The sequence below is a fragment of the Ochotona curzoniae genome, unplaced genomic scaffold (assembly GCF_017591425.1).
Source record: "Ochotona curzoniae isolate NIBS_2020 unplaced genomic scaffold, NIBS_Ocur_1.0 scaffold_4683, whole genome shotgun sequence".
Taxonomy (NCBI): Eukaryota; Metazoa; Chordata; class Mammalia; order Lagomorpha; family Ochotonidae; genus Ochotona; species Ochotona curzoniae.
Window position 1 is genome coordinate 3,097,847 of NW_024467121.1, and position 274,584 is coordinate 3,372,430.

Consider the following 274,584-nt stretch of genomic DNA (forward strand, 5'->3'; position numbering starts at 1 on the left):
AATCCCTTCAAGGTCCATTGGCTGACTTAGTCTACCTTAGAGTTTTCCATTTGCCCAGATATTTGCTATCATTTTTGGCTAAGAATTTGACCAATTTGTCAAATCTGTCTTTTTTCCTCTGCTATGGTACCAGATGTCTTTTGTAGGTCTTGATGGACTGCCATAATCTCCATGTGTGTTTGGGCATGCTGTCTTCTGCTCTCTCTAGTCCACTGATCCTGCAATTCTCCCCATGATTGGAGCTCTGAGTTGTATGGTTCAGTTGGGGGAATCCCCAAAGAAACTTCATTTCAGGTGATCCAAAACCTGACTCTTGTGTGTGCTTGCCAGTATGGAGTCTGGTTCACTCCATCACCCATATCGGATTATGCACACTCTGATAGTTGCTATTGCTGGGTCAGTCCTGTCTCCAGCCCCATCTCTTACACAAACCAAGGGATGCTGTGGCCCAGCCCAACCCAGCCCATAACACACTCAGTCCTCACATACACTAGCAGGAACTGTAGCCTAATTGGAGTGACCTCCAATAACTCCCACTAGGCCTGCTCCCAGCTTTGGTTCCTGTGTATTCTGGTATGTGCAGTAGACTGGTCCAGTCTGTCCTACATCCCATTCAGCCCTCATACAGATCAATGGGTGTTGGAGTCTAGTTCAACCCAAATGACCCCACTATCCGCCACGTTCATGCCAGTGCATGCCTTCCCTCAGTCCTGGTGCTCACCAGTGGGAATTTGCCCATTAGAGAAGTTTCCAGAATTTCCCTACTGGACCCACTCCCATTCCCAGATATTGCATTCTCCAAGTGGTTCTGCAATCTAGTTTGGCAGGATTTTCCCCTCTTCCCAGTACTTGCCAGCCAATGCTGGGCAAAGCCCAATGAGCTTACTCTGGTTCATGCATGCACCAGCTGGTTAGCCCAGCCTGGCTTTCTCCCTAACCCAGTTCACAAGCAGGCTGGCAGGTGTTGTAGCCTTTCCCAGGCTGGTCTGACTACAAGTCCCAGTTCTCATGCTCACTAGCAGGAGCAGTGACTCAGAAGGGAAGCCTGTGCTGCCCACCCCCCACCTTGTTTACACACCTCCCTCTTGGTTTTCATATTATAGGTGGGTGTGGTGGCCAAGTCTGGCATGGCCCACCTCACCTTGGCATTTGACAATGGGTGTTGTAGCCTGACCCAGCCCAGTTTGTGCCCAATTCCAGCTCATGCTGGTGGTTGTTGCAGCCTAGTTCAGCTCAGCCAGCCTCACTATGGAATTCTACAAAACTTTACAAGAATTAATTCCTATTCTCAGATTATTCAAAGCAACAGAAATGGCAGGAATCCTTCCAAACTCCTTCTATGAGGTTAGCATCATTTTAATTTCAGAAAGATACAGCAAAGAAAAAGAATTAAGGATCAATATCTTTGATGAGTATACATGCAAAAACTCTCAATGAAATACTACATAATCGAACCCGACAACACAGTGAAAGATCATTTACCCAGCCAAATGGGATTTATCCCTAGTATTCAGGGATGGCTTAACATACACAAGTAAATTAACATGACACACTACATTAACAAGCTGAAGAATAAAAGCCATATGATTATGTCAGTAGATGCAGAGAAAGAATTTGATAAAATATAACATACTTTCATGATAAAAAAAAAACCTTAAGCAAATTGGGTATAAAAGGAGCATTCTTCAACACAAGCAAGGCAACCTGTGAAAACCCACAGCCATTATCATACTAAATGGAGAAAAGTTGGAGTCATTTCCATTACAACTTGGAACCAGACAAGGATGTCCACTCTTACCACTGCTATTCAATCTTAAAAGTTATAGCCAGAGCCATTAAGCAAGAAAGGCAAACCAAAGGGATACAAACTGTAAAGGAGGAAGTATCTCTATTTAGGGATTACATGATTCTTTATATATGGGAACCAAAAGACTCTACCAAGAGACTACTGAAACTATGGGAGAGTTTGGTAAGTTTACAGCATACCAAATCAACACACAAAAATCAGTAGCATTTGTATATATGGTCTTTCTCATGGATGAGAAAGAACTTGCTATGATTAATCTCATTCACAATAGCTGCAAATAACTCAAATATTTTATTTTTTTTAAACATTTATTTTTATTATTTTTTCATTGGAAAGGCGGATATACAGAGAGGAGAGACAGAGAGGAAGATCTTCCGTCCGATGATTCACTCCCCAAGTGAGCGCAACAGGCCGACACTATGCCGATCCGAAGCCAGGAGCCTCTTCCGGGTCTCCCACGCGGGTGCAGGGTCCCAAAGCTTTGGGCCGTCCTCAACTGCTTTCCCAGGCCACAGGCAGGGAACTGGAAGGGAAGCGGGGCTGCCGGGATTAGAACCGGCGCCCATATGGGATCCCGGGCGTGCAAGGCGAGGACCTTTAACCACTTGCGCCACGCGCCGGGCCTCGACTCAAATATTTTAGAAAAAATTTAGCCATGGGTATAAATGATCTCTATGAAAAAATTTATAAAACATCAAGAAAGAAATAAAATAAGAAACCAAAACATTAAAATCCTGCCATGGTCCTTGAATGATAGAATCAATGTCATTGAAATGTCCACGATGCTGAAAGTAATTTACAGATTCAATATAACCCCAGTCAAAATACCCATGACATTCTCCTCAGACCTAGGAAAAGCAATGCTAAGAGTCATGTAGAAGGAGCCTAAGAGGCTAATCTTCTTATCAGCCAACATCCTACATGATTGCTGATTCGTGTCCCAGCTGCTCCACTTTCCATTCAACTGCTTGCTTATGAGCTGGGAAAGCAGGAGAGACTTTGGGGCCTTGCACCCATGAGATCCGAAACGAAGCTCCAGGTTCCTGCCTCAGATCAGCACAGCTCTGGCCATGTGGCCGTTGGGGGAGTGGACTAGTAGATAGAAGATTTCTCTCTGTTTGTAACTCTCCCTTTCAAATAAATAATCCTTTTTAAAAAAATTAGAAATCTTTTGCATCCAGTGGTTCAGGATTGCTATATGATTATTGACTGAGGACACTTATCCTGGAGGAATGTGCTCCCTTCACCATGCTGCTATGATCAGCACTACAGCAGTGCTGTGGACAAGCACATACAGCGAACTGCAGGATGCATAACCTACTTGGGTAAATGTTTAATGAGTGGTTCACCACCCTAGAAAGCTGCCAGCATCAGGCTCTTTCGACAAATTGTTAAAATTTTACCATATTTACTGAAATATCACTAGGCTCAGAAAGCCTATTATAAGGTAAAGTTCTAATAGCCATTTCTAAGATTTAACACATACACAAATATTTCCTTTCCATATTAGATGAAAAATAATTAAGCCATTGCCTTACAAGAAAGGTAAGTGAGAATATCTCACATATTCCATTTTGATTTAATATAGAGGAGGGATCAGTAGAGTCCCCAAAGAAATTCTTCAAAAGTATCACTCATATAAAGAAATAGCTTATAGAAAAAACTTTTTGGGCCCGGTGCAATGGCTCGATTGGCTAATCCTCCACCTTGCAAGCACTGGGATCCCATTTAGGCACTGGTTCACCTCTCAGCTGTTCTACCTTCTATCCAGCTCCCTGCTTGTGACCTGGGAAAGCAGTTGGGGATGGCCCAAAGCTTTGGGACCCTGAACCCATGAGAGAGACTGAGAAGAGACTCCTGGCTCTTGGCTTTGGATAATCTGAGCTCTGGTTGTTGCAGGCACTTGTGAAGTGGACCAGTGGAAGGAAGATCTTTCTGTCTCTCCTTCTCTCTGTAAATCTGTCTTTCCAATAAAAGTAAATAAATTTAAAAAAAATGAAACCTTCTCTTATCTAGTAACTAAATTTGTGGCAGAAAAGTCCTCAAAGTCACTGTAGCATTGCATGCAAAGAAACTTCAGGGAACGAGAGAAGGTTTTGGGAATTAAGAGTGAAAAACACTTGAGCCCAAATGCTGGTTTAATCACTTAGAAGAAGAGTGACACAGAAAAAGGGCCTAGAGTAAATATAGCTTCAGGGCTCATCTGATATCCTATTCCCCCCTTCCTATTTCCTAATAGAAAGTTGCATTTGATCAGGTAAAAATATATCCCTCTTGGAGTCCCTCTAAGCCAGGGATAGGACTAACTGCACAGACTGTGCCCATAATTCCTTTGCCAATGATTGGTTTTGGAATGGGGCACTTGGCCAGTTTGTATCAATGAAACACAAGGAAACCTATACTTCAATACCCCTTGACATGTATGAAAGCTGAATGGGATGTGGGACAGACTGGACTAGTCTGGTAAACACGGGAATTCAAGGCAGGGGGAGGGGCTGATAGGGGTTATTGGGAGTCGCTCCAACTAGGCTGCAGCTCCCAATGGTTTGTGTGAGGGCTGAGTGTGTGGTGGGCAGAATCAGACTGGACTGCAACACTCATTGGTTCATGTGGAAGACAGGGCTGCAGGAGAACTACCCAGCAAATGCAACCACCATCATATGCATAAGCTGATTGGGGTGACAGAATGTGCAGGACCCTGTATTGGCAGGCACACACAAGAATCAGGTCTGGGATCACCTCAGATGAAGTTTCTTTGGGGATCCCTCCAACTGAATTGCTGATCTCAGAACCTTAACCATGAAGAGAAGTACAGGTTCCGTGGTCTGACCATGGAGTGTGTGTGTCAAAACTGAGCCTTCTCAGAGGCTCAGAGAGAGCAGTAGACAGCATAACCAGGTGCACATGGAGGATATGGTAGTCCATCAGAACCTGCAGAGGATACCTGGTACCAGGACAGAGGATGGAGGACAGAACAAATCCATCATCTACCCCAGCCATGTGTTGGCAGTGAAAATCTGGGCAAATGGAGACTCTAAGTTGGACTATGTCAGGCAGTAGACTCTGAAGAGATTTCATTGTGCTTGGAATGGAGAGATTGAGAGCAATTCATAACTGTTGAACTATCAAAACCATTTGTGCGAGACCCTCAGAGCATGCTCCACATTGGGGACCTGGGATGGGTGGGAGGCTGGATGGATCTTCTCCCTTTATCTCTCCCCTTACCACAGATACAGAAAAAACAATAATAATAATGCAGAAATAATGGTCTTATCCACTTTCCTGTAATCCTTGACCCTTTGTGATCTAATCAACTATGTTAAGATTATTGAAATAAAATAATTACAAAACAAAAAAAAAAAAAAGGAAAAGTTTGTTGCAGCTTTGAGGTGGATTTCTTGCTGCTTCTGGAACAATCTAGAAGTGTTTCTTTCCTGTTGTTTGGATATGTTAAGGCACATTGACAGAAGCCCTTGTGTGCTACATTTCCATAATAACTGATCTTAGAATGAAGGTATGGCCTGGGGTAGACTGGGCTGAGACACTGAAAGGGAAATGAAGCTAGAACTGGAAGGGGTAATGCAAGCATTAACCTTCCTTGTCTCTGGTTCGTAATCTTCAGACTAAGAATTCCTAATAGTCTAAGACAGTGTTTAATGGGGTTTTCTAGTTGCAGCCAAAAGCACTCTGTTTCTGATATTTGATAATCAGATGGACAACTATATAGTGATCTTTTTAAAGAGATGAATTCAGAACAAGAAGAATATAAGATAGATTCCACTTACTGGTTCACTCACCTTGTGACTACAACAGCCATGGCTAGGCCAGGCCAAATGCTGGGAAACCCATCTTGTTCTTCTGGCTAGGATGGCAGGGATCAAAGCACTTGGGTCACAGTCTACTTCCTTCCCAGGTGCTGAGCAGGAAGCTCAATAGCTGGGACACAAAATGCTACTCTGATATGAGATTCCAGTGTCAAACGGCAGCTCTATGTGCACCACAACATCTACTCTGCTGCAATTTTTGAAAAATCTATAATACACTCTAGAGAATTATGCACAGTCCTTGGCACAGCACCATTTTTTAATAAACATTACAAGACCTGGTGTGCTGGTTATGTGCATACTTGACATTTGCTGTGAATTCTGCTAGCAATTAATTTAGGCAAGTCTTCAACAATCTTGATAGCTTGCATTTCCATATCAGATAAGAATCCTGATTAATCTCCAAAGGCCATACAGTGACAGCTGAGATAAGGACTTGTACTTTCTTTGAGAAAGTTCAACAGATAAGTGATAAAAAAAATATGCAATAGCATTTTATTGGGTAATGCACAGGTTTTTTTTTTTTTTTTTTAAGTCCAGGAAAGAATGATCACATTACATGCTCATTTGAAAGAGATTTCAGAAAGGTGCAACATGTTGAATACTTCTAAGATTAATTAAAATTAATCCAGCAGATATATAAAAATTCATACTATAAGGTTGAGTGGTAATTATTGAATAAACATTAACAATTACAATCTCTCAGAAATTTTTGAAAATTGAAAAATCCAAGTGAAGACAGTAACATTTCTTGGCTAAGAACATGGGCTTTGGGGATACAATTTGAATTTGAAATTGAGAGATGATACTTGTGACTATACAGGTTGAGAATTTTTAATCCATAAATCTAAATTCCTAAATGCTACAAAAGCACATTAAAATTTTTGGACTTTTGAGCATTTCATATTTTGGATTTTCAAGTCAGGGAATTTAACTGGTAAGAACCTATGCAAATGTCCAAAAGCCAGAAACCTCTGAAAATTGAACCACTTGTGGTCCCAAGCATTTTGAATAAGGAATACTCAATTGGAGTAACCTTGGGTAAGTTTCTTGGCCCCTCTTCTTCAATTTTCTCATTTGTAAATAGAGATAATAAAAATCTACCTTATAAACTTATGCTTAAATAAAACAAAATAATGTAGGCTAAGCTCTCATGAAAGTTCCAAGTGTATATATATATGTAGATATATATAATAAATTATGCAACATAATAGTAATAAGAATAATATATAATATATATAATAAAGTTTGTCCCATTGTATTTTTATGTGTTCTAATAGTCTTTATTTATATTTATTTTATTTAAATTTTAGATGATGTTAACATAGTTAATCAGGGTGGGAAGGATCAAGGTTTAGGGAAAAGTGGGTATGATCATTGTTTCCAAATGTTCTATTTGTTCTTCCTGTTTTGGAGTGGGAGGGATAAGGGGAGAAATCACACCCAGCCTGCCAACCACCGCAGTACCCAGAAATGGGGAATGGCCACCTGATATCAACCCAGGGTCCCAATGTGGCTCATGCTCTAAGATGCTATTTTTGGGGGGGAGGGATTGTTTGTTTTTTAGATTGTTTATATAGTTGATCAGGGTGGGGAGAATTGAGAGAGAAAAGTGGGTGTGATCATTTTTTCTGAATTTTCTATTTATTTTTCCTGTATTTGGGGAGAGAGGAAAATAAGAGGAGAATCCACACCCAGCCTAGCAAGCGCCCCAGTACCCTAAGGATGGGGAATGGGAATGGCTATCCAGTACTAACTCAGGTTCCCAATGTGATGCATACTCCACGGGTTCTGCATGGAGTGTGGTTTTGACAATTCTCAAATGTTGTCAATCTTGCTGATCCAAGGATGAGAGAACACTTTCAACAGTCGACCTTAAATTCTCCATTTGCCCAGATATTTGCTGTCATCATTTGGCTGGGGTAGTGGTCCAATTTGTTCTGTTCTCCTTCATCTGCTATGGTAACACATGTCCTCTGCAGTCCACGAGTACTGCTATATCATCTATGTGGATCTTGGCAAGCCATCCACTACTCTGTCTTTTCCACTGAGGAGGTCTAGTTTTCACAGACAGCCCCAGGGCCTAGGACAGGCAACCTGGGCCCCGCCACTCCCCACACTTCAAGGGCTCACAGACCCTGCACCCACTATGCAGGTGAACCCAAGGACCTGGGCCAAGCACCCAGCCCCACTGGACCCCTTACCCCTGGGCTCACGAACCCAGCACCTACCTCCCCCAGACTGGTATAGCTCACCTCATCCTGGCATATACCAGTGGGTGCTTCAGCCTGACTCTGTTCAGCTTGTTCCCAGTTCCAGCTTATGCTGGTGGGTCTGCAGTCCAGCCAGGCCAGCCAGCCCCATGTCCCAGCCCTAATGTGAACTGGTTGGTGTTGTGGCCCTCCTGCACCCCATCCTGGTTCTCACATCTCTCAGTGGGTGTTATGAACTGGCCTGCCCTGGCTGCCACCAGACCTGACCCATGTGTATGTTAGCAGGTACTGCAAACTGGCCTTGTTTGGGCTGTTCCTTGCATTGGTTCTTGCATTCATCTGCAAGGACTAAGCCCTAACAAAGGAATTCCCCAAACTCCTCTATCATGTCTCCTTCCAAGGGCAGATGTTGTGTACACCAGTGTGTCACTCTTGTCCTAGCAGGAACAGTGTCCTTGTCCAGCTGGCCCATACCAATTTCAGTCTTATTGTTGTGTGCTGCAGTCCAGCCACATATGGTCTGTGCCCAGACAGAGCTTTCACATGTTTCAGCAGGAGCTGAGACCTAACCCAGCCTGTTCTACATCCACGCTGGCTCTCCTGAGTACCAGTGGGTGCTGCAGTCTAATACAGTCTGACTCTCCCTAGACCCAATTCACACAAATGCTGAGGGAGATTGCTGCCATGCCAAGCTCAGCCCACTGCCCCAATTCCAGCTCCTACACTTATCAATGGGAACCCCAACCCAGTTGGAGCATCTCCTTCACTCCTCAACCAGGCCTGAACCCAACCACATATCTTATGCATGCCAATAGAGATTGTAGTTCCACAGGGGGTGAGCACCCATTTGCCCTCACAGATTCTTCCCACAGACCTGATTCACACACATGCTGGTTAATGTCATGCCCCAGCCTCACATTATCCAGTCCCTGTTCCAACTCTCACTTGTGGGCACCATGATTTCACCCTGCCAGGCCAACCCCAGCCCTAGCTGTAGTGGGCACCTGCGAGTGGCAAGTGGCGAGTGGCGAGTGGTATTTGGTGATGATCAATGCTAATCACCCCAACTAAGGCCTCCCATGTGTGCTGGTACTTTGGTCTGACGCTTAAAGGTCCTATTTCCTGCTCCAAACAGCTCAGTCTCAGCCCTTTGCTTACCTGCTCGCACAGTGGCCCTGTCCATGGAAGTATCTTGAAAGTCACTCCTTATCTGAATGTGAACCCTTAGGTCCCTTCTCACTCCTACCTGTGTCATCCACCAGATCCCAAATAGGCCCACACCCCCAAGTCCCCAGAGCTTGCCGCTGGTGGCTAGCGGGTTTTTTCCAGTGACATTGGCGCCCTGACCACCCAAGATCCTGCTGGCTGCAACTAGGCAGTTGGTGGAGTGAAAATCCTGGGTTTGAGCCTAGGCTGACCTCTACCCTGCTGGCCTCTAATAGTCTTAAAAGTGATCATGGAAGCCAGGGATTAAAAAAACAATCAATCAATCAAACAAACAAACAAACCAGGCTCAAATACTAGAAGATACTTCCTCAGGCCTTCATTGTGGTGTAGAGGATTAAGCCATTGCCTTTGACTTGTCATGTCATATGAGTCCCAGTTAAAGTCCCAACTGCTTTACTTCTGGTCCAGCTCTGTATCAACGAATTTGGAAAGCAGTAGAAGATTATCTATATACATTTGGGGCACTGGACCTATGTGGGAAACCTGGATGAAGATCCCCGCTCCTGGCTTTGGTATGACTCAGTCCTGGCAATATGACCAGTGGATGGAAGATTTCTCTCTCTCTCTGTAACTTAAATAAATAAATAAACAAGTATTTTAAAAGGATATTTCCAGCAACCTCTACAAAACTGAGAAAAATTCAATTAAAAATTATGTAGCTTCTTTACAGCAAAGGAGATGATCGACAAAGTGAAGCAGCAACCAAAAGAATGGAAGGAAATCTGCAGACTATGCAATAAACAGGGGAATAATATCCAGGATTTATACAAAGGAAATGAAATCTGCATATGAGGAAAGGACCTGTAATCCTATATTTACAGCAGCACAATCTATAATAGCAAAGACATAGAAACAACCCAGATGTCCATGGACAGAGAACTTCTGGTACTTCTACTCCATGGAATACTACTCAGCCATTAAAAAGAATGAAACTCTACCATTTGCAACCAAGTGGTTCCAACTAGAGACCATTATGTTCAGCAAAACAAGTCAACCCAAAAAAGACAAATATCATATAAGGCAACCTTCATGCAAAATAAGAGATCAATAGCCCTTTCAATGCTGTTTTGGCTACATCTCGGGGGGGATTGATATTTTTGTTTTTATTGTCATTCATTCAAAAAATGTTTTGTTTTTCTTATTAATTTGCTTACTGGTTCATAGGCCACACAACAGCATCATTTTCTTCAGAAAGGTCTTTGATTTTCTTCTTCATTCTTTAGCTACACATTGGTCATTTAGTTGTATGTTTTTCAACTTCATATTGTAAATTTTCTATTTTTCTGCCTATTGTTGATTTTGTTTTATGGCTTTTTATTTACCAGGATGTATAGTACTGTGTAGTAGACTATCATATACAGATATGAAGATACAATGCAGTGTGCATCTCTACTTCCGAATCAAAGGCAGACTCCCAATGAAACTGTTGAATGTATCTTGACAATAGCATGCTGAACTCTTTTCCATTAGCCATGCCTACAATTTCAGGATACACTTAAATAGCAGAATGATGGACTTATGACTGATTGTGAAGGAGTATACTATTGTAGCGACACAGAAGAAATTAGTATGAGCTTGGGGATTTGGAGAGGGGGAGGGAATTGAAATCCAGAAACCTATGGAACTGTATCATGGAATAATAAAATAAAATAAAATAGTATTGAAATTCCTCCAAAACTATGTGGTAATTTCTGCTTTTGTATAAAATAAAGTAAGAGTAGATTTAATTTCCTGCCCCAAACAACTTTTTAAAAAGAAACAAGATAAAGAAGGCTCCATTTTTAGCATCGAATATTAATAAATTCAGGATGGTCATAATCTGGATAGGGGGAAACAAATGAAGGAGCAAATCATAACTCTTAATGACAAGAAAATTAAACTACAGGAGCAAATCCAGGAATTATGCAGAACAGATAAAGAGATACCATGAAAGCATATTAATAGTGTTAAAACTGTATTCCATATGTTCAAGAAGGCAGAAAAATGATCCAATGGTAAATACAGATGCTATAAATTGAATGCTTGTGTCAACTCACAATTCATATGTTGAAAATGAATCCCTCACATGATAGTTTCTGGAGTTGGGGTGTTTTGGAAATGATTAGGTAAAGATGAGGAATGGGAGTAAAGTCCTTACAAAAGAGACTCCAGAAACTTCCTTCACTTCTTCTAGCAAAAACATGGTAATTTAAAAAATAGGAAGCACGTCCTTGTCAGACAATAATTATGCTAGCTCCAAGATCTCGTACATCTCAGTCTCCAAAACCGTGAGAGATAAATTTCTGTTGTTGCATAAGCCATCACATTTTTGCCTTTTTTATAGCAGTCCAAAAGTGTTAAAGTAATAGACATAAAAATGCTGAGACACAAATTTATGTAATGTTGAGATAAAAAATACTACATGAGATTAACATAAGATTAGACATTCATTGAAGAAAATTGAAGAAGTTGAAAATAGAAGTGGAAGATACGGCAATAGAATCCCTCTGATATGAAACAGAATAAGGGCAAAGAAAAAAAATCAGAAAATCAATGAGCTAATTCCAGTGATGTAATACATGTGAGTAACTAGCATCCTTGATTAGAGAAAGCTGCTTGGGGGACAGAAAAAATCTGCTGATAACAGCCCAAATCTTTCCAAATACAATGAGATCCATAAACCCACAGATTCAATAAGCTCAAAAAACTCCAACTACAAAAAAAAAAGAATACAAAGTACTAATATACATTAAAAAAATCAAACCTTGCTTGATTCTGTATCCTGGCTAATGAGAACAATGGTGCAATAAACATAGTAGAGAAGGCATCTCTTCCAATCTAAAGGAGATATACATGTCTTACTTATACATAAATATATATTTTCTACATATAAATCTTACTTATATATCTCCTTTCGTAAGATTACTGGGTCATATTGCAGTCCTATTTCTAGTTTATAAAGAAATTTCCACACTGTTTTCCACAATGGGTAACGTAGTTTATATTCCCTCTGTGTTCTAGAGTTCCCCTTTCTCTACATTCTCACTAGTATTTGTTGGTTTTTTTGACATACCCATTCGAACAGGAGGTGGCGTAGTACCTTGTTTTGACTCACACTTTTCTAATAGCTATTGATATTAAGTATTTTTTCATATATTTATTGACCAACATGTTTGAGAAGTGTCTACTTGGACTTCTTGCCCAATTCTTAATAGGACTGGGGTTTTGTTGTTGTTGTTGCTGTTGTTGAATGAGTTCTGATATAGTCTGGATGTTCATCTTTTCTGGAATGTGAAATTTGCAAATATTTTCTCATGTCAGACATCCCCTCACTCTATTGTTTCCTTTCCTGTGCTTTGGGGTTTTATCCATGAAATCGTTGCCTATGTATCAGTGTTTTGAAGTATTTCTCAGTTTTCTTCAAAAATTTCATAATTTCAGGTCTTAATCATTCTTGAGTTGACTTTTGTTCATGGTATTGAGGACAGTGCCTAACTTCATTCTTCTGTATATGTACATAAAATTTTACCAGCACCCCATTGATGGAAAAATCTGTCCTTTCTCTAATGTATCTTCTTGGCAGATCAGCCAACAATCTGTAAGTGGATTAATTTCTCTGCTCCCCTTTCTGTTCTGCTGAAGTATTTGTCAGTTGTTATGCCACTACTATGCTTGTAGCATGCTTTGAAATCAAGTATTGGTGATGACTCTGATTTATTTTTGCTCAGGATTGTTACAGATATTCTGATTCTTTCATGGCTCCATTGGATTTTTTTCTCCTTTTAAAAATTATTTATATTAACAGGAACAAATTTCAGGTATAGTCTTTGTACAGATTTGAGAACATAATGATACTTCTCACCTGTCCCTCCATTCTCTCTTCTTTTCTTTTCTTTTTTTTTTTTGAATTTTTACATTGTTATATTTTTAAAGGTTTATTTTAAACTTTATTTGAAAGGCAGTTATATAGAGAATAAGAAGTAGAGAGAGAGCTTCATTTGCTTATTCTCAAATAGCTATAATGACCACAGCTGAACTAATTCAAAGTTAGGAGCCTGGAGTTTCTTCTGGGTTTCCCATGTGGGTAGGTACAGGTCCTCAAGGACTTTCAGGCATGCTCTACTGCTTTCTTAGTCCATTGGAAATGAACTAGATTGTAGAGTGCAGCAGCTGGAATACGAGCCATACGTGATTCTAGTGCCTTAGGGAGAAGCTTAGCCTGCCAAAGTGCTGGCCTCACAATGACATACTTTCCTTTTTTTTTCATACTTTCAATATACTTGATAATTACAAGCTTAAATCTCCAATAAATAAAGAAGACAACAAGTAGCAAGTAGAAAAACTGTTCTTCAGCAATATACATAAAGGCTATAAACAATAATCAAATTTTTAAGCCAATTTTGCTCACATTGTCTTGAACGCAACAGGATCCTATATGTGCACCGGTTCTAGTCCCAGCGGCCTGGCTTCCCATCCAGCTCCCAGCTTGTGGCCTGGGAAAGAGGTTGAGGATGACCCAAAGCCTTGGGACCCTGCACCCACATGGGAGACCTAGAAGAAGCTACTGGCTCCTGGCTTTGGATTGGCTCAGCTCCAGTTGTTGTGGCCACTGGGGAGAAAACCATTGAACAGAAGATCATTCATCTCTGACACTTCTCTCTGTGTATCTGTCTTTCCAATAAAAATACATAAATCCTAAAAAAAAGGATTGACCTTACTACTTTGATAGAAATATTAAATGTTGCAATCAACTTAGAGAACAGTCTGGTAGTTTTTTTTATGACAGACATATATTGACCAGATGAACTAGCTATTACAATTCTACATATTTGTCCCAAGAAAATGAAAATATATGTTCACAAACAGCCTTGTAGATGAATGCTTATGGTAGCTTTATTTTTAATAGGCAAAAACTGAAGATAAATAAACATGTACATCAGCAGGAAAGAGACACAATTCTGGTACTCCCATATTACATATTCTCATCAAATACAGGAGGTATTGTTAAAAAACATAAGTGAGTCTTAAGATTGAGTGAAACAGCAATGACAAAAAGGAGCACACACAATTCTATTTATATAAAATTCTAAAAAATGTAAAGAATCTATAGTGTATAAATGTGAGTTACTCTATAGAAAAGCAGATCAAGGATTGGCTGAGAGAACAGCAATGGGATGGACCAAGAAGAGTGTGAGAGGATTTACAAAGTAGCACAAGAAGATATTTTGAATTAATGAATTTATGCATCATTTTGTTCACTCTGAAGACAACGTTTCAAACTGCACACTTTAAATGCAATGCAGTTCAATATATGTGAATTACATCTGAGGATATTGCTTTTTTGTCCACTTCTTAATGGCATAACGGAAATAGTACTGGTTCATGTGTAAGACATAAGATTAAAGATTATCTCTATTTTAATAATGCAATCTTATATAAGTTACTGTCAATTTTGATTCTTGGTTTCTATATTTATTTATCAGTAAGCTTATTTCAAATGAGCATAAGAATAATATATGTAGCAGTGGTTTGCTTAAACCCTCTCCCATTTCTCATTCCATAATGGATATCCTTCTATTTAACATAAACCCTTAAATGTGTACATATGCACATGTATTTAACATAATTAGATAGTATTGTGCTATAGCTCTTATTTTCCTTTTATGCTATATTTTAAGGATGTTTTCCCTGTTTCTCTATTTATCCAGTAAGTTGCTTCTAACTGCTGTTTTGTGTTTCATTCCATGTATCCACTAAGGCTAACTCATTGACTCTACAAGGCGGACAGCTGTGTATTCAACTGCCCCCTACTACAAGCAACAATGAAATAAATATCTGTTCTCTTTGTGGACCTGTACAAGGACTTCTCTGGGACATACGAAGGGTCTTCAAAAAGTTTGTGGAAGAATATACATTATGGAATGAACATGTATGGCTCTCCAACTTTTTGCACTGAAATAAACTTACTTTTAATTCCATTTCCCACAAACTTAGTGGTACTGCGCATCTACCTAAAAATGGGTTTTCTTGGCCATAAGACAAATAATTGTTTTTACTACCTGATTATTTTCAGATTCATTACCAAAATGGCCAGCTCAGTTTGCACTTCGATCAGCACTTGAAATCAATGTACTTTTTGGCAATATAATGGTTGTGACATCTCACTTTAATTGCCTTTTCAGACATTTGAACAGCACTTTCTATTCATAATAGGTTTTCCCTATTTAAAATGTCATTTTTATCCTTTAGTTTTACTTTAGGTCTTCCTGTCTTGTTGCTCTGCAGTTTCTTGATATGGCTCTCTATAAATATCATTAACTCGAGGCATTTTTTCCTAGAAACTATCCTAGTGTGTTACTTGCCTACTAACTTAAAGGTGCTGTTCACTGCCTAAACATCTTTTTTTATTAAATATAGTCAGAGCTATCATTTCTTAACCATTCTTTACTAAGTTATTTTTGGCTATTATTTAAGAAGTACAGTTCCATGCTAAATATCTCAAATGGAATTCTCTCATGTTTTCTTCTATTTGCTTCATCGTTGGACTATTTGTCTTTGGTCTACCTGTGGTTCAGTTAGATGGCACAATTTAAATAGGCATTTATATTTTCATTGGGAGCCAGTGTTTCAATACCATCTAGTAAAGAGTTTGTCACTCACATTTTCTTATGATGAGAGGAGGAATGCTCCATGTAGAGCGATGACCCACAAGAAGGAGCGAAAGAAGTATTCCTGCCTACCCACTCTCAGGAGGACAATGATGCCACCACTCACTATACAGCGGGGCTTCTAAAGACAAATGCAAATAAGAAACCTTACCTAGAGGTTCGGCTTTTGGAGACCAAATATAAAGAAAAATCATCTTACTAGAGCAAGTACATCAGAGGCAACAAATTCTAGCATAATCTTCAATGTTTAGTAACCCTTATGAGTACACACATGTGTTTCCTATCATGTGACATATTAAATGCTCTGAATGTCATACCTGTATAAACACTACATCATAACTATCCTTCTATAAGGTTTTAAAGGGTGTTAGTGGACTTGCTATCCACAAATTTTTCTAATTTCTCAATTTCATGAAATGATTTAGGGTGCTTGACATGATAGAGTTTTAACTGGTGAATTTTCTGTAAGCAAGAAATACTCTAGGCCAAGAAACAGGTTTGATTTATGGGTGTAATTCAGTATTCTACACATAGAAAGTATTTGGAAGATGTCCTTGACTGATTATCTGGCTAAGAGCCCAAATATTTACTGGGTTAGAATTTGCATGCAGAGAGAAATCTGCTTTTGTGAGAGTCAGGATCTATTTGTCTTCGCCTTCTAGTTGGAGGGAAAAACATCGGGGATTTCAAGCACTGCCCTCCTGCGTAAAGGTTAACTCCCTGCATTAGATCACCAAGGCTTTTTCAGAGACCACGCAGTGCTGCCTACTACCTATTCCAACTAACGTATCTGCCTTACCCTTCGATTTAATGGGAAATTATCAAGTAGAGAACAGAACTGAATAAGTTGACACTTTCCTATGAAACTGGCAACAGAAATGTTAAATAACAACTAAACCTCAGATGTGTCAATGTGGAAATGTTTACATTTTCCCCCACAAAAACTTTACAAACTTCCTTTCTGATGAATCTTGGTTGGGATCTGGAGTCATCAGGGTACTTGGCATATGACTCTGAAAATTTCTAAAATTTCCATCAGTGATACTGAAGATTCTGTTTTGGTAGCTTACAGAAAATTTCCCAAGTTAAAGTATGATATAACATGAGGAACATTTAAGTCTATACTAATCATATGTAACTTTATCAAAATAACAAAATAGTCTCCACATTGTATATTTATTTATTTCAGCATTTTATTGTACTTGTTAATCATATATTTCTAATGCCATAAAAGAAGTAGTTTATACCACTGCTTGCCATTAAATATTTTGAGGGAAACAGTTTATGTACGATCAACAATTAGAATGTTCTGATCTATTTTTGCCAGTCATATGATTGAAACATTACCAATACTGCTAACTGGTTATTTAAAACTAACTAAATCTTTTAGTAGTAATAGAAAAAAGTCACCTATCACCACAAAAAGAAAACAAAGTGAACAAATTAGACTTTATGTAACAAAAGGTATTTTGCTTTGGGAAAATACATATGAACTTATGATCAGTTTATGGTGCTAATCAATTTCATTTGCTCTGGAATAGTGAATGAAAACGTGAACTATAAATAACATCACAAATGTCATCTACAATCAAAGTGAAGATATACTTAATCAAAATGAACAATTTACAGCACAACGCTCTCCAAACTGAGCATTTAGGCAAATAACAATCTGGCTCAACTCGGAGCTCAAAAATTCTATTTATAATTATCTGGGCATGATGACCTGAGCTGCTGCATTCCTGTTCCCAACTTTTTTTGCAACAATATCAGGATGAGCTGGAAAGTGTGCATATGATTGCTTATTTGAATCAAGTAACTTATTCAGTAGATGCAGGGGTGACCTACATTAACAGGTATCATCAGAATGTAAGGGAGAGGTGCAAAACCACTAACAATATCTTATCTACTGAAGCTTTATTTTATACAGCTATCTAAATAATGAGTCTCCTTTCTCATGTAAACATACATCTTCCCTTCTGAAGAGGCAAAAAAAAAAAAAAAAAAAGGTTTTAATGTGTTTTAGTCCTCCCAGCCTTGCTAGGTGGGACTAAGCCCGTTTCCCTGCCACCATCCATCAGGTGGCAGCTCTTGGCGCCCAGCATGTCCTCCCTGTACTTGCGCTATTGAATCAGAGAATTAAGGGGCCAGCTCTTTATCCTGTAACAAGTCCTCTAGTTGAAAGTCTGTTCACTTGGCCAAAACTTACTGATTTTCTAGAATTAATTCAGAAATCATAATTATTACCATGAAATACAAACACTGGACTGGATTTGACTACTCCTGCCTCTGTGGCTCCTAGGACACAACTTGTAATTTCTGTCACTGTAACGTTCGCCCCAGCGTAGCACAGCTAACGACTGTGCATCTGCTTCCTCATGCCAGAGATGCCCCTTTCCAGTCCCTTCACAGAGCCTGCTGCAGGCTCTGGCAAGCAGTAGCTGTGCAATGTTGAGTTTTTGTTTTTTGTTTTTGTTTTTTTAAATTTTTTAAAATAAAATGAACTCCACAAACAAAACAATAGGTGAGAAAGCTAGGTTATTGTAATGAATCATATTTGAGTCAGCAAGTTTATATAAAATTATAAAGAATGACATTTTGAGTAGAGGTAAAGGACGAAAAAACTTGTCTAAGTCCAATCAACATACCACGACCATTTGTATCACAGTGGATTTAATCAGAAACAGGCATATTGCCATGTAAAGAGCATTTCTTTCCTCAATAATCAATGATTTCTCCTTTAATCACATAATTTTCTGATATGCACTCTCTTAGGACAGAAAGTAAAAGGGAAGCCCATTGTTCTAAGAGAAGCCTGCTAGAGAGAGACCACAAATACAGGCAATTCAGCTGCTCTCTTCCAGATGGTTCTCTGAGACGGAGTGCCTCTCATCTTCAGTCTGATGACGGGAGAAACGGCTGTTAGAAACCTTAGCAAGGCAAGATTCACGGAGCCCCCACTCTGCCGAAGGCTTTGCCAGTTCTCGTAAATCACTCGCATGGGTCAGATACTATGGTGTCCATTGTACAAGGAAGGAAACGTGAGGTGGAAGTGATGGAAGGATTTGTGGCGGTTGCTTTTCGTCAAGCCAAATTTTACGGTTCTTTTTACAGCAATCCACATTGGTCTTTAGAAACGTCACTCACCTACTGCCTTCCACTCACAGTATCCTCCTTTCCGACTCTTCGTTTAGGCTACCTCACATTTGCTAAACTGCAGTTTGAGTATTCCTTTCACGTGCAGTTGCAAGATCTGGCTGTATTCTTTGGGCATCTGATGGAAACCGCGCTTAGGCAACTTGTTGTCATAGTAGTGGTGGCTCACAGGCATGTCTTCAACAGTTCTAGAGAAGGGCCAGAATCCGTAGAGCTTCACGTTTTCACAGAGCTCCACCGCAACACTTGTGATCATCAAGCCAGTGGACAGGCGGTACGCAGTCACACCTTTAGTTCTCCAGAAAAGAGCAAGGTGCTTCAGGTACTTGGGATGGAAAAACAGGACCTTCTGTCTTGCTTTAGACTCTTTGAGAGTGAAGTACACTTTAAAAGATGTGTCCGTGTTGGCCCTGAAGGAAAACGCTGGCAGAAGGAGGAACGCATCCCCATAGGTTGCAATGTCATCCAGAAATATTGCTTTCTTTTCCTGTAAGTTTCCATATCTGCCAAGTGTTAAAAAAAATCATCATCATTATCACAATCCTGATTACCAAGGTATCAGATTGGTGACATGGGGCTGAATATGCCACTGGTCAAAGATACGGAAGTATGTACATCCTGCATGTAGAAACGATAACCCTGGGCTCCGTGACAGCTCATTCAGCCAAGCCTGGATCCCCAGGGCAGGACTGCTTCACCTCCCCTTCGTGGAGTTCTTGAGGTTTTCTTTATTAAAGATTGATTTTTTTTTTGCTTATGTAAAGGGAACAAACTTCATATATTTCATAAATACAATTTTAAGAGCATAGTGATATTCCTCAGCCTTTCCCCCTTTTATTTTTAATCTTTACAATGACAAACTTTAATTTCCTTTATAGTCACAGCTTAACCCTTCAATAAACAGAGAATTCAACAAGTAGTAAGTGAAAAACTACTGTTTCTACAAACTTCAAAATGCCATTTTCTTTCATCTAGTACTTTTTTATACTCTGCATAGTATCAAAAATCATGGAGGACATACGATGTTTGTCTTTTGAGGACTGGCTTATCTCACTAAGCGGAGCAATTCCCAGTTAAGATGATTTTGTTGCAAAGGACAAGATTTCACCTTTCCATGGCTGAGCAGTATTCCATTGTGTGTATGATATACATCAAGATGTGCTTATCCAGGCATCAGCTGATGAACATCTGTGCTGATTCTGTGTTTAGCTACTTTGGGTCAAGCTGCTTTAAACATGGGGGTACAGATAATGATTCTTTCATGCACTAATTCCATGTCCTTTGGGTAAATTCTCAGAAGTAGAATGGCTGATTTATACGCTATTTTCAGACTTCTGAGGAATCTCCATACTGTCTTCCGTCACGCTTACACTAGTTAATTTTCCCACCAACAATGGAAGCCTCTCCCCCCGACACCTTCGCGAGCATTTGCTTTTCTTTGGGATGACAGGCACCTACCAGGGTAAGGTAAGACTTCACTGTGGTTTTTCTTGCATTTCCCCAGTGGTAGTAATGCTGACATCCTCTCATCTGTCTACTGGTCATTTGAATTTCACCCTTTGAAAAATGCCTGTTCACATTCTCAGCTCATTTCTTTCTTTTTTTTTTTTTCTTTTTTTTATTGTAAAGGCAGATATACAGGGAGGAGGAGAGACAGAGAGGAAGATCTTCTGTCTGGTAATACACTCCCCAAGTGGCCACAATGGCTGGTGCTACGCCCATCTGTGGCCAGGAGCCAGGAGCTCTTTCAGGTCTCCCACGTGGGTGCAGGGTCCCAAGCCTTTGGGCCATCCTTGACTGTTTTCCCAGGCCACAAGCAGGAAGCTGGATGGGAAGTGGAGCTGCCAGGATTAGAACTGGTGCCCATATGGGATCCTGGTGCGTTCAAGGCGAGGACTTTAGCTTCTAGGCCACTGCGCCGGGCCCTCAGCTCATTTCTTAACTGGACTGTTTGTTTTGTTGCTGCTGAGGTTCCTGAACTCCTCATATGCATATCCTGGATAGTCACCTGTGTCAGAGGTGCAGTCTGCAAACATTTTCTCACATACTTCTGTACAGGCATTTCCTGTACTATTTTACATTCCCATTCAGTAGTTTCTTTCTAGCATTGCTTTCAGATGCTGTCATACCTTTCATATTTATAATGAAAGTTTGCTTTTCAAGCACATACTTGTTCTACACATTAAAAGATTAAGCTATGCACTTCTTATTTGTGCACATGTTGCATATATTTAATTATAAAATAAAAGCCTCCTTTTGAAAACCTGAAATATCCATATGAAAATTGTATATATTACTTTAAAAAGATTTTCTCATGCACTGCATGTCTCTATAGATGTGTGGCCTAACATGTTCCTCAATGAGGAGTCTTTTAAATCTATTTATGAATAGTTAGAAGGTCATGATGCAGAATGCAGCCTGAATATTTCATTTTTATTCAAGAATGACAGAACTATTTGGAGAGGCATATTCATTCATATGGATCATAGGTCACTTTTGATGTAACAATGAAGTAAAAAGTTAATTTTTTTAGGATGAGCCAACCAACACTTTATAACAGTTTTATTATGGAAATCAAACAGGGAAGTCATTTTTGAGTAAAAAATGATCCAAAGTGAACACTGTATTGCATCAAGTGGTCCTAGGGCTTGCTCTCTGAAACTGCTATAAAGAGATCAACTTCTCTCTAAATAGTGGTACTGAGATAAGGAAGCAATGCCAAAACTCTAAAGACAAATGAAAAAAGATTGATCTCACTATCGTCACAAAGATGAAGAGATAAATCTCCATTTGCTTAGAAGCACTGAGTTTAAGACATCAGAGGTACAAATGAGTGACGCCTCTTATGAATCACAGCCTTACAGAATGCCAAAATTTGTAACTGTATTTAATACATTTCCCCAAAATCCAATCCAGGATCCAGTATCAACTGAGAAACATCTTAAAACAACATAAAAATTATTCTTGAAGAGTTAGGTAACTTGGAGGTACTCACTTCTGTGTTATAATGCTGGGGTTCACGGTCACAAGGTTTGTTTTACTGCCAACATCTTTGCTAATATTTCCTGAGGTTGGCGGGAGGTTACACCTGAAATTTGGAAGGGAGATCACTTTATATTAAAAAAAAAAGCCACAAGAGTTATAAAAGAACAAGTGTAGACACACACACTCTTACATATACATAATTGTCCTTAAATCGGAAGAAATCATCAGTGCTAAGAAATGCTCAGATTCCATCCAATTTTCATTTAAAACCAATTATACTAAACCTTTCGTTGGCATAAGCACTTTACTATCCAACTATTGCTTCAATAAATAAAATTCTAATGTTCTTATAGGAATGCTTTCATTTCAATGCTCTCTGAGTACTACTATCTATTTTTAAGTGCTATGTAAATTAAAAATTCTAATTCTGAAGTATATTTCCATCACAAAAAAAGGCAAACTTGGTTATGGCTCCCTAAATGTCATTCCCAGAATTCTGTGAGCTATATCAACAAATGAAGCCCACCTTTTCCACACTGATATAAAAGATAGATCAGAAAATATATTGGCACTTGAAAAAAATAAATACTACTCATAGATGCTAGGCTGATCTCATTAGATATCCTCTTGCAAACTATCTTTCTAAAATTGTTTTATAATCTTTCGAAGAATCAAAATGCTTGGGTAACATTCATGTACGTCAGTAAAGCTCTTGCCTTTTATTTTGTGCCTTAGCAAATGTTCAGTTTCTAATCTTTTAAGATGAAGAAATTAGTAGCTTCCCAATTGTTTTATAATCTATTAACACGTTTAGCCAAAGTATGCATAAGGTTAAAACAATAACTTCTAGTGATATCAACCATGTCCAGTCCTCATTTTCTTTCAGTCTGAATGGCTAAACTTCAAAGGGAATTCTAAAAAATATTCAGGAAAGTACCTGGATCAGCAAATACAGAACATAAGAATCTAGGTCTTTATTTTAGAAACATAAATTAAGTATTTATCAAGTATTTTTAGATGTTCAACTTCAATTTGCATTTCTGATACTTGCTATAACATAAATTAAATGCTTAGGCATAATACCACAAGTGCTTTGGAATTATAAGTCTATAAAAAGACAATGGTTTTTAAAAAGTGGTGTGAAGAATTACTTTTCTTTATTATTTTTGTCACACTAGGTACTTGAGCAAAATGGCTAACACATTTAGATTCTGACCATTTTAGCATTAAACATGAACACTACTCAGTAACTGTTGGACTGTCAGGTTTATTAACCTCAGTATGGAGGTTTAAAATGAGATTAAAATGAGGAAGCATTGTTAGCTGAAAATCATGTTTTCCTTTTGTTTGATAAATAAATCAACTGGGATCTTTTTGGATGTATGAAATCCATCCTAAAACTGGAAGAAAGATTTCTCCGTGCCCTGTTAACAGGCATGTTTCTGTTGAAACCCTCCTCAGATGGATGAAATCATTTTTCTGTCATATGCTGAAAGTGGAGGGATTTTGTAAGACACACACAGAAATTATTTGTTTCTAAATTTGCAAGCAATCTGGCATCGGAACAGAAAGTGTTTTAAAAGACTGGAATGTAGAAGCTGTACCTTTTTGTTGTTAAATTTGAAGCCATAAAACGGAACAGTGCTACCTCACAGCTACAAAGTATCTACATCAGCATTTTCCCAAGTATTAGCAGAAAAAACAAATCATCCTTGAAATGCTCTATGAGGGAGAAGGTCTTCGAGGTCAGGGCAGTCTGGCAAGTGCAGCTCCCCAGAGCATCTCCAGGGGAACCCAGGTACCTTGCTCACATACTGAACGCTCTAACAAGTCTTATAGCCCCGAACCTTCTTTCCCCACTATTTTTACCCAGAGCTTTTTGAAAGTGGAATGCAGTACATTTTCATCCAATGGGCTGCAGCCCTCTGAGGAATTCATGAGCCAAGCAACATTTCAGGAACACCTACCCAGATCATCTGTAGACCACACAGGTCAAAGGTCTAAGTGTAAACCAGGTATCTTCATTTCCTTCTTTTAAAAAATATGCAACTGGGGACTGGCCAGGGGGTGGCGACTGCTGCCATTCCTGTGCCGAGCCAGCCAGGAGGTGGTAGCATTCCATGGGGACCTGAGGATGAGGGCTTGGGTGCGGGGAGGGCTGGGGCATAGCATCGGTGGGGCATGTGGGGACCTGGGAGCTCAAGTCTAGGCAGGTGGAGTGAACCTGGGGATTTCCTCATGTGGTTGGTCCTGGGGGAAGTGAGGAAAAGGGAAGGGAGAGCTGCAGGTCAGAATACTGCCTTGGTATGCTGGTAGACCAGGCCTGGAGAACTTCAATGGTCTAAACTTTGCATGTGTAGAGGGGTAAGGCACCAGGCCAGCACATGTGCCAGGAGCTTGGGACTCTGGTGGGCGGGCAGAGCTCCAGATCAGCACATCACCCACAGGGTTTCTGAAAGCTGGGCTGGAGAACCCACACACTCCTGGGCACAAGGATTGTGGAATGTTTAGAGAAAGGGGCAGTAGCATATGGGATAGGGAGGACCATCCTGGGAGTAATTGCAGGTGAGGAATGACTCCTGAGGGACTCTCAACAACAAAGCTACTGTACTTGCAGGTAAGCAAGGGGACTGAGACCTGCTTGTTTGGAGAGGAGAGGCCAGAGGACCTTTATAGGTCAGACCAATGCACCAGCCCACATGAGAGGCCTGAGTTGGCATGGAACATGGCTGACCACCACATGCTAGTTCACACAAAAGCTAGGACTGGGGACCTGTCTGGCAGGGCTAGATCCCAGTGACTGACAGTAAGTGTTGAAACAGTGGACGAGTCACATTAGGCTGGGCCATCACACTAACCAGCACACAGTCAGTATGAGCTGGAACAGGAGGTGAGCTGAGCGGGGCCAAGCTACAGCACACACTGGCAAGTGCTAAGGTGCTGCGGCACCCAACCAATACACTTGAGATGCGGGGGGATGAGGCAAACCTGGTAGAGGGCTGTGGGGGCTCCCCTGCTGGACCACTGTTCACACCGGTGAGCATGAGAGTGGGATGGGAGCAGACCAGGCTGGGCAGGGCTACAGTACCTGTTGGCTTGCAAGTCAGGTGTTTCAGAGGGAAAGCCACGCTGGGTTGACTGTTCCTACTGGTACATGCACAAACCAGAGTGGGTATGGGCTGGTTGGGCTTTGCTGCAGCATCAGCTGGCAGATGCTGTAACTGGGGGCTAATTCTGTCAAGCTTGACTACAGAACCACCTTGAGAGTGTAAGATCCGAGAGTGGGCCCATTAGGGAAGCAATGGACATCTCCCTCCTGGGTTGCCACTCCTATGGTTGAGCATAAGAACCAGGACTAGAGGCAGGCATGGCTAAACAGAGTGGTACACGCTGACACCAGTGTGAACTGGACAGTGGGGCTGATTGGGTTGAACTAGGCTTCAGTGCCCCTTGACATGTATGAGAGCTGAATGGGATATGGGACAGATTGGACTAGTCTGCTGTACATACTGGCAAGCACAGGAACCAGGGCAGGGGGCGGGCCTGATGGGGGTTATTGGGAATTGTTCCAACTAGGCTGCAGCTCCCACTGGTTTATATGAGGGCTGAGTGTATGGTGGGCAGGATCAGGTTGGGCTGCAACACCTATTGATTTGCACATGAGATGGGGCTGGAAACAGAACAGACCCAGCAACTGCAACCACCAGTGTATGCAATGGACAGTGCTGGATGCTGCACTGGTAAACACACATAGAAATCAGTTCTGGGAATCACACCAGATGACGTTTCTTTGAACTGCTGGACTCAGAATTCTAGCCCTGCAGAGAATTTCAGGATCCATGGTCTGAGAGGGGAGGGCATATATCAGAACTGGGTCTCCTCAGTGGTTCAGACTGAACAGTGGATGGCACAACCAGATGCACATGGAGGTGTGGCAGCATATTGGAACATTCAGAAGATATCTGGTAGCATAATAGAGGACAGAGTAAACTAATCAACTACCCCCGCCGTGTGCTGGCAATGAATATCGGGGCAAATGGAGACTCTAAGGCCGTCTATGTCAGCTAGTGGATTTTGGAGAGATTTCATCGTGCTTGGAGTGGCAAGATGAACAATCCAGAACTGTTGAGCGGGGCTCTTGGAGCATGCCCCATATCAGGGACCCTGGGATGGTATCAGGTGGCTGTCCACCATTCCAGGATATGGAGGTGGTTGGGAGGCTGGGTGTGACTTCTCCCCTTATCTCCACCTTTCCCCCACATACAGAAAGGAAAAAAGAGAATGTGGAAACAATGGTTTCACCCACTTTCCTCTAGTCCTTGACCCTCCCCACCCTAATCAACCATGTAAAAAGCATCAAAAATAATATTTAAAAATACACAACTGATATTCTGTTTCCAGGAAATATATTTGGTAGGCCTTACCTGAAGACGAAGTCCGATTTATCAATTTCGGCTCCACAGAGAGACTTATTCAGGATGCCCCCATTTCCCACCACGGCACACTGATTGTAAGGGTGTCCCACAAAGGGTTGGGACTAGCAAGAGAAAGCAAAGCAAAAATGTGAATCACTATTTGTTTTAAACCACAGCCACCACCAGCTTAGTTTAAGTAACTTAATTTTTGTATATGTACTAAGGACAATAGGAAGAATTGAAAGAAATGCAAAAAAACAATTCTTGCCTTTTATAAAAAAGATTTATTGATTTATTTGAAAGGCAATGCAACAGAGTGAGAGAGATCTCATCCACCTGCCGGCCCACTCCCTCTAAATGCCCAAACACCAGGCAGAGTCAGGCTGAGACCAGGAGCCTGAAACTCCATGCAGGTACTCTACGTAAGTGGCACAGACTCAAGGACTTGAGCCCCCTTCTTCTGCCTTCCCACGCCCTTTAGCAAGAAGCTGCATTGAAGGTCGGGCAGTCAGGACTCAATCCAGCTTCTGGGAGGCCAGCAGCTTCAAGTACTGTACCACAAGGCTAGCCCTGAAAGCAATATTTCAAAATTAAAAAGCTGCACAGCATGCTGGCTGACTTCATATGACTTATAATAAAATATCATTGAGTAAATCTGTTTCATTTCCCTTGAGACGAGCAGCCACAACATAAAATACAAGGTAATAATACAAAATACATTCATATGCAAAATACACTTATTTTTATTACCACAGAATTAAGTAATAAAGTGAGAATAGCAAAATACCATATTGTGACTAACAAAAGGGACATGTTTGGCAAAAAAAGAAAATAAAGACATTTGAAAGTAGCATTCAATCTTCTAAAAGGTAATAATTAATATTTACTTTAATGAAATTTTCTGTGCTTATTAAATAGTTAGACCTTCAGGATTGGAAATGGTCTTGGACTTATACTTACGATCTCTGCAAATGACCAGCCAGAGTGCTTCAGGGAGGTGCACCAATTCAGCCCTGACATATTTCATAGTAATTTCCAAAGTCTGAATTCTGCTCATTACTTCTTAAGACTCAACTTGCACATGTTCAAAAGGTTTTGCACACTCCCCAAGCCTTCCACCATGTGAAACATAACATTGCAAATCAATAGTGCACTTTTTTTCTATTCTTGTCACTTTCCCTGAATAACAGTATGACCTTGAGCCAGCATCCACAGTGCAGACTTGTGCTCCACACAGATGAGGTCCTGGTTTCACCTATTTTGTTTCTAGAATTAGAATGAAAATCCTCAAGGGTGGAGAGTGTATTTCTTAGACTGACTTTCCTTTGTCTTTTCTCCACATTAATCATAATGCAGTGTGCGATGAGTTATCCATAGCTACTTGTCAGCAGAGTGGGCCACCCTGATGGCACCCTTGCAGTATGTTGAAGCTGGTTTATTCAAGATTGCAAAGGTCAATGGGGCATTCTTCAGGATTCAGGAATCCTGTGCACTGGTAACAAAAAAACACTGGGAACTTGCTCTCTGGCAGAGTATAAAATTACATTACTGGGGTTGGCAAAAGCTACAAAATCAAGGGATAGTCCTCCACAAAGCCAATTTTTCAGTGCCATTGGCCATCAGTCTGGGGTGCTGTGAGTTTGAACAACCTAGAGCAGCCCAGAGCAGCAGCAGACTCTACCTGCTCCACAGGCTGCACCTGGGAGACACTGATGCTGTTTTAGTCCTAATGTCTTTCTTGTTTGCTTTTTGTAAGACTTATTTATTTTTATTGGAAAGGCAGACTTACAGAAAGATTTTCCATCCACTGGTTCACCCCCCAAGTGGCTGCAATAGCCAGAGTATAACCAATTGAAAGCCAGGAACTAGGAGTTTCTCCTGGGTCTCCCATGCAGGTGCAGGGTACCAAGGATTTAGGCTGTTTTTTACTTCTCAGGCCATAAGCAGTGAGCTGGATGGTAGGAAGGGCTGCAGGGACATGAACTGGCACTCATATGGGATCCTGGCATGTACAAGGTGAGGACTTTAGCTACTGGGCTGGGCCATCGTGCTGGGCTTCAAATGCTAATGTATTTAGAGGGTCATAGTCCCCAAAACCTACAAGTCATATTATGCTCATTATGTGAAAGTCACTGTTCCAAGTACCTTACTTTCTAACACATTCAACACACACAACAATCAGCAGCCTACAGATGGGAAAATGAAGGCCTAGGTGCTGCTAAAGTTGCAATGTGGCAGAGCTGGGCTGTGTAGCCAAGCACTCTGTTCCACAGTACATGCTCTTGTCCATGACATAGGACACTGTTTCTTACTCATCAGTGAATCAAAGTGTTAAATATGGGCTTTATTTCTCTTTGCAATGCCTAGCAGGGTGCCTGGGTCTTAGATGAACAGTTCCTAGATAACTGATTATTTCCTATCACTGAATTTCTAGCTCAAGACATCTCCAGACGGTGTTTTCTAACTGAAACCACAATAACTTCTGAATTTTATAGATAATATAGAATATGAAAAATGCATATAAATATGCTCTTTATGGCACAATAAAATGATTACTGGGGGAAACATAAATTAAGCCCTCAAAATAAGGAATGTTTCTCTCTGGTTTCTTGAGTCAATGTGGGGAAGACATCCATATATTTTGGAATCTCATGTTCACTAAGAGTTTAAATGAATTACAGACTTTGACATTCCCCAAAATAAACCTCCTAAGAATATGCAAATTTGCATGCCTCAACTGCCTGCTCATTGCTCGCCCAGGTTGAAAACCAACTTTGTTGTTTTCCTTTTCAAGAAATTAGGAAAGCTTTTGGAGAAAGTTACTTCATACACACTGAATCAAGTGCATCTACCTGCCCAGCATGCTGGGAAGTTGGGATCAGAAAGACAATAAACACAAGGCAGGGATGTGGGAAACAAGGTGGGAGACAGGTTAGCCCACGAGAACATCCACACACAACCAACCTGCTTTTACAAGTTGAACTGACTTCAACATTTTCTCTCTCCAATTTTGAAAACTGTATAAACTTGGAAAACTGAATGCAGTTGTCAATCACCCCCAGATTAATCACCTTCATGTTGATTTTTCTTTCAAGGTGCCAAGTGAGAGGCAAAGAGTTGCAATCAGTCAGCTGCAAGCCAGCCAAGCCCAACAAAAACTGCATGTGAATAAGTCATTCCTTTCATGAATCTCTAAGACCTTCTCTGATAGGGAGCAAAGATCTTTCTCTACTGTCTGTTCAATTATTGATAACTTCAGCACGCCATCAGAATACTTTATGAGCTTTTATTGTCTTAGATAAACTTCACTGAGTACCATCATCCACAATAAATTACAACCATTTTGTTGCTCACTTCAAAACATCCAGTTTTGACTTTATTAATTTTCTCTACTCTTGACTTTAGCTTTTTTATGAGCACTTTTATTCCTGTTTTCCTCTGGAAAATTTACAGTGATTTTCACCATCATTTTTTATTTGCTTTTTATTTATCCTGAGGAAACATTAATATAAAAATACAGGGTGGAGGAAGAGGGCAGGTGCTTGAAGCAGTGTTTAAGACACTGCTTAGAACACAGCAACCCATATCAGAGTGCCTGGGCTGGAGTCCTGGCTCCACTCCCAATCCCAGTTACCTGTTAATATACACCATGGGAACCAGCAGGTGACAGCTCAAGAAGTTAGTGCCCACCTTAATCCACACAACCTCCATCACTCAAAAGGGAGACTGAATTCTTGCCTCCTGGCTTCTGTGGTGGGAATTTGGGGAGTGAATCAAAGGACAGGAGATCTCTCTCTGTCTCTCTCTCTCTCATTCTCTCTCTCTTTCTCTCATCTGCTTTTCAAGTAAAATAAATATATTTTTTAAAAAATCAGAATTTACACAAGCAATAAGAGAATTAATTGTGAGAATCTGCCAACCTAGAGTTAATAAACTGCCTATTTAAAATGACTAAGTGCAACTGCTTTCAATCTCATCTGGGAGCATACATTTATAAGCAAAGAGATGTTCTTCATGATGAAAACGCCCCCTCACATTTGGATTTACATGAAGGGACAAGTTGCTTTCTCAATGTGTTGACTGGTGCTATGCCATATTACTCATTTGTTCAATGAACCTTTGTGAGTGCCTACAATGTACTGCAGAATATTCTATGAGCTTGGAATTACTCAATGAACACAGCAGGCAAAAGCGCAGTAACGTGAGATAAAACTATGCTAATAGGTCAGGAAAAATAATAATGTGGAAAAATAATACAAAGGGCATACAGTGAGAGAAGAGTATGGGAAGAACCTCTATGTTTCTAAATCTGTATCATGAAAAATGTGAAATCTGCTCGTTTTATGTAAATTAAACATAAAGTAATCCCCATCTCCTGGAGGTTAGATTTATTGAGAACAAATTCTTGCATATTTACTTCTCAAAGATAAAACATACAAACCTATAGTTCGTTGTGAAGAAATCCATTTAGCCATCCAAGTTGACAACCAGAAGAATCTTATTCTAAGTTAACTGGCTGGCATCTTTGCAAGTCAGTAATCTTATACAGAAAGCCTAAGTTCCTCATCTCATACAAAAAGTCAGGAGGACTCATGGACTGGAAGAGCTTAGCACTGACGGCGCAGATGCCCTTCCCTGCAGAGCCACAGACCATTCACAAATGCCTTGTTCTTTATTTATTTTTTTAATTTGGAAGGCAGAAAGAGAGAGCTTCCATCAGTTGATTAATTTCCCAAATTCCTTCTACAGCCAGGTCTGGGCCAGCCAAAGCCAGGAACCTGAACTCCATCCTGGTCTCCCATGTGTGTAGTAGGGTATTCGGTACTTCAGCCATTCCCTGCTGCCTGCCCCCCAGGGTGGACAGGGGGTGGGAACAGAGGTGAAGCAGGACTCAAACCCCAGCATCTGAGATGTGGACATCCACATAGCATCTGAACTGCGGTGCCAAAGGCTTGCCCACATCATCCATGCTTAATGCAATATGATAGAGCATGCCATTTTAATCAATTAATTCATCTTTACACATCATAACTTAGAAAGGAATGGTGTCACAAACAATCCATATCACATGCTTACTCACCTCTGGAAGCATATGGAAAATGCCTTGTCTAATGGGGATTTCTTTTTTACTTTCCACTTCGTAAGTCATATTACTCCCAACTGGAGTGTTATTTTGAGAAACAACAAAGTTTTGAATGGCACCACAACAGGAAGCAAGTTTTGCTCTGCAAAGGATAAGAATAAAAGCTGACCAAGAAATAAGATTAACAAACCCAAAATAGTGACCACAATGGGTAATGCAAAGAGGCTTTTGTCACACCAGCTTTCAAAAAGAAGGTATACTGTTCACAAAGATGACATTTTATCTCATTTGATATGCTAGCCAAGATGGTAACATGGTGTCTTACAGGTTAAAATGGCAAACTATGTTAAATATACTTGTACTCAGGTAGTAGTCAAAAGTAGAAAGCACTTGTGAATTAGCATTTTAGAAATAAAAGTTGCCACCTGAAGTTACTGATACTAATTTACATTTTTGTAGACTTTCTGTAAGGAACGGCAAATTTAAACTTGCTTCACTTACAATTTATTGTATTGTGTGATTCTTTTTGTTGGACCTGCTTTGTAACAAGTGATTACTTAGTGCGCTGGTGACTTTTACATTGTCTTTCTTTTTTTTTAAGGAAAGGTGTTTTTTAAAAAACATATTTATTATTATTATCATTTTATGATATAGTTCTATAGGACCTGGGATTTCTCTTACCTGCCACTCAAATCCCCTCTCCCCACTAAGTTTCCCTATATTATTAATATAATATTGTTTTTCATAAAAAGTCATATGTCCATCATGGCAGACATGGACAATGGCAGAGAGTCCAGCATCTGATTGTCAAGATATAGTTAACAGTTTCATTGGGAGTCCATCTTTGTCTGGAAGTAGAGATGCATACTGCATTGTATCCTCACATCTGGATAGGATAGTCTCCATTACACAGTTACCGTACATCCCCTTAAATGAAAAGCAACAAAATGAAATCAACAATAGGAAGAAAAATAGAAAATTTACAACGCCATGAAGTTAAATAACATGCTACCAAATGACTAGTGTATCACTGAAGAAATAAAAAAGAAAATCAAGAATCTTTTTGAAGAAAATGATGCTACTGTATGACTGACCTAAGAGTCAGTAACAAATTTAATAAGAAAAAAAAACTGTTTTGAAGAAATGAAAACAAAGAAACAGAAACATCAAAATCTATAAGATATAGTTTTTGCTGATCTTTGTTGGTGAGATGTGTCTCCTGTAGGCAAAGACTGATGTTTTTTCTTTTAAATTTAGTTTATTAATCTATGATGATTGATGAGTTTAAGCTATTTACATTCAGGGTTAATATGAATGGGTGGCAATTAGGTCCTGTCATTTTAGCAACGGGTTGTTCATTATTTGATTTAGTCTTCTATTGTCATTTTATTAGCATGTTCTTCACATTTGCCTTTGGTTTTGTTTGGTGCTATTCCTCTTCTCTGTCAAGAAAACATCTGTAAGTATCATTTGTAGGGGAGGTCTGGAAGAGGCGTCTTCTTTGAGATTTCTTTACTGTGGAAGAATTTTATTTGATCTTCAAAGACAAAGGAAAGCTTTGCTCGGTACATTATCCTGGGCCAACAATTTTTCGCTTTTAGAATCTGGAACATGTCACTCCATTCTCTTCTGGCCTGCAGAGTTTTCTGTGAGAGATCTCCTGTGAATTTAATTGGCATTCCTTTATAGGCCAATTGATTCTTTTCACATGCACATTTAAGGATCTTTTCCTTACATTCAACTGAAGAAAGCTTCATTATCATATGAAAATTGCTTTTGGTCAAACCTGTTGGGAGTTCTGTGCCCTTCCTGAATTCTGTTTCCCAATTCTTTCCCTAGATTAGGAAAATTTTCCTTTATTATTTCATTGAATATAGCTTTAAACCAAGAAATACCTTCCAATTCTGAGATTATTCTGCTTCATTCATTCTGTTATGGAAACTTTCCATTGCAGTTTTTATCTGCCCCATTGTGTCCTTAATTTCTAATATTTCAAACAAATAATTGTTGAAGATACCAGACTTTTCCCCTGGACTATTTTAAGTTCTCTTATCAAATATTAACTGGCTACACATGTAAGGGATCCCTTCTGGGGTTTCATTGTGTTACACTGATCTTCCCTATTTCTGTACAAGTACCAGATTGTTTTGTTTTTTTAAAGATTTCTTTATTTTTATTGGAAAGGCAGATATACATACAGAAGGAGAGACAGAGAGGAAGATCTTCAGTCCGATGATTGACTCCCCAAGTGACCACAATGGCCGGTACTGCACCAATCCCAAGTCAGGAGTCAGGAACTTTCTCCAGGTCTCCCACGTGACTGCAGGGTCCCAAGGTCTTGGGCTGTCCTTGACTGCTTTCCCAAGCTACAAACAGGGAGCTGGATGGGAAGTGGAGCTGCTTGGATTAGAACCAACACCCATATGGGATCCCTGCACATTTAAAGCAAGGACTTTAGCCGCTAGGCCACCGCCCCGGGCCTAGTACCAGATTGTTTTAATGATTAATCTCTGTTACATGTTTTGAGATCTAGAATTGTGATTTCTCAAGCTTGATTTTTATTCTTCAGTATAGGTTTGCTATTTGTGGTTTCCTGTGTTTCCAGATGAATTTCTGTAGCTTCTTTTCTATTTCTGAGAAGAATTTTTGTTGGGATTTTAAATGGGATCACACTGAACATTTTATCGCTTGTAACCAAGTGGTCCCACTTGGAGATCATTATGCTCAGTGAAACAAATCAATCTAAAGGATAAATATCATATGTTCTCTCTCACATAAGGCAACTTTAATGCAAAATACGAAATCAATAGCCTTCTTAATACTGCTTTGGCTACATCTCATGGGGCTTGATGATTTTTTTACGTTTTCACTCGTTCAAAAAAGGTTTCATTTTGCTTATTATTTCCTCACTGATTCACCTTTGATTTTCTTTTTCATTTCTTTGGTGACACATTGGTCATTTAGTAGCATGTTACTTAACTTCATGTTGTAAGTTTTCTATTTTTTGCCTATTGTTGATTTTGTTTTGTGGCTTTTGAGTTGAAGGGATGTATAGTAGCTGTGTGGTAGAGACTATCACATACAGATGTGAAGATACAATGCAGTGTATATCTCTACTTTCAAATCAAAGGTGGACTTCCAGTGAAACTATTGTCCATGGCCACAATGTTAGGATACACTTAAATAGCAGAATGATGGACTTAGGACTGATTGAGAAGGAGTATACCATTGGAATGATAAGGGGAAAATCAGTAGCAAGGGTGGGGATTTGGGGAGGCAGAGGGAATTTCTGGAGCCTATAGAACTGTATCATAAAATAATAACATAATTAATTTTTAAAAATAAAACACTATCTGTGTTTAAAAGATTTTGATATCAACAGAGAAATTTACATAGAAAAAATATAAATGAGGGGGAGGCTAATGTTGTGGTATAATACGCAGGCTGCCACCTGCAATGGCCACAAATTTCACATTCCAGTTGTGTTTTTTTCTTAGCCTTTTATTGAAATATAGTATACCGACTAAACAATGAGCACAAATGTATGGATAAATGAGTTTTTAGTCCTCTGATCACACTCAGAGCTAATATCCAGTGTAAGAACACATTACTAGCATCCCAAGAGTCATCACTTCACCCCTCTTTTTTAATTAATGTGGAAAAGCACAGTTTATTGTCCTTTACACAGAATGATTCAGTAAAGCAATATTGACAACTATCTACCAAATGGCATGAAATAAACACAATTGTGATTTTTTTCCTCTATCCTAACTATCACACAAAAAAACCCATGGTATTTATCTGGCATGTGGTATGATACTCTCCACTTGCATCCACTTTGTTACTATCACCAGGATTTTATTCTTTTTATGCCTGAGTAATGGAGGAGGCTACTTGAGGAATGAATCAGTGAATGAAAGACCTTTCTTTCTGAGTAACTCTTTCAAATAGATATAAAAACATTAAAAATAAGAAGAAATATTTTTGTCTTAAAGCCACACTGATTGAAAGGAAGAGGATGGGAAAAAATATTCCATGTAAGTGGAAATCAAAAGCCAGCAGGAGTCACTATACTCTCATAAGATAAAATACTCTTTAAGGTATGTTACTTGTCATGTTCATGCTTACCGATGTAGTCCAGATCCCTGCAATAGCCATTGTTAACATAAAGTTGAGCTTCTTATAACAACAACAAAAAAGGAATTGTATTTCTGATATTCCATCTGTTGTCACACCTGACCTTTGGTCACTGGGAAGTCAGCTATACACTGCCACCACAATAGATATGGTAATTCTTCACTTACATAGAAAGAGGAGCACTGAAAATGGAACATACTGGTGGCATTAAATAGAAAGCCTGGCACTTCTGTGTCACCTAAACTACCTGTGATACCATTTCTTATTCTACAACAGTAAATGCCCCAACCAGATCAGCAGGCACAAGTCATCTGCTTGTGCAACATGTGCACTTTCTACAGCATTTGCACCTTCAGGTTCCCACTGGATTCTGAGAACAGGCAGGCACATATAACTCATTCTTCCCATTTTGGAGGATAAGAAAATTTGGGTTGAGAGAGAGAATACATTACATGACCAAAGCATGTAGAATGGAAACTATTGAACCCTGCGTCTTTTGACATTCAGTTCTCTGTAGTTTACACTGCAATGTGTCGCCACAGGACAATGTAGTTAGTTAAGGCTCTTCCTTTGGGATGCTTTCTAAAATGGTCTCATATGCAGTAACATGGCTGTCACCAACAGCCCTGGAAACCCACCCAGGCAGGACTGACAAGTTACCATATTTATGCCGTAGACCTTCTCTGTATACAAGTGAACCAATGGAGGCGCTTGCTTTTTGTGGAAGATACACAGATGTTTGTGTCAGTTGGCCCTAAAGCACACAGAAAACTTCTGACTTGATGACAATCTAACTCCTGCTATGTACCTCCCCACATCCAGCACTAGGACTACATCCTAACTTCCTCCATGAAAACCCTCGATTCAGGGACCAGTACTGATACACAGTGAGGCTGCTGCTTGCAACACTAGCATCCTGTTTCAGAGCAGAGGTCTGAACTGCTGCTGCTCTGCTTCAGATCTGACTCCCGTCTGCTGTGCCTGGGACAGCATCAGGAGATAGCCCAAATCTTCGCGCCCCGTCACCCACCCATACTGGAGACCTGGATGAAGTTGGCTCCCAGCTTCCACTTGCCCCACACCTAGCTATTGCAATCATTTGGGGGAGTGAATCGGTAAACAAAAAGCCCTTTCTTTTCATTCTCCCTCCCTTTAATCCTCTCACTGTTTGTCACTCTGCTTCTCAAAGATAATTAAATTTTAAAAAGACCACGTGTGGCCCTTAGGGTAGTACTGGGACCCTCTGGACAGGTTCAAAAGTATTTTGTTCTCAATGAGTAGCTTGGTCCTGGGAGAATCTGGCTTAAGATGTTTAGCTTTGGTCTATAAAGGTACAATCTGAAAATGGGCAGAATCAGCAATGCATCACAGATGGATATATATATATATATATATATATATATATAATATATATATTTACTTTTGAGAAAGAGACTTTAGTTAAAATTGTGTAAATTCCTTTTCTATTTTTTACTCTAGGTGATATTTCTTTATTGATTTTTGTTGTTGTTGTTTACTCTGTTTGTTCCAAGTTTCAAGTCAAAATTCCCCTTCAGTTCTAAATGGAATGTTCTGATTTCCATGAAATGCCCACCTAAGGCTTACAGGGCTCAATACACTCTAGGGGACCGTGATAACAAATGATCTGTGCCCAGGTGTCCAAGTCACAGGGGTTTCTGTTATTGACTAACCTCCCAGAGGCTCCCATTAATAAGAAACATGGAGTGCATTCTCATTACGTGCTAAGTATTTTGATTGTCTCATAAATGTCTGACATTTCTATTTCTGTTTCTATGAAACACGTGCAATGACACACTAATTTTATACATGGGGACAGTAAAGTTAGAGGCTCATATATTTCACATACTCACCTTTATTTTACCTATCAAATACTAAGCATTGAGAGAGGTGCCATCTGCACAGTGGTCAACAAAGTAAGCATTGTCTCTGCTTTTTCAGCACTTGTGATGTGGTAGGTAAGACAGTGAGGAAGAATCATTTGATGGGTTGCAAGGCAGTAAGTGGCAAAACCAAAATTCAGACCCCCAGATGCAAACCTTTCTTTTAAACCTCACTCCCAGTACAAACCCAACATTCCCCACAAAAGGGTTCGGAGAAATAAACACACAAAAAATGTTCTGGTCTGACCACTCCATCTTATTACCTGACAGATTCTTCTAGATTCTCAGAAAGCACTTCAAAACAAAAAGGTAATATCATTAGGGTTCAACAGGCCTTCTAACACTGTTTAGGTCATGTTGTTCAAAATATTCCTGGCCAGCAACCTGTCTTAGTAATCTTATCACATCCCAGAAACTGAGTTGGTTCTTCTGGAGCTTGTGGGCTTGTGGGCGCAGCTAAGGGGCAGCAGCATGCAGAAGGTCAGGGAGAAATAATCAGGTGGCCCTGGAGATTAATAACAAGTTATCACCATGTAGAGGCCACTGAAGGAACAAGAAGATTTACAGGTTGTCAGTGTATTTGCGATAACTCAGCCGTGTACTCTTGCCTGCCACCACTCCAATGTGATTTGACTGCATCATTCATCACTAAAATAATCGAGGCTGCGACAAGAGGGGAGAGTTAGTCTAGTCTGTGACAACTTTCAAACCAAACGCAGTGTGGGTGGGTCTACTGCGGAAACTTTGTTTTCAAAGTCATGCTGAGAAGCCTAGATCATGCCAGAGGAAGCAAACTGGACCCATGACAGCTGGAGAGCTAACAGTGTTGACCACAGCACAGAGGAGCAGACTCAGGGAATTCACTGCACTCTTGAACATTTTAAGAGTTGTAAGGTGGAGGCTGGCATTATAGTGCAGGGAGCAGAGATACTTCCTGCAATGCTGGCTTCTTAAATGACCACTGGTTGGTGTTCTGGCTGGTCCACTTCGGACCCAGCTCCCTGCTTCAGTGCCTGGAAAAGCAGTGATGATGGCTGAAGTACTATGCCCTTGCCACCCACATGGGAGACCCAGGTGGAGCTCCAGAGTCCTAGCTTTGGCCTGGCCTAGCCCTCCCAGTAAGGCCATTTGGGAAGTGAACCACTGTATGGAAGATCTCTCTTTCTCTGTTTCTTCTTTTCATATACAATGGCATCCAGATAAGGAAACAATTTTAAAATGTAACAAGAGAATTAACTGGTGTGGCCTTAAGATTGAGAATCAGGCCTATGGGAGATGACCATTTGCGTGTCTCCTCTTTCAATTCCTATACTGAAGCTGTAAGTTTCATTCATGAGGATATTAGGAGACGAGGCCTGTGGAAAGTGAGTGAGACTGGATGAAGTCATCATGGAGAGTGCTGATGAATCTGACATCATAGTGAAAAGGTGGCTGCCTACACCCTAAACAGGGAACTCTGCAGCACTTACTAGAACTATGCAGACATCCTGATCTGCACTTCAAGCTGCCAGAGCTGTAAGACACTAAGGTTTGCTATGGAAGCCACTTAATCTATAGCGTTTTGTTATAGCTACCTGAGCTAAGACAAAATCAACCCAGGGATCATTCTAGCACAAATTTGCTAGTAGGTGACTGTTATGGTCCATTGTCATAGAAGTTACAACCTGCAGATTATTAAATACAAATATGAATCAAATATGAGTGGGCCTTGTGCTCTAAGGGTTTGTTTACATGAGGAGGTACAACGGAAACTGTTATTTTGGCATTGTTTCAATATAGTGCAAAGGCACAAGGTGTTTATCACAACAGCACCTGGGAAGTGCCCTATAAGCTAAAATCAGAATATTTTGTGAGGCTGGTATTATCATAGTGCCCAGCACACAGCAGGCACACAACGAGTTTTTTTTTTTTCGTTTTTGTTTTACTCAATAAACTGTACTTAGAAAGAATCATTCAAATAACAGAGAATGGATGACAATGGAAGGAGATCAGAGAGAGGAAGTCATGTAGGCAATGATTAGAAGGTTAAAGTCACTCCGTTAACAATGAGAAGAATCTGCATTAAGCAAGGAATTTTAAGATGGTGAGAGACAGATCTGAAATAAATTTAGCAGATGCACAGAACCAACAGAAGGGATGGACAAAGGCAGCTGGGAGACAAGACAATGACTTGATGAGGTGACGCTGTCATTGGTCTTGACACTTCAAGACCCTCGAAGAAACTTACCCATTTCATAGCATCTCATGCTGTAGGGACTCCCTGTGCTTTGCCTGGGGAACACACCAGGGAACAAACTAGACCCTTGCACTCATCACTCACTTAGGACAGAGCAACACAGATGAGAAGCAGATAATGGAAGATGTTTCAGAGGAAAGCAATGAATGTTATTAACAAAGTGTTATCTACAGTCTGGAGGGAAAGGGCAGAGTAGGGGATCTTCTCTCGATAAAGGGTCAAGGAACTATAGGGAAGAAAATCAATAGGCACCTGTACAAGCAAAGAACAATAGAATTATCACCCTCAGAGAACCACAAAAAATAGTCTATTCATAAACTCATCAATGTTTGAAAAAGGGAGTGGAAAGACCACTTAATGAATTCAGACACGATTTTTATATAATGTGGATGAGTGCAGAAGAAAAGAAGAGAGCTGAAAGAATCAGAGCAAACTAAAGCACCAGGGAAAGCAGGGAAAGGAAGAATACATTGACATGAAAAGCAACTGAGATGAAGAGAGAGGGTCAGGGTCACACACAAACACTGTGGACACAGAAACACACAAAACATGCAGACACAAATGCAAACACAACACCACAGAGAACCGCAGACAGACAGAGACCCAGGAAGAAACATCAGAAAAGCAAGGGGAGCTCGAAGGTCATAGAAACCCAATTAGCATACATGACAATCAGAAATACAACTGGAGTTCTTAGTCTGTTCCAGGTGTTACTTTCTCAAACCTATGACCCAAGCATTATTATTTACCTTTCTTTTTTCTTTTTTTTTTTTTTAAAGATTTATTTTTATTATTTTTTCATTGGAAAGGCGGATATACAGAGAGGAGAGACAGAGAGGAAGATCTTCCGTCCGATGATTCACTCCCCAAGTGAGCGCAACGGGCCGATACTATGCCGATCCGAAGCCAGGAGCCTCTTCCGGGTCTCCCGCGCGGGTGCAGGGTCCCAAAGCTTTGGGCCGTCCTCGACTGCTTTCCCAGGCCACAGGCAGGGAGCTGGAAGGGAAGCGGGGCTGCCGGGATTAGAACCGGCGCCCATATGGGATCCCGGGCGTGCAAGGCGAGGACTTAGCCACTTGCGCCACCGCGCCGGGCCCATACCTTTCTTTTTTCAAACACTTATGCATTTATTTGAGGAACAGAGTTACAGAGAGACAAAGGAGAGACAGAGAAATCTTACATCTACAGGTTCGCTCCAACAATGACTGTGCTGGCCACAACTGGGCCAGGTGCTTCATTCAAACCTCCCCTATATGTGCAGCTGCCCAAGCACCTGGGTCGTCCTCTCCTCTTCTACTTTCTTTTTAGGCATATTAGCAGGGAGCAGAATCAGAAGCAGAGCAGCCAGGACTTCAACACAACACCTAACCTCTTCCCTAACTATCAACATGTTTGATCCTTAGCACAGCCCTGTGCAGGAAGAACCTTTCTTTTTGCTACCATCATCCCCAGTCTCTGAATGTGGAGGCTGAGTCATGGGAAGTGAACACCCTTACCTGAGGGCACACATGGCTGAAAGTAATCTAACTCTGAGTGAACCCAGGAGGTTCAGTCAAATTCTGGGTACTCTTCACACTGCCCAACCCTCCTTCTAAATGCTGCCTTGCCCAAGCACACATAAATCCTAACAGGCACACAGATAGAAAGAACACAGAGAAAGCCTCACAGTTACTGTCACAAACATGCGGATAAACTCTGACCTTCAAGGGAAAATGCCTACAACTGAGATATTTTGGAAATTTTGCTTTAATATTTTTAAATGGTACTGAATGCTCTCATGGCTATTGGCATTAAAAGGGAAACAGAGACAAAATCTGTTCCTCACAGTGACCAGGAAACGTAACAGCGTTCTTCTAAACATTCATGAAAATGGCTTCAGTGCAAAACAAAACAAAACAAAAAACCACAAGAAAACCATTCATATGAGGGCTTTGTAGACAGTTCATGGAAACATATGTTATGAAAAAATTATGCATGGATTCCAGAAGCTTTTTTACTACCAAAGCAAACATGTCACTTAGTTCCATTTTTTCATAGATTTTTTTGCAGTGCTTTTGCACAGGTTAGAGTCTGAGATCTGCAAATAATGATCCCTGGAGTCATGGTTAGGGCTGAAAATTCCTGCCCAAGCAACAGATTGCTTTTGGTTACATGGACCAAACCACAAAATGGACCAATCACGGGGGAACTGAGACCAGCAGACAGGTATGAAGCCACGAAGATGGAGGAAACAATGGCATGGGTCTTGCCCAGGTTTCTCACTGGGGACACGTGGAGAAGGAATGAGCCTAAGCAAGAGGACGGGAAGCAATGACCTACCCAGAGGGAAGGGAGCTTCCTTAACACCTACTACATCTTGGAACAGGCAAAGGGAGTCCCACTGCCACAGCAGAACAGATGTTAGACTGTGAAAGAGAAGGGCTGTGAGGTCTTTGAAAACAGGAGAGACAGTCAACCAGCTGTTGTACCTTCAGAAGCTGTGGGCACGGATACGAGGCCAAGTGATCTGACCTCTCAGCTTCTGCTTCACATTCTCACGGTGTGAGCACTTCCTGCCTTTTAAAAAACTGTTCTCTGAAGCCGACTGTGAATTACCTAAGTGTGGAAAAAAACAAGCTCCAAAAATACAAAATCAACAGTGAAGATGAATGTTAATCTTCCTGAATATATTTAAGCTTGCAGACAAAAGAGGAAAAGAGAAAGAAAACCCCAAGTCAGTGTGCTTATTATTCAAAGTGTGAAGAGAATAATTTATGGCAAGTCTTTGTGGATGGAGCTTATATTTTTATTGAGGTTGATATTATTAGAAGAGGAAAAAGGAAGAGTTCCTCCCTTTCCTCTTCCTCCTTTTTTTTCCCCCTTGTCTGGCAACATATTGGGATCCTGGATTAACATTCACAATCCTTGGAACACAGTTTTATCATGACAATGCTGAATCCATCCTATGTGTAATGATCCATGCTACTCTGTGAAGTGTACCTTAAGGGAAATGTTCCTAGCAGATTTTATGTTGATGCTACTTGCTCTTACAAAAAGGATCCTCGTTTCCATGAAGCTCAACTTTCCAGACCCAGTGCTAATTGTATGGTTCAGGGAAAAGCAATGCACACGCATCTCAAGGGGCCTTGTTCATTCTACGGAATAGGCCAGGCAGTGGCTTTGTCAAGCCATTTCTGCTCATGATTAGCTGATGAACCTGCCTCACGTACACAGATGGGCCCTTAGTTATTCCTAGAAAGGCAGCTCACTTTGCAGGTGTGTTGCCAGAGCAGCTCCCACAGACAGCTCACTGTGGAGGACATCATTTCCCAGTTCTTTGGCTTCTGTTCCTGCCTGGGTTCTGGGAGCTATGCACACTTGGTTCTGTGTCTCAGGCCTCTGGCTTCCCAGCAGACCGTATCTTTTTACCTCTTCTCTCAGGCCTCCCCTAAAAGAAGAATCATTCTGGGTGAGACCTGGTTAACTGTCTTGAAAGTGGCATGGGAGACAAGCCACAGAGGAAGTCCTCTTCTACTGAAAGTAATGCTTGAAAGGATTATATTTTAGAAAGTTGAAATGTAATACTTTATGCTGGGTATAACCTATTTTCCACTAAGAAAACATTAAGAAATTTTTTTGAATAGAACAAATCAAATAAGAAGTGCTGATCATATCAAGAACATTGTATAATCATTTCAAATGATCACAAAAATGAAACTGGGGCTTCCTAATATCTATACTTCCCCCTAATTGTCTGAGAACTGTAGCTACTATAGCTATGGCTAAATCACAGATACCGAGTTAAAGCTACTTTTAGTAAAATACTATAAATCATCAAAATGGTACTAAACTGAAAATAATAGATATAATGTATCCAGATTCTAACATGTGATGCTCTGTGCTAAATATCTGACATATTAAATGTCCACTAAAAATATAAGGGGCAAGCATTATCTCCATTTTAACCAATAAAGATTCTAGCTGAGAGAAGTGGCTTATGCTATCAGTGATGATAATAATGGTACCAACAGGACTAATACTCAACAAAGGAAAATGGTACCATGAAGATGATCAGACAGGAAGACCAAATTTAAAATACTATCAAACACTGGGGATAATAACAAGAAAGGCTGGTAATAAGACACAGGGAGCAAAAGAGAGGAAAGAAACAAAATAAGGTAGGTTGTGCTAGCGAAGACACACAGAAAGAACCAACGTCAAACTAAGCTTGTGTTTCTAAACTTAAACAGGACTCTACTCTCCCACCCCTAGTTGCTCTATGGAGGCTCGACTCACTTTCAGAACCATCTAGAAGGATCCTGGGTTCTTCCTGGTGAAGTTCTATTCTCCAACGAATATTTGGCTTCACAGTGCAGTGTGTATGGTACAGCAGAGGACCAGCTCATGGGAACAATCAGCCAGGAGAGTCTGGTATGTTATGAGGTTGGAAGAGCAGTGGACAGTTCGGGCCACATGGGGACCTCATGGGATTTTAGTTTAGTCATGAGCACAATGAGAAACACAATGGTCCCAAACTGGTTTGGAGCAGGAGTGGAAGTGGGTGAAATGCATGATGATCAGACTCTATACTCTGATCTCCATTTGAAAACATCCCTCCTGTTGCTGAGCAGGGAATGAACAAGAAGGATTCAGCACAGTGCTTGGTGACAGAGGTAAAGACCACAGAATAAGCAGAAGGTAACACTAGAGAGTGTGTACACACAGCTTGTTTTAAGATATGGATGTGCAGTGAAGGAGAAAGATCATTTCAGTTAGGTGAGACGTGAGATGAAAATTAAGACTAAGATAGGATGCTGGGACACTGTGACTTTAGAGTCACCTGACTCACAAGGAATCTATGTTTCAAGTCAATGCACAATCTGTGTTGTTATCAAGAGTACAACATTCTAAGAAGTGCAGTAATTTCCAGGGATTTCAAAGGCAGCAAAACATTTCAGCTCCAATAGAGCAGAAAAATTGTGGGCTTCAAACAGACACCATCTCTTTTTAACAACAATTTTATATCTAAGCTAGAAGAGAGTTGCCCACAGATGAAAACCTGAGGAAGACTGAGACAGTCCTGAGGGGCTGGTTACTGGTGTGTGTGATCACAAGCTGGCATCACACAGACCAGCAAGGCAGCAGAATTGATAGCTATTCCAGTTTCAGGGTAACCCGTAACTCTGATGGTGCAGTAGGATTTTAGTTGCAAATCCCTCGCTCTCCCACAGAATCAGGAAGGTGGGATGGCCCACACCGTTACATTCAGATAGTTGGGCATTTATGTTTAAACCGCAGTGAATCCAGTTAGCGACAGAATGGGAGATCTGGCCTTCAAAAATGCCAACAATGCTATCAGACCACAGAGCCTCCTGACCACATCCTGCCATTTTTGCCTTTCCCTAGAAACGCTGAGATTCCCCTGTCCCTAACCACAGCAGTTTCTCACTTTTAGATAGCTCATTTAGGCGTCTCAGTCCAAATCTTCTGCATTTCTCACCCAGTCTAGCACAGAAGAGACTATCTGTCACAATCACCTGCTGAAACCCATTGGGCTAATCATTTCTGACATTGGTAAGAGATAGGCAATGGATGCTGACACAGAATTCCATGAGTATATATGTAATTCTCTCATTCATGAATAGGAATACCTTGGAAAATTCACCCAAATTCTTTGAGCTTCTATCTTCATTTGCTAAATAGGAGAAATAAAAATAATCACATTTCCTTCAGAATGAAAGTAAATTCTTTTTTAGTTCTATATCTTGACAACCATATTTAGCTTTCTGTTTTCCAACACCACTTACAAGATGAAATCAAATTCCAAATTTCCCACATATCAACAACCTAACCATGATCTCTCCATTATATCATTTAGGATTTTGTCAACACCCTAAATCAGACTTTTTTTCTTTGTAAAACTTTATTTTTAACCCATTGTGTCAGAGATCTATTTCTCTGATTATCAAAAGTAATCCATGTGTTTGTAGTATTTGTCATTTACTGATAATCCTTGCATATATATATATTACCATATACATTAAAATCTCAGAGAAAGCTCTGTATCTCATTAATATGAAGAATATCACACTTCCTCAATATCAACCAGAGTATCATTAAATAGTCAATAAAAACACAGATTGATTAGTTTATCTTGTTATGGGTCAATGTTGATCGGGCCAATACCGCTGTTCTTAGTACTTTCAGAGAGAAGGATTCTAACTCTCTTCTGCCACCATAATCTAACTGATTTATGTGAGGGAGGAAGAGTCCAAGTACAGAACCTCAAACTATCGGTAATCTTACAGATGCTCCTGTAACTCTTTATGTTACAGGAAATCAAGGGCCAGAGAAACTGTCAGAGAAGCTAGTCCAACATTGACAGAGTTAAGTCTAGACCCACCCAAATCCCAGTGTTTTTCTACTGTACTCCTTGGAGGTGGGCTATTAAGAGACTTTAGATAATCTTGGCACCTGCTTTCCTCCTCCCAAGCTTTTATTAAAATCTGCCTATCTATAACTTTCTTCACTCTCCTCACAGAATTCACATTCACTTTTGTATAAGAAAGACTATCCTATTGGATAATATTGAAGACAGGGAAGCATCAGTGTAACACAGAATTCATTAATGACCACACTATGATAGCTAGGTTTGTGTATGAAGACCTAGATGGAGAGCAAAGAACACAAGAAAAGGGGGCAGTAATAGAGAAAAGTGCCAAGTACAAGGCAGGCTGTTAATGAACAGGAGTCTGTAAGAGCTGGACTAAAGAGAGTGGAAGAGGGGTGTTTGTCAAAATTGAGCAGTCTTCCCAGAGGGACAAAAAGGAATGAAACAATCAACTTTCAAAAAACTATACCCTTCCCAAGTAGATCACAATAATAAGCTGTAGAACAGTGCTCACACTTCCCAGTTTTAAAACCTAGCTAAGTGTATGCTTCCAAAGCGGTGAGATGCTGGCATGAGGATGAACAATCAATTGGAATGAGTTCAAAGTGCAAAAATAAAAGTTTACATTCTGTCATGACTTACTATTGATGAGAAAATTGTTGGGATTTTTCATTTGTCCACAAATGTGCTGGGGGTGGATATAAAATCAGGTTTCCATCTTAGTGCACACAAGAATTAACTCAAAATGGGTCACAGACATATAAAATATAAAAGCTAAAGTTGTAAAATATTCAAAGAAACAACGAGAATAAATCAGTATCTTAGGTTAAAGATTGATTCCTGAGCTATAACATCAATAGCATATTGCAAAAGAAAATGTTCATACCATCAAAGTTTAAATTTTATTCCTCAAAGAAGACTATCATTAATTAAAAAAAAAACAGCCAATAGAATGCGTGAAAATACTTGCCAACCATATATCTGACAAGAAACTCCTATCTAATGTATCTGAAGTACACTTGCGACTCAATAAAATGATAAATAACCCAAGTTAGAAGTGAGCAAAAGGTTGGGCTATATATTTAATCTAAAGAAGATTAAAATGGCTGATAAGCCCAAGAAAAGATACTCAACATCAATAATTACCAAGGAAATGCAAAGCTAAACCACACTGAGATGCCATTTCATACCAGTAGAATGAGTAGAATTAAACAAACACACATACACTCAATCAGATATATTTCATACCCAATAGGATGTCGGTAATTTAAAAGAAAAAAGCAATGAAAAGTGTTACTGAGATCGCAAAGAAATTAGAAATTTTTCTACACTGTGATTACGAATGTAAAATGGTGTTGACATTTGAAAACAACTGGTAGTCCCTCAATTGTTAGAAATAGAATTACCATATGACCTAGCAATTCCAATTGCAGGTGTAAAGAAAAAGAAATAAAAATACATGTGCACAATCATAAATGTTCATAGAAGCATTATTCACAATAAATCAACAGCATAAACAAGCCAATGTTGACCTTTTAATGAATGGCAAAGCAAATATTACAATCCATACAATTGTATATTATTTGACAATGTAAAAATGCAGTACTGATAAATATTATAATAGCTGAATCTTGAAAAGATGGTAAGGAAGCCAGTCACTAAAGACACATATTGCATGATTCTAAATATGTGAAACGACCCACAATAGATAAACCTGTAGAGACACAAAGTTAATTGTTAGCTGCCATGGGCTGGAGTGGGGTTGAGGGTGGAGAATGGGAAGTTACTACAAATGAGAATGGATTTCCTTTGGAGTAATGAAAATATCCTGGAATTACTTGCTAATGGTTGCACAATTCCTGTGAATATACTAAAACCCAATTATTTTTAAGATTTATTTATTTGAAAAGCAGAGTGGAGAGAGAAGAGACAGAGAGATCTTCCATTCACTGGTTCACTCTCCAAATGGCCCAGGATGAAGCCAACACTCTCCAGCACTGGCCCAGGATGAAGCCAGGACCCAGGAACTTCTAGGTATTGCGTGAGGGGACCAAGGACTTGGGCCATCTTCTGTTGCTTTCCCAGTTGCATTAGCAGGGAACTGGATTGGAAGTGAAGCAGTGGGGCCACCAACTGGCATCCACATGGGATGCTAGTATTGTAGGCAGCTGCCTAACCCATTATGTCACAAAATGCCAGCTCCTAAATTATATTCTTTAAGTGATAAATTATATTGTATGTAAGCTGCCTCTATATAAATGTCGATACACAATTTACATTCATATATTTGTGTGAATGAGAGATACCGATAATTTCAGACACAAAGCATGATCTGGATTGTGATTTACATAGAGGGGCTAGAAAATACATTGGACATGAGTTAATTTTCTTCTCCTGTCTTCCTTTCTCATTCTTGTCTATTCACAAATATTTAACTAACTAAAGCTCTGCTTTAGGTTCATGCTTAGGAAATAGTACCTTCTCTCAATGCATAGGAGAAACAGAACATTAGGTAAATATTTTTATCACACTGCAAAAAGGTCATTGTAGAGTAAGAGGGAACCCTTCAGATAGAGCAACTAGCCTACATTTGGGGCTGACACAATTCTTTCTCACAAGAAACATCAGAGAAGAAGCACACTGAGAGACAGATGGTTTCGGGTATCAGTGAACAAGAAAGGCACATGGGGGTAAAAGGATCAACATGATCAACTATATAGATCAGAGGAAAAACATGGTGACTTGGAGAAACCAATATGTAGTCCAGATGGCTGATGCAGAGGGCACAGTCAGCAGAAGAGGAGGATGGACACAAAGCCTTATTTTTATTGTTGTGGTGATTTGGGAGGTAGAGCAGTACTAGAGATAGCTCATATGAATGATCAATCCTTATAAAATGACCACTCAGTTGCAATGGGAAGGGTGTATGGAAGGAAATCAGCACCGACAGTGGGGTTAGAAATGGAGCACAATGTCATCCAAGCGATAAATAACGTTGTCAGTAGAGGTGAAGATAAGACAGGTTGAGAGGATACAAAGCACGTAGGATTGATGTGGTTCAATTTATTGGACTCTGGCAAATGAGAGAAAGCTCAGAATCAATTATGTCATTTGGGTTTGTGATTTGTGCAGAGCTGCCTGAAAATTAGCCTCTGGCCAAGACAAATAACACAGAAAAAAAAGAGTCGTGGGTTATAGGTGGAAGACCATTTTGTTTTTCTATTCTGTGTCTGGGATGCCAGTGGAAAATCCAAGAGAAACCATCTGGAATTCTGGTGGAATAGTGTTGCCAGGCATCAGTTTACCCCCCAGTAAAATGAGGATGATAACATGCAACTCATAAATTGTTGTGCAAATAAAATGGTATTACTTCAATGTGGCTGGCATGCATTGGGCACTAGGAAGTGTTCATTTGCCTCCATTCAGAATCAGTCCATGATTACTCACACAACAAGAGCAATGAGAATGTCACATAGCAGCACAGAATTATCAGAATTTTGAGGAAGTAAACATTTTGGAATATGCAAACATGACTTGGAGTATTGTTCTTGCCCACTCCCTCCAAAAGGCACTACATTGAAAACAAAAAGGAAGAGAAGATGGGGCAATATACAGAAGATTTTAAAATGAAAGAGGAAAAGGACCCCAGACACCCGGCCAAGAGCATTAATTTAATTCAACTGCAAATGTATATGAAATTTGAAATGAACGGATCTATCATTCACACCATTTTTAATTTTTCTGAGGTTTCTTCCCAACTATATTTCAGAACATTCAACTAACCTTGCAGCCATAGAAAATTTCAAGAGTATATGTGACTCTGTGCTCAAAATAGAATTAACACAGATTTCAGTCTAAGAGAAAACGAATAAATGAGGGTTCTACCCAACTATACCTCAGAACATTCAATAACATTGCAGCCATAGAAAATTTCAAGAGTATATGTGACCCTGTGCTCAAAATAGAAATAACACAGATTTCAGTCTAAAGAGAAAATGAATAAAGACAAAATTGAATCAGCAACTCAGATGACTGAGTTTTTCCATTAACAGCTATCATGGACATTGATATTTTAAAGCTTATCAACTCATTTTTGTGAGCAGCATGTAAAACTAAATGAAAATAAAGTAAAATATAAACAATATGATTACTGAAGCAAAGAAAATGAAGTCAATGGAAATACAGACTCAACAGTGAAGAGGTAATGTTGAAACAAAGGAGAAAGCTATCGACAAGAATATTGTATCAGTGTTTAAACAGCATAAGGCATCAAGTAAAGACATTGCAAGTAACCTTGTAAAACAAGAGAGGATCTGAAAGGCAGAGCAGCTTAGAAAGGGGCTTATTTATAACAGGAGTACAGAGCAATATAGTCAATATTTAGTACAGCACGGGAGGTTAAGTTTTGAAATAGAATTAAGATGAGTGAATCCCATGTGTGTGTGATTTATGTTTATGACAAAGTCTGAATTCTGAAGACTTAGGAGAGGAGCCAGTCTTGAAATGTACTATGCATGGTGCCTTCTATCATTAAATACAGCAGAAGTAATGCCAAGTTGGGGTTTTGTTGCTTTTCTAAATGCACAGGTATGCTATACGCCATGACACACAGAAGATATGACAGGTAGGAACTGTGGAAAATCATCTTGGCAAGAAAAAACAACTTTGCCAAACTGACATCTGCCCCAAAATACCTATCAAAAAGCATACACATTAAGCTTAAAAAAATAACAGAAAATCTGTATTGCCTGCAGCTGTCATCATAGTCACTCCACATGAATTGTAAGCAGCAAACATTTCAAGGGAATGGGAAGGAGAATAGCTTCTCAGGGAAAAAGAACACAGTCTTACAATCAAAAGAAGCCCCAAACAGAGATGACTGTGCATCTCTCCAAGAAATCTGTACCACAGAACACACATAGTATTCAGTAAACACTGATTGAATGAAAAAGTGTCAACTCACAAGACACTAACCAAAATCCAGCAACACGACTACTATGGGAGAAATACTTTCAAAGAGTACTGAAAACTTTGTGAGTTAAACTAAGTGTGATTGTCTAAGTCCATGATTTCTTGCAAAATATTAACTCATCTATCTATTAATTTGCACGATTTTTATTCTTTTGAAATGCTAAATCACTAAATGACGTTTTCAATGATGCAACTGTCACATAGCTGAAACAAGCATTTATGATGCTATATGTAAGTTTATTCTGTTTAACACCATGTTTTCTAAAGAGGTTGAATAAAAATGAGATCAACACAGCAGTACCATTTTAGAAATATTAATGAATGCAGTGCTGGAATCTTGCCTTAGATATCCAACAACCAGAAAGACAAACCAGCAACTCCTAAGAAAATTTAATTTAATCAGACCTGAAGGGATAATTCCAGTCTTAATGAAGTTGCTGCCATTTAAGAGCTATCTGTAACAAAGTAGACAGGTACAAAATACCTGTTTTATAAACCATTTGAAACATATCTTCTTTGCATGAGTCTTAAGCATGTGCACTGACATAATAGCACTGTTCTTCGCCACTGGGTTTTCATGTGATTGATAATATTTTGTCTCTTGGATTCCAACACACTTATTTGAAACCTGAAAATAATTTTCAGCTAAATGGAATGAGAAAATCCAAAAGAAACTGAAAAACAAAATAATAACATTCACGTGAGGAGGGGGGAGTAAAGTTAACATGAAAATTAAGCACTGTGGCTGTGTACCTATTAGTTTCTGTAATTGGTTACACAAATGAATGCAGTTCTTCTAAGGTAGAAAATCATTGAAGAAGTTAATGTAGTAATTACCATGCAACTTACGGAATCCAAGACTAATTACTGAAGCTCAAAGATCTTCTGCTGGGATAAAACCTGCTTACCAGAAGTTCCCAGAGCTTCACAAAAGAGCCTTCAAGGGTGAAATAGAAGAGGTAGATATGGAAGGGTAGGAGGATTTTCATACCATGTGTAATTTAAATATAAGCATCTCAATGTTACATTCTCAATCTCTGCTTGCCATGCTCAAGTAACTAATGTGCCATCAATTTCTACAAATGAGAGGGGGAAAATGTGGAAATTTCTTAAGACTCAAATCCATGCAAATGTTCACAAATTAATCTGTGTGTTGGCAAGTTCAAAGGGGAAAGATGAATCTTTTCTAACAGGAGAGTTAATACAGCGGTTTTAAGTGTAAAAAAAACAGACACCTCAACACAGTTGACCTCATATAACTGTATCTAACCAATATTAGATACCAAGCAAAAACAGGGAGCAAGACACCTTCAACTCTGACTTTATCCCTCTTGAAGTTCCAAGTTTAGAAGCAACCTGATCCCATGTCACACTCAAGCTTGTGGTATACATACAGTGCTGAGAAATACTGCAGTCCATTTGTGATATTCCAGACTCCTTGTGAATCCAACAGAAGTATGGGTCCTTTTCCCGGAAACATACACAAACGTTCCCATACAAGGGTTTTATGAGACAACAGACGTGAACTTCTAAGAACTTTTCAAGTTAAATCTCTTGTATTTGCAGGTAAAGGTTAAGAGGAGATAGAAACTGAAACATTGGGAGCATTAGGTTACCAAGTTCTCAGAGTCACAGTCAAGTTTTGAAAAATGAATAAAAGCCCCAGAACCTGTAACAAAAGAACAAACTATAACACTGTGCAAATAAAAGAAAAAAATTAAAGGCAATATTTGTTACCTAAGTCAACTTTATTTATTCTTCTTTTCACTCAAATGCAACAAATTTTAAAGTAATCACAGATCATCAAAGCTACAGTAGTACAACATTCTTCACCACTGATTTGAAAAAGGTGTAAAATTAAGTTTGACAAAACTATATTTCAGCAATAAATATATGGTGTGGAATTTGCTGTATCTTAGCATTTATATTTTTCCACACCAAAAAAAAAAAAGGTCTTTTCCATGTATTTTGGAGTTTCAAAGTCAGCTCAAGCATGGTCTCTCCAAAGTCGGCTTATTCTACTTTGTTAAAATGTTGACTCATTTTAGAGGCAGAATTGAGTGAGGCAGAGGAATAGCAATGTGGTGGGGGAGGGAAATGGGTAAAGGATGTCTTCTATCTATTGGTTTATTTCTCAAATGGTGGCAAGAATGAGAATGAGGCCAGGTTGAAGCCAGGAGCCAGGAACTCCATCTTGGTGTCTCCCACAAGGGTGCTTGTGTGGTAGGTTCCAGGTACTTGGGCCATCTTTCACTTTTTTTTTTTTTTTTGGTGTATCAGCAGGAAACTGGACTGAATTGAAATAGCTAGGACTTAAACCAACATAATCATATGGCATGCTGGTATAACAAGCAGCAGTTTGAAAACACTGGTTTAACTCACTGTGTCACAAGATTTGCTCCCACTGGCTTGTACGAGGGCTGAGTCTGGTCAAAACCAGGAGCTAAGAATTCAATCTATGGAACAGGAGTAAGAACTCAACTTGGGCCATCATCTGCTGCCCCTTGGGTTGTGCATCAGCAGGAAATTGCACAGAAACCAGAGGCAGGTCCGAAGCTCATGTACTGTTGCTGGGGTTGCTGGGAATCTAGTGACAACTTAGGTACTTGCCACAACACTCGCCCTCAAATGGGCTTATTTTGAAAACAATTTCTCTCCAAAATCTTCATTTTTGTCAGCAGCTTCATGATTATCCCAATCAACCAAATCCCAATGTTTCATTTTAATTTTCTTCCTCAATTAAAGAACCAGAAGTAAATCACCCAAGACCCATCAAGTCCTTGAGCTAGAAGTCAACTAATCAAGTCCAGATCATGTAGCTATTTATTGTGTAGCATCTATGTGCTAAACACTGGAGACAGTAAGATACTTTGTGCCCCAAAGAAACTTGACACAAATACTTCAGCTCATGCAACACTATATCGATCAAACAAGTGCATTGGTCATGTCATTAACTTGCTAGCAAAATATGCCTGTGTTCCTGGATCTACAGAATGCCTTAAACTTAACTCTGATCATCAAAGCCTTATGCATAAGTAGGTCCTCCACTGTCTGTCTTTTAGTGTAAGTTCATATTTCTTGCCCAACTGGTACTAAAATTTTGTGGCCTTTATTGTTGAGTCTCTCTCTCTCACTGTCCACAATCCTGACAGCTACAGCTCATGTCCTGTTATTCTCCACAAACTGCTTCAAGGAATTATATCCTACAGTGATCTTGCATTGATAGATCATAGCATTAGTCTAAATCATTTTTATATGCAATCATAAATATTCATATTTTTCTGTCTTGTCCTTCCAAACTAACTATAAATTCTTTGTAGTCAGTAAGAAAACTCTGCATTTCCCTTATTTATTTTTATGCATCTATTTACTTAATATATTTATGGAGGCCTTGTTTTGTACCCAACACTATATCAAGCACAAAGGGGTGTAAAGTGCTTTGACCTAGAAAATCCTAAGCCAATATTTGTTAATGAATATATTTTATCCCCTTTGCCAGGAAGGACAATAGCTATTTAAGAAGAATAACTTCTATGCTAACTAGTTTTTGGATCATTTGACCACTGCTATGGTGTAAATAAAATGTGACTAATTCAGATTGTTCAGTTTTAACCTAAGAGTTTTGAGTTGATGATAGTGAGAAGACAGAAACTTAAAACCCAATTGTGTTTGGAAGGTAACCTGGTAGGAGGTCTTTAGGTCATGGTAGGCAAGTCCTTAAGAAGGAGTTAGTTATAAAAGGTTCAGTTGTCTCAGCCATTCTCTCTGCTCATCGTATGATTATTCTGCCACTCCATTACAACCACCTCTGGCCTCTTCAGAGAGCCAAATAAATGGGGCTTAAGTGAATCTGGGATAGAAACCTCTAAAACCATGAAGCAAAAAACCCTTCTTCATTGATATATAGCCTATCCTCAGTATTCTGTGATAGCAAATAGTGAAACCATATCATTTCTAAGTTACGCCACCTGTCAATAGTAGGAAGATTCAATAATTGATTTAAAGGTATATCTAGAATATATCCATTGGCTTATATTCAATAGAATTTTATGTAATTTTTGTAATGGCTACTAAAAACATTAATATCTTTTTGGGGCTCACATTTTACTTTTCAAAAATTTGCTATAAAGTGCTGTTAATAGATAAAATAGAAAACTGCTTGGCATTCATAATAGCAGAAGACATTTCTATTTCATTATAAATAGACCAGAGGCTCCCTACATTTGGCTAGTTACATTAACAAATTAGGAAGGTAGGCCATTTGTTATGTGATTGCAGATTTCTGTTGGGAATTTATGTAACTTAGCTTACAAATATGCCCATTAAAATAGCATTACTATGTCATAAATATTCATGTAAATAAGTAAATGTTACTATGAATGTTTTCTTGAATGACAACAAACAATAAGTGATATAGCCCCAGATGTCTGCTTCAATTGACCCCCAAAGGGATGAATAGGCCACTGAATAAGCATCACGGTTACTGATGAGCTTTTAATACTGAGGTTGTGCTAAAATAAAAGCAAGTCATCCATTTATAGAGCTTCTGTCCATCACAATCAGCAGCAGAAACACTCAAGCAGTCTTGGATTTAAATAGATTGATTTAAGAAAAAGAGAACAACAACAACAACAAAACTTCTAATGAAAATACATTTAAAGCATATGTTTATGCAATCAACTTACAGAGAAATTTAAGGCTGTGAAAAACATTACCTCCATCCATAGAGGATTTAATGTCACCTTTGTTGGGCACCTAGGCTGAGGGCAGGTCTGCAAAGCCAACCAAGGCTAGAAATGATTTAATTTGTCCTTCTGTCCCTTGGAGAGCTGCTCTTTCTAGGGTTGCTGCAAACTGCTCAGCTTCTCAGCCACTTTACATCCACAGGTTCCTTGTGAGAAAAGGCACTGCCATGCTGGGTTCACCTCCTGCTATGCTTTGTACATTCCTTTGGGTGGCTCCCAAAGGCTAGTATAGAAAGGTTGGATGCAAAAAATCTTGAATGGCACTGAGGTAGCAGAAACTGCCATTACAGACCTAGTAGGAAGTGACGAGATTGTTTTGTTGGGCACAGGGTCTAATGTGCCAAAATAAACCTCCTTTTGTTATAATTTAGTTTCTCCAGGTATCATGTTACAGTGATGAAAAGCTGATTAATACGCCATTCCTGACTTTCCTCTGCTTCTGCATCTTTGATCTATGAATTCCCTCTGCCTTTGTAGGCTACTCAATGCATTTCAAAAGGTGTTTAGTCTACATTTCATTTGTCCACATTATCCCTATGAGAGAATAAACAGAAAGAGGAGTCCCTCTGTGTCTACTTGAATCATAGCTGTCACTACTCTAACTTTCTGGTTAATTACATTGGACTAATCCTCAGTAGCACAATATAGCATAATACCTCAATGTCCCCTTCTTCCTTTCTTTGCTTATTCTGTAAGTATAGGAAGGTCTCTCAAAGGCAGACTTTATTTCCACTCACTATCTTGTGACTGTTTAGGCTGTGATTATCTGTGCAACTTTTTACTGATCTCTCTGCTACTAGGACATCCCCACAAGCCCTGGGCACGATTGTGTATCCCAAAATATCCTGAAAATGAAACAGCAGAAGAGGAATCATTTTTTTTAAGTCTCTTACCCTGAACTGCCAGTTAGGAAATGTGTATACTGACATGGTACATACTGGAAGTCATGACATCCATGTGTCCTCCCAATGGAGAATATCCACTTTCAGCTCTGATCCAGTCGGCAAGTCACTTGCCCCCAGAATTCCTCTCTCATATTGGGAGCAGAATCAAAGAAGCTGGCCCAACCATTCCAGCAAACACTGACTGAGAGAGGAGCAACACAGGGCAAGCAAGAACAGCTCCATTTTCACAGGAAAGAGTCAATCAGTTAATATTTCTTTGAGCTCTTTGGGAGGAAGTCAACAATCACTAGTCATAAAAACCTAATGCTTAAACTAAACTTTGAAAATATAAGCAACTAAAGACAAATCTCTGAATTAATAATACAATAAAGCAATCTGGCACGAGACAAAACTTCTGTCAGAAACACGGAAAATTATAAGAATGTGAAGTGAAAAAAAAAAAGGCAAAGTAGCACAATTTATATCGGATAAGCACAGAGACAACTGACTTAACTCCATACAACATGGGGATGGTAGGATACCAGGTTGCCAGATGAGTATTCATGTACCCACAGAATGTGGCTGCAATACTTGATTGTTGGGTGGGATACAAGTTCTCCAGCACAACAGATACTTCTCTGATGGCCAATAGATAACCAAGCCTTGTCAGGTCGGTGGTTCCTCTCTAGGTTGTTACCTAAAGCAACTCATACTTCTGGATGACATCTGAGTTGGAAGTTAACAACGAAAACAGAAACATACAAAAAAGCAAAATAGGGGCTGGCGCTGTGGCATACTGGTTAAAGCTGCCAAAGGCAGCTCTGTCATTTTATATGCATTCCAGTTCAAGTCTTGGATGCTCCACTTCTGAAGCAGCTTCTCACTAACGGCCTATAAAAGCAGCAAGAGATAGCCCAAGTGGCTAGGTCCCTGACACCTATGTAGAAAGACTGGGAGAAGCTCCTGGCTCTTAGCTTTGGATCTGCCCAGGTCCAGCTGTCACAACCATTTGAGAAGTAAACCAGTAGATGGAAGATATCTCTCTCTTCATCTCCCTACCCCCTTCTCTCTCTATAACTCTGAGGTTTCAAACAAATATTAAAAAAAGAAAAACCTGAAATGTCTCTGCCAAACTCCTACTTAAATAAACAAACAACAACAAAAAGCTTAATTTAAACAAAAACTTTCACTGTAAAGTGTAGGATAACAGTTGTTATTCTTTCCTTCTATAGTTTTCCAAACATTCCCTAATACTGTAATGTTTTAGTTACGGAATAATTATGTAACAAATACAAATGATACAAAGAGATAAAATCTACTAAAATTGAATGCAAAGCACAATATTTTTTCCTTTAAACATGGAACTTCTTGAAATTACTTTTAGTAGCAACTTGATAAATTTCTGCAGAGCAATTGTCAGGTAACATCTTGTACCTCATGAGAGGGCCTTAGGATTTATTTGTTAATGTCTGCTGGCCTCTTTCACATTTATTTTTTTTATAATCATCTATTGATTTACCCATTTATTTATTGAAAAGATGGACAGACAGAATGAGAGAAACAGTTATAATCCACTGGTTCATACCCCAACGCCCACCACAGCTAAGGATGGGCTAGGGCCAGAGCCAGGGGCCAAAAACTCCATCCACATGTCCCTCCATTACCTGAGTCATCACCACCACCTCTCAAAGCCTCCATCAGCAGTAGGGAGCATCTGTCAAGAGCTGCAGCCGGGTCTTGAAACCAGGCACACTAATGTGGGATGCAGACATTTTAACAGGCATCCTGCCCATTAAATCAAGTGCCAACCTTCTTTTTCATTCTTTAGTATGACATCTTGCCTCTTTTCTACCAAAAAAATTGAACAAAATTATTTTAATGTCATATTATTTATGAAAAACTTTTTTTTACCTAAAATCCTCATATTCTTTTGCTTGTCGCTTCCATGGGCAGCTCTGTATGTTTGTGATAATCCGGAGGAAGTCATTCTCTGAGTACCTGAAAGTTAAATGTCAATGGAATTAGGAAAGGCATGTTTCACTCAGAAATCTTCTTTGAGGACATGCTTTTATAATCTACTCACTTGAACCCTCTATATATTTCCTGAAATAAGGAAAGTACATTCCCTTCAAAACATCTAGAACCACACAATTTGCAAATATTTATGATGTGGGTTTAGAAATCTGTAAGTTGTACATATCTTAACCAGGTCTAGTATTAAAACTGTGATTGTGTGCCAACCTGTGTGTTCGTGAATATGTGTGTGTGCATTGTAACTATGTGGTTGATATTTTTCTTTATTTACTTTCTGACAGATTTACTGGGGGTATACGGATAAAACTTCCTCAAAACAATTATCTCAAGCCTTAATTTTTAGTAGAACACGCAAAAGCCAGATTAAATACATGTTTTATATTTGATATAAAAACCCCATAGAACAAGCAGGATAATTTGAGACACACTGAATAGAATCTCCATCCACAGCTCTCGCCTCCATCTAAAATCCCACCAATAAGTGCTCATCCTTTTAGGCACAGAACACCACAGTTTTCTCAATCTTCTCATCTAACATACAAACACTGTTTTGAGTAAGAAATCCCTTAAAGTGTTGGCTTAAACAGCTAAGTGATTCTTTTGCCATTGGAGATCTAGGCTCTGCAACACTAAGATGGAAGACATGTTAGTTAGGGGGCAAGGAAGGAGGAGAGCAGTAAAGGGCTGTGTCTTGGAAAATCACTACCCCATCCACACTGAATAATTGAATATCCTTTCAAATCTGTGACTAGAAGGAAGTGTTTCTTACAGATAAAGAGCTTAGTCAGCCCTGCAGCTCCTGCATCCTGAAATGTACCTTCCCTTTGGGTTTCTCTTCCTTCATTGTTGAATCAAACCACTTGTCCTGGGTTCTCAGTGACCCAGCTGGGAAAAGCTAAACATCTTGAAACACTCCATTAAATATTAAAGAGAAGCAAAGCAAAGAGTTACCATGGGAGAGATTAAAAACAATTTTATAGCACCAAAGCTTCTACCTCTAACAGATATACATTATTTCCATAGGTCCTACATCCCAAAGTTTTGTCTACATATCAAACTTGCTTAGCTAAAGTAACTACTGCCTATCTACACATGATGGAAACATACTCTGGAATTCTGTGCAAATCATTGTTTAGCTAGCGACAAGAAAGGTACATTCAGCAATCTACCCAAGACTTTTCCTGATCCTGGTTCTTTAGGAGGGACACACCACCATGGCAAACCTCTCATACCTGGGGAAGCTTTTTCTAACATTGAAAATAAGACAACAGTTCAAGCACTATGTATACAAGGTCTCTGAGGAAAGGTAATGAAAGAACCACTTTCTTACAAATCTCAATGAAACTGACAATGAAAAGGGAGGGGTCCAACACAAATGTCATATCTAACTAAGTTAATGAGAAGTGTATTTTAAGACATCAAGATTGGGGCTGCCATTGTGGCTTAATAGGTAAAGTTAGGACCTGCAATAGCAGCATCCTTATTGGCACCAGCTCCTGTCCTGGTTGCTCCACTTCTAATCCAGCTCCCTGCTAGTGTGCCTAGGAGGGCAGGTGAGGACAGACCAAGTTCTTAGGCCACTGCACTCACGTGGGATACCCAAACAAAGCTCCTGGCTCATAGGTTTGGCTTGGCCCACCTCCAGTGACTGCAGCCATTTGGGGAACGAACCAGCAGAAGGAAGATGTTTTTTGTCTAGTTTCTTGCTGATGCCCTGGGAAAGCAGCAGAGGACAGCCCAAGTGGGAGACCTGGAAGAAGCTCCTAGCTTCTGGCTGAGGCATTTCCCATCCCTGACCATTGCAGCCATTTGGGGAGTGAACCAAGGATGCAAAATCTTTCTCTTTTTTCTCATTACCTCTGAAACTCTTTCCAAATTTTAAAAAAATATTTCAAGATAGAAGTTAACATGAAAACACATTAAATGGAAGTTTATAATCCTTTCATGAAACTTAATGTGTCAGAGAATAAACTTTTATACAACATGATTTACTAAATGAAAAATAAATTTCTCATGATATGTCTAAGATAATCAGATGAGTGACATAGCAATAGAAACTATAGAATAAAAATACATAAAAAGACTGAATGAAAAATAGAGAATCAGTTAGTTAAGCTAACCCTAAGTAGCCTAATATAGACATTACTATAATATCAGCAAGAGAGAGAAAACAAATTTAAAGGAAATTTTTTCAAACTTAATATTATCTATGGATACACAGAAAGCTCAAAAAACCAAAAAGCCCAGCAAACTCAAAGCTCAAGGAACAACTTCACTATTATATTTAAATTTCTTTAAATCATTAATTAAGAGAAAAACCTGAAAAGTAGAGGGAAAAATTCATTACAAAGTAAAATGTAATCACAGAAGCACTCAATCAAGAAGAAGGCAGAAAAAAGAGGGAAAGGAACTCAGTCACGTGAATAGGCACAATAAATGTAAGAGATCTAAACACAGATATGTAAAGGCAGAGAATGCTATGCTGGGTCCTAACAGAGAGGAAATAATGGCTTGCTGTCCACAGGAAACCAATTTCATACAAACAAGAAAATAAACTAAAAATAAAAATACTGGAAAAGATATACCACAGTAAGACTATATATATATATATGTAAGAAAAGTTGGAGTGGCTATATTTTTTAAAAGATTTATTTATTTTCATTGCAAAGTCAGATACATATATATAGAGAGATGAGGGGAGACAAAGAGGAAGATCTTCCATCGATGATTCACTCCCCAAGTGACTGCAATGACCGGAGATACGCTGATCCAAAGCCAGGAGCCAGGAGCTTCTCTCTGGGTCTCCCACGCGGGTGGCTTTGGGACGTCCTCCGCTACTTTCCTTGGCCACAAGCAGGGAGCTGGATGGGAAGTGAGGCTGCTGGGATTAGAACCAGCACCCATATGGATCTTGGCGCGTTCAAGGTGGGGACTTTAGCTGTTAGGCCACCACACCGGGCCCGGAGTGGCTATATTTATACTAAATTTCTAAGCAGGGAATGTTACAGTGAAAAAATTAAAGACAAAAAAAAATCAGTGATATCAAAAGATGGTTCACTGTAATCAAAAATTACATTGATAAATTTATTGCTGCACTGATCAGGAATGTAAAAAACAAGGTACAAATGACCAATGACAAGAATGAGAGGGTGCAGTATTAACAGTGCTACTGATAGAACAATAAAACAACTTTACCCCCAAAATCTGGTGACCTACATGCAATGGAGTTCACTCAGTAAATGACAAAAACTGCCAGATCTCCCTCAAGAAAAAACAAATAATACAAATAATCCCACAGTAAAATCTGGCCAAGAATGGATTTACTGGACAATTTTATCCAATGTTCTTCATGAATTCTTAGAAATTCAATGTAGGGAGCCTTTCCCAATTCACTCTGTAAGAATATTTTACTATAACATTCCTTTTCCCTACAAAAAAAAAAAAGGAAGAAAAGTAAAAAACAAACAATATATATATATATATGTTAAAGAAAATAGCAAACCAATATGGCAAATAGAGATGCAAAAATCCTCAACAAAGTGTTATTGAATTGGATCCAACAACCTGCACAGAGGTGAAAGGTTAGGACCAAGTGAGGTATGCATTCTAAATGGTGTCCTAACTTATCACAAAAGTTACGAATGCAGCTTGCCATATTATTACAGTAAAACAAAGGAAACACAAATGATAATTTCATTACATGGTGGGGGGAGGCATTTGATCCGACACAACTTGACAAAAACTCTGAGTAAATTCAGTATAGAAGAAATCTTCCACAACATAACAAAGGTCATCTACAGTTAAGTACACACCTACTGGTGAAAGACTGAATACTTTGCTCCTAAGATCAGGAACATAGCAAGAGGTCCACCCCCACCATCGCTATCCCTCATTATCCTGGAGGTATAATTTCTTGGCAAAAGGCAAGAAAAATAAGGCCATCCAAATGAAACAGAAGAAATAGAACTGTTTATTCAGAGATGTCATAATCATCTGAAGAATCCATGAAAAATATCAGAACTAATAATTAAGCAAATGTTGGGGAAATAACATCAATGTAATAAACCAATTAATTTCTTGACACAAACAAGAACTAGTTGGAACTAATACAGCATCTCCATTTATAACATCACAAATAATGCTACATGTAAGTTTGATCAAAGATGCACAAGGTTTGTATACTAAGAGTACTAAGAATAACTAAAAACAGACTAAATAAATGGAGTTATATATCACGTTCATGGGATAGAAGACTCAAGACTGATAAAAAGTACATTTTCCCCAATACATACATACACACACGTGCACATATATATATATATATATATATATATACTATCCTTCCCACCCTGATCAACCATGTAAATATCATCAAAAATAAAAATTAAAAAAAAGAGAACTCACTAATAAGACACCCACCCAATCTACTTACTAACTGAGGAAAAAGGGCTTTACCAATAGATACTGCTAACAAAACCTATATTCTACATCAGCGTAACTGGTTCCATATCCAGCTCTTGCTCCCAACTCCACCTTCAACTAACACAGGCTCTGGTAGGCAGGGTGATTGCTCAAGTGATTGGGTACCTACCACCCCCACAGGAGATTTGAATCAAATTTCTAGAAAGCTTTGGCCCCTGATCCAGGGCCAGTGCAAGCATCTGGGGAATGAAACATAAGATGGTAACAGTTGCTCACCCTGTCTCTCAAACAATAAAAATAAATAAAATTGAAAAGAATTAAAAATTAGACAACAGATTTTAATATTTTGATGGATAGCAAATTAATACCTGAAAAACTGCTTAGTTTTATTTGTTAATAGGGAAATTTACACATTCATTTGTACAGATAAAGTTGAAAGATTAACCATACAACTAACTGTGACAAGAAGCTGAGCAACTGGAACTCTAACCCAGATAGAAAGAACATAAAATATAGAACTACCGTCCAAAAGCCATTTGGGAGTTCCATCAAAAGTCAACCATCCACCTTGTAACCCAGCTATTACACCCCTCTCTATTTATTCAGAGGAAATCAAAACATATTCCTGCATAAAGAATTTAAAATATTCAAATGGACTTCATTTGTTACAGCCCAAACCTGAAACCAATCCAAATGTCTATTAAGCAGTGAATGGAAAGCAAATCATGGTAATGGAACACTGTTGTCTTTATTCAGTGGCAAACTGAAGGAACTCCTGGTATCTTCAGAAACGTAGAGCAGTCTCCAAATAATTACACAAAATGAAAGAAGCCAAGTGTAGGAATGCACAATGCCGACTGCATCCCACAAAATGGAATAGGCAGGATGGGGCTGGCACATGGGAAGCAATGGGAGAGACGAACGAATTACAGCAGTATGAGAAAACCTTGGGTTGAGGGTGACACACACGCCTTATCTTGACTGAGGTGGTGGCATACATGAAGGTAACACTTAAGTTGGACTTCTATTGAGCATTATTCTTTTAAAATACTTTTAAATGTTCATTACTAGACTAAAAATTAAAATACAACTAAGAGAGTAAGAAATACGTATGAGCCATTGGGTGGAACTCCTGGTCCCTGACTTCTACCTGGCTGAGTCATGGCAGCCCCATTTGGAGAGTGAACCAGCAAATGCAAGATCTCTCCCTCTCTTTCTCTTCTCTCTCTCTCATTCTCTGTCATCCTGTCACTCTCTCTTTCAAATAAATACATTTCAAAAAAGAGAGAGAAAGTTCTAGGATAGTTAGTACATTATTCTCAATGAATTCTCAGAGTACCTTGACCAGTATTTCTATAATAAATTTCCTCACATTGACTTCATGAATTTAAATGTTGGTTTCCAACAATACCTACTTGCCCTTCAAACTTTGAGGGCTGGCAACTGGTGACCAACCTCAATCCCTACAACTTTTAGTTATTCTTCTTAACGTAGGAAATATGTGTTGAAGTACAGATACATCCTCTTTGATCTCTCTCAACTGTGATCAATGTGAAAAATGCAGAAGAGTTTACATGCAAAGTGAGGAACAAGGTTAGGTTGATGTTATGTCATAGTTCTAATCTCCATAACTTTAAGAACAAAGAATACAAGAAACATCTTGTTGGCTGACTCCTGGAACAGAGAAAGTTCCTTTCTCAACTCTTTGTTGGCCTAAGGTAACTCTGAAAATTCTATCTTCCTTCCCATTTCCTACTATTTTAATTAGTGTCTTAGAGCTGGCTCATGTGTCTTTGTGGGAGCTAACTATTAAGTTTTCAGGAGCGCTGTGAGCAGGTTGTAAAACCACTGGCAGCTTGAAATTGGCCCAGGTAGAAGCAGGGACACCACCGGAACTGCCAAATGTGACAACTCAGGGCTCTCTGCCAAATTTGCCTGTCCAAGCGAGGTGTCAAACACAAACTAGCTCATTGCTGCTCCCATATTTTGTACCTCGATGGACAACCTTTAAAAAAAAATTAGTGGTGAGTCACTGAAAGACAATGGGGTAGTAGACTGCATATGGAAACATGAGTGTGGGAAACCTCATGGGAGAGAATTGCAGTTGTGTAACCTGTTGGCTGGATGATAACCATTCATGTCACCCACAGTTCAAACCTTACTAGCCCCTGTGAAGAAGGCCAAGTAAGACTGCCACATGAATGACTTAAAAGTCAAAAAAAAAAAAAGGTCTAACATAAAAGGTCCAAACAGCAATCACTACAATGGAAAGTTAAGGACGATGCTATTTCCACCCAGATTATTTGCAAATACTCCAGAGTAGCATTTATTTTTCTTTGGCTTACTTCAAAAGCAGAGTTTTTGCTATTTTTGAAATCATTCTTGCTGATATAACAAGCTTGTCTTGGAACACTGAAGCCCTCATCCATTGCCAATTAGTATAAAGGTGCCCTGTAAAGTATGTATCGTCTTGAAAACATTTGTTTTGGTGCCATTCATTCCTCACTAAATTGTAGGGAGCTCCAATTTAACTCAATACTGAAAGATGTCAATCATGATACATCAAATTTTACTGATAGCTTAGTTGCATAAATATTTTTTCGCTTTGTAGTCTCTGCTTTTTAAAACCAAGTGAATACATTATCACAGATCTATCCATTAGAAAAGGAAAAAAAAAATGTCTGGCTACTTAACGACCGGAATGCAGCACTCAAACTACTTCCTGATTTTGCATTGTCCAAAGAGTCTTTTTTATGTTAGTATAGAAAAGAGCTTTTTGTAATATTATAATATAGGAGACTAAAGAATAGATAATACAAAAGATAATACAAAAGAAGATTATTTTTTCAAAATGCTTGTTTAGTTTTTATATCTGTTTTTGTTTTTAGTAACAAATACCCAAAGCGTTTTTCCAGAAAGTTAGGATCATCACAAGAGCAGTACGAACAGAGGTTGGAAGCATGGCTACAACAGAAAAATGTTTAAGAAGAAAAAGCTCATGTCTGCTGCACGTGTGGGCCATGTAGACCACGTGCGGGTAAGTATGGCTCTGAAGACACTTTTACGTGCATTGCACTAGGTGTTTATTGACATTCAGAGTTGGCTTTCAGTTTACAAAGTACAGGCTACACCCCAAAAACCTGTGGAGGCAGCTTCGCTTAGGATATTACTTCCATTTTTATGGATGACAAAACGAAAACTTCTGGAAAGATAAACAGCTTGTTCAATATTACACTGCAAGTGGATGAGCTAAGAATTAAACTCATGTCTTTTAATTCACATTCTAGCTCTCTTTCCAATATATCATGCAGTATCTCATCTACTTTCATGCTGAAACTGAAAATTAATCCCATCAGAAAACATTTTCTAGTCCCAACACATATAGTAAATCACACTAAACAAATGCAGGAAGCTATTTTCAAAAGAATAAATAATACCTATTTAAACCATTACTAATCAGATTCCAAATTCAAACAAATCATAAATTACATAGTAAATGGTTCTACATAAATGTCATATTAAAATGTTTAGTATTTTCCAGAAATGCCACTTTGAAAATGAAGACCTACATGCTGGGATTATTCTTATCTCAATTAAAATAAAAGAAGTATTTTTAAATGCTTTCATTTATGGTTAATTAATTTAAGTATTAAATTGTTATCAGGTATTTATTAGGCAGTGTCTAGAATTTATCTCAGGAATATTGATTTATTTGTTCTATCCAAGCAGCTGGACTATTGATTTAGCTTTCTACACTATCTCTTTATGTTGCAAGTCATGTTTTCTGTTCAATGAAATAGGTGGTGTCAGCACAACGCCAATAAGCCAATAGGCTTCAAGTAATACTGAATGGAGACCAGCTAGTTTTTATCAAGGTCCTGAAGAGCTCACTGAGTTCTCCATGAAAATAAATTCTGCCATAAAATTACTTGTCAATACAGACAACCATTTCCACTAGAAAGTTCTTTTGTAAGGGAATAGCCCCTGTGTGCTTAAAAGCTAAGCAAAGAGGAGCTACAGCCCATAAACTGTTGACCTACACAGTAATCCTGCCATTTCATCGATTAGTGACAGAAGATTTTAACTTACATTGTTTTCAGCAATGCGTGATGGCTACTTCTAATTAGAATTCTGAAGGTCTTGTCAATTGGCATGGGAGAGAAAGAGAACTTAGACTTTCATTCTCTTCGTACCTTTGAACAACCTTTAGATGTTAAATGTTACAAAGCAGCTTCAGAGATCGGCTCTTAGGATACCAATACACTTCTTCACAGCCCCAGTGAAATCTCCAAAGTGCTAAGCAACAGCATTTGAAAAAGTCAGGCACACCGATTTTTCAAAAAAGGACATTTTCTGTGTCCTAGATAGTTAACTTCAGGGATGCTGGTATTTAACTACATGACATGTGTTACAAAATACTTCAAGTAGTGAATTATCTTGGCCAACCAAAAAGGAATGGTTTCTCTAGAGAGATGGATATGGAAAAGTGAAGTGAAACACACTTGGGCAGAGTAGGAGAGCTGTTACTACGCCCAGGCCACAAGCTACCCGAAAGGAGCTAAGCTTGTGGGTGAAAACTTGACTGGCAGGAGCTGCGCTACTTGGTGAAGATGCCTTCTTCCCTAACCTCAACCACACAGAGACATCCACGGGGATGGATTAAAGCAGCACACTCTCTCCCTCCTCCCACCTTCCACTGCCCTCACACAGGTTCAATCAAACCAGAAACCAAAGAGTGGAAAGAGCCCATTTACTGTAGTCCAAGGAAGTCCGGATCCGAGAACAAACAGCAAGAAAGCAAAGAGTAGGAAGATCCAAGTGGTCAGCAAAGAATATTGAGCACAAATGGAAATTTATTCATGGTGCCATTTCTCTGTATTATCCCGGGTAAGTGAATTTTATTTCAGTAGGCTGGTTTGACACAAAGCCAAAAATAATTTTCAATATTTTGAAATTCCTTCACAAATACCTACAACATGTAAATACATGAAGAATGAACCTGGTATTTCAGATTTTCATATTTCCACTCTATGATTTTTTTAATATGAAAACCTGATGACCTATTTTTCAAGCTTATGGAAAGAAATCTACAAACATATCAGAAGATATCTAGACATAAAAGACACATTCGGATGGCATGACCACATCAATTTTTATAAATATACTACAGCTTGCAAAGATTCTGAACTAATAAACTCAGTGTTTCTCCACCACTAAAGAACACTTTTTACATAAAGTTACACTAGTAGAGGACCTAGTGTGAATTGAGCACCTGACTGAACATTTGGTTAGAGTTTTGAGTCATTTGCATGTGACTATTACTCCTTTGCCTTCTTTCTGACTACAGAGTTGATCCTTCTATTCTCCATCCTTTGCACCACTCGTGTACCTGTTACATATTCTTACAACACTTAACCTTTTAGCTTCATATATTTACTGGATGTCACTATTGAGCATCACTATGGTGTGGCACAGTGTTCTAGGCATTATATAGTAAAATGTTAAAGAATTCATGATCTCATGGACTTTATGTGGTAGAAGGAGAGCAACAATGTAAGCCAAAATAGTACATGAACTAGCAGCACACTGAAGAATTAGGCATTTCTACATGCTAAGGAAAAACAAGTTGGACAATAGGTAGAGAAAGTCTGTGGAGTACAGAGGTCAACAAAGCCCTCACTAGAATATGACAGCTGATAAAAGATTGGAAGGAACTGATTAAGCTGCGCACTGATGAGATCTCAGAGCATGGAGAAAGCATGGTCGGCTAAGAGAATAACAACTGTACAGTCCAACAGTTAGCAGGCATGATGTGTTTAGGAGCAATAAAAGACAGGGTGACTGGCATTCACCCATGAGATGTCACTTATGAACCCACCTACAAAGGAGAAAGGAGATGAGACAAAAAGGAATCAAACAATCTAAAGGGTTTGTAAATAAAAGCCATTCGGGGAGTGAATCCGTGGATGGAAGATAACTCTGAGTTTCAAATAAATAAATAAATTTTCCAAAAAATACCTGAGTTTGTACTAAAATCTCCTGGTGATTTGCAGACATATTAAAGTTCTAAACAACTCCACTGAAGTATAAATTAGATATAACCATTTTCAGTGCACTATTCAACAGATTTTTTAAAAATATATTCATAAATATATTGACTCAGTATCACTTCAAAAACAAACAAAAAAAGAAATCCCTGTCTACTCTATTAAAAACAGCTTGTAAGAGAACAAGAGGGAGAGTTGAAAGAACAAGTAAGAGCTGTTAGTTAAACCCCAAAGAGGGATGGGGGTGGCTTGGATCAGAGTGGAAGTGGTAGAGTTCATAAGAAACTGTCAGCTTCTGGATCTTTTGTGAAGGTAGGCAGTAATATTTAATGACAGGTTAGATATAACATGGATAAAAATAAGGGATTAAGGATGATACCAAGGTTTTAGGTCTGGGCCACTGGAAGTTTATAAGCGCCATTAATTGAAATGCAGAATCTTGCTATATGAAGTTTAGGACATCAGTATGAGACATGCTAAGTTTGACCATGAATAAATTTCCATTTGTTGTGCCCATTCGGGAAATGGGCAAACATTTCACAAAGGAACAAGTCCAAATGGCAAACAAACATATGAAAAAATGTTCCAGCTCCCTAGCAATAAGGGAAATCCAAATTAAAACATCGATGAGGTACCACCTAACACCAGTAAGATTGGCCCACATAAACAAGAACACCAACGACGCTTGCTGGCGAGGATGCGGGGAAAAGGGAACCCTACTCCACTGCTGGTGGAGCTGCAAATTGGTACAGCCTTTATGGAAATCAGTCTGGAGAACACTCAAACAACTCAAAATCTGCATACCATATGACCCAGCAATAGCACTCCTAGGAATATATCCAAAACACCTGTTTTACGACAAACCAACATGCATCCCTATATTCATTGCAGCACAATCAGTAATTGCGAAAACATGGAAGCAACCGAAATGCCCATCAGCAGAAGATTGGATAAGAAAGCTTTGGTTCATCTACTCCATGGAATACTACTCAGCTATTAAAAAAAACAAAATGCAGTTCTTTGTGGCTAAATGGGCCCAACTGGAAACTATAATGCTAAGGGAAATGAGCGAATCCCAAAAGATTAGATACCACATGTTTGCCTTGATTTAACCTGTAATTTATTGTTTGGTTGTTTGTTATTTTTTGAACGTGTCATTGATGCTGTCTCAACCCAGATGTTTCGAAGAATGGAACTTGCATTATTTTTAACATATTGTTTACCCAATACTATGTCAATTAATTCCATAATGTTGTATATTGATACTGAGGCCTTGTTGGGGCTTTTAACCGACCGGATCTTTACTCTGTTAGACCTATCTTCAGACCATAGAAGGTCTCCCCAGGAGGCCACTGAACTTATCTGGACAATAAGACGCTGAACTTTATGCTAGGCATGTGTTTGCAAGCAATGAATCTCAACTGAACTTGAACTATGGTTATGCAGCAAGGTGGAGGAATCCACCATGGGGGGAGGGGTATGGGGAGGGGTGGGGGGAATCCCCAGTGCCTATAAAACTGTACTACATAATACAGTGTAAGCAACAATAAAAAAAAAAAAATTTCCATTTGTGCTCAATATTCTTTGCTGACCACTTGGATCTTCCTACTCTTTGCTTTCTTGCTGTTTGTTCTCAGATCTGGACTTCCTTGATCATTACTTTCCTATGTAGACAGATCTACATATAAATCTGGGAAGAGGTTCAGATGGAAGATATAAACTTGGCAGTCAACAGTATGTGCAGGATATTTAAATGCATGAGAGTAAAAAGTAGTCTAAGGGATGAAGAGAAAAGAGGCCTGAGGATTGCACTCTGGGCTATCCAAGTGTCAGAAGTGAGGAAATATGGGGAGGAAATCTGCTATTAAGAATGAGTCAGAGCCAAGGTAGTGTAAACATCTGCTTAAGCATTTGACTCTTTCAACATACTATGAACTGTTCAAAGTAGGAAACAATATCTTCATACAAGAATTCCCCCTCTGTTTCTAATCATGCATGCTTTGAAAAACATGTCCAGTGAGCATAAGACGCACCTCTGGGTTGACAATTGAGAACACCTGTCTGCACTGGGCAGAGTGTTAGGCACATATAGCTACTATGTGTTCCTGAGATTAAAATCTAATCTGAATGCAGCATAAAAAGTTTCAGCTATTAAATCTGAACAATGAAAGTAATTAGCTACCTGCCAGAATCTTCCCATCAGAAGCAAGGTAGATTAGCAGATTAACTTGTACTGAAGCAAAATAAATAGCAAAAAACAAACAAACAAAACAAACACACACAAAAAAATGGAGGCACTTGGATAGTGTTTTGGCTATGGATCACTTTTGACTAGATGTACATGATAAAACCTATCTCATGACACAGGCATTCTCATTTTAAACTTGTGAATTATAATCCTGTTCCCTTTAAGAATGATACCATGGAGTAGTGAAAACACAACACAGAATTTCACTTGTTACTGATTATGCCATTTTAAAAAGTGGCTTTTTTTAAATGTTCTGCAAGCCACTGAAACCGCAAAACTCATCTGGCTCACTTGTGGAATTAAAGTTTCCAGCTGAGCACCTGAGAGAGAACAACATGAACTCAGCAACAGAGATGAGGGAACACTATAGGTTACAAGTATAAATAGAGCAAAAAAAAAAAAAAAAAAAAACCTACTGGAAACAGTGACCTGGATCCATGCACCAGGGGAATCCTCATCACTCAGCACAAAGTAAATGGAAGAGTTCTAGCAGACCCATCTCTAAAAACATCGGACATCAGCAATTTCAGCCACAGGAGGGACCCACAGTCATCACAGGCTCAGAGCCTTAGAAGGGAAAGCACCTGGAGTACATCTTAGTTTTGCTTTCAGAAAAGGAATGCTTATGGTCTTCTGCCCAACCCCCAAGCAATGGAGGTGGTGGTGTAATACCACCTTGAGGAAGGAGAGGTTATCAGGATCATATTGCCCTAATACAAAACAACATTGCAAATCTCTAACCTTGTGGCCCCACAAATATTTTACTACATTAACAAAAGGCACTGCTAGACATTGGCCCCAATCCAGGAACAGGCGGTTTGGCACAACAGAGTAGGACCTGCTCTGAAGACCCTGGCATCTGGGTCTTCCTCTGCAGCCATGAGATTATTCCTCTATATTTTTTCTCTCCCAGAGAGGCATATACCTGCCTAAGATACCTGCTTTTATCTCTGATCCTGATTCTGTTTAGGTGAGTGCCTCATCTAAACAGCCTCACCATGGTTTACACCCACCACAGCTTTGGTGGGTAAGAAAGGTCATTTACACTTGGTTCTGGCATCTGCCAGTCCAAGCCTTCCTCAACTTTGACAAGTGATCTGGACTCTGGGTTCTCTGTGGCAGGCGTGATTGGTTGTTACACACTGGTACAGACATCAGTCTTCTGGAAGATCCTTTCTCTGTGTGTCTTGGCTTTGGAGAGTTCTCCTGAACCCTGGCCCCATATAGTCTTAGCCTCCACAGCTTTAGTGGTTGGGTACAGCCAGCATTATACACTGTGCTGACTCACACTCCAGTGCCATCTCCTTTCTGAGTCCATCGGGTTTAGTGAGCCTGGTTAACCACCCACATGGGTTTTGTGCCAGCACCAGCTATCTTCATTGTTATCTGTGCTCCATGCTGGGTAAAGAGAAATCCTTCATAGATCTGCTGCTACTGCCATCATTTACACAAGAAGGTACACAGAGATCATAGCTAAGTGTCCAGCTGAAAATAAAAGGAAAAGTATTCTGTCAAAGACACAACTTCAGGAAAAAGTTTTCATTATATGAAAGTTATCATTTAAAAGCAAGAGACTAACAACCCATCATATGCACAATGTAGGGAAATAAGAAATATGAAAAAGCAAGAGTCAACATTATACCTCAAAAGGCACCCGATGAAGCTTCAGTGTCAGACTCCACAGAAAGGAATACTGATGAAATGCCCAATAAAGAATCCAAAAGAGGATTATACAGATACTAAAAGAAATACTGAGAATACAAATAGTTGAATTATGAAATTACAAAATCAGTCCATGATATGAGAAATTCATCAAAAAGATAGAGATCTTGTACAAGAACCGGCAGAAATCATTGAGGTGATGAATCCAATAAATAAGATTTAAAAATTACTGCTGAAAGCCTCCACCGCACACTGAATCAAGCAGGAGAAAGAATGCATGCACTTGAAGATATCCCCATCAAGACCAAAGACAGATGAAGAAAAGAATACAAGAAAAAAAATGAAGAGAGCCTAAAAGGCTTTTGGCAGACTGTGAAGCAAACTAATATTGGTGCTCTGGGAATACTTGAAAGAAGTGTAAAGACATGGAGAGTTCATGCAATGCAACAGGGATTGAAGGAGGAGGTACCACACCAATTACCAGAAAAGATTCTGAATGTGACACCTTACAGTCAACATTTCAAAACCATAACAAGAAAGGAAGAAAACATGCGAGGGTAGAGTTCTATTCACTTTCAGGGAATTCACACTGAAATAACAGTGGTTTTTCCAATAGAACCTTTCAGGTCAGGAAGAAATGTAAGGGCATATTCCAAATTCTTAAAGAACAACCAAAAAAACTACCAACTGAGAATACTCTGTCCAATGAAGTTATCATTTTAAATGGAGGAAAAACTACAAGAGAAGCAAACATTGAAGGAATTCATCACTACCAGAGCAACTTTACAGAAGATTCTGAGAGGGAGAACTACATACATAGAGAAACAAAGACAGATAACCACCACCATGGAAATAGATGAAAGTACAAAAATCAACAGGAAAAAGTGAAGGATATTCAAATTAAACAAAGGAATTTGTACATGTGGGAATAAGTCACCATTCATTAATAACAACTTTGAATTTAAATTATCTGAATTCTCCAATCAAAGAAACAGATTGACTGAATGAATCAAAAATAAATAAAATGAGATTCAATGATATGCTGTCTACTAGAGATGATACGCATAGACTGAAAGTGAAAAGATGTAAAAAGATACTGCACGCAAACAGAAACTAAAAGCAAGCAGGTATAAACCGTATATCAAACAAAGTAGAGTTTATGAGAAGAACTAAAACGTGACAAAAACGTAACTATATATTGATCAAAGGATCCATTCAATAAGAATATATAACAATTTAAATATATTTACATCTAATGTTGCATTACCTAATTTTATAAAACAAACAGTATTAGACCTAAAAGGAGAGATAAAGCTCCAAGACAATTATAGTTAGGGATTTCAATATCCCATTTTCATCAATGAGTAGATCACACAACACCCATACAATCGAGTATTTGATTTAAACTATACTAAAGACCAAAAGGACTTAGCAGACACTGAACAGAACACTGTGCAATACACATTATTTTCATCAAATCATAAAACATTTTCTAGTTCAGACTATACAGTGAGCCACAAAACAAATCCCAACAAACTTTCAAAAATTCAAGTCATACAATGCACCTTTTTGACCATGACAGAATAAAATTAGATGGCAACAACAAAATGCAACTCTTGAATGTATACAAATATCCAGAGACTTAAAAACATGCTCCTGAATGAACAATAGGCTACTGAAATCAAAATTTTAAATTTTCTTAAAATAAACAAAAATGGGAAAACAGCATATAAAATTTAATGGGATACAACAAAAGCCTCGCTGAAAAATAAGTTTATATATAGCAACATCAAAAAGTGAGGGGATGGCATGGGACATATATTTCCCATAACTGTTCATTTCCAGTCATTCTCTAATGGAGTCTTTATGCATGAGTCCATACTGGATCCACTTCAGATTCCAACTTCCTGTCTTTGCAGACCCTGGGGAGCAGCAAGTGACAGAATTTTTTGAGACAAATGTGGTGTCCAAATTTTTCTCTTTATCATCTTCCTTTGTAGCTGTAAGCCTAGGGATCACCTACTATTAAAACAGCTACATCATCAGATGGAAGGACCAGAATCCCTCAGACAATATTCAGGGCATAGCCATCTGGAGATCTGTCTGATCGAGAAGTGAAGTTGGACACTGCATACAAGACAGTAAACTTCTGTTAAGACACTGGGTTTTGGGAGATTTTGTTAAAGAAGTTCATTTACTCTGACCAAATAATGGGATTTGAACAGATACAACCACATGCATTCTAGGGATCTAGGATTCTCGGAACAATGGAAGAGAACATAAGAAAGAGAAAGTTCAGCAACAGAGGCAGAAAAATGCAAGAGGAGAAAATGAGTTTATTTCCTGGGTCAGCACCTCTGAAGTTTCTACTCTAAGAAAAATCACTTCATTTGTCTATAGCAATGAGGACAAGATGGACAGCTTAGAAACCTATATGGCTACTTATCTAAAAATGTAAACAGAAAAGATTACAAAGAATAAGTTTGTTATCGTATGAAAAATGAAGAAATCAACAGTGATAACATGGCCATGTAAAATGCTTAGTACAGTATAAGATTTGATCCTGAAGATAACTTAATGAAAAGGTTTGGTCTACAGAAACCCAGAGAAAACACTCAGGGGAACAGGATGAGGTGAGAAATATCTTCCCTCAAAGAAGTCAAAGAAGCTGAAATTGGTTTCAAAAACAGAGCAGTTCATATTTTTATGCATGATTTTTAATACCCAAAACTAAAGATGGCATAGAAAACACTTCGAAGCTATAAGAAACACATTCATTTCTTCACTTCCTATCACAGGAAAGTAGTCACTCACTAAAGATTTGCTGAGGAAGTGAAGGTGAGTGACTACTTTCCTGTGATAGGTACCAAGGCATAGAACTGTGAACAAAACATTGTGCCATCCTCTTCAAAGCTCGTTAAGTAGGAGGCAGCATTGTGGCACCATGGGTTAAGCCACTGTTTGCAATGATTGCATCCCATATAAATGCCAGTTCAAGTCTCAGCTGCTCTATGTTATCCACATCATTGCTAACGCAGCAGAAGATGGCCCATCCAAATGGGATGTTTGAATGAAGTCCTGGCTTCAGCCTAGTTCAGTCTGAGCTATTGAAGTCATCTAGGGAATGAACCATCAGACAGAGGATCTTTTTCTCTCTGTTTCCTTCCCTCTCTTAACTCTGCTTTTCAAATAAATCTTTTTCAAAAGACTGAAGATGAAGAATTATGATATAACTCCCTATGCAACTGGTTCTCCTAATGGCAGCTGTTCAGTTTACTTTCACTCAAAAATAAACATAGCCAAGGCCAGAGGAAAAAAAGAAAACCATTTCCCTCCCTGTATAATTCCGTCTCCCTAAATTGTATTTTAGCAACCAGAAAGGGGCAAACTGACTGAAGAAAGAGAAAATTCCAAGTCTTTAACAGACCATGACAAAAATAGGGCTAAATAATTATTTCCAAGAAAATGAAATTACTTTTTTATCACCATCCACTGAATGGCTTTCCCTTTTGTCCCTTGTAAGTCTATAATAGCACTAGTTACAGAATGCACAATTCCTGACAATAGACAAAACAACCCAAAAAAATTAGTCTCCTGTGTGCAAAATAACTTTCATAACAATGGGCAATTCACGGCTGCTCTCCCTAGACCTCTGCAGAAGAGAATACCTACTGGTGCTAGCTAATTATGCAAGCAAGCTGGAAATTGTGTGCTTAATGGAAAGACATTCCCCCTAAAGAATAGTCGAGATGAGCTGGAGGCTTCACATACAAAACAACAGAAGAGCAATGAGAGAACAAACACAGGGGCATACACGTGGGCATTCTCATTAGCACGGTGCTGCTGACCACGCTGCTCACACACATAAAGGAGCTGTCAAACTCTCGGCCATGGAGAAGATACCTTCCATCATTAGAGAACCAGCCCCCGTGCTGATTCATGAGTTTCGTGACCATAGGCAGACTATTGATCATCCTTACACTGAAGACCACACTCACTTTGTGATGTAAAGATGGTCCATGTCAGTGAGAGGTGAAGAGAGGGAAAGACAAGCTTTTCAGACTGATAGGCACATCGATTAAGGAGATCACCAACTTTCCAAGGGCTAGAGTGGAACAGAACCAAGTTTATTCAGTCTTATTTTCCTTGTGCTCTTTGTCCAAAAATGTTTGGAATTCGAGTTCCTTGGGGAAAGCTTCAGAAAGAGCCTCGTAACATCCATATAGCAAACAAAACTGTCAGCTTGGTCAAAACAACATGAGATGCCATCTGTCATGTGTGAGCAACCATCAGTCTACCTCAGATTCTAGTGAATTTAACACATAAAGGGAGGAACATTTGCAAGAGTGTCGGCTCCAGCTGTTCTACAGGAATGTGGGAGTCCTAGTATTTTCTATGGTCCATGAGTCATTTAATGCAGGCTTAAAGGGGCTGGCACTGCGGTGCAGCCATCCATTTGGGTGCCAGTTTGAGTCCTGGCTGCTCCTCTTCAGATCCAGCTCCCTGCTAATGAACTGGTAAAGCAGTGGAAGATGGTCCAAGTATTTGGGCCACTCTACACACATGGGAGAATAGGAATGAAGTATTTGGCTCCTGGCTTTGGCCTGGCCCAGCTCAGGTCACTGCAGCCAAAGGGAAATGAACCAGTACATAGAAGATTTCTCTCTCACTCTCTCTCAAAGAAATAAAACATTAAAAAGAGAGAGAGAGAGAAAGAAAAAGACGGCTTTAAAGAGCTCAGAGCCTACTGGCGATGTTCACATTGGTCAACCACCTGCACAAAGAGAAAGACAGAACCACAGCAGCACAGAGTCGTGAAGGGCAGGAGACGGATCAGGTGCAGCAAACAGAAAACATCACCGGGAATTGCTTTCCATGCTTTGGGTTCATCAGTCGGATTTTAAGGAAAAGATAATGAAAATCTAAATAGGGCCATCTTTTTGTCACATTCCAAGGTAACCTATAGGATTGAATTGTCAAACCAGATGAATTCAAATCAGAGTCCTAATTTAATATCAAATGTTCCTAACATTTTAAAGGAGTCTTGATGTCAAGACACAAAAAGCACAGACTTGTTACATAAAGAGGGATTCCATGGTCCTGTCCTCCCACAAAGAACTTGGCTCAGATCGGTAAATTAGGCTGCTATGTGAAGTTCATGGGGGTTTTTCATACTACAGGAAGATTCTGACATGAAACCTTTTCATTACATACACAGGAAGATGCATAACGCACCTGTCATTCTTCAGGGATCTTCTGGATCCTGGCTCCACTAACTATAAACACTGCTTTAGTCTGTGATCAGCCTGCAGGGGACATTCAATGAAAACTGTCTCATCCTCCAAATAAATATATATCCTAAGTCTATGTACCCCAGGGTTCTGCTGGGAATCAGGTTAGATAAAGTTATTTGCCTTGATTTATTTTCTGCCTCTCCCCACCCCCAGCCTCCCATGTGCCCAGAGAAGGGATCACAGCATTTAATGCCCTCCTCTCACCAGCAGTAACCAAGAGTGTGCAGGGTGTGTGTTACGTGAGCACATACACACACAAAACCTCTGGGCCTTCCTTGCATAGGACTGTCATGAGGAAATGAATGTAACTCTTATCCTGATACAATCTTAGCACTCTGTCAGGTAAGCACATAGTAAAATGACAATTATAGTCCCTCAGCATTCTCAGGGAATCACTTTAAAGTACCAACTACAACGGAATTGCTGTGCAAATAGTTGCTATTTTATATGGTTAAACAAGATCACTACAAACACTTTTAAAATACATTGAATCCTTGGCTGTGTAAGTACAAGGAATCAGAACCCCAAAGCAAGCAGGCCAATTGTTATTTCATCTGAAAGAAATTACGACCACATGTCCCCCTCCCCCTCTCCGCTCCTCCCCACACACATCTTTCACCCAGTACTGTTAGGCCACAAGCGCAAGAAGCCTGGAGATTTCAGATTTCCTCTTGCACAGGTGGCAAGAGAAAATGTAGTGGACTGAGGAATACACAAGATTTTAAGCATGGCAAGGGCTGTGGGGGAGAACCACAGCTGCAACTGGGGTGGATCCATGAGCCTTCAAAAATCACAGGCAAAGTTTCATACAAAAGTCCACTGTCTCAGGACAGGGTCCAGAACATGATCGGAAGTCTCTGAAAGGATTGAGAGCCTGTAGAAGGTCATCCAGGAAAACCACATCGTGATTTTATTTTAAAAATGTATGTGTTTTTATTGATTTGAAAGGTGGAGAAACAAGGAAAGAGCAAGAGTGCACTAGAGAGAGAGAGCAGAGACAGACAGAGGAGGGAGGGGAGGGGAAAGGGAGAGAGAGGGAGCGAGGAATAGAACAGGGAGTGAGGGAGGGAGAGGAAGAAGGAAAGGGAGAGAGTAAGTGTTTATACCTGTTGGCTCACTTCCCAAATACCTGAAACAGCCAGCACTGCACCAGGTGAAGCCCAGAACTCAAGCCTGGTCTCACACACAGGTGGCAGTGATGCAGGTCCTTCGGCCATGCCTTGCTACCTCCCAGGATGCACACTAGCAGGAAGCTGGGTTGGAAGCCGAGCAGCTGGGATTGGATTTGGGGGCCCGAAGCAACATCTAAACCACTATGAAATGGCTGTCATTAAATATGTTTTAATGAACATGAACTGAAGAGCCAACTCTGTGGCATAGTGTGTTCAGCTGCCATCTACGATGCCAGCATCCCATATGGGCACTGCCCTGAGTCCTGGCTGCTCCACTTTCAATCCAACACCCTACTCATGCACCTAGGAAAACAGAGGAGGATGGCCCAAATGCTTGGGTCCCTGCACTCATGTGGGAGATGAGGAGGATACAACCTAGCTCAGATAGCCATTGCCGCCATGTGGGTACCAAACCAACACATGGAAGATGAATCTCTCTCTCCACCTCCTACTGCCATCTCACCTCTGTGCAATGCTTTCAAATAAATAAATATTGTTAAGAGATAAATGTCTCTCTTCCTCTCTGTATATCTGACTTGGCAATAAAAATAAATAAATCTTTAAAAAAAAAAAAACGAACAGATAACTGTGGATTGGAGGACAGATACTACGAGTGCCGCGGTCAGAGTGCAGCCCTGCTCTCTGGTTTCCACTTTGTCCAGCCTCCTCATGCACATGAACTTTGCTGAGCTCCGGGTCAGGCCTTGAGAATAAAAAACATCTGATTTTGCAAATGATTGTAAAGATGCTGCAAAGCCATTTTGAATATAAGACACTTATTTTAAATTAAATGTGCTGAGTGAAACTCACCCTTTGCTTTTGTCAGGTAAAGCCTTCAAGCCATACTGCAGGTTGCTGCATCTCTTTGTCAGCTGAGGTGACGGCTTCGCCAGCTCTGTGCTGTTTCAAGAGGAGATTAAAAAACATGTTTTAAAATGAGAACTTATGAGATATTGTTAACAAAGACAAGATTTAATTGATAAAACGGGTATCCAAATGAAGTCTCATTTTCATTCCGTTATTGGATTTCTCCATGAAAAAGGAAATTGATATTTTCACCTCTGACAGGTCTAAATTCACATTCACACACACACACACACACACACACACACACACACATACACAATGTAGTCAAAGAAAAGGAACTCTATTGAAAACGCCTTCCAAGGTTTCATATTCTGAGGTTAGAATTTCAAAATGAACAGGTTCTTGCACAGCTTTAATGACTGTGCATGTAAAGATGTAAAGAGCCTTTACTTTTGTAAGACGCTGCCACAGTGAAAAGTGTGCAAACATAAGAGATCAATAGTTTTCTCCATAGGGAACACTGGGTAAACCTGCCTTTCATTATTATCATCATGTTCCTTAAGCACCTGACAATGCTTTCTCAGAAAACTGGAAGCAGAACCCATCTAAACCAGGCAGGATAAGGCCATGGGTTATGGAGTCAGGCCTCACAGATACAGGCTGTTACTTACTGAACCACGCCAGGCATACATATCCACATGTTTATCTAAAGTGAGGATGGAGTTGTTACTTCCTAGTACTATTGTATAAGATACGCATCCTACCAAAAGCACTTGGCCCTAGGCCTCAGACACAGGGCTGCTAAAAAAAAAGACTCTCATTTTTTTACATGTTAAAAATAAATAAATAACTTTGACACTATTAATGCACTTATTTAATCTCATATTTTTATTAAGATTTCTTTTTTATTGGAAAGGCAGATCCACAAGGAGAAAAAAATTTTATTTTAAAAGAATTATTTTATCTTTATTTGAAAGGCAGAGTTACTCAGAGAGAGACGGAAAGAGATCTTCCATCTGTTGGTTCACTTCCCAAATGGCTGTGACAGCAAAAGCTAGGCTGTTCCAATGCCAGGAGTTAGGAGCGCCTTCCAGATCTCCCGCATAAATACAGGGGTCCGGGCCCAGCGCGGTGGCGCAAGTGGTTAAAGGTCCTCGCCTTGCACGCCCGAGATCCCATATGGGTGCCGGTTCTAATCCCGACAGCCCCACTTCCCTTCCAGCTCCCTGCCTGTGGCCTGGGAAAGCAGTCGAGGACAGCCCAAAGCCTTGGGAACCTGCACCCGCGTGGGAGACCCAGAAGAGGCTCCTGGCTTCGGATCGGCATAGTATCGGCCGTTGCGCTCACTTGGGGAGTGAATCATCGGACGGAAGATCTTCCTCTCTGTCTCTCCTCTCTGTATATCCGCCTTTCCAATGAAAAAAATAATAAAAATAAATCTTTAAAAAAAAAAAAACAGGGGTCCAAGCCATCTTCCACTGCTTTCCCATGCTAGAAGCAGAGAGCTGTCTTGGAAGTGGAGTAACCAAAGCATGAACCAGCTATTATACAGGATGCTGCTACCACAAACAGAGACTTAACCTACTAGACTACAGCACCAGCTCCCACTTATTTAATCTTAAAAGCATTTGCTTTAGGATGTTATATGGGCTTGAGGCCAAGTATAGGATGACTAGCATAGAGAGGTGGAGAAACACACACAGGCCCTTTTAATTCCATTTTCCAACAACTTTGTGAAGTACCCTAGCAGAACTGTCAACTGTGATCAGCATAACTGAGACAGACTGGCTTAGCATGGAAGTGAGTACCAAGGGTTCCTATACACACCTAGGGTTGGGAAGACCTCTATGAGACAGTCACTTAGGCAGGGATTCCCATGACAAGCCCAGTGTGCAAAGGCCTCAGCTGGCAGCAGCTGGAATGTTAAGTAACTGAGATGAGGAGAGTGCTATCAAGGATTTGGAGGGGTACTCAAGGGTCTAAGCGCACAGGCTTGGGAAACCGCATTACTCCAATAATGAAGGGACATCAACGTTTCATTTAGGCCCTGTTGCGATAGTGTAGCAGCTAAAGACCTCGCCTTGAATGCACCAGGATCCTATATGGGCGCTAGTTCTAATTCCAGCAGCCCCACTTCCCATCCAATTCCCTGCCTGTGGCCTGGGAAAGCAGTCGAGGATGGCCCAAAGCTTTGGGACTCTGCACCTGCATGGGAGACCCGGAAGAGGCTCCTGGCTTTGGATCGGCTCAGCTCCAGCCATAGCGACTGCTTGGGGAGTTAACAATCAGACAGAAGATATTCCTCTCTCTCCTCCTCTCTGTGTATCCACCTTTCCAATAAAAATAGATAAATCTTTAAAAAGAGTTTCATTTGAAAGGCAGAGAAACAGAGATCTTTCTCTCCTTTGGTTCACTCTCCAAATTCCTGAAATATCCAGAACTGAACTATGTCAAAACCAGGAATCTGCAACTCAAACTAGGTCTCCCATGGTAAGTGTGGTGGGGGCTGGAGGAAGAAGGCAGAGAGATAGGCAAGGACACTGATGACTTGAACTACCATCTGCTGCTTTCCAGGCTGCACTTCAGAAAGAAAATGAAACTGGGAGTGGAGCCAGGTCTTCCAAACAAGTACATTGGTCAGAGCATCCCAGATGGCATCTCCATTGCCACACTAAATTCCTTTGCCTGGTGTATGTTTTTATAAGCGCAACCAGTGGGCCCAGCGCAATAGTATAGCAGCTAAAGTCCTTGCCTTGAATGCGTCAGGATCCCATATGGGCACCAGTTCTAATCCCAGCAGCTCCACTTCCCATCCAACTCCCTTCTTGTGGCCTGGGAAAGCAGTCAAGGATGGCCCAAAGCTTTTGGACCCTGCACCTGCATGGAAGACCTGGAAGAAGCTCCTGGCTCCTGGCTCTGGATCGGTACAGCACCAGCCATTGTGGTCACTTGGGGAGTGAACCATCAGATACAAGATCTTCCTCTCTGTGTCTCTTCCTCTCTATATATCTGACTTTCCAACATAAAATAATAATATATCTATATAGTGGGCACCTCCCTCTTGGGTTACCACTCCTATTGGAGAGCATGAAAACCAGGACGGGGGCAGGGGTAGCTGGACAGAAAGGCATCCACCAGCATATGTGTGGGTTGGACAGTGGAGTTGGTTGGGTTGAACTAGGCTTCAATGCCCATTGACATGTATGAGAACTGAATGGGATATGGGACAGACTGGACTAGTCTGCTGTACATACTGGCAAGAACCAGAACCAGGACAGGGGGCAGGCCTGGTAGGGGTTATTGTGGGTTGCTCTGAGTAGGCTGCAACTCCCACTGGTTTATGTGAGGGCCAAGCGTGTGCTGGGCAGAGTCAGGCTGGACTGCAACACCCATTGGTTCCAATGGAAAACAGGGCTAGAAACAGAACTGACCCAGCAATTACAACCACCAGCTGATTGGGGCGATGGATTGTGCCAGGCCCTGTACTTCAAGTACACACAAGAATCTGATCTGGGATCACCTCAGACAAAGTTTCTTTGGAGATTTCCCCAATCAAACTGCTGAACTCAGAACCCTAACCATGAAGAGAAGTGCAGGTTCCATGGTCTGACCATGGAGTGCAAGTGCCAGAGCCATGCCTCCTCAGAGGCTCAGATGCAGCAGTGGAGAGTATAACTAGGTGCACATGGAGGATATGACAGTCTATCAGAACCTGCAGAGGACACCTGGCACCACAACAGAGGACAGAACAAATCAATCAACTACCCAACTACCCCAGCCATATGTTGGCAGTGAAAAACTGGGCAAACAGAGACTCTAAGATGGACTATGTCAATCAGTGGATTCTGCAGCGACTTCTTCATGCTTGGAATGGCGAGACTGGCAGCAATTCATTACTGTTGAACTATAAAAACCACTTGGGCAAGACCCTCAGAGCATACCCTACATAGGGGACCTGGGATGGGTGGAAGGATGAGTGGGGCTTCTCCCTTTTTCTCCCCTTTACCCCCAATACAGAAAAAAATGGAAATAATAGTCTTACCCACTTTTCTGTAGCCCTTGAATCTTTGTGCCCTAATTAACTATGCAGATTGTAAAAAAAAAAAACAGAATGAGCGAAAAAATAAAAATAAAAAATACAAAAAAGTTCAACCAGTGCACACACTGTCTGGGAAGCCCACACACCATCAACCAGTTACTCGATTAGAGGCTTGCCATCAATTCTCAACCACTTGGGGGAAGGGAATTCAGCAAAGCAGCTGAAGTCAACATGTGGGGTTGTCCACATCCCATGCTGGAATGCCAGTTTGATTCCCAGCTACTCTTGCTAATCCCCACCCTGGGAGGCTTGAGTCCCTATAGCCACACGGCTGACTCAGAATTATGCACTTTGGCTCTAGCCTTCTCCAGTCCTGGCTGTTACGTGCAATTGGAAAACGAACTGATGTATGGAAGGTCTCTCTTTCTCTCTCTCTCTTTCTGCCCCTCCCTCCATGTCTGTCTTTCTTCTACACATTAAAAAAATGCCTTTAGAATTTTAAAGAAAAGAAGTTCACTAAGCCACTTTGCTGCGAAACGAATCCAGAGGAGTGGGAAAGTTAGGAAGCTGGCATAAGATTCCAGGATGACAATTTACTGTACTAGTTAGAACAGAATAGACTATGATGTGATAATAACAGCTGTTATTTATTTGTTTTTGATTCAACTGATGCAACTCAGTAACTTTGTATTACAACTGGAAGATTATACATCATAGAATCTTAATGGTTTATCATAAGAAAAGTGTTTTTGACTATAAATGATAAAATAGTTTGTCCTTCATTGCTTTTCAATCAAAAGTTGGTTTCTTCCCCATGAGATGCCCACTGTATGTCTGCCTTCAAAACTGTGTCCCATGCAGTTTAGGGATTGTGATAGTTAATTTTGCCTGTCAACCTAACTGGTACAAAAGATGCTCAGACAGCGAGTTATGCCTGTGAGGATGTTTCCACAAGAAATCAGCTACTGACCAGGAAGACTAAGAAGAGCCACCTTCTCTGCTGCAGGTGAGTCCCAACCAATCTGCTAAGGCCCAGAATAGAGCAACAAAGCAGAGGAAGGGAGAACTTACCGCCCCTTCTGGAACCAGGTCTTTGGCCCTCACTGCTGGCATTCCTTATTCTTGGGCCTTAGAACTTGAGTGAGCACCAGCTGCTCCTTGGGCTCCCTGGCCTTAAGTTTGTCTGAGTTACACTGCCAGCCTTCCTGGTTTTCCAGCATGCAGACAGCAGATCAAGAGACTTCTCTGTATCATTAGAAATCTCTCTGTACACAGCTTGAATACCTCAAATCTAAAAGTCCAAAATCTGAAATGCTCCAAAATCAAGAACTTTTTGAGAGCTGACATGATGCCACAAGTGTAAAATTCGGCATCATGAGGCTTCTTTCATGCATAAAATCATTAAAGAGACTGTACAAAAAAGCCATTATGTGCATAAGGTGTACTTGAAACATCAATCAGTTTTCTAGTTAGATCGAGTTCTCTATTCTAAATATCTCATTATGTGGGAAATGCAAATATTCCAAAGACCTGAATGCCAAGCACAGAAATAGGATATGTAACATATGTAACACACATATATAAAAGAATATATGTATATATATTCTTTTGATTGCATTTCTCAGGAAAACCCCACTGACACAGGAACTCTTATTACTTCAGTCTGGAGGTACCTTTATTTCAACAGCCTGCTACCATAACTGCTGTGGCAGAACAAAGGGCCAGAAGTCTCACTCTAACTTTGAATGTTTTGATCCACAGATAAAACATGTCACCAGGAAAGACCAGTCACATGCCCACCTGACTACAAGGTGGGAATCAGCAATGAGGACTTGTCTTTGTATGCCCAAGACTCCTCTCTCTGTCTGCAGACAGGGATGCTGGATATTGGAGACTGCACCACACTGGCATCCGTCTTCTGGAGGAAGGACTGACAGGTCTTCAAAATAAATTGGATGTGGAAGGTAACAGAGGAGGAGGTGAAAAGGTAAAGATACAACCACAACAGATTCATAATTAACTCTCCAATATTTCTCCAAAATGCTTCTCGCAGACACTAGGTGCAGAGTACAGATGGGCTTACAAAAGCCCTCTTAATCCTGAGATGATTTTTCTCCCCTGCAACGTCCTCCCCGCCTCCCTCTTGTTCTGCCTACCTACTTCACCTCCTCTGCTACCTGAATGTATTATCGCACCTTCCAAGGACTTGTTTATTTCTCATTTGCTGTGTATTTTATTCAGGCAGCAGCGTTAATGAAGTGAATTACCAAGCTAGCACTGCTTTGAATCATGATGGCTTTCAATACCGAATTGTGAAACTGTGACAAGCAAGCACCACTAGCATCACATCTCATATACCATTCCTTAAACTGCAGAATTCAGAATAAGTTTGCCCATCTCAAAATCACACAAGATACATGGAAGGTAAATGGGAACACTGGGGTAAAAGTAGAGATGACAAAACGCAACAGGTGGAAAAAGGGTCGGGGGGAGGTCTTGGGAATGCCATGAAGGCCTGGGCATTGAGGCTCTACTCTGGTCTTTGAGCCTATGAGTATCCTTTTTAAAATCTCTTCCTGAGAAAATAGTTATAAGGATCAAATGGGATGTGTATAAAAATGTCACTAATAAAGATCAAATTCCTATTCTGTTAAACCCATCACTGGTAGCCTTTCCCAGAATCGGTCTCTATGACCACCTGCAACAAGTCACCGAGGTGAAAGCTTTAGACTTTTTCTTTTCTGTGCCTCTCCCATCCCCTCTTCACTCAAACAGCTTTCTTCCTATGTCTCAACAGCCATTCAAAATTGCTCTGGAAAGAGGGAAAGAAGAAACCATCTCAGTGTGCTAAGGGAGGAATTCACCTGTGGAAAAATCCTATTTGAGAGGCCAACGCTGATGGCAAATGAAGGCACCAAGCTGTCATTTGACTTGTGGCTCAAGGACATCTCTCTGACACATCAAAGGAGACACAGGAAAGCTGCTGCAGATGCAAGTAGGAATTGCAAAGACTACCTGATGTGACAAGAGACTGCCACTGCCATGGCACACTTGTAGGCTGGCTTATAACCCCAGGAAGGGACTGCTAGGCATCTGGTTGCATTGGCCTATTCTCAAAAGGAGAATTTGATATGGTCAAGGAAGCACAGCTGCCATTGGGTTGGGGGCGAGCTTTCAGGTATTGAGTGGAGAGGGACCACCCTGAACCTAGATCCAGGCATGGTCTAAACAGCTTAGCACAGGGAAAGAAAACAGGATTCAGGCAGTTCTACCAAGACATCTCTATTAACCAAAAACCTTGGGGTCAGCCTCTAGTGGACTCCAAATAGGAAGCACGTTGCTCTCAATTCTGATTCTTCTTGAAAATGTCTATTTCCTTACCATTCACTGGTGAAAACATTTCTTGCTTAAAGTGTATCTATTGTTGTTTATGTGAACGATCAGGAGAAAATGTGGCAGAAAAAGAGATATATGCCTTCTACTGGTTCATTCCCAAAAAGCCATAACAGCCAGGCAAAAGTCAGGGGCCAGTCACGCCTTTCACATGGGGCGCCATCATCTACTGCCACCCAGGCTATATTAGCAGGAAGCTGGATGGACCAGGAGCTGGGAAACTCTTCTGCATCTCCCACATGGATGCAGGAGCCCAAGCACTTGGCCCATCTTCCATTGATTTCTACGCTGCATCAGCAGGGAGCTAGCTAGGAAGTTGGGACTCAAACCTGTGCCAATATGGTATACCAGTGTTGCAGGCTGAAGCTTACTCTGCTATCACAATGACCTCTCCATGAACTTTTCAAAGTATCCTCATACAAAGCCATCCAGAATCTGGCCCTCACCAATGAATTCAGTTCTATCTTTAACTGACAATTCGCTAACATCAAATAGTGCAAATGTCTCTTTTTCCATTCCTTGCCAAGTTTTATATTAAGGATTCTGCCTGCTTTTATTATTTAATAACAGGATTTATTTGTTCAGTACAGGAAACCAAGCCTTCAGGCACATTTTCATCACTTCAATGTCAGGAGGGGAAAAAAATCTTTAATAAGATTAGGAGAAAAAGATACACAAAGACAAATATTTCTGCTATCATTGTTATCTATGTGGCTAATGTGCTTTTTAAAAATTCTCTTTATAAGTCATTCTTGAGCTGGAAGAGATTATTTTACAAAACCATCTGGCAAGATTTCACAGAGAGAAGTTTACAGACTACAAGGGCTACTGCAAAATAAGAAAAATTAAGTGTCTGATGAGGAAAGAATACATCCCAAGGAAATAAGTTCTCGATCTCTAAGTAATGTCATCAATACTTAGCATCCACAGGGATCTTTAAAACAGAATATTAATGTCATTTTTCGAATATTACTTTTAGTTAATGGAATTGTATAATCAGTTCCCTTGCTACACAAAATATCCCAAAGTATAAACTGCATATAGATGACTAAGAGGTGTCAAGAACAATCAAATTTTGTTAATGACGATCATATAAAGGACACCATTTTATTGTGAGTCTAAATGCAAAGCTTAAAATTAAGTCTGCTGTCTTAAGGATTTATTTTTATTTAAAAGCAGAGTTGCACAAGAGAGATACAGAGAGAGAGAGGGAGAGAGAAAAGAGAGATCTTCCGGTTCATTCCCCAAATGGCTCAAGGACCAGAGCTGAACCAACCTGAAACTAGGAGCCAGGAGCTTCCTCTAGGTCTCCCACACGGGCAGCAAGGACCCAAGGCCTTGGACCATTCTCTACTGCTTTCCTAGGCCATAAGCAGGGAGCTGCATCAGAAGTGGAACAGCCTTAATACAAACCAGTGCTCATTTGAGATGCCAGTGCTACAGGCATGGATTACCTATTACATTATGGTGGCAGACCTGAAATCAAATCTACTGTCTTCTCTCTGAAGAATGTATATGTTGACAGGGACTATTGGCAAAACATGGAAAACCCTCAAAATGAAAAGTCTCCACACATTCCTGATACTTTCTCATTCCAGATAAGAGGATATTCAGGGCCAGCACAGCATTAGGACCATCAGCAGCACACCCCGTGATAGAATATCAAAAGCCAACCTGGAGGAGGCCTTAGGGCTTCACCTGGCGCCATTGGTGCCTAGGCCACCCAGTAGTGGGATCTTGAGTGGGAATGTAAGGACATTTAAGGTTCAGACTGAAACACCAGCCCTTGAGGGAAAGCAGGGCTGGGGTAGTTAGTATTGACCAATGCCGAATACCACTCACTGGTGCACACTAAAGCTAGGGCAGGGCTAGATCACAATATTCGCCAACAAGAGTCGAAACAGGGGACAGGTAATGTTAAGCTGGGCCACAGCACTAACCAGCTTGCAAGAGAACTAGGTCTGCAGGCAGATTCTGTGGAGGGTATGGGCCCACTCATATGATCTGTAATCTTAGCTAGTCTGCTTGGGAGCTGGGGGTGATGACAGGCTGAGGTAGGCATGACCATGGAAACCCAGACGCTCATGAATACTGAGGTTGGGTACAGGCTAGATTTTCCAGGCTGTAGCACCCACAGACACACCCAGGAATGTGATGTGGGACGGGCTGGGCCACAACATCCACCACTCATACCTAGGCAGGACAGAGCAGATAGCTTATGACTGGTAGGGGTCTAGCAACCACTGGCATGGATGAGATCAGGGTCTGGGAGTGGGTGTGATGGGAGAACTTGGGAAACTCCTCTGATGGGCCACTGCTCCCACAGGTAAGCATGTGATTCAGGCCTGGGTGTTGGTCAGACTGGGCAGGGTAGATCCACCTGCTCAAATGTGTGTGGGGTGGTTTAGGAAAGGGTGGATAGGGCAGGAGGACCAAGCCAACCCTAGCTTACTGACAAGTGCATGATCCAGGCTGGAATGTGGGGCATGCCGAGCGAGGTTATCACACCTGCCGGTTTGCATGAGTCAGGGATGGGAGCAGACTAGGCAAGGTCAGGCTGTAGCATTTACTAATAAGAGTTGGGACTGAGGGTGGGCTGGGTCAGGTCAAGCTGCAGCATCCAATAGCAAAGGTTAAGACAGGGGATGGGCCATGTAGAGCTGGGTCACAGCAAAGCCTGTGCAAGAACTAGGGCTGAGAACAAGCCTGACTGGGGAGCTAAGGTGACAACCTAGCTAGGTTGTATTTCCCACTGGTGAATGCAAGGGCCAGAAGGAGTGATAATCTGGGCTGGACATGGCTGCAGTCTCCCTAGGCATGAGTGTGGACAGGGTCTGGGATATGCCAGACTGGACTAGAATCCAACAACCATTGGTGCTCGTGAGAGCCTGAGTGGATATAGGATGGACTGGGCTAGGTGTCTGCTCCTACGGAGCCACATGAGAGCTATATCAGAGTGTGAACCAGGATTAGCTGGGCTATAACACCCATTAATAAGTACCAGGTTTGGTATGGGCCAGTTGGGCAAGGCCTCTGTTCCTGCTGGGACAGGAGGTGGACTAAGTCAGCCTGGGGCAAGGGCCCACTAGCATGTGTGAGACCTGCCACTGAAAGCAGACCCAACAGAGGAGCTTAGGGAACTCCTTTGCCAGGATGCAGTTCCTGTAGGTGGGCTCAAAGAACAAAGCAAGGAGCAGCCCAGAGCAGACCATGTTACAGTATCTGCCAACATACATGTAGCTCAGGTATAGGGGTGGGCCAGGCTGGGCCAGTTCATAATACCCACTGGCAGATCTGAGAACCACGATGGGGTGCAGAACAGGCTAGGTCTTGCCACATCACCAGCCAGTTCACATCAGTGCCAGGACCAGGGGCTGGCTGCACTGGGTTGGTGGCCACTCCAGCCAGTATGAGCTGGAACTGGGGCAGTTCAGGCTGGTCCAACCTGTAGCACCCCACTGTCCAATGGTAAGGTAAGACAGGCCACACTAGACTAGGCCATAGCACCCACCAGCACACATGAGACTGGGGTCAGGAGGTGAGATTCGTAGGGAAGTAGTGGGGACTCCACTGCTAGCCACCACTCAGGGCAGTGAGTGTGAGAGCTGGAACTGGGGGCAGGCCAGGCTGGCCAGGGCTATAATACCTGTTGGCCTACATGTGAACTGGATTTGAGGGGTGAGCCAGGATGAGCTAACTGATTGTATCCACAGATACAGGCATGAGCCAGAATAAGGGCAAGCAGGTTGTGCTTTGCTGCAGCATCAGCTGGCAAGCGCTAGGACGGGGGGCAAGTCCTGCCATGCTAGACTGCAGAACCTCTTGGAAAGTGCAATATCTAGGCAGGGAGGTAGTCCATGGGGAGGTTGTGGGTTCCTCTCTGATGTGCTGCAACTCCTACTGGTGAGCATAAGAACCAGGACTGGTTGTCGGCCTGGATGGATAGGTGGTGGCACCTGCTGGCATGAGTGTGGGCTGGAGGTTTGGGTTGAGTTAGGCTTCAATGCCCAAGGATGTAAATGAGATCTCAATGTGGGGCAACTGGACCAGTCCACTGCACATGCTAGCAGGCACAGGAACCAGAGCTGGGTCACTCCAGTTGTGGTTACTGGGTGTCACTCTGACTGGGCTGTAGCTCCCCCTATGGTACGTGGGGACCAACTGTGTGTTGGGCATGGTTGGACTGGGCTGCAGCACCCATTGGCTTGCTGAGGATAAAGGACAGAACAAACTGATCAACTACCCCAGTGAAACTTGACAGCAAATATCTGGACTAATTAAGACTTGGAGATAAACTATAACAGCCAATCGACCTTGGAAGGATTTCATCATCTGTGGAGTGGCAATAGCAGCAGCATCTCAGAACTATTGAAAACACATGAGCAGAACCCTCAGAACATGGGGACCCTGAGATGACACTGAGTGGCAGCTCCCCACCCCCTGGGTAATGAGGCAGTTAGGAGGCTGGGCGTGGTTTCCCCTCTTGTATCTCCCTCTCCCCCATACACAAGAAGAAAAAAAAAGAAAATGCGTGAACAGTGGTTTCCTCTACTATCCCCAATCCTTGACCCTTTCCACCCTAATCAACTATGTAAACATTATCAAAAATTTAAAAATAAATAAATAAACAGGGGGAAAAAGTGGCCTGCCTCTGGGAGCCCAGACCCAGTGACTACCTGTGCTCTGGTTTAAGCTCCCAAAGCATACTCCTCATGAGAAGTAGCCCTCTTTTGCAGCATTCCTAAAGGGGAAAGGCAATCATCCCAGCCCACTGCACAGCTTGTTAGTCTCTCTCATTGACAAAGTAATATTCTGTGCTATAAATCATTCTCTTCTGAGCTTGGCTGATGAAAGTCTGCCTTCAAGCATCCATTATATCCAGGAACTGATGAAGTCAGGTCTTGGTACCTGTAAGATGAGAGGCAGATCCTGGTCTGCCTCTTCACTCAGTCGTTTGTCAGCTATCTGTGCAGCCCATGTCACATGCCAGAGAAGATGCCAGGTACTGGGGATAACACAGCAAGCAAGACCACATCCCCAATGCCTTAGAGCACACAGTTGACAATCTCAGTTTGTCAAAACAAAGCCAGCCATTTTTCGTGACCATAGTAAATTCAAAAAACCATGAATCTGTATTTTTGCAACTATTATTTAACTTAAAGTATAGGCATTGCTGTTTAAAGAACTACACAGAACCTCACTTTTTACATATGAATACTGCAGACAGCTTAAAGTGCAAAAGTTCTGTAGATAGCCACTAGTTATGTGGCTTTTATGTGCCTTTGGTCACCCCTGATGAAGAATTCTTAGGCAGCTATTTACTATTCAATTAGTTATATCATGCATTCTTGCTCCCATTTTTTTAAACAGAGTTTTCAAACACGTAGAATCATACATATAAAATCAGTACATGTTAAAGATTTTATTTTGCTCAGAATGCAGTTTGAGGAAGTATCTAAAGCACAGCATGTTTACGGATCAGGAGCAACGAAAAGAACATGAAAAATGAAGATAAAATTTGTTGAGGAGATGCATGAAGGTCAATATGATTTCTACCAGGTAGAATGAAATTTGCATATGGACAAGAATTACTTTGCAGTGCCATCAGTTTTCTACAACTTAGGATGTCAAGCAGCTCCCACAGGATCAGAACCAAAATCTCAGAGGTGTGGCAGCTAAAGAATTCCAAGATCTATTGAAGCATAATGATTTTCCCTCACCACTAGCATTACTATATCCATTAAAGGAAGGGGTCACAGTAATGAACCTAATGGGGAATGACTATACTGCTACTTCCGAATTTCAGCTTCTCTCTGCCCTGTAGTTTGCTGCCAAAGGAGGGTTACAGATGGACCTGGCTTAGGTGTGAGCCTTTTAAAGCAGTCATGGAAGTCAGTCTTACTTGAGTAGGTAGACGCAAGCATTACCAAAAGGACAGGTGTGATGTGGAAATTTACAAAAACTCCAGATGGGTAGGTAGCATTCTAAAGAGGAAATGGCATGTCTGGCAAAGTAGGAGTGGAATAAGAGTGGACTGGGAACAAATAAGAAGCAGTAGAGTATCTATGTGTTATTGCACTGTCCCACCAGTGTGAGATCCTTAGGGACTTGGTGCAAGCTTACATGAGTGGTCAAGAAGGCATTTGCACATGCTGAAATGTTTCCAAGTTGCTTGCTACCTGCCTCCAATATAGTTCTTTTACACAGCCAAAATGGTTTTAGTATTTCTTTGGGGTGCTTTGAATTGAAAATTTCTGGATATACTCAGTATATTTTTAACATTTGTCCATATTCTTTGGTACATAGCTTATATCATACACCCTTCTGGCTGTGAAAGATCATATTTGGAAAATATATGGGATGATCATTAAGTGTCAGGTAATTTTAAACACTTAGCACACATGTCATCTCTTTCACCCATTACACTGAAGAATACAAGACATACTGAGTCCAAGGCACTGTAGCACTAAACAACGTAACATAACCCAAATCAGTCTAATTATGGAGCTTTGCACCTAGACACCATGGTTCTGTGTTCTTAATCACTATAATAGTTCATCTCCACTTACAAGAAAATCATCCTTCAATAGAAAACTATTCCATTATCTACTCAGGTTCAACAGACCTTTCTTCAATTAGTCCCTTTCTGCTTACGTGTCCTCGGGAGCCCAATTGTTGCAGGGTTCCTGCACTCTTGATTCCTCTGGACCCACCATGCTCTAGGCAGATTCTGATCACCCTGGCTTGGCTTCAGCAAGAATCCTGGCAGGTGGCTTTTACAGAATGTTCCTAATCCTGGTTTTTCCTCTTTGTCAGCTTGTATCACTGACCCTACTCTGTGTCTTGGCTATAAAATCTCACTTTTCCTTATATCTGGAGTTGAGCCCACTCTCTCCTGCACAGCCAAATCTTACCATAGTAGACCCCACACTTATTACAACATGCTAAACACAGTATGTCTTCCTAAATATCTTGCATGTATTACAACAGGACTATTGCATAGTTCTACGAATTACAAAGAACTTAACAGTAATGCAAAAACAGTTTTTAACTGTAAGTATGCAAATGACACCGCTCTCTTGCTCCACAAAGAATATGTTTTGCCTCAATTTGCAATATTTCTGATCTTTACATATATACATTCTATGGTTCCTACATAGATCTGGTTAAAACACCTTGCTAGTTTCTTCACTGATGAGTTGAATAAAACCTTTCAAATGTGTTCATTTTTGTGTCTGAGTGAGAGACATAGTTTTATGTTTTAACACCTTGAGTGGGAATACTGGAAACACTTCTGAATCAAACAGATTGCACTGATCCACAGGATAAACTTTGGTGACAAACGGCCAATAGTTCAAACTTCTACTCAGGCACACACCAGATGCTTTAGCCTTAAGAAAGTTTTATCTAACTGGCCATGCTTTCGGTGTTCTCAAATATAAACAGGATGCAAAATCTATGAGATAACCTATGAAATATTGTCTCAACTCAATGATAACTCAGTGACGAGACAAGAAGACACGCCAATAAAGGAACCCAGGAGTAGCAGTCCACGGGGTGTAGACATCACCTTGGCCTGTCTCTGCAAGCAGTGCCTCTCTGTCTGCAAAGAGCTGGCGAATCACCTAGCAAGTTATCAAAATGTAGATTCGAGTTCAGCAGGTCTGGGCACCTGCAATGCACACATCTAACAGGCTCCCAGGTGATGCCAAACCTGCCATCCTGAGAATCTCATTTTCAGTAATAAGGTCATAGAAGTCTCAAGTTCAGGTTCTTACATCTGATGGTCTGTTTCAGAACAGTCTAGAATAACCAGAAATGTGGGGCTGCCTCATAGACAGAAGCAAAGCACTAGTGGCAAAAGCAATGAAACAACGTGAAAATGACAAGAGTAAAATGAGCCAAGTCAGTACGTTAATAAAAAGTGGTTTTTTTTTTTTTCAGATAAAAAGTCTAACAAAGATGGTAATGTAAGAGGAGGCTAATGTGACTGAGGACGTTTAGCAGAATTGCCTTCCTAACTCCTTCTCCCAGGTGCTCCGCCACAATGAGGACAGAGTGGTATCTCAGCTTGACTTGTGCACAAGGTGGACTCAAAAAATGCGGCCCTGAATGGGCACCATGATAGCACACTGTGAGGTACTGGAGGATGGCCATCTCCAGCAAAGAGTTAAGAACAGGAACCCTGGAAATGTCAGTTGTGTCCACATTAAGTAGTCATACTTGTATTAGCTTTAGGTTCACAATTCACAAGTTCATCCAACTCATGAGCAAATAACTTTCTCTGGCAATTAAATACCTCTTCACTAAAATTAAGTAAATCAGACATAAGAACTTTAAAAAGAAAGTACCATTTGTCTGCACATTGGCTTGTGTTGGTTTTCAGAAGCCACATACTCATTGTAACTATAAAGAACATACAAACAGGGAAAGGCATGGTTACACAGCCTGGCAGATTAAGCTGCTGCTTAGAACACAAGCAACACATAACTGAGGTTCAGTTCTAGTTCTGGTTACTCCACTTCCAACCCAGCTCCTTGCTAAAGTGCCTGGGAAGCAATGGATGATGGCTCAAATACTTGGGTTCCTGCCACCTATGTTGGCAAACCAAGTGGAGTTTGGATGGATTCCCAATGAAACTGTTGGACATGTGTAGACAATGGGATGCTTGACTGTCTGACATAGTCTGTACCAACAATGTCGGGGTACACTTAAATATGAGACTGATAGAATTATGATTCCTTATGAAGGACTCCACCATTGTAGTAGAATGGGGAAAATCTGTCAGGGGTGGGAGTTTAGGGCAGAATCCCAGCCTATACAAAATTCTATCACATATTTCAAAATTCAAAATTAAAATATATTTTAAAAATTATCAAACCAAACAAGAATAGGTAACAAAATACTTTCAAGCAGTAAACAAAAGCTCTAGTTTACTAGTTTGGCATTCAAACTGGTGAATATTTGTACATGTTCTAATGGCTGTTTTGTTTGTGATCAGATTAGCATTACCAGAATGAGGGTTAGAAAAAGTTATCCAAAAATCATGTTCAAACACTTGTGGACACCTAAAATATGAAATAAAATGACAAAAAGAGAATGTCACAATAAAAACTTGAAAGTAACAAAGCGATATCTCCTATACCTGTGATGATTTTATGAATATGAAGTGAAACAAAAGGCCCTATTTCAGGGAAACAGTAATTTTCAGAATTCTGAGATTCAACGAAGGGAAATGTTTGGCTTTGTTTCTAAGAAACACACCAGAATCTCTGCTTAATCAAAATTTTTTTCTCTATGGTTGATAAGATAATGATAAAAAACAGCTGAAAAAACAACTTCCAGACTTTGGCACACTGTCTTCCTTACCTATCAGTAGACCCTAATGCAGTCGAGCCAAATGAATGAATGAATGAATGATTGAAAGACAACTTTTCAGATATTCAAGATTGTAACCCATCCAGGGAAAATGAATCCCCAGAGTCAATCAAAATGAAAAATAAAATATTCAAGAAGAAAATCATCAGGAAGAATCAGAATCAAAAGGGCTCTCTGATTAACCCTCAGCTAATTATAAATTTAATTAACTAGGAGAACCCAATCTCCATTAATTCTATTTAATTGAGATTTTACTGTATTTAAAATCATGTTATTCAAATGTTCTCATTAATATTTAATGCAAATATAAGAGAATTCACTAACCAAATCACTGTGCTTAAGTAAACTCTAATTAGGAAAGGTTAGAAGAGTGTCCCAAGAGACTTATCAATCACAAAATGAAGTAATATAATTACACATGAAATTCAACAGGAAAACAGCACAAAGCAATAATCAGCAAAAAGATGGAATGAAATTACCAGAAAGCAATGTCAGATTCTGAGCATGCAGTCAATCAAATGTCATTTCAGGCAACTCAGGAGCAATAAACCCACTCGATGAAATTAAACTCTTGATTACATTAAAGTATATGAATGTCACATCTGCTTATTCACAATTTCCCAGGTGATAAAACACACTACTGTTGTTGTTGTTTTTTTCCCCCTCACAATTTTGACTGCGTTAGACCAGAAGTCCTTCTGTCTTATTAAGCACTGAGGGGTTTGGAATTTTCCTTTGTGCATATCCACCCTCTAACTTAGCATTGCCCCTGAACTATCTTCATTTACTCATAGTCGTGTTTCCCAGAATCCTCAGGTCTATATCACTTCCCATCTGAAGGCATCTCTTCATGTTCCAGCTAATTCTAATCCTCTAGGTAGCATCATGAGATGTTCATGTATCACACCACACAATGAACACATGTGCCTTTAAAAACACCTTTTATTCTGTCCTCACTTTAAACCTTGCTGCCTTCAAGAACTGAAGAGTCACAGCTGGTGTTGAGCCACTCCGTTGTTCAACGGCCTCTGTGGCCTCGCAGTCTGCCCGGGTCCACCCAACTCTCAACTTTCCACTAGCTTCCAGTTTAATAGTTTTGCCTTTCTGTTTTTCCTTTTGGTGACCTTGGCCATGATCAGCCATCATGGTGACTAATCAAACCACCAACATTCTGGTTCCTATTACCCTGACCAACACCTGCTTCCCCATCCCAGGTGTGCTCTCCCAGAGCCTCAGCCCATCTCATCAACTGACCAACAAGCCAAGCCAACACAAATCCCTCCTGACTGGGCTCAGAGAAACCACTAACCCAAGAAAGGCCCTAAAGCAAACTCCAAATTTTGAACACAGAAGGGCTTTTCTCAAACCAAACCATTCCTGTCTCTGGCTCCAGCTTCGGGAGATGGAGTGATCCAACAAAGCCATGGGGTAGGATGTACCTGAATGAAGACCAACTCACTGTCCTCCAATGGCAATACCTTACCAGGGCCATGGGAAGACACCCCCTGCTCCACCAAAATGGCTACATCAGGTCATTCTCCTTGGGTCTGAATCTGTATCTCCCCAACAGATGAACCTCTAGAAATTTCGGTTACAAAAATTCTGCAGGCATGGATGAGTAATCAAATTAACTTTCCCTTCATGTAAGAGAGAGATGATCTGAAACAGACTGGCAGGGGTCAGGGAGGGCTTCAGAAAGTTAAAAGAAAAAGTGGGTTTAAAGGCAATTTGGGTTCCTATTCACTATGTTGAAACCCCTCATATACACACTGCTCACATTCTGTTACATAAGACACCTCTTTTACAACTCTAAGAGTGAATGCATTTTTCAAATCAACACAGGAGTTGGAATGATTATTTTTGTTACAGCCAGGGTTTTCTCTTAGGCACTAAAAGCTTCCATCTATTTCAACTACTGATTATCTTTTTTATTTTTATTTTTATCTTTATTTTTTTGCTTAACTCAATTTCTTTCCTGATAATAATATATATTTTACCAACTTCTTTAAATCTCTTTATGGATGCAATTGAATGTAACTTGGAATTTACAAGTCTTATCACATTCTCATTCTGCCCGAAATAATTCTGCATATAAAAAGTACAGGCTACCTATATATTTCTTCTGAATTCTTTTAACCTTCTGCTTGCTGAAAATCTATGAAATTAAAATGATGATGTTTTGATGCCTCTTCTGTGTAATCATCACTGGCATCTGGGCAACCCCACATGCCTTACTTATTCAATGTTTCATTCCAAAATTTCCTACTAAGAATTGACTGTGTTGCCAAGGGAGTTAGTCAGAGTTGGTCCTAAGCTAAAAATAAGCAGAATCAACAATGTTTGATGCACTTTTTCAACCCAGTTATAAATCTGGTAGATGTCACAACACTTATAATTATGATTTTGTTTGTAAGTGTGCTCTAGATGAACAGTCTAGAAAAAAACAGGATATACCAACTATAGTACTCAGTTTACCTGGCTGATAATTTGTAGCTTACTAAATATTTTCACTTGCTCATTGGAATAAAAAGTATTTGCACCATGAGTTTCATGAGATGAATAAAATTCATTACTTTTTAATGTTAATATATTCTATTAGCCCAGCTAACATTTAATTTTTTAAGTAACACTTTTTATTGCATATGTTTGGCTACATAATTTACATAAAATAAAATCAACAATTTCAAATATGTAATTTTATCTGACTTAGGCCAAGGCATTTACAGAATGACTCTTACATCAACAAATGGACCATTTCCATCACCCCACAATATTCCCTTGTTGCTATTTGCAGTCTCTCCTCTCACCACAAACATGGGCAACCATTATTCTCTTTCCTATCACTCTGGCTTTATCTCTTTTAATATTTTACGTATATTGAATCATATGGTACATAATCCTTTTTTATATATCCCCACATTTATTGCAGCTCAGTCCACAATAACTAAGAAACAAAATTATCCCAGATGTCCATCAACTGATGACCAGTTTAAGAAAATGTTGCATGGGCCCAGTGTGGTAGTCTAGTGGCTAACATTCTTGCCTTCACTGTGTCAGAATCCCATAAGGGTGCTGGTTCATTTCCCTGGATGGCGGCCCATCCAGCTGCCTGCTGGCAGCCTGAGAAGGCAGTTGAGGACGGGCCAAAGTCTTGGAACCCTGCACCAACATGGAAGACCCAGAGGAAGCTCTGCGCTCCTAGGTTAGGATCAGCGTAGCAATGGTCATTGCAGCCACTTGGGGAATGAATCAATGCATGGGAGTATCTTCCTCTCTGTCTCTCCTCTCTGCATATATGCCTTTCAAATAATAAATGAATAAATAAATCTTTTAAAAAATGAAAATGTGGCATATAAACAAACACTACTGAATGCTATTCAGCCAAAGATGAAATCCTGACTGCAAACAAATGGATGCTTAGCAAAATACGTCAGTTTCTAGTATGCCATATGACCCAGCTATCCTGCTCCTAGGAATATACCCAAAGGAAATTAAATTTGCATATGAGAAAGATATTTGTAATCTTATATTTACAGCAGCACAATCTATAATAGCAAAGACATGGAAACAATCCAGACGCCTGTCCAAAGAGGAGTGGATAAAGAAACTGGTACATTTACTTCATGGAATATTATCTAGCGATTAAAAATAATGAAATTCTACCATTTGCAACCAAATGGTCTCAACTACAAAGCATTATGCTTAGTGAAATAAGTCAATCCCAAAAGGGACAAATACCATATGTTCTCTCTGATATAAGACAACCTTAATGCAGATTATAAGATCAATACCCCTTTCAATAATACTGTTTTTGCTGTAACTCATGGGTTTGATAATTTTGTTTTTATTTTTGTTTCTTCAAAATAGTTTCTTTTCTCTTACTAAATTCTTCACTGATTTATAGATTATACAGTAACATCATGTTCTACAAGAAAGTTTTTGATTTTCTTTTTCATTTCTTCATCAACACATTGGTTATTCGGTAGCATGTTAACTCCATGGTGTTATAAAATTATTTAAACTTTATTTCTGTTGTTGATTTTGTTTTGTGGCTTTCCACTTAAGGAAATGTATCATAACTATGCAATAGAGACTATCATATCCAGATGTGAAGATACAATGTAATATGTATCTCTACTTCCAAAGATGGACTACCAATGAAACTGTTTATTATATCTTGACAATAGGATGCTGAACTCTGTCATTGTGCATGCCCACAATAATGCACTTATGACTGCTTATGAAGGACTATACTATTGTAATAAAATGAGAGAAATCAGTTGGGGGGAGGGAAATTGCAGAGGGGGTGTGGGAAATCCCACAGCCTATGGAATTGTACCATAAAATTAAAACATAATCCTTTCTGTCAACTTTTTACTTTTTCTGCAATAATTGTTTTATCTCCTTGAAAATTCCCCTGTCCAATATATGATTCCTACCACCTTCATTTTCCTCCTTCCCTAACTCACCAGCTCGGAAAAAAATCAAGTCTCTCGTTTGTCTTTCTGTTAGGTTAACTGACAGACTGGGAGCTCCAGATGTTCCCAATGCTCTTCTTACTATGTCTGCCTCTGCTTAGTCAGCCAAGCTGGGCTGGAGCTCACATAAGCCTCCTCCATGATTTCACTACAAATTTGGCCCAATGGCATTTTGCCATCAAATGGGCATCAAATGGGCATTTGAGGATAACCACAAACTCTGTTCCTCCAAGAACTCTCACTCTTCTCATTCAATCCTTCTATTTTGAAATGGCCATTTAACTTAGTGTCAGTTTTCAACTCTCAGCCTGTTTCTGACTAGCTTCCTGAAGAAACAGCTCCTGGGAAACAGTAGTGAGGGCTCAACTACTGGGGTTCCTGCCACCTAGGTGAAAGACCTGGCCCGAGTTCCTGCCCCCTTCTCCAGCACCAGCACAGCCAAGGCCACTGGGAGCATCTGAATGACCTCAGGATAACAACTAACTCACTTATTCCCTTGCTCTCTCTCCCTCCCCTAATAAATAAGTGGTATTTTTTTTTAAGTTTTAAAATTTTTATTACAAAGATAGAGTTACAGAGAGAAAGAGTTTTCATTCAATTATTCACTCCTGAAGTGGCTACAATGGCCAGAACTGAGCCGACCTGAAGCCAGGAGCCAGGCGCTTCTTTTGGGTCTCTCATACAGAAGCAAGGTCCCAAGATTTTGGCCCATTCTCCACTGCTTTTCAGGCCACAAGCAGGGAGCTGGATGGAGAGTGGAGTAGCTGGGACACATACCTGTACCCATATGAGATCCTAGTGTATGCAACGTAAGGATTTAGCCATTGAGCCTTTGTGTCTGGCCCCTATAAATAAAATTTTAATCATCATTTCTTCTCTCTCTTTAGCTTCCCTTGCCTACCAGCCTCAATATCCACTATCAACTGATAAAAACTCACCTCATCTTTTGTGCAGAAAATCTAAGCCTGCACAGAGTGACATTTGATTCTCCTTCTACTCTATCTAAAAACCTCCTAGGCTCCTGTTCTTGTCTTAGCTTGGGTCATCAAAACAAGCTATCATAGGTGGAGTGGCTTAAAAAACAGAAATGCATTTCCTCACAGTTCTGGATGCTAAAACCCCAAGACCAAGGTGTCTCTGGGTTGGTTTCTGGGAGGGTTGTGTCCCAGCCTGGCAGAAGGCTTCTCACTTCTCCTAGGGTCCTAACACGGCCTTGCCTCTGGAGCATTAAGGCACAGGGCTCTGGTATCTCCTGAGAACAATCCTACTAATGAGGCATTCATCCTTATGACCTCATTTACCCTTAATTATCTCCTGAAAGCCCAATTTCCAAATGTGAGCATGCTGGGAGCAGGGCAGACAGGGGGTTTCAACATTCCACACCAGTGGCCATATTCTTTATCTCACCAGTGATGGTGCCTTCTCCCACATAATGAGAGCTGCCCTTTCATCATGCTCGCAAGTATGCACACAGATTCCTCCCTCACTCTGCCCCTGCTCCACTTCCCAACTTACTCCCCTCTCCTCTATTAATAAAATTCTACTCACTGCCTCCTCCTCATCAACAGTTATTCACTCACTAGGACATTCAAACCTGGATGAAACACCACCTCAACAGTCTCCATGGTCAAAATCCAGTGGATGCCCCTGTCTTGTCATCTTCCAAAAGGCTGGCCACACTCTCACCTGAATACTCTCCTCTTAGTAGATCCACCATGTGACCACACGTTCTATTGGCTTCCCTTTTATCTCCTTCTTTCCTGGTTTCCATTCCCACTTCCAATGTCTTCAGATGTGGCAATGTCCTGGAACTTGTTGCTGAACTCGTTATTTCAAGTGAGAAGTGAATTCACCCTGTTCCTCTGCTTTCGATATTCTGTCTTGGGTGATGTCACTCAAATCCAATTGTGCAGCAGTGGCTTATCTCTTGGGGGTCCAGTTCATCTACATAGCTCAAAAAATATCTGATACTCTAGTAGTCTCATCGAAGAGCAGAACACCCAAAATACAACCCTTGACTTAGAGAACTGACTTTCCTCTGTGCTATACCCAGGCTACTGGCAGTTCTGCTTCCAATCCATCTATTTCCCTGTATCTCTTGTTCTATCACCCTACTCCAAGGAGCATCAGTGCTTGTCTGCATCTGGATGGCAGCCAGGACCTCCTAATTTCTCACATGCTTGCTTTCTTACCCTACTACTGTGCCTTCTCCATGCAGCTATCAGAGTCATCTTAAACCTTTAAATCATGTTTTCCCTTCTGTTGCTCAAAACTCTTCAGTGACTTCACTTATAAACGGGATAAATCTCAAAATCCTTTCTGAACGCTTGCATCCTCCAAGATAACCTGATCGGCTGGACTTCTTCCCCCTTCTCCTCCATTCCTTCTGCTTCTCAAACCCATCAATTTAAATGTCTAAAGTGTTCCCTCTGCCTGGGCATCCTTGTTCCTCCTTCAGGTCTTAACTCAAATGTCAGCTCCTTTTTTTATCCAAATCAGACCTCCCCACACCTACTCCGGAAAGCAGGCCACTCTTTTTCGTCTATCACAAGGAACTCAACATGGCAGGACTTTGTCAATGTCCCCTGCTGATGGTGCAGCACCAGCCACACATTTGGCACACAAGATGTACTCACAAGGAGGATAAACTGATCTGACTCTCCCCCTCCCCCCGGCGACCACAAGTAGCCCATAATTGTCTTCCCTCTGGTCTCCCTTTGTTCCCACCCCTCCAACTCCTAAGGAGAACTATCTCAGCCAGACTGCCCTGGGCTCTTCATACCTCACACTTAGACGGTTGACAGGGAATTAATAGAGGGAGACAGAATCTGAAAGGCTTAGGAGGGAAAGGACTTGAAGAAATTGGTTATCAAAAATAACGAAGAACACGGGTGTGAGTGAGCAGGTGATGGGGTGGGGGGATGCAGCACTGGCAAGGGAAAGAGACCTAAGTGGTCGAGGTTCAAGCGAGGGAGAATTCTTTCAGCGTTTGTTGAATGTGAGCCATGGGAAAGTGTTAGAGAGGAGGAAAAAAATGGAGACAAGTTAATGGGACAGGTAAAGCACAGGTGCAGATTCTGAGATGGATCCCTTATTATATAGACATATATATATCTTTAAAGGAAAGAATATAATTCATTCTTCCCCATCTTACAAGCACCCAGGATTTTAAGAGGGTTCGTGCATATGAGAAAACTAAAGCCTGAGTGGTTATCTGACATGACCACAGCCCTTGAGCTGCTAACGGTCAAGGGAGGACCCAAACCCATCAGATGCTAACGGTCAAGGGAGGACCCAAACCCAGTTTCTCTGCCTACAGGACCCTGTTCATACTCTGTTACTGCTTTACCTGCTCCCTCCATGGAAAGCAAGAAACCAGGTTGGTTGGACACATGGCCTCCTCCTTCTACCATCTTCCCTTCTAATATGCTCATGATAATTGAAGTCAAATTCATTACCTGATGGCTTTATCCTCTCCTTTGAATTTCCTATCACCTCTCTCCCCTTCTCTGAGATTTCTTCCAGTTCACCAGGAGTGAGCAGCCAATCATTTGTGGAAAGAGCATTTAGTAGATGGCAGATCATCTGTCTCCATCTGGAGCCCTGAATTTACTGACAATGATGAGGGGACTTCTAACTAGTCCTCCATTGTCTTCAGCTTCCTTTCCCCCTCGTGTGCACTACGAGCTTCCTGTCTGAAGATCATTGTCCTTGAAAAAGAGCTAGGAGCAGAAAGGCAATGAGCTGTTCTGATTTCCCCACTGCAAGGGAACAATACCCAATCTGCCCCAAGCAATGAGCATAGCTCTTTCTTGTTTTGTCGCTATTTAAAAACATCAGAAGCTCATTGTAATCCTTAGCCTGTTATCACAATCTCCTGACAACTTGGTGCCACTCCTTTGCATACTTGTTCATACCCTTGTGCATACACCCTTCTTACACACCCTTATCCTTCCTACACCCCTTACTTTACCTTTCCACCCACCCTTTCTAACAGAGCTCACGCCACACACTGGTGTAAAAGATGCTTCCCTGTTGTTTTCCATTAGCATTAATAGCAGAATTTCATTTAAAAAGTTTTTTTCCACCTCTAAACACCCATGTCTTTCAAAGAGGTGAGAATGAGTGGGGTTTTTTTTTATGCTCATGATATAGTTTCTTAAGAACTGTAACCTCAAAATGGAAGATGCTAAAATGCCTTTTGAAAGTGCACTTGTGCAGCAGGGAGGCTGCAGTGTATTTAGATTGCTTGTGATCACTCCCCAAAACACTCTATGAGGGTCACACAGGGAATAGATACTGATGAATGTGGGTACCATAGCATTAGTGATAAGATGTGCAGAGGACACACTGGTACATCCTCCTCTTCCAACCCCTGCCACATGCCCTTCCCCCACTAGGATAGGCATCTGTCACCTGCTGGAAGTTTGCTGCGGGAGGGTCCCACACTGGGACCCAAAAATTGTCTTCAGGTCAAGGAGGTGCCTCCTCTAGCTTCAAAACCCCAAGGAGCAGCAGCATGCTGGCTTATTCTGTTATTTTCAGAATCTATTATAGATTACATTACAAAAGTTATAACTGTAAGTCTAGAATTTGTAATTTCATGCATACAGATAATTTCCACCTTAACTATTTACATAAAGTAGAATACCTACCAAAGCCCCTTCTTTCACTTTTGATCAAGAAAATAACCTTGAAGCCAACAGCAATGGTAATCAATTCATGGGGCAAGACAAAAAACATGACACTTAAAAGAAAAACATAAGCATATTTAGGGGAAAGCTTACATTTGAGAGACAACTACAATCTTTTAACTTTCACAATCAATGAATTTATGTTCTGGGTGGGTGAAGGTTTTGGCTAACACACCTCCCTACATGTAATTAACAGCTGTCTGATTAGATAGGATTTGCATAGTCAGATCCAATCACTGTGAATCAGAAAAGATCTTTATATTCCTTTCTGTCCTCTCATTATGCTGATCTTTTCTTTACCCAATGGCAACCAACAGCTACTTCAATCATGACCCTGATAATGTACTACTCCGTGGCAAGTCGAGCTTTAAATCGCTTTATTTCTCTCTTTCTGCTCTCCTTATACTGAACAGTGAGAATACATGGACATTGTCATGGTTCATGACACATTGATTAATCAGGTAATACACATTCTAAACACTTAGTGAAATGGACTGTGAAAAAACTCTTTTACCGACTCTTACGGGTAACAATTTATCTTCAACTATAATGACAGTGCTGTGTCTATGTCTTTACCACTACTGGTACTTAAAAATTATCACAAATGTCTGTGTTTCATTGATTCCATACCACTTAAAGTCTACTAAATTTTGTTAAAATTCTCAGAAGTTAAGCAAGAAATATTGACCAATATTAAGCACACTGAAAGACAAAGAAGCGAACGACAGAAAATTTAGAATTTGTTCAACACTGTATACTAGACAGAATGATGGACAGTGTTAATTTCACTTTAACTACAGTCACCTAGAAAATGATGGAAATCTCTTTTAAAACAACAGAAAATAAATGTGTATGGAAGCAACTTTTAGCAGACTGTTGCCATTTATTCAGCTGCACCAGAGCCAAAGAGACACTCACGGAGTCCTTGGCAACCAAAAACTATGTGCCTAATATTTTATGCAACCAAATTAGTAAGTAATTAGACAGAATTACTGAAATTGCACCAGAAGCAGCAACCATCCCACAAATTCAAACCACAGAAAACAAACAGAAGCTTATGAAATTCACTCTTTATACAATTGCTCATTCTGATTTGCCAAATCTTAATAATTTCCCCCAGAAGATCTTGACTGTTCCCAGAGTTGGCTCCCTTGTCATGTGTCTTTATGGCACCCACAGTTCTTTTCCTTCCCTTAACACTCCTGGGATCCAGTAATAAATATTTCCCTCCCCCAACTAAACTGCCAGCCCATGAGACTAGAGACCTTGTAACGTTCAGTTTCTTCCGTGCTCAGTGCACACTGATCCCACATTGCAGCTGTTTCAAATATAGTCTTTTAAATGAACAGATAGCAATCTTATCAGCAGTTTTCTTCATTTTTGAGTCTCTTTCTGGCTGTTCCCTGCATGGATCTAGACACTTGGTTTGTTTTCTTCCACCACTCTGAGGAGTGCAGGAACATCCCTAGAGCAACATGACTTTTCCAGAAAGGAGACACATTCCTCCCATCCTTTTGCACCATGCACACTGAAACAGGTCTCTCGGTCCAGAGCTTTCAAACATGCGTTATGGGTACTGAAACCCACATGCATAATCTTCAAGGGGGCTGAACATCTCTAGAATCATCTTCAGCATAACGGAGCATAGAATCTATGAGGTCCTCTGCAATACTGGCACCCCACATGGGTGCTAGTTTGTGTACCAGTAACTCCACTTCTAGTCCAGCTATGTGTCAGTGGTCTGGGCAAGCAGCAGAAGACCTGGCGCTGACATGCACAATCCCTAGCTTCTAGCTTCGGACTGGCCCATCTCCAGCTATTGTGGCCATCTGGGGAATGAACCACCAGATGGAATGTCTCTCTCAATCTCTCTCTCTCTCTCTCACTATTTCAAATGAGTAAACAAATCTTTAAAAGAAAAAACCTGGATTTGATGATACAGGAAACTTCAACAAGTATTACATAGGATTTCTGTTCACTTCATGTTTTTTTCATTATTTCCATGTTTAACTAGTAGCTTGCATCTATCAATCACTGATGATTTTTCTTTCTTCCATAATAAACAATAAAATATAATCAGTGCTACTATAAATAGTGTTTTTAAAAATGTTACTGCAGCTTGCTATTGGTTCTTTGAGAGTCACAATTGGAGCAATAACCTCAGAATGTTTTATAAACTAAAAGGACCTTCACAAATTACAAAATCCAGCAGCATACCGGATGGCACTGTGGCACAGTGAATAAAGAGGCAGCATGCATCACCACCATTCAGACGGTTATCTGTTCGAATCCTGGCTACTCCACTTCTGATCCAAATCCCTGGGAAAACAACAGAGGATGTCCCAACAGCTTGGGCTATTGGTAGCTGTCCCAACAGCTACCCACATGAGGAAGGCAGAAGACAACCCTGGCTTCATATTGGCCCATATCCAGCCTTTGCAGCCATTTGGAGAATGAACAGTAGATGGAAGATCTCACTTTCTCTCTAACTCTGCCTTTCAAATAAAATCCGAATTTTTTTTAAAAAAAAACCAGTGATATAAAGCACACACGCCCTCCATCCAGAGCAGTAGGACATGCTTACATGTATATATGAAAGGGTTGTTGAGACATGTCATAGAAAATACATACGATGAAAAACTATGCATGGATTTCAAGATGTTTTGTACCAAAGTAAATCTATCCTTGAATTCCATTTTCTATGAAATTTCAAGACTTATTTATTTGAAAGTTAAAGTTACATGGAGAGAAATCAATCTTTCACCTACTGATTTACTCCCCAGATGCAACAACCAGGGCTGAGCCAAGCCTAGGTCAGGAGCCAGGAGCTTCTTCTGCATCTTCCACTTTGGTACAGGAGCCTAAGCATTTGGGTCATCTGCTGCTGCTTTCCCAGGCTATTATTAGGGAGCTAGATAAGAAATAGAGCAGCCTGGATGCTGGTGCTGTCAGTGGCTTTACCAGCCATTCCATCGCACCTGCCCTCTGAGTCAGTGTCCGAAGGCTGCTCCCTCTGGCCAGTCTGCTCTGCCCATCAGGGAACACCCTGGAGCCACTGGAAAGTGAGATCAGGAGGAGTCAGAAACAGGACACTGCAGAGGAAAGACCTGGGAGGATATGGGTGCAGCCCCATTGCCATGGTGTGAAAGAGTAAATGTCTGCTGAACCAAAGTCTTAAACATTCCAACAAAACTCAGTAATCTGCCCACAGAAAGATAATATTGAATGCATTAAATGTGGGGAAAAGAAAGATGTTCAACACATGGTTTGATGGAGAACATGCCAACTCATTTCTCTAGCCAGTAGCCTTCAAAGGATGAAGAGGCTCTCAGACTTCAGCACACACAGAAGTCCTCTAACCACAGCCTCTCTCTAAGACACAGGGTGGGGTGCACCTTGGGGATATGGATTTCTCATCAGTTCCCTGCTGGTGCTGATGCTGCAAATCTGGGGAGCGTACTTGGCTCTGTGTCAAAGGCTTTGCAACCCAAGGTCTTCAAGCACAGCTTGGTGGAGACCCGCACTGAGTGGTAAGGATGGGACACAGGGGAAACAATGCCAGCGCAGGTCTCTGAAGCAGAAGAGGGACACTCTGAAGCTTTATCTTCCCTGTTTTATGATGAAGGGAGGTGGTGATCAAAGTCAAGGAGACAGAGCAGACATAAACAAGTCCAGACATGCCTGCCACATGATGACATTTCAGGCAACAATGGACTGTACGTATGACAGATTGTAAGGAACCAGAAACATCCCTATGATCTGGCATCGCAAAGGCTGTCAAAGGGCAGAATACCTTCAGGTGTCAGAGGTCAGACTGGTGGAAACAAACCGCCAGCCTGCCAGTCACAGGACAACAGAGCATACACAAATATGGGCAGCACAGTATACTTGATAATAAGAAGTTAGATTACTGGCTTCTTCCTCTGGTATTCTAGTATTCCTCTAGTATTCTATTTAAGAGTGTATTCCTACTACTCACTTTCAAATGCTTCCTGTAAAGAGAGGGACAAGTTACCCCAACAGCAACTCACATATCTTGTGTCTGCCACATCTTCTGGGTTGCATCAGGGGACCATGTTGAGTCTCTAGTGGTTACCTAGACCATCCAGGTGTGTGCACAACCACTCTGTGATAGCTCACAATGAAATCTCCCAGTGATGTATTTCCCAGAACATATACATATTATTAAGCGGTACACACCCAGATCCAGGATGATGGCTTGCAGCTGGTGGCTGAAGGGAAGCTCATAAAGACACTCATCTCTATGGGCCAAGTGGCAACACTGAGGGCTGGAGCCAGGATACCTCTCACTGCAGGTGATAATCACTGGTTGATAAGGGGATGCCCTGAATGTATGCTGTTATTCCTGAAGGGGCAAAAGAAAGAATCTATTGGAAGCGGCTGGCACCTTGGTCTCATGGAAACCCACATACTCACAAAAAGAGTTCAGGGTTGACTAGTAGTTTCTTTCTGCCTCTGAATTCACACATGCAAGATCTACACACACTATACTACTTGCATGAAGAAAAGCAGCAATATCATTATTTCAATTGTCCATACAGTATTTGACTTCATTTCAAGCCCTATAAACTTTTGGTGTTATCCCTTCCAGTTTTCCTCACTTACTAGCTGAGTGACTAAATCTCCCTGAATGTCCATTTCTTTAAATGCTACAGCACTAAATACTATCACATGTATCCCATGGGCAGCTGTGATCATAATGCAGGTAATCCATGTCAAGCAGCTCGTTGGACCTGATCCAGCCTCCGCCAGCCCTCCCTATACCTGGCCCTCCTCCTCAGCTGCCTCTGTAGGGTTGGAGACAGCGCTTATCAGATGCTTCATCCATGCACTGGCCTTACATATTTCTCTCTGTCACATGACACTCTACAAATGCTAGAAGTACATGAGTCATGGCCAGGCCTTGTTACAGCAGGGCACTCAGTGTCCCCAGAATAAGGTCAACATACTCTAGAGTAACACTGAGCCATGCTGAGACAGAGAAATCCAGGAAGATGAGGGGCAGGCTACCAGAACTGCTTCCCAAGGGAAGTGCCAAGTTACAGTGCCAAACTGGAGCAGAGCAACCTGCCTGGAGAAGCACACAGAAGGCACAGCAAGGGCAAGGCACAGAGGCTGGGAGGCAAGGTACACCTGGATGGCCAGAAAAGGGGCCAGGAAGGCAGAAGCAAAGACAGGTCCAAAAAAGCAGAACAGCCCAAGGCTGGCATCACAGGATCCAAAGTGAAAGCCACTCTGAAATAAAGGTATGCTGAAATCCAAGCCCGTAACATAGGCATCAATACATGTCTGCTGGTTTTGTTATAACAGCTTCAGCAACAAGTCTGCCAGAACAACGGGTATGTGTACAAGTTAGCTGGTGATCATTTGAGAAACTAACTGGAATTAAATATAACCATGTGATGTGCTTGATGTGGTTCTTGTGTTGGGTGTGTCATCACCACCATCCCCTTCCCATTGGGTGGGGGGTATCAAGATCATTCCAGTGGCTCAGATGGCAAGCAAAGAGGTGCACTTCAGTCAGCTATGTCCAGTATCTGCAGATATATCTTTGCATTCATGTTTCATGTGTAGAATCCAACTACCAGCCTTATAATGTATGGTTCCTTACCCAAGATAACAGCCAGTTTTTCCCTTTAGAGATATAACGGGTCACTATTACCAATGACTCCACTACTAGTATCCCCACAGACTCCAAGATACTTTCCTTCTTTTTATCTATACCTCACAATTCATGACTTGGGGCTTCACTGAGCAAGTGTACTCTGCAGGGCCCCCCTCTTCTTTCAAAGTTCTGTGTTATCCCAGTTACACAAAGCCATGGGTCAATTTGATCAGTGATTCCCCGTGGTGGCAGAGAGTGGGAAGACAGTTCCCAAAGCATTCATCCCTCCTTTTGCCTTCCTTCATATATATAGGTAGCAAGTAGAACACTCACCCCTATAGGCTTCCCTGAAGCTGGGCATGATATGCAGTAGTGAAGACTCAAAAGATGGGAGCCAGAAATCTTTCCAATCATAGAGACAAAATGCTTTGCCTGTGCCCTTGCTGCCTCCTCCCAACTACACCTGAGACACCAGAGGGCAGCCACCATGAGCAGATAGGAGGATGAAAATCACCTGTGGACGCCAGCAGAGCAGGAGACAAAAGGTTCCAGGAATACGGACCACAGCTGGACCTGCACTGAGTGAGACATGTCACCTCCTGCTGCTGCATCTTATCATTGAAGACAGCCCAGATGGTATTTCTATAAGCAGCCAGCCCAGCTCTGTCCAGCCCCTTGAAGTTGGGGACCCGCTGGCTTCCACTACCTACAGCTTCAAGTGGACTCAAAGGAAACTGCTCCTTGTTGTCAAGCTGCCTCTAGCACACTATGGCTTATTTCACTAGGGAGACCTTGGACCAAACAGCCATGCCTTCTGCTTCCACTGAGTTCTAGATACTTTCAACTCCTGGAAAAAAAAAGTTACAGATGGATCCAGGAGCTTGTCGGGGCAAGAGAGAATTGTTATAGTCCACCTATGAAAGTGAATGTGTACCCTCACAGCAGCTGATGGACAGGACAAATGGAGGAGGCAGGAGGAAAGAGGTGGTCTGACCATGGACCAAGCACAGAAGGTTGTAGGGTCTGGATAAGGTGGAAGGAGTTCAAGAACAGAATGAGGAACAGGGATAGCAAGAGGAGGTGCCAGGACACACAAAGCAGGTGGGGCCTGATCCAACTTGTTGACAAATGCAGACACCTGGGACCCAGCCCTGGAGATTCTGACACCACGGGTCTCAACTGCGGTCCTGGCATTCTCATTTTAACAGACACTACAGGTGATAAATATGCGTGTGTTCTGAGTTATAAAAATGCTTAAGTTTTAAAATCATGAGCTGGAGAAGGGAAGCCTGGAGCAAGACGTAGAGAAGGCTGTGGGATTGGTAGCTTCTCTGGGACTCGGCCAGCCAATGACTAAACAAGTGGGTTTCAAACTTGTCTGCTGGAGCACCCTCCTGTATTTAATTGATGAGATTTAAATAAGCAACTAATTGGAAAGCAAAGCATCTCTGAATGGGTCAGAGTGGAGTGTCCAGAAACCATGCCCGTCACCTTGTCACCTCCTCGAGAAAGCCTGAGGTTCCCTGCACCACAAGGAAGGTGGCCTTTTGAGTCCATTCCAGTGCAGCCAGTGTGACCTGAACAGCATGACAGATAAATTCAGGGAACCCTTCAGGGTTCTCACCCTGATGGTCTTTTCTCCTTAGGTGAAGGAGAAAAGAAAGTGAAGGCCTGTCTGCTAAGCTGCAGATGTTAACCTCTGGGTGAAAGGAATTTCTTCACAGTGCCATCTTAAAGGTATTTTAAGCATCTCACTTTAAGGTGCGACCAGAATCATGATAGACTGATTCTAAAACAGCTGTTTAAGTGAACGATGAAAATTTAGGTTTAAAAGGGGAAGGGCATGACTGTCATATAAATTCCAGGTTATAGAGAGCAAAGTATAAATTAGAGCAAGAGCAAGGCAGAGAGCCCAGGGCCAGCACTGAGGTGCACTTAGTTAAGCTGCTGCCTGTGACACTACATCTCACACTAGAGCAATAGTTTGAGTCCTGGTTGTTCCACTTCCAATCCAGCTCCCTGCAAATGTAACAGGGAAAGCAGCAAGAGATGGCCCTAGTGCTTTAGCCCATCACCTAGGTGAGGAGATGAGGCTGGAATTTCAGGCTCTTAGAGTTAGGCTGGCTCAGCCTGGCCACTGTGGCCATTTGGGGAGTGAACCAGAGGATGGAAGATCTGTTTCTCCAACTCTCCCCAACCTCAGCCTCTCAAATAAATAAATATTTTTCAAAAAATGTGGAGCCAACAGTTTAAAAAAAAAAAAAAAGGACTTCATAAAACCAGGGCTTTCTGTCCAAGGAGCAGCTCTGGGAAAGGAATCCTGGATTCAGGTCCCAAGCCTTAAAGTGACACCTGTGTGATGTAGACACATTCCTTCAACCTCTCTGTGCCTCTTTTTCTTCCTGCATAAAATGGAACTCACTCAACAAATACTTCACTCTCTTTCTACTCTGCCTCTGCCATCATTCTAGGCATAGCTGTAAGGGAAATAAATGAGACATGTGGATCTTACTGGCTTGGGGAGGAAACAGACATGAACAACTAAGGCACCACACAGCTGTGTCATGTGGGGAAGTGGGGCATCCAAAGGAGAAAGCAGGAGATCAGGATGAAATTAGGAGGTAGGATTTCAGGGACTTGGGACACAGGATGTCTTGCTGAGTTAATGACTTAAAGACAGGCACTCAAGGAAGTGAGGGAACGGGGCAGGGTTGGGGACAGTGGATGTTGGGGTGGCAGTCAAAGTGGTGCAAGCAGGGTCACAGTCAGAGAGCACCTGACCAGAGCTTGATCCTGAACTGGCCTGAAGTGTGCGGCATGCCTGCAGCACAAGGTGCAACTAGGAAAGTGGACAAGGAAGATGCTGCACAGGCACGTACACAGGGATTGGACTTTGGCTTGGAGGGCACTGCAAAATCACAAGAGGAGAGTGACAGGACTGCTTCTATTTCACAAATCCACCACACGGCTTGTTGGAGATTCTGGAAGGGATCTGAGGTGATATGGCAACCCTCTGGGCAGACATGAGACTTTGGGCCTTCCCTGCTGTGCTATGACATAATGCACTCGGGCACAAGTGTCGAGACTGTACGATGTGAGATGGATTACAACTGCCAGTGTTACGACCTTTATGTTAAAAACATGTCAGCAGGAAAAAATATAGCCAACAAATGCAGTTGCACATTATGAGCTCAAACGATGAGAACGATGTGCTTTTCAAAATGACCCTACATCGGAGTCACACTTAGAAGTGTTCTGAAAGACCCAAGGACACAGAGGAGTCAGGCCATGGATATGTCACATCTCAACTTTCTGGGTTCTTTATGTGACTCAGACAACCAATGCACATATTCTATGTCTGGGGAAAAAACAGAATATCTTTCCTCAATAGGACAACGCATCTACATCAATTAATCAAATGCATATAACACATCCACAGCAAATTGTGGCATGGTAGATTAAGTTTCTCCCTTCATTGCCAACATCCTATACAGGCACCAATTCAAGCAATCCACCTCCTTGTTAATGCATCTAGGAAAGCAGCCAAGGATGGCTCAAGTTCTTAGGCCCTTTCACCCACATGGAAGGCCCAGAGAAGGCTCCAAACTCTTGGCTTTGGACCGGCCCAGCTCCAGCAACTGGAGTCACTTGGGGAGGTTTTCCCTCTCTTCCTCTTTGTCTGTGTAAATCTGCCTTCCAAAAAAATAAATAAATAAATAAATCATTTTTTAAAATGTTAAGCAACACAATGTTGCTTTAACAATTGCTGAATACATATGCAAAAAAGTCATAGAAAATCATTACTTCATTTAAAGATTGAAGCTCCAAGATATGGTTTTTATATTCATCTATTAATAATCAGATTCAAATTAGAACAAAAACATACCATTTTCATCCACCATCTAACAAAAGTAAGGGTGTAATACCAATTAATATAGGAAAAGTTTGAAGAAGCAGAAATTCTTAGATCATAGTTGCAGGAATCTAAACCAGTATAATCTTTCCAGAATACAAAACATTAATATGTATCATAGTTTTTAAAACTGCTAATATCTGTTGATAGTGAAGATCTCTCTAAAATCAGAGAGAAAATGAAAAGAGCAATGTGAGACAGGCAGGGCCACACTCATTTTCCACACATCAAATACATATTGAGTATCTTCTGTGTCTCAGACACTGTTCTGATCACCGGATATTGGGAAGTGAAGGTGGATGGGTAAGAAAATTAAACTTCAAATCCTTCCGCTTAAGTTCCCAATCTGCAGATGAAGACAGATAATCACACCCATAACAGGTCCTGTGTCGGTAAGTGCTACCCAAGTGGCAGCAGGTGGTGGATGTCGGTAAAGAACAGTGCAAAATAGATAAGAGGACTAGTGAATGGTGGAACTGCTACACAAAAGAGTGAATGTAGGTGAAGAAATCGCTTCACTCACTGAAACTGACTAAATGAAGACACTCAGGGACAGTGGCCTGAGATGTCCAATCCCTTGGCCAAACATATTTGGGCCACAAGAAAGCTGAAAACTAGACAGAAGTGTTCAAGCCAGATGTCTCAAAGTCTCATGGGTCCTCCAGCCCTGGAATCCTCAACGAATCATCTGATCAGGCTTGCCTGAAGCTCTTGTTACAGGCAGATGGTGTACCAGCCCCAGGGCCAGAACCTCCAGCAGAGGCCCAACAACCTGCATGCTCAATTAGCTTCCGTGAGACTCCCCAGCTGGCCCGCACCCTAAGCCCTCAGAAGGTTCCTGCCTGACATCATAGCAGAGAATGCTGTACTGTATTTTTGTGTTTGGTTTTATTTTTATTTCTAGCTACAAAGTCCCCAGTGTGTCCCTTACTGGCACCATCTTTTATTTTAAATGACATGTACAGGAAGAAGATGACATGTCTGATCAGAGCAGCTATTACCACTTTGGATATCTTCTATAACAATAGACTAGTAGTGCCATGTCATCTAACATAGGAAAAGAGACATTCGGGGCTTAAGTATTAAATAATATTAAACACGTTTAGGTTATAGGCTGAACATGTCCCCTCATCCACACCCCCCCTCAACACTCCCCAAGAAAACTTCACGTTGCTAACCCTCAGATGATGGGTAGTATTGGAAATTGGGCCCTTGGGAGGTCATTACGTCATGAGAGTAGGACTCCCACCCCAACCAACAGTACTAGTACCCTTATGGTTAGGGTCCCAGGGTGTTCTCTTGTCCTTCTTGAGCCATGGGAAAATACAAGAAAACCATCTTCTGTAGCCCATCCCAGGGCCCTCACCAGGACAAGGCCAAGCTGGCACCTGCAGCCCATCCCAGGGCCCTCACCAGGATGTAACCAAGCTGGCACCATAGGCTAGCACTTCCAACATCTAGACTGAATTAACAGCAGCCTGAATTAACGAGGGATATCTATTTTTAAAATAATATAAAATTCTATTAAGCAATAAAGTAAAAAGAGACAATCTGGGCACAAGTTCAAATATATGTTTCTTTTTATTTCAGAAGGTCTTAAGTTGAAAATATATACTTATCTTCATCAGAAAAATACAATTAAGCAGGGAAAGCTGCTGTTCTGAGATAATTTCAAATATTCCTTACAAGATAACCAATTAATTAATGAGGAGACTATTCTACACTCTAAAAACTTCAAATGGTTCAACAATTCCTTTTGGAATGGAAACATGTATGCTAACATTAAAAAAAGCATACTCATTTAAGACAAAATTCTGGAAAAAATATGTCACATTTTCTGAGAATGCATACATACATTTATTTCTACTTCCTCCCATGTTCCCATTAGTCTGATGTTTAAAAAGAAGAAACTATATAAATATTTGGAGAAAATTGAAAGAAGGAGAAATCAGAAAATGAGAGACTTAAGCAATTTTTGAGGATGGAAAGTACATACAATGAAAATGAACTGGTTTAACGAAGCAAAGGTTACGACTACTTTCTCTGGGAAGGAAGTAACAGTAAGAAACCAGCTGGTTGTAACCACAGACTCTTGGAAAGGCACAGGAGTCAGAAGCTTGAAGAAGAATCAATACCCTAGCTGGTCAGTAAACACAGAACAAAGGACCCAGCCTGCTCTCCAGCCATCTTTGTACACCAGGCCCTATGGTCTCCACTGGAATAGAACCAGGGGCTGTGAACTTAAATACAGATGATGTCCATTTATGACGGTCTGGTTTATGATTTTTCCCCCTTTCATAATGGTGGGAAAGTGAAGGGCATTCAGTAAAACCTGTACTCTGATGTTCAGATTTTGCTCTTGGGGAGTCCAGATGTGTTATTTTCATCCCTGGTGACAGTGGGCAGCAACAGGGGCCAGAGCTGCCAGTCATTCCTGCCAAAGTTCTACCCAGGGCTGGGTAGTTAAGCCAGGTAGCACAGAAGGGTAAGGGCTTTTGATTCAGTTCCAGCTTACAACATCTTTCATGTATAATGGGTTTATTAGGACTTGGCTGCACTGTAGAGAGAGAACATCAATGACAGAAGAGGGCAGAGATGAAGAACTGTAGCGAAAATAGAATTGACTAGAAATGCATGTTCGATTAGCAAAGGGAGACCCCAATTCCATCCCCACTGAGCCATCTGAATGCTGGCAGCAGGTTAATATTCCCAGGCAGCAGACTGGGCCAGCCTCTGCAGAGAAAATAAACAAGCAAAATAGGTCACAACCAAAAGACCAGAAAGGTGAACATTCTAATGTCAGAAACTTTTCTCTTTTGTTCTAGATGCCCAAAGCTTAGAAGCAAGCCTGGCCTGCAGCAGTTGAAGAAACCGTTCCCAGCTCTCCATTGGATGAACACATGAATAAATGTATGGACCAAGGAATGAATCAGCAATCAGAACAGTGCCAGGTTTCTCGGTGACAGTGCTAGGATCTAGTTGGCGGTTGAGCAAGGCCTTTCCAATTCTGAGTAGAAGTGGTTTTCACCCTGGAATTTCTAGATATCACTGTGTAAAACAGGAAGGTGGCACATGATGTTTTTGGATATTCAAAGGCTTAAAGAGTTTTTCTTCTGTGAATATTTTCTGAGGAAGCCGTTGGAGGATGTGTGCAACAAAATGAGAATATATATATGTATATGTGTGTACACTCGACGGTGGTATGATACTTAGGACAGAAGGGTCCCAATTTAAGAGAAAGAGCAGAGAAATTTCCAGGTGATCCTGAAATGAATTCTAATGTGATGCTGAAGCAGCAGAGAAGAGCCAGTACTGATGCAGAAGGAGAGCAGGCAGACTCCAATACAGATGTTTTCTAGTGAAAGGAATTGAACTGACAGATTATCCATTTACTGCACTGTGTTGGGTAGGATTTTACAGGTGCTCTGGAGAGTCTGGGGTAAGCTTTATGACAGCTATTCACACAACCAAGCAGCCAAAAAGTGAAGCAGGAAAAGGACCCAGAGAACAAAAAGGAGATGTCATTATAGCTTACCACAGGGCTCAGGGTAACAATCACACAGTCATGGGAATGTAGTCAAACACAGAATAAAAATTAGTGCAACTGTTAGGTGAGTGGAAAGAGAAAAATATGTTGGGGTAGGGGAGAGGATGATGGGAAGTTCTGCCAGTCTTTAGATGATAGATGAGATCAAGAATAAAAGGATTAAGCCCAAGTCTGAGCTGAAGGTGCAGGTGCTTTACTCCTCCAGCTGCATGGCTGAGTCAGGCTTGAGGCTTGGGATTCTAGCTCCATCCGCTGCTGTGGGCAGATACTGAGCAGATCTGGGCTCCAGACTAAGGATCTTGGCTCTGCCCACCACCGCCATGCTGTGAGTGAATCTCAAGTAAGTTTGAGCTAAAGGTACATGGACTTTACTCCACCAAATGTGTCACTGCAGCCAGGGGAACTTAGGCCAGTTGGCCCAGGCACCAACGGTCCTAGACAAAGCTCTCAGGCCACACAGCAGTGTGCTCTGGGAACTTAGAAGTGGGGTTACATGAAGTCTAGGGGATGCCACAGGTGAGGATGAGCAGGGAGCTGAGTTGGGGGAAGGGTATGAGCTAGTTGCTTCGGTCCGTGAGCCCCAGGGGCAGGAGGTTTCACAGGGCCTGGTTCATCTGGCCCAGGACTTTCAGCCTGCCTATGAGATGGGTATGGATCCATGAGCCCCAGGGGTACAGGGTCTGGAGATGCCTATGTCTCCTGGCCCAGATCCCTGGGCCCACCTGCATGATGGGTGCAGGGTTCATGAGCTCAGGGGAGGGGATCTGGCGGGACCTGGGTTGTCTGGCCCAGGACCATGAGCCCACCTGCAATAGCTGGTTCTCCTCACTGTAAAGGATGGAATGCTGGATGGCAGACCATGGTGCACCAGAGAGCACAAGGCAGCCCATTAGGGCCTGCAGAGAACATCTGGTACCATAGAAGAGAATGGAGAACAGAACATATAGACAACCTCCCCAGCCAAATGATGACAGCAAATATCTGTGTAGCCAATGGACATTGGAAAGGATTACTCATCCACAGATTGGCAAGATCGACAGCATTTTGAAACTATCGCATCCACCTGGGCAGAACCCTCAGAACATGTACCTTACTGTGACCCTGGGTTGATATCAGGTGGTCTTTCTCCATCCTTGGGTACAGGGATGGTTGGGAGACTGGGTATGGCCTGTTCTTTTACCTTCTCTCTCACCCCAGAAATGGGAAGAAGAAATATAAAGTTTGGGAACAATGATCACACTCACTTCTCCCTAACCCTAGATCCTTCCCACTCTGATCAACTATATAAACTTGATCTAAAATAACTTTTTAAAAATTGTGCTCCTTCATGAGTGTCACTGTGGCAATGCAAGTAAAGCTGCTACCTGCAACAATGGCATCCCATCCAGGTGCTGGTTCTAGTCCTGGATGCTACATTTCCAATCCAACTCCCTGCTAACAGCCTGGGGAAAGCAGTGAAGCGTGGTCCAAGAACTTGAGCCCCCTGCACCTGCATAGAAACCCACAGAAGCTCCTGGCTCCTGGCTTCAGACCACTCTGCACCTGGTCATTGTGGCCATCTGGGGAATTAACCAGCAGATGGAAGATCTTTCGCTTTCCCTCCTTCTCTCTCAGTAACTCTTTCAAATAAATAAATATATATATATATATCTTTTTTAAAAAGTCAGTGCTTTTTGATTTTTTACTCACTGAATGTACTAACAAAAATGTTCAACTGACTTCAAAACAACATTGCAACTTACCCATTCAGTCTTCGCCATCCACAGGTTTTGACATGCGTAAATTCAATCAATCAGATTGGAAATATGTTTTTAAGGAAACTGCATCTGTACTGAACATATGTGTCTCCTTTTTTGTCACACTACAGTATAACACTATTTATGTAGTGCTGATATTATTTGAGGCATTATAGGTAATCCAGAATTGACCTAATGTATACACAAGGAGCTACATGGATTCTATGCCAACACTACCGTGTTTCATAAGACACTAGAGTATCTGAGAATTTTAGTATGCAGGTTCAGTCCTAGAATCACTGTGAATAATAAGTAGGCACAAGGTGCAGGTGTCTCTAAATGGTACTATAGTTCTTGATCTTGTCAAGCACACAGGTTTAATAACCCTGACTCCAACAAGGTCAATAAGGTAAGACTCACTTTGTACTCTTGAGGCACATAAAGGAGCTTGCACAGGTTGAACCCTTGCTCCATTCCAGGCTCTGAGTGTTGGCCATGATCTCACTGACTCTCCCCACCATCTCAAAAGACAGAGTCAATCACAGTGTCAAGAAGAAGGTAGGGATAGTTCCTAAGGTCACGTGATTAGGATTGTGCTATGCAGTGTGAAACAACAGGACTGACATGAGGGACTTAGTGTTAAGCTGGACTCCATCGTACAGAAGGTCTGCCAGCCCTGTGCGACTGTCACCTGACCAAAAAAAAAACCACATTCTGCTTGGCAAGAACCCTTAAACCCATGACGAGGCTGTTCAAGCATGACTAGGAGAAAAATGAGTTTCACCTGGTTGTGCAACAAAAGCTTGCATAGTAATTGTTTTATCCATAAGGTACTTCTGCATTCGTTCAGCTCAACTGATTTTGGTTTTTGCCTTTATAAACCCTGCTGTTCTGTAGTTTGAAGTCCAGAGATTTTGCAATGGGTGGGATGGGATGAGGTGAAAGAGGGAGTTGGGAGAGGGTGGAGGGTGCATGAAACTCCTCTCCACCACCAGCAAATAAAGGACTTTGAAATTTTACCGGCGTGTAGCACTCCTCTGTATCAGCTGGCTTGGTTATCACAACTGAATGTCTGTTTCCTTCCAAAATTCTCTGTTTGGAACTTAATCATCGAGACAAGAGTAAAAAGAGGCGGGGCCTTTACCAGGTGATTAAGTCATGCAATGGGACCCTCATGAGTGGGATTATGCCTTAGAAGGATGAATGGGGAGCTTGTTCACTCCTCACAGCATATGAGGAAGCAGCAAGAAGGCACCATCTGTGTACAACAGCCAGCCCAAACACTGAATCTGGTGGCACCTTGACCATGGACTTGCCCATCGTTTGGAAATTATCCAGTCAGAGCTATTCTGTTATAGCAGCCCGGACAGATTAGACAGGAGACAGTAAGTAAATTTCCTAAAGTCACACGGGGTGGGTATCGTGAATGGAAAATCTGTGCCCTCCCCTCAATGTTGTATATCAAAGCCCTGACCTGCAAACACAATGGGATTTGCAGGTAGGGCCTGTGGGAAGCAATTCCTTTTTAGATTCCACCATGATGGCAGGGCTCAGATGTGACTGGATTAGTGCCTTGGGCTACAAGAGATCCTCTCTCTGTCATGTGAACATACAGAGAAGGCTGCCACCTGCAAGCTAGCAAGAGAATCTTCATTAGAAACCAACATGACCTCACATTCATCTTGACCGTTCAGCCTCAAGCACTGTGAGGGAATCGATGTCAGCTGATGTTACATGGCAACCAAGCTAAAAACAGATGAACTGAGTTGAGATAATAATCTGGACTCATCTGACTGCACCCTAGCCTCTCAGGTATTTCATTTCCCCTGAATGAAAGAAATCACCATGCACATACCATGCACAGGTACACACGCCCTATGCACCATGCTCAGCACTGGACTGTGTGCTCCAGGATGTCCTTCTCACACCACTAACCCTCAGCTCTTTCTTCCAAACATCGGCCATGAGCAAAGGAGCTGCACTCGCCTTGGGAAAGTCTGGATTTCTAGAACTCTGTGAAGCTCTGCAGCCAAGATTTAGGTCATGGGATTCTTTCCATGAAAGTCTGCATGACAGCTGTCCTTCCCTCTCCATATATGTAACACACATCATTCAGGTCACTGAGAGTGCTTGGAAGCTCTGCTATAGTTCCTTGGAATAAACAACTCCCTGTGAGAGCTCCCTGATGCTGTGACTGAATGATGCACCCCCTAAAATGTATATAAACATCTCCTAGCCCCTCATGCTCAGAATGGGACTGTATACAGGGGTAAATAAAAAGAGCCTTTCAGGAGGTAATGAAGTTAAAGCAGAGTCATCAAGGCGGACCTGAATTCAGCATGATTTGAGTCCTTTTGAAGAAGGAGAGGCAACTTGGACAAAGAAGGAAGATGATGTAAAAACCTACAAGCTGAGGACACAGTCTGGAACAGACCCTTTCATGGGGCCTTCAGAAACAACCAGCCCTGCCAGCATCTTGTTCCTACACCTCCCCTGCTCCAGAACAGTAAGATCAGCATATGCTGCTGGAGCCACCTGCTCTCAGGCGCTCAATTGAGCAATGCTGCCTGAGCCAACACCTGCTCACCACTGCATGCCCCAGCCCTTCCCACACTCCTCTCCTTCCCTCTCTCCAACTTCTTTCACTCAGACTCTGGAAGTCACACTTCTCACCAGACCATAAAGCTCCCTCCACTGCAAGCATGCCAGCTTTAACTCAAGCCCATCCTTTTTCCTGGCCCTATTTCCCCCCTCTTTTCAATTCACCTTCTGCCTAGAGGAGGTGGTGGAGGCAGGCTGGGGATGGGTGTTCTCAACAGACTCCAATAGATCAGAAAGAGATTCCGGACCCATGGAACAGGACAAGCACTCATTGGGTAGATACTGCCAGGTATCTGTGATGTCCCAATGGAGCAGGACTGAATCCCTGAGACCAAGGCCTACAGTTTTCCTAATACTTTAATTGTAGGGACAGTCACCCCATCTAGACATCAACCTTTCCTCTCAGGCACCTGAAACATCTGCAAATCATAGGCTTCTCCTTCCACTCATTCCACTCATCCTTCAATGATTCCGATGACCTGTTTACTGGAAAGTCCTTTGTCTTATCCTTCGTGTACCATTCTAGACTCATGCCTGCCTCTCTTGAGCTTACAATCTAGCATCCAGCCATCTGAAAAGATTTATAGCTTCATGAACTCTTTTTTTCACAGCCCCAAGCATCATCTCATGGTGGACCTGTCTCAAGATCACACATTCAGCCTGGCCTGGGCAGCTTCCCCTGGACTACCTCCTCTATAGGCTTGTGTGCTCACACTGGGTGTTCACTTCCAGCGTCCTCTCATTTTCCACACAGGACCCTCCCTGAGAGCAGGGACAGATACTTTCTCAGGACCAGTTCCACAGATGCTTCCACTCAGCTGTCCAGGGCGGGGCCACTAACAATTGCTGCAGATGAGACGGTTGATATGCTCTGCCACAGATGCTGCTGAGCTCGACTCAGTAACTATCTCCCTAAGGAAAGAAGGGTGCTTTTACTCAAATGAGGTCCCACCTGCACAGCCACCATCCTGGTACCTGGGCACTAAGGAAAGAACCCAGGCCTCCTGTAGTGTTAAGTGTCTGTTCAATGGATGCATGCAGTACTTAATAACATTTGACTCAGTGCTGCAGTCAGTGCTGTGCTGAGAACATGTTCAAAAGACACAAAAATCACATTTTTAAGTCAGAACTATTCAGTTACATTCTTTTCTGAAATTGCTTCCTCTCAGTCTCAGTGAATGAGATGGTTGTTTCTGTAAGTACAAATCCCACAATTTTGTGCCTGTAACACACACACACACACACACACACACACACACACACACACACACAATGAAACTAGGAAGAGGGAGACTGAGCTGGTTAACTCCCACTTGGACAGACAATGTGTTCTCAGTGCACCTTCACTGGCAAGAGTCATGGCTTCCCTCGTCACCTGCTAGGCCTGCTGTCTGGAGGCAGCCGTCAGAAGCCTCGACTTCTGTCTCCAGAGGTTGGCAGCCATGCAGGTTGTGGCAGCTGTCCTCTGCCCTCTCAGATTCAGCAAGTACCCTGTGCTGAGGAAAACACTATAGGGGGCTCTTTCCAAGGGTGATCCTGAACTTGGATTACATTCAGGGACTCTGGGTCCCTTGGGAGCCTCCACGATCACAGATTTTTCTGTGGTCCTTGTTGTTGCAGCACACCTAACTTTGTGAAGTCTGATGTTACTGTCTGAAGGGATCTGAAGTCCTCCAGACTAGCTGGTTCCTTCCACCTCCCAGGAGGATGTGTGCCTCCAGGACAGTTCCTCCACCTTCCTCCTCAAGGCACTTCATACCGCAAGTCACTCATGAGTACTCACCATCTTCCTCCCCCGAGGTCCCTTACCTACACATGCAGAGATGTCACCCTACATTACCTGCAAGACATGCTGAGCCTCAGCCTTGGTTCTCCATCTGAGGCCAAACAGCACAAGGGACATGGTCTGAAATCAGGACCCTCTTCAGCCAAGTAGCCTGGGACAAGCAGCCAACCCCTCAGAACCTTGCTTTCTCCTTCTGAGAACTGGGAACATTGATAGTGATGCACCATAACATCACAGTGAGAGCTGAGTGAAGGTATACATTCACAGCTGCTAAATCCTGGCAAATTAGTAACAACTCAATAGTGATTAGCCCTGCTGGGTTCTGTTGAGCTTGAATTATGCATCCTATACATTACATGTAAATATGGATGATTATTCCCAGCCTTAAACAAAAAGCATCTCCTACTTGGCTTGAGCTGCTTAGACAAACAGGGTACAGGGAGACAAATGGGGTACCAGGAAACCACACAACATCTAAAGGCTAACGGAGAACTTTGCACATCTGTGTCTCCCCTCCAGCTAGCATATGTCTATAAAAAATAGGGACTTTAAGAAATTGGGTGTTCACCAAAAAACCAAAACGAACAAGCCACTCAAGAAATGGGACTCGGGAAATGGGCAAACATTTCACAAAGGAACAAGTCCAAATGGCAAACAAACATATGAAAAAATGTTCTAGCTCCCTAGCAATAAGGGAAATCCAAATTAAAACATCGATGAGGTACCACCTAACACCAGCAAGATTGGCCCACATAAACAAGAACACCAACGACGCTTGCTGGCGAGGATGCGGGGAAAAGGGAACCCTACTCCACTGCTGGTGGAGCTGCAAATTGGTACAGCCTCTATGGAAATTAGTCTGGAGAACACTCAAACAACTCAAAATCTGCATACCATATGACCCAGCAATAGCACTCCTAGGAATATATCCAAAACACCTGTTTTACGACAAACCAACATGCATCCCTATGTTCATTGCAGCACAATCAGTAATTGCAAAAACATGGAAGCAACCGAAATGCCCATCAGAAGAAGATTGGATAAGAAAGCTTTGGTTCATCTACTCCATGGAATACTACTCAGCTATTAAAAAAAACAAAATGCAGTTCTTTGTGGCTAAATGGGCCCAACTGGAAACTATAATGCTAAGGGAAATGAGTGAATCCCAAAAGATTAGATACCACATGTTTGCCTTGATTTAACCTGTAATTTTTGTATGGTTGTTTGTTATTTTTTGAACCTGTCATTGATACTGTCTCAACCCAGAGGTTTCGAAGAATGGAACTTGCATTATTTTTAACATATTGTTTACCCAATACTATGTCAATTAATTCCATAATGTTGTATATTGATATTGAGGCCTTGTTGGGGCTTTTAACTGACCGGATCTTTACTCTGTTAGGCCTATCTTCAGACCATAGAAGGTCTCCCCAAGAGGCCACTGAACTTATCTGGACAATAAGACGCTGAACTTCATGCTAGGCATGTGTTTGCAAGCAATGAATCTCAACTGAACTTGAACTATGGTTATGCAACAAGGTGGAGGAATCCACCATGGGGGGAGGGGTATGGGAGGGGTGGGGGGAATCCCCAGCGCCTATAAAACTGTACTACATAATACAATGTAAGCAACAATAAAAAAAAAAAAAAGAAATTGGGTGTTCTTCAAAAATGTTGAATCCTCTGCATAGCCCAACAACACTGCTTCCATGCCATCTGCTTCCTAGATTTTAACTTATCACATATTCACTCACACTGATATGAAGCTTAAATTTGCCCAATCTACCACAACCATGGACAAAAACCTGTATCGTCACATTTCTCAAGGATAACAACCTTAAGCACACAACTAAATGATACTTAGTAACTAGCCAGTGATGCAACCATCACCACAAACCAGTCTTAAAACATCTTCCATTACCCCAAACATGACCCTGGTGGCCCTACGCAGTCAATCCCAGTTCTCACTATGAATGTCAGTGACTGATCTGCTTTTTAATTCTGTGTCATACAATCTGGGGCCTGGCTTCCTTTACTCAGTATGTCTTTGAAGTTCATCTGCACATACACATTTCAGTATGCAGCAATCTTTCATTCCTTTTTAATTGCTCAATATTTTTTCATGAATGGATATACCACATTGTGCTTAGCCACTCAGCAGCTGATAGGAAAGTGGTTTGCTTGTACTGTCTACCTATTAAGGTATTTCTAATTGCAAAATACAAACTCAACTTGTTAAATCTCTGTATGGAATCTTCCACAGAGGAAAAACATCTTAGATTTGCCCACTGCCAACGCTCTCAAACAGGAGGCTGGCTCTGGCCGCACGTCATTACAGCAAATCTGCAGGACTCAAATGACAATTTAGAATAAGAAATAACTTCCCAATTCCTGGAGACCGTTAGCCACTTACTGAGTTACTGCAAAAGGTTACACCTTTGCCTCAAAGTCTTAAGGTTTCCATAAATTCATGCAAAGTTTACAAAGTCATTGCGCACTGGCCATTCTCTATTAGAGAACTTCCAGACAGCCATACCCTCCCACCTCAAGACTTCTTTCGCTATGTGAGTGGTAAATCTTTCTGTGATTTCACCGACAACTTCTGCCATGAGTTCAGCATTACAACCTAACCTTGGGTGACAGGATTTCTGTGTCTTCGTTGAATTGCTATATAGGCTGTTACAGGATATAGAAACCTGGGGTTTTGATTTGCATGTCCATATTAAGCAATGCTGTTAAACATTTTTCCATGTGCATAACAGCCACATGCATATCTTCTTTAGTGAAGCAGCTACTCAAATTTGCCTATTTTTGAACTAGGTAACCTTCTTGTTATTGAGTTGTAAGATTTCTTTATACATATTGAATACAAGCCTTTTACAGATATATAATCCACAAGTATTTCCTTCTAGTCCATAGCTCATTTTTTTTATATTCTTAATGTATACATAGTATTTAATGTTGATAAAAATAAGATCAATTTTTTTTCTTACTGATAGTAAATTTTTACAGATTAAAACCCTACCTGATCCAAATGATAAAAACTCTCTCCTACGTTTCCTTTTGAAGTTCTATAGTTTCAGTTCTTAATCCCATAATCTATGTTGAGATGATATCTTGTGTACTATATAATGTCACAGTAAAAACCATACTGCTATGATTTGTACATGTTCCCCAAATTCCTGTGTTAGCAACTTGATCCTCAATACAACAACACTGACGGGGTCTGATATCAATTGGGTCAAGAGGGCATAGCCCTCATGAATAGCTGAATCCCATTACTGCAGGAGAGAGCTAGTCATTCCAAGAGCAGGTTACTTTAAAAATCAAGTTTATCCCTGCTGCTCTTTCACATGTACTCACTTGGTCTACTTTCCAACCATAGGAAAATGCAATAGGAAAGCATTGGCCTGGTCTGGTACCATGTCCTTGGATATTCCAGTTTCCAGAATCATGAACCCAATATATCTGCTTTTCATAAACAACCATAGCTGCAAAAATCTGTAATAGGAATAGGAAATGGACTAAGATTCTCATCTCTTTGCATATGGAGATCCAATCATTCCAGCATTTATTTGTTGAAAAAAAAACTATCCTCACGCTACCATCTGGAAGTCCCACTTAGCAATTTGTTAATTAATTTAATTAGGTTTCATCTGAAAGACTCTGTCACACTCAATAAAATCACATTTATTAAAAAATGTTTCTGAGACTTGCACCTTGGAAATTATCGGCAAACAGCAGTTCCATTTTGATTTTTTTTATTGCGTTCACAGTAAAGATGTTAAAGGACAATCTTTTAAATGTAACATTTTTCAATCCCTCCCCCCCCCACACACACACACAAACTTTCAAGGAAAATAGAGAAAATCTTATCGAGTGTTCAAAATTTTATACAATCAAGATTATTCATGTTCTGTTGGCTTTCTCTACAAAATCACCCCAAGGTTTGCATACATGAGTAGTAATTTGCTACAAAGTCAATTTTTGGATATGGAGATCTCCCAGCTTTGGACAAGTCATTGTTATATGAAAAGGGCTTTCCCACAGTGGTCCAGCATAACCTTGAATGACACTGAATTTTGCTTTGGAGATTAATTTTTTAAATCGTTATTTATCTAAAGCAACAGTTCTATAAAAAGTTTCCACTGATCTTGGACTTTTCAAAGTGTTCAAAATCCACAGAAGCAGGGATGCTATACTGACTGAAACGGTATATAATCATTAATCCTTAACTTTTTTATTTAAAAAATTCTAAGTATCAAGAGACTTTATCTTTGATTATTCAAATTCCTTAACACACCTGTTCTCCCTTTCAGAAATGATTATACATAAGAGTTTTCAACCCTACAGGTTTAATTCATCCTTTTCCAAGTGTAAAATTTTGTTTTGTTTGCTCACACATAAGCCTACAACTGCAAAGGCAAGTTTGCTCACCACTGCTATTTTACCATGGAAACCTCCCCTATCTGCCTGTCTTGCAATGCACCATAGGAAAGTATGTCTTCAAAATCCTGCTACTACAATCTAGCCAGGGTGAGAGGCTTCAAATTCCAACAGGCGAGTGCTGGGGGTTATAGGAGGAAAGTCCTAGGGGGAAAAAAATAGAATTAAAGGATATGTTTATCTGGGTGCAAAATGCATTTCTGGCGTCCAACTGTATAGTTTCTTTATAAAATGCATTACTTGTTGAAGAAACCACCATAGTGAGGATACAGTGATGAGAGATGAGGCATGGACCTCACTAAAACCACAGACTATTGCATGAGGACATAGAAGGCAGAAAAACTTGGGGATCCTCAAAGTGAAAATGTAGTGTTACATGTGTTTCCAAGTCAGAAACAGAAAAAAAAAAAGTCCAAATAAGTCCAAATTGTAAAGTGGAAGGACTAGCATTTTTGGGTAACCGTTAAAAGCACCACTGGCAACGACACCATCCCACAAAGGCACTGGTTTGAGTCCCAGCTGCTCTACTTCCAATCCAGCTCCCTGCTAATGGTCTGAGAAAAGTGCTTGTGCCTTGCCACCCTCACAGACATTCTGGAAGAAGCTCCTGATTCCAGCTCCTGGTTTCAGCCTGACTCAACCCCAGCCCTCAATGAATGAAAGATCCCTCTCCCTCTATCTCTCTTTCTCTTTATAAATCTCAATAAAAACAATCTCAATAACGTTAACAACAAAAACACTGCATGCCCTCTAGTTGCTCCAACTGAGACCTAAGCAACCAATGAGACACTTTAATCATGGTCAAAATTAATAATCTCTTTATAACCTCGATTTCTTGCAATACTGAAATTTAAAAACTATATGTTACAGAACCTCACTGTGTGAATATTTTACAGTAAGTATCAACAGAACAAGATAATGGAAATTATTTTACAATAACTGCAAAAGCACAGGTTGTGTCCTACAAAATTATCTTTGGAAATAATTGTGCCCATGGATAAGAATGTTCCCCAAAATCACTAACTACAATGTGTGCAAATCATCCATACTGCATGATGGAAAACACACCTACATTTTTAAATGTAAAAATGTGTTAAAAAAAAAAAAGATGGACAGGCTGATTTCCCATGTCTCCACATAAATAGCATGCCAATAGCCATCCTCTTCATGGCAAAGGAACCCAGAAAATATGGTAGCAGAAAACAGCAATACTTGGCTCAACTTGACCTAAAGCATTAGTGGCTCTTTAAAGCATTTCCTCTCTGCCCTGAGTTGTGAGCTTGTCAAACCCTTGGACTCCTGAGCCAAAGATACACTGAAGACCAGGGACTCCAAATTTAGGGTCTCCTTCTCCTGGTGAAAGCAGAGACATACTCATTTCCTCTTCTCTTCATATGCCACCTGCTGTGCCCCAGCCTCCTATCTCATTATCTCTGCTGCCCTAAACACTTATGCCTCTCTCCTCACCCCTAGAAGATTCCCTCTGCCAACCAGTGGAGTCTTCTTTTAAATGCAACCTAGATCTGGCTGGCCTGAGGACAGAGACTATTAAAGGGATGAGGAACCCATATCCACAACCAGAAAACACCCAGGCAGCTCAATTTAAAATGAGATGTAACCACTGTAGCTTTGATACGCCTGTGTGTGAACAGTGCTGTCTGTCCTGGGTTACCGCCCAACTCACATAAAGAAACACCCCAGTGGTTTTGTGAAGGAAAACGCTATCAGTATGCAGTGAAATTCACTGAGTGTGACAGAAAACGAGATGTCACCTGCAGTGGCCACCATAATGAGGCGAGCTGTTCAAATACTGCTTCTTTGTAAATTCCTGCCCTCCTCATCCACCCTTTCCACAAAACAAAGGGAAGAGCAAGGCACTTCTTGGTGTTCATCAAACTCTCCCTGGCTTCCCTGTCCACCTGGCACAGCATCTATAGACGCCAGGGAGTGATCCTGCCTAAACTGAGCCAGCTGTCCTGGTCACATGTGCCCAACAGCATTCCCAAATCAGGGCTGTCCAAGAGGTAACAACAGGTACCAGTGCCAAAACCTGACGGCTGAAGAACCCACTTTCCAAAGGAGAAAACGAGGAGAAAAGTGACAGTGGAGAAGAACCAGGGGAAACACCTCCTTGAGCTTGAAAGAGAAAGGCTACAATGAAGACAGTGAATTAGGAAACGGACAGAGCAGCACAATGAGAGATGTCAAGCGTGAAGTCAAAGTTTTTCAAGTAGATGCAAGGCAGATTAAACATAGTTCAAATTTGAAAAATCAAGGCACAGGCTAGCACCATTATTTCTAAAACCAAGAACATCTAAGTAGAAAAGCTTTAGCTGTTCTTGGAGGGTAAATCCAATAGCTTTCATATTTGGGAGGTGGGATGGAAAGAGAGAGAGAAGGGAGAGGAACTCTTAGAACTGTTCCAGAGTTATGCTTGGTTACATGGGCCATTCTCCAAGCTTGAGCTCACACTCATGTATTTTCTGCAGCCTGCAGTTACTATCCCAGCCTAAACATATACACCCGAAACTGTCCAATAAAACACTGTAACAAATTTCAGGGTAAGAGAGCTGACAGTAAATAAGATCTGGCTTCCTCTCTTCCAGACTATTTACATTCTCACCAATGTACACAAGTCAACACAAAATGACTCTTATGGCAACATATTCGCAGTCTCGCAAAGGCATCTGTTCTGCCTGGAGGAGGAAATCCTATTCGCAGGAATGGATAGGAAACCACACAAAGGGATTACCAGCATCTGATCTCGGCCTTCACCAGAAAATGCAGCAGGTCCACGGAGAAAACAGCAGAGAGGTTCTGAGTCTCCTGCCACTGTTTCACCTGGGAACTGAGAGCCTGCATCAACCAGAAAATGGGATAGCATGTCCCACACAGGAAGACTCCTGGCTTGCTTCCTGAGGCAGGAGGGGCTTCTGCATGCCAAGGGAGAGGCTGGTGCTCCTTCCTCCTCATCTTGAAAGGATAGCTCGATTTCATATTTCAGTATGTAGTGTAAAAGTAACAGAATGCAGGGTACAAGAAAGAGAATCAACTGGTGAGCACACCCTCAGATACAGGGGGACACTGGACACCAGGAACACCAGGTGAGCCCAGGCCCCAATGGGTTTTATGTGACATCTGCCCAACACCATTACTGGCAGCTACAGAAGTCCACAAAGAGGTGAGCTTTTTGACAGGCACAAGAGCAAAAGACATTTGTCAGGTCTGGTATCTGAAGCTTAAACCATTTGATTCTATGTTGTATGTGTGTTTTGAAGGTTTGTTTGTTTATTTATTTGTAAGACGGAGACAGAGAAAGAGACATTTTCTACCTATTGGCTCACTCCCCAAATATCAACAACAGACAGGGCCACACCAGGCCAGTCAGGGACTAGGTCTGCCATGCGGATGGTAAGGGCCCCGGCACTCGGGTCACCCTTCGCTGCTTCCCAGGCACATTCTCAGGAAGCCATTCAAGAGTGGAAAAGCTGAGACTTGAACCAGTACTCTAGGGAGGAATGTGGCTATCCCATGCACTGGCTTAGTCAGCAGCACAAGACAGACTCCTTATCCTGTGTATTTTACCAAACTTTTGTTTGCTTGCTGACATTCTTTGTGGCTCAGGCGCTCACTTGGTATACGTTCTCCCAAGGGGAACTTCTCAGCTCTGAGAAGGAGCACAAGGAGCCCTGAAGCCTCCACTACAATGAGCATCATGCAGGAGACAGCGGTCTTCATTGAGGAATATGCAAATTAAAAGGGAACAAACCAAAGCTCTTAAAACTTACAAAAGCATGCTACAATATAGGAAGAGAAACCTGCACAGAAAAAAAAAAAAAATCAGACTTTTGAAAAACATTAGTAAGAAATAGTGGGCCCAGCGTGATAGCATAGTGGTTAAAGTCCTCACCTTGAACGCACCGGGATCCCATATGGGCGCCAGTTCTAATCCCGGCAGCCCCGCTTCCCATCCAGCTCCCTGCCTGTGGCCTGGGAAAGCAGTCGAGGATGACTCAAAGCCTTGGGACCCTGCACCTGCGTGGGAGACCTGGAAGAAGCTCTGGGCTCCTGGCTTAGTGCTAGCTGTTGCAGCTGCTTGGGGGGTAAATCATCAGACAGAAGATCCTTCTCTCTGTACATCTGCCTTTCCAATAAAAATAAATCAAAAATCTTTAAGAAGTATTTGCTTCATTTATACAGTAATGTACAAGAAAACATGAAAGGAGAAATAGAATGTGAGCATTAAATCTTCACTTCAATGCTTCTTGAGATGTAAACTGATACGATGAGGTACAGGCCAAAAGTAGAAATAATAAACATGTACTTGATTCCCTGCTATAGATAACATCAGTTTCCTATTTTGTCTTATCAAAACAAGTTCAGCAATGTATAAGAGAAACTTGCCATCCCAGAAGGCAAAGCAAAAGGACAAAAAAGAAATCTGGAGGAGAAATGAAATTATTTAAGGGGTGTGGGTGATGAGGAGGCAAGATTGGCAGCTGTTAATATGAATATCCACCTTACCAAAGCCAGAATATGTGGAATGCATGAAAAAAATAATAGAACCCTGATCTGAATTCTAAATAATCGGACTTGATTTTTTAAAATGTTTTCAGTGGTAAGCACACGCCATAGTAATGAAGACACTACTTGGGATGCCCACAGACCACAGTGGAGTACCTGCGCTGTGTCTCAGCTTGGTTCCCAATTCCTGCTTCCTGCTAAGGCAAACCCGGGAAGGCAGCAGGTAAAGATTCAAGTAATTCTGTCCCAGCCACGCATGTGGGAAATGCAGATTCAGTTCCTGGCTCCTAACTATGAGCTCGTGCAGCCCAGGCTGTTATGGATAGTTGGGGTATAAACCAATGGTAACCACAAACATCTCTCTCTCTCTCTCCCTCTCTCTCTCTTTCTCTCTGTGTCTGTGTGTGTGCATCTGCCTCTCAAAATTTTTTAGGGGAAAAAAAGACAAAATTAATCAAGGGACTCTGTGGACACAGTATTATGAATTTTCACAAGGTTAAACAAATTCTATCAGGATCCAAGAAAAACAATGAAATGGACTACTTTTGGGAAAAAAAATTATTTAATGCTGCCTTTCTTTTTCAGGATCCTAAATGCCTACAATGGAGAAAAATGTCTACAAAAGTCTAAAGAAGAAAATGGGGATAAAAAGCAAAGTTGTAATCCAAAAATTCAGTATCCATGAATTTTAAAAAATTGAGAATTAGTTCTCAAACATCTGAAGTATCAGAAAGACTATCATTGCATTCCAAAAAATCTCTATACAATATCTCTTAATGTTAAAGCAATACTCGATTGAAATTAAAAAGTATTTCTCTGGAACTGACATGGTGGTGTAGCAAGCTAGACCTCCACCAGCAGCACTGGCATCCCAAATGGGTGTTGGTTCAAGTCCTGGCTGTTCCACGTACAGATGTTTTAGGAAAGCAGTAGAGTCTCGCCCAAGTCCTTGGGCCCCCGCAAGTGAACCAGCAGATGAAATCTCTTTCCGTCTCTCCTCCTCTCTCTGACTCTGGTTTTCCAGTGGAAATAAATACATCTTTTTTTAAAAAAAATGGGCAATAAAACAAAAAGCCAATTTAGAAAAGAAAAATACAAATGATCAACAAAAATATTACAAATTAAAACAGTATGGTAAGCAAATTAAGAGAGCAAATTGAAATTAGAAAAAACTGCATAAAATTCTAATGTACAACACAGGAAATCAATTTGGGTCAATTTTCAAATTTCAGAGACTGCTGAAGGGGGCAGTAACTGGAGCAACTATTTAATAAATTACTGAACAAGTCACAGTAATGTTCTGAAATTTCATTTATTCTTTGATACACAGCTGCTGCACTTCTAGGAATTAATCTGAATAATAAGGAAACGTGTTTAATGCTCTGTCATTCTTATTAGAAATTAAATCAACATCAAAAACAAGAGAGAGGGCCGGGGCAATAGCTTAGTGGCCAAATCTTCACCTTGCATCCACTGGGATCCCATTTGGGTGCCAGTTCGTATACCAGCTGCTCCACTTCCCATCTAGCTCCCTGCTTGTGCCCTGGGAAGTCAGTGGAGGACGGCCCAAAGCCTTGGGTCCCTGCATGTATGTGGGAGAAGAGGCTCCGGGCTCCTGGTTTCCTATCAGCTCAGCCCAGGCCATTGCAGCCATTTGGGGATTGAATCAGCTGATGGAAGATCTTTCTCTTTGTCTCTCCTACTCTCTCTGTATATGTCTTTCCAATAAAATAAAAAATAAAATATTTTTTTTAAAAAGGGAGAGAGAAAATCCAAATATAATAGATTAGATTAGAATATATGCGAACATTCTAATGCCATGTTCTAAACATGATGGTACAGAGAGCACTAATGGAATGGCAAAATATGCACAGCAAAATTACAAGGTATCTGCATATGAAGTACTGAAAAGGTAATACAGTATGAACAGTAGGCATCATCTTCGGGGTGTTAGGAGGTAATTTTCCTTTTCTTTTTGTTCATTTGAAAATGTACCACAAAACCTCTGCAATGGCACACTCTCCAACAGTGTGGGCCAGCACATAATACAACTGATAGCAGCTCTCTGCTGCCCAGCCACTCCCACAGATGTCCAAGTCCTTCTGCAGGGAGAAAGGACCACTGGAAGTGGAGCCAAAGGTCACTATGGCAAATGGAGACGAATCTATTAAAACAGACAAGTAGAGATGAGGTCTCCAGACCTCTAACAAATTCATAGCAGGCCAGCCCAACAAGCACCATCTAACCACGAAACTTCAACAAAAGCTGCTGCCATCCAGGAAGTTCCAGCCAACCACAACTGTTAATCCAAGATCATCACCACAGAGATCTAAGCCCAAAGGAACGGCTGTCATTACAAGATGCTAACCTGTTGCCAGGACATAGTTCCCATGAGAGACACTGGAATGCCTAATCGATTAGCTCCTTAGGCCTGCACTGGCCAGCTCAGACACCTCACAATTCAGCTTCACATTACTAATCATGGAACAATTAGCAACTCAGTTGTAACATTGCAGCAGTTTGTTACATTTTTGTTTGTGACCAAAAATTAAGTTAATATTATTTAAGAAAAAAATTAAAACTTAAGAGAAAGGATTCCAATTCCTTGGAAATTTAAAATTAATCTCCTAGATAACTATTAAAAAAATCTTTAAATGTAATTGAAAAAGTGCTTTTTAAAAAACCTAACCATCATATACACAAACCTAACAAATCCAAAGCTGCATTTAAAAGAAAATTCATAGTATTTAAACACTTTTATTACAAAGGGAGAGGGGAAAGTACTATAAATGAGTCATACTCACTTAAAGACACTAAAAGTATTTTTTAAATATAAATTAATGCAAAGGAAACTGAATGCAGAAATACATCAGAATCAAGGGATAAATTCAAGAGTTGATTGTCTGAAAAGCAAGTCAACCAATTACAAACAAAGCTTATGAGCAGCAGAAAGTATTTATTATAATAGTTATATTTTAAAGATTATCAGCATAGTTTCCCCTTCTGACTTATTGAAACATGACCTTCCCTTGGTCCATTTGAAACCCCCTTTGAGAGCAGGTGGAGAGATTAAGACTTCTTACTGAAAGAACGCAAACAGAACGAACACATTAATATCCCACATGGGCAAACACGATAGAGTTTGCTGTAGCCACAAAAGAGGATGCTCCAAATTCTTCTTACTCTCCTGTTAGCATGTTAATCACCATGCCTGGGTGACACAGCTCCTTGAGTAGTCTTCGATTCCCCCAATTTACCATCAATTCTTACGCTTGTATCAGATGTCTGGAGATCTGAATTAGGACAAGGGAACACGAAACAGAATCCTGCACATCTCCAGTGCTGAAGAAGAGTGGGAAAAGGAGAGGGTGAGGAAGAAAGAGAGGGATTGGGTATGGCGAGAAAAAGGCAGTGGCAGTAACAGGGACAGAGAGGACTTGAACTCTTCCTCCTCCTGTTAGGATTCTGGAATAGATCACGTCATAGGCTGTCACACATCCTGAAACTGACTCAAACAGTGAGGCCTTTATGCGAGGTTTCCTGAACCAACCCAGGGGTTTTGGTATGGTTTCAGTGGAGCCCAGCAACAGTTGAGAAGGACTAGGAGCTGGCTGCTCCTGTAGCAAAGGCTGCCCAGGGACATCCAGCAGAGGATCAGCAGCAATCTCCATCAGATGTCTGAGAGGAACATCAATTGCAGTGCAGGTGAGGCCAAGAAAGCCAAGAAGCACCAGCAGGTGCAAATCCTCAGGAAAAGGACAAACCATAAACTGCAAATCTGGCAATCAGCCAGACACCAGAAAATAACAGGGATCCAATCAACCTGGAGATTGTAAGAGTCAGAGGGTGCCAAGATCATGAATCCCCACTCTCTGCTCTATGGCTGCATGACCTTAACCTCTCCTTTGCACATTCATAGATGTCGGCATCAAGTGAGAAGATGAGACACGGGTACATTTGCTCCCCAAGAAAAAAAAATGGTCCCAGAAAGAGTGGTTTGTACTACCACATCAAAGCTCACACACAGGCCATGTTCCTAGTGCATATTAAGTTCAACACAGCCTGGAGAAGAAGTATGTGGAAGTCAGGATTCATTCACCAGGCAGGGTCTGAGTCCTCAGTCCACGTTTTTTTGTTTTTTTTTTTAACAGTATGACTTCAGGAAAGTTAGTTAATCTATGTTTCTTTCCCTTGTCCATTCAAGGACAATAAAATGCCTGTCTTCTTTAAGTTCAACTGAGTTCCTATATGTAAAACATTTAGATCATGGCTGATCCCTAAGAATAGTTCCTGGGGCTGGAGTTGTGTTCCTCCACCTGCAACAACCTGGCATTCCACATGGGCTCCAGTTGGAGTCCTAGCTGCACCACTTCGCATCCAACCCCCTGCTTCATGGCCTAGGCAAACAGCAGAAAATGGTCCACGTCCGTGGGCTGCTGCACCCAAGTGGGAGACCTGGAGAAAAATCCTGTTTTCTGGTTTCAGACTGGCCCATATCTGGTCATTACAGCTATTAAGGGAGTAAACCAGTAGATGGAAATCTCTCTCTCTCTCTCTCTCCTTTCTACAATTTTGACTTTCAAATAAAAATAAATAAATCTTTAAAAAAATAATAATTCCTTAAATGCTGGCAACGCTAATCCTTGTGAACATCCTCACCTAGAATGAGGGGCTCACAAAAGCAAATCAGACTGGCTACAGCAAAGTTTAGAAATTACAATTTCCATCTACAAGAAAGGAGCATGGTGAATTAAACACTTTATCCCTGCTACATAATCAAAATCACAAATCAGTAAGAAGATACTATACATGTAAAAACATTTGTCTTTCAATCCATTTCCATACATTTAAAAAAAACAGCAGTATGGTAAAAAAAAAAAATTTTTTTTAAATAAAATGAGCCACATTTAGAAATTTAAGAAACACTTAAGGAATACTAGACTTTTCCATCAGCTCACGGAAAAAGCTACACTGCTTATTAGTATACAACATGCATCAAACAACACTACAGGCCAATATTCTCCTCACAAGCTTTGGCTACTCCGGGATTTCTTAGCCCCTCTATAAAGTGAAATCCCAGCAGGAGGCTTGTCGAAAGCGATGGCATTCCTCATTTCAGGTACTCTACCAGGCATTTCTAGACCCTTCCTAAGCCCTACCCAATCCTCTTGGGAGGAGGTCTCCAGTCACATGATCAAGCGGAGCTAGATCAGAAGGAGCCAAACATACACAGAGGTTCGCACAGGGCAAAAGGAAGCCACAGGAGAGAAAACAAGAAAAGGATGCGTTAGAATTGCTATAATAATGCTGAGATCCAAAGCCGGACACTTGCCCGTGAAAACAAAACTTGATTCAACGCTGCTGGGAAGCATTTGGCGATGCAATTCACCACCTCAAATAGACAAACTTCTTGACTCAATGGCCCAGTTTCTATCAGTCTGAACTCAAGATGCAGATTCATGTACAAGGGTACACTGTACAGAATCACTGACAGCAAGCCAGACGTCAGGAAACAAGTCAGACCATGGCACACCCACAGGACGGATTTTGAAGCGATCAGAAGTAATGCTTTGGGAAGAAAACCTCAATGACACGCACAGGTCTTTGTTCAGTGGAAGAAACAAAAACAAAAAACTACAAACTCTAACCTCAACTAGACTTCTCAAATGTATTTACATTTATCAGACTATAGACCAGAACAAACCTCAACATGGTCTCCAGGTTGTGGAACTGCTAGCATTCACACTCCAGATTAGAAAACAGGCATTATTTGATTTGTGTTTTCCTCCTGTTTATTGAACTTTCTGCACTCAGCTGTTTCTCACTTTGCTAATCAAAAAATACAAAACCCAAATAATTATTGCACGGAAGGCTAAACATTCATACGATTGCCACAGAAAATGTTTTAGTCCCTTCTCATCAAGGACAGGACACTGACGGCCTACAGAATTCTGATCCTCGGAAGCTGAATTTTAACACTGGGGTTCCTTAAAGCAGAGAAAACAAAAAGCAAAGCAGCCAAATCCCTCCACGAAGTCAGGCCGAGCTGCAGCTCGTTTTTTAAGTGCAGCTGCTGTGGCTCCCTTGGTTCAGAGAACGGCCACATCGAGGAACAGGTTTTACAGGCTTGCGAGACTGCGCAGAGTTCTGCCCTCATACACCCTCACTCATCCCCGCTCCGAGCCAGGTGCATCAGCCAAGCGAGTCACGCAAGGGCAACTGAGCCCCCCCACCCCTTAGCCCCGCCCTTGGCCCCGGAGCCCCCTGCCCGGCGCTCAGTACCTGTTGGTGGTGTTAGGCAAGGGGACTGCCCTATTCCGGAGAGTCCGCAACGCCGCGAAGCTGCCATGGACGTTCTCCCTGCTCTCCTCCATCAAGAGCCTGCAGAGCCAGGGAGAAAACTAAGTTGTTAGACCCCACGGGGAGCTACTGACTGGCGGGCTGGGCGCCCTGCTCAAGAGTCTCGCTGGGGCTCCCGGGACGGTTCCCAAACCCCGAGGTTACAAAAGCCTTGCGGGTGGGCAGGCAGAGAAAGCAAGAGACAGGCGAGCCAGGACACCCGACGGTAAGGTCCCACTCTGCAGCTTCCTTGCCGGCAACGTTGTGCCCTGTGGCCCTAGCACCCCAGGCCGGTCCCTCTCCGCCCCCGTAGGTCATGGCATGGTGCCAGGGTCGTCTGTCGGCGACCCCACACACTCACCCCCAGGCCGCCGCTACCCCGTCGGCTTCTCCCCAAGGTCTGCGTGCGCCGGGAGAAAGCGGCTGCGCTACGGGGCTCCGGGCGCACAGCGGGGCGCACCGGCACAGCTGGGTGCGCGGGACTAAGCGGGCGGGCCGCCTAGGAGGGTTACCTGAAGCTGGCAGGCGCATCGGCCGGGCACCAGAGCAGGCGCAGCAACAGCAGCAGCACGAGACTGGCGAACAGAGAGAGCAGCGCGCCCCCCGGCCGCATCCTGAGCCACGGGCGCCGTGGCCGCCGCCGCCGCTGCCGCCGGGGTGAAGCGCAGCCGGGGCGGCCCCGACTCGCCGCTCCCGCCGCCGCCAACGCCGCCACAGCGGCCGCAGCCACCACTCACAGCCCCCGTGTTCAAAGGCGGCGGCGGCGGCGGCGGCGAGGGGCGAGCACAGCGCGCGGCACCGCCGGCACGCCCGGGGAGCCCCGGAGTCCAGCCAGCTCGGTCCCTCGGCGCTGAGGAAGGCGGCGGCGTCCCGGCTGGCTGTCGGCTCGCCCCCGGCCCGGACCCGGCGAGCGCGGCGCGCGGCTGGCGGTTGACAATTCGCCCAGCTCGCCGCCTGTCCTCCCGGAGGCGCTCGGAGCCGCTGCGGGCTCTGGTCGTCGCCGCCGAAGCCGCCTCAGCTTGCAACCGCCGCGCGGGGTCACCTGAAGGTTGGGGCGCGGGAGCGCAACCCCACGCTGATTGGGTTCCAACTTTTTCTGCGCCCTCACCTTTTTCTCTGGGGCGCTCGAGTGCCCTCCGCGAAAGCCCGGGCAACCCACTCGCTCGTCCCACAAGCCGGTAGGCGTCGCGGCGCCCCAGAGAAAGCTAAGACTTCAGGGGCGGGAGCGAGAGGAGCCAAGGCCCACTTTGGAAACTTTGGAAAACTCTGGAAGCCGACCGGCCGGGCCCTCCCAACGGAAAGGCTGCTGGAGACTTGGCCTGGGGGCAGCGAGGAGGAGCAGATTCTGAGGGACAAAGAATCGATGCCGTGAAAGGAAAGTCCTCGGTGCCAAGCACACTGCCTGATGTGATCAATCTTTTCATGGGGACATCTCTACGCCCCGTTCTTTGGGATTATCAGTGACTACCAGACCTGAGGCTGCTTTTGTAGACAGGGGCCGAATTAGGAAGTAGCCTACAACAGGACGGCTCTTGGGGAGGGGTGGGGAGGGTTTGTGCTTCCCAGGGAGCTAGCGGCCCCTAGCCTGCCACCAGCCCGGTGCTCCGAGTTCCTCTGTAATGAACCGGAACGCAGTTTTGGAAGTTTGGCCCAATCACAGGCAGCCAAATCAGCACTTCGCACTCAAGCCAGCAGCCCCCCAGCTGCTGCCCATCGGTCGGTTAAGTCCACTTGGCTTTCAATGTCAGCAGAGAGAAACCTGCTTTTCCTCCTGCTGGGAGGGGCTCCTGCATCCTGCCTTGGTGCTGAACGCTGCCCGATTCATAAACCATGCTTGGCTCATATAAACTCTGTGCAATTTGATGGGTTTAAATTATTTTTTAAGTTTGACTTGTTTTATTAAAAATTTTTTTTGAAAGGCAGCGCAGGGAGACTTCTTCCATTTAGTGTTTCATTCCGCAAATGCTCTCACCATCCAGGGCTGAGCTATACCCACGCCAGGGGCTGGCAAGTCCACTTGGAGCTCCCATCTCAGTGACCAGAAGGCAAGTCCTTGAGCCAGCGCCCACTGCCTTGCACGGTGTGCCTTAGCAGGGGGCCGGATGGGCACCCAGAGACACTCAGATATGGGAGGTGACTGTCCCAAGTGCTATGCCACAGCTTCCACTCCTAAGGTCTTTCCAGTCACTGCAGTGGGTGAATGTTGTGCTCCCTCCACAATCTGTGTCCTGAAACCCTGATCCCCAGTGTGATGGGAACAGAATCCTGAGGCCGGAGCACATCCTGAGAGGGCACTGTGCTTTGTGGTATTTTCTGAGTCTGTATTCTAAATGACCTTAAACCCTTCCTGGAACAAGGGAGGATGTAAATATGTTGTCCCCACACAATCAGGAGAAAATAAAAATATTCTTCAGAAGTTTAATTTGAGGGGAGAATGCCTGATTCACTGATTTTGAGGTGTCCAAGTACGATTTCTTGGGAATTAAGAGGGACTCTGTGAACAACATGTCTTTATTTTTTGTATCCCTGCTTCATAGGAATCATACTTTACCATAAAATACATAACTTCAGCCTAGGAGTAATAAAATAGTATTTAAATGGCATAATAGCATAACAAAATAGCATCGTTTAAGTGGATCAATCGTGGGGCTGTCACAGTGGCATATGAGGTTAAGCCTCTGTCCGCACGTAACGCTGGCATCCTGGTTTCTGTCCTGGCTGTTCTCTACCTCCATTCCAGCTGCCTGCTAACAGAAAGCAATGAAGGCTAGCCAGAGGCTTTGTGCCCTGCACCCACATGGAAGAACCAAAAGAAGTCCCTGGCCCTGGCTTCAGCCTGGTTCCGCCCCAGTTGTTGCATCCACTTGAAGAGTGAATCACAAGAAGAAGTAGATCTCTGTGTCTCTTTCTAACTCGGTCTTCCAAATAAATAAATCTTTAAAAAGTCAGTCATATCTTTAAATCTGTGGATTTCAGATGCAAATTACATGTCACAGTTTATGAGACAAATGAGTACTGCTTGATTGTTGATAAACCTGTTGCTACCACTTCTCATTAATTTGGATTTTGGAATGTTTTGTAATAAAATATAATGACCTACAATGTTTTGCACATTTAAATATGATGCTATGTTGTCTATATCTGTATTAAGGCATATTGTAAATAAGGCGATAGGAAGACGTTTGCTTTCTCTCTCTCCTTCCTCATCTCCCCTCCACCATCCCTCTGTGTAATCAGAGGACACAGGAAAAGGGCTGCCATCTGCCAGCCAGGAAGAGAAACTTCAGGATGCTTCTGCTGCAGTCACCAAGCCTACAATGTCTTTGTTGTGGCAGTGGAACTGGCACAGACACCTGGTCTAGATCATGTGGGCTAGTATCTCACTTTCAGTTTATTTTATTGCGGGGGAGTGATTCTACGACCATGTGATAGAGTCTAGGATTTGTTTAGAAGTGAGTGTCAACTCCTTCAGCCCTGAGCCATCCTGGCCACACACGGCCCATGACATAAGCCCCTGCTAAGCAGACTCCCCCAGTAAGGAACCCCCTGGCTTTGGGCCCTTGAGGAACATCAGGAAAGCACAGTGGTGTCATGGGTGGCTCAACGGCCTATCCCTGCACTTTAACATAGATTGGAGACCGCTCCCAAAAGCAATCATTAGGCTCCACCATTTTCAAAATACTTTGATAAAAATGTTTTCAGTGGGCTCAATCTTTGAAAGGCTTTCACGGGTTAACTTTCCCAAGTAACACTTCCATTTCAAAGGGAGTCTCCTAAATTCTTAATCTGAAAGAGGCCAACAGCCTCTTGGACACCAAGTAGGCCAGACCACCAAACAAACAGGTTTTGTGTCAGGGTCAGAGACACATACCAACAAGAGAAATAAATACAAGGCCACCTGGTCCTCTCTGTGGATTCTACAGATTTAACTGGAATCAGAACAGAGCTTTGCACATCTTCATCAATAAAGCACTTTAGAACTCACAGTATTCCTAAAGAGAAAAAGCAGTAAAAGTAACTGAAAATAATGTGATGGGGAGTATCACTCCCTTTAGAGTTCAGCATTACTGTTCAAATATATATTATAATAAATATAGCTTCGTGGTGTTGTTAATTTCTTTTTTTCTTCCTGTTGTTGATTTTGTATTGTGGCTTTTCTTTTGAGGGAATGTTCAGTAACGGTGTAATGCAGACTATCATATCCAGATGTGAGGATACAATGCAGTATGCATCTCTACTTCCACATGAAGATGGACTCCCAATGAAACTGCTTACTATATCTTGACAATAGGATGTTGGACTCTCTGCCATTGTCCATGCCTGCAATGATGGACATATGACTGTACAAAGAACATGCTCTAGTAAGATTATGGGGAACTCAGTGAGGTGGGGAGGGAGTTGGGGAGGAGATAAGGGAAATCCCAGATCCTATGAAACTGTATCATAAAGTGATAATAATAAAAAGAAGTTAAAAATTTAAAATAATAAAAAGTTACTACTTATGCAAATGGCTGATATCTTTAGAGATCCAATTGTTCATCAGAATATAGGAAATAAAGTAATGGTTCCATCAGATAGGGCTCAAACAGCACAACAGGCAAATGCCACAAATGCACAACTATAAACCCTTTCAAGTAAAATTTGGGACAATTATTTCCTTGAAAATGGAAAAGGCGTCTGGATTTGGAGAAGATTCTGCATTTTATTTTACTCAATGTGAAAGAACTGTGCAGACAACTCACGCTGAAGATGGGCTTCAGAAAAAGAAGGAGGGCATTATTGCATCAGCCAGGAAACTGCAATTTCACTTAATCTACTACAGTTTAATATTCCAGCCCAGTTGGGCTCAAGGCAACGGCAGCACAGCAGACCCTGCAAAGTTCCCTCAACACCCTTGCTGCAAATGAAGTTACTTTTTATCAAGCCAGTGGCTATCAGCAGGGGACTCACAAAAGCCCATTTTAATTGGAAAACCAAGTGTAAATTTGCAATGGGAATTCCTAGCTGAGTGTTAAAATTTCACGGTTAGGAACTCTACCACAAGCTTTGTCATTTAATATTTGGACCGGTAAGATAAGAATTCTCTTGCCTTTCCATAAGAGTGAAAGAACCTGACAAAAACATGATTCCTTAAAGATGATCACACATCACACCAGGCCCCAGAGACTGTTTTAGGCTGCTTCTTCTCATTGGCAGAACATGCGCACCATGAGGTAACTGGAGGACCTGTTGAGGCCAGGACTGGGTCAGGCATCCAGGATGGTGTGTAGATCTGCTCCCTCACCCAGTCCCCTCATAGTGATTGCCTCATTAGTTGCCCTTTGTTATTCTTTATCCACTGTGATGATGCCTTCACTTCGGTGAAGTGATTTGTTAAAAGTGCTTAGAGCATATATAAAAGAATATCCAGTTGAAACGTTCCCTGACAGTAGAGGAGGTTTTATCTACTGTGTTATGTACAGTTTTATCCAAGGAAAAAAGTGAGTTTTAACAAAAGAGATGATTCTTGAAAACATTAGAGAGATGCATAAGATTGCCATAGGCATGAGTGTAAGGCTTTATGAGGATGAGCACAAAGTACTACATCTTCTTTATATGTGTGTGTACATATATATGTGTATATATGCATTTAAGTACATGATGTAGTATATATATATATGTACATGGGACTTGAAAGAAAGTTATAAAAAATAGAAGTAAAAACTAAGTTTATTTGGTGCAAAGTTTGTGTTCCACGCATACATTTTTCACAAAAACCCCACTCATGAACTTTTTATATATACACATACATACTGCTAGTATTTTTTTGAGTGTGCACCCTTCACATACAGAAAGGAAGGGATGGTGTAGGAAAGAGAAAATTCATACTCCACGAAAATCATCTCCTACATTTGGGTGACATTTTTCCCTCTCTGTATTGAAAAGATGGTATCTGATATTTCCTGCTTGATTGGTTTTTGTAATACTAAAGATTTGTGAGGACAGCAGGACAATAGCACATAACATTAAACTACTCCATGGGGAGGAAATTCATCAGAACAGTATAACCAAGGCTATGCATTTTCAATAAATCACATGAAATAAATAAAACGAAAAAATTACTTGAAGAAATCTATGACCTTGTATGGGGGATATCTCTTCAATCACATCTTAGAGATATTGCCCACTTCTAATTAAATGCAGAAAAATGGAAGCATTTCTACATATAAAAGAGTTTTAACTTTAAAGCTAGTGTAACTAAAATTACAGAACAAAAAATAAGGGCGATTATTCACCTCACAAAATAGATTTTCAGTGCATAAAACATGGAAGCTTTTGAAACGCCTCTCTCTGAAATCCATTTAAAAGATCATAAAGAGCCAGAAGGAAAAATTGAAACTATTTATCGTGAACCTATAAAATGGTCAAAATCCCACTCCACAAATCCCATTCCCAAAAATGCCCGCTAAATGTGAGCTAGTTTTACCTTAAATCTGTGAGAAAGAAGTGGAAAAGTATTCAAGGCCCTGCAATATTCAATTTAGAAGAGCAAAGGTAGGGATTTGGCCACAACAAAATTAGTAACATCCAGTATGAATAGCCAGGACCACAGGGCAAAAAGAAAGACGGCAGTTAAAGTTCCTATTTTTAGTCAATGGAATGTTTTTAGCAGGGCTATGATGACTTAGAGGTAATCATCATCGCGAGGAAAGATTCTGCAGTCTTGTAGACACTGACAATGTCAATGCCCAAAGAACAAGGGGTACCCATTCTGCCAACCCTACAAACCATAGGCCTTTGAGCTTGAGTTTTTATGCTAAAGTGCTATCCTGCCTAGTTCCAGAGTCTGCAATATCAGGCAGAACTCCAACGAGGGACGAGAACTAAGTCTGCAGAGATAATGTGCCATTGCCTGTCTTGCTTCTTTCCCCAGCTTCTCTTCACTACCTCTTTGTTGCATGCAACCTAAACTGTCAGCAGAAAAGTAGCTGAACAAAAAATATTCAGTAGTAGGGCCTGGTGGCATGGCCTAGTGGCTAAAGTCCTCACCTTGAACACACGTGGGATCCCATATGGGTGCCGGTTCTAATCCCAGCAGCTCCACTTCCCATCCAACTCCCTGCTTGTGGCCTGGGAAAGCAGTCGAGGATGGCCCAAAGCCTTGGGACCCTGCACCTGTGTGGGAGACCTGGAGGAGGTTCTTGGCTCCTGGCTTCGGATCCGCACAGCACCAGCTGTTGCTGTCACTTGGGGAGTAAATCACTGGATGGAAGATCTTCCTCTCTGTCTCTCCTCCTCTATGTATATCCGCCTTTCCAATAAAAATAACTAAATCTTTTAAAAAATTCAGTAGTAAACGTGACATGCAAAAGGAAGTTTCAACAAATGCACAAATGAAAAAGAAGAGATGGCAAAGGTGTTTCCATTCTCAATATTATCGGCAAGTACCGAGAAGACGTGATTTCTCTCCAAGGTTATCAGCAGGGGAAAAAATATGCAAATGTTCTACTACATATAAGATAAATGGTAAGGAATAAAACGGTACAGGCAGAATATACATTGAAATAAGATTTACTCAAGGAAACAGCAAAAATAAGGAAGCAACAACTACTTAATACTCCCCAGGAAATGAAATATAGACACAGTAAGAGGAGAATCCAAAGAAATGATAATTGAGCAAAGATATGACAACAGAATATGAGGAAAAGTGAACTCATAATATTGTAAACTATGAAAATCATGGCAAAACTCAGAATTATCTTAAGAGCCTAAGGAGCAGAACTTACCTGGAAAGAATCTGAATCACTATCACAGAGATCTGACTGATGACAGCTACCAAAACACACAAAAGAAGACTTCAGAATCTTGACTTTTGCCTAGCCAAGCCTGGGCTGTTGTGGGCACTTGGGGAGTGGATAAGCAGATGAAACATCTCTCCATTTGTCTGATTTTCAAATAAAATGAAAATAAACTTGTATAAACAAATAAATGATAGCAATAAAAATCACAAGTTTTGTCCAGTATGAATAAAAATACAAACAAATCTAACCACACTGTAATAAGAATGCAGAATTTCAAAGATAAAGAAACAATCAAAGAGGAAAGAAACGTAACTCCAAAACAAATGATCGATTAGCCCCATATTGTCATCAGAAAATCAGAGCCCTAACATTAACTGGATCTTCGATGTGCGAGGGGAAATTTGCTATGAGGTTAAATATAAAGGTAAACACTGTTTACAAGGACTGGGACAATCAACCACCCACACACTTGTAGGAAAGAAAAACAATAAATGGTACATTCCAGGAAAAAAGTAATTGATCCTAGAAGAAAAAGAGTTCATTCAACAGCAGACAGAAACACAAAAGAATGAAGGTCAAGAATGAAAATAGTAAAAGCCAGCATTGATAATTTACAATGAAATAAGCATGATTCATCTGCGAAGGGAACTGTAAAATGAAATCCACTAAAACAGCCGGCAGTACAGGACAGAGCAACAGGAGGGATCTGAACGGAAGGAGGCTAAGGTCTTTGCCTTATTCAGGAAATATGTGCAAAGACTAGTTACCTTTACACATTGTTGAGTCAACTAAACACTTTAATTACTAACATATCCATGGAAAAATAAAAGTGAGATTAATCTCACACCGATGGAGGAGAAGACAGGGAAGAGAGAATGAATTCAAGAATAAGATAGAAAGATCCTATAAATAAATTTAAACGTGTCAATGATCAGGGTAAATATAGATCATCTAAATTTACCAGGTGAAAAATAACAGACTAGATTTTTAAAATGACACCAAAAAACAATTATACGTAAAACGAAATACAAAGAAAATGTTAGCCAGAAATAAGCTGAAACATTATCAAACTAATCAGACACAGAAGTAAAATTTATTGTTAGAAATTGGAGTCATTTAATAAGGATAAAGGGCATAACTTGGTAGAAATAAAAGTCCTAAACCCATATGTAACAACCAACAACATAATTTCAAATTATACAAAACAAATTTGATAGGTTCAACACCCACTTCCCTCTCCCCCTCTCTAGAAAACAAAAAATTAGGGAAAAATAAAAGATTGAACAACACAAATCCAAAAGAACACATTGTTGTCAAATTCATCTGTAACATCTGTGGAAACAGGTCATGTTTCTGTCCACAAGACAAGCTCCAATAAATCCCACATAATTATTACAGAGAACACATTTTTCTAATCACATATCTGGAAAATTATAAACCAATTTTAAAGTCTTAACAAAACCATATCACACTTAAATGTAGTCTCAAATAATTCCTAAGTCAAAAAGGTTATGTCAGTTAAGATAAAAAAAATGTTTAGACAAAACTAATTACAGAAAGAGCACACCAAATTGCAGACTGAGTGAAAGCAGGAAAATGCTTAAATGCATATATTAGAAATTAAAATCACTAAGTTATGCATCCAGCTTATGCTGGAAAAATACAGCAGAATATACACAAAAAAATGTGAACTTTGCTCCCCAAACAGGCATAGAAAAATACAGACATTGGGAGGTCAATCCAAGGAATTTATCATCCTAATAAATAAGCTATGTCAGTCCACATCCTCTCTACCATATCCAAAAGCAAAGCTGACACATGTATTTGTGGTCATGTCATTTATCTAAAATTAAATCCCTAGACAGAGGAACAAAAAATGGGGGGAAATAAAGAGAAAGCCAAGACAAGTGGATTTCATTGTCCTGGACAGCCTGGTGCATAGCAATTGGCTGGGATTCTGTGAGAACCACAGAGAAAGTCCCTGAGTGTGACCTGCCTGATGGACTCCATCAACCTCTGTTGTAAATGGCATTTTCAGAGGGAAAAACAACAAGAAAAACAAGCAGCAGGAGTCCTGCCCTGGCGTCACCTCTCCACATCAAACTTGTATTCACATATCTAGTATATTCCTCTAGAACTCATTTTCTTCTCTTCAGTCTTACACACCTGGTAAACCTGCCTGCTCCAGCACCTTCGAGATCCATGACCATGTGTGCTCTTGTGGTTTTTGGCCATGGATTCTGCAATTCTTTGAGCATGTGTGCTCTTCTTTCCTGGAGCACAGCCAGTATTTCTCATTTCAGCTGTGTTGTGACCCTATCCAAGTTACTCCTCTGGAGGCAGTGAGGAAGGAAGGGCAGATCTTGTGGAGGATGTCCTAGTAAGACCCCGAGGTCTGAGCCGTAAACCTGGCAAGGTGCCACTGCTCTCTTACCCACGGATGACACGGGAGTCTGTTTCTGTCACCCCAGAGAGATTAGCACAAGTTTAGGGGTCAAGGGCTCAGGTTAACTTCCCCAGTGCTCCCAAGGCAGCTCCTTTCTTAGCACAACCCCGATGTTTGCAAAGGAAACTTTTTTGAGGCTATAGAGTTAATGTTTTCATAGCTGTGCCTCTCATGAAATTAAATCCTTGGCCAGAGTGTTCCATAGCTTCGAATAATAATACCCTCTTTAAATGCCGTCATAGAGGTAGTCTAACTTTTAAAATCTGTCTTTTGAGAGCCCTGCCCTGAGGGTCTACTGTCCAGGAGTATTACTAGCAAGCAGCTCTTGACCTGTCAACCACTCCTGCCATCCCCAAGCAAAGCTCATAATAAGCATTGGCAAGTAGAAAGCAGAAATGAGAGGTGGAGAAGGAAAAACTATGATTCAACGGGTCCAGTCAATGGCAAACTGAAGTTCTGTGCTGCTAAACACTTCCAAAGAGTCACAGGGATTGCATCTTGCAATTTTCCAGCAAGGGGACAGACTGGGAGAGCCTTGCTTCCCCAACTCTCTCATCTGTCAAGGGCTGTCTTCTGGGATATAAACTCACACTTTCAGACTGCAAAGTGAATGAACTAGGTCTACATACCATAAATGCCAAAAATTACGATATAAGAACCACTCTCATTTATTCTCATAATGTAAGGATGGCTCAACATAACAGAAGCCTGATTTTATTTGCCATTTTGCTTGATATTTTTGCCGAAAAATCATGATCATCTAAGCAAAGATAATCCACTAAACATTCCTATGAAAAAAAACTAATAAAACATGATGGATTTGATAACTTCTAATAAAATGATTAAATAAACATATCAAATCCAAACACATTTTTGTTCTTTAATTTTTTAATAAAAACCACTCCTGGTTTCACTTCATTTCCTCCTTACTTTCTTTATGTTGTAAATAGGGCTTATCACCTCCAGACAACATTGCATGTTTATTTTGTCCACTGTCAATGTCTCCAATAACAGTAGAAGATCCAAGATGTCACAGAGTGTGTTACTTTACCCCATATCCTGTATCTCAGTGCCCAGAACACACAGAAAGAACAAAATAAGTATGTGTTAACTCAAGAAGTGAATGGAAAATCCAGAGAATATAAAATATATAACCAACATTATTTTGAACATAACTTAACCACATTCTTTTCCTCTGAAGCCTCAGTGGCCTTTAGAAGCTGTTGGGGCCACTAGTTGGAAAAATGCCCACATTGCTTATGCACAGGGCACCTGCAGCTCTCAGCACACCTGCCTGCCTGGTTCAGCCCCACTGAGCCTGGAAACTGTGGTTAGCACACTAACCCTGACCTGCCCTTTCATGATAGCGACCTGGCTGCACCTGCAGGGCACACGAATAGACACCCTCTTCTGCCTGCACTTTGGCCTTTATGATCATTGGTTTGTACTGTTGTTTATTTGTATACAGATTGGTAACAATTCAACTGACAAGCACCTACTGAGCTGCTCCCACCTGGCAACCCAAACCCTGTATAACTGTTGCATAATCTGACAAAGTTGGATCAAGTTCTTGGAAACTGGTCTCCGGAGGTCTGTATGACAGTCAGTCTCCATGACCTCCTCAGCTGGCCTGAGTCAAGCCCACCAGAGCACTGGACATAGCAACAGTGACGTAGGAATAGTAAACACATGGAGAGGTGTTCATCACCATACAGCACAGAATAAAGCATAGCAAAAGACCAGGAGGTGCTCGTCACAGACTAGAAAAGTCTACCAAGCTGATTGCCTATGGGAACTCTTCCTTCCATTAGAAGTTGTAGTTGTACATATTTATTTGGGAAAGAAGACATGAAAATACAGCACTAAGATTACTCCACAATCATGTCAGAACCAGCTGACCTGGGGTGAACTGCGGTCAGGGCTACAACTTTAAGCAGGATACTGAAGCTCTCCAATTTTTTTCATCCACAAAACAGAGGTAAAGTGAACCTGCTTAAGAGACCCCATTCCCCTTTCTGAGTTCTCTCAGTGATCACTACCACACGCCCAGGAAGACATTCCAGCCAGAAGCTGAGGGGCATCTTCCTCGGTGAACACCTCCACCCTCAACCCCCACGTCTAACTGATTGATAAAGCACTTCCAGCCGGCACCACCATCCCTGGAATGCATTCATTTCCCTCATCAGCACTATCTCCTGCCTTTACCAGGGTCCAGGCTGCTGTGATCTCTGTTGTCTGGATTACTGTAGCAGGCTCCTAGCTAACTATACTGCAGTCAGTCTGCCAACCACGGTGTCCCATTCATGCCCAGGTTGGCAGGAGTATCACTGTATGACTTACACATACGATGTTCTGTTGCACAGCATAGTGGCTGCAGTTAACAATGTAAATTGCCAAGTAACAGCAACAATGGAGTCTAAATATTGTCACCACAAAGGAATGAATGATAAGGATATCAAGTGCTGGAGATATTAGCCTAATTGGATCATGCCACAGGTTATACACTAGTTGCAATACTACATTGCATTCCATCAACATATACAGTGATGATTCATTAATTAAAACAAACTAGATCAAGTTTTAAAAACAAATATGGGGATGAGCATCTGGCACACAGGTTAAGACACCAGTTGAGTGCCAGCCCATATCAGTGTGCCTGGGTTGAGTTCTGGCTCTTCTTTCTGTTCCAACTCCCTGTTAATGTGCACTCTGGGAAGCAATAAGTAATGGTTCAAATACTCGGATCCCTGTCGCCCAGATGAGAGACTTGGACTGAGTTCCCAGCATCCAGCTTTGTCTCAGGCCAGAGTCAATATCGTGGACCTTATTTGGAAAGTGAACAAGTGGGTGGAAGATTCCTCTCTCTCTTTCTCTCTCCCCCTTTCTCTGTACCTTTATCTCCTTCTTGGTCTCTCTCCATTCTTCTATCTCTTGATCTTTGTGTCTGCCTTTCAGTAAAATAAAAACAATTCTAAAAATTTACAATAACATATGAAAACAAACCACAGATCTTTTTCCTAGCTTCTTACGGCTCTTATCTCTTTCCTCTTTCTGTTACATTTGTGGGAGAACTTGGTGGTATGAGTAATAAGCAAGCCCTCATTATTGAAGTTTTAGGAGGCAAAAATGTTGTCTTCAAATTCCCTGGCAGATTACACGATAGGCTAGTCAACATTCGCCTCCAAAATATTTGAACGAGGGTGGGGGGAGAAGGTAGGCAGGGGAAGTGATGGCCATCAAGAGGCAGGGATTGGGCAATGATTCAGCCTGATTCTAGTGGCGTCAGGATCCATAGTCCCGACAGTGCTGTGTACTCATGGGCAGCACAGACCCCTGGCAGGATTGTTTCCTGGCTTACATGGGCTCATGTCCATTTCCAAGTCCAGTTCTCTAGTCCTCCTGACACTTCCATATATTTTTTTCTCTTAAATTCAATTTCTGCCACTATCAATTACTCCTGCTTCTAACCACTAGCATGACTGACACATCATGAACTGCTTGCTCCATTCCGCATTGCTTTGGAATTTGAATATCACTTTCTACTCCAGCCTTCCCTGCCTGTCTAGCTCTCCAGCCATACCTATGCTTCTGCAGCTGAGTTAGCACAACACATTCTCTCTTGCTTCTGGATTTTTGCCTATGTTGTATTCTGTCAGTCAAAAGTATGTTTTTTCTATATGCTCATCTGTTTCCAAACTGAAAGAAGGGGGAGGAGGAGGAAGAGAGGGTAGGAGAGGAATAGAATAAAGAAGAAAAAGGAGAATGAAGAGGATAGAACTGAGTATGGGTTAGATAGCAAGCTTCTTTTACAAAAATATAATGACCTAAAATAACTAGTATAAAGAAAAAGACACCATGACTTAAAAACTGCACTGGGTTAGGAAAAGCTAACACATCAAACATACTATGGTTCTCAGTTTAGAACACGTAATGTACAAGGGTGAGCCTACATCCTGATCCAGGAATCTATCAAGTATTTATTCCTTTCTTCTAAAAACTAAATACTTAAATACTGTAAAACAAAACAAAAATTACTTTTTTCCAGAAAAAATATTTTAAAATATTTTAAATTGTTCAAAGTTCAGTACATTTCAACATTTCTTTCCTCAGCTAACACAGATTTCTTGGGTCACCAACAATATCTTTTAAAAGCAATTTTAACAGCCCAGAAAAGTACAATCCAGTAAAACCAAACACCCACACAAGGAACTTAATCGTTTCAATAGCTAAATATGGACAATTGAATGTCCAAATGGAAAATCAAAGGTAGTCATTTTGGGATTACAACTAGCATTCTTATGATTGGAAAACAGAGCAGAACCTCATATCCCTTCTTCTGTTCCCTATGAGGGCAGAAAAAAAAATCAATTTGGAGGCAGTTTTGATCTAAGTCACAGGAACAGCACTAGTAATTTTATGTATTTAAAGCCATTCTGAGAATTAAGAAAAATCCTTGGTGAATAAGATGCTTGATTTCAGAGTTCTCACCTTTTAGTCACTGCCCTTCCCATTCTATTGTGCATGGATATGTAAATGCCACTGCCCCCAGAAGAGCCAGACCAGTGATAAGAAGTCCGGTGCTCAATGATTCACATCTGATTCATCGAGCTTGAAGAGAACATTTTCTTACACTCTCACATTCATCGAATTACCTGGGATGGCTCACGCCAAGTACACTGATCTCTGTGAGGTTCCAACTCACATTATAAACTAGAATTCTTATTCCCTTAGAGTCTACATGAAGTGTGTAAGTGGTAATTTCACTTTTAAGTTAAGAGATAACCATATGTTTACTCAGCCTAATTAATTTTTCCCTGGAAAAAATGCTCCTTTAATTATGTTTGGCATATTTGAATGACTCCCATTTTCCACCTGTGTTCAAAGACATCTGATTCTAATGGTCTGATCGTGAGGTCGGAGAAAGGATATCATTGTATTTCATATACTTTGATAATGAAACTTCACATGTTTGACACAGCTGGCATTTGGTAACCTATTTTATCATCTCATTAACTCTATCAAGACTTCAATGTTACTAACACTTTATGCAGAGGCAATGAAAATCTGGATTTAACCAAGTCTATATTGTAGTTAAAAGTACAGATCTACTACAGCTTGGAGTCTCTTCATGTTTTCTCTTAGAAACTTGGATTGTGTGTTTTAGCTGGTTATTTTCACTGCTCCTCGGACACACGCACTTTCATTTGTTTTGCTTTAATGATTTTCCTTTCATTACTACTTTGTTCAGCCAAGCCTCCAGTGTGCACACAAACCAAAATATTGGGCGAGATCTTCACAGTACTTCAGCCACCAACATGTTTTGTGTTTTGATTACTGCAGTAAAATGAGCAGAGCTAGAATTCTTCCTTGTGTTATCCAAATGACACCCTAATTATCCTTTCTCTTCCAACCAGTGGGAAGTGAAATGACCTTCCCTAGTCCCAGAGAAAGTTATTAGTAACTGTGGTCACAGGTATTTCTACTGTCCCCATAGGGGCCCATCAAATAGTGCCCCAGGAGCCCACTGAGCTGCCAGGAAATATTTTTCCTTCCTGAGAACACCTGAGTGGTATGTCTGATAATGGTTTCATTCCTCCTTAGAATGACACATGTCCTACTTATTTTAAATCTGTTCTGGAGAATATTTAAGTCAGTAAAAAAAAAAAATGGTAAGCATTCTGGTAGCTCACATGTTTTAAGTAAAAATGCCTTGAAAATTAAATAATTTTTACTTGGATTATTTATTAAGCAGGTACAAATTACAGGAATCCACCAGACATCTAGCGATAGCGATATCAGAATAGACCAGTGTCTCCAAAAAAGTGTTTAGAGATTTCATTAAAAAGCAAAGACAGCAAGAGAATTCAACTTTAATATAAAGATTGCAAGAACTGAAATTATAGATTAAGGCTGAGTTGCCATCCTGAGCATTTTTAGAGTTGGTCATCAGGTTTAAGCAGAGCAGAAGAGATGGCTAGCATCCAACATTGCCAAAGAAGTTTCCTTCACTCAGAAGCAAACAGCACTTGGCAGACATATGAAGGGAGGGAAATTATGCCTTTTCCTAACAGCTCATTCTTAAAAAAAAAAAAAACACAAATTCAGAATTTGCAATGTTTCAATACAGATATTGGGAAAATGTGACTGATTTGGAATCCAACAAATAAGTAATATAGTTCTCATATAAATGTTTTCCCCACCCCAAGAATGTCCAGTTAACCATGTTTTAATTGGTTTTTACTTCTCTATCATTGAAAAAACTTGAATTTTTCATTTTTACATCCTTTGTGATGGTCTTTTTAAATTTAAAGACATCTATTAAATCACAGTGTTACACTCAGAAGTCTCCAGGCTCCAAGGACAGGCATGCTGGCTCTGTAGTTGACATTCTGTGCCTGGCACCCAGGATCACACACCATTACTAAGAAAGGCAATAGGAGAGATTTGCAGAATGAATGAATACATGACAGGAGGTATGTTTGTAGAAGACGGATTAGGAGTTCACTTGAAAGCATGCGTTATTTCAATGTCATAAATATACATAACTTTCATATCATTTTGAGATTTGAACACATGTAAGTGACTTAATGACTTTCAAAATGATAAATCTGTGAAACCCACTAGAGTGACAAACACACAAAATGCTGGAAAAATCAGACTGAAATGTCGTTTATACTGGAGAAAAGAGGTAAGTTCTATTTTAAAATAGCATCACCAACACCTGTAGATTTCTTTCAGAAACAAGAAAATGAAAGAGTATAAAATAATGGCTTATTGAAGTTCCAGAGCTATGAAAAACGGGCCCACTACAGAATGCAGAGACTACTTCCTTTCCTTTCTTCTTTCTTTTCTTTTCTTTCTTTCTTTCTTTCTTTCTTTCTTTCTTTCTTTCTTTCTTTCTTTCTTTCTTTCTTTCTTTCTTTCTTTCTTTCTTTCTTTCTTTCTTTCTTTCTTTCTTTCTTTCTTCCTTTCTTCCCTTCCTTCCTTCTCTTTTTCCTTTTTCCCTCTCTTTCTTTTCTACAACTTATTTTGGGGCCAGCACCAAGGTACAGCAGGCTAATGCTCCAACTTTAGTGCTGGTATCCCATATGGGCACTGGTTCATATCCTGTCTCTACTTCCAATCCAGCACCACGCTGATGACCTGTGAAACCCAGATGCTTGCAGGACCCAAGGATTCAAGGCATCCTTAACAGCTTTCCCATGCCATTAGCAGGTAGCTGGATTGGCAGTGCAGCCATCAGGACTCAAACTGGCAAGCATATATGATGCTGGCAATGCAGGGGGAGGCTTAACTTACTACACCACAGTGTGGGTCCCATGAGACTCTTTCTTACACAAAGACAAGTGAATATTATGGTGAGTCTCCAAGAGCAGCCTCCACAGCTGCTCTGGTCATAATGCTGCATCCTAAATCAATTAAATGATCTATCAGTGACATGATGTGTTATATATCCCAGATCTGGAGTATAGAAGAATAGGCTGTAAACTATTAGAAAATATAGGCATTTTGTATTAGAAACTGTAAGAATATTAAGGTCAGTCCTCAGTCTTGTGATTCTCATGCTGTACTGACTGGTTCCCTTGCCCCTTCATTGAATGACTCCTAAATTTGCTTGCTTGTTTGTTTGTTTTGATGCCTAAATCTGACCCCCAACTTTGTCCTCACTTGGTAATAGAAATTCCATATTTTTGGAAATCTTCTTCAGGATATCTCCAGTGTGATTTCATTTCAGTGCCTGTATTTATCCACTCTTCCCAAGCCACATCTTCATCACCTTTTTGTTTTCTACGAAGTTGTTCTCAATTCTTACCTTCAGGCCTCTCAGGCTAAGTTTCCCTGTTCCACCTTTAATCTCCATCCACTCCCTATATCTTCAGTATGTTTTCACTGTTACTTCTTTCTATCATAGCATCAAACGGGTCACTTGAATGTACTTAACTTCCTACTCAGATAGATCCTATAAACTATTAAATAGTCTACTTCTTTAGGATTGTCATGACCATGTCATGCTGCTGTTTCAAAATGAACTCTTCAATGTCTAAATTATCTCTCAGTAGAGTCAAAAGCCCATGCTGGACAACAGGCCACCCACACCCCTTTCTTTCTTTCAGAACTCAGACACTTGGCTCATCATTCTGGGTTTGTCACTTTCTCCCAGGGTGAGCTCAAGTTCTGATGTCACTCCTAAAAGGTAAATATCTTTGCTTCAGAAGCTTCCTCTTAAGACTGTGTAAAGACTAGGTAAGTTAACATATGTTTGTAAGACCCTCAGAACAATGCCAATGATTTAGTAGGAATGCTGTTGGTATTTCTTGTTATGGCCAGCCTTAGAACTTAAAAATAGGACATCTCACCCTTTCCCAAACATGTTCTCACTTTTATCATACCTCAACCTTTGTTCAAATTGGTCCCTCTTCCTCAAATGACCTTATCATCATGATAAGTCTACCTATTTTTCAAAATCTGCCTCAAAGACAAACTCTTTCCTTGAAACTTTGACTTAAAAGATTTGAGCGTGTTTTTCCTGAATTCCAAATAATGCATCTTCTTTGACTTTGTTCAAGAAGTGAAATAATACATATTTCAGCACTTCCACACCTCTCTGTCAACTGATATTTTCAAGAGCTGTTATGTTTTTAAATTGACCTTTCTATTGCAGTAATACCTTAGGTAACCTTATTATGTTATTTCATCTCATTTGTTTGCAACTGACTGAAATCGCTATCTTTTTTTAATAGCAAAACCAGGAAACAACATCACAGCTTTAAGAAGAAATAAATAAAAGCTTTTCAAAAACAATATTTTAGGATTTAGGAGGAACATTAAGAGGGGCAATTTTAAATATACATAACACTTCTGAGGTGTCTTTAGAAATAAACACAGCATTATGACAGTATTATACCATTGAATATTAAATCACAGATTTTTTTAATTTGGATGACTTTTTTTTCCTTTGAACTTCACTCTTTGATGCACTGCAAGATTTTAAAGGTTGACCTCTCGCAGAGACAAATTATACCTGGGGAAACTGGTCCAGATGCAGCCAATTAACTGTAGAGTCAGAAGCTCCTGTGGTGAGAAGCGCCTTCCCCTGTGACCATGCTACTCTAGGCTTTTTTATCTCAGATAATAGATCCCCACTGTTAATGACCGGAAAGTGCCCCCATGTGGCTTGCACTGGCCTGGGATTTGTTTTTGTGTTTTTCATGTTTTTTTTTTCCTATACAAATATTATACACTTTGCTTAGAAGCAGCAAAGCAAAAATGAAGGGAAAAGAAGGCAGCTTTGGCTTCTAGCTTCGAAATTTCTCCTCTGCGAATCTAATCTGTCCTCACAGCAGCAAACTATGGCCTGTACTGTTCACCAGGGATGCACTCAATTCTTGCCCACATTCTCTCAAGGTCAGGACTTCTAGATGGACCAATCCGTTTTGCGTTTGCATAAGGGAAATGGAAAGAAATGCTTTCAGTGAAATTCTATGTAGATCTCTCTCCATTCATGCCTAGTTCCTTCGTTCCCTATTCCCACCCTAATTCCTTTAACTTTCCCACTCTCTAGATGAGCTTTCTAAAATGGATGATGAGTATCCTTTTTTCTGTACTTATACAACATTTATACACATGGTTTTGCATAAGTGGCGTTGGCCTCCAGATACCAGTCTTTCTCACTTCAGGCCCTCAGCTCTGTCTTTATGACCTGCCTGCATTACTCTGTGGACACTCCACACACTGTTTCCAGGTACTATGTCATTCTTCGTAGTAGACATTACAGAACCCTTCCACTGTGGCGGACACCCAGACTGCCTCTAACTCTCCCTAAACAATGCTCTCCCTAACAATATCTAAGAGTGTGCTCCATTGTGAGCCTGTCTGAATCCCTTTCAGAAACACTGGGGAAGAGATAGAACCTAGAATGTGTGTGTCTCCTACCAGAATGCTCTCCGGGCTGGTTCCACCAGGTTACACCAGCAGTCATGAATGACACTGTCTATTACACAACATTCCTCCAATGTTGCCAGGTTACTATGTTTAAAATGATATTTCATTGTAGTGCTAATGTATGGTTCTGATGAATAAGGAGTTGAAGCAATACTTAGGTACTTGTTAATCTTTAGGATTTACCCTTCTATTAACTGCCTTATTCTCAGGCCATTTTCATGTTAGGGTTCTTACCTTCTCCTGGTTGATTGCAGAAATTTCTGGTTCTTTCTGTGTTCTATGTTTCAACCTTAGTTTCAAGCATTATCAATAACTTCTCATGATCACTTTTAACTTTGTCTATACCATTTTTCCCTGAATGGAAATTTTTAGTTTTTATTTATGTATATGCTTATGATGTTAGATGTAAAGAGATATTCTCACCTTATTTCTACTATTAAATTTCAGTGAATACTTCTTATATTCTTCATCTTGAGTGTACCTGTGCATATGGTACTAGACATAAATCAATTTCCTGTTTCATTATATGGTGCACAAGTTTTTCCAACATTATCTGTTAATAGGCATGCTCTCATTTCAACTTGTAGTGTCATCTTCGTCATATATAAATTAATGAATTGCCTCTTTTATTCCACTGGTCTTTGTGTCTGTCCTGTGCCTAAACCTCACCATATCCACTACTGTGAGGATTTGTAGTAGTTCTAACATCTTGTAGCACAAACCCCCCCTCCCCCATTTCTCTGTTTTATAAAAAAAATGGATTAGCCATGCATGTACCTTTATTTTTTTCACATTATAGTAAATTCAATGAGAAATATACAGCTTCTTTGAATACATAGAATATCTAGGGAAGAATTGATATCTCAACAATATCAGTATCCATCCAGAGGCTGGCAGTGTGTTTATTGAGATTCATTTCTACTACAGTTTAAATTTTTCTCAAAATGGTTTCATGTTTTCTTTATAAATTCCTAGACTTGTTGTTTTACTGAGATTGTGAATTCTGTCATTTGTGTTTCATTTTCTAGACAACTAATACAAATATTTTTTTAGATAATTGATTTTTTATATTGATCATGTGTCTAACAACCTTGATAAAGTCCCTAATTGTTCTATTAGTTTCACTGCTGATTCTGTTGGTTTTGCCCCAGATAAATTTCACAAATTCAATGACAATCTTACATCCCTTCAACAAGAATTATAAGCCATTTCTTTTTCTTTTTCTCGTATCATGTACTAAAATTATGTTTAGCACTACTGATCTAATGGATATTTTTGGTTCAGAGTATATACTGGCAACAACACACACACACACACAAACACCTTTTCTCTACTTCTGTGTTTTGTTACAAAACTTCTAAACTTCAAATAGAATTATATTCATCCAAAATTAAGACTATTTTTCATACTCTCTTGCAGCTGGCTATGGTTTCATGACTAAGATCTACTTAATAGACTAATGATACAGTCAATAGCAATCATCTTGGTGGCAACTTAGAAAAATGAAGGAGCATAGCTTTCCATTTCATCACTTGTGCTGGATGAAATATGGTTATGATGATGCTAGCTGGAGCAGCCAACACATCTCACAAACGAGGCCAAAGGATGACACATCAACCCGGTGGATGGATGCTGAACCTCTGTAAACCTTGAAGCTGCATCAGTGGTCCTGATCTACTGAGATACTAAAATACATTTTGGATGGAATGCTGACATTTTTATTTATACACTCATATTTAAATTCTCTGGTGGCCAGATAGAGAAGCCTTGTCTCAAAGTTCATCTCTTGACTTAATATGAAGTCATTATTTACATGTATTCATTGTTGCTATTGAAAAGTTAAGTGTTTGTCTTGGTAGGTGATCTGCAGTTTATTTCTAGAGACTTTTGCCTTTCTTTGTCCTTGATGTTCTTATGTTTGATTTTTAATTATATACATCTTAGTTGGCACTTTATGAATTCTTGGTCATTTTCAAATTCCTCCAAAGAATAAGCATTGTGAGTAGGCAGTATCCCTTGCTGACAATCTAGGTTCTGTAAGGATTTAAGGGATAGAAGTGAATTTCAGAATGTGGGTGAGCATTCCTCATCTGTTTGTATGAACTCCTCACTCCTATAAGGCTTTGTTTCTCTGCTCTGATGCTACCCCACAGGCCCTAGCACTGCAAACCTGGCCTACATTGGCTCATTTCTGCAAAAAAAAGAAGCAATGAACCCAGGTAGGTGAAAAGAAAATAATCGCAAAGCCAGGAAGCGCTCTTCCACCCCAGGCTGTGACTGTGAATACGGGGCTCTTCTCATGCCATTCCCCTCTCTCCAGCCTGTCCATCGTCCACACACAGGAGTTTACTACATGGTTCATGCTTTTGGGGAGGTTCACATTTTTGGTGTTAGTTTCTCACATTCATGTTTCCTTCTCACATCTAGTTTCTCCAGGCTGATGGAAAGCCAGCAATTTATTCTGTTTTGCTACTTTCAAAGGAATCTAGAATATGATAGAAGGAGTTTAAAGAACGTAATACTGACCTGGGTATCCAGTAGTCCATATCCTCACCTCAGCCATGGTGTCAGTTACCCACAGACAACAGGAAGAAGGATGTGGACAGTGCAACAATATTCTTTGAGAAAGAAGGAGAGGAGGCACATTCATATCACACTTATTACAGTGTTTTGTTACTAGTTATTGTTGCTAATTTCTTATTGTGCTTAATTTGCACATTAAGCTTTATCATATGTGCAGAAAAATATGGACTATTTGGTTTGGCATTATCTTTAATCTCAGCATCCAGTGAAGTTGTAAGGTGTATCCCTGTAAATGGAGCAGGGCCAGGGAGTGGGGAGGTGACTCATTAATAGAGAGAGATCTTTAGACCTGGAAGAAAGGTAAGGTGCCTTCTCTGGAACCTTAACTGAGGATAAATACATCCGTATATCCGTTTGTTCACATTCTGTAGATGACTACATGCTACTCAAACCATCTATGAGATTACCTCTGCAGAAATCCACAACATTTGAAAACTCCCTGGAGGGTCACCTGACAGGCATCACCTGGAAGGATCCTGAAGGCAAACAGCAAGCAAGCAGGAGCAGTTACATTGAGCTTGATTTCTCATCATTCACTAAGCAAATCTCAGAAGCGCACCCCACCTTAGATAAAGCTAAAAAAAAGGCTGGCCTGCATGTGCTGTGGGTCTTTGTCCAGCATCCATGTGCCTTGCTAATGATCTAAATAGGGATTGCCACAAGGAGTTAAGGACAGCCATGAATTAGGCTGCTTTCCACAGGTAAAAGTGCAGGATGGAATACTCCATGAATTACTAATGCCTTCGAAGCTCAGTGCTGCCGAATTGAGTTGACTTTGACTCAACGCAAGGACTGTTTAGAAATCACAGCCTCTGGGCATTGTCATAGCACAATACCCAAAAGAAACTGTCTGGGATGATGATTAAACTGACGGATATCAGGGATGAGAGCAAACGTGCTGGAATCTGCCAAGAGAAATCTGATGGATCTGAGCTTGTTCGCCTACCATTTCCCAAGACAAAGTTGTGAAGTCCAGAACCTTCAAGCAAGCATTAAAAAAAGAATCAAAAGTTCAAATCACAAAAGAGCCATTCTAAAGTCCAAACTACGGAAAATATGCACAGAGGATAATACTGTTAGCAGTCAAACTAGATTGATCCAGGAATAATACTTCCACACTACCTTTATTATCTGCTTCTCAGACTTCATTCTCTCCATCACATCATCTCCCTCTGGAAACAGCATTGCCTATTAGTATTAATTAAATGTGAATGTTAACATGTGGGAAGATTTATAACTTCCTTGGCCTGATAGCTGTGCTATAGCTGAAATGCTTCAAAGAGGATGAATGGCCCAATGTGCCACACATGAATTATGACCCACTTCTCCAAATTGGCCAGCATTCTTAAAAGTGTTTTGGGGAACTTGCCAAACAAGCCTTTTCCATCCCTCATTTCCTCGCCCCTTTCTAACCACTGCAGCCATCACGAATTGACCACATCTATATGAAGCAGTATGAAAGCCAAGGCCCAGGGGCTGGAGCTGCCACAATCTGTGATGCTAACTTCCCATATGAGTCTGGGTTCACGTCCCGGCTGCTCCAGTCTTGATCCAGGTCCTTCCTAATGTATTGAGGGAGCAGCAGAAAGAATGGCCCAAGTGCTTGGACTTCTGCACCCACATGGGCAACTCAGCTGAAGCTCCTGGCTCCTAGCTCTAGGCTGGCCTTGCCCTGCCATTGTGGCCATCTGGGAAGTAAACCAGGGAATGAAAGATCTCTCTCTCTAATTCTGCCTTTCAAATAAATAAACAAATAAAAATTTTAAATGGAGCCCAAGCTTATAAGGGAGGGAAATAGTACAGTGTAAAGAGCTAATGAATACCAAATTAAGAAGTTTCAAAGAAAAAAAATATTTTGACTTAGAATTCCCTCTCTTTGAACCACAACCAACTTAGGCAAATAGAACAATTACGTAATAGAAGGTCTCTGACTTAGGAAGTTTTGATTTAATGATTTTTCACCTTTATGATGGTGGAAATACAATTGATATTCAGTTTATTAAAAAAAACCCTATTTTGCTTTTTTCCTAAGCTAGCATTATGCAGTCCGATCTTCTCTTGTGATATTCAGCAGCGGCAGCAGCTACAGCTGCCTGAGAGCCCTGCAATTAGGGGGGAAAAAACGACTCTACAGTACTGGCCAGGGTACTAGCGAGTTGGTTGTGCTCCATGAATTTTCCACATAAGGATATTCTCAAATTAGAATTAACTTATTGAGATTTAACTCCATTGAAGATCAAGAAGAATCTGGAGTCTATGTGTCTGAAACCGATTTCCTGTCCTATTAAGACTGGGAAAATAGGTGATAAATACAATCAATGTCAAAGCACCCCTGAGGTGTCAGAAGGAAAAACAGGGAAGGCAAATTTGAAACTTACAGAGAAAAGAGACTATAAATGACAAACTGCTTTTCAGTAAAGATATATTAAAAAAGAAGCTGTTATATATAGATATGTGGGTCATGGGGTACATATTTCTATTCGTAGCCCTTTTCCTACCCTAATATTCCCTATGTCCCATATATTCCTGGTTTTTTTCCTTTGAGGCAGGGGCAGGGCACAGTGGTGGTGGTGGTACAAAGGAAGGGGAAATGAGTGCTGGGGTGGCATCCACATTTAATTACACTTGACATACTAAACACACACGTACACAAATGTGCTTATCAGTTTATTATTTGCCTTTACACACAATCCCACACCCAATGCAAATGTCATGAAAACAAGGGCTTGCTTTACTCTTTGCTGTATGTTCAAAACATTTAGAACAGGGTCATATTTACAGTAAATATTTCAGGAAGGAAGGTGAGATGGAAAGCAGAGGGATTGAGGGGGTGCAACATGGAGGGAAGAAAAGGGAAAATTAAATGAGGCAACTTAGCTTCATGGCAAATGCCTAGACTTACAGGTTACATCTGAACTCAAATTATTAGTTATATGATCTTGAACAAACTATCATTCCTTAAGCTTCACATTTATTACTATAAAATGAAGATAATAAATTTTATATTGCACAGTTGTGAAAATAAAAAATACATGTAAATCCAAAAAAGTGTCTCCTGTAATGAGACCCATGTATAAATAAGAGAAAAATTAGGAGAGAATGGTGGCTAGGCAGTACACTCCAAAGGAAAGGGATGTTAAGTGGGAAATTCTTTTCCTTTTAAACATTTTCAGTTTAGAAATTGGGAGACCTTGGGCAATTCATGCAGAAGAGGAATTCTGCAAAAGTGTTGAACTGCTTTACATTTATAAGTGAAAGAAATGGAAACTTGTATTTTCTGGAAGGAGCTTGGGGAATAAGAGTAAAGAGCAGGAAAGAACATGTATTTATTTCCTCCTACTGTCTTAGGTTCATGAGGCTGGGTCCCTGAAAACAAGACTCATGGCAAGAGATTAACAAGAGAAAGACCAAGAGTGGAGAAGCTCCACAATCGGCCTGTTTCTAGCAGGTGCCATCACACATTCACAGAGAATTCTGTGGTGAAACACTCAAAGGGGTGCTTAGACAGCATCTTAATGACAGGATGGTGATTTTGTATAACAATGCTAAGTTAATGAGAAAGGGACAACAAATTTTGGGACTGTGAGAACATAAGGAAAACTAATAGCAGAGTAGAGTTGTTTTAGCAGGTGTGTCTCCGTGTTTCTAGGGCTGCCTTCAATGCTGTAAGAATCTACAGAAGTCTCCCGTTCTACCCCTACAAGTGACAAGGGGGCGAGCTGAGGGAGAGTCAGAGGAGAGCAGAGAGATTTGTTTGTGTTTGCTTTTTCTCCATTGACTTCCATTCAGTAGCGTCCTCATGCCAGACTGACGCTCCTTGGGGTGGCATCATACACTCTGAACCCCTTCTGCAGTGTCACAGATGGAGAGAAGGAGATAGAAGGAAAGAGCACAGTGCTTGGCAATGTGGTGTGCACAAGGCCCAGTGGACAAGGAAGAAAGGGCAGCCAGTGAGAAACTCGCTGCAACAGAAAAGGCCAAGGAATGTTCACCAGCATCTGTTGTGGAATTTTCAGTGGTGGCGTGTCCTGTGCTATCTTCTTTCACTATTTTAAACCATCTGCTAGAGCCAGCCAGCACATTTGTCTTATGTTAGCGGAATCCTGGGAAATAAAAACTGTGAACAAGGAAGCAAGTGCAGCTTTCTTGAGCCCTCTAGTTTTGGGTACTAGTGTGGCTGTGGTCAAGGTAGAGGGGCACACGTCCCAGAGAGCAGATGATCACGCGTTAGCCCTTCCAGACCCAAGAGTAACAAGCTCCTATTCTGACCACATGACTCTTGAAGGCTGCCCAAGACAGAATTGGATCTTGTGGCAATCCTGTTACTGGAAAGGTGGCCCAGGTGACTGAGGAAGAGAGATTTAAGGAGCACAACAGGGGAGGTGGGGGCAATCTGGCTGAAACATCTGTCATCCCAGTCATCACCAGGGTTGATTCTGCTTATGTGGCTGGCTCAGCAGTAGCTTCTTGCTCCCTTGCCTTGCACAGGCCAGGCTCTCCCCAAGCTGCACAAGCAGCTTTGCTCCCCTGTGAGAACCTCCCAACAAGCTCTCAAGGACCACCACTGGGTGAGGACAAGGAAGAGACAGGCAGACACTCACTTTACTCACTACCTGTAAGGCTCCAAGGCATTTTGAGATCCCAGAGAAACCCTGTTTTTCTACAACACAAATTTGTTCATTTGAGAGAGAGAATTCCCATCTGCTGATTCACTTTCACTTTTGTCATACCCATAATGGGCCTGAATGAACCAGCTACAGAATGGAGCTAGAAACTCAATCCATGCCTCCCACATGGTGGCAGCAACTCAAATTTCTTCAGCCATTCCCTACTACCAGGAGTTAGGAACCAATGGCAGAATTAGATGTCAATCAATCCCTGCATTTTGACATGGTTGTCATCATCTTATTCACAAGGCCAAATGCCTGACACTCCATGTACAAACTTAATAAGTCAAAATTAATGCAAAAGATCCATAATGGATAAATATCAAATATTTAAATAAATATGGATTTGTTGCAACTGTTTTTTTATTTGGCCTCAGGCTTCAATATGGCTCAGCATGATGCTATGACAGATTCTGATTTTATCTTAAACTTTGTTGTTCAATTCATGATGGACCTTTCTGTTTTGATTCTGATATTTTGAAATCTTGTGTGAGCAAGGAACTGCAGATAAGAGGAAATGGAGGTGTGTGTGCTGTCTCTATGTCTCTCACTCTATCACATAAAAAAACTTCAAAAGCTCCATGGAACATGGAATTAAAAGGTATTTATCTTGGTACAGGAAGTTTTGCAATTCATACAGTTTTCTGTGTATAATATACATTTTCCATGAACTTTCAAAAGAATTCTCATGTCTCATGTGTGTGTGTATATGCTTATGTTAATTACACAGAGGCATATAAAACACTGGCTCCTATGATGATTAGGGCAGAGAAGTCCCGCAGTCTTCCACCTGCAAACTAAAGATCCAGGAAGGTCAGTGGGGCCGTGTGAAGGCCTAAGGTAAGTGAGCCAATGGAGGCTGAGAACCAGGAGCGCCCAGACAAGAAGACTGATGTTCCAGCTCAGCAACCATGCAGAAAGAGGGCAAATTGTCCTTCCTCTGCCATTCTGCTCTAAACAGATGCTTGTTGCATTGGAGGGCACCTGCTCACGGTAGCAAGGATATCCGCTTTACCCAGTCTCAGAACTCAGACATTCAGACACACCCAAAAACCATGTTTCGTCAGCTATGTGGACATCCTGTGAATCAAACTGACATGTAAAATTAACTATTATAAATTTTATAAACTCTGAGGGCAAATTTTTGGTATCCCCACCCCCTGAGAATTTGCAACAGAAATGAGTGAGGCCCTGTATACGACCTCAATCCCTGGACACTAAGCCCAGTAAGAGAAACATACACTAAACTAGGTGTTGATGAGGATGCTGGAGCAAAGACAAAGCAACAATGAATCATTAGCAAGAGGGCTTCACCTGGACAGAAAGTCTCTCTGCCAAAAGGATGTTTCAACTGAGTTCTAAAAGTACACAGGTGTTGCCTACATTGATGCAAAGAGATAAGTATTCTCAAAAGAGAGATAGGCACACAGAAAGGCCTACAAGAAAGTTTGTCTTGGCACAGGTATTAAAGTTCAGCAATGTGAGCAGCAAAGAATGTGATGCAGAAGCTGCAGACAGGGCAGAGTGGATGGATGGTGGAGGACTTTAAAAGTCATATGACTTTATGCAAGTGCAGTGAGAAGAGGGATTTTCTGATTGTTTATATTTCAGGCAGAGTCATTGTTTAGACATCAAGAGATCTTCCATCCGCTGGTTCACTTTGCAAATGAACATAACAGCCAGAGTTGAGCTAATCACCGGCCTGGAGTTTCTTTCAGTTCTCCCATCTAGGTGCAGGTGCCCAAGGACTTGAGTCATCCTCCGTAAATTCTGCAGGCCATTAACAGGGAGTTGGATCGAAGGAGGAGCTGCCAGTGCTCAAACCAGAGCCTGTATGGCATGCAAGCATCATAGGCACAAGCTTAACATACTACTATGCCTTTACTCTGATAGAAAAGCTTTATATAAGGAAATGGCATGATGGGTCTGGTGCTAAGGCATGGTGGGTTTAGCAGCTGCCTCCAGTGCTGACATTCCCTATGAACATTGGTTTGAGTACTGGCTGCCCACTTCCAATCCACTCCCTATTAATGGTATGGGAAAACAGCGAAGGATGGCCCAAGTCCTTAGGTCCCTGTATCCACAGGGGAGACTCAGAAGAAGCTCCAGCCTCTTGGCTTCAGACTGGCCCAGCTCTGGCCATTGTAGCCACTGGATGAGTGATCCAGGTGATGAAAGATCTCTTTCTCTGTTGTGCAAAACTGATTTTCAAATAACTAATTATTTAAAATATACAAATAAGTTATAAGTTGTCATTAATCATTTTAAAGAGAAAAATGCTGGCAGATGCTGGCAGCTGCACATTATAAAGCAGCAGACTAACAAAAGACAGTCTCGAAGGCATAGATGTTCATTATTCACTCATCCGGTTTTGTGTCTCTTGGTTTATTATTCATACAATTTGTAAAACCGAACTTCTGAGAATCTTGTCATAGGGCGAAAAAGGTCATAATTCGCAGTATTTGTGGAGAAGAGGATTGGAATGATTTATCCCAAAATGTTACAGACAAAGCGGCACTCCCTCCTGAGAGCCCAGAGACCTTCCTCATTCTCTTCAATGATTTCCATTGGGCTTCTCCCGCAGCCTTGTGCTTACTGTCTGATGTGTTTAAGAGGGGGAAAGGACAATGCTGCTACAAGGAAAGACATGAAAAATGAAATCCCGCTTCAGATTGTAAAGCTTTGTGATGTCTGCTCCAAAATGAGTAAGTCAGCTTATTAATTTTCCCTAAATGCCCAGCCACCCACCCCCCCCATAAATGAAAAAAATACAGCAAAACAGAATCCTCCAGGACAACATGGATTACAAAGGTAGGTAGGTATTCCCAGCAGCAGGAGCAGTGCAAGCACCAAAAACAGTAAGACAGTGTGGAGACAGCTGGGGGAGAAAGCAACAGACAGAGGGGGACTTGAACCATCAGCCAGCCTGGCAGCTAAACTACCAATAGGAGCCTACTCCCAAAGGGAAGAATGCGCACCAAGCCCTTCCCACCCGCCTCACAGCAGCAGCCAGCCCAAACCGGAATGGACCTTGGCAAGCTTCAGATGCCCTGCCAACTCTCACACTGCTCACATCAAAATGCATTTAAAATGGTAAAGACTAATTCTAAAAACTAAAATTCACCATAAGTAGTATCTGTGCACCCAGATACTCAAGGCCACTGTCATTAAGCAGGACAAATGCCCATCCTGGGGAGGAATGGCCAGCCATTATAAATCAAGGGAGCAGAACAGACACAGTCCAGACCAAGACCAGGGAAAGACCAGAGCAAAGTAAGGAAGGGAGACAAGGCGGCACATCCCAGAGACCTCCTGATCCACTACCTCCACAAGACGGGAGCCCTTGAATGCATCACTGGGGAAGACATTCGTGCAATGACCCCTCTGCCAGCACAGGAAAGCCACAAACAAGGGTAGCAACACTGGTTGACCCAGCTGATGTGCTACATGAATAAAGATAATAAAGGAAAAAGAATACCAATCTATAAACAATAAAATCATGCCACAAAGCTAAGAGCAAACATAAGTAAAAAAAAGACAAACAAATAAATCATAATCTAGTATTCCCAAATGAGCTTAGAGAATTTGATCCAACCTATAGAAGAATGCCATACATCAAAACCAGAAAATGAGACTAGATAAAAGACCAGTCTGAAAAGTGATGTGAGAGAATCTAAGACTTGGAAATAAAAGAAAAATAAATTGCCAAAGTAATGACTGAAGTAACATGTGTATGAAGTCAAATAAATATTATAAGAAAAAAAAAACAGAACATAGAATGGCAGGAAGCATTTTTCTTTAAACAAAGAGAAAGATAGAACTGGCACTGTGATGAAATGTATACAATAGCTGCAACACTGGCATCCCGTATGAGCATTTAGTTTGAGTCTCATTGGTCCACTTCCAATTCAGTTCCTTGCTGATACACCTGGGAAAGCAGCAGAAAATGGTCCAAGAGCTCAGGCCCTGCACCCACATGTGAGACCCAGATGAAGTTTCTGCGTGCTGGCACTGAACAGGCCAGCTCAGGCCTTTGCAGCCATTTGGGGAGTGAACTAGCAAATGCAGATCTCAATCTCTAACTCTGCCCTTCAAATAAATTAATTAATTAAAACAGAGAGAGAGGGAGGGAAGGGAAAGAAAGGAAGGGAGGGAAGAAGGAAGGAAGAAAGGAAGGAAGGAAGGAAGGAAGACTGGAGAAAGGGAGGAAAGAAGGAAATTAGAAACATGTATAGAATAAATAAGCACATCAGGATCATTCAAAAACTCATGAAAATGGAATCAAAAGATAAGTTTATCTATGTGTAAAACATGTTTAAATACAAACAGCTTTTTCATAATACATATTTTCCATGAACTTTCTGAAAACCATTTTTATGATTAGAATCCTCCAGCTCCACTGGGGTCAGGGAAGCAAGAATGAGGAATATAAACTGAAAGTATAATTCAAAGTTCCTGATGTAAAGGTTTGAATTTACATACCCAAAGGGTACACAAGAGGGTATATAAGGTACCTTGGAAAATTAACCTATATGTTGACTATAAATAAAACAGAAACACTGAACAAAACCTTCAGACATAAAAGCAAAATGAGCAAGCATCTCATTAGGGGAAAATTTTTGACACAGCCAATTAGACTTTTCAATAATAATACTTCATATCATAGGACAACAGAGTTGCCTATTTACATTTTAAGTGGTAGACAAGGTAGCCAAGCATTTTCATATCTAATCAGACATTCAAGTTTAAAGTCATACACCAATTATGGTATAAATACAGAAGAAATCAGAAAGCCTTATTCTCATTTACCTCCTGGGAAGTCCAGAACATGACTCAAGTAATCAAATGATTGTGGAGGAATATGGCAGTGAGCCCTCTAAACATATACAACTAATGCTACCTGTCCTTTATAGGCATCACAGTGTACACAGCAGTTGTTATATGACTAGTGCAACTGTACATAGTTACTTCATAGGTATTTTTCTTCTTTAAAAAAAAAAAATCCCAGGGGCAGGTGTTGAATCTAGCAGTTATGACACCTGCATCCCATATCTGAGTACCTGAGTATCAGCCTTGGCTCCGACTCCCAAATCCATCTTCCTGCAAATACACACCCTGGAGGGCGGGGAGGGCAGTCAGCAAGCGATGGCTCAGCTGGTCGGGAGACCTAGATTGCATGTTAGGCTCCAGGCTCCAGCGCTAGCACAGCCCGGTTCAGTGCAGGCATTTAGGGAGTGAACCAGTAGACTGGAGCTCTCCCGCTCTCTGACTTTGCCTCTCTCCACCTCTTAAATAGGTAAACAAATCTTTTAGAATTGTATAAAGTAACCCTTGTAAATTAAACAAAATAAAATCAATAAACCTAATTGTTTGTCAAGTTGGTGGCATATCACAGAAGAGGACTTCAAGTTACTTTAAAATATGGTGACATATCCCTACAGGGTTATGCCCTAAAAATAAACCGATGCTCATAAGTTAGTTCTAGTAATAATATTATGGTTACTGACATGAAATTGTTATGACAAGAAAAATTAAACAAAGCCTTCTGTGAATGTTCTCAGGAATCTCTAATTTTGGCATGAGACAAAAAGACAAAAATCAAAAATGTAAGTTCAAACTCTGCAACATTTAAGTTGGATATGTAACTATGAACTGACAATATAACTGAAAGATACATACAGGGACACATATATGGCTTAATTGTGTTCATTTAAAAGGTTCAATAGGAATCATCCAAGTAGCGCAAGCCTGCCTCATATCCAGACTAAAGAATATAAACAAAATCTCACACTAAAGAAACAAAGATTCTTGGATAAATGACTAATTACATGTCTAGGGAAAGAAATGTGCAAGATAAGCCTAACATATCTTATAATGCCAAAATAAAACATCCTATCAGAAAGCCATATTGAAGAATCTCTAACTGTCTGAACTTCGGACAATTTGAACATCAAAAGAATATCCACTACCTCTAATTGAAATACATCTTTGTTTCAGTAGGGAGAGTTAAAAAAAAAAAAACACGTCTTTGGTCACATATTTTTAAAAATCTATGGAATCAACTCATAATTTGAAAACTGATTAAGTGAAAATGAGATAAAATCTATTATCTTACCTGATGTGTTGAACTGTACCTCAGGACAATCACTGAGGAGGGGGAAATTTGAAAGTGTTCTATCTAATAAATGAAGAAAAAGTGATACAATAGCACCTTTAATGAAACACTAGCTGTAGATTCAGGCAGGGACCATCAATGTCTGCTGATACCACCAGGAGCCCACCAAATGATGTGTGTCTCCTGATGGAAACATACAATGCCACTTAGGGAGTATCACCATCGAAACTTTGTACTAAGTAATCAAGTATCTGTTTATAAACAAATCAAGAAAGTGAAATATGTTAAATCATCTATTTCAGTGGTGCAATTAGAAAAGCTCAGAATAGGGGAAACTCAGCAAGAAACTATCTTGGTTTCCTGAAGTTACAATAAAAAACCAAAGAGGCGAAGAGATGAGAAATCTACAGACAAAAAGATAGTGGATCAAAGAATAGCAGAAGATTTGCTTCACTTTAAACAAATGGGCTTGTGGAGCCAGCATCATGGTATAGTGGGTAAGCTACCTCCTGCCAAACGAGCATCCTATATGGGTACTGGTTGGTGTTTCAGTTGCTTCTCTTCCCATCTTCCCATCTTCCCTTCTTCCTGCTAATGTGTCTGGGGAAAGCAATGGAAGGTGGCCCAAAGGCTTGAGCCCTACACCCAGAGGAAGCTCTTAGCTTTTGGATGTAGCCTAGTTCAGCTTTGACCATTGTGCTCATTTGGGTAGTGAACCAGAAGATTAAAGATTCTCTCTCTCTCTCTCTCTCTCTCTCTCTCTCTCTCTCTGTTCTTCCCTCCCTCTCTCTATCTTTCAAATACATGAATAAATATTTTTCAATGAACTTACCTAAAAAAATCTAGTCAGGGAGAAGAACAAACAAAAAACAGCTTCAAGTAGAAAATTGTTAAAATTGAGTGATGAGACCTTGTTATTTTAAAAAACATTTTCTATCCTTTTACATATGCTTAAACTTTCACCAAGTTTGTTAAATATACAGTCATTCATTTTTTCATCACAAATTTTCCTCAACCAGTTCATGTGTAATGAGGATGTTAGATTAACTTTCCAGACTACCAAGTCATTTGAAAATGGGCACTAAGTTGAAAGACTAAATCATACTGTGTGACATACTTCTCTTGATCTTGTTGTATATCATTTGTCAATGAATTTTAATAAACACTAGATGGCATAGTGATTGCTTTATACCCAACAGGCCAAAAGGAAAATGGATTATCCCACTGACATGAAAAACACTATCAATCAATGCTGTGGCCTGGTGATATCACTTTTGAAATTTTCTTCTTTTAATAGATGCAAATATAGTTTTGCACTTTGAAATTACAGTTCTTACCTGCATTCCAAATTCACCTGGATATAACTTATTAAAACTATTTACCTAGTAACTGTTACTTTGACACTTTTTTTCGATTTCTTTCAGTTTGTCTTAGCATGGCTATATCCTGGCAGGAAGAAGCTGAAATTGAAATTTGCATAATTAAATAGAAGGAAGAATTTCGTATTCTGAAAACTGGATGGATTCAATGTATTCCATATGCTGCAAAAATTAATATGAAGTAGCCTTGAGGTTTTTCTCTATCATCTGCATATTGCTTCCAGTTTCTCATTCTTGTGCCATTAATTGGTCCCAGATCTTATTTTAGCTATCTTAATGTTCCTTTCAGCTAATGTTTTTCTTAAGCAAAATAATATATCATTCTATTTTTATAATACATGACTGACTGAGGAAATCACTGAGGTTTTAATTAATGGATTATGATTAAAGCCTTTCATTTCAAAGCCATTATCCTGGACAAGAAATACAGTACCTAGTGATAGAACATAGCTAACAGCAGGTTTTGGGGTTTGAGACTCCACTGTGCTGTAGGTATCCATGCACCCTGTGTATTTCTTTGGGTTTCAGCTTCCTAACTCAACCCCTCATTGAATATTTAAGATACCTGCTAAGTAACCAGATTTGTATAAAAGTGAAAAATACAGAGGTACACGTTATGACATTCCCACACATTGCCACAGTGATGTCTGCATTGACAATACATATATGGGATTCTGAAAGGTAGAGTTAAGTTAGAGAGGAGAAACAGAGAGATCTTCCAGCCACTGATTCATTCCCCAAGTGCTACTAATGGCCAGAACTGGACCTGTGTGAAACCAGGTGCCAGGAGCTTCCTCTGGGTCTCCCACATGGGTGCATGGGCCCAGAACCTAGACCACCCTCCACTGCTTTCCCAAGTACATTAGTGGGAACTAGATAGGAAGTGGAGCACCTATATGGGATGCAGGTGCTGCAGGTAACAGTTCTACGCGCTACATCATAGCACCAGCCCCTACTCTGTCCAATAAATAAAACATATCATTTTAAAAAAATAAGAGTCAGTAAGATGAAGAGTAGAAGATGAGGTAACGGTGCTTCTGGGGTGTTAAGGAAACAGAATATAATGTAGAAAGACAAGTCACAATGAAAAAGACAAAAACAGAGCCAGAATGACTAAATATTAGGATCAAACAGAATCTGAAACCATGAGATCCTTCTAGTCTCACATGCTTACATACTGTGCATTTATCATTTTACTGTTGCCATAATCCTTCATAATTTCTCAGCTTCTCTAAACTTCAGAATCCTCATCTGTAGATGGTGAAGGACTCCTACAACAGCATTGTTGTGGAGCTTGAACCAGATAATATATAGAATGTTTACGCCTGGCGCACACTAAGTATTCTGGATATAAACTCCCATTCTGTATATAAATGATATGCTAACTTGCTCCCCTGTCCTACTTGAGAAGGTTCTGTATCTATTGCCTGATCTTATTCTAACAAATAAGACCTAAGAGAGATTTATGATAGTGTTTATTATTCCTGCTTCACAAATGAGAAAACTTGAATTCAAAGAGGTGGCAGAGGATGTGAATGTAGAACTTGCTCTCCGAGCTTCCTGCTCAGCTTTTTGCCATTACACAGAATTCTTCTGACTATTTTAGCTTCCATTTGAACAAGGAAAGAATTTTAACACAGTCTGGGGACTTGTACAGATTTGTTTATCTTACAGCTATAGATCTCAGCTTGCTCTTTGGGGTTTTTTTTTCCTGTTATCCCAACAGATCGATCTTAAACAGAAGTGGCTCCTCTCATGCTAAGCCACCTTCTTTTTGTTTTTTTCTGGATGGTTAAGGTTATAAATGCCCTACCTGTCAATAACCTGTTAAGATGAAACCTAGTAAATGTTTTTAATCATTTTTATGTGCACCGAAGTCTCTTCTCCATCCTTCATCCATTACTCTGGATTTGTGAGCTAAAGCTTCCTTTACAAGCTATTTCTCAAGGAATCAGTAAAGCTTCTGCTGGAAATTGCCTCAACTGGATGACATATTTCTAATAAAAGTGCATATTATCTTACACTATGAGCTCATATTATGACCATTCAGTAGTAGGGTCATTCTTACCCCAGTTTTTACCCGAACTTCAATTAATCCGGAAAAAAACTGAAAGCTACCCTGACTTTTACAAGTGGAGGAAAAGAGGAAGAAGAGCATAAGGGGCACATTGTAACCGTCTTCCCGCATTTAGAAAAATTCAGACTGACCTCCCTACTATTTTTAAATGATCAAATAAAAGGTCCACTTGTTAGCTGTGATGGGTGTATGAATTCAATGACATTAGTCTAGTTCTCTTCCCAGCAGAATTCTTACTTGATCTGGAAGGAGGGACAAGACATTTTTACCCCTAGTAACTACTCACATGAAATGTTCAATGGACTTGGACCCATTTCTGTTAAGGAAAAATTTCTTCCACTATTAACTTAAAACTTGGTTAGATGTTAAGTTTGTACTATAGCTAAAAATAAACTCTAAATATTAGATATCCATATTGAATCAATGTCATTGATGTTGTCACACATGTTTTAACAGATGAAATTTCTCATCATCCCTAAAAAATACTCCCTGTGTTCACCACAACCAGATGGTTATCGGGGCTATAATTCACACCTCTGCCTCCATGCTGGCTATTTGTACCACAACTTTGAATTGTGATTGCATTTCTTGAATTCTGTCTTTGTTGTCTTATTTCCCTTCAGTACTTATCATGGTTCTCTACACGTACCAGGTAGGAATCGGCTAGCCAATAATAAAAGTCCTTTTATGTGTTAAAAAGATGAAGATGATGATGGTGGGAAAGAAATGCATTCCTTTGAAGTCTTTGGAAAAAAATCATTAACCATCTCATTGTTTCTTAGACTCCTGAACCTTTTATACAAACCATAAATTTGGGCATCAAATTGTTCTTGCTACAAAAGGAAAAAAAAATGAGAATGAGACTTTCGGCTATATGCTGATGATTTAGGTTGTTTTTATCATGGACAAGAATCTGTCTATCAAGAATATTGCATATTGCATAGTCATTACCACTCAGCCCAGGGTTGCCAAAGGTCTTGTTCTAAGTGTGTTTCTCTGAAAATTATCCCAGGCCATTTTCTTTGAATAGACATATCTCAAAGATGTTTATCTTAGAAAAAGACAGAAATGAGAGGGAATGAATATTGATGTCAGGCATCACTATAGAATGATCACAGCAGCATAGCATTGGGTTTTGAAGGTCTCCTGACTTCTTCTCTTGGACAGTGGATGATTTCTACAGCAAAGGCACACTTTACAGCTAAGATACCACCATCTATAGGATTCTTTGGTACTAGGCAATCAATCAAACCAGTAGATCTTTTAGTATTTTAGACAATTTATTTTAGATATGGTTTTACATTATAGACATTATAGATTAAACACACATGATAAAACTTATATGATATACCTACTAATATTTCAAAAATGGATATTGCACATTATAAATAGTCATACATGGGCACTTCAAGGACACGCATATTATGGGAAAACTATACATGGATTTCAAACTTGTTCTTATACCCAAATAATCCTTTAATTCCATTTTCCCACATGTGTTTTCAAGTCCGGGTATGTCTTGTGACTGCCTCTGTAAATTCTTGTAAGAAACAGAAGGTCTGGTCTGCTTTGAGCTTTTTGTTGCTCCCTGACCAGAAGGGGTGGGACTTCACATCTTCCTAATCTTACCTTTGTCCTTCATTTGCCTCATCTTCACACACCTTGAGGGCACTTTACTGTGCCCTCAGAATCTACACACGTGCCCCCCTTTAGTACTAACGCCAAAATCGGTGACTGGTTTCATTTGATTTAGAAACCATAACTGCCTTCAAACTCATGATTGCCAGTCAGCGTCATCTTAGAAAATCACATGAGGTTTGTCTCATGGACAATATAAACTGCATATGAATCTGTGTTTTCCTGTTTGCTTTAGCTTTCTGAGTGCCCAGACTCCAACTTCTAGTCCAATTTAGTATATTTAAAGGGCCTTATGCCTTCATAATATCGCCAAGTTTGTTTTATCTCACTAGTGAACCTGCATTTTCTCTGACCTTAACCTTTTTTAAATTAATGTAGCATTATATATTGCTTTTGAACCCATATCAAATCTTTAGAGCACTAAATAAACATTTAAATAATTCCTTCTGATGCAGAAGGTAGTTCAGAGAGTAAGATCTGTTTTTTAAGGAGCTATACCTAGGACAAATGATTAAGGCCTCTTTAAAAAATGTATCTGAAATAAAATAGTATCATGCCTAATAATTATCCCCAGGTATTCGCCTGTAATCTTACCATGCTCAAATAGACCTATCATCTTGAAATAATTATCTGTCTTAAATGCAGATTAGATCACAACCTTATATGGTTTATGTAATCATATTATTATAGAATTTTCTGTCTTACACAAAAATGAGATCTTATTAGTTTGCTGCCAGAAGCCTTAGAAGGCATTACTACAGAATGAAGGCCGTTGTGCTCACTTGGGGAATGAATCATCAGACGGAATATCTTCCTCTCTGTCTCTCCTCTCTGTATATCCGCCTTTCCAATAAAAATAAAATAAATCTAAAAAAAAAGAATGAAGGCCAAGTTCATAAGCATGGTATTAAAAATGCTTCTCAATCTATTTCCATGCTCACCTCCAATTGATTCTCCTCAGAAGCAAACAGGTTCTCTGTGGTTGTGGACATGCCTTGGCCTTCCCGCCTCATGCTCCAGAACACACAGAAAGTAACTTACTACCCCTCTTGATGACCCAACACAGTTCCTAGCCTGCATTGATGTTTGAAAAGCCAATGTATTGGGCTGGCACTGTGGTATAACCCGCTAAGCTTCCACCCGCAGTGCCATCATCCTCTAAGGACACTGGTTCAAAATCCTGCCCTCTTCGCTTTTGATCCAGCTTCCTACTTATGGTCTGGGAAACCAGCAAAGGATGGCTCCAGTACTTGGGCCCCTGCACCCATGTGGGAAGCCCAGAGGAAGCTCCTGGCTTTGGATCGGCTCAGTTTCCACTGTTATGCCCACTTGGGGAGTGAGCCAGCAGACAGAAAGTTTCTCTCTCTGTAGCTGTCTTTCAAATAAAAAATAAAATAGATCATTTTTAAAAAGCCAACTTCTTAATGAATATCTGTATCAACATTTTACATTGCAACAAATCTGTTTTCTATTTTTTTACTAGTATCCAAAATTCTTATTTTACTACTTCTCAAGCTCACCTCAAAAATGGACTATTTTGGGGCCTGGTGCGGTGGTGCAGTGGTTAAGGTCCTTGCCTTACACACCCGGGATCCCATATGGGCGCCGGTTCTAATCTTTGGAACCCTGCACCCATGTGGGAGACCCGGAAGAGGCTCCTGGCTTCGGATTGGCTCAGCTCCAGCTGTTGCAGCCACTTGGGGAGTGAATCATTGGACGCAAGATCTTCCTCTCTGTCTCTCCACTCTGTATATCCACCTTTCCAATAAAAATAAAATAAATCTAAAAAAAAAAAAGAATGGACTATTTTACCCCCCAAATAGTCTCCTTTCTGTGGTTAATGTTACACTCTGGCAAACTTGAAAACAATGTACTTCAGAGTTTGAAAGTTTGGCTTTAAAGTTAATTGAATCTGGTTTATCCTACCTACTTAAATGACTTTATAAAATATGATAATACTACTCAAAGTTTTAAAATACGCCCAGGAGCAAGCATTTGGTACAGTGATTAAATTGCAGGTTAGCTGCCTGCCTCTTGTATAAAAGTGCCTGGATTTAAATCCTGGATCCTTTTTTTTTTTTAAGATTTATTTACTTATTTATTGTTATTGAAAATTCATATATACAGAGAAGAGGAGGCACAGAGAGAAAAATCTTTCATCCATTGATTCACTCTCCAAGTGACCACAAAGGCCAGAGCTGAGCCGATCCAAAGCCAGGGGCCAGGAACTTCTTCCTGGATTTCCCACATGGGCTCAGGGTGCCAAGACTTTGGACCATCCTCAACTGTTTTCCCAGGCCACAAACTGGGAGTTGGATAAGTTGTGGGGCTGCTTGGATAAGAACAAGCACCCATATGGGATCCTGGCACATTCAAGGCCAGGAATTTAGCTGCTAGGCCTCTGTGCCGGGCCCTAAATCCTGGATCCTTACTCCAGCCTCCTGGTAATTTACACTTTGGGATGTAGCAAGTGATTGCTGAGGTAGTTGTCTTCCTCCCACCAACACAGGAGACTTCAGATTGAATTTCTGGTCCCCTGCTTTGGCCTGGCATAGCCCCAGCTATTACAGGCCTTTAGGAAGTGAACCATTGAATGAGTCTTGCTATCCATCCATCTATCACTAAAATAAATAAAATATTCCTAAAATAATAAAACATGTCTAAAATTCTTTGACAATCCTCCCATGAGACTCCCATGGGAACCCTGCACCTCCCTCTTGGAGCCAGATGTGTTCATGACTTCATGGTATACACAGAGTACAGGAAGAACACTCTTGGTAACTTTTGAGACTAGGTTAAAAAAGAGCTGAGCAGCTCCTGCTTTGTCCGCTGAGAGTTTTAATTTATCATTGGAGGAATCCAGTTGTACTGATGCTACTAAGCTAGAAAGAAGCCCAGCTCACATTAAGAGGCCATGCACTGTTAAGGCATTCTAATCAGAAGCACCAGGTGGGGTCCGATGTAGTGGTCAGAGATGACTGCTACCCATACGAAGGCAGACATCTCCAGATGATTCCAGCTCTCAGTTGTTAAGCTCAGACCTTTCAATGGAATGTCCCCAGTTGAGAACCCAGAAGAGGAGTGAAGAGAAGCCATTTCTGTTCGCCTGTCAAGATTCCTGAACTGAGGAAACAAGAACATAACCAAATGGTTGCTTTGGATTACTAATTCTGTGAGCCACAACACCCAGCACGTGGTTTTGGTACCAGAGTGGAGTGCTGCTATATCAGAAGCCTGAAGACTGAGGCAATGACCTTGAGGCTACAACCTTGAGGCTGAAACCCAGTGGGTTTTGGGAAGCCTGTCACAGGAAGCCTAATAGTGTCAAGGGAGGCTCTTTTTGAGGGTTTAAAGAAAGATATTATAAGAGCTAGAGAAAAGCAAAAGCTTAGTACTTAGTGCTCTCCTGTCATGTGTGGTGACATGAAAAAACTAGAAATCTGATGATCTAGCTCAACAGATTTCCCTGTGAAATATTTACAAAGCCACCCGGCTTATCCTTTGCTACTTATGATAAAAGGCAAGAAAAGAGAGATGAGCTCAAATACAAGTATTTGTATTGAAAAGCAACATTTTGAGGAAACCCAATGGAACTAGAAACTGAGTTCAAGTGTCACACTGTTTCTAATTACTTGCATCTCCAAATGACAAACATTTTGCAACTTAAGAGGTGGTTCATGGCCCAGTGCAGTAGCCTAGTGGATACAGTCCTTACCTTGCATGAGCCAGGATCCTACATGGGTGTGATTTGTGTCCCAGCAGCCCCACTTCCCATCCAGCTCCCTGCCTGTGGCCTGGAAAAGCAGTCAAGAATGACCCAAAGCTTTGGGAACCTGCACCTGCGTGGGAGACCTGGAATAGGCTCTAGACTACTGGTTACGGATTGGCTCAGCTCAGTCTCAACAGCTACTTGCCTCCTCTTCTCTGTATATCTGACTTTCCAATAGAAATAAATAAATAATTTTTTTAAAAGAAGTGGTTCTAGGTCCCAGTACTGTTATACAGTGGATTAATCCTCTGCCAGCAACTCTAGCATCCCCATGGACCCTGGTCTAAATACTGGCTGCTGGCTTTCAGTCCAGTTCTCTGTTTAGTGTACCTGGGGAATCGGTAGAGAATGGCCTAAGTGTTTTAACTCCTGACATCCATGTGGGAGATTCAGATGGAGATTTAGGCTCTGGGATTCAGCCTGAACCAACTTTAGCCACCATAGCATTTGGGACATGAACCACCCTCCATCACTATACCTTTCAAATAGATAGAAATAAATATTTTTTTCTTTAAAAAAAAGAGAAAAGAAATGACTATAGGGCAAAGATCAAGTCTAAAAGGATATCTGTAGGATCACGTGTTAAGCCCCCAGGAAGATTCAGGGCAGTGCTTCACAGAACTTGAACAAAGTATCCCTTAAAATCCCAAAGATATATCTGTCTGACCCTTCCTCTTCAAAGGCTTCTAGCAACCCTAATAGCCTTGTCCCTCAGCAACTTATCAAAATCAAGAGGGATTTATCTTGCCTTACAAAGGGTCTTCCAATAAGAGTCAGAGAAAATCCCCAAGTTCTGAAGGAACTGTACTGATCAAAACCTGCAGTGACGGAAATAGCACACCATGAAGGGAGGTCTCTGGACTGGACCCGCAGCAACTGTAGGGAATTTTACTCAGTTGTATCCGTGGGAAGAAAGAAGTGATTCAAAATGTGGGACCAAGAGCTCAGAGGACACAGCTTGAAACCACAAAGCTCAATTGCCAAAAAATGGACCTGGGCTCTCACCAAGGACCTGGCAACTTGACGAGCACAGGGACTCCTGAGGGCTCCCATTCACTACTTTTTTGGACCTGAATGTGTACAACAGTTATGTTGGTGCTATTCCACCTATCGGCAGCGGATATTGCTGGGCATATGGGAGACAGATCATTTGTTTCTTAGTTCAAGGTCTTCAGATAAAGAAGAGCCATGCATGAGTAATTGTACCTGAGATGTCGCTGTTCCTGGACTTGCTTTTAGTGATAATAAACTGAAACCTAATAGCATTCTAGATGTCACTATAGACCCTAGGAACAAGCAAATGTGCTTTGCATGAGGATAAATTAGTGCTGCATTTTCCATGACAGTCTCTCTTCAAGAACTGAGGTCCATGTGAATTTAGGGCCCACTTGCAACTACTGGTGACCATCACAAGGCACTGGGAATAATGCTGCAAGACACTCAAGACTATTCATAAAGGTCAATACAACCTTTTCCTTGTTAGCTAAGACATTCACCTTGGAGATCCTGAGATCACCATGCTGCAAGGAAGCTTTCCATATGAAAAAATGAAGTACCTGTGAACCAATCAAAACTTTCAACCAACTACTGACATCAGCTGCCAGACATGTGAGTAAGGACATCTCCAGGTGATTCTAGCTGTGAGTTATCAAATTGTCATAGCCAAGATCTCACACACCAACCATTTCTTCTGCACTCTCTAAATTCTTGATCCACAGAAGCTGTGAGCATGATAAAACAGTCACTTGAGGTTACCAAGTTTTGGAGTTATTTATTGTACTGCAATAGTAACTGAATCAATACCTCAAAGGATTGTTGTGGGGGTTAAGCGTGATGTTCATAAAGCAATAAGCATGTTTGGCAAATAAAAAAAAGATGATCAATGAATAAAACTCATCAAAGATTATTGTATTTATTCCACATCACTCAACATATTTAGCATGGCATTGGGGTATACAAGAGATGCTTACTGTACGTTAGTTGACTTGAAGAGATTATAGACTTGAGGGCAGAAAATGTGAGTATACAGAGAAGTAACAACTTCCTCTGAAAAATCCTGAGATTCTCTGAAAAATCTTCCTAAGAAAGATTTTTAAAATGCTATTAGAAAAACGTTAAATTCTTCTTACAGCAGCATATGAAATTCTAAAATTTATCTCAGGGAGAAATCAGACTATGCAATTCATTTAATTCTCGCCTTCCCAGCTAAGTCCAGCTCAGTCTCAGCCTGCAAAATCAAGCACTGGAAGAACTTTTTGTACATAAAACATTTGAATATCTTCTCTAGAGAAATAGCTCCACCTGGGATTTTGCAATGCATGCATCAAAAGCAAGGAGTGTTTGGAATCATGAAATCTTATTGGCTTAAAACTGTTCCTAACTTTCTGACATACCACTGGCCCAAGAGACAATGCACAGTGACCAATGAGCTTTGCTGCTTCCTGATCTGTTTGGCTTTCCTTCCTCAGGGATGAAGCCAAGTGACCACTGATGGAGCTCCCTGCGAGGAATTCGGAAAGCACTGGCAGCTCCAGGAACAAGGCATCCTGGTGCTGTGTCCTTTGTCTGAGAGATGGTCTTTACCTCATTTCCCAGCTGGAACCCCTGCCTGGATTCTTACTTATAGCATTAAAGGCCTTTCTTTTGTTAACCAATTGCTCAGAAATCTTTGCTCCCTCTTAAACCTTTCTGCAGTGGCTGGAGGCAACGTGAGCCCTGAGAGATACCTCCAACTCTCCATAATTAACGGATTCAAAAATGACTTGTGCTGGTTCTCCCTCAACAAGGCAGGCTATATAACTTGCCTGCTACTTGACTGACAATATCTTCTTGAACACTCTTCTACATGGAAGTTTCTCAGCATCTGTTCCATCCAGTAGATGAGAGTATATATATATATATTTTTCTAGCTGAACAAGTCAAGTGGAATGAAATGATAGCGATGCAACAATTAAAACCATCTCAGTCCTTCAGCTAATTCTATTTCCTAGTTCTAACATCACAAATGAAATATGGAAATGCTTTGCTCCCTGAATCGCTCCTTTACAGAAGCATCTGTAAGATGAGGGGAAAGGGCATGGTCTTCAAGTTATGCATAAAGCGGAGAAAAAGGCAACTAGCAAACAGTTTCATTTCACTTAATACCAACTACATCCAAAAAAAATGGATATTATCAATTTATTTCTAAAACACTGTCCAAAATTTTTCATGTATCTAGGGAAAATCTTTTTCATAGAATCAAAGAAAAATAAAAAGGCAGAGTGATCTCCAAAGCACAAAGAAGAAACATTGACATCCCAAAGCTACCTCCTTCTGGTTTTTTAATTCAAGCAGCATTCTCTGAGGACAGGCAGCAAGTAAAGCAGAGTAAATTGTTCAAAACCCTATTCTCTCCAGGGGGAGGAACTCTGGCCGGTAATGAGCAGACATGCCTGCCGGGTCTCCCCAGGGACCAGCCCCTCCCCTGCAGCTGCTTCGGTGGCATCTCTGGAAGCAGGACTGCAAATTTTTTTTTTTTTTTTTTAGATTTTTCAACCATTAAAATTCTGGGGAAAAGAGGCTGAGTTTGCAAGTAGTCACTCCTAACTTCCTATTATAGGTGCCTCTGGGAAAGTGACAAGATGAGGATGACAGGGTAAGAACAATTTGAAAGCTATGGCAATGTTTCCAGATTTGGCAGAAAGAGACAACCTTGAAGAGGCTACATATTTTGGCTTTTAAATAACTAACTAAGCTTCCAACCACACATGCTACAATTGAAAACACAAGGTTGCTACCGATGCTCCTCCGACACAGCAGATCGCACTGCAGCGGCTCCCAGTGACCCTGCTATGCCACGTGGAATTTGTGTGGATTAGGCAAAAAAGATTTGCAGTGGGAGACTGAAAAACAAACAAGTGGAATGAACATCTGAAGCCATGGTAGGACAAACAATTGCAAGAGAAGAAGAAACAAGACTTTAACCAGCAGTTTAAGTAACTAGGCCCTTCGGTAGGTCATTTCCAAAGATGGCCGCCCACAGAGCCTCCAAGCCCTGCCTAAGCACGCTGTCCCTTCAGACTCCACCTTCCCGCTCACTGCCTGACCCGACTGCACTAAGACGTCTAAGCCAAGCCCTGAAATGCTTCATTGTTTCCACCTGCGTTTTCCCGAACCTTGGCTACCACGCAAAGAAACTCAGGCTAGACCACGGCATGATGAGACACCATACGCGGAAAGAGCAGAGTGGCCAGTCTCCTGCAGGACTCTCGCCCACCTCGGGTCTGTCATGTATGGCCAACTCTGACGAGAGACAGAGAAAAAGTAGACCACCTGGGAACACGGAAGGGTTTTCCTGATTCCTCCAGACTCAGGTCGTGTGGCAGAATCCCAGAGACAGGACTCAGAACCCAGAGACCATTGCTTCTCACGGTTTCACAAGCCAGTCTGAGAGAAATAAAAGAGTTAGTTGGGACATGCAAGGAATTCACAGAAGGGGAGAACTGATGTGGAGAAGCGAAGGCCAGTGACCAGAAGGTCTCGAAGCGCAGCTCCGACAGATCCAAAGCAAACTGCGCAGAGCTGGAATGAACCAATACACTCGATGCTTACACAAACCTGTGTACACACACACACACAGAGAGAGAGAGAGAGAGAGAGAGCAACCGTGTTTTAAAGTGTTGACGGGGCAACAGGATGCACTTCACTCCTTGCAGTGAAGGAAGCTCTGAGGAAGCCGCACATCGCTTGGAGAAGACTCACACCTGAGACCCACGCGCATCCCCGAGGAAAGCAGAACTCACCCGCTGCCCTCTCCGCCAAGTGGGAGGCTTCACAGGCAGCGAACTCCCCTCAACGTGGAAGGATTCCCGGGCAGCATGTCCACGCAGATACCTCCGGAGCTTAGCTCTGCAGGGAGCAGCCACATCTCCTGGCCCCTGAGAAACACAACATCCAGAGCTGGCCCATGACACACTAATTGATGCATCAAAAAGTCCCCCAGAAACCGCCCAGACAGTAACAGCTGTGTTTTGTGAGGACGTAAATTTTACTCAATAATGAGACGAAATGTGGTAACTGAGAAACCTGCTGTTTTCAAACATCTGATAAATGAATTCCTGTTTACATGACAGAAGCCATCTAGGTGACAAAACAGAAAACGTGCATTAAGCAGTGTTGACAAAATATTCCACATGGTCTGAAAGAAAACATTATGTTGCTATTTGCACCTCTTAGCTTTTCTATCTGGGTCAGCTTCCTGATAAACCCACCTAATTGATACTCATTTTAAAGTACAGATTTTATATGATTTTAAAACAGACCTTAAAATATTAGCATATTGTCAGTAATTTTCTATTATTCCCACTGTTGTGGTCTAAAGAACTGATATATTGTCTTATGCCTAACTGCATTAGTAATTCTTTAAAGATTTCCATAATTTACTTTTCTCCCACGTTGTGCACTAGTGAATTCATTTATTAACCAAAACTGACACTCTAAAGAGATTCAACTAGGTATCATAATTGAATGAAAACAAAGTAATTAGTATTCATTATTCTTTAATTTTTTCTATTCATACTGGCTCTAAAGTATCAAAACAAAATAAACATTGTGATCTTGATGCCTAAGACAACTCAGAAATTATTACAGATAAAATAACAGTTTATGTTTGGAAATCTTTAAACAGAGAAAAAAAAATATCGGAGGCTGACACTGTGACATACCAAGTCAAACTATAGCTTGTGGTGCCAGCATCCCATATGGGCACTGATTTGTGTCCTGGCTGCTCCGTTTCTGATCCAGCTCCCTGCTGTTGCACCTGGGAAAGGCAGCAGCAGATGGACCAAGTGCTTGGGCTCCTGTTGCTCATATGGGAGACCTGGACGAAGATCCTGGCTTCTGGCTTCAGCCTGGCTTGGTCCTGACTATTGCTGCCATCTGGGGAGTGAACTAGGACATGGAAGGTCTCTCTCTCACCTCAAATAAATAGGGCTTTTTGTTTGTTTGTTTTAGATTTATTTATTTGTATTGGAAAGACAGATATACAGAGAGAAGGAGAGACAGAAAGGAAAATCTTCTGTCCTCTGGTTCACTCCCCAAAGGATTGCAATGGCTGGAGCTGAGCCAATTCAAAGCCAGAAGCTTCTTTCCTGGTCTCCCAGGCGGGTGCAGAGTCCCAAGGCTTTGGCCCATTCTCTCTGCTTTCCCAATGTACAAGTAGGGAGCTGGAAGGAAAGCAGTGCCTCTAGGACACAAACCAGTGCTCATATGGAATCCTGGCACATGCAATGTGAGGACTTTAGCCACTAGGCTATCGTATCAGGCCCAATAAATATTTTTTAAAAGAAAAAAATTTTGAGAAAAAATTGTTTTGCTATATAACTATATTATAAAATATTTATCCTTTTTATAGAGATGCTATCTTTAAGACATTGTTGTCTTTATTTGATCCATATTGCAACTGAAATTTTCCAGGTAGCAAAAAAACAGAGATTAAGAAAGCAGACCATAATTTCACAACCTACAAGGAATTTGGAACTCCAAAGCTCATCCTCACAGTGTCTACCCAAAAAGAAAATGTGGGTGGCTCCTATAACAGCAGAGAAGATTTTCTGTATTCTGTTCCACAACATGATGTGGTAGTGTTGCCAATGATTTAGAACCAAGATACTCTTCTACTATATATATATTTTTAAAGATTGATTGATTTATTGGAAAGTCAGATATACAGAGAGGAGGAGAGACAGAGAGGAAGATCTTCCATCTGATGATTCACTCCCCAAGTGAGCGCAACAACCGATGCTATGCCGATCCGAAGCCAGGATCCAGGAACTTCTTCTGGGTCTCCCACACGGGTGCAGGGTCCCAAAGCTTTGGGCCGTCCTCGACTGCTTTCCCAGGCCACAAGCAGGGAGTTGGATGGGAAGTGGAGCTGCTGGGATTAGAACCGGCGCCAATATGGGATCCCGCGCGTTCAAGGCGAGGACTTTAGCCACTAGGCCACGCTACCAGGCCCTTTACTATATTTTTAAAATAAATACAGAAACCAGATTCATGAGCAAAGAAAAATCTTCAGTTTATAATGCTAACATTTTAGCTGTAAAAATCGAAGTACTAACAGCGCAAATTCTGTATTTAATCATTTAAAACAATTATTTATTTTATTTTATTGAAAGTCAGAGTTATAGAAATGGATGGAAAGCCAGAGACAGAGAGATTTTCTACCCACTGGTTCACTCCTCAACTGACTGACTGCAAAGCCAGGGCTGGACCAGGCTGAAATCAAAGCTAGGAACTCCATGCAGCTCCTCCACATTGGTGGCCGGGGCCCAAATACTTCAAATCTTTTCTGTTGCCTTCCCCAGGTACATTAATAGAGAGCTGGATCAGAGCAAGAGCAGCTGGGACCTGAGCCATTTGTCATCTATATAAAACACCTGTGTATATGGGAGCAGCTTAATCCACTGTGCTATGTATCTAGTTAATCATCTTAATAAATAATAAGTGTCCACCGAATATTTTTAAAAAAGAAAAAAAATTAAAGGAGAGTAATTCTTGTACTGCTACAAAGTTGTAGACATGCTATAAAATTTTATCAGCTATATAGAAGCATAGCTCTTTTAAAAGCAACCTAACAGATTACTTGGTACACTCTGAGGCAGACAAGGTATTTTTATACAGTGAGGGTGAAAGCCCTTCCCAGATCCCATGGCTACTAAGTGTAGAGAGAACTTCGGTCTCTTGCTTCCCCATGTACTGTTCCTTTGTACACCTGATTCCATCCTTTTTACATTGACGCAGCATTTCTTCTGCCTGTTGGGAGAACTATCTGAAAATTACTGATCAAAGCAGATGTGCAAACGCTGTAAAGAATGCTTTCAACTATAGGCTAACCAAAAATCTGTGCTCACATGCATGAAAATAAATTTGAAGACCTTTGAGGAAAATCTTCAACGTAATCCACCTGTAGCTGGTCAGGAGGGTTATCTCACTCCACCCACTCTCCTGATTGACATACATCTTTCATGACTCACCGTCACTTCTGATAGAATACATTAGGGTTTCAATTCCTACATCTGTCTTTGGAAACTGTAGGGGAAATTCTGAATTAATTTTGAATTATCTTAACTCTGCAGAAGGCGTTTGACAGTATTTTCAAATAAGTACATACAAAATTGTTGAGAAAACAAGTCTCAAGCATATTTAAAATCATAGATTTGTTTCTTCCTTTATTTCCCAGACCTGTCTAGAACTTCCAAGTCTAGAAGGTATGCTACTTGGATGAAAACAGTTACCATGTTGATTTAATGAATATTCTTATCAGAATGACTCTCTTTGGGCACATATAAAGCTATACATCACTAATTTTCAAATGAATTACTTAAATAAGAACTTACTCAAAATTGCCCATGAAGTCTGGAAGCTTCTTCAACCTAAAGTGCTCAATCTAGCCTCCAAACAGTAGGCCAGCAGGAAATGAACGTCACCATTCCCTGCTTTCATTGCCGTCTTTGTGTTGAAGATCACTGCCGTTGTCCAGGAATCAGACCCTTCCTTCCTGATGGTGCTTCCTGACACAGCTCTTGCAACTATGGCTTTTTATTTGCTTTAAGCTACTCAGACACTGCTCTCCTTGCCCATCCATGCTGGCAGATCTACACTCTCAGGCAAACATTGCTCTGATGCCAAGAAGCAAGGTTTCACGTTGCTCCATGGCCGTGAGTCAGATGATCCTGTTTCCAAGTGACTTCTATGTTGAAAATTCTTAGTTTCTTACAAGCCAGCCAGCCACACATCAGTGTCACATCTGCCCTCAGTTCTCAAATCTTTTTTTAGGATTTATTTATTTTTATTGGAAAGTCAGATATACCAAAAAGGAGGGAGACAGAGAGGAAGATCTTCAGTCTGATGGTTTACTCCCCAAGTGGCCGTGATGGTGGGAGCTGAGCCAATCTGAAGCCAGGAGCCAGGAGCCTCTTCCAGGTCTCCCATGTGTGTGCAGGGTCCCAAGGCTTTGGGCTGTCCTCAACTGATTTTCCAGACCACAAGCAGGGAGCTGGATGAGAAGCTGGGCCGCAGGGATCCTAGCACGTGCAAAGGCGAGGACTTTAGCCACTAGGCTACCACACCAGTCCCAAGGGTTCTCAAATCTTGACCTGCCATAATAGCAACAATAATCCCTACGAGCTTGTACTAAGCACTTTGTTCCTTTAATTCCTATAGAAACTCTGTGGTATAAATATTATTTTGTGCCACCATTCCTCTGATGAAAGAAATAGGACAAAGGAGGAGGATTTGAGTACAAAAAGACTGGCTAGGAGCCTGGACACCTGGCCACATGATCCTTAACTTCAGAAGGAAAGAGAGTGGAGTTTCTTTGCTTGCTGAAAGTTCTCTGAGCCAGCCATAGGTTATCTCTCTTTTTCTGCCACTCACGTGATTCCAGAGCAGAGATTTAACTGAAACAAAAACCAGGAACTATGGAATCTAATACACATAGCAAACAGGCACCTCCATGTCTGGGTAGATGAAAGCCATCCAATAGATTCTCCAACTGTTGCTTTTAGACTAATGCTCAGAGGATAATAACTTCTGTGGCAGCATCCTTATTGAGTATAACCAGGAGAATCATACATCCTAGTGTATTCAAGACAGTGCCAGTTTATATTTGTTGTCAAGTATAACTCTACTGTTTCACTCTGTTTATTTGAAAGGCAGAGAGACAGAGAGAGATCTTCCACCAAATGTCTGCAATGGCCAGGATTGGGCCAGGTTGAAATTAGGTGCCAGGAACTCAATCTACATCTTTCCCATAGAGAGCAGAGACCCAGCTACTGTAGCCACCAACTGCTACTGCCTCCCAGCATTCACACTAGCAAGAGACTGGAATGCAGAGCAGTCGGGACCCGAATCCAAGAATCCCTACGTGGGGTGTTGGTGTCTCCAGGGACATCCTAACCGGTGTACCAACTGACCACCCCCAACATAGTTTCTAAGAGTCCCTTTCGGGGTCAGTGCTGTGACACAGGGAGTTGGACTACTGCCTGCAGTGCTGACATCCCCTGTGCACACCAGTTCAAGTCCCAAATATTTCAGTACCAATCCAGCTTCCTGTTAATATGCCTGGGAAAGCAGCAGAGGATGGCTCGAGTCTTTGAGACTTTGCCATGTACAAGGAGACTAGGAAGAAATTCCTGGTTCCTGGGTTCAGCCTGGTCCAACCCCAGCCATTATAGGCCATTTAAGAGTGAACCAGCAGATAAAATATCTCTGTCTCTCCTCTTCACACTTAGTAACTCTGCCTTTCAAATACAAAAATAAATTCTATATATAATAAAAATCAGTCCCTTGCACACTCTCAAAGCCTCCCATATTGGATAACAAGGTAAAGCTAATATTCAAAGATTCACTTATTAAAATGTTCCCCAGGTTTATTTTGTGGGACACAACTGTTCAAAGATATTCCTGAGAAAAGAACCCACTGAATGAATAAAATGAAGAAAAAAATCATAAATTAGCCCTTTATTTTATTGTGCGAAAATTCTTGAAGGTTCCTGCAGTAGAAAATCTTTTCTTTGCTGTTGCTAAGTATTTCCAAAGCTTATCTGACCACCAGACATTTTTTACCTTGAGTCTATAATAACATCCTGTGGCTTCCTGCCAAGATGGGATTCTCTGTTCACAGCTGTCCTTCAAAGCTCCAAGTGGCAGGAGGTACAGAGGGCAGCAACTTGTTCACGTAGAGGTGCTGGCTCGCTGCATGGAACAACTGAGCCCCAGTCTGTCCTGGCTCCTGCTTCACCTCTGTGTGCAATTCACATTAGCAACTATGATCCACAAAGCCACTCTGGCCCCTGGTTAAACGGAGTCATTTGGATCTAAATGTGGCTCTTAATGGCTTCTAATTTTACTCATAAAATTTTTCAATCATAAAAATCCTCATTTTTAGTACCAAATTGGGAGTTTTATCAGCAAATCACTTGATCTACAGTCACTAAGGTGATTTCAAAAGCTTCTTCCATCTGGCCAGTCCTCCTGTGCCAAGCCCCTGCCAAGATCACACCCCACACCCGAAATTCAGTTTAGAATGCAGGAATGGGCCACTTCCTCATGAGTGTACATTTGGTTCACTTAATCCCGTGCCCTGCCCTTTTATTACACGTATGTAAGTCTGCTTCCTCCCACTAGATGCAGGTGATTTAGCCACCAACATCACACTACAGACATGCACATGTTTTCTGCGCTCTGTACTTGGAATGTACATGTCTCCTAAAACTTTATGTGATGAAACTTAAACCCTAAAGTGGTAGCATTAGAAGCTGAAGTCTTTTGGGGAGTGCTTTCCTTCTAGAAAGTGACTAGGGCTACCCTCTTAAAAGATATCAGTGTATTAGTACGCTGGTGAAAGAGGCTTCAGAGGGCACAGCACTGGTCCCTACCGAAGTACAGAGTGGTACAGTGCCACCCTGGAAGTGGAGACTGAGCCCTCCCCAAATCAGGACTCTACCAGCATCTGACCTCAGGTCCTGACTTCTAGGATTGTGAGAAATAAATTTCTGTTAATAAGAAATAGAGAAAGTTCTTACTAGTACAAATGAAAGTTATAAATAAAGGCCTTTTTTATACCAAAAAGACCAACTTAACAGTTGCTTAAAATAGCACTTCTGTTCTATGCATGTCCCCAAAATATTTTACATACTAGAATAAAAATATATGTTTTAAATGTTCATAAGGCAAGGAGCTCGTGGGAAAGGGAAATGAATAAAGTACATGGTTCTGCTCTGTTTTCATTAAAGAAATGCTGATTCAATTCTTTGAAGCTCTATGTTGTCTTTTGCAGTCTCCCAACGTACCAAATTAGAGAGTAATTAATTATGAATTACACTGAAAACTATATTGAGCACTCTCAGTACGCAGGAAAGAGCACGTACTTAAATAAAAAATTTCAGCCCTTATGTAAGGATGGTTCTGTTGCTGTACAAAATTCCTTCATTTGAAGAAAACATAATAATACATTACAGTTTTATTATTTCATTTTATTATGCCTCTGAAATTACAGAATGGTATAAAACAAAGGAGCTCATGTATGCTGAATAATACCCTTTAAAATATGAAATGCAAAAAAACTCAAGGAGCATTTGAGTTTTTAATAATTATCTTCAGTTTTCTGCCATTGAAAATGTGAGAAATCATGTAAAATATAGTATCACTTTTCATACGCTTCTAATTAGATTGAAAAAGAAATGCCCTAAACAAAATGTTGATAATAAGTTTATGCACATTTAACTAAATCTATTATATCTTCCAAAAAACATTAGAAAACCAGACACTGAACTGCTGGTTTCAAATGACTAGGTAAGACATCACTCACAATGCTTGCATCCCACATGCCGGGCTTGCATCCTGCTCACTGCTACTGTGAAGGCGGCAGTGTGGGCTCAGGAAGTTGGGCCACTGCTGCCAACTGGGAGGCTGGGATTGAGCTGCCAGCCCTGGCCAAATCAGATATTTGGGAAGTAAACCAGCAGATGCAAGATCTTTATCTATCTCTCTGCCTTTCAAATAAATGAATACATAATTGTAAAAACTTCTCCATAACAAAAATAATACCATCACAAAGGTATTAAGGTGAAATTTGACTTAAACCCATTGGAATCATAAGCTGAGCCTGATCAGCTGAAGAGAGTGAGGTAAGACATTTTCTTCCTCCCTCAGTGTTTATTTCCCAGGTCCAAGAACACAGAACCAAACCCTTCTAACATATAGGCAACTTCTGCAAATGGGCACACTTTGAGACCCTCAGGATGCCACTGATCCTCCTGCACCTCCACTACACCCTCTGCCCCAGAATCTTCAGTTCCAAAATCCATTTGGATGCTGCAATCACCAGGAACAACCAGGCGGAACAGCAGGTGGAGGTCTGGAACAGCTGCTTTCCATTCTAGAACATTAGTCTCCTCTGATTTGGTCTAGCACAAAGCCTCTGGATAACAACAGTCCAGATCACATTCCTCACTGCTGACCATTTGCTGAGATGGCTCCACCTGGATGTCCCACTGGCATCCTGAGTCCAGAACCCCAAATCTTCCACCTTGAGTAGGCTGTCCCTCTAATACACCCTCCCCCAACCACAGGTAGTACCCATTGCCCACGTAGTCATTTTCACGTTGGTACTCATTTGTGCTCCCTCCCTCTTCCCCGTCCACAGCCAATGCCATCTGTTGTGTCCCATCCATACTTGGGAAAGGCATCTGCCTTTCCCTACCACCACATTTCATCTAGCTGCCCTCCTGTCTTCCTGAAGCAGCAGAAGCAATATCATGACAGCTAATTTCATGTACCAACTTGACTGGGTTGTCAGGTGTCTACATGCTTGGTCAAACATCATTGCGGGATGTTTGTGAGACAGTTTCTAGATGAGATAAGCCCTTAGCTACACAGAATGACCAGAGCAGATTGTCCTCCCTAACTAATGTGGGCAGTTCCAGCCAGTCCATGGAAGGCTTGACTAGAACCAAACAACAAACCCTGAAGGTGAGAAAGAGAAGACTGATTTCCGCCTGAGTGCCTAAGCCCCTGAGCAGGCACGTCAGTCTTTCCCTGTCTCCTGCTCTGAACCAAAACTTCCGTTCCTCTTGGGTCACAAGCCTGCTGGCTTTGGGACTAAGCACTACTTCTCTTGCTCTCTCAGCCCTTCAGCTCTCCAGAGACCCCAGCTTGCCCACAGCAGATCTTGACAATCGTCAGCATCCAAAATCACGTGAGCTAACTTCTTATAACAAGTCTCCCCTGCACCTTCTCTTCCTGTATAAATATGCATGTTCTCATATACGAATACTGGTTCTAGTCCTTGGGAGCACCCTGACTAGTGCAAGGACATGGAGCCACTGATCACCTCAGGGTCGCTACCTCCCCACATTCCATTTTCTATCGTAATCTCAAAGTGCACATGCCACCACAGCACCTCCAGGGTAAAAGTGTTTTCTAGGCTTCTCTTTCATCTCAGGAAAACATTCCAAATCCTCTACAAAGGTCATGCAGTCTGCACAATCAGGTCTCTGCAATTGCCTTTAGCCACCCCGGACTTCTCTGTGCAAATGCTCCAAGCGTTTTCCTGCCTCGGATGCTTTGCTTATTCTGTTTCACCTGCCTGAAATAGATTTTTCTTCCACCCCAAAAGTCATCAGTTTTAATTCATCCTTTATAGGGATGTGGTTTGTTTAAGGAAATTTCCACAATTTCCCAAACCCACATTTCTAGGATGAAGAGCCCGCTGTAGCTGCATCTTGCATTTTGCTTTCTGACTACATGTGTTAACAAAGGTGACTGGTGTAGTGATTCGTTTGATAATCTATTTCCATAACTCATTTGCAATGCCATGCCTATATTAGGATCTCTCCAGTGCTTCCAGGAACTTCTGTCAGGAAGCCTTACAATAAATATTCATTACCAATAATGAATGATGATGTTGTTTTCAACATATCGGTATGAGTGAAATAGCATGAATAAATGCAAGAGTTGGCAAACACAGTACTTCTTTCACTCAAAAGAAAATAAAAATATAAGCACCAGAACACACCAGCCGCTATACCTCTCTCCTGTTATTGGACTTAGTTACTTTACATAAATTTAGTTTGTGAAACTGAAATGTTTTATTTTTAAAACCTGAATTAGCATTTTAATACACAATAATGTACAATCTCTAACAAATTGGTGTACCAGAAAAACCAGTTAATTTTTTCATCTTGAATTACAGTATGATTGAATAAGACAAATGCAAGAATCAGCAGAAGGTGAAAGGAAAGAGAGACAGAAATAAGGGAAATGTTAGTGGAACTGGGAAAGTACCACCTGCAAGTGCTTGCCAAGGCAGAGATGCCAGCACAGGGGAAGGGTTGGACTGCCTTAGGCACTTAGGGGAACAAAGGACTAAAATGGTACCTTGGGGATCACTAACCTGTACCCAGAATCCTGGGAAATTTGAGGTTCTAGTTATAAAATGTCCGGAATATTGTGAAGGAACAGATTTTACTTTAATCACTTTGCAATGACTTCAGTGACTCCATTCCTTCCACTGGCAGGTTCGGCCAGGTATTTGCACCTAAGTTCTCCTCCCTAGCATCTCCCGCATAGATCAGATGTTCAAGTTTTATTATGAGACACAGCTGAGATGTGCATGCCTCTGTCCAGTCCCTGGAGACCTTGCCCCCAGAGGGTGTGAGGTGAAGGTCAAGTAAACTCAGGAGTGTCTGGGGTGAACTCTCCAACATGGAGAGAGGACCTGTCAGCAGACCTGCAGCAGCTCTGCTTAAAAATGACCACAGTGAGAGCCTACAGCATTAAACTCTAAGTAAAAACACACTACAACAAATACATACAATTCCAAATGGCAGAATCCTTAGCAATTTTAATTTTCTTTTCTTTTTTTGTATTTTCTGATTTTTTTTTATGTTAAGATGCAGGTTTTTCAAACCAAAACATACTGTTTTTAAAATAATTAGTCTATGATATCATTTTTTAGTACACCGTCCACGCATATTCCAGAAGGAAACACATACAAAAACAGCCAATGTAAACACACTAAACTACTAAAGATAGTAACAGCTGTTGGGGGAGAAATAGACATTTTCTTTCTTGGCTTTATTTTGTTATAGAAAAACATTAACTTCATTTTAAAAATCAACTATGAATGTTTTCTTTCTAAAGAGTCATCTTCTGTTTTCAAATTGTTCTGTAAGGTGCTACACATTCCCCCTACACTTCCTGGTCAGACACTGAGAGTGAACCCAGTCACACCCTTGAAAGCTGCAAAGACTCCTGGATTTAGGTGTATCCTGCCCTCTCCTTTTGCTATAGCTTTGCTCTTATACTGGCAAGGTCCCCACACCTGCCCTTCCTCCCCCAACTCCATACCTGCAGGCACACATTTTCCTGCTTTTAAAGATTTATTTTATTTTATTGGAATGTCAGATATTCAGAGAGGAAGATCTTTCATCCATTGATTCACTCCCCAAGCAATCACAACGACCGGAGCTGTGCCAGGAGCCCGAACCTCTTCCGGGTCTCCCATGCAAGTACAGAGTCCCAAGGCTTTGAGCCATCCTCTTCTGCTTTCCCAGGCGACAAGCAGGGCTGTCAGAATTAGAACCAGCATCCATATGGGATCCTGGCGCGTGCAAGATGAGAACTTTAGTCACTAGGTTACTACACCTGGCCCTCTTTTTCTGCTTTTAAATTCCCTGCCACATTCAAAAACATCACAAATTGCCTCCTTTTTATCTTAAAATGATTCATACTCAAGTGTTGACTCTGAAGAAATTTTTTTTTGTCTCTAGTGAACCTGTCTTAATCCCCAAGCTCCACATCTCCTTGTTCCTGTGACAGAAATATTGAGAATCCCAGAACTTCGCTCTCGCTAATCCCAATACTCACAGCCCGGATACCACTACTAATGTTGAGATTGCACTGTTAACCCATGTTGCCTTCTGTCTCTTCTGTCTCCAGGCAGCCCCGGACTCCCATGCCACACCTAACATCCTGTAGTCTAACAGTCCTACAGTTCTGCATCGCCTTCTCTGCCTTTCCCTCCTTTTTCCATTTCCTGAAATCCCTCCCCTTGTGTTCTCCATCAATTTCTGTCCATTTGCAAACCCTCAAGCTCTCTTGTTCAAGATATTGTCACTTCTTTTTCTTTCTAAAAAAGATTTATTTACTTTTATTGGATGGGCAGATTTACAAAGAGTAGGAAAGACAGAGAGAAAGTTCTTCCTTCCGCTGGTTCACTTTTCAAGTGGCTGCAATGGCCAGAGCTAAGCTATCTGAAGTCAGGAGCCAGGAGCATCTTCTGGATCTTCCACACAGGTGCAGGATCCCAAGGCTTTGGGCCATCCTTGACTGCTCTCCCAGGCCACAAGTAGGGAGCTGGATGGGAAGTGGAGGAGCCAGGACATGGGATCCTAGTGCTGGTAAAGCAAGGATTCAGCCTCTTGGTCATCACACTGGGCCACTAAATATAGTCATTTCTACTGCAATGCACCACAGGAACTACTAAAAATCAAAGCCATCCTATGAAAACTATACATTCATATGGAAAACAATACTAAAGTACAACATTCAAATATGCAGCCAATGACATAGTAAAAAAAAAAAAAAAAAGAATGTGCTGCTGGGAAAAAAAAAAAAGACACTTTACCCTGACAAGACAAAAGATCTGAAATGGGTCCATGGATGTTGGTCCCAAGAAATCCAGCAACAACAAAGTAACGAGGAATTTCCCACATGACTGCAAATGATGTAGCATACTTCTAGAAAGCCATGAGTTAAAGAAATCACAGTGAAAATTTAGAAATATTTCCTTTTGCACTGTAATTGTGTAGAAATCATCAAAAATAAAATTTTAACAATAGAATATTTTGAATCAAATAATAATAATAAAAGATATATCAAAATCTGTGGGATACATGTCACTAGTGTTTAAAGAAGGTATACAAGTTTAAATGCAAGTATTAGAAATTATATATTGGGTCACCTGGCCTGGGTCCTTGGCCCACCTGCACGGGAGCCCGATCCATGTGCTCCAGGGGTGGGGGTCCCTTCAGAGCCTTGGTAACCTTGTCCGGGTTCTTGGCCTTTCTATGTGGTGGGTGCTGGGTCCATGAGCCTCAGGGACAGCAGGTCCAGTGGGACCAGGGTCGCCTGGCCTGGGTCCTTGGTCCACTTGTGAGAACTGGTCCTCCTCAGTGGAAAAGACGGAGTAGTTGACAGCTGGCCCAAATCCACATGGAGAATATGACAATCCATTGAGCCCTGTAAGGAACATCTGTACCATTCCAGAGGAAGGAGGACACAGCAGATTGAACTACCCCAGCCAAAGGATGACAGCAAATATCTGGGCGAATGGAGACTCTGAGGTCGACTATGTCAGCCAATGGACATTGAAAGGGTTCTGTCATCCGTGGATCATCCAGATTGACAACATTTCAGAACTAATGAAACCACTGGGCAGAACCCTCAGAGTAAGTGCCACATTGGGATCCTGGCTTTATATCAGGTGGCCATTCTCCATCCCTGCGTACTGGAGTGTTTGGGAGGTTGGGTATGGCTTCTCCCCTCATCCTCCTTTCACCCCACCACTCCCTGCCATAAACAAGAAGGAGATATAGAAAATTTAACAAAGATCACACCTACTTTTCCCTAACCCTTGATCCATCCCACTCTGATCAACTATGTTAACATCATCTAAAATTTAAAATAAATTTTAAAAAAGAAGCATATACTCTTCTAGTACACAATGAAAGAGAGTTTGCCAACTCATAAGATTCATAAGAAAACGACGAAGTGTGAAGAACCTGAACCCTTGGGTTCAGGTGTGAGCACAATGTTGGGGTAAATTCAAGACTGTGGCCTTCCAGAATGTGTCTGTGTTATGACCAGATAAAAAGAGAGATAGTAAATATTTTATTATGATAAAAACTTTTTTATTTTATTTTAAAATAGTAAATTTTTAATTATGATTCTAGGCCCTGGTGAATTCAGAATGAAAAGAAGAAAATATAGAGAAATGGCTTTGTACAAATAATAAAAATTACAGTCATTCCTGTGAGCTGGTTTCTGTTATCATCACAATGCAGCACACTAATGCATCAGCACGTATATGTCAGAGGAGCTAAGTTGAATCAGACAAGTTGTGCTGTGTCACCACGGTGATAACCCATGGAGCCTAACACAGCCTAACCACCCATGGGGTTAAAAAAAATTTCATGCAACGTGGAGCCCCATGAATTTTTTTTTTTTGGTAAAATTTGGATACTAGGAAATATAGTTGGGAAGTTATGCATTGTTCTCTGCTTTTCTTTGCAAGCCTCTCTCTCTCTCTCTCTCTGTGGCCACCTATTGTTAACTGCTGCTGGGCTTCCATCTGCTGGAGTGCAGGCTTACTTTGAGAGACAGAATGGAATCTTTCAGTGTTTCAACAAGAAATTGGTTGGCTTGGTACTGCTTTACGAGAACTGAAAAAAGGAGACCTTACAAGGAGCTCTGCTCTCTGCAAGTCTCACACAATTATCCACCAATAAAACAATGATCAGCTTTTACTTGCTGAGCTGCCTGTATGGCAATCAGTTCCAAAAAGTCCAGATTCAACTCTTCTGCATCCCAGTTTTTGGTTCAAAAAACATGGTTTCCAAGGTAAACATGTGTTGTATTGCAGCAGTTAAACCTTTGCTTGTGACACCTGCCTTGCAAACTGGAATGCCGGGGTTCCAGTCCCATGTCTCCTGACTCCAGCTCCCTGGAGGCAGCAGTTGATGTACCCCATGTGTACCCTTATGAGGCAGCAGTGGATGATTCAAGCTATAGGGCCCCTGCCATCCTCATGGGAAGCCCAGATTGAGTTCCAGTTTCTGGTTTCCACCTGGCCCAGCCCCAACTGTTGCAGGCATTTGGGAAATGAACCAATGGATACATAGCACATCTCTGTCTCATCTGTCTCAAAATAAGATACATTTTAAGAAGAAAATACAGTTTCCTAATTCATGACTATCCAACCGCACATAAGCCAAGTAATGTCACTTGCAACTACAATCAAGCTCTTGTACAATATCAGTTGCAAGCACTCTTTGCACAGCTCAATGCCTAGTCTTCTATTTAGAGAAGAAATGAGAGTACACTAAGAGGGCATGGCCCTAAGCCACCCTGATGCCTGACTTGATCCAACTGCTGCTGGAGCTTGTTTGTTTTTTAGAGGCAAAGAAGTCCTTTCAGAAATGATGTACCATGATGAAAACATTTAAAATCATTGTTTGTTTCTTACTGGTCCTGTAACAAGTTCCAATAGATGCATGGTTTAATAGAACACAAATATATTATCTCATTCTAGAGATCAAAAGTTCTAAACAGATCAGTGGAGCAGTATCACTCCAGGAAGCTTTTTGGCTTTTAAACCTTGGCCACATTCCCCAGTGTTCCGGCCCTGCTCTTCCTGACCTCTGTGGCCATTTTCCTTCCTCTTTCTTCCCCTTTCAAGGAGCCAAGGTAATCTCAAGGTAATGACATTAGGCCCACCTGGGTGACCAAGGAGAATCACCCCATCTCAACCTGCCTGATGGGGAACACACAGATGGATTCCAAGATTCGGATTTGGTCCATGAAATTCATGCCAACACAAGAAAGAGGATTACTGATCCAATGTGAATTGAGGTAGCATACAGAGTCAGATTATGAGGTGTATGAAAATGTGGTTTTAGAATATAAAACCAGTGTTAAAGAAGAAAAGTGTTTAAACACAGATTACAAATGCTTTTAATCCTTTCATTACTGCTTCCCTAGACAATTTGCCAGTTTTTCCAATGACGTAATATTTTGGGAGCAAAATTGTTGATAAAACACATAAAGAAAGACATGTATTAAAAGTGAAAATAGCAAATACATTTATCTTAACAAAAAATTAAACTCCCATCTTCCTTCTTAATTGGTAAGAAAATGGGAAATGAATGAAAAAATGGAAGCAAAATCAAAATTAGCTAGAACCAGATCAAAGAAGAATCATTGCTTCAATTTTGCCTCCATGAATCAATGAAACAAAGGCAATATAGTTTAAAAATAGTAACACAGAAGGGAAAGGGAATGTTTGAATCTAGAAAACTGATCATGCATAATTCTTTCAAAATTCTGTGTGAAAAGTCTAAGTTATATCGATTTTCATAACATTTTTCCTGTGATATAATTCACACATCATAAATTGACAGTGACAAAGCATACCATTCCTGGTCTTGAGTGTTCAGGCATCACTTGCTACATAACTTTGTAATATTTTCTTCACTCCAAAAGAAAATCCGTTACTCATCAGCGTTTTCCTGCCATTCATTCCTTAGCTCATCCTCTGACAACCATGTTGAATGTCTCTCAGTCTCTAGGCATAAAGTTACAACCATCTTAGTAGGCACAAACTCTCTGATCTGTAATCATACTGATGTTGCCCATCTTCTCTTCTGGGTATTAGACAAACACACATTTGCATCTTCTTTAGGGAAATTTCTAAGTAGACAAATCCTCTGTACATTCTTAAATAGCTCTTTTTCTTTTTATTGTTGAGTTGTAAGAATTCATCACCTATTCTGAATGCAAATCCCTTAAGAGGTACATAATTTGCAAATATTTTCTCATTCTGTGGATTTGCTCTTAATTTCCTTAAGCCAAACACACTCTATGCTTATTTAAGATTATGCCAATGTCAGAAAACTTATTTTGGATAGTCTTCTTTTAACTTTTACATTATTCTCTCCATTTCTTTCTTTCCTGTTTAAAGTTCAGTGTTATCATTCAAAATACTTTAACATGAGATTGTCAAAGACAAATATCACCTTGCCATTGAATATACAGTGGAACTCTTCTCCGTAAAACATTTGTTCTTTTAATCATTTCCATTTGTCTGTAAGCCACAACAAAACAAGCTTTCTAATAAATGTTCTCATCACTCTCCTTTCAATAATAAAAATGAAACTCCAGTCAGTTGTCTAGGTAGTCCCAGAAATCGCTTTTGTGAAAATTCAGAACAAGGAAAGGATGAACTCCAGGCTCTGTGAGTAATGGCTGCTTTTCCATCTTTTCTGCTGTCAGTACTTGCTGCTGTGCTTCTCAAAGATGAAAAATCTTTTCAGGAGCTACAATCCTTAATTGTTCAAGTGATCATCTCTGTCTAGATTGTCTCAGAATTGTAATAACCCAGAAGTAGACGTGCAAGAAAGCACTAACCACCAGAACCGTGTTGGGCTAAGGCAGACATTCCTCTCTGTGACTATGATCGTCATTCCTTTCATGTGGCACTTTTCCTTTCATTCTTTGGCTTTGTCTGTTTTACCTCCACTTTCAGAAATCTCCTGACATGCTATTAAATCACATCCTGTATTTCTTTCTCTAGCTTTTCCAATGAAAAGATAACTTGTAGCCTGGTCTGAGTTTTGCACTTGGCTTTTAATGCTTTGTCACTCAGGGTGTTTCCTAAAGCCTAAATTATTAACAGCTAAGGTCCTATCCCAACAGTCTTAGGGGGCATTTGGATAAAAATGTTTTCAGAACAAAATAAATGCCAAGAAATTCTGGTTCGGTATATCTGCTGGTAATCCTGCACCAGGAGGTCGAATGATTTGAACAAGCTAAGGAAGGGTATTTAAGGGTGGGTAAGGTATGTGAGACACTTAGGGTTAGCTTCTTGTTCGATATTAAGGATTTTAAGACCAGTTTTTCTTTGTAGGAAAAAAAAATTACCTTGAAAGCCTATTTGGTTCCCAGCATAATAGCCTAGTGGCTAAATCCTTGCCTTGCATCCACTGGGATCTCATATGGGTGCTGGTTCGTATCCCAGCTACTCTACTTCCCATCTAGCTCCCTGTTTGTGGCTTGGGAAAACAGTCAAGGAATGCCCAAAGCCTTGAAATCCTGTACCTGCACGGGAGACCTGGAAGAGGCTCTTGGCTCCTGGCTTCAGATCGTCTCAGTTCTGCCTATTGTGGCCACTTGGTGAGTACACCAGCGGACAGAAGATCGCTCTCTCTGTAAATCAGGCTTTCCAATAAATAATGAATAAATCTTCAAAAAAAATGTCTATCTGGGGGACTGCATTGTCCTTTCAGTCTGCTTAACTCATATAAAATTATCTGAAAGTTCTGTAGATGTGACTTTGACTAGATAAACTATCAATGAAATAACAAAGCAGATTGTTGGACAATGACATGATGGGATCTTATGTATCTAATAACTTTGTGAAAACCAATAATAACAATAAATGATGTTCATATTACAAGGGAAAGCAGGATTATATAATTGTAGACTGAGTGTGATTGCCACTATATAAGTAGAAATATTTTTTAGATTGAATGGAAATAGGACCAAAGGACTAATGTAGTTAAGACTGTCATTGTTTTAGTACTGTTTGTCAGCAGTTTCCAAGTGTACCGCAATTGCAGATTTCATCTATTTGAAGATGCACCTTGCAATTGCTCTCGGTCACACAGTACTTGAGACATAATTATCCTTGTCTGTCGGTGAGCATCAGAACTGCAAAGCAGGTTCCAGCAGCTTTGAAGATTGTCCCAGAAGCAAGAATGAGAAATTCAATTCAGAAATGCTACATTAACAAACCAGCCCCTCATTACAGACGACGCTACCATTTGACTAACACAAACCTTGATGATTTTACATTGAAAATCATTTAGAGGAAGAAGTTTTAGTAATAACAGAGCCAATTTGTTTTACTTATGTTCCTTTGCACAAGACTGATATATAATTTTTTAAGCCTCTGCAAAAATAAGCCTAAAGGAGTTTTCATGATTTAGTGTATCTTTTTAGAAAGAAAACTTTTAAGTGACAAGAAAGCACTTGGAAGTAGTATATTTTTGAAAGCTTATTTTCCTGCTTAGTGTTATATAAACTAATGGTGCATATCATCTATGGAATCTCAGATTTGGCAGCATGTACAGGACACCCCAAAACACAGTAGTTTAAATGAAATGTAAATTTATTTTATGCAAGTGCCCTAGAGCTGGCAAGTTGACTGTTGGCAAGGTCACCAAGAGATTTAGGCACCTTCAGACTTGCTCAACCTCTCATACAATGTTTCTCTCATCTGCCTAGCTCTTCAACACACTTGTCTTCCAAGAGGCAGAAAAAGGAAAAGGAAAAAAAAATGTGTTCTCTCTCATCAAGCTAGCCCCTGAAAGTTGCACATATCCTGAGCCTAGGTCTATGGACCTCCCCACCCACTATGCAGTTACCTGCAGGGGAGACTGGGAACTGCTGTCTGTATTCTAGACGATGGGTCAGCAAACACTTTCTTTGAAGGACCAGGTAGTAGTAAATATTTCAAGCCTTGCAGGCTGCATCACATCCCACATTGAGTATTCTGATTCATTGTTGCTCTGGGTTTTTTTCTTAAGTTACCTCTCATAAATGTAAGCCTACTCCTGGCCTGCGAACTGTACAAAAACCAATAGCTGGCTGGATTCAGTCCACAGGACACCACTGCCACCTGATCGAGGTGTCCACACAGACAGCTATGCACCTAGAGATTCTTTACATAGGAGACGAGGGGAAGATACACCAACAAATAACTTGCTGTCTCTGTCATCATTTCATCTTATGATACTTTTAAAAATTCAAGATTACCACTTATTTTATGCAGTTGGGAAAATGCTCATAAATTCAAAAGAAATACAACATTCCCTATATATTTTTAAAGTCCTCAACTTAAAAATAGACACAGAGAGAAACCTATAAAAAATGAAACTTTCATATTGGCTGATTTGACTTTGGATATTTCAGATAATCTAATCAACCTATTTGTCAATGGTTTTATGATGAATAAATATGTATGACTATTTAAATATTCTTAGAGAAAAAATTACTCACAATTTAGACTACCCTTTCACGAACCTGTTGAGCATACACAATGGTACAATCTTAATGGAAAGTTCTCCAGCATAAAATAAACATTGATTTAATAATTCCACCTATAAGCATTTATCTAAAGAACTGAAAGCAAGGACCCAAAGAGATGTCTGTTCATATACATGTATGGCACCATTATTTACAGTAATTAAAAGGTGGAGGCAATAGGTCAAAGAATGAGCAAGACATGGTATATATTCTTACTGTAACTCTATTTGATGTTAAGAAGGAGGAAACTCTGATATATACTACCACTTGGATTCCTTGGAAATCAGGCTGCTCAGTGGAATACACCCCACTGAAGAACCAGTACTGCATGATGGCATCTTCAGGAGATCCCTAGAGCAGCTGAATTCCTAGAGGCAGAAAGGAGAATGGTGGGAACCAGAAACTGAGGGAAGGAAACTGTGTAGTTAGTCATGAACGGGTGCAGCTTCAGTTTTGCAAGATGCAAAATTCCTGATTTCTACGTGAAACAGGTAACAGTAGGTAAAGCTCTTGTTTCTGTGTGTGCAGAAAGTAGATGTAATTTCCCATCAATAGTTTCAAGACAGAGTTCAATAATGATAAAAAGCAACAGACTCAGGGACCTGAATGTTCATGTCCACGTGCAGAATTACTACTGAGTGACTTCCATAGACAAAGTTACTGTACATGCAAGTAAACAAGGGGGCTGAGACCAAGCAGCTTGGAGGGGGGAAACAAGAGAACCTTTAGTGGTGAGAATGAAGTATGAGCACTCCTGGGAGACCTGAGCTAGGGTTGTTAGCGTCGACCATCAACGAACACCACTCACTGCCACACACTAAAGCTAGGGCTGGGTGTCTACCTGGCAGGGCTGATCACAGTACCTAACGGTGAGAGTTGGAACAGGGAACGGGTGATGTTAGGCTGGACCATGACAATAACCAGTATGTGAGAGAACACTCACGAGGTCTACGGGCAGAATGTGTGAGCGGTATCTGGACTCTGTCTCTGTGGACATGCACAACAGCTGTGGCTGGGAACAGGCCTGGTTGGGGACTTAAGGAAACACCCCAGATGGATTGGAGTTGCTATTGGTGAGTCTGAGAGATGGAATTGGAGCAGTGGGCTGGGCTGAACATGGCTGCAGGTCTCCCTTGGCATGGGTGTGGACTGGGTCTGGGAAGGGCTAAGCACCAGAATGGGTTAGACTCCAGCCCTCACTGGTACTTGTGGGAGCCAAGTAGGTGTAGAACGGGCTGATCTATGTCTCAGCTCCCGCTGAACCACACAAGAGCTATGTCTGGGTGTGGACTAGGTGTGGCTGAGCTGTAACACTCAACTATAAGAACCAGAATGGGGTGGACTGGTTGGGCAAGGACACTGTTCTTGTCAGAACAAGAGATAGACAAAGTCAACCTGGGTCAAGAGCCCGCTGGGGCACAGGATCTGCCACTGGAAAAAGGCCTGATAGAGGAGTTTTGGAAATTCCTTTGTCAGGATGCAATCCTGATGGGTGAGCAAAATAACCAAGGCTGGGAGCAGCCCAGAGCAGGTCAGGTTACAGTACCTGCCAGCATGCATGTGGGTCAGGTCTAAGGGCAGACCAGGCTAGACCAGTTCATAATACCCATTGGCAAATCTGAGAATCAGTATGTGGTACAGGAGGGGCTGGGTCAAGCCATAACACCACCCAGTTCACATAAGGGCCAGGACAGGGGCCTAGCTAGGCTGGGCAAGGCTGCAACACTCACCAGCAGGAGCTAGAACTGGGAGCAGGCTGGATAAGCTAGGCTGTGCACCATGCCAGTCTAGTGGCAGTGAGTGTCGGGTTCATGAGCCCCAGGGGCAGTGCCAGTTGGGTCCAGGCCGCCTGGCCTGCGTCCTTGGGTATGCCTGTTTGGTGGATGCCATAGTCTGTGAACCCCGGGGACAGGGAGACATAGAGAGAGAAATTGAGAAAAAGAAATTGTTCATTCACTATTCACTCCTCAAATACCCATTACCAATGGGACTGGGCTAGGATGAAGCCAGGAGCCTGAAAATGAATCCACTCTCACACTGGTGGAACCAGGAACAGTCACATGCTGTCCACCTCCCCCAGGGTGGAATCCAGAGCATACCTGGGACTCAGAGACACTCAGCTGTGGGCTACAGCATCCCAGGTATCAGATACTAAAAACTGATCCCATTTGTACAGTGCTGAATGAAACTCTGCCCACAGCCTTCAAAAGAAATTTATGAAAGGGCTTACCATAGAGGCAGACTGTGGCCACTACAACTTTTCTATTACTTCATTTTACAAAATATAGGATGGACTTACATGGGTCACAGTAAGTTCCACTGTTATCATTATCATCTTTGGAATTTTCAAAGATTTCCCTTTTTCAGTCTCTTTCAGATACATTCCTTCCTTCCTAGCCTGTCTTAAACTTCCTTTATCTTTCAGCTACATATTACAAAGAATTTAATTTGTCTCCCTCCTGCATAAAATCACCATATTAACCTCAAGTGTTACATCCACAGGTAATTCTTTGCCTCAAAAGCTGTGAATCTTGCAGCCTGGATCCAATTAGCCATGACTTTGAGACCTGCTCTGCACATTAGCTAATACCCACTAAACCTGCTGCCCCCTTTGCATCTCCTGCTCTTTGTAGAAGTCTGGCCTGTGCTTTCTGTGCACCATCCAAGCCTGCCTTCCACACACTAACCTCTGCCACCATGCCTGCTCCTTTTCCATGCAGTAAAAACCACAAATCCACAATTTCACAAATGTAGCCAGCCTTAGCTAGAAATGTACAATATGACTATGGGATGTGTTCCTACGATGTCCTTTAGAACATTATAATGTCATTATAATAAGATTATCATGGCTCTCCCACATGGATGCAGGGTCCCAAGGCTTAGGGCCATCTTCGACTGCTTTCCCAGGCCACAAGCATGGAGCTGGATGGGAAGCAAGACCGCCAGGACATAAACTGGCACCCATATGGGATCCTGGTGCATGCAAGGTGACGACTTCAGCCACTAGGCTACCATACCAGGCACAAGATACAAATCTTAATAGCAGGGATGAAAGAACTGCCTTCTAAGATGGCCCAACCACAAGTGCATGTGCTGTCACTTGACATGTTCACGCAGAAGCTGAACATTATTCAGTCAGAGGTGTTGGAGAGAGGAGCCCAGCATCAGGGCAAAAGTGGATCCAAATAATTTCCAAATTAGTTCCAAAACTCTCCCCACTTCTGATTCATCAGTTTATATTAAATTATTTCTCATGTCATCCAAATGTTCTTCTTCACTAATTCTCATGTATGTAAATTCTGTTCCCTCATCTATTGAAAGTATCCACAAGGAAAATCACCCAAATGTGCAGTGCATAATGGTAAGCACACATAATGATTACCATATAGGGTCTTCAAACAGTTCATGGGAAATGAGTATTACCAAAACAGTATGATTTAAGATTCTGTTTGCACCAAAATAAAATATTTAATTATATTTTCCCACAAACTTGTTGAAGTTAAGGTGCTTACCTTGTTAAAAAAAAAATCTCCAGGTATATCTGGTCTTTCTCTACATTGGTTTGCTCAAATAATTTCCCAGTGTCCCCTCCACAACACTTGAACACTTCCACTGATGATTAATTCATTACCACATAGGAAGTCCCACAGCATTCTGGGACGACTTCACCACACCCAGTTATTGTACTAAAATGTGTTTAAATTCATGTATTGAAATTTCTATGGGCTGGCTAGACAATTTCCTTGCTGGCTTTGTGTGGGATCAAAATGTGATTGCTCCCAGCTGCAGGACTCTGAGCTGGCTGATGTAACATGACGTCAGACCCCCGCCTCGCAGCTGGAATAAGCTATAGGCTTGAGAGCTTCAGAGTCTGCCCCATTGCCTATCACCCTTCTGTCTGAGACTCAACTCTGTCCTATGTTCCAGGGAAGTGTTCTAAAGGAATGAAGGCAGAAGCTCCAGGGCCTCTTGAGGTCTAGATTGCTGTGCTCCAACAACACCACAGTGCAGCTCAGGAGGAGGCATGGCAAAGCCACACATTTCCAAGGGACATACTTAGTAAGATGGGTGAAATGTGTAGCTGCTGGACAATCTATAATAAAGAAATTATCCTGCTTCTAGCTCTTCCTTCATCCAAGAATCACATACAAAATAAGGCAAATTCTTCTTTTGGATAACTGCTTTACAACTGTTTGGAGAAAAAAGTGATAAGAAATACAGGTCTTTTCTGCCTTTGTTCTTTCTACCATGTCTCAGCTTGACTTACTGACTTTGCACTAGGACTGAGAATAAACCCAACTTCGACTTACTGATTTGGAAATTCTGTAGAGCCAAACCCTGCAGTCTAGTTCAAAAATCCCTCCAGCTGATTTTCATCTGTGCTGAAGTTCGGTTCACCACTGGTCCAGTCCCCTTTGCTTGACTCTCCAATCTTTTTATTCCATTTTTATAACCTGTCTGTTTGTCCTGTTTGCTGCACCAGGACTCATGGCCTGCTGCTACTTACTACATACTGTACAAAGCAAAGGTTTCCTATACTTGCTGTAATGATTAATAAGGACATAAACTGTGGCACCACTATTTAAAAAGTTTGCATCTATATAAATAGAACAAACTTCATGCACTAAATTTACACAGCTGTAAGAACATAATTATCAGGCCAGTGCAATAGCCTACTGGCTAAATCCTCACCTTGCGTTAGCCGGGATCCCATGTAGGTACTGGTTCATATGCTGGCTTCTGCACTTCCCATCCAGCTCCCTTCTTGTGACCTGAGAAAGCAGCAGAGTATGGCCCAAAGCCTTAGGACCCTGCACCCATGTAGGAGACCTGGAAGAAGCAATCGGCTCAGCTCTGGATGTGTTGACCACTTGGGGAGTGAACCAGCAGATGGAAGATCTTTCTCTCTGTCTCTGCTTCTCTCTGTATATCTGCCTTTCCAACAAAAGTGACTAAATCTTAACAAAATACATAACAATCCTTTCTACCATACTCTCCTCCATACTCCTTTCCACCATACTCTCACTCCACCCTCCATCCTCCTTCTTTCCTTTTCTTTTAATTACTGCAGTGATATATGTTCAACTTACTTCATAACCACAAGTTTGAACCTCAGAAAGCTTCTTACAAAGACTGCATTTGTCAACCAAGTGTTTTGGGTAATGTACACTTGATCTCCAGCTGCAAACAAGGACCGTGATTAGCATAACCAACCAGATTATTCCACCTACCCACCAGTTAGCTCATGAGCGGATGCATAAATCCACCAAATGTAGTCATGCCTCTGGTTTTTCTGAATGAGACACTTTCTGTACTTCCTCTGCTTTTTATGGAGTAGAGACAGGTTTTAAGCCTGACTTGTTTTTGCAAAGGATGCAGTCTACCTTAAAGCCAATCTGAAAAGCGGGACCAGGTAGCATTATTTCAGTCCTAAAGTAGAGCAATCCAGAGCCCTAATCTGCCTCTTGTATTATTACGTACAAGTGGGGTGAGCAACCTTCATGGTTTGCATGTGACTGAGACACTTCCCAGGAAGAGGAATTTTCAGTGCTAAAGCTTACAAAGTCCATAGATGCAAAAAAAATTGATACAACTGCACATTTTATCATTGGGTATAAGATGCAAAAGTCACTATAACAGCAGAGACTTCTTGTGATGTAATTTTGTTACTGGATTTTCCCCCCATTTTATTACATCCAAGCCTTTGTGAATTTGATACATTATAAACTTAAGTCACAAAATTCCAATTTTCTGTTGTAAAATTGTTGCATGGCTTTGGAACTGACTAGACCACATAGCACATTGATTTAAGGCTTTGGAACTGACTAGACCACAAAGCACATTGATTTAAATCCACCTTTCAAAATGATGGGTGAGTGGGAATACATCTAAATTGCATCATGAATGAAAAGTTTTCTGGAAATACACTCAAAAATTTCAATTCCTTAAGAAGTAATGGACTAAAGATGAACAAAATTAATTGGAAACCAATCATTTTAATTTTCACTATGCTTCATAAAAAGTGCTTTCAAAATGTGTGAAGGAAGGTTTATGAGTCACACAGATATAGTAGAAGCTGTACGACATGGTACTACTTCAAATTACGGCTCCTATTTGTATTGTTAGTCCATGTGACTTAACTTTTATCTGCATGTGCATCCTTAGATGTGAAGCAGATAATGTTAATGATCTATTGTGTTTACAATGAAGGAAAAAAATCAGCAGTCGGAACTGAAGAATCACAAGCAACACACAAGCTACTGTCTGAAATCAGCCAGCTTCCTCTTCCTCTCCTGGAAGGTCTGTAACACACTGGTGTGCAGAAGCTTTTGGTACCTCGGGGAAAAAAATGGCAGTGTAACTCACAAGCGTGAAGCTGCAAACCCTATTATTTCTAAGAGCATGATTCTAATATAGTAGCACAAAATAAACTATTTTCTGTGGCTCAGCTGTCATCTGCACTTTGGCTGTGGCTATTAACTCAGCCTACGACTACTTAAATTCCAGCTGAGCAAAAGAAACCATAGTTCATTAACATCCATTTCTCAATTCACAAACTGCCAACCACATAAGCCTGTCTTAACAATTCAGGAAATGTAAAGTGGTGCCCCAAGGAGAAGAATGAAGTCAACTCAAACGCTGGGCCAGCAAATCATTTTCTCCGTACAGCTTCCAAGAAAAGCTTTGGCATAGCACACAACTAGACCGATGAAGATCGGTTTGCAGCGTGCCTCTATGTACCCACCAAATGACGGAATTTCTTCCTCTGGATTGCTCTAGATTCTGGACTCTGCCCAGATTCCATGCACTGCCTGTAACTCTGCTACAAGCAAGCTTTGTAGGATCAAGAGGTCTGGAAAGACTTGGGAATGATTACAATGTCGGGGTCATCAAGACTGCATGGCTTGCTTCTGAATCCTCTTCATTATAATTCAAATAAGCCCCAAGCAGTTATAATTCTGCTTTACAATGCATCCTCATTGCTGACTATCAATTTATTTGTACTTGAAATCATCCCTTCTTTTCCCATGAGGAAATATGGATTCTACGTACAATTACTGCTGTGCTTAGTCTAAAAGTCATCTGCCCTATGCCTTGTTGAGAAAATAACTATTTCAGGTTTTATGCTTCTTTTAGTTTTGACTTGTTTTTTATTTATCAGAATGGCAGAGTTAAAGAGTGTGAGATTTTCTATCAGCTGGGGCTGGATCAGGCCAAAGCTAGAAACCTGAAACTCCATCGATGTTTCCCTGGTGGGTAGCCAGAGTCCAAGCACGTACGTAATTCTCCACTGTTTTCCCAAGCACATTAGCAGGAAGCTGGATAACAAGTGGAGCAGCAAATGGGCTGCTGGTATTGCAGGCAGCAACTTAACCCATTCCTCTAAACCAGAACAATTTTATTAAATGCATGTGAAAATGCCATTAACTTTAATTCCATTCCAGCCTGGTAAGGTTTAAGGGAAATAGGAGAACTTTAATTTAGTTCGTTACCATTACTAACATATGTTGTTCATTTCATTTAAATCAGATATTAATGACCAAAACCTGACAATTCAGAAGCTACTGGGAGGGTTGGCATGCCTGCATCCCACACTGGAGGAAGAATTCAAGTTCCAGTTGATCTACTTCCTCCAGTGTGGGATGCAGGCATGCCAACCCTCCCAGTAGCTTCTGAATTGTCAAGTTTTGATTGTTAATATCTGATTTAACAATCAGTCCATACTTGGGCCTTTGCACTCAGATGGGAGACCTGGATGGAGTTCCAGGCTTCTAGCTTTGGCCTGGCACAACCCAGCTGTTGCAGACATTTGGGGAGTGAGCTAGGTGATGGATAATCTCTGTCTTTCCCTGTTACTCTGTTTCAAATAAATAAAATACATCTTTGAAGCAGCAGAAATAGTAGCAAGCCAGAATACAGAAAATCAATACAGAAATCCAGAATCATCATTGTACTGATAAATAAAATTAATGAGAGATCTTTATTTTGGATGAGGCTCCTTGTACTAGGCCTTAACAGACCAGACCAAACCAGAAATGAGCCCCTGGTACTAAGTGCCACATAATCAAACGGAACTTTAATGTGAGCTAGTTTTTCAAAAGCCCAGTACTCACAGAAACCAATCAGGAGGGCCCAGTCAATTTGGGCAATAAGGGAGCCCCCAATACATTAACCTTAGAAGGAGACAAACCTGGAATGGTTAATTCTTTTTCTACTGCATGTTTCTTGTACTTTAGCTCTTTGCTGCTTATAAAGTCCACCACTATGTTCAGCTCATCAGAGTGCTTTTCTGTTTCATAGATGAGATCTTACCCAACTCATCCTGCCTTATTCACCAATAAAAGCCAATTAGATCTTTACAGCTGCACACCACACAATTTCCCAGCTCACTAGCTTTCTCTCAACCTTACCTTCTCCCTTCCCTTTCACTGCCTTCTTTTGTCTGGCCTCACTTCTCTCTCCTGCGCACATGCTTAGCTCTTAGTTGAAACCCTGAAATCAACTAAATAAGCTGGTGCAGAAATGTAACTGGTTGATTCCTCCTTTCATCATTTGAAACACCTTTCCAGGCCTGCAATAGCATTCAACTACCTCCTGGAAGGAACTGGTGCAAACAAACAAAAATCACTGAGGTAAAATCCCAAGCACCACAAAAATCCCACCGTGAATGGCTGTGACTTCAAACTATAGAAACATAAGAAAGAAGAACATAGCCTATGGACACCAAACCACAGTGCAAGGCATATGGGAAGCCCATAATTACATTAGCAGAGAAATAAAAGAGAGACGGTAGCAGAAGAGAAATCTCAGAAATAGACGAAAGAGATTTATCTCTACCAGAGAAACAGCTCTTTCAATATTATCAAGAAAACAACAATTTGTTGTTATAAGGTGCCAAACAGAAGTGTTCTTTTTAGTCATGAGTCTTAAGGCAAAACTCTGAAGTAGCATTTTACATCCACCAAACTAGTTCAAGAAAATGCTTTATAAAGGTGACAGTCTTGAGAAAAATAATCTTAATACCACTAGAAATTAGTATGAATCTCTAGGAAAAGCAACATGGTCAAAAAATGCATCTGGAATTATTCAAACATTCTTACTATGGAATGTAATAATGTAAAATCAACATTGATTTCAAGGAAATAAATTCAGCTAAATTAAAGACTGCTTAACTGTGCTCACTTCAGAATTATTTGAACAGAATTTCAAATGTATAATTATAAGACAACAATCTAACAGAAGAAAAATTAAAAGTTGTTCACTGCAGCCTTATTTACATTAGAAGAATAAAAACGTCTAGAATCAAATTAATATCTAAAAGGGAAAAATTATGTAAATAATGATCAGTTCCATGGAATATCATAATGTTTAAATGATAATCACTAGGCATAAACTTGAAAATTATATATTATTTTAAAAGTAAAGTGTGTGATCACAAGTATATTAAGTCACAGAATGGAACTGACTTGTTTCCTTTAACTTCTCTTATTGTTTAACATTTTAGTTTAAAATAAAGCTAGGTATGCATTTGCAAGCAGGTATCATTCCACAGGCTTCAAGCCAACACCTTACAATAAAAGCAAATTTGTGACAGGTCTGTCTTATAAATGAAGTCCTGGGGTATAACGAGTAAAGCCACTGACTGTGGTGCTGACATTTCATATGGGCACTATCAGTGTCCCAGATGCTCCACTTCCAATCCAGCTCTCTGCTAATGGCCTGAATGAGCAGCAGAGGATTGCCATAGTGCTTGGATTCCTGTACCAACCTGGAGAACCACAAGAAGTCCCTAGCTCCTAATTTTAGCCTGGCCCAGCCCCAGATGCTGTGGCCATCTGGGTAATGAACCAGTAGATTGATGATCTCTGTGCGTCTCTCCCATTGTAACTCTGACTTTCAAATAAATATGTTAGAGAAAAAAAGGAAAGAAATAAAGTTTTTCACCAGCAGGTTTCCTCTTCGTCCAGGATCCTAGCATCCTTCATTCGTTGTTCTGACCAGGCCATGCAGTTGGTGCAGCAGTCAACTCACTGCTTAGAGTGTATGGTATGAGTCCTGACTTCTGATTTTTAACCCACTTCCTGTTGGTGTGCACCATGGGAGCAGTAGGTGATGAAGACTCAAGTATTTGGATCCCTGGTGGGAGACTCAGATGAATGTCCAGGCTCCTGGCTTCAGTCTGCCACAACCCTAGCTTTTGTGTCCATTTGGAAAGTGAACCAGCAGATGGAAGATATGTGTGTGTGTGTGTGTGTGTGTGTGTGTGTGTGTCTTCCTTTCAAATAAATGGAAATAAACCAAATTTTTCAAAGATCAAGAAAGTTTTCTTTTGGGCGTGTGGTTAAATTTTTGCTAGCAGAGCATCTGAGAAAGCCATTTGCCCATCTGTACTGTAAAAACTGCCCACATTCAAATCTGTGTGTCCCTTTTGCTGCATTAGTTTGATACAGACAGGAGCATGTGAGCTGCAGGAGCCACAAGCTGAAGACAATGCAGTCACAGACAATACAGAAGCCTGGGTCCCTGGACCACTGCTTAAAGGTAAGTGAGTAGGATACTTATCCATTCTGTCCTTATGCTAACCAGCCATGACTTTTGGTTATATTGGTTAAATACCTAACTTTATTTTAATGCACCCTGACTTGTAATTTAAGAACTTCCAATCTAGCAAGGAAGTAGAAGGAAACAAGACGGAGTTCAATGAGAAAATAAATTAGAACTGTGTCCCTTCCATACAAATATCCCTGACTCTATTCTTCCTCTTCAAATGAACTCATATCTTCTTTATCTTCTATCCCCCTTCCTCCCCTTTAGACAATTTTCCTTTAGTAAAAGATTCATAATTTTAGCTGCCTGTTATCCTGTCAGCAATCATCCTCAAAATCCCTAACCGATATCATCAGGAAGAGAAAGTACTGAGTGACTACAAAATATCAGTTACACTAGGTGGGTAGTTGCTGTCAGTTGGGCACAAAAGAGAGCCTCACAGTAAAGACCAAACCAAGGAGCAGGCAGTCTGACAGCTTATTGCCATGGGATGTGTTCAGATGCCAAAAACTTAGTCTTCTATGCCTTGTGTGGTTCAAAGAGCACAGAATTTGTAAAGTCCATGTGGTAATTATCAAAACATTAGTTCAACGGTTTCAAGCAATTTCTTGCCAACACCACCAGACTGCATTGTCAGTCTCTCTGCTCGCAGCTTGTTCCAGCTGATACTGAATCTTTCATTCTCTGCACAGAACTCTGGAGCAGGAAGATGCGGCTCACCCACGAAAGGCTGAGAATTGCCTCAAAGCATCTTGCAACTGCAGTCAGTGCTGCTCACTCTCAGACTGGGAGGGCCTTCTGGTGCTGGTACTGATTGAAGTCTCTTAAAAGTAGGTGAAGGATCAGAAATAGACTTGATGGACAGAAAATATTGACGTTTAAGCAACACAGATCATACAGAATCTTACTTGAAACAAACAGAAAATGCGTAATATTCAGGCTAACCTCAACGCATCAATCCAATTAATTTAATCAACACTGACGTGTGAGCAGAGCCAAAGGGTTGCTTATTAACTGAACTCACGATATTTGAGAGACTGTAAATAAGAGAAACTGTTAAACTGCACCTGAATTTTAAAAATTAAACTTTAAAGCAGCCTGCTGTATCCCTCGCCTCAACATCTGCCTAGGGAAAAGGCCATAATATATTGGTTTTACATCTCTTTCTATCATATTTCTGGTCTCACCCTTAATCACCTTTCAGAAGATGCCTGTCTATCAACCACACAAAACAGTGTGAAATTGCTTTTGTCTTAGGTTTTTGCAAAGTACCATATGCTTGGGTGTCTATAAATATAAGCAACATAAGTCACATAATTCTGGAGGTTTAGTAACCCAAGAGCCAGGCACCAGAAGATGTGGTGCCTGAGAAGGGACCTTTCACAAATGGGGCTTCTCATTGTATCCCCATATACTAGAAGGGCATAAAGGCTTTTGTTATGCAGTTTTTAAGAGAGACTGATTCATTCATCTAAAAGCCAGAGATACAGTGGGCTCTAATTCATGTCTCAACTGCTTCACTTCCAATCCAGCTCCTTGTTTGTGGCCTGGAAAAGTAGCAGAGGATGTCCCAAGTCCTTGAGCCCCTGGATGCAAAAAGGAGACCTGGAAGAAGCTCCTGGCTCTCAGCTTCAGATCAGCTCAGCCCTGGCCATTATGTCCAATTGGGGAATGAACAAAGAGCAGTGGTAACAAGTGCAAGAATGCTTTCTAGAGTATATGGGGCTTTCAGGAACAGTAAGGGAGGCAAGTGCAAACAGACAAAGTAGCAAAGGAAGATAAAAAGCAGGCGACTGTGGCAGAGCACAGGAGCAGGCTGTGGAAGGCTTGGCAGGCTGCCTCACCAGAACTCTGAATGAAAGGTGAATTGCTGGAAATATTTGAGAGGAAGAATGATACCATTTTACGTGAATCTTAAAGACGGCTATGTTGTATTGGGAAGACTCAAGGAACTTAGGTATGAACTAAGGAAACCAATTAGGAGATAACTGCAATGATATGGGCAAGAGAAAAGAATTGCTGGTCCCAGGACGTTATCCCCGCAGACGATACAGCTGGTACATTCTGGATGTATCTTGAAGGTCAAACCAACAATTGTGGAGTGCGAGAGAAGACAATACATCAATGATGACTGTAAGGTCAGAGGAACCATAAACCAGATCATCATTTACTGATTAATGTGCCTTTTGGGTCATAATGGACAAAGTCTTTTTATTTTGTTTTCTGTTAGACAACGGGTTGCTTGTATAACTAGCATGCTTTAAGAATTCTGAGGGCATCTGGGGATGTGTACATCCCACTCCAGTGTTCTGGTTCCCAGTTCCGCTCTCAATTCCAACATTCTGAGAGTGTATACCCTGGGAGACAGCAGGTGACAGCCTTCCTGCCACACAGCTAGGAGACCGAGATTCTGGCCTCAGCCCCCTGCCAATAGGCATTTAGAAAGGGAACAAGTGATTTTTTTCCTAAAGCAAAAAGTTTTCCATCCATTGGTTCACTCTCCAAATAACTATAATGGTCAGAGGTTGGACAAGCCAAAGCTACGAGTCAGGAGCTTCACCAGGGTCTCCTATGTTGGTGCAGGCGCCCAAACACTTGGGTCATCTTTCCCTGCTTTCCCAAATGCATTAGCAGGAAGCTAATATGGAAGTGGGGCAGCAGAGACTTAAATCAATACCCATATAGGTTGCTGGCACTGCAGGAAGGCTTAATCTACAATAGCACAACACTGGCCCCTAGGTCAAGATCCCTGAGAACTGATTTGGGTGCACCTTTTCTCCTTTTCCCATTTCTACACAACCATTGACCCTTCTTTTTCTACGACGTATCAATCTTCTGTACCTTCATTTCCCCTCTGGTCAGGCTCTTAGGACTGCTTGCCTGGAATACTACAGAACTCGCATACTCCAAGGTGTCAGTCTTGGGTGCTTCCATTCTTTCTCATGCTGACTCAGGAAGAGATGTAACAGTTTGCACCAACTTCCAAAAATCTTTGTGGCCTCTGTCTTCCTGCCACGGAAAGGCCAGACCTCTCCAAGAGACCAGCAGTAGTCACACAAGGTACTTCAGTTTTGCCGTTGATTCTGGAATACCCTGGCCTCTTTATTTCAGCAGTGTGCACTATCTGCTCTGTCACGCCTGGACCATCCCCAGTCATTTCTAACGGCATAGTGAAATATTAACCATCCTTTAATATGCACCATCCAATGAAGCCTTCACGCCTTATTCCACAAGAATCACTATTTACCTCCCCTATGTATTCACAACCCTTTAGACCTTCACTTGAAATTCTGTGCTAGTCATTCATGTTTTTCTCTTTTTGGGTGGCAACACTGTATGAGGATGAAGAACTTGTGCTATAACCTTCATAAATACTCAGCAAAACACTTGTCCTAACAGTTCCTTAGCAAACATTTGTAGTGGATTTTACTAGCAAACTGCTGCTGCATTAACAGTGAGCAAAGATGTGCAAAGTTCTTGGCTGACTATTCTTTCAACCTTCTTTTCTTTTCTAAGATATTATAATAATCTATTTAGAACAAAACTACCAAGGCAATGTATTTTAAAGATCATATTCAGATACTATCCATAAACATAAGCTTCTCTAGAGTAATATTTAGAAAAACATTGTAAAATAAATTAGATGTTTCGTCCCTCTGAGGCCAAGTATATTTTCATTTTCTTGTGCAAATAAAAAAATATTGATTTTCCTTTTTGGTTCTGAAAAAAAGCAACAACAAAAACAAAAACTCTGCTCTTTCAAACACACTAGGCAAAATGCTTATGTGCTGCTGGAGCCAGATGTCTGAGGGCATTGAAAAAGAAAAATTAGTATTGCATCTCATAACGTGAGAATATCTCCAGGGAAAACTGACAGAGGCTGTGCTTTGGATACCTGAGGCTAGCGAGTCACTTTCCACTTAATATCAGCAGCCCCTCTCGTACTTGCTTCACAGCTACATGATTGCTACTGCTATAAACGTCTTTTCTTATTCCTCTATTGCCTTCAAAGCTTTGCTTCACTCCTGTGTGTTAAAGCTATTGGTATACAATATATTTTTCTACACCACATTATGAATTCCTCGAGGGTTGTATTCCATATATGTATATATAAATCTGTTTCCTCACTGGATTTTAAGCTTCAGGAGATAAGAACTGTCCTTTCTTTATATCTCCCATAGCTCTTACCCCAGAGCTTTGCAATAACATAGCACGCCATAACACTCTTAAATTCATCCCTTGGCTACTGTTTCTACTTCTTTGCTGAAAATACAGCTAGGATTTGAACAAAATTTGATTCCTGAACTCAGGCAAGAGTTTAAACCCCAATGTCATACATTCATGACCTAAGAGGGTAAAAGCCAATGCAGTTAAGGCATTTAGGAGGCAAGCCTGGAGGGAAGTCCTTGGGTCTTCAGAATTTGTCTCAGAGCCCAGCTGGGCCCAGCCATGCTCAGTGCTCCCTGGCTCACCCTGTGACCTTTTCTCTGCAAACATTCTATCAGTGTCATCCTCCAGTTCCAGTGGGTGGTCAAATCATTGGAGCCTCATCCACCCCTGAACTTGAACTGTGAGTTTCCCAAACTGTGAAACTTGTCTCAGATTCTTTATTGTAGTGACGAAAAACTAATAGCCACTAAATCATTCAAGTCACTGATAATAGGTTCAGAAGCTGCTACCAGAGATAGGACAGCTTCCCAAGATACTCTCTTCCGATAGATCCTACCTGCTTTTCTGTGACTTCTGTGACTTTGTAGAAGCCCAGGATGCACTGTGCATAGCTGTGACGGGTCTTATTCTCACTGTGGTCAAAGGAGATGTCATGGCTGTGCTAACACAGCATGCAACTGCACAGCTGCAGTCAGCAGTCCCAGGGCGGAACCCTGCTGGTAAAGAGCCATGCTTCTTTATCACTGCTGTAGTAGTCCCAGGGAGCTCCAAGAACTATCATGTTCCAAGACAGATTCATTGCCACCTCATCCAGATAAAACCCTGCCTAACGGAAGCTGTGAGTGCCACTTCCATTTACTTTTCATTGGCCAGGACTTAGTCACACGGCCACTCCTGGTTGAAAGGCAGAGTGGAAAATCTCCTTATGCTTAGATGCTAAGTTAAGACTGTAGGGTTCAGGCCCGGCGTGATAGCGTAGTGGTTAAGATTTTCACCTTGAACGCGCCAGGATCCATATAGGTGCTGGTTCTAATCCTAGTAGCCCTGCTTCCCATCCAGCTCCCTGCCTGTGGCCTGGGAAAGCAGTAGAGGATGGCCCAAGGCCTTGGGACTCTGCACTACATGGGAGACCCAGAATAGGCTCCTGGCTTCGGATTGGCTCAGCTCCAGCCGTTGTGGTCACTTGGGGAGTGAAACATCAGACTGAAGATCTTGCTCTCTGTCTCTCCTCTCTGTATATCTGCCTTTCCAATGAAAATAAATAAATTTTTAAAAAAAAAAGCCTGAAGGGTTCAAAGACTACAAAAGTAGAGAACAGATTTGGAAGAGAAAGCCAAAGGCCACCATTCACTTTCATTTCAGTTTTGGCCGTAGTTATTGAAGCCATCACTACCCGTCTATTTCTGATAACACAATGCTTTTGCAGGCCTGTTTTATTTGCTGCCTGAACTCCTACCATCCTCTTCTAATATTTCTCTACCTGAAATGAGTTGACCCCAAGCCATGATTGATACGAAATGCCAGCTAATCTGATCCAGATTCATCCTTAAGTTTTCCTGCTGTCTCTTATAAAGTTTCTGGGTTTTTTTTTTTTTTTTTGGCCATGCTTAAAATAGTTTTATTGAAAGGCCACTCATGTGCTTCCGCAAAAACACTGCCTGCATTTTCTCACCAAAGAAATCATTTTAGGGGTGATGCAGGGAAAAACTCAGAATAATATCAAATACTGTGTCATATTAACTGCTGCACTGCAGCTCTTTATGTATTTCCTGTTTCTTAACTATCGTTCCTGATAATACACAATGTAAGGAGCAATTATGAAAACCAAACATTCACTTTTAAAGAGAAGTCAGACACTGAACAGCAGATAGCGTATTTTCTCTTATTGGGAGAAGTTAATCACAGAAAACTTATGAAAATCATGTGGATGTCATATTAGTTGGCATTTAGTTATAAATATTGTCTCATTGAATCACACCACATGACAATATATTGTTCTTTCCTCACATTATGATCAGTCATGAATCCCTCAATAATTGTTTCCAAGTAAAAAATGCTATAGTCATGTGTGTATATATATATAATGTCTACATTTGAAGTGAATGTGGTAAAATGTTTTTTTTTTTTTGAAGGTTGCAAAACAAAGAAAAATAAGCAATAAATAAACGTCTTACTGAGAATGCTGTGCTGGATCGTAGCACAGTAGGTTAGACCACTGTCTGTGATGCCTGTGTTCTAGTTCTGCAGCTTCGTTTCCTCTCCAGCCTCCTGCTAATGTGTCTGAGAAGCCAGTAGGCAATGGCCCAAGCGCCTGGGTCTCTGCCACCCATGGGAGACATCCAGATGAAGTTCCCGCCTGTGACTTTGGCCCGACCCAGCATAAGTTGTTGGGAACATTAGGGTGGAGGGGGAGAATCAACAGATAAAAGATCTTTCTCTTCCCGTCCCTCTCCCCTTGGGGCATTAAGTATTTTATATCTATATAACTTTTATTGTTCTTTGATACAATTTAGTTGGCAGTGGGCTCTCCCCTTCCCATCCCAAAACTCCCTCCCCTCCCCTCTGTTCTCCTCTCTAGAATCATAATGTTTGTCCATTGTGAATTTTCCCAAGTCCATTAGGAGCATTAAGTATCCCATATGGACACTGGCTCATATCCCGGTGCTTCACTTCTCATCCAGCTCCCTGCTTGTGGCCTGGGAAAACAGTGGAGGGTGGTCCAAAACCTTGAGACCCTGCACCCACGTGGGAGACCTGGAAGAAGCTTCTGGCTTCAGATTGGCTTGGCTTCAGCTGTTACAGACAATTTGGGAGTGAATCAGTAGACAGAGTTCTTCCTCTCTTTCTTTCTCTCTGTAAATCTCATCAGCTCAGGAGCAGGTTCTATCATTCTGCGTATTTTGGGACTTGACGTCCTTGCTTTGTTCCAGCTGAACTCCTCGCCCCTCCCTGAACATACTCTGCACTTTCCTGCCTGTGGATTTCTCAGACTGCTCCTCTGCCAATACTGTCTTTCTGCTCCTTGTTACATGTCACTATCCTAGTTCCAGCTCAGTTCCAGCTCAACCATGTCCCACCCTTCAGAATTCACTATCCAACATAGTTCTATTTCACTTGACTACCTATGCACTAGTTTTTAATATGCACATGATCAAAGGCACATATATATTCAGTTCAATGTACTTTTACATCTGTAGCAGGCCAATGACGGTAGGCAAAACTTGGCTCACAGAACTTTCATCCTCTGGGGTGACTTCAGTGTTTCCTGCACTGATTCTCTCTCCAATAAACTCTCCCTTCCAGTCCTCGTGCTGCGAAATTAAAATATTTATCTTCATCAGTTATAACAATAATTTTGCTGTTTGTTATTTTATTTTACCAAAGATTTACATTTACAAGGACCAAACATTAAATTGGAATTGATGACTAACCTCATGGGAAATAGTTACTGGGGGGATGCTTAGTGCAGCATTTAAATTGTCGCTTCAGATGAACTATCACACTTCAGAGTACTGGCTGCAATTCTAATTCAAGCTTCCTGCTAATTATGCATACCCTGTAAACCTGTAAGGAGTTCTCAACTCCTCGTTTACACCTGGCCCCCCTCCGCCGATGCACAAATCTGGACAGTAAATGAATACAGGAAGATACCTCTCCTCTGTCTTTCAATTTGTTTTTAATTGAAAGGAAAAAAAAAATACAGCCAGTGAGATAATCATCACCAAGTCACTGTTAATTCGTAATTTATGCAGGTCCTAACTGCAGTATTATTAAATTTGACCGGGAAATCTTTCTGATTTTCTTTATGCAATGTTATATTTCAATTATGTATGCGTGTGTGTGTGTGGCATATCTTTAATAGATTTCTTTAAGATTTATTTTATTTTTATTGCAAAGTCAGATATATGGGGAGGAGGAGAGACAAAGATCTTCCATCCAATGATTTATTCCCCAAGTGACCACAACGGCTGGAACTGAGCAGATCTGAAGCCAGGAGCCTGGAACTTCTTCCAAGTCTCTCACGTGGGTGCAGGGTCCCAAGGCTTTGGGCTGTCCTCAACTGCTTTCCTAGGCCACAAGCAGGGAGCTGGAAGGGAAGCGGGGCTGCAGGGATTAGAACCAGTACCCATGTGGGATCCTGGCGCATTCAAGGCGAAGACTTGAGCTGCTAGGCCACCGCACCGGGCCCTGTGTAGCATATCAACTTTAAGAATCAATCATATAATTTCCTCACGACCATACAGATCTTCTAACATTAGAATCTGAGGAAGATTTTCTCTAATATCCTTCAAAGTGGGTGACATGGAGGATAATAAGACTGCCTGTGACTATTACCGTGGATTTCCTCAAGGTAAAGTAGAGGAATAATTCCAAAGCAGAACCCATGTACCAAGGTTTATTAAGGTTTCCAAATCTGAGCTAAAGTTGGCTGCTATGATACTCCTTAGTCCATAGGAGTCAAGGGGAGGGAGGTGGGACATCCACTTTTGTCTAGAAAACTGATCTTAACTTCCTTCAAATAAATTTACAATTCTTTCAGCAAGAAATATCTTTAGAATGAGTTGTGCAGTGGACATTTCAATTTTACTGAACGTCTGGCAAAGGCTTGCTTTGATTGACACAGACAATTACAAACACTTACCACTCTCTCCACCCAGAGACTTAGCTCCTTCCCGAGTGCAGGCTGGCCTGAGTGTGGCTAATCTATGAAATGTGCTGCAAGTGATGCTGGGCCAGTTCTCAGGATGACCTTCAGGACAGTCTCTTCCTCTTCAGACAGGCTGAAAACCCAGCTGTCCTGGAAGAACCACATCAGAGAGGCCTTGGACAGGTAGCACCATTAAGAGCCGTCTCAGCTCCCAAGGGGAGCCAGCACTGACTGCCAGCCCATGTTTAAGTCATCGTGGGTTCCAGCCCAGTTGAGGTCTTAGGTAATAGCAGCCTTAGCTGAGCGAAACTCCAGCCCAAATGAGCCAAGCCAACATGGCAGGACGATGGTGACAACATAAAATAACTCATGTTTTAAGTCACTAAGTTATACAGTGCTTGCTTGTTTTAACTCAGCATTAAATAAAAACACTTCTCATTACGTTTAAATTCACAGGAGGCAGTCATGTTCCTGTCACTGGCACAGCAAGTTCTGGTAAAATTCAGCTTCACTAATTACTGGCAAATAAGAAGCCTTCTTTCCTTTCTGGTTTCACTGAATTTCCTGTCACATGATTACCAACCTTTATCACTAAAAAACCTGATATCCATTTCACATTGCTCAAAACTCAGAAAGCTTGAAATGCTTGAAATGTAAGAAGTCTCTCCATTGTCTTCCCACCCAGGCAGTGTCATTCCTACCTCTGTCCCAACAGGTAAAAACCATCCTTGTTTTCTCAAGTATTTTTCCAAAGTTTTTATACATATATGTATATACAATATATAGGTTCACAATGTGTGTGTTACATATTATAAGTGCATATGGTATACATTATGTATGCATATGTGAATACACAGGCTGCTTGTGTATTAGGAAAAGAATGCACCTTTAACATTCAATTCAAGAAAAGAATGTACCTTTAACATTCAATTCTCTCCCAGTTTTTATTCCTCCACTTACCATATTTTGGGGAAATTTTTCCATGTACTCAAATTTAAAAGCCACATTTCTTTAAAATAAACTGTACAGTATTGTTAAGTCTAGATTAAAATGCAGTATGTCCAAGTAAACATTACATAGAAAGGTAAAATATTGGTGGGCCAGAATTGCAGTACCATGGCATCCCAAGCTGCCACTTATGATGCTGACATCCCTTACTGGTCCCAAATTTGATACCTCCAGCTCCACTTCTGATGCAGTTTGTCAATGAACCTGAGAAACCAGCAGCAGTGGCCAACCACATGGGAGATTCCAGATGGAGTTCCAGACTTTTGGCTTTAGCCTGGACACAGATGGAGGACCTTGCTATTTGCCTTTCTATAACTGTCTCTTTCAGAAGGAAAGAGGGAAAGAAGGGAAGGACAGAGAAAGGATGGTAAAGAGAGAAGGATGGAGAGGGGATAAGAGAGGAAGGAAGAAAAGTGCTTACTATGTAAGTAGTTCTGTGTTTCCTCCATGCTCCTTAATAGCCCAATGTGATTTATCATTGAGGACAAAACATTCAGCAAGTTGATCATAACGTAACTGGCTCACCTCTTTCATCTCCACCAGACACATGTTCCTGAATCACAGCAAAAGTGTTCTCACACTAGTACTTGAAGAGACATGGAGACACAAACAGAGGAAAGAATGGGCAGAGGAGCATACCAATCTCCCTGGAGGTGCAGCAAACAACAGGGGTTTCATATCTAAGTAACCTGAAACAGAAATGTCCCTCACATACACCACAGCCAGCACTTCATTTTGATGGGAAAAAGGTCTATTCAGTGAATGCAGTTGAAATCCACACAAGCAAAAACAAACCCAGAATCCTACACTAGAACACCAACACCCCCAAATTCCGCTGAAAAGAATGTTATGCATGAAGAATAAAACAGAAGAAAATGTTCTAATCATTGCTAGGTCTCTAGGGAAATGACAATGACAGTGTCCACAAAAATGCAAATGTCCTATTAGACCAATGCCATCAGCAGCAAAACTAAACACATCCTGCAGATGCAAAGAGGCATAGAACAAAGAACACACCCCACATGATGCATGGGCACATGCAGCAAGCCTTCATGCAGACAAGGAATCTAAGAGCCATGGAGAAGCACCACGGACCGGTAAATCACAGGAAAACACAACCAACCCAACCAGGATGAAAATCTGCTCATTTCAATCAACAGCAACATACACATTGGGAACATTGGATAATTTCCACAATGTGACGTGGGATCGAACTGAATTACAGTGATAGCTTTTGATGAGCATAATTTGGTAGCACCTTCCTGAAGTTAAAAAGTATGCTCCATCTAACTTAACAATTGTACACTTAGGAATCTAATAAATGTACATGTTCACATGAATGTATGATGTATGTGAACCTGCTACCTAACCCAAGACTAATACTTCATTGGTAAAATGTTTATTATAATACTATACATCTCATCCCACTGTTAGTTTTAATCATAATACATAGTCTGGCACACAAATCCTACTGAAAACCTGAATATTAAATGGAAGCTACTATTTTAACAACCATTTGATTTTGACATGGTTTTATTTATATCCCTATAAATAAAAATTACCAACAAAAATGTTCATTGACAGACACAAATGGACTATGAAACAACTTGTATATATATCCAGACATACCCATACAACTCTCCAGGACATTATTAGAGTAAAATTAAAAAATCATAAAATACATACACATTATCTCCATTTATTTATCAATCTGTGTGTTTATTTAAAGGGAAGAGAAAGAATAATGAATGCATGTGTTAGAAGACACCAAACTGTTATTAATAACCAAAGGACAGATGCAAAGGGAAGAACTGAAGAGGAACTTAGCAATTTTTCTTCTATGTCATTCTTTCGTTGTTTTCATGTCATCCTTTCTGAACAGCCAACGGAAGCTGCAACATCCCCACTAACATCACTGAACCCAACTCACCTGAAACTACAAGTTAGACTGTCTGACCTCAGTGGACTCTAATTAGTTTAATCAGCAACTGACAAAGGATGATTTATAATCCCTATTGTGCAAAACATGGATGAAGGACATTACATCTAAATTTTAAAAAACAGTAACTTGAATGATGTAGTCAAGGTTTTGGTTTGTTTTGGTTTGGTTTGTTTTTTAAAGATTTATTTAATTTTATTGGAAAGTCAGATATACAGAGGGGAGGAGAGACAGAGAGGAAGATCCTCCATCCATCCCATGATTCACTCCCCAGTGCCAGCTATGGCACTGGCCATAGCTGAGCCAGGATCCACAGCCAGGAGCTTCTTCCAGGTCTCCTACTCAAGTTGTCCTCAACTGCCTTCCCAGGTCACAAGCAGGGAGCTGGATGGGATGAGGGGCCACAGGGATTAAAACTAGCTCCCTTATGGGATACCAGCACACGCGTGGCGAGGACTTTAGCTGCTAGGTTACTGTGCCAGAACCTGTTTTGAGGTTTTTTGTTTGCTTGTTTGTTTGAAAATCACCTTACTGGTAACAATAGCAGAACAAAACCTTATCATCATATTCTGAGTAAACAATGCTTCATTTCAGAAACATGTGAAAGTTGCTTATTCTTCAATTTATGCCTTAGAAATTGTTACTCATAAACAGAATCATCAAAAATTTCCAAAACGGTCTAGTGTTGCAGAGGTGGAAGTCCTACACCCAGTCCTATCCACTCTTCTTCCCCGTAAGCCTTCTGGTTGGGGAAAATCTCCCATGGTTTATGCCTCCCTTGAAAAGTTCACTGTCGCTCTGCTGCCTGTCCGCTGCCATCATGGGTCGCATGCACGCTCCTGGGAAGGGCCTGTCCCAGTCGGCTCTGCCCTAGCACCACAGCGTCCCCACCTGGTTGAAGCTGACGTCCAAGGACATGAAGGAGCAGATTTACAAACTGACCAAGAAGGGCCTGACTCCCTCCCAGATCGGTGTGCTCCTGAGGACCTCACACAGCATCGCTCAGGTGCTTTTCGTGACAGGCAATAAGATATTGAGGATCCTGAAGTCCAAAGGCCTGGCTCCTGATCTCCCTGAGGATCTGTATCATTTAATTAAGAAAGCTGTTGCTGTGCGGAAGCACCTCGAGCAGAACAGAAAGGATAAGGATACCAAATTCTGTCTGATTCTGATAGAGAGCCACATTCACCGATTGGCTCAATACTACAAGACTAAGTGGGTCCTCCCCACAAAATGGAAATATGAATCTTCCACAGTGTCTGCCCTGGTGGCATAAAATTGACTCTGTACTCAAGCGATAAAATCATTGTTTGAAAGAAAAAGTTCACTGTCAGAACCCATCAGCAGCTCCAACAGCAGGACAACCCGCAGGGGGCTTCTTCCCTGACTCCTATTAATTAATGGAACTCTGGTAGCTTTTTTGGAAAGTCAGATTTACAGAGGAGACAGAGAAAGATCATCAGTCTGCTGGCTCACTCCCCAAGTGGCTGACCAGAGCCGAGCCAATCCAAAGCCAGGAACCAGGAGTCTCTTCTGGGCTGCCCATGCAGGTGCAGGGTCCCCAAGCCTTGGACTACTCTCAACTGCTTTCCAAGGCCACAAGCAGAGAGCTGTGAGGGAAGCAGAACAACCAGAACTCGAAGCAGCGCCCATATGAGATCCCGGCAGTTGCAAAGGTGAGGATTTAGCCACGAGGCTATCACGCCAGGCCTGGAACTGTAGTGTTTGACATCTGATTCAGTTCAGGCAAACCTTCACAAGGATCAACACAGAGGGGAAAAATGTAGGGAAATAAAATTCTAACCCAGAAGAAAATTCACTGAAAATTTCACATGGTGCAATAGTTGTAACAAAAGCACTGAAAGCAAAATATCATTAAAAATAACTAGCATTAACCTCAAACAGCCTGTATCACATGCAACAAGATATTATGATGTAAGCAATGAATCAACAATCAATGTGAATCAGACTGCTTATGATCTACATCAAAGAACTTAGAACCTAACATACTTTTAATACCCTATGTTATTCCGTAATGGGGCGGGAGAGCAGAGAAATCTTCCACCTCCTTAGAATGTGTGAGGAAGACATTAAGTATAACCGATCAAGAATATAACAGGTAACTTATTGATAACAGATTAGGATCAGTATTAGACATTAGCAACACTATAAAGACATACAGGGGAAATCAAGAGTGATCCTGACAACCTCTTAACAGGAGGTCCTATGCACAGAGCAGGGGGACCCCAGAGTGGAGCAGGCGGACAGGAGGAGGCTTGTATCCCAACCCTGGAGACTCCTGGATCCTCACCAACGACTATCAGTACAGGTACCAAGGGTTATATCCCAACTGCCAAGGAGACCACTGGGAATTGGACTGCCCCTTGTAGGCCTAGAACTCTGAGGTAATCCACTCCCTTTCAGATCTCTCACATGGGATGGAAGATGCTCAGATCCTTCTTCACAGGATCTAACGTCATCAGAACAATAGCTGGGAGCCCTGAACAGACCTCAGAAACAGAACAGTAAACTTCCTTCAGGACTCAGGAGGGGAGCTTTCTCTGCTCCTTACTTAGTTCCAACTTTGAATCCCCACCCTCTCTTGCAATGACCATCAGGGTCGATCCGGAGCCCCCCTCCAAAAAATTAGATTAGATAGACAGGGACCAATAAGGAAAGCTTAGAACCAGACAGGAAACGGTCAACTTGGACTCACATATATCTTACTAGGTAGGAAACAAAGACTAGTTACTCCTCACTAAGGTATTGAAAATATCTCTGCACATACCTTCTAAAACTGTTCTGTGCCTCAATTGTTGACATATGCCTTATTAGAGTTATAAGCCAGTTTGGACTATCCTAAAATTTGCCAAGTTCAGTAAAAATTATGCTTCAATACTATAAACTGCTAAATATAAAAATGAAAATAGACATGAGACTGCTGAATAGTACCCTACAGCCATTTTAAGGTGTATAGCAGCCAGTTGTGTATAAACTAAAATAGAAATGTCAATAAAGTAATCACAGGACATGGTTAAGAACTTGTATTTCTAACATAGTGGTCACTCGATACCATGTCAATTAACTCCATAATGTTGTAAATTGTTGTTGATGTTATGTTGTGGCTTTTCATTGGACGGGATGATATTCTGCCAGCTCTGCTTTCAGACCAGAGATGGTCTCCTCAAGAAACTGCTGAATTTATCTGGACAATAAAATGGTGGACTCTATGCATGGTACATGCTTGCAATGAAGGAACCATAACTAAATTTGAACTGTAATACTGCAACAATGTGGAGGAATCTACCATGGGGGGAAGGGCATAGAGAGGAGTTGGGGGAATCCCAGAGCCTATGAAACTGTGTCATAAAATAAAATGAAATTAAAAAAAAAAACCTAAAATTTGTTGGATATTTCTGTCTGCCAAGCTCTGTGCTACACTGTTTAGAGATATTCTCTCATTTGTTCCTCAGACTACCATTCAGTTTACAGGTGAGGATACGGAGGCTCAGGGAAATGAAGCATTTCTCCACACTCACTGCAGCCTCACTTCCCAGCCCCCAATCTTAACCATGGCACATGTCATCACCCTCCGCCAGCCAAGGTGGCTCATAAGAGAGTTTCAACATGGCTGTCCCTGGAATCTAATAACTGATTTTTGGAAAGTTTCATTCCCACAGAAAGATGTTAAATTCTTAATGCCATAAATTCAGTTTCTATCTAAAATATTTCATAAAGGTTTATTTTGGAATCAGAATTTAAAAGGCAATGCTAGATTTTGGAGCCAATGCTTATGCATACAAGTTACCAATAACATTGCAGCTTTAAAAGGAAATTTTAACACAAAAAAGTCTATGCTCTCTGGCCTGAGAAATGTTAAGTCATTTTTTTCTTCTTGAGTACATTTAATATCAGTTAATCTTTTCATCTTCCCAGTTCTTGAGATTAATTTCTGTTGAAAGGACTTTAGTAAAGTTCAATTAAAGTTTAACTCAATAAAACACATTAATTTCGTCACAAACCTATTTTAGTCAAAATATAATTAAATTAAGAATCATTCAGGCAGATTAGAATTACTTTCCATCAGGCATATTTTTCAAAAATAGCAGCATATGTTTCCCACAAGCTTGAAAATATTGCTCCCCAAGATGTAGACTGTATGTTAAGAGGAGGGATTAAAAGGGGGGAAAAGACAGATCTATTTGAAATCACCACTATCAAAAGTATTCTAACATTATTTGTGACTGCAATAACGTCTATTATTTTATATTGTTAAATTCAGAACCAAAATCCTGAGATTTTACTGCTACAATTTGCCTCATGATCTGTGCCATGTGCCAGTTAGGTAAGCAGACATTACTATAACAGATGCCAGAAAAGCAACTTTGTAGATTCTAAGCTTTTCATCTTTTTTTTTTTTATTTTAAAGATTTAATTACTTATATTAGAAAGGCAGATTTACAGAGAGAAGGAAAAACAAAGATCTTCTATCTGCTGGTTCACTCCATAAGTGGCCACAATGGCTGGAGCTGAGACAACCCAAAGCCAGGAGCCAGGAGCTTCTTCCAGGTTTCCCAGACAGGTGCAGGGTCCCAAGTTTCCAGCCATCTGTGACTGCTTTCTCAAGCCACAAGCAGGGAGCTGGAAGGGAAGCAGAGCAGCTGGGACACAAACTGGCACCTATGTGAGGAGATGCCAGCTCTTGGAGGTGTGAAGAATTAGCCAGTTGAGCAAATGCAACAAGCCTCTAAGCTTTTCGTCCTTATACCATTCTTATATCTTGAAATTATCACTGATTTTGATAACAGCACTGAAGAATGACTGTAGGAATGCTGCGAATTTTTATCTCAGTCCCACCAGGTACACTGGAAGTCATGTGCAGGAATTTCTCCCTCGCACTGCCCGGATCCCTGCCCTGGCTGTTTATCACATATCGCAGTGTTTCTCAAAGGCTGGGGAGACACCTCACTTGCCTACAACAGAACTAGCACTGGGCTGAAGCTGCAGACTTCTCAGCCCATGAACATGGATACAAAATCTCCGGAGGGATTAAGTAGCTTTTGTTTTTTTCATTCTTTATTTGAAAGGCAAAGAGATGAGATGTCTCACCTATTGGTTCACTCTCCGAGTGCCTGACAGCAGTCAGGGCTGGGCCAGGTGCAAGACTCAGGATCCTGGAAATCAATTTCGATCTCTCATGTAGGTAGCAGGGGCCCAAGTACTTGTCTGCTGCCTTCCGAGGTGTGCATCAGCAGGAAGTAGACTCAGAAACTCAGTAGGCAGGACTTGAAACAAGACACTCCAATATAGGACGTGGGTGTCTAAACTGCCAAGTTAACAACCAAGCCACAAAGCCCTCCCTTAAATACCACTACTCTACAGTCACTGCCCTCAAAGTTAAGTCACGCAGCGTAAGATGGATTCAAGAAAAAATTTTTACTTTTTAAGCTGAACAAGATGCGTTTCAGGGGCCAGTACCATGACATAGTGTGTTACGTCTCCGCCTGTAGTGCCAACATCCTGTATAAGCCCTTGTTTGACCTACTTCCAATTCAGCTCCCTGCTAATGTGCTTGAGCAGGCAATGGATAATGGCCCAAGTCCTTGGGCTCCTGCACACATGCTGAGAGAGCCAGAGGAAGTTCTAGGTTCCCGGCTTTGGACAAGCCCAGCTCTGGTCTCTTTGGCTATTTGGGGTATAAACCAACAGACAGAAGCTCTCTCTTTCTTTCTCTCTCTTTCTGTGTTTTTCCTTTCTGTAAATCTACTTCTCAAATAAACATATATGTTTATGAAAAAAATGTTACAAATCAAGGAATAAAATGTATTTTCATAGCAATCTCAATCTTGCACCTATGTATAATTTTAGCAGAGAATAACATGGCAGGAGTATATGATACAGTAGACCAGAATGCTGTAAGGCTTTTTAAGCCAAATCAAAGTACATTCATAAAGTTTTATAGAGTACAACCTAGAGGCAAAAAAATCAATATTTTTTTTGTTAAAAAGTTAATAATTTGCCTGGAAACTGCATTATATATTAAGAATTCAGTACTTTTTTTAAGTACTTACAAAGAAATCAATCTTCATGTGTGAGAGCACAGGTTAATTGATCTAGTAAGAAAAACTTCCCAACGCCTCATTTCACAAACTCCTATGAATTAAAACAAAAAGCCATTTATTATTAAAATACCTGCATCTGCTCTGCAACCATAATATTAAAAAGCAAAATTCCTGACACATCAAAGTTAGTATTACCAGAAATTGCAACAAATCAATAGTCTGCCCAAAGGTACATAATAAAATTAAATTTAATCACAAAGAAACATCAAACAAACCCAGATTAAGGGACTTTCTATAAAACAGCTCTTCTACACTGCTAAAGAAAAGTCCGTCAAGATACATGAAGAAAAATTAAGGAATAGTTCTAGACTGAAAGACAGCTAAATATAATTCCTAAACCTGGACTTAATTTTGATTCAGAATACACAAGTGTATTTTCAAAAGTTTGTTGTGTGGCCAGTGTTGCAGCACAGCAGCTGAGCTGCTGCTACCTGAGATCCCAGCATCCTCAATGTGCACTGGATGGTGTTCTGCTTGCTCTACTTCTCCAACCAGCTCCCTGATCACACGCCTGGAAAAGCAGTGGGAGATGACATCATGCAGGGGGCTCAGGTGGAGTTCCAGACTTCTAGTTTTGGCTTGGCCCAACCCTGGCCACTGTGGAGTGAACTAACAGAAGAAAAGTATCTTTCTTTTCCCCTTTCTCTGCCCCTTTGTGTTACTCTGCCTTTCAAATCAATAAAAGTAAAACCTAAAATTCATGGAAAATAGAAGTAAAAGTTTGAGTGCAAAAAATATATATATTTCTGTATCACATATTAATGTGTATTATAAAAACTACATACGGATTTCAAAAACTTCTTGCACTAAAATTCTTATACCTTTAATCCTAATTTCCATGAATTTTTACAAGTACGATCACATAGGCACATGCAGACATCTGCATCAATGAGATTGGAATAAGGTTTGTGGACTAGAAAAAGGTATTATATCATGTTGGTTTTTAATTTACATCACTGCAATTCTATTGATTTTTACAATGTAAGGTAATGTGGTTGTTCTTGGGAAATATATACTGAAGAAATGAAGATGAGTATTTCTTAAAACTTATTCTACAACGGTTCACAGATAAATACTATAGCAAGTATGGCAGAATATTAAGTAGAGATATTTCAAATAAAGGCTATGTGGAACCCCTTTTATTCTTGCAACTTTTCTGCAAGTAAAATTTTTTCAAAACAAAAATTGAATATTTCTTAATGTTACAACAAGGGGGCAGGTGTTTGGGGTGGCAGTTAAGATGCTATTGGAACACCGGCATCCTGTATTGAAGCGTTACTAGAAACTAGAATCATTGTTTTTCTTACTCTATTAATTGTATGTATAATCCACATCTACATGTTTGTGAAAGGAAAACTATATGGCATATTCATTTGGGAATTCTTTAATATTGCTTTTGAGTTGTTTTTTCCTTCAATCATCCGTTAGTGTTTTACTGATCTCACAATCTAGAATTGATTTTGAGCTTGTTTTCAACTAGTTTCAAGCCAGAGTGTTACACTTTGATTGGAATTCTCATAAACCTGTACATATATAACAAAGAAATTCAACCCAGCAGATTATCCATGCACTGTATTATTTTGAACATGACTTACTAACCACTCTAAAGTGGTCTACCGTGGAGGCTGGGAAGAAGACAGGAAGAAGATATTACCTCCCTGCCACAGCACTAGGCACATGTTAGGCACGAAACAAATTATTTCTGGGAGGAAAAAAATACTCCCAGATTCTCTAACACTTGCAACAGACCATGAGATGGCAGCATTATAATTAGATACTTGAAAATCTAAAAACTCAAGTATCTAAAACCTTTAGCTAAGAAATGAAAAATTAAGCATGTAATTGTATATTATATCAAGTTATGAAGCTATAAAATACAGAAAATTACCAGAATTTTTAAGAAGTGTTGGGATTGGTGAGGTAGCCTAGCAGCTGAAGTCGCCTTGAACGTGCCAGGATCCCATAAGGGTGCCAGTTCTAATCCCAGCAGCCCTGCTTCCCATCCTGCTTTCCCTGGGAAAGCAGTTGAGGATGGCCCAAAGCCTTGGGACCCTGCACTCATGTGGGAGACCCACAAGAGCTCCTGGAGGAGGCTCCTGACTCCTGGCTTCGGATCAGTGTAGCTCCAGCCATTGCAGTCTCTTGGGGAGTGAATCATCAGAAGGAAGATCTTCCTCTCTGTCTCTCCTCCTCTCTGTATATCTGACTTTACAATAAAAATAAATAAATCTTTAAAAATGTTCTTAAAAGAAGTGTCACCAAATACAATTGCAAGATTTCATCGTAAAAGTTTTTTTTAATGCCAAAATCTACATGATTGAAGTCAAGTTCTATTTTAGTAAAACCACTTCTAATGAAGGTAACAGTGAAACTGCAAGAAATTAAAAAGCAGAGGCACTCACAAAAAACAAATAAGCAATGCAATTTCAAACACATTTTTAAAGCCAAACTACGATAGGTCTGGCACAATGGCTAAATCCTCACCTTGCAAGTGCTGAGATCCCCTATGGGTGCTGGTTCATGTTCTGGCAGCTCCACTTCCCATCCAGCTCCCGGCTTATGGCCTGGGAAAGCAGTGGAGGATGGACCAATGCCTTCAGACCCTGCAACTGCATGGGAGACCCAGAAGAAGGTCCTGGCACCTGGCTTCAGATCGATTCAGCAACGGCTACCGCAGCCATGTTGGGAGTGGACCAGCTGATGGAAGGAAGAGCTTTCTGTCTCTCCTCCTCTCCGTAAATCTGATCTGCCTTTCCAATGAAAATAAATAAGTCTTAAAAAAAAACTGAACTACCATTTCATCTTATTTGTTATGCAAATGATGGTTTGAATTGATTAAATAAAGAAGATACTGAAGATAAAGTTAAGACATAGTTTGAGTATATTAATAGTATAGTTCACCAGACTTTAATATGTTTTCATTTTTATTAAGGTTAATGACAATCCCTACTTGAAGACATTCCACAATTTGAGGGAAAAAGAATATCACTGCTGTTAGAAGGAATACAAGTTGAACTGATGCAAACTTTAGGAATTATTTAAAATAGTTTTTTGTAAGACAGCCATTTAATAAAGATAAGTATGTCAATTTATTATACTATATCACCAGATGCCCTGAAAATCTCTTCCATAAAAAATATTCAAGATGATAAGACCAAATCATGTAAGAGCAGAATGAAGATTGGCACTTTGAGGATTAGTAATCTAATATCTAATAGATATTGTTCATTAAGAGTTAGCTGAAGAGGAAACATTAAGATGCAATATAACAAAAAAAAAGTAGCACCTTTAAAAAACTGAGTCATTTAAAACAAAAGTTTCACACAGAATTATTTTGAGCTATAAATCTCCACATGAAAACAAATTGGTAGAAGAAATGGTAACACTGGTAATGCAAAACTCAGTTTTAAGAAGTGTAACATTATATGTTAATTGTAAACAATTCAGAACAATCAAAGCCAAAATTATGCCCAGATATCTATTTGGTAAGCCAAAAAAAAAAATCTTTTCCTTTTAAAGTCACACATTTACTCTTCTCTCCAAACGAGTCCAGCGTAACAGCACACTTCAGGAGAGGTAGGGACGGCCTTAAAGGACCCACTCAGGTACAGCAGTATTCAGGCACCATCCGTGTACGAGGACAGAGGCTCACTCACAAGGCTTTGTGCTACTCAATGGGATTAAGAACAAAATGAGTCTATTTTTGATCATATCCCAAAACACTCAGTTTGCTAAGTACCACAAGGGAAATGTGATCTTCACAATACCATGGGATACGGCAGAGATCTGCATCCAGAGTTCTACGTACAACACAATGATTCCACGTCATGCTATTATTCTTTGTCCCAGGTGGACAAAATATACACACTTGTATTTTTTCTAACACGTTAAAATCTTTATAGTTGAAAATGGCCTGAGGTTAATTCAAATAAAAATAAACATGCTTAAAGGTATTAAAGAATTTCAGTGGCCTAGAAATATTTTCCAAAAATATTTTCTCAGTGTGAGTAGATATGGTCTCTTACGATACTATTTAGCCACATCAAAAGTCCATAATAAATTGTATCCAAATTCTCAAGATTGTTATTAATTATAAATATTGCCTCACAATTTGAAAAAAAAATTAGACTGTGAGCTCAAAATGCACTAATACATTAATCAACGATTATCATTTACTTTCATTCCTACATACTACATAAATATCACTGGCAGGTGTCATAATGTAAAATCACAAAGGTAATTTCTAAATATTGATTTAAAAAGCTTTGAAAAAACTGCGCTGCACAAACATCTAGTGAAAATAACAACTTTTTCCCCAGGTAATCCTCTCAATTAGTCATCAACACCAACCTAGGAGGCGATATCTGTATAATTCTTGTAAAAAAAAAATCTGGCACAATATGAAGACAAATGTCAGCAAATACCACGTGTCTCAAGTGATGTTGTAAGAAACAATACAATCCATGGTACTTTATGAAGTTCTTTATTCTTGCGATTAAAACTTGGACTCAAGTAATCCTGGTTAGTCTGGAAAAAAGCACCTTGTTTGTAGGGATCTTAATCATCCTTTTCTACAATCACCTCTCCATGAAGCACCTTTCTTCTTTGTCGTAACATATGAAAGTAGAGTTGTGGAAACACTTCATTGGGAAGAAAAGAAAAAAAGAAAAACAAAAAATGACAAGCTTGTATGTGAAAGTCATTGCAGGCAGTCACGTTTGAAAACCTATTTGGCTACCACTTAACATGCAGAGCTCAGGGAAAGACCAAAGAGTATTAACACAGGCCGATGGACCTCGTGTCCAAGTATCTTAACGCTATGAAATGTTAGGGTTTGGTTTTTCAGCACACTTAAATGTCTTGATGATCAGACCTTCAAAATGACCTGAAAAATGCCATGCTTGAATTAGAATTCTGCAACTCTCTGGAATTACATACCAGAAGATTCCATCAAGGAAAGCTGGCTTGCACGGCCTTTCTCTCTGCTCTACTGGCTGTCTCCTGTATCATGAGGGGTCTCAGGCTTGCTCACATCCAAGCTTCCTCCACACCCTCACAGACAGCTGCCTTCTAGCTAAGCTGTGACATCAGGGGTGCACACACTGGTCACCACAGCAAGCCTCTGGGACAGAGACCTATACAGACCTAGATACACGCCCACCACCACTGGGCAGCAGATGCCATGGCCTTCCACTTGAGAATGTGATCCAGTAGGTGCTGGATGGGAGGGTGCCTGGGGAAGGGCCACAATGGGGCCCTGTGAACAGGCATAAATCAAAATCTTCATGGCTGGCATGAGGAAAGTTAGTCTTATATACAAATACCTACAAGGATAATGATTAGGTCAGCTGAACAAATAGTAATTTGTCCAGTCAGATGCACAGAATATTCTGAGACAAACCAATGCTCTAATCTCAGTATAAATGCTGATGAGTATACATATTAACTACAAACAGTACAAATGTAGAAATATCTGTGAACATAGCATACAAACCACTAAACCAAAACTCAAACTGAGATTTGAGCATTTTGTGTAAACATCTCTGGAAAAACAAAGTTTTAGAACTCAGCTCAAACAAAACAAAACAAAAATGCACAAATTGAGTTTTGAGGGTTTTTTTTATTTAGGTATTTCTCCTTTTGATAAATGTAACCATCAGTTATTTCTAGAGGCCTAAATAAGGTTCAGTTTATGTATACTTAAAACTAACTGAATCACTCTAAATATTTCTTTAAAATCTGATGCTTGAGTTCAGATCCCGGCTTATTTTACCAGGAACGTGATTTTCAAGCAAAACACTTACTCTATCTTATCTGGAATACTCTGACAAATAAGAAATAATGTCACATCTTATGAGTATGAAAATAAGAGAGCTTTAAAATAGCAAAGCACTTAGAAGCCAAGTGCTGTCAGTTGACACTACCACTAGAATCAACCACAGGGTGGAGATGTACCCCCTGGCTGGCAAGTGGGACTCTCAGAAACTATCACCCTGCTCAGCTGAGAAGCTGTTGCTGGCATAGGCCAGATACCAGCGTAACCAAAGGCTGCTGGGGTGAAGCTTCTGACCTGCATCTCTTGGGCCCCGGGCTTCCGTGCAGACGCTTCAGAGGACATGAGGTCACAAAGAGGGGACGCCGAGGCCTGAACCTGGCCCAGTTTTATATTCATTTCCCTTGAATGAAATATTCACACTGTGTCAATATAGACTTCAAATTCCATCAACTTTCTCATTTCTTTCCTTACTCTGCTAACACTGGCCTATGATTTTATTGAGAAGGCTAGGTAATTTTATCAAGAAGGGTCATATTTCATGACAGTGACTATCCAAATTTGACCTAAAAATCCATCATTAATTAATGCTTCCATGAAGTGACTAAAGCCTCTTAATTCACCACAACCACCAAGACATGATGATTAACTAGTGAAGGGGTTAAAAGTTTATATTTAGATGAACGTTTGTATTTAGATACAGACTTCTAAATGCTTGTGAATAGCTCCTTGATGTATATATTTAAAAATAAACCATAGTGAGCATACTTCTAAATGATTTTGAGAAAGCAATCACTTGCATATCAATTAAATTACCATTTTTATCATCACCAGTAATGTCTTATGACTCATTTCCCTTTGGCATATGATTAATAAATTTGGGAATTAATATAAAAGCTTTAACATGTTTATAATCAAGTATTTCTGATTATCTCTCCTTAACATGCATTCAAAAACTTTCACATCATATGCTAAGTCAAACTACTAATGAAAACATATACATACGTGGTATATATGAAGCCATGGTTATAAGAAGAAAATAGTAGTAGTCAAAAGAGACATTGTATTTGTTGGGAAGTCGTATTGAATACATTCCTGTTTTCTTCACATATGGCAAGGCAGCATATATTGTAAGAAGTTCACCAGCAACTCCGATAGGATATAAGATGATAAAAAAATTATATCTAGGTAAAGAAAAGCCCCAGAGAATAATTATTTTTCTGGAAAAAAATACTGGATTTTATATCACAGTAGTTTGGCTACTACTAAGTTTAAGCTTGAAAATTCTATACACACTTATTGTAATCTCAAAAGGTGAATTTTTCCACTTTAATTATTTGCTTATTATCACCAATGGAAGCTTCCTTTTCAAATGGAAAGATCTTAAAAAAACAAAAAGACATCTTACTTTACAGCACTGAAACACAAGCACATTCAGCAATTTAAAAATATATATGTAGTTTTTAAAATAGAGTATCAAAAAACACTGCTTTTTTGCACATGAAATCATAACTGGTTGCCTTTTCCTCTGCAGCTAGTCATTTACTGATCAAATGCTGTGTTTAAAAACACCACTTAAGATCCCAATTTTATATCTAAATCTTGCAACTATCAAGGTGGTACAAACTTTGTCCAGTTATTAACAGGATACACAATTATCATTGTGGAAAGTTGATTATACTTCCTGGGACTCAGAAATTACCAATGTTTAAACTGTTTAAGATTGCTTTAAAAACAAAATAAGTTACTTCTTGAATTTTCACATTTATTTGGGCCCAGTGCAGTGGCCTAGTAGCTACAGTCCTTGCCTTGAACACTCTAGAATTCCATATAGGCGCCGGTTCTAATCCCGGCAGCCTCACTTCCCATTCAGTTCCCTGCTTGTGGCCTGGGAAAGCAGTCGAGGACGGCCCAAAGCTTTGGGACCCTGCATCCATGTGGGAGACCTGGAAGAGCTCCTGGCTCCTGGCTTTGGATCAATACAGCTCCAGCCGTTGTAGTCACTTGGGGAGTGAATCATCGGATGGAAGATCTTCCTCTCTGTCTCTCCTCCTATCTATATATTTGACTTCGCAATTAAAAAAATAAATATATCTTTGGGAAAAAAAAAAGTTTACTTGCTTAAAACAGAACTGAGAAAGTTGCATTCAAATCACTGTCACTTCAGACTGTGGCAAGTCCTGCAGCCCAAGGTGGGCTAGACATGCTCATGCCTCCAGAAGGCAGGGGCAGTGTTTTACAGTCTCCAACAGGAAAGGCCTAGGAGATCTAAGACAATGGCACTGTTTATTCAAGAAAATTTCTTACCTAGGCAACCATCACATAGGAGTTACCATAGAAAATTAAGATAGAAACGTTGATGTAAAAAGACATCAAGTGAATCTGTACTTCAATAATTGTTTATTGGCATTAATAAATATCTATTTTTAAACAAAAAAGAAGAAAAACATCTACAGGGGTCAGCACTGTGGCTCATCAGTAGCTGCAGCACCAGCATCTCCTATTAGGGCTCTAGTCCGAGTGCTGGCTGCTTCTCTTCTGATCCAGCTCCCTGCCGAGGCACTTGGGGAAGGCACAGACGGACCAAATTCTTGAGTTCCTGCACCCATCTAGAAGACCTGAAGCCATTCCCACATCCTGGCTTCAGATCAGCGCTATTCTGGTCATTGTGGCCCGTAAGCAGTGGATGGAAGATCTCTCTTGATCTCCTCCTGTCACTCTGCTTTTAAACAAATAAACCTTTCAACAAAAGAAATATTTACAAAAAGATATTTTAACAAAAGAAATATGAAATTTATCAGACCTTGAAAAGCTTGGATAAAGTATAAAAATGGTCTGCCTCCCACAGGCCATGATCCTACGCACCTAAGAGATTTGGGGACAGGGTGGCAGGCTGTGCCCTCCTACTTTCTCTATTTCCCATCTCAATTTTTAAAATCAAATAACTGAACATTTTATATTCCCTCTCAATTTTAAAAAAATTTTTATTGGCTTTCACATATTTCTGGCAACAGAAAAAAATTACTACTTCCAGAATAAAATAGGTTAAAGCCTTAAAGACAGTGAAAATTTCTAATGAAAAGGAACAAACTGATTCATCTGAGTTTACCTGCACCTTAGGAAGAGTTCATGCCACTCAATGTCTAAGTTCTAAGATTTAACTATCTATAGACTTTACTCAGAAAAAGATTTACCACTTTCTTTAAGACTGTCAATTGCCACCTAAATTTTTTCAACGAAATTCATTTTTTAAATTAAAATGGGAATCAATAAGAAGATAATTCAAAATACAACTACCTATTCTCTGGCCTTTTCCAAGAATACTTTTAACACACAACACACACACACACACAAAATGAAATAAAAAGTAAACTGACCAACTGACAATAAGCCAAACTGTTTATAAACAAGAATCCATTGCAAAATGGAAATTTCATTTGAGAATAACTTTAATATTTGCACATAAACATAAATATTACTTTAGATTACTTAAAGCAGCTGACAAAAATATTTGGTTTCTATAACTTTTTTTTATAACTTTGTAAGTTAACTTTAAGATTTATTTTATTTTATTGAAAAGTCAGATTTCCAGAGAGAAAGACATACAGACAGGAAGATCTTCCATCTGTTGGTTCACTCCCCAAGTGGCTGCAATGGCCGATGCTGAGCTGATCCAAAGCCAGGAGCCAGAAGTTTCTTCTGGGTCTCCTATTCGGGCACAGAGACCCAAGGCTTTGGGCTATCCTCAACTGTTTTCCCGGGCCACAAACAGAGATCTGGATGGAAAGTGGAGCAGCCGGGACCCGAACCAGTGCCCCCATAGGATCCCAGCACAAGCAAGGGAAAGACTTAGCCACTAGGCTACAGCACTGGGCCCTTCAAATATATTTAGATTGCAGGGATTCTTAAGCTATTTAGACATGAGATATAATTATTCATGACTTGTATTAACCAACATAATAATATTTTAACATGCACTGCAAAGTTAAAGATCTCACAATATCTTGTTTAACACTGAGGCAAAAAGACAAATGATATTTTAACCAGCAATTTAAACATGCAGTGGCAGAGTTTTGAACTTCCTCAGAAATTGAAAACATGCAAATGCATTCCAAAGGCAGTCAGACACAGCATGAAAGACTAATGAGCTTGGTCTATAAATAAAAATGTGCAGTGTGCATTCAAACTGTGTAAATCCAGAGCCCGACAAGAGCCCCTGTGAAGCATGAGTGCCTCTCACGGTGCTGCAAACCCAGAAGATGGTCAGCAGGATGCCGCTGACCTGTCCTCTGGCAGAGTGCCCAGATGCCCACCAAGAATCACACCAACCAAACACAAATGGCAGCACAACCCGCTTAATGACAGAGGAGGTATGGAAAACTCAATTTATCATTTGCAAATATTTTATTATATGCAAAGTAGTAATCCACAAATATCTTTAAAAGAGCCAGCGACTATTTAAGCAGTCTAAAAGAACAAGTATCAGATTAACAATGTTTATCCTGGTGCATAGAATTAGAAGTAATTTGAAAGTTTTATTCTTTCTTTTCATTTTGTTAATAGATTCTGATTTATTATATTTTACTATGTGTAATAAGTAAGTTACCAAAAGAAATGTGCCACTTAAGAAAAATAGACTTTTAATATTGAGACCTATGACATACCAAACTTAGCTAAGGATTATCCTCAAATTAAGAAATGTCAGAAGGGCCCAGCGGCATGGCCTAGCGGCTAAAGTCCTCTCCTTGAACGCCTTGGGATCCCATATGGGCGCCGGTTCTAATCCCAGCAGCTCCACTTCCCTTCCAGCTCCCTGCTTGTGGCCTGGGAAAGTAGTCAAAGACGGCCCAAAGCTTTGGGACCCTGCACCCATGTGGGAGACCTGGAAGAAGTTCCTGGCTCCTGGCTTCGGATGGGCATAGCATCGGCCATTGCACTCACTTGGGGAGTGAATCATTGGACAGAAGATCTTCTTCCCTGTCTCTCCTCCTCTCTGTATATCTGACTTTCAAATAAATAAATAAATCTTAAAAAAAAAAAAGAAGAAGAAGAAGAAGAAATGTCACAAGGCTCAGTGCAATGGCTCAAATAGCTAATCCTCCCCTTGCAAGTGCCACAATCCCACATACACGCCAGTTCGAGTCCCGGCTGCTCCACTTCCCATCCAGATCTCTGCCTGTGGCCTGGAAAAGCAGTGGAGGATGGCCCAAGGCCTTGGGAGCCTGCACCCATGTGGAAGATAGAGAAGAAGCTCCTGCTTCCAGCTTTGGATTGGCTCAGCTCTGGCCATTGTGGCTACTGGGAGAGTGAGCCATTGGATGGAAGACCTTTCTCTGTCTTTCTGCAAATCTGCATTTCCAATAAAAAGAAATCTTAGAAAAAGAAGAAAGAAATGCCAGAGTTCTAAAAAAGAGCAAAAACATTATTTATATGAGAAGACTAGAAATGATATAAATTCTAGTGATTGAAACCGGGTCATGCTATAGAATGTTATGCATTAAAGAGCCAGACTAACAAGTACTCGCATTAATTATAAAGAGTCCCAAGAGATAAACAAAAAACAAGGCTTGCATCCTATTTATGTTTTAAAAACTCACAACTCTTTTTAAGTTTTAGTAACATGGAAAACATTACGTGGATAAACCCCAAAAAATTTCATCTCCAGAGGAAGGGAGTGGGCTGGTAGGCGGGCCAACAGGAACTTTCTATCTTTATCCTATATGCTTCTACTCTGTTTGAACTTTTTATAGCAAAAACATACTACCTGTGCAGGTTAACAACATATTCTTAGGAAGACTACTTTTCAACTTTCAAGCTGCACACTCCTCATGCATGGACCACGGCCTGACAGAGCACATCATCCAGGAGGTTCTCGTTTGTCTTTGTCTTACGAGGACTGAACACTGTTTATTCACACCTGAATCTCAAGTGTTCAATAAGCACATATTATTTGCCATTATTATTATTATTACCATCACCATAAACAGCAGAATAAACAAATCTGTACTAGTTTATGATTTTGTTCTCCAAGGAGCACTTCTATTTTAATCATAATTATGTAAAGTATCAGTTGCTCAAAGAATCCAAATTTCAAAAAGTAAGAGATATCTTTTAGTTTAAAAACTGCTGCTTTAGAAATATTTAGAACTGCTGGAACACAATTTTTTTTCCATATTCCAAATAACCAAACCTCAAATAACTGTGACTTTTAAAAATTACTACCATTGTGGGCCCTAGAGGCTAAAGTCCTTGCCTTGCACACACCAGGATCACTTATGAGTGCCAGTTCATGTCCTGGCAGCCCCGCTTCCCATCCAGCTCCCTGCTTGTGGCCTGGGAAAGCAGAAGAGGATGGCCCAAAGCGTTGGGACCCTGCACCCACGTGGGAGACCCGTGGAGACCTCCGGGCTCCAGGCTGTGGATCGGCTCAGTTGCATGGTTGATAGTTTAACTGGGTTCCTGCCATCCACATGGGAGATCTGGACATATTTCCGGATCCAGCTTCAGTCCTGGCTCAGTCCCAGTCACTGTGAGCACCAGAGAAGTGAACCAGCAAACAGGGACTATCTGTGTCTTTGTCATCTCTGTCTCTCTTCTTAACTACCTCTCATTGGAAAATTTGTTTTTAAAAGTGAATGCTCAGGCCAGACACCATGACCTAGCTGCTAAAGTCCTTGCCTTGAATGCGCCAGGATCCCATATGGGCGCCAGTTCTAATCCCGGTGGCCCTGCTTCCCATCCAGCTCCCTGCCTGTGGCCTGGGAAAGCAGGCGAGGATGGCCCAAAACCTTGGGACCCTGCACCTGTGTGGGAGACGTGGAAAGAGCTCTTAGCTCCCGGCTTCGGATCAGCACAGCACCGGCCGCTGCGCTCACTTGGAGAGTGAGTCATCGGACAGAAGATTTTCCTCTCTCTCTCCTCTCTTTATATCTGACTTTGCAATAAAAACAAATAAATCTTAAAAAAAAAAAAAGTGAATGCTCAACTTCTTAAGTTGAGGATATTCCTACCTTTAGCTGTGTACTGGTTTCAGTCAAAATACTGTATTAATAGGATTCGCCTCCAATCATTCGATTAAGATTTCAGGATACAAATTACAATAGTGTTAATATGCAAAACAACACAGCAGTCTGACATCATAAGGCTGAAGCAGTTTCAGTTGGGTGTCAACTCAGCACACGCACAGGCATGCACAACACAGTGAGACACTAAACTGCAAGACACTGCCACCTGGCCCATTTAATGAAGTATGGCAAGTGGTCGAGAAGACTGAATGTGTAGAAGGAATAGCGAGTGATCTCTGTCACAGTCCACGAGACCAGAAAAAGCACCACACTCTCCTCATTCTGGATCTGCGGAATTACAGAAACATCCACAATGGTCTTCAACCTCGAGCTCAAGTGTCAATGACAATATTTCTTTTTATCATGTATTATCTTTTAATATAACAGAATGTTCAAATTAAGCAAAATGCAATACAGAAAACAATGCGGTCACTATTGCATAATTACAGTCAGGAAACTTAAGGATGTCCGAAGCACAGAATCAGTCAAATATAGAATGTTTTCTTCCTTCAAGTTCCATTCCAGCTAGTAAGTCCACCATCACATGATCACGCCCTCTGAGGACAACCTGGAGTCTGACTGTCCTATTTCGTATTAGGCACTGCATCATACCTGTTCTAACACTAACATTCACACTGGAACACACAGCACACTGGAATCAGTTTCGCTGGTTCCCCACTGCCTGTGAACATAAAGGGTGAATACAAACACATCCGGGCAAAGCTTGTCCCAAGGCTCCCTTCTAGCCCTGGAGCAGTCACTTGCTCACCTCCCTTCTCCTCACAGTGCTCCAATTGCTCCGTCCACATCTGCATGGCCCGACCTTGCTGGCTTGCATCACAGTTCGGCTAACTGCTGTGCAGTAGATAATACCCTTCCTTTGGGGAAGCCTTCTGTCACTCCTAATGTTCAGACCAAGTCCCTGACAGCATTGCAACGTACACTGGGCTTTTGTTTCAAAGCACTTGCTGCTGCTATGCCCTCCTAGGGATCTGTATCACTACTCATTTCCTTCTCTCAGTTCTAGACTTCACAATGTGAGAACCCTGTGTGTGTCATTAGCAGTCAGATTCCTAGCGTTAACAGTACAGGAGCAGAACATATACCCAGTTAACATCTGCTCAATATGACAAGTCCCCACTTACTAAGCTGCAATTACAGGATTCCATTTGTAAATTCAAAACTGTGAAGAGTGCTAAAGGTACAGGACGTGTTCAATAAATGTTGAGGAAGGGATTCATTGCAGTACTTAGAATTCTGCTTGAGGCATAGGCACCTCATATGCGAGTGCCTGAGTTTAAGTCCTGGCTCTGCTTCTGACTCTAGCTGTCTGTTAATGAACACCCAGGGAGGTAGTAGGTGGTGGCTCAAGTACTTGAGTTCCTGCCACCTGCACAGACACTGAGTTCCCAGCTCCTGGCTCCAACCTGGTCCAGCTCTGGCTGTTGCACACATTTTGGCAGTGAACCAGTGGATGTAAGATCTATCTCTGCCTTTTTCTAACTTTCAAGGAAAAAATGATAGCTAACAAAATTTTAAATAAATCAAAATGTTGCTTGAATTAATTATGGAGTGGCAGACAGGTGCCAAAGGAAACCTACCATTGGAGGAAAACTGGCAGTAATATTCAGGCAGAGATCAGAAAGAGGAGAAAACTATCAAAATGGATCATGTTCTCCTTGGCATTTGTCACACTGTAATTTCTCTTTAAGGTCCAAGCAATGTTTACCACTCTGTCTTGTGTTTCTTCACCTTCATTCTTAAGAATCCTTGTGGTCCTGGCCCCGCTTCTACACTCACTCACTGACAAACATAGACCGTAATTCTATTGGTTTTGTATTCCTGCTTTTACACTAGAAAGTAACTATAATTAATACACAGTTTGGCTCTCTATCTGCTTACTGCTCTCTGTCAGGGACCAGGTAGACCAAGACACTAGCTAAGAGGGCTAAAATGTAGAGTAGAAAAAGGGCAGAAGGCCAAGGATCTGTATGCAGAAAGGAGCTTAGGGAGGCGAACAGGAAACTGAGAGGCTCAATGTTGATCCTAAAGCACACAGGAGAGGCACCTAGGAACGTGCCGGAGGCCAGAGTCCGGTCCTCAAGTGCACGGGGCTCCGAGGGCTGCCTGGGAGCTCAGAGGACAGATGGGAGAATACTTCTGTCCTGGGCATAAAACACACAGTCAGCATGGTGTGCACTGTGCCTGAAAGGTTTAAGCTATTGATTAGACTTGATCATTAGATCCATCGTCCATCATGCCTCAATCATCAATGTTCACTTTCCTCCAATTACGTTAGCCCTTTCAAAAAATATTTTTAAGTGGCCAATTACAATCATACATACTTTGTGCAATCTACTGTTCTGATCACAATTGTGGACTGGCTAAGTCAAGCCGCGCCTCATACACTTACTTGTGGTAAGAACACTTAACATCTAATCTCTTAGCACACGATATACTGCTGTTAACTACAGTCCCGTTGTCCAGTGGAGCTCCTGAACTTACCTGTTGCTATCCAAGAGCCTATTCTGCCTCACTGAAACCATGTTCCTTTGATCTCCTAACTTTCAATTCTATCTGTATCAGTTATTCTCTCCAACTACACTGACCTTTTATGTCCACTGCTACAAAACTCCATGGCAAGTGAGGAAAAACAAACTGACAACTTCAAATACATGATCTATGAGAATAATTTTGAGTAACACTTCTGCAGAAAAAAAGTTTTCAGTCACTTGGCAGAATAAGTCCACATCAGAGGATACTGTGAACACGAAACGACAGTATTTGATTCTGCCTTTATTTCAACAGCATCGTGCTCAAATACTAAATCAAAAAACAAGTGCACTTACGTTCAAACCCAACTCCTTTGCTGTCTAATCAAAAGCTCAGGAGTACATGCTCACGTGTAGGTTCCTGTGAACGAAGGCCTTTCCTGCAGGCTCAGGAGGACAGAGCCATCTGTACCACCTGTACCACCTGTACCACCTGTACCACCTGTACCACTTACCGCTTTTATACTGTGCGTGATGAGCCACACCATGAAGATTCTTGAACTCACTTGGACCCCAGTCACAAGCACAGAAGTGGGTACGATTCCTTAAAGAGAAAAACAAGTCAACCATTGCCCTAGAGGCAATTTATTATAAAAATTAAAATTAAAGCAAAACTCACCAATTAAACAGTGGACTATCTGTAAGCAAATAAAAAAACTCAAATCAATAATATGAAACGTAAGACTTATCCTTGTCAGCATTTACATTTAACAAGTCTAGAGGAGGTTTGTAATTAGAAAGATAAGATTGATTAGGTTCAACACAAAAATTTTCACACAGATATTACAGTATAGAAATACAACACGATTAAAAAACTTACCTCAAGCAAGGCAAAAGTCTGGAAAAATTTAAGTGTTTTCTGGATACTTTTATATAAACCTCTGTGTGTTCCTTTTTCCATATAAAAGCGTACCATGGCAATTGCTAGAACCAACCACCTACGAAAACGAAAATATTTTATAAACTTCTGTCCATGGAATGCCACCAATCTGCACATTATAGCAGCACTAGTCACAGTCGCTGAAAGCCAGAAGCCCCTCGGTGACTGAGTGTGGCTCAACAGACTGCGGGATGTATACAGAGGAAATTCTGGCCCCAGCTACAACGTGGATGAACCTGGAAGGCACCATGCTCAGTGAGATAAGCCAAGCACAACAGGATGAACCCTGCATCGCTTCACTTCTGTAGTCCCTACAACGGTCAAGTTCACAGAGACAGAGAGAAGGACAGCTTAGAGAGGCCTGGATGCAGAGGGTGAGGGTGCGGTGGGGAGTCAAAGCTTAATGGGGACAGACCTCAACTCAAGAAATGAAAGGAGAGTGTTACAAGCGATGAGACACACGAGCAGGGAGGAAATTTCAGCTTTGGAAGATAAGCTATAGGGCTGCGCAGGGTCGATGTGACAGCGCACAAGGGTGTGAACGCACCTAAAGACATTGGCCTGTACACTTCAGCAAAGCAGACAATACAGCATATGTCATCACGATTTCAAAACGACCGAGATTGTAAAACAAATGCTGCCATTTGCATACCAATACTAATGTCCTGTTATGTTTTTGGTTCGCTATTCTATGATTGCAGTGCCTAGAGAGGAAAAAAGGCAACAAATGGCATTTTTGTGTTGACTCCCAAGGAGGAACAGAATATAAAAGACCCACTCCATATGGAAATATCCATTGCACTGCTGGTTTCAGCAAATAAACTGACAAACTGAAGAATCACTTTTATGTACACAAATCTATCTAAAAGCATTTAATAATCATAAAAAGGTATCTTGAGGTTAAGAAAGCTGTCAACGCTGTATGTGTGTAGACAAGTAAGTGGAATTTCATGTAGCTATACGATAGAAATCATTACGGAGAATCATCCATTTACACTAACTTAATCTTCACTAAAGAAAAACAACAGCTATACCTACAGAAGGGGTACACACAGAAGAGGAGACCTGGGCCAGCCCCTCACTCTACAACCTAGTTCTGTATATTAAATGCAGATTCTGTTCCGTGGGTTAAGAGTGCCTACAATACTAGCTGCGCTTGTGGAGACCAGCTTTCACACACTACACTACACTCCTCTTAGAGTCCTTTCTGAGAGGTAATATTTTCCCAGCTTCTTTGGCAATTGGAAAAGCACATTTTCAGAAACATGCTTCAGCTTTGAATTTTAAAATACACAGAAAAAAAGTGCTTATACACAGGCCTTCTGGATTAGAGGTGTCAAAAGTGTCTAGCTAAACAGGCTCATGAATAACAAAGTTAATCTTCAGTTTTAACTTTTTAAAAAAAGATTTATTTATTTTTATTGGAAAGTCAGATTTTTACAGACAGAAGGAGAGACAGAGAGATGATTCACTTTCCATGTGGCTGCAACGGCCGGAGCTGAGATGATCCAAAACCAGAAGCCAGGAACTCTTCCAGGTTTCCCATGTGGGTCCAGGTCGCAAGGCTTTGGGCTGTCCTCAACTGCTTTGCCAGGCCACAAGCAGAGTTGGATGGGAAGTGGGGCCACTAGAACACAAACTGGCACCCATATGGGATCCCAGATGTGCAAGATGAGGCACTATGCCACTAGGCTACTGCACCAGGCCCCAGCTTCAACTTTTAAAGTGAGCAACTCATACAATGGGCAGATAACTTAACAGAATCCTATAAAGGAATGAGTGATTTCTTATGACCTGAAACAGAACTTGTGAGACCTCCACACTCCCAGACCTGTGCTCCTTCCAGCTCACTACAGTTACATTGATTCAACTGCTGGTTTTGCTGCGTGAAAGCCAGCCCTGCATTCATGGACAGGCTAATCTGAATTATTTTGTAGGCTTCAGATGTGATTTATTAACCTCAATCCAAGTCTCTAGACTTCTACTAAGATAACAAAAAGCTTAATGTTTCATCCACATTTTTCCATACAGTTGTCTGCTTTTTAAAGCAAATCCAAGTCAAACATCTACAAAAAGAGAAATTTGAGAAGCAACTAACAACCTTCTAAGGAACTGATCAACGGATTCATCCAGAAACTCCAACACATCATATTGTAAATTGCATTGCTGCTCCATAGGTGGCAGTATTGCACCAACTAGTATAGTTCCACAATACCAATCACTAAACCGTCAGAATGAAAGAACACACACTCTGAGGTTCAAAAAGATTGCTGTCCTATCATTTATTTTTCTGTAAAGGTGGCCAGAAATTCATCACAAGTAATCAGAGCTCACTTCTTAAGTCTACCAATACTAGAGGGTACGGACGAAACTTCCCTACATTTCATTAACTTTGGACATTCTCCACCACTAAGTTTAGCACTTGGAGCTAAAAAAAATTTAATTTAATTTAAAAATTCAAAAGTAATTGGAACATCTACAATTAGGCATTCTTTTCTGGAATGTCCTGTTTTGTTTTTAATAACATAGCAGGGCTGCTGATTAAATGATCCCAAGTAAATATCCTCAACCCCTTGCACGACAAACTAGACTCACTGGGAGAAGCAACTGGAACACATGTTCTGTATGTAGAAGACTTTTTCCTCAACTCATTTCTTCGCTCATTTATCTTCAGTTTCAACATGTTTTCTCAGCCAAAAACTGAGCCAAAATGTTATGGAATTAGGGAAAAACAGGACATAGTTTCTGCCCCCAGAAATATTACACGAGTAAATGGAGACAAAGTTGTGCTATAACAAGACACTAGATGTCATAAATTTCTGAGCACAGGGGACTTCTCAATATTTCTACAGTGACAATAAAAAGCCTTACAGAAGGAAAATCTCTTATCTTCTGTCTTCCAGACATCCTTTTTTCCTAACAATTTCTTGGAGTTCACCCGTCCGTCCCATTGAAGAATCAGCTTACCCACACCTACATGTATTTTTTTAAATTCAATATGCTTTGTTAACTTTTAAGAGATTTCAGACATTTGCAAAGACACGGAGAGTGGCATAACGAACTCCCACAAATGCATGACCTACCTTCCACAGCTGCCATCCCAGGGACACCCTTGTTTCCGAAATGCCTCTGTCCCCAGATGACTTTGAATCAAATGCCACAAAAACTATGTCACAAATGTTTCATTATGTTTCTCTAGAAAGATGTTTAAATAAAAATAACTATAATACTATTGTCCCATGTAAATAATGAGCTTTTAGTGTCACAAGAGATAACACCAGCATACAATTTTCCTCAACTGTCTTGATATTTTTAAAATCACCACTGAAATACAATTCACTCATTCTAATCAGCTGACATGTCTTTCTGTGACTCTTAATCTAGCTTTTTTCCTCCTTCTTTCCCTTCCCCCTCCCCCCCTTCTTGGTTTGAAAGTTTGTCTGAAGACAGTTGGTCGTTTATTCTATAAAGCTGTCTCAATTTTGCTAACTTGATACGCACATGTCATTCATGACATGCTTCCCCTGTATTTTCTGTCAACTGATGGTTAATTCTGGATTCACATCTGATGTTCTGGTAAGTTTAATTCATGAGTTGTATGGAATACACCTCCACAAGGAGCATTTAACTGCTGCCTAGCCCTGTTTTCTGAGATGCGATAGCCACTGAAAATTGCTTAGATCCAGTATTTCAACAGCTATAAAAAATGATGATACCTCAACATGTCATTTCCTCTCTAAATGTCCTTCAAAGTAACCATTTGGAGGCTGTGTAATAGTTGATTTGTGACTCACACTCATTATTTCCCTATGTTGTTCGGTACCACTCTAACCTGCCTTTCCTAGACTAAACTTCACTATTACTTAGCAACCAACCTGAGTATTTCAACTGCCTGCACACAGGCATTCATGTCAATCAATAATCAAGGCTTCTATTCTTAACTGCCTTATGGGGTTGCCTTATGTAGAGATGCCCACAGCCCTGTTCAGAAGTCCTGGTAGGGGTCCTGGCCACCCTGCTCTGACACCGCTTCCTGCTAATCCCCTCGGGAGGCAGTGAATGAAATCCCAGGACCAAGGTTTCTACCACCCACGTGGGAAACCCAGGTTGAGTTTTGGGATCCTGATTTCAGTCTAAGTCAGCCCCTTGGTTACTGTAAATATTTGGGAAATAAACCTGTAGATAAAGATATCTCTCCTATTCTGTCACTCTATCTTTCAAAAATATATACACATATCTTTTAAAAACAAGTTTGATAAACTTGACTTCATTCAGATTAAGACCATGTGAGCAGCACTGTTAAAGCAAATAAAACATAAACTACTAAAGAGAAGAAAAAGCCAGGCCACAGTTGGGGGAAAATATTTGTAAATCACGTAGCAGGTGAAGAACATGTATCCAGACTGTAAAAAGAACTTTCAAAACTCAATCATAGGAAATAACTCATTCAAGGGGAGAAAAATGGGCAAAGAAGATATGCAAGTGGCAGGCGAGCAGACAAAGAAACATTCAGTATGTTTAGTCACTATGGAAATGAAAATTAAAATTACAGTAAGGCAACACAATACATTTACCGAAATGTCTATGGCTACAATGACTGGCCTTACCAAGTGCTGGCGCGAATATGCCACAACTGCAAGCCGGAAGTTAGGGAAAATGGCACAACCAATTTGAAAAATAGCTTAGCAGTACCTTTTTCTTTTTCTTTTTTTTTTTTTTCCTCTAAGATTCATTTACTTTTGTTGCAAAGGCAGATTCACAGAGAGAAGGAAAGAAAGATCTTCCATCTGCTGGTTCACTCCACAACAAGTGGCCACAACAGCCAGAGCTGAGCCCATTCAGACCCATTCAGAGCCAGCAGTCTGTTTCAGCTCTCTCACATGGATGCAGGGTCCCAAGGCTTTGGACCATCCTCAATTGTAATCCCAGGCCACAAGTAGGGACCTGGATGGGAAGTGGAGCAGCTGGGACACGAACCAGTGCCCAAATGGATGCCAGCACTTCAAGTGGAAGGATTAGCTTATTGAGCCATACACAGCACTTACCCCAATTTAGCAGTGTCTTAAGAAGTTAAATGTAAGACTACTAGAAGACCCAGCCACTCCATTGTAGAGCTTTAACCAAGATAAATCGAAGCACTTGTCAGTGTTTCACTTTGAAGAGCCAAAAACTGAAGAATCTGAATGTCTGTCACAGGTGAATGGACAAATTGTGGCAGGTTAGCGAATCTCTCTTCAACAATACAACACATCCTACAGGCATCAAAAGACTTGGCTTTTACTTAACATTCTGGAGGAAAAAATTCTTGGATTTCCAACACTTCTGAGTCAAATGATCTACAAGGTGAAAATAACTTTCCAGGGTTTCTCTTTCTGCATGATGCAGAATTTTACATGAATCACCTGGGAGAGGAATTAACATTCTTACATGTCCATGCACATCAGGCACCCTGCCAAGAACGTTATGTTACCTTTTTATTCCCTGTAATAATTCCACCAAGTAGCTGCTGCCCTTCAATTTCACAGATGAGAAAACCAAGGTTAGAAAGGCTTGCCTCCTTGTAAGGCACAGAGAACTGAGGCAGCCTTGCAGCAGTGCCTTCCTAGGTTCTGCGAGCGGACCCTGCTGCCTGCCTACCCCACCCGCACCCTGCTCTACATTCAGGCTCATTTCTTGTTGCCTCTGTGGATGTGCAGCAATTTCCCACACTGGCACCCTAACTCATGCTGTTCCCTCCTGCTGGTCTGTTCAGTCAGAGCTCAGCTTAACCGCTCGTAGCTCCTCCACAAACCTTCCACTGATTCCCCTTACCGATCCGTTCTGACTCCTCTGCTGGGCATTCTTTCCCTGCATTTTTATATAAATGTCCCAGCTTACACCTCTTCAAGGACGAGCCTAGGACATTTGCTTTACCTCCCTCACTTCGTACAGGACCATGTGTTTACACATATGGGCTCGAGCTGGTAAGCAAAAACAGAAGGAAAAGTTCTCACTGTCCTGGTTGAGAACCAATGATGAGCAAGTTTTGTAAAAATTCTTAGATCGTCTAATAGTGTAATTCTATTCCTGCGATTTCATTAGCAAATGAAAGTCAAATGTCATGGGGAACATCGTTTAATCCATTATTATACATAATCACTACATACCCTTAGGCATAATCATGAAAACTATACAGAAATACTTGGTAGGACAGTAATTGAAGATAGAAAACAGGGAATACAAATGTGTAGATACTGTAACAATTCTTTGGAGTAGCATTCATTCATTCTTTCAATAAACATTTACTGAGTGCTTCATGGAATTTATATATTCTGATGGGGATGACAGTAAGCAATGATGAATTAGTAAGATACAGCATACAGGGAACTGGGGGAAACGCAAACAGCTAGGGGCAAGAAGGAATGTTAGAACTGGGACATATTGGAAGGAAGAAGCCCAGGAAAAAGCCTTCCTAAGAATGGAGATTTTATTGTAACCTGAAGATGCTTAAATATGAAAACAAGAGAAAGGTTTTGTTAGGCTTACACAATCAGGTCCTCTTTTACATATAGGTAAACATTCATGATAATTGTTAAATACCATTTTGTTGTTTTCTTTCTTTTTTTTTTTAAGATTTATTTATTTATTGGAAAGTCAGATATACAGAGAGGAGGAGAGACAAAGAGGAGGAGAGAGAGAGAGGAAGATCTTCCGTCCGATGATTCACTCCCCAAGTGAGCACAATGGCCGATGCTATGCCGATTCAAAGCCAGGAGCCAGGAACTTCTTCCAGGTCTCCCACACGGGTGCAGGGTCCCAAGACTTTGGGCCGTCCTTGGCTGCTTTCCCAGGCCACAGGCAGGGAGCTGGATGGGAAGTCGAGCTGCCAGGATTAGAACCAGCACCCATATGGGATCCTGGCACGTTCAAGGCGAGGACTTTGGCCACTAGGCCATGCTTCCAGGCCCCAAATTGGAGATTTCAAACGTGATACAACCAGAAAGCAGATTCAGAGAGCATAGGACAATCTTCAGTCATCTGTGTCACCTTAGATTAGAGTGGAGGTGACAGGGAGTCAGCAAAGGTCTGAACCTGGAATTATGCACTGGTTTTCATTCAATGGTAACTTGGTTTTAAAAATGGACAGTGAGACCCAGGGAGATGGCTCAGTACCTATACCCTCACCTTGCACGTGCCAGGATCTCATATGGTACTGGTTCATCTGCCAGCTGCTCTACTTCCCATCCAGCTCTCTTGCTTGTGGCCTTGGAAAGTAGTCGAGGACAGCCCAAAGCCTTGGGACGCAGCACCCACGTGGGAGACCTGGAAGAATCTCCTGGCTTCAGATTGGCTCAGCTCAGGCCATTGCAGCCACTTGCAGAGTGAACCAGCCAACAGGAGATCCTTCTCTCTGTCTCTCCTTGCCTCTGTAAAATCTGCCTTTCTAATAAAAATAAGTAAATCCTTTTTTTTAATAAAGAATGAACAGTAGACTTGGAAAAAGACAGCTAACCAGTTAATATATGGTCAGGGCTTCAAAAATGTTTCTTCACTGGATGAAACTCACTGGATGAGACTGTCACTGAGAATTCTTTCAACCCAACTATCATCTAAAGGCAGCCAGCACAGGCAATCACAAAACCGGAAAGCCAGAAAAGGAAGTAGCAGCACAGCCCTGCAGTCCAGAGCGTCTGAACGGAATCCATCCTGGTCACGGGCTGGCTGTGATCTGCACTAAGTGACACCATGTTTCTCTGCCTCAGTTTCCCCAGCTATCCACAACATGACACAGCCCTCACTGAACTACAGAGCACTAAAACTGAGATAACACAGCTGGAAGAACCAGCACCGTGCCTGGCACACAGCAAACCCTTTGTAACACTGCATGCTACCCCATGTGACAGCACCATACGCCCGCGGTAACTAACACTTACTCACCACCATATCCAACCGCTTAAAATCCTTGTCAATAAACTAAACCAAAAAGAAAGCTGGAGCTTCCCCTCTGTTTATAGACTATGGTGTGCCATCATGAGAGGAGGGAAAGGCAACGCAGTGCAGGAAAAATCCTCTTCTCAATCCATTTTGAAAAGCAGTCGACCAGGAGTCACTCTGACAGCACTTTGAAGAGCTTGAGCCCTGTGTAACCTTAACTTGGAAGTCACGCTCGCAGCCAGAAACCCAAGTACAGGCATTCAGTAATGAAGCATGAGGCCATAAAGATGCTGGACACGACTGCCAGATTTCCATGGGGTAGAGGTTTTATTTTTTGTTTAGAGACCCAATCAAGATACTCTAGGATTGTGCTTTCTTAAAAAATAAATAAGTCGCGACAAAATGAAGACTTAATAAAACTTTGCCTGCGGATCTCCAACATGAGAAAGTGCCCAGGAAATGAGCTCCGGACTCGGGGTGGCCAGACCCAGGCGCTTCTTCTGCAGCAGCCGCTTCTTCTGCAGCAGCCGGAGGAGGCAGAGGCACCCGGGGGCGGCCTCGCCGCAGCCGCCTCGGGTCGCCCCGCATTCCTGCCCCGGTCTATACTTAACCTCCGGCCCGTGCCCCGCGGCCGCTGGGCCACGCCATGCACCGTATTAGGCAATGCCCGGCGAGCAGAGCCCCGGCTCCTCCCGCCCCCGCCCCGCTCCATTCAACCGGGCAGCCGTGACCGCAGGGCGCCCCTCCCCCACAGCGGCCGCCCGCGCCCCGGGGCCGCACCCCTGGCCGCGACCACCCCGGGGCCGCCCGGCTCGCCCCTCGGCGCCCAGAGCTCCCCATCCGCCCGCCCGGCCCCCCGAGTCCCGCTATAAGGTCAGGGCCCAGTAGCGTGGGAAGGCCGGGAGGCAAGGGGCGAGGGACTGCAGGGGCGCACGTACCCCGCGGTCATGGCGATGTTGTAGAAGGTGAGCCAGACGGTGGCCAACCAGCCACGGCGCCTCCTCTTGCCGGTGGCCTCCTTCTCCTCGCTGGCCTCCGAGGCGCCGCCGTTGGTGCCGTCCTCCTCGCTGGACGCCATGGTGGCCACGCACCCGGGGGACGTGGACGAGAGGGCCAGGGGAGTGGGAGGGAGGCTCGCCGCGTGCGCCGCTGCAGCGCCGCCGCCCGTGGCCGCCGCCTCGGTCAGCCGCCCCATGTGCCGCGTGCAGGGGGACTCTGCTCCGGTGGCCCGGCCGCCGCGAGGGGGAGGAGAGGGAGGAGCGGGCCCGGACCTCCCCCGCCTCTCGGGAGCGCCGCCGAGGGACTGTCCGGCCGCCCATTGGGCACCCGGGCTCTGGGCAGGGCGTCTCTGGTGAGGATTTGTAGAAGGTGCTATGGTTTTCACTCCCATGGGGGTGAAAAAAAGAATCCCCCTGCACGTTAGCTAGTAGCTGGGGGACGTTTTCCTAGAGAGACGCCCAGACGGCGGTGTGCGCCCGGAAAAGTGCGCCTCAGCTCGTGCGCCTGAACTTGGTGTGGTGGGGTGTGTGTGGTCCTGTCGGATTCAGGCGTGGGGAAAGTAGGCTTTTGGGTGGAGGAGCAAGGTGGCAAGATCATCCCTCCGAAGACTTGTTCTTGAGAACTTGCGGGGATTGGGGGGCGGGCGGTGAGGGGATGAGCCAGTAGAGCCAAGGTTTTCCCACGCGCCTGCATTTCTGCAGTTTCTGCCCTGCTAGCCTTGATTTCAGAGCAGTGCTGCGAGGAGCGGAGGGTTGGTCAGGGCGCTGGAGGAAAAAGGACGGGGCCGGGCGACAAGGAAGCGCTGTTGGAGACAGTGTAGGTCCCCAAGTCCGAGGGCCGGAGGGAGCCCTGTCTGAACTGGCCTCCTTATCGGCTGTTCCTGTCGTCTAGTCAGTGTCCGCGCCTCCTGCGAACAGCGCTGTCTCCTGAGCGTGCGGTGAAGCAGGCAGGCTCCGGAGTCAGGTTACTGAAACCCAACTCCCAAGTCCCCGACTCCACCTGTCTCATAAGCAGAGTGAACTGGGGCAACTTCTCCCAGCCCTGGTTTCTTCAGGAAGTCGTTTTTCTTACAGCCCCCTTTGTAGGACTGATGGAAGATTTAAGTGAAAGTATCCATAAAAATGAGGACAGGCCTGAAACTATCACACTAAGCCAGCGTGCTATAGTAACCACCATGCCGGCCACCACGATCTCTCTTCACTAAATTCCCAGAAGGAAACTTGGCGCGTTAGGTAGTTCTCCGGATCCCGAGCCCAGCCCCGGCAGCCCCGGTCGGCAGCTCAGGAGCCCCTGGGGGTGTGGCGTAAAGGACACCACCCATTAAATGCACCAAAGAGGAGGAACAAGGCCCAGTCTGCCCCGTCTTAGCTCTGGGAATCGCGCCCAGGAGACACCATGCCCCCCCACACCCCGCGGGATTCAGAAGTCCTCAAGGAAGACATGCTCGTGAGGAAAGAAGAGAAGGGGGGTAAGGGGCACACAGGATTGTCAGGGAAAGATGTAATAGGTAAAGATTGCACCAACTTGACGGAAACTATGGATTCCTAAAAAGACACTGAAGTGAAAAAAAAGAAATAAAACTATTTGCAAATGACAGCATCGCATAACTAGAAAATCCTGGTAATCCTGAAGAAGTGTAAAGAAAACACTCCTGGAGCTAATTGCAATGTAAAACAAAATCTGTTGTTCTCAATATTAACCAAGAATAATTAGAAAATGGAATTTTGAATAATTATATGATTAAACAACGTTCATCAGCTTCCAAAGCAAAATTTATATATGAAACAAAGTCTATACAGATAAGCTTAACAAGAACTGTAGAGTAAAATTCTAAATCGTTGCTTAACATAAAAATACCTGTTGGGAGAAATGAAATACCTAACTAGTCCATGTTCTTGGACTGGAAGTTGTCACTGACAGAAGTTGTCCTGACAGAATTTGTTTATTTTTACTTGGCAAGGTAATGTAAATACTTAGCTGGAAATGCATGGGAAGAACAAAGTTGGAGCACATAAAACTTACTGTAAAAAGTTTTCCAGGCAGCATGGTAGTATGAAACTAATCTAGATATGAATTTATATGTACAGAATGATTTTTAGTAAGAAGCTAAAGTAATTTAATGCAATAAATGTAATACTTTTTACTAAATGGAACAACTGAATTTCATGTAAGAAATGAATCTTGGCCCATACCACACAACACAGACAAATTAACTTGCAATGGATCATAAACCTAAGTATAAAGCTGAAACCATAAAAATTCCATAAGAAAACACAGTAGAATCCTTGCTCCCTTGAGGAAAGTGTTCTCTCAGGTACCAAAAAACACTGATCTAAAAAGAAAAGGCAGATTGAGCATCAAAATGTCAGTCTGCTCTTCCTAAAACAACATTTACAAAGTGAAAATATTCATGATCTAGGTATCTGAAAGGACCTTGTATACACAGAATATATAATGAATCCTTGCAACTCAATAAAGCAATCTAACTTATTAATGAGTGAAAACTGTTAATAGCCATTTCACACAGAAGCCAATGCAAAAAGTACTGCTAGTCATTAGAAAATGCCAATTAAACCTACAATGAGATAATAATCACTACACCACTGCTAAAGTCATTAATATTTTTGAAATGTTAACAAAGATGTGTTGGCATTCTCATACTGCTGATGTTGCTTTAGCTGCAGCTGCTTGCCCAGTCCCGCTGGGCTGGGGTGACCACTGAGAGCTCAGGATAGTCTGAATAAACCGCCCTTATGCATTAGCATCAACTCCAGACTCCTGATGATTTCTGGGGATCTCAAAATCTGGGTACAACAATACAACATTAAAGAGGATACTACTTTGGAAAACAATTTGATAGTTTCTTAAGATCATCAACCACTTACTTGCTAATAGATCCAGAAATTTCATTCTTATTATTTAAAGAAGAGAAATGAAAATACATGTCACTCAAAGAGTTGGACACAAATATTCATAGCAGCTTTAGTCATTGTAACCACAAACTAAAATTAAAATTAACTCATGAATCCATCAACACATGATGGACAAATTTGTAAGATATTTGTATAATGAAATATTACTCAGCAAATACGAGGAGTAAACTATTATATGTGCAATATGAAAAAATGTCACAAATTTTATGATGACTGAAAGAAGCCAGACCAAAAGAAATACATATCATATAATTGGCTTTTTGTTTGTTTGTTTTTTAAATGTTTATTTATTTATATTGGAAAATCAGATATACAGAGAGGAGGAGAGACTGAGAGGAAGATCTTCCTTCCAATGGTTCACTCCTCAAGCGGCTGCAATGGCTGTTCCAGGTCTCCCATACGGGTGCAGGTCCCAAGGCTTTGGGCCATCCTAGACTGCTTTCCCAGGCCACAAGCAGGGAGCTGGATGGGAAGTGAAGCTGCCAGGATTAGAACCGGTGCCCATATGGGATCCTGGCGCGTTCAAGGAAAGGACTTTAACCACTATGCTATCATGCCGGGCCCATATGAATGTTTTTTAATGAACTATAAAAAAAGAAAAGCTAGAGTAATTAAGATAAAGACCAAAGGAACCTGGGACTGAAGTTATATTTAGGTAGAACAGACTCTTTTTTTTTAAGGTTGCTTATTTTTAATCTACTTGAAAATTTGACAGAAGATTGTCTACCTGTTGGTTCATTCCCTACATGCTTTCATCAGGCAGGAATAGGCCAAGCTGAAGTGAAGAGCTAGGAAATCCATCTCAAACTCTCCACTGCCTGACTTGGACCCAAATACTGGATCTGTCATCTCTGTTCAAGACGCACTAGCAGGATGCCAGCTGCCTCTCAGGATGCTAGATGGGAAACAGAATCGCCAGGACTTGAACTCTCACTCTAATGTGGATTGCAGGCATTGTAAACCGTGGCTTAAAGCCCTGCACTAAAACAAGTGCCTTGAAAGTAGACATGGGGGCCTGGTGCAATGGCTCAGTGATTAAATCCTTGCCTGGCAAGTACCGGGATCTCAGATGGGTGCTGGTTGTATCCCAGCTGCTCCACTCCCCAACCAGCTCTCTATTGACGGCTTGGAAAGACAGTAGAGGAAGACCAAAGTTTGGGACCCTGTGCCTGTGTGGGAGAGCCAGAAGAAGCTCAGCCCTGGTTTCTAGCTTTGGATTGGATCTGATGGACTCAGCTCTTGCTGTTGAGACCATTTGGGGAGTGAACAAGCAGATGGAAGATCTTTCTGTCTCTGCTTCTCCTTGTAAATGTGATGTGCCTTTTCAGTCAAAATAAATAAATCTATTTTTTTTAATTAGACACAGGAATCCTTCTGTTGAAGTGCCAAAGTCTAATGTGTGGATATTGGTGAATATGCAGGTATATATTTTGGCAAGAAAGAGCTGGTGTCCTGGCACATCCTGCCTACATACCATCCCAAGGCAACCACTGATCTGTTCTCTGTCACTACAGAACAACTTGCATTTTTCAAGAATTTCATTTAAATCAATTCATCATTTATGTACTCTCTTCACTTGGCTTCTTTCAGGGTAATCATGTCGCTCAGGCCCTGCTTCATGGGCATGAGACCGATGTTGTCACACAGAGTCTTGGAGCTTAGAAGGTTGTACACTTAGTTTGATGCTCTGTATTCACTTTTTGGAGATTCTTTTTGTTTTTTGTTTTTAAATAAATTTTTGTTTATTTTCACTTATTTGAAAGGGAAGGAGAGAGAAAGAGAGACTGAGACAGGCAGTTTCCATCCGCTACTCTGCAAATGCCCACAATAGCTGGAACTGGGTCAAGCCAAAACCAGTAATTCATAAATCTATCCAGGTCTCTCATGAGGATGGCCAGGACCCCAGTCCCTGAACCATCATCTCCTGCCTCCCAGGGTGTTCATTATCAGAAAGCCAGATTTGGAACAGAGCCACAATTCAAACCTTGACACTCTGAAATGGATGTGGGTCTCCTAGGCCATGTCTAGATGGTTGCCTGCCCCCTAAAATGCTTAATTTTTCAACAAGGGGACCAACATCTTTATTTTCCATGGGGTTCTCATAGATTATATAGCTGATCCTGAACTACAGCCTCATCCATATGCTGGAGGAGGAGGATTGTATATCAACAATTTCTTCTTTTTATCGTTAAAAGCATTCCATTGTATGGATAACTATGTTTCATTTATCCATCCATTCACCTACCGATAAACACTGGGATTTTTTTCTCACATATAAAGCAGCTGTGGACATTTGGGTGTGAGTGTTTATATGGAGAGAATACCTTCCTTTGCCATATTTCAACACAGAAGGCCTGAGTAACATGGGAGTTTAGGTCTAACTTTTAAAGAAGCTGGCAAAATGCTTTCTAAAGCAGCTGTACTATTTACTTTCCCATCAGCTGTTTGTTTCAGATGCTCTGCTTCTTTCCGGATACTCAGTATGACCCATCTCTGAATGAATGAGTGTGTTATCTCATTGTGGTTTCAATTTTTCTTCCCCTAATGACTAATGGTATTGAGCTTTTTCTCACATGATCATTTATCACATATATGTACTTCATTTTCAAATCTACTGCCCATGTTTAAATGGATCTATGTCTTTATTATTAAGTATTTAGAGTAATATATATCTTCTGGATGCAAGCGCTTTATCAGATACATGATTTGCGAATATTTTTTCCCAGTTTGTGGTTGCTTTTTCATAGCCTTAACAACGTCTTTCTTTCTTTCTTTCTTTCTTTCTTTCTTTTTTTTAAAATTTATTGGAAAGTCAGATATACAGAGAGGAGAGACAGAGAGGAAGATCTTCCGTCTGATGATTCACTCCCCAAATGAGTGCAATGGCCGATGCTATGCTGATCCAAAGCCAGGATCCAGGAACTTCTTCCGGGTCTCCCATGTGGATACAGGGTCCCAAAGCAGTCCTCGACTGCTTTCCCAGCCACAGTCAGGGAGCTGGAACCGGCGCCCATATGGGATCCTGGGGCGTTCAAGGTGAGGACTTTAGCTGCTAGGCCATGCCGCTGGGTCCTTAATAATGTCTTTCAAAGAGCACAAGTTCCCAATTTTGATGAAATTCTGTTTTATCAACTTTTTTTTCTTGGAGAGATTATGGTTTTACTGTTACATTTAAGAATCACTACCTAAGTCAAGCTCACCAAGGTTTCCTCCTGTTTTCCTACAGGAATTTACTAGTTTGAGGTTCTACAGTTAGGTTTATAACCCATTTTCAGGCGTTTATTTTATTTTTTGCACGTGGTGTGAGGTTCAGATTTTCCTTCATGCCCATCCAAGTGCTCCATCACCACTTGTTGAAAACCTATCCTTACCCTTCTGCTTTTATCAAGTATCAGTTTTCCAAAGACAAGCATTTGGCCCCATGACCCAACATTAACCTCTCGTTCCTGACTGCAACCCACTGCTAAGGCAGGATGCTGGGAATGGGGATGCGGTTGGCAGTGGTGATGGGTCAGCTACCTGGGTTTCTACCACTGGTGTGGGTTGAGTTCCTAGGTTCTAGCTTGTCTGGCCAAGCACTAACCATTCTAAACATACAAGCAGTGAAACAGTGGCTGGGGGGTGCTCTCTCTCTCTCTCCTGCCTTTGTCATCTGCCTCTCAAATGAATAATTTAAAAAGTCAATCATTTGTCTATTAATTTGCTATTATCTCTTCTCTTCCATTGAGCTGTTTGTCTGTTTTTATGCCAATACCATATGTCTAAGTTACCATAACTTTATATCAAATACTGAAATCAGATAATGCTGATGATTGGCATTTGTGACTGTTAATGACATTAATGATGTTGGGGATATCCAATTGATATTTTCTTTGCACATTATCATAGAAATTGACTAAGCATGATGTGATTGTTTCAACAGGATAAGAGCAAAGAGAAGTGGTGCTTTTAATTTATGGAGAAAAGAATTTTAAATTTTAACTAGATTTTCTATGTGTCAGAATGAAAATGAGGAAGACAGTAGAGTGGGTTAATAAAATGTGGCAGAATTGCAATGAAAGCACAATTAAGAACAAATACAGGGCCCAGCACAGTAGCCTTGTGGCTAAAGTCCTCCCCTTGCATGTGCCAGGATCCAATATGTGTGCCAGTTCATATCCTGGTGCTCCATTTCCCTTCCAGCTCCCTACCTGTGACCTGGGAAAGAGGTAGAGTATGGCCCAAAGCCTTGGATCCCTGCACCCATGTGAGAGACCCTGAAGAAGCTCCTGGTTCCTGGCTTCAGATCAGCTCACCTCCAGCCATTTCAGCCTTTTGGGGAGTGAACCAGCAGATGGAAGATCTTTCTCTCTTTGTCTCTCTATCAATCTGACTTTCCAATAAAAATAAACAAATAGTTTTAAAAAAGAGAAAACACAACAAAAGAGAATGAGAACTGCAACATGAAGAGTGTAAAAGCTGTAAACATAGAGATGTTCATCTAGAAAGTGGACACTTGAGCACTGTGGTTTGTAACGAATATTGGAAAGAACTCACTCTCCTTGTTTTCTATTAATGTAAAAAAAAAAAAAAACTGATACACACTGAAGCCCGTCTACAGCTTATCTAGAATTTCCTATAGGACAAAATGAATCATATAAATTTTATTCTGGAATGCTAGTTGAAAGTTAAGGCTTTACAGTAAGATTTTCCTGACCTGTATATTGTGATAAATAAGAACTTGATTCCTGAAGAATCATTTTATACCCTATAAATTTGCTTCTGAAAATGAAACATGCATATAAACTATCATAAAATTAATTGCCTGAGACTAAACACAAGACAAAATTGGGACTAGCACGGTGGTTCGACAGACTAGTCCTCAACCTGCACCATTGGCTTCCTATATGGGTGCTGGCCCTAATCCTGGCAGCTCCACTTCAGATCCAGTTCCCTAATTTTAGACTGGGAGAAAGGGGAGGATGGCTGGGGTACTTAAACCCCTGCACCCATTTGGGAGAGCCTGGGTAAGCTCCTGGATCCTGGCTTTGGATTGGCTCAGCTCTGTCTTTGCAACCACTGCAGTTAACCAGTGGATGAAAGATTCTCTTTCTCTTTGTAGATCTATCTTTCAAACTTAAAAACAAAAAAGATAAATCTTTTTAAAAATACAAATAACAAAAAAGTATTTTAAATTCACTTTGGGAGAAATTCTCCACATTAGTGCAAATATGATCTGGAAGCTTTAGAACAAACATGCCATTTGTTCTTGTACATCCCCTCAGTGGCTGGCACAGCAAGCTAAGTCTGCACCTGTGGTGCTGGCATCCCATATGGGTGCCAATTTGGTTCCTGTTCTGGCTGCCCCACTTTCGATCCAGTTCCCTGCTAATGGCCTGGATAGGTCGTGGAAGATGACTGAAATTCCTAGCCCTGGCACCCATGTGGGAAGAGCTGGAGAACACAGTATCCTGACTTCGATCTGACCCAGCTCTGGCCACTACAACCCTTTGGAGGGTGAACTAGTGTATGGAAGAGTGTGCTCTCTCTCTCTTTCTCTCACTCTCTATCTCCTCTCCTCCCCTCTGCTTCTCCATTCCTCCATCAGTAATTCTGACTTTCAAATAAAAAATAAATCTTTTAAAAAATCTCCTTAGATTAAGCATATGCCTTTTTCATTCTGTTAGACTGAATTCTGTTAAAATGAGCAAGTGTTGGAATGATAAGTGCTAGGGAGAAGGGAATTCTTTGATGCTGGTCTTTATTTCCTAAGATCCTTCAGGATGTACCAACTTCAGACCGAGTCAGCAGGATCCCCATAAACCCACGCTGGTAATTAATACCAATCCAATTCCTTAGTGTCAGTCATTACCTGCTTTACAGTGGAAAGGGATGGAGAAATAGAAGGCAGAAGTTGAACTGGTAGAATCTACACTTCTTGTAAAACCACTGTGTGATGAGAAGACCGTTCATGGGCCCTACCTATAAGCATATTTGTTCAACCTTCTCAAAAAAGAAAGAAAAGGATGTGAAACCAAGCAAGAAGAAACAACTAGACCCAGTGTCCTCCAGGATATGCTGCAAGAGAATGGAGGTGGGAGGGATAAGGTTGCTGGAGAATGGTCTCAGGCTATGGTTTTCAAAATATTTCTGCTGTATTGAAACACATACCTTCTGTCATACATCTTTAAGTAGCCATGTGAAGATTTTCATCAAAAGACACAATTTCTGATTATTTTTATCAGTTATATTAATATATACTTCATGAACAATTTTGGCACATATTTAAAATGTACAATTTGATAAACATTGACGTATGTTCATAAGTTTTATGCTCCATGGAGTCATCGCAATGGAAACTGTGAAGGCATCACCCTCATCCACCCCTTCCACAATATTTTTTGTACATGTTTTGTTTAAATCTTCCATGAAGTTGTCCACGTCTAGAGTTAACTGTGCCAAAAGCATTTTTTTAAGATGTACTTATTTTATTGGAAAGTCAGATTTACAGAGAAAAAGAGACAGAAAGGTCTTCTGTCTTCTGATTCGTTCCCCAAGTGGTCACAACAGCCAGAGCTGAGCTGACCCTGAGCCAGGAGCCCAGAGCTTCTTCCAGGTCTTTCATGCTGATGCAAGGTCCCAAGGCTTTGGGCTGTCCTCTACTGCTATAGCAGGCCACAAGTAGGAAGGCAAGTGGAGCACTGGGATATAAATCGTTGCCCATATGACATTCTGATGCATGCAAGGCAAGGACTTTAGTCAGCAGGATACTGCACCAGGCCCAGTATATTTTTTCATTGAAAGTATTTCTTGTAGATAGGCAATTTTGGGGGGAAGACAGACATTACATATTTTGTCTTTTTGGGTGGTGATCTTTTTAAGTGCCTATATTCTTGAAATTCACTATAATAAACAACTGGGTTTCTTGAGAGTAGTTCAATTCTTTCAGGTTTTGTTTTTAAGCTTTGTTAGTGGGCCACAGCAACTTTTAGTCTAAAGCTCCTGACCTGCTACTGATGCCAAACATGGGTGAGTAAGCTACCCCATGAGCTCTGTAAGATACATTTCGTCTCTAACTCCTCTGCACTCTTTCCTTGCACAAAATTCCTAAATCCTCCAGATATTCCTTGGAAGTCAGTATCTTTGTATTCTATGATATGACTGCTGGTTTGGAGCCTTAGAATGGGACCTAGTTCCCAGAAAAAGCAATGGTGTGATTAAACAGTTGGAACTTTTCAGAGTGGGAAGAGGGCCTGCCTGAAGCCTGAGATGATTAACAGTGGGCAATAATTTGATCCGTCATGCCTATGTTGCCTAGCTTCCAGGAAAACCCCAACAATAGTTTTTGGAGAGCCTCCACAGTGCTTATTACATAGAGGTGCTCAGAGACGAGCATACCTGGGAAGGGTATGTGTTATGTCATGTTTTCTTTTTTTCTAATTTAGTTTTGAGGTCTTTCCCACAAGGGCAGCTAAACATTCTATCCCTGCCCTGAAGGATCCAAGGAGTTCATTGTCGGTATTTACAATGTGCCTTTCACATTTTAATCCTTGTCCTGGTAGGTAGCCTGATGCTCTACTGTCCAGCTCATGACCAGGCGTTTCTCCTAGACATTGGTGTATAAGCAGAAGCAGGCTCCTTTGTGGCTCTTGCCTGACTTGTGTCCTGTGCATCCCTTCCAGGAGAGTGACCCTTTAAGGAGAACCCTGACTAGGAGATACAATTGATTCTGTTGTGTTCGTCAGATGAGATGCAGCGGAAGTAACTCAGCAACCATCTACACATGCAGAAGCAGTTTCTGACTGCTTCCCACAAAAAGAGGTCAGAGAGCCTCACAGGCCTAACAGGAAGTGGGGAGACATCAGGCATAATGTTTATCCTGTAAAACTGAGGAGGAAGGGAGAAAGTGAGGGCCTTGTGGGCTGAAGCCTTTACTGGGGATCAGCATGTTACCCAAGCAGACTTGGTGGTAAAGAGCAGACAGGTGTGAATTCTGTGGAGCCATACTGTGATGGAAGAGGTGGTTACATCCACATAGTCCATGGTAGGGTCTGGGGGTCAGTGAGGCAAGTTGACTAGGTTGTATGCAGTTATCCCTCAGGGAGTTGATGACAAGGAGGCATACAGGCAGATACTGCACTCGCCACACTGGGAAGTAACCATTAAGGGGGACTAAGCCCTATCTCCAGTATGGCAGTCTTTCATTTGCAATTAATTCTCCATCAATTCAGTATTTTAAGAATTCACTACAGTGTAGAAGCCCTACATTTCTTCCCCCATTTCTTGCCCTACATACTTTTTTATTTGCTTGATTGTGGATTTTAACCTTTTCTTAGAAAAAAAAATGAGAGAGGGGGAGAGACAAAGAGCTGCCATATGGTGAGTCACTCCTCAGATTCTTGCAATGGTCAAGGCTAGTCTGGAGCCTAAGCTGGGAGCCAGGAATACAATCCAGGTCTCCCACAGGTGTTGCACAAGTCCACCTACTTGAGAAACCATTGCCCAGGATCCAACTGGCAGGAAGCTAGAGGCAGGAGCCGGTGCTGGGAATGGGATGTAAGTGTCTGAACTACTAAGCTAAATACTTGCACCAAGTTGTATTCTTTTCAGTAAATGGGTCAATATAAGCAAAGTGTTTGCCTGAATTCTGTGAGCCATTTTAGGAAATGATTGAATCTAGGAGGGGTTTGTGGGAACCTTGAATTTATAGCCAGGCAGTCAAACACACAGGAGACTACCTGGATGTGCATATGGTGTCTGAAGTTAGGGGAAGTGACCCTTTAATCTGTGGGTCTTATGCTATTTCTGTGTAAATACCATCAGAACAGAGCTGAACTGTAGGTATTCTGCTATCTCAAAAATACTACAGATTGGATGGTTTAAAAAGAAAAGAAATTCATTTCTTACAGTTCTGGAGATAGGAAGTTCCAGAACAAGGGGCTAGTATCTGGTGAAAGCTATGTATCATCACATAAGGGAAGAGGCAGAACATGAGAGAGCCTGAGGGCAGGGGCAAGCAAAACAGAAGCAGAATTTGCTTCCTTGTCTGTTCTCAGAATAAACCATTCTCATAATAATGATCTTAGTCCATTGTGAGCATGGTGCCTCCATGGCCTAAACACCTCTTAAAGGCTCTACCTCAATATATAACAATACCATGACATTGGCAAGCATTGAGTTTTGAAAGTGATGCTTGGGCCCAGTACAACAGCCTTGCAGCCAAAGTCCTTGCTTTGAATGCGGCGGGATCCAATGAGCGCCACTTCCCATCCAGCTCCTTGCTTGTGGCCTGGAAAAGCAGTCAAGGATGGCCCAAAGTCTTGGGACCCTGTGCCTGCATGGGAGACCCAGAAGAACTCCTGGCTCCTGACTTTGAATCAGCACAACTCCGGTCATTGCGGTCACTTGGGGAAGGAATCAGTGCACGAAGATCTTCCTCTCTGTCTCTCTTCCTCTCTGTATATCTGACTTTCCAATAAAAATAAACCAATCTTAAAAAAAAAACTGTGTTATTTCTTCTTTCAGTTCTATAAATTTTTGTTAGCTTCCTTTCATCCAAAGTCTGTCATTAGGTCAACACATATTTAAAATTATATCTTTTTGGTGAACTAACCATTATTATTATGAAATATTAATTATTACTCTGGGGATTTCCCTTGCTTTTTAGTTTGTTTCTGATACTGCTACAGCCAATACCTTTCTTTGGTTTTTGGTCTTTATTTTTACACTTGATCTTAGCCAAAGGGCCGAGAAGCGACGGTCATTATTTTTAAAATGATTTTCTTATACACATCATACAATTAGTGTCACACTTTTAAAAATCCAGTTTAGGAATCTTCCACTTTTTTTTTTAAAGATTTATTTTATTTTTTATTGGAAAGGCAGATATACAGAGAGGAGAGACAGAGAGGAAGATCTTCCGTCTGATGATTCACTCCCCAAGTGAGCGCAATGGCCAATGCTATGCTGGTCCGAAGCCAGGCGCGGGTGCAGGGTCCCAAAGCTTTGGGCCGTCCTGGACTGCTTTCCTGGGCCACAGGCTGGATGGGAAGTGGGGTTGCCGGGATTAGAACCGGCGCCCACATGGGATCCCGGGCATGCAAGGCGAGGACCTTACCACTTGCGCCACCACACTGGGCCCAGAAATCTTCCACTTTTAATTGGAGTGTTTAGTAATTATTGTTGTTAGATTTAAATTGGTCATATTATTATTTGTTCTGTTCTGTTTGCCTTCATTTACTGCCTTCTTTTGAATATTTGAATTAAAAAAAAGAATTCCACAGCCTTTGTGGTGGTGATGTTCCATAAAAAAACACAGGTCTTGAAAAGGATCTCCCCTCTCTTCAGAAGAGGAAACTCAAGCAGTGTCTGACTCACAACCCCAGTTACTACTTCATGGGTGGGAAATGTCCAGCTTGCAATAAAATCAGTGCTCTTTAGCCATGCACAAATGGAATTTTGTGTGT

At 41.2% G+C, this 274,584-nt stretch overlaps 2 protein-coding genes and 1 pseudogene across 2 annotated transcripts; 1 reads left to right on the forward strand and 2 right to left on the reverse strand.

Annotated features, from left to right (window-relative positions):
- Window positions 1-18,349: 18,349 nt before the first annotated feature.
- Window positions 18,350-141,397, reverse strand: ST8SIA6 (ST8 alpha-N-acetyl-neuraminide alpha-2,8-sialyltransferase 6). Its single transcript, XM_040967946.1, has 8 exons — window positions 141,297-141,397; window positions 140,728-140,826; window positions 80,288-80,377; window positions 58,510-58,596; window positions 31,352-31,496; window positions 26,281-26,393; window positions 21,867-21,959; window positions 18,350-19,374 (listed from the first exon to the last, which is right to left on the reverse strand). Exons 1-8 carry the CDS (start codon window positions 141,395-141,397, stop codon window positions 18,906-18,908), a joined length of 1,197 nt encoding a protein of 398 aa, XP_040823880.1. The 3' UTR covers window positions 18,350-18,905.
- Window positions 141,398-230,722: 89,325 nt separating this feature from the next.
- Window positions 230,723-231,218, forward strand: LOC121147981 (annotated as a pseudogene).
- Window positions 231,219-239,694: 8,476 nt separating this feature from the next.
- On the reverse strand, window positions 239,695-261,424 carry HACD1 (3-hydroxyacyl-CoA dehydratase 1). Its single transcript, XM_040968128.1, has 7 exons — window positions 261,146-261,424; window positions 252,234-252,351; window positions 252,033-252,051; window positions 251,869-251,957; window positions 249,028-249,149; window positions 242,803-242,981; window positions 239,695-240,664 (listed from the first exon to the last, which is right to left on the reverse strand). The coding sequence occupies exons 1-7, from the start codon at window positions 261,400-261,402 to the stop codon at window positions 240,582-240,584; spliced, it is 867 nt and encodes a 288-aa protein (XP_040824062.1). The 5' UTR covers window positions 261,403-261,424; the 3' UTR covers window positions 239,695-240,581.
- Between the last annotated feature and the right edge of the window lie 13,160 nt (window positions 261,425-274,584).

Coding starts and splice junctions, on each gene's coding strand:
- ST8SIA6 (XM_040967946.1), bottom strand. CDS start 141,397: ATGCGGCCGGGGGGCGCGCTGCTCTCTCTGTTCGCCAGTCTCGTGCTG. Junction 26,394..31,351: donor TTTTCCATATGCTTCCAGAG/GTGAGTAAGCAT, acceptor TTCTCTTGCTAG/TCCCAACCCTTTGTGGGACA. Junction 19,375..21,866: donor CCCAGCATTATAACACAGAA/GTGAGTACCTCC, acceptor AACACTTGGCAG/ATATGGAAACTTACAGGAAA.
- HACD1 (XM_040968128.1), bottom strand. CDS start 261,402: ATGGGGCGGCTGACCGAGGCGGCGGCCACGGGCGGCGGCGCTGCAGCG. Junction 249,150..251,868: donor TCACGCACAGTATAAAAGCG/GTAAGTGGTACA, acceptor GTAATTCCGCAG/ATCCAGAATGAGGAGAGTGT. Junction 242,982..249,027: donor TACTTCATTAAATGGGCCAG/GTGGCAGTGTCT, acceptor TTCTTTACCTAG/ATATAATTTTTTTATCATCT.